The 261,662-nt window shown below is 42.9% G+C and overlaps 2 protein-coding genes, 1 long non-coding RNA gene and 1 pseudogene across 6 annotated transcripts; 2 read left to right on the plus strand and 2 right to left on the minus strand.

Annotated features, from left to right (window-relative positions):
- Window positions 1-31,404: 31,404 nt before the first annotated feature.
- On the plus strand, window positions 31,405-33,391 carry LOC110138866 (kinesin-like protein KIFC1 pseudogene; annotated as a pseudogene).
- Window positions 33,392-47,878: 14,487 nt separating this feature from the next.
- On the plus strand, window positions 47,879-169,746 carry MYH15 (myosin heavy chain 15). 2 transcript variants are annotated; one of them, XM_070454937.1, is made up of 34 exons: window positions 47,879-48,016; window positions 48,116-48,211; window positions 58,510-58,613; window positions 59,815-59,953; window positions 70,627-70,745; window positions 75,258-75,407; window positions 75,988-76,158; window positions 82,949-83,125; window positions 84,217-84,349; window positions 87,982-88,049; window positions 88,848-88,935; window positions 92,457-92,574; window positions 93,483-93,606; window positions 94,635-94,771; window positions 99,210-99,465; window positions 107,595-107,837; window positions 108,878-109,054; window positions 110,729-110,874; window positions 114,565-114,655; window positions 116,916-117,305; window positions 123,934-124,060; window positions 132,779-132,897; window positions 135,849-136,045; window positions 139,197-139,546; window positions 142,022-142,146; window positions 144,915-145,030; window positions 150,892-151,084; window positions 151,328-151,531; window positions 155,864-155,989; window positions 158,103-158,273; window positions 160,322-160,426; window positions 166,468-166,563; window positions 167,409-167,550; window positions 169,519-169,746. In XM_070454937.1, the coding sequence occupies exons 1-34, from the start codon at window positions 47,884-47,886 to the stop codon at window positions 169,524-169,526; spliced, it is 5,139 nt and encodes a 1,712-aa protein (XP_070311038.1). In that variant the 5' UTR covers window positions 47,879-47,883; the 3' UTR covers window positions 169,527-169,746. The 2 variants fall into 2 exon arrangements, with proteins under 2 accessions (XP_070311038.1, XP_070311039.1); XM_070454938.1 differs by having other exon boundaries at window positions 82,952-83,125.
- LOC139031037 (uncharacterized) lies at window positions 116,888-119,845 on the minus strand. Its single transcript, XR_011483450.1, has 4 exons — window positions 119,345-119,845; window positions 118,197-118,331; window positions 117,407-117,664; window positions 116,888-117,059 (listed from the first exon to the last, which is right to left on the minus strand). It is a non-coding gene; the product is annotated as an uncharacterized lncRNA (long non-coding RNA).
- Window positions 169,747-172,623: 2,877 nt separating the features above from the next.
- On the minus strand, window positions 172,624-218,165 carry HHLA2 (HHLA2 member of B7 family). Of its 3 annotated transcripts, none has more exons than XM_070454941.1 (8): window positions 218,088-218,165; window positions 184,710-184,799; window positions 182,597-182,932; window positions 181,353-181,625; window positions 177,780-178,094; window positions 175,888-176,010; window positions 173,641-173,699; window positions 172,624-172,892 (listed from the first exon to the last, which is right to left on the minus strand). In XM_070454941.1, exons 2-8 carry the CDS (start codon window positions 184,771-184,773, stop codon window positions 172,863-172,865), a joined length of 1,200 nt encoding a protein of 399 aa, XP_070311042.1. In that variant the 5' UTR covers window positions 184,774-184,799; window positions 218,088-218,165; the 3' UTR covers window positions 172,624-172,862. The 3 variants fall into 3 exon arrangements, with proteins under 3 accessions (XP_070311042.1, XP_070311041.1, XP_070311043.1); XM_070454940.1 differs by lacking the exon at window positions 218,088-218,165 and adding an exon at window positions 185,374-185,437; XM_070454942.1 differs by lacking the exons at window positions 172,624-172,892; window positions 173,641-173,699; window positions 218,088-218,165 and adding an exon at window positions 185,374-185,437 and having other exon boundaries at window positions 175,901-176,042.
- Between the last annotated feature and the right edge of the window lie 43,497 nt (window positions 218,166-261,662).

Genomic DNA, 261,662 nt, shown 5'->3' on the forward strand with positions numbered 1-261,662 from the left:
TGCATGCTATATATCTATCTGTAGTTTCAGCTCCACCCAACAATTTGAGGTCAGTCCTGGCTTTGATTGAGAACTGGTTTAAAAAAACATACAGGATGAGACAGGGCGGTGGAACTTACTAATGATCTAGCTCTGATCGGATGTCCAGATTCCACTACATAGGTTTTAGTCTTAATTAGATCCTACCTTAAAACCAAGTTTTAGTATATGGATTTCTGACCTGCCATGTGATTTCCAGTACAGAACCCTAACTCCTTCGCGACTGGGGCTTTACTCCTCGGGCATTCCAAGGAGCACAGCCTGACTCTCCCGCAGTCTGGCCCCCTGCCCTGTCTGCCACCTGGACCATCAGCCCGTCGTGACCTGCATAAGGCCTCAGCTTTGACAGACCGCTCTGATTCTTTATGCATTCTCCTCTTTGACCATCAGAAATGATGAGCGTGATGGGAGTTCTTCAATCTAATTTAATCACAGAGACTCCAAGGCTCAGAAGGAGTAAATAAACTGCCCAGAGTCCCTGAGCTAGTAAATAGTCAACAGTGATATGTGATCAGGTTCTCTGGACATGAACTCAGCACTGTTTGGAGACCAGCAGAATGCATCTTGGGACTTAGTACAGTGTAGGGTTTTCTGTCTGGGTGCAGAAAGAATTCAGCCAGAAGCTGATTGACACGTAAGAGTTTATTAGTAGAGGATGTTGTGAGACAAGTGGGCGGGCAAGAGAGTGCCCCCTGGCAACACAGTGGACTACGGTTTGTAATCAAAAGGAGAGTGGGGAGGAGAAGAAGACCACTTTCTGCCTCGTTCCTGAGCAAACATCAAGCGTCCATCATTAGCTGCTCCACCTCTATGTTGAGTTGGGGGAGTTTTCTTACTTCTACACGGTTAAATGAGGACTTTCATGGTGCAATGGAAATGGGAAAAAGAGTACTGTAAACTCAAATGTGGTGACTTATCTCAGGTGTCAGTACAATGTCACCTTTGCCTTAGATTTTTGTTTTTATTGTGCCCAGAGAAGCGTCATCCTAGAAATCAGCTTCCTGACCTCATGAAGCTGGATACGGGTCTCATTTCCCTATTGTGGTGTTGTTTGGGGGGGCACGTCTCCTGCTTCTGTTGCATGGTTTTGTTTCCAAGCAAGCATGCTGTCTTGACTGATCATTGAGTTACAGGGGTTCCCCAAGCTTTTTTATACTTAACAATCCCCTACTGGGATTAACTATTTAATCACTTACTTTGGCCCTTTATTCTATCCATACTAGTTTTTCTTAAACCTTCCCATATACCAGACTTCCTTGAAATTCTGTTCTTTACTTCTGTCTGAACTAACTTCTCCTGCCTGCTGTTGGGACCTTCTCTAGGTTATTCTGTTCTCCGGATCAAACTTAAGTCCTGCCTATTTTGCCTGTCCTGCTCAAAATTCATGAGAAGGGGGGATAAAAGCTCTTTAAAATGTTTTATTGTTTTGCTACATCTGAGTTAAAGTACAGTCACAAAAGATACATAATTTGAGACTAGAAAGAACATCACTCAAAACAAAAATTTATGTTGTAAATAAGTTTTCCTTCCTTTTGACTCCTCCCCTCAAATTGCTTATTCTAAGGTGAGGGAGAAGCTCCTCTATCAAATCTGAGTTATTTTTCATGTTTTCACCTCTATGGCATCTGTTATTCTTTCTCTGTGATACAGTCTTTTTTCTTTCTCTGACCACATCTCAAGTCACATCCTTTGGGAAGGAATATGGAGAAGAGTCCATCCTAACCAGTCCATCCTAAATTAAATCAGTCCTGAATATTCATTGGAAGGACTGATGCTGAAGCTGAAACTCCAGTACTTTAACCACCTGATGTAAATAACTGACTCATTTGAAAAAACCCTGATGCTGGGAAAAATTGAAGGCAGGAGGAGAAGGGGACGACAGAGGATGAGATGGTTGGATGGCATCACCGACTCAATGGACATGAGTTTGAGTAAACTCCAGGAGTTGGTGATGGGCAGGGAGGCCTGGCATGCAGCAGTCCATGGGGCCGCAGTCAGACACGACTGAGCGACTGAACTGCCTGAACTGAACTGATGGAGAAGAGTAGGGAAGTGGGATGAGGACTGGAAAGCAGGATATCTAAAGACAATTCCTGATGCCATCTTGATTTAGGTAAATTGCCAAACTTCTCTGGGCAGGGTTGGAAGGGCCAAGGATGCTAACATCTGGAGAGAGACATGATATCAGCCTGAGGCAGATCAGGCCCTGTGGAGTGTTCCACCACATGTTCTTCCCAGTAAATTGGGCATAATGTTTGTTTCCCTTAACATTCCTTCCAACTGAGACTCACTTAACTGTTTTTATAAGTAAAACGTCCTGTAATTGAGAATATTACTACTTTGTTTTTCTATCTTTTGATATTTTCCAAGTATTTTTGCATGTTTCTTTGCACTTAGATACTTAGAGACATTAAGTAATTATTTCAGGCAGGGGTACAAAATTAAAGTAGAAAGTGGAAGCAAATTGCATATATTCTCATCCTCACTTTCTTCCACACACACATTTATTATTACCTTGACCCTATTAAAATCATGAGCTTTACTGCTCTTATTCCATCCTTTACTTGTACAAGCAGTAACGAGAGACCACTTCCACACAAATACTTGTTATGGGTCTCTCTTCTCCTGTGCAGTGTATCTGACTGCATGCTGCGTTGAGATACCAAAAGCTACCTGGGTAAGGGGGGTCTTTTGCACTTAATAGATGCTTGAAAGGATTAGAGATGGGACAGCAGAATTGGGGAAGAGAGAAAGCCTGGCTGCCTGATGCTCGTGGGCTCCGCTGCTGAGCACAAGAGCTACTTGGCACGCGCAGCTGTGAGCACTCGAAATGTGATCGTCTGAATTGAGGTGTGTTACAAGGGTAAAATACAGACCAAAGTAGTGTGTGTGTCATCGTATTGAAACAATGTAAAATTTCTTCTTATTTTTAGATTGCTGACACATTTTGGATATTTGGATTTAAACAAAAATACCACCTGTTTAATTAGCAAAATTAATTTCACCTATTTTTCTTTACCTCTTCTAATGTGAACACTAGAAAATTTTATGTTATTCACGTGGCTTGAGTTCCATTGCCGTTAGACAGCACTCGTTGTAGGCATTAATTCTCCACCTTCCATTTCCTGAGTTGCTTCTTTCCTTCTCCATGTCTTTGCACATAACATTTCTCCTGCTTAAATCCATGTCTCCTCCTTCATAACTGTGCTTATCACAGAGTTTGGCCTCAATCTATTAACCAGCTTACACTTAAAACCAAGCACCACCACAATACTAACGTTCATACACCATATGAATTCTTCTGTTCCTTATATCTAAAAAGACCTGGTCTTCATGAGATAATGCCATTTATTTACCTTGTTCCAGGATACCTAGTATCGCTCTAAGAGTTTATACAATGGGCTTGAGTGCTGTCCTGTAGACTGACCCAGCCATCAGCCTAAGGGACAGCACCACTCATCCTTCCCTGCAAATAAAGGGCCGGGCACACTGGGCACCCTTAGTAACACAGCATAAGCCGAGCAAACGGAGCCACCCCCACCTCTGTTTCCACGGCTCTTCTTTTAGGCCGAAATCTCACTTCCCTGTCGCATTGCTACGGTTACCTCATGCCTAAAGTCTTTGCCCCTGGCCTCCCCATCAGTTCCATCCTGAATCTCTAGCCATTCAGTCTTCCCAAAAAACCACTACTCTCATGTCGAATTTTGTTGAGAGGTCTTCAACGGCTCTGACAGCCCAGAGCAGTAATTCTCAAACTGTGCCTCACTGAACTGTATGATTTTATTCATTAGCAGCAATATTTCTTACTGAGCAGCAATTTCTTCCTCTAAGTATCACATTCAATCTTTCTATGGGTTCCTTAAACATATGGAATACATGGCAACAGTTAAATGTTGTAATGTTCTTATCTACTCATTTCATCATCCATATCATGTCTAGGTCAGTTTTGATTGATTTTCCTTCTCATTTTAAGCTGTATTTTCCTGCTTCTTTGAATGCCTGGTAATTTTTAACTGGATGCCAGAAATTTTAGTTTATTGGTTGCTGGACATACTTATATTCCTGTAAATATTTTTGAACTTTGTTCTGGTATACAGTTATTTGGAAACAGATTTATTCAATTCTGAGTTGAAGCTTTGTAGGAAGAGCTAGGCCTAATTTTATCTACTATTGAGGCAAATTTTTTGAGTGCTCTTCCTTATCTTCCATGAAGTAAGGTTTTCCACTCTGACTTGGGAAACAGGAACTGTTTTCCTGTGGGCACTGAGGATTCTCCGCTAGGCCTTTTGGGCAGTTCTTTCTTCACAGACATGTGCTGATCACTGCTTGGCTGAGGCCTTGAGAAGGTTCCCTTTAGGTGCCCAGAACCCACTCTCTCTGAGCAGCTCTCTCCTTTCCAGTGCTTCGTTCTATGAACGCTAGCCACCTTGGTCGCCTCAGACTCCCAGACCCGTCTTCTGCACTCAGGGGTGTTGCTAGACTTAGTCTGAAAACTCCCCGTGTTCTGGCCTGGCAACACTCTAAGCAGTCGCCTGGGGCTGTCCAGAGGCTCACCTCTGTTTTGTGTTTCAAGGATCATTGCCCTTCCTTGCTTGTTGAATGATGACTAGAAAACCATTGAATCACATTTTCTGTGAATATTTTCAGTTGTTTTAGGTGAGAGGGCAGATCTACTCCATCTCTCCATGTTGCTGAAGTCATAAGTTTGAGTCAAGATGCTTACATTGTAGTTTGTTTGAAAACTGTATTTGTCCCTTAAAAGAATGTTTTTAAAATCTAGAATAAAATCTAAACTCCTTAGCCAGAGTGCCAAAACCTTCCGCAGTCTGCCCTCAGTCTGAATTTCAAGTGCATTGTCTTGTTGCAGGCAGAACGACTAAATACAGCTGTGTCTCCACCTCTTTGTTCACAGGGTCCCCATCCTGTCAACCCAGCTCTGTCTTCCTGGCTACCTTCCTCATGTCTGAGCCTCTATTTTGGTCTAATAATTTTAGTTGCATTTACCTCATCTTACCACTAAGATCATATGCTCTTTTAAGATGGGAACTATGTCTGATATTTTTAGATTTTTCCAAAAGCTTAGCACCAAGACTGGGCAGTGAGTGGGCATTCAGCATATGTTTGTAATTTGTCTAACTAAACGTTGAATAGCCTGACAGCAGGAACCTAGTTTTGTTCTTGCTAGTCTTAATTTGCAGCACACAAATTACTATATGACAGAATAAAAATAGACTATGATGCAATTTCTGAGTAATCACGAGATGACATTATAAATGTAATCAGCCTACTTTTTAAAAATCCAGACAGATGGTAAAACATTCCGTCTGATTTTATTCCGTGTGCTCTGTGTCCAATCTAGCAACAGACAACTTCTCACTTCCCTTTTCTTAGACACCAAGGGTCATGGTGCTGAAATTTTCCACTCTCCTAAGTCTGTTCTCTGTACCTGGTAGGACAGAGTATGTGATGTCACCTTCTCTATTTTCACTGGCCCCAAATCTGCATGAATCCTAATTATTTACTGAGAGTAGTTGTTGCTGGGACCAACGCAGAGACAAAGGACCAGAGGGTGGAGAGCATGGTGTCTGGTGTCATCCGGCCTGATGCTCGAGTCCTGGTTCTACTGGATGTTAGCACCATGACCCTATGCAGTCACGCCCTCCCCCAGGCTCAGTTCCGCCCCTATGTAAACAGGAGATCATACCCAGAGTAGACAGTCTTGTAGGAACATAGATCTTCCTACCACACTCAGTGGGAGTTTAGTGCTTTTGAAATGAATTGAGACATATGCTCAACATCCTAAACTGGGTCATTGCTCTTTAAGGACAAAATTCCTTACCATGTCCAAAACCCAGGGTACTGAGTGCAGAAAATCAGACATTATCCCCAATGTTAGTGTGTCTGTGAACTCAACCTCTTTCACCACAAGAACTATTGCAAGAAGCTGAAGATCCAAAGAAGCTCATTTTATGCCTGCCTTTAGTCTTGCCAGGACAGGGCCGTTCTTAATTAGGGAGAAACAATGAATTCTACTCCTATATGCCCCAATGCAGCTACAGCTCTTTTGTTAATATAATGATCATTGCCACTTATTGAATGCCTTCTCTTTTCCATGTACTCTTCTGAGGACTTTATGGATAAAATTTTATTTAAAATAGAAACCTTAAGACGTAAGCGTAATATGGGTGAGAATACGCAGGCGCAGGAGAATAAAAAGCCTGCTCAGTGTCCCTGGTGAGGTAGGGGTGGAGCTGGCATTCACACTCAGGCAGTCTGACCTCAGAGCCCCTCACTTAACCTATAGGCTCCTCTGATAAATCGAGACAAGGTTTCATGTAAGGTGATATATTTGTCAAGCCTCCAATTGGCCCGACTAGTGTAGATATTGAGGAGTTCTAAGACATGGTCAACAGAAATGGTGGAAAATACATTCCAAACGTTACTTGGAGATTGGATGGGTGATGGTTTAAAAAAGAAAATTAAAAACTACCTAGAATAGCATAAATTGTCTCGTAGAACATAACCTCTGCAGCTGAGAGGCCTTTGCAGTGGGAGGTCGAGAAGGATGCCTCCAGGTAGACCTGTGCGGGGGCAGGGCACCCTGGGAGGAAGACTTTCCTCTCTTGGAGTATGTGGAAGTACTAGTGTGTACCAGTGTCTTAAGTCACCACAGAGAGGTTAAGTGGGCCTGGTCTTTACAGCTGTTTGCGTAGGCCCTGGTGGGCTAGCAAAATCTCCCCACTTGCTTACTATTGCAGAAGTTCCTTTAGTCTAGCACCGTTCTCAGAGTGAGGTCCCCAGACCAGCAGCAGTATCAACTAGAAGCTTCTTATAAATGCAGACCCTCAAGCTCCGTCTCAGACCAACTGAAGGAGAAATGGGTGGTGGCACACAGCAGTCTGATTTCTAACAAACCCTCTAGGTCATTTTGATAGATACTTCTAGCAGGATTCCTTTTGAACTCCCCGATTAAAAATGAGTATTAAGGTGTAAAACCATAGTTGAGAGCTCTTCAGGATGAATTAGTTACAGATAATGTAAATGAAGTTTAACTTACTGCCCGTGATCTGTTTGACTGAGACAAATGCATCAGATAAGTCTAATCCTCACCTCTCTCCTCAAGTCACATACATGACTAATGTTCCTAACATCAAGGCTTAGGGTTTGTAGCATAGATCAGATAGGCTGGGATTTATGACCAGTGTCAACTAGATGCTTCTATTGGAGAAAACATATGTGAGTGATAGCAAGTAATATGTATTTTTGAACCTGTTCTAATTTATATATGTGTGTGTGTGTGTGTATAATATCAAACATTTATATATCACCGATTCTCTGCATATTCTAATTCTTATTTTTAAAATAAAAATCTCTGGAAAACATAAGCACTACAAGTACTAGTGTTCTGTTTAAGATGACTTGTCGCGAGCCTCACGGTGGGGCTGTGCAGTCCTGCCCAGGGGCCTGGGCTCCTGGAGGGCAGGGTCAGCCTATTTACCGGTGTTCACCTCATGCCTGGCACACAGCCCCATGCCCGGTAGCCCAATAATCAGAGCATGAGCTGGGTTGGCTGGAAATGAGTAAAAAGATCAGAAAACATTACCCTCACAAGTGAGAGGACCGAGATAGGAAGAGGAAGCAGAACAGGAAAGATTTCAGACTTGACAACTTTGCCATCTTTACTTTACTATGAGGACCAATGGAAGTATATGCCTCACAGCTGCAAAATCAGGTAGCTCTGATCTACATGATTTGTAACTTTAACATGTTTGTTGGTGGCATGAATTGATTAATAATAAAGTGCCACATGGAGAGTTTATCGAAGCATCAGTGTCTAAGAGTCTAATATTGGCCCATTTCATGCATTTGAGTTCAGTTTCAGTCACGGGGGAAAAAGTCATACTGTTGAATAACAGATCCAGGAGCTTTCAGAGACAGTGGAATTGTAAATGAGCAGCTCAGCACTGGATATTTATTTCTCCTTTTTTCTTTGATTGCTATTGGACAGGATCAAAGGATAAAATAGACATATGTCTGCCTGTCATGTGGCACTAATTCTAATTCCTGACCATATATTTAATAACAGATATCTTTTAAAATTAGGGACTTGGTTTGTTCAAACAGTCTGTGTTATTTTCAAAATGTAGCAAACAGTGGTTAGATATATTTTGAAATTTATCTCTTAGACTCAAAAGGCAGCCAGATAACAGACCCACATCATAAACCATGGCATCTGTATTGCCTCTATCTCTACTTCTTAAAGATAAAATTTATTACATTCTTTTGCAATGTGCAGTCTTATTAAAAAATAAACTAGACATGAAAGCATCTAAACAGAAGTTACTGTTTTGAATCTAGCCACTAGCCACTCATTTAAAAAAAAAACAGTAGCATTAACCCCCTCTAACTGGAAAATGTTTTTCCTCCCAGTGAATTCTTTCTTTAATCCTTTTTACCAGAGATCAAATTGCCAACATCTGTTGGACCATAGAAAAAGCAAGAGAATTCCAGCGAAACATCTGCTTCATTGACTACACTAAAGCCTTTGACTGCGTGGATCACAACAAACTGTGGAAAATTCTTAAAGAGATGGGAATATCAGACCACCTGACCTGCCTCCCGACAAACCTGTATATAAGTCAAGAAGCAATAGAACTGGACATTGAACAATGGACTGGTTCCAAATTGGGAAAAAGAGTACATCAAGGCTGTGTATTGTCATCCTGCTTATTTAGCTTACATGCAGAGTACATCATGCAAAATGCCAGGCTGGATGAAGCACAAGCTGGAATCAAGAATGCTGGGAGAAATATCAATAACCACCGATATGCAGATGACACAACCCTTATGGCAGACAGCGAAGAGAAACCAAAGAACCTCTTGATGAAAGTGAAAGAGGAGAGTGAAAAAGCTGGCTTAAAACTCAACATTCAAAAAATGAAGATCAGGGCATCTGATCCATCACTGGTCCCATCCTATCTGGTCCCATCACTTCATAGAAAATAGATGGGGAAACAATGGAAAGACTGACAGACTTTATTTTCTTGTGCTCCAAAATCACTGCAGGTGGTGACTGCAGCCATGAAATTGCTCCTTGGAAGAAAAGCTATGACCAACCTAGACAGCATATTAAAAAGCAGAGACATTACTTTGCCAACAAAGGTCTGTTTAGTCAAAGCTATAGTTTTTCCAGTAGTCATGTATGGATGGGAGAGTTGGACCATAGACAAGGCTGAGCACCAGAGAATTGACGTTTTGAACTGTGGTGTTGGAGAAGACTCTTGAGAATCCCTTGGACTGCAAAGAGATCAAACCAGTCCATCCTGAATATTCATTGGAAGGACTGATGCTGAAGCTGAATTTCTCATACTTTGGCCACTTGATGTGAAGAGCTGACATTAGAAAAGACCCAGATGCTGGGAAGGATTGAAGGCAGAGGAGAATGTGCCAACAAAGGATGAGATGGCTAGATGGCATCACTGACTCCATGGACGTGAGTTTGGGGAAGCTCCAAGAGATGGTGACGGACAGGGAGGCCTGGCATGCTGCGGTTCATGGGGTTGCAGAGTCGGACCTGACTGCATGACTGAACAGCAGCAACCAGACCCATGAAAGAAGTTTCCAGACTCTTGATAGCGTCCGGCAACCCATGGACCTGAGCAATGGGTGAGAAGAAGGTCTCTTTCATGTAGTGGTGCCTGCTCATTGGTTTGGTTGATAACAATTTTCCAAATAAGTAGGCATCATCTGCAATAAAATGTCTATTCCCACTTGTCTAGAGAAGAAGATTATTGGAGAGTGGCTGTGTTGGAAGAAAGAAGTTCTGGAAAGTAAACAAGCTCTGGCAAAATATTAGAAGTGAATTCACTAATGCATCTACTCATCATTTGTATATCTACCTAGAGTAGTATAAAGTCTTCATAAAAGATATATTTTCCCCAAAATCATTCGTCTCATTATCTCTTAACTAACTGTTTTGAAACTGTTGTGGTGAGCATTCCCCCATCTTCCAAAGTGCTGAAACACCTGCTTTTTGGCTGAGCAGGAGGCCACCTGAAGTAAAGACTGTTTCATTGTCTCTCTTCATTCTCCTCTCTCTTTTTTCTGAGAAAAATCTTTAAAGGGCCTGGCCCTTCTTTTTTCCTTCTTTCTCCTGAACTGGAAATGGACAAAATGACTGGCTCTCCAACAGAATCTTGAGTCATGAGCTGACGTGGGGAGTGGAAGCCATGCACAAAATATCATCAGGGAAAAGAAACTTGACCCCTTGCATTGGGATATCCATGCAAGCTCTGGATGAACTCCTTCTTAACTTCACTTTATGAAGAAGAAATGAACTTCTATTTTACTTGTCATTATTTTGGAGTTTTCTGTTCCCAACTTGTTCATTTGCAAAGGGCAATCTTGTTATTGTTGTCATTCCCCTTGGCAACTAATACTGGGACTACCAAGAAGTACTGGCTAAATATAACCATTTATAATCCCCCAAAGCTAGATAAAAATATTGTTAGTTATAAAAGAAAAGATAGGTATATCTAACTGTATCAAAATATAATACAACTGTTACCACAAACAAATTCAGGAGACAAATGATATGATAAACTGATAATACAGATGGCAGACAAAGGATTAGGATAAAAAATGTACAAAGAACAACTGCAAACTGACAAGAAAACCCAAATACCCCCATAGGAAAACAGGCAAAACAAACTGGCAGAATAAACAACTCAAACAGGGATCAATTCAAATGGCTAATAAGCTTTTGAAAACATGTTCAAGTTCTTTAACAGGCAGGGGAATGAAATTAAAGTTAAAAATGAGATATTACTTTATCCTTGTTGGATTATCAGAAATTGAAAAGAGTCTGAGTACTGTCAAGAGCACTTCCATGTATGGCTGGTGGACCTGTGCAGCATTACTGCCTTTTCAGAAAGCAATCTGGCAGTATCTGTTGCAACTTTAGGTGTATTTTCTCTGACTAGTCCCACACCTGAGACACTTTCCCATAGTAATAGAACTATGCATAAGGACACATGTACAAAGATTCCAATTACAGTATTTTTCACGGTTGCAAAAAAATCTAGAAACTTCAGTAGGCTAACTGCTGAATCTACACGCTGGTGGCTCAAATGGTAAAGAATCCACCAGCAGTGCATGAGACCTGGGTTTAATCCCTGGGTTGGGAAGATCCCCCAAAGAAAGAATGACTACCCACTCCAATATTCTTGCCTGGAGAATTCCCTGGACAGAGGAACCTGGCGGGCTACAGTCCATGGGGCCGCAAAGAGTTGGACACAACTGAGCAACTAACACGTTCACTACTTGCACACCATGGAATAACGTACAACCATTAAAACGAGGAACTAATGAGACAAGTGCTCGGGCCTGGTGCACTGGGAAGACCCAGAGGGATCGGGTGGAGAGGGAGGTGGGAGGGGGGACCGGGATGGGGAATACATGTAAATCCATGGCTAATTCATTTCAATGTATGACAAAAACTACTGTCATGATGTAAAGTAATTAGCCTCCAACTAATAAAAATAAATGGAAAAAAAAAAAAAAAAAAACGAGGAACTAGAGTTCCTTCAATTGGTTTGACAGGTTCGCAGTGACAATATTAGGTGAAGAAAGCGTGACCTAGATACCTATATATAAGTGATCCCATTTTGTTAAACAACCAGGAACAATGTGTGATATGTTTCCATAGCTACATGAGCATATCAGCATGGAGAAAACTCCAATTTTGAACCCTAAACTGTGACCCTGGGTCACTGTATGGGGCGATGGGGAAAAGCAAGAAAAAAGATGTGAGTGAAGTATAAGAAAATGCACGATACAGATTATGGCAGGAGGCCACAGGCAAGCCAGGAAAAAAAGGTGTATAGTGTGTTTGACTCATTTATATATTAATTATATGTGTACAGCACATAGTATATATTATAAGTGTGAATATAAAGACATAACCTAGTAATAACCCTAATGTATACCCGGAAATACTGACCAGCATCTTATTCTAATTTTTTATTATATGGAAGTTTTTGTTTATTATAGAAGATTAGAAAATATAGAGATGTAAAATACATTTTTTGAAGAATCCACTGTCTGACCACCCAGAGATAGCCAATGTCTTTTAGATGCATTGAGTAATTTTTTAATATACTATGAAACTTTTATAACTCATTCTCACCTAAATGCCACTTCTTTAATAACTATCCTTGTATACTGACAATCTTCTTTTCTAACAAACATGAACATATCATTCTGTGTCTACACATCAAGTCCTCTGATAAACGTGCTCATTGTCAAATCACATCGATAGAGTAGGGAAGGGAAGAGATGGGAGCCCTGAAAAGGGGAGGACTTGATAGTTCTGTTCTCTTCCTTCTTGTGAATTGCAGCAAACCCCTCTCCATCCTCTCTCCCTGACGTACTCTAACATCTTTTATGATATTGACCCTTCTGTCTAAGTAAAAACAGAGTAACTTGTTATAAATGGTGATCTCAAATGGTTTAGTAACATCTGCGTTGTCAGGGTTGCAAAACATTTTGTCTTCAGCAATTACTATAGTAAGATTTGATGTGTGACTTTGGGGTCTGTATATTAACATACTATGTTGTTTTTCAGTCACTAAGTCATGTCCAACACTTTGTGACCCCATGAAATGCTACACACCAGGCTTCCCTGTCCTTCACTATCTCCTGGAGTTTGCTTGATCAAGCTACATTTAGAGTATTTCATTAGCTGCATTTTAAATAGAATGACTTCTGATCGTCAATATACAACAAATCCTCAAAGAGGCTTCTCTGTTTGGAATACATGGTTGCTTTAATGTGATTGTCCAGTCAATTATGTGTGGAGTTTGACCATTTGAATATAGCAGCTGTTGACAGAATTTAACTCTCATCTGCTTTATTTTTTTAAGATACAAATTACTTTACAAGAAAGCTCTTGTTTTGATCCCCACTCTATTTGAGCCAGAGAATCAGCAACCCTGCCTCACTCTCTTGGAATTATCATAATGATATCATAACCACATTTGAACCTCCAGGGCTGGTCCGCCTATCTAACCCTGTAGATCAGTCAGTTAGCAAATGCCAGCTGAGCCACATCAGCAGCATCCTGATCTTGCCTTTCCTTGGGGTTTTTTCTCCAGTAGACTGGATGAGAATATCCCCTCCTCTCAGCACATCCACCTTTGCTCCCCACTACCTGCCCTCAGCGTCTAGAGGAACGTGCCTCTCCTCCTGACTATTCTGTTTATTACTTTTAACAGCTGTCTCTTATTTATTCCAAATTAGACCCTTCTGCAAATCCAATCTGGTTAGCTTCTTCTGCATGTGGACATTTTGAAACCTCAGAGCTCCTTAAAATGCACACTAAACTGTTTTGCCCATTTTATCTGGATTGATCCTTCGTTAAATTTCTAAACACAAGAACACACCCTTTTTCTCAAGGCCCAAACACACATGGAAAATGGCTCCCAGCCTGCCAAAGGCCAAGTAGATACCTTCAGTGTCCATGTACTACAGACTGAAAGCCAGCCAGGGTGATATTTCTCTTGCTCATCTCATATTGCCTGGGATTCTGCAAGTTTACTGCTATCCGTTTACCCATTCTAATTAAATTGCATTCCTGTAAGAAGCAACAAGGATCACCTCAATTAGGCTGGCACATTGCTCACTTTAGCATGCCTGACTAGCTATAATTATGTAGTACTTGCTCCAGCGTTTATTAGTAGCCCGTTTCTGCCTGCAGCACTGTGTAACAGGCCTCAGCAAAGGTGTCTCTCTACTCTCTTCTCATTTTTTCCCTCTGTGGGAAATGGTGAGTTAACTGGTTTGGGGTAAGTGTTATGCAGAACTGGCCATCAGTGCTGAGAACTGATTGCATGAGCTGTTTCCTATAACCTCAGAGAGTTCCACTTCTTTACATCACTTCCCAAATTATTTTAAACATAGTTCAGAAAGTCCTTTGCTCCAGGGAGACATTTTCAGGTTTTACAAACAGCTTTCAAGTCCTGGAAAAGTGATTCCAAGCAAAGAGTTTTGTCTAGCTGTTTCCCCCTTTATAGCAATCAGCTAGCTGTCTTCTTCACCTAAAGACTGAGAGAAAATGTCCCGGCAGTTGGAAGAAGATACCAATATATCTCCTTGGATAGAAAGGACACTCTGTAGAATTATACTTTGGGGGGAAGATATTAAAGGACATTATCAGAATTAAGAATGAATAATTGTATACCATAATGATTACGAGAATTGATTTTTGAAGCCGAACATTCTAGGTTTAAATCTTGTCTCCAAAAATTACTAGCTTATCGCCTCTGTGTCTGTTTTCTCATTTGTGACATGGGATAATGAAAGTCTTGCCTGTTAGTGTTGATCTGAGGCTTACATGAATTCATGTATGCAGAGTGCTTAGAACAGTGCTTAGAATATACAAACTCATTAATATGTGTTCTTAGTATTCTTAGAGTAGCCTAAATAAATAGTAGAAAACTATTGTTTTAACTGTTAACTTGGAAATGTGAAAAATGTTGAGACCCTTAGCTTGATTGTTCAAAGTCACTGGGAAAAATAGCACTAGACCCCAAGACTCCAAAATTGATGTCACAAGAGAAGAGTATTGCTGCTTCTCTTATTAATATTGTCTAATCCTATTATGCAGCAAGCATTTAAAGAATGAGTTAAATTAGCCTGCGGATTTTGGTTATAGAAATGGAATAGTTTTCTGACATCCTACACCCTCATCTCAGAGACATTTTGGGTGCCACATCCAGATCCATGGGTTCAACTTCTCAAAAACCAGCAGACAAATTTAGAAACAATGGCAAAATTGTCTGAGGTTGTCACTGTTGACCTTTACAAAAGTGTATAAAGTCTTGGTTCAGCACTGGTCTGCTCATTTCCTTTGCTCTTTTCAAGGTAGGTTTTTTCTTCTTCCTTTTCCACTGGTACGCTGAATGATGAGCATGAAAGACAATTTGCTATCTTTACTACTCTTTTTACCTTGGGGGGTGTTCATAATATGAAATGAAATATTTTAAGAAAAAAAAAACCCAATGTGTTTATTGAATAGAATCCTTCTGGGATTAGAATTTTAACAATTTTATTTTCATTATAATATCTTAGCAAATATATGTACTTTATTGCATTTATGCTGGAAACAATTTGTTGACAAGTCTTGTCTCCTAGTAGATTTAAATCTTGAGAACAAAAGCCATGTATTAATTGTTCAGGTATCCCAAGTATTTTGCCAATTTTTGTCATGTACTGTGTGTTCAAAAAGTATTTGTTGAATTTATTGAACTAGAATACATAATACTCCAGTTTTATTTTAGAGAAGTGTATCTTTGAATATCTGTCATGTGAAGATGTTGATTATAATTGGATTATAATTATACATAGTTGAAATTCATATAACTATCCTGGTTTAAGGTCATATCATTTAGAAAAATACAAAATCAATGAGAATAATACAAATAACACCCTTGATTTATATTATACATCAACTTTTAGAGTTACTAAAATATTCAATGCATATCATTTGGGTAATAATATCACTAGCAATTCTAAAGTAGGTGTTAAGCTATTATGCCAATTATTGGTCACTGACCCAAAGGAATATTTTACTAGACTATGACAATGTTCTATTCTATCTAATATTTTACTGAGTGTGGTTTTAACTAGTGTTTTATGGGAGAATATATTTGCCTTCAACTATGAAGCACAAAGATACAACCCCTAATCTTAGTTTTCTTCAGTTCCTCTTCATAGATCGATCGAGAGTATTTTTTCTAAACTCTGCTCAGAACTGCCCACGCTGTCAGCCCAGCCCGCTGTCACTGGCTGATGAGTTTGGGCCAGTTGTTTACTGGATGGGTCCCTTTCCTGCTCGCCTCTCAGTTGTGGAGCACTGAGAGGACGGATAATAACTTTTCGTTCTAAAATTCCATGGATTCAATTGTTAATATTTTTCTTTAAAAAATAAGCTATTTACTTACACGTCTGTGGGGTCGCACAGGGTCAGACATGACTGAAGCAACTTAGCAGCAGCAGCAGCAGCAAGTTCAGTTTTTTTTTTTAATACAAACCAGTTGCTTTTTATTCCAGTTATACTCCTTTTACACCATAGACCTAGATTTTCATTTCTCATCCAACGTAGAGAATGGAGTGGTGATACTATTCTAACCAAGGACACGATGCCTCCTAAGCTGAAGCTCAGCAAGAATGGTGTGTGGCATCATGCTTAGGAGCATGAGCTCAGGAGTCAGACAGATGGGTCTCATTTGCTTGCTGGTTCATTTCCTAAGCGTTTATCAAGGCCCTGCTCTGTGCAGATGTCTGGCATCCGCTCAGGATGGAGCAGACCTACTCCCTGCCCTTAGGTCACGTATGTTTGGTCAGGAAGCTAGAATTTCAACAGATAATACAGAAGGAAGATTACCATGATTCATGTAGTAAGGGGATTGAAGAACATATCTAAGAGACACAGCCTAGAGAACACTTCCCGGAGAAACGCTGCTTAGTGGAGACCCAAAGAGTAACGAGGAACTAGCCAGAGGCAGAGGGGAAGGACTGAGTGTTCCAGCCAGAGGCCACCTCCTGTGTGAATGCCCAGAGATCAGAGAGTACTCCTTGGGGCTTCCTAGGAATACACCAGCCAGGACTTGTCTGTCATGAGAGTATAGGAGACACAGTGGGGGCGTCAGGCAGGACAAATGCTGGAGAGCTCTGCAAGCCCTGTTAATATTTTGGACTTTATCTTAAAAAAAAAAAAAGTGGAAAGGATTTAAATAAGATAGTAGCATGATTGTGTCCCTGTACATGTGACCTCACTCTGGATTGGCTGCTGTCAAGAGACCAAACCAGAGACTAAAGCAAAAAGCCAAGAGAGAAATTATAATGACCTTGATCGGATGCTGGTGGAGAATGGGAAAATATAGATGGTTCTGATTGATATTTAGATAAAGAGTCAGCAGAGTTTGGCAAATGATTGGATTTCAAGGATGACTTTCATGTATCCAAGGATGACTTTCATGTATCCAGATTCCCAACAAGAGACATCACTAGCTACTTCTCCAAGTCTGTGTCTTTATAAAATGTGGGTTATTATAAATGTCTTCATAGAACTGCTGTGAGATTAAAAGAGTTAATATATGTAAAGCACATAAGCCAGTGCCTGGTATCCAATCAGTTCAGTTCAGTCGCTCAGTCGTGTCCAACTCCTTGCGACCCCATGAACCGCAGCACGCCAGGCCTCCCTGTCCATCACCAACTCCCGGAGTCCACCCAAACCCATGTCCATTGTGTCAGTGATGCCATGCAACCATCTCATCCTTTGTCATCCCCTTCTCCTCCTGGCCTCAATCTTTCCCAGCATCAGGGTCTTCTCAAATGAGTCAGCTCTTCACATCAGGTGGCCAAAGTATTGGAGTTTCAGCTTCAACATCAGGCCTCCAATGAACACCCAGGACTGATATTTAGGATGGACTGGTTGGATCTCCTTGCAGTCCAAGGGACTCTCAAGAGTCTTCTCCAACACCACAATTCAAAAGCATCAATTCTTTGGCACTCAGCTTTCTTTGTAGTCCAATTCTCACATCCATACATGACAGAATGTGGTCCACTGGAGAAGGGAATGGCAAACCACTTCAGTATTCTTGCCTTGAGAACCCCATGAACAGTATGAAAAAAAAAAATGGTGTCCAATAAATCCTTAGAAATGGTCTATTATTTGTTCTTATAAAATAGTGTTGCTACTGACTCCATGGGTACCATTTTAAGACCACTTGAGATTCTTTCCTTTGGAAACTTTTACTTTTAAAATACAATCAGAAGTGAGAGGGGCATGCTTCCGTGGTCTGCATCACCCTGCATACAGCTCTATCCTCGCATTTTTCATGGGCGATTGTAAGAACTGATTCGCAGCTCTGTAGCCCAGCCCTCAGTTGGATGGGCCCTTCTTGGGGTCTTATTGCTCTTTTAATGCATAATGCCTAAAAGGGCATACTTGACAATGAATGCATAACAGAATTTAATTAGAATTTTTTCCTTTGGGTAAATAGCAAATAGCTGAGTACCGAGAATCAGAATTTTGATCCAAGGTGGGGAGACAGGAAGAAATGAGACAAGGTGGTATTGGACAGGATAGAAGGGCCCCCAGAAGCTGGGAGGGGACACCAGTGGAAGGCAGGTGCTCCAGAGGAATGTCACTGATAAAGCACTGTGTTTGTTGGGGATGGGTCTTTGATTAGTTAATTAGCACAGGGGAATAGAACAGAAAGAGGAAGGTATCCCAGAACCAGGGAGTAGGATTAGAGACCAAAAAGTACCATTAGGATCTGTCTTTAGAAAGAAGATGGTTAGAAAGAACAGTTTCTGTGGCATGATGGGCGGTGGTAGGCTGGGGAGAGACCAGGAGGAGGAGCAGAATGGCAAGTGAGCTCTGGACCACCCGGAGATGCAGAGCTGGAATTGTTACCACTCCTTGGACTGCTCCAAGTAATAATTTGTGCAACACGCTTGATTTATAATTCAATTCACCTCGATACTTTAGCATTTCTCTCCTAAGACCCAGCTTTTTTAGAAAGCTAATCTGCATGTAAATAAATAAAATGTAGGAATTATAACTGGTTAAGGGGTGGCGGATTTATGCATAAAGACGAAGTGATGAGCAGTTTTCTACCGCGTAAACCTTGCTGAGTTGAGGCACGTAGCAGATTATCCCAGCAGCATGAACATTAGGAGATACAGGCATCTTTGTTTGTCTCTCCAGTCGTGCCCCTAATTAAGAGCATCTTGTAGCATTTCCCCAGATTTGTGGTGTTCAGTGGGCTTTGTAAGTAAATGCATTTCACTTGCTGCCTTGAGACACATGTTCCAGCTTGTTGGGAATCATTTAAGTGCTTGATAATTCTCCCCTTCCTCTGTTGACATCTAGATAAATCCATTCTCGTTTGCAGGCACTTTGTCTCCAATTTTAATAACGGAAGAGGCTTTGTTGAGAGATTCTTAGTGTTTGTTTACTCAGAGGAATATTAATATTTCTTCTTATTACTTGCATCACGGTTTCCCAGCAGTGGAAGCCTTTGAAAGTAAACAGGCATAATAACCTAACCAGATGAAGAATTCAAGTGAATTAATCAATTATGATGAAACCAACTTGAAAACTGTTGGGGTTGCTAATACTTTACCTCTTCTAACAAATTACTTAATAGATACTGAGTTTCTGCTTACAGTGAGGGCAATAAAATGCCAAGGTGGTGAGGATTTCAAAGGAGACAGTCTCTGTCCCCTCCCTCTAGAAATAACCCTCTAACCCTGACTGAAAGAGGAAAGACTGCTGGAAAGACCACCCACTGTGGTCATCAGTGAGAGGACTGGAGTCGGTGTGACCTCCCAGGACAGAGCACCGCCCAGGTAAACGATCCCCTGTCTCACCTGCATCCACCACATACAGCTGCCCCTTTGTGAAGTTCTGTCCCCCCTCTCTTCTTCCCAAAGGTATTGTCCTTCATCATGGTTTTACACACCTCAGATTCTCTAATCAACTTAGCATTGAAACCCAGAACAAATGCTTGTGAATAGTAATAAGAGTAGTTAACATACATTGAAGGTTTACAATGCACCAGACACTGTCCTGACTTTTATTTATATATAATCTTCACGTCGTCTTAGGAGATTAAATAAGAATCTGTATTAGGACAGAGACTGGAACATCACGTCTTCATTAAGGATTTTTGATGGCAAAGCCAGAAACACACAAGATAATTTGAGTTTAGAGGAATGAATTAGGGATTTTCTGGAAGGTTATTGAAAGATTTTTTGAAAACCAAAGGCAGGGACTGAATTGAGAAAGTTATTTGGCACATAAGCAAGCAAGCTCTCCTTCTCTTTCCTCAGTCCCTTATTGCCGCTTCTCCTCCTCTTGATGATTCCCTCTCTGTTGAAGCTTCTGCTGACTACCATGCATGTGGCACCACGTGACCACACCACAATGCCCACCTCAACCCCAGAGTCTGTACCACTCGGTTCAAGCAAGGACCCAGGACGAGAGTGGCATCTCAGTCCTGAACCTGTCTTCCAGGAACAGACACCCTGACGGGGTCGGGTGCTCAGACTTGGTGTGTCTGCTGGGCCAGGACGCCGGTGTCGCCTGCCAGACACGGCAGCTGCTGTTTCTTTGCCTGCAGGTGATGGCAGGAGCTCCTGGGAGGAGTGTGTGGGCTCAGCGGGCATGCAAACCATGTCTGCTAAAAGCAGCTAAGAACCGAATAATCATAGAATCAATAGGACTTGGTGATCAATTGAATGTGGGCCCGAGAGAGAAGGAGAAATTGTAAATGACTCCCAGGGTTCATTTCGAAAGACGGGAACCCTTCCATTGAAGCAGCAGGCAGGGGGTAACTGGGGAGGGATGGGACCTGTCCGAGAACTGTGTCAAGAACAGCATAACCCAGCTGAGGTTTTAGCTGAGTGGTAAGTGGGAGTCAGGGCCACACAAACACCCCTTCCCCTGGCTTCCACCACCTCCTGGGCTTCTGCTGCCTAACCAGCACTACTCCTGCCCAGGATGTGAAGATTTTTCTCAGCAAATTTGACTAAGTGTAGCCACAATTCAAGATGGAAGGAATACCCTCACCCAAACCTGCCTGACCAAGTTCCAATCTCTAACTCTAAGAGACCCAAGAGTGTGTTTATCCTGCTCAACCCTGCAGCCCCCAAACCTAGTATGGGCAGTTACTGATGGGCAATATGAATATATTGAGTGAGAGAATAAATGGATGTTTTCAAAAAGCTATTGACAAAATACCTAGAGAGAGACAGAACTGCAGAAAATACGACCAGCAAGCATAAAATAGCTGATTTCCAAACTAGAGGTTTTATTCTTAAAGTTACTGAATTACTCTAGACTTAAAAGGAGGGTAACCAACTTCTTCCAGCTTACATAGGACTTTCCTGGTTTGAGCATAAAAGTCCCAAGTCCTGGGAGATGCTTCAATCCCCAGCCACCCTGGAATGGCTGGTCACTCCAGCTGGTGTCACTTCTCACAAAGCTGTTAACTTATCATCTGCCCAGGGCAGCTAGGTTCTGACCAGCATGATCCTCTCCAGGCCAAGGTGAAAAGCTCACATGTCAACTCTCCCTTTCACATAAGGCCTTCCCACACCTTGTCTGCACTTGGTATCCAAGATGTTTAACTCAAGAAATTGTATCATGTGAATGTAAATGGGATCATGGTGGTTTGTATACTTATTTACTCAGTCCCTGAAAAAGTGAGAGCTAGAACAGAGCAGGAATAGCTATTTGGCTGTACAACAAACATGTGTGAGTATCTAAGGCCTCTCCCTGAGCCCAGCTTTCTGCGAGTAACATTGTCTCATGTTACTCTCTAAGTGGGCTTCCCTGGTAGTTCAAACTAAAGAATCTGCCTGCAATGCAGGAGACTTGGGTTCCATCCCCAGGTCAGGAAGATCCCCTGCAGAAGGGAAAGCCAACCCACTCCAGGATTCTTGCCTGAAGAATTCCATAGACAGAGGAGACTGGCAGGCTACAGTCCATGGGGTCACAAAGAGTTGGGTATGACTGAGTGACTAACACACCCTGTACATAATGGATGCATGTAATTAGGACTTTGTACTCACTTCAAAGGCACTCAGGTGGGTCATCCTCTTGGCCTTAGTTACTCACCTCCAAACAGTTACACTCCTGGCAATGCAGTTTCCTCCTGGATAGGACTCCTTTCTACATCTTTAATTATGCTACGTGGTCCAGACTAGGAAAACGATTTACACCGCTATGTGCTCTGTATCTTGATCTGAGCTCTTTATCCTTGGTGTTATAATAAGAACTACTTTAAAAAATCTGTTAAATACGAAAGCACTCGCACATGCCACAAATTGAAACAGACCAGAATGGTAGGAGGTGTGGAGTAACCATCTCCTCCTCCCACCCGTATCCTGTCCCCACTCCTCAGATACCCGTTTCTCAGGTATCTTTCCAGGAAATATGTACATGCACACACAAACACACACTCACACTCCAGGAAATTTATGGATTTCTTCCATTTCAAAATATACTTCCTGAGCTCTACTGTCTATTGCATGCAAGTCACCAGGAAGTCACACATAGAGGAGGATACGGTTCCGTTTTCTCACAAACACAGACTCAGCTCGTCTCCCTGTCTACAGCTTCTCTCTTTTTCAATCCACCCTGAATGTGCTGCCAGAACCGTTTTCCTAAAATACTGCTTCCCCTCACACCCTGCCCAGAGTTCATGATGTTTCCTAGAGTCTATTCTGAAACTTCTCTGCCTGACTTTCAGAGGTCTCCTTTATCTAGCTCCATTATATCTATTCAAGTGCTCAGTATGTACTATTGTTGCAAACCCTGAATCTGAACGCTTACCTGCAGAAAGGTCAATTTTGTCTTTTCCTCCTAGGAAATATCGCCCCTGGTCCTATCTCTGGGCTTTGGCTCATGGACTTCTGATGAGTACTTCTATCTTGGGAAATGTCCCTATAGATTATGATTAGCCCTTGCATTGTGTAGGGAAGGAAAGTGAACATAGAGAAATTGTGACTTTCTGTTAATATAAACTGTATGCTTATTTTCTAGCAGAAATAAAACTAACTCTTGGGCTGGACCAGTAGACTTTGCTCTAAGCCACACTCCAGAGATGCTGTCTTGGATGCACCCAGGCCACCACAAAGCAGAAAATAGATTAAGTGCCATAAGATACGTGATTAGGCTTGTTAGTTTTCATGCATGTGTGAAGTAGAAAGTGCTTGCAGTTCATTCACGAGGGAGTAGACCATGGAGCTCTTCAGTCATGAGGCAAATCGGAGCTAAGTCACCTTGGAAAGTCCCCCTCTACCTTCTCATCTATAAAATGGGGCTACTAAGACTCGCCCATGCAAACGAGTGGGGAGGAAAAGGCCTGAGAACTTTTTTGTCCAATTAGAATGACCTCTCATTTGGGATTGTGGCAGCCCAGAATTTTTTTTCTTCTCATTTTCAAACGTGAAGTGTGCAGATGAAAGATAAAATAAGTAAAGTGTTGGGTATAGCGTGAACATTCAATGAATTTAGTCCTGATGTCTTGCCCAGCAACCAGCCCATCCAAGACTGGAAACTGCCTTGCTCGAGCTGATGTACTCCTGTTCACTCCGCTCACCACAAAGCCTGCTTCCCGCCTCTGGCCTGTGCTGTCCTAGCCAAGCTCCCTAAACGTCTATCAGCAGCTTCATGCACTGCCTGCTCCCAGACACTCAGGTCTGCTGCAGCACTCTCCTTTTTATTCCTTCATTCACAAATGCTGAGCGTGTGTCTGAAAAACTTCCCTCTTTGCTGCCGTGATCTGGCTACAGTGCACCATCTTTCTGGGTGGACCTGGATGCCTGCCCGCCTTTCCCCCACTCCCACAAGGGCTGAGTGTCCATTACCCTGTGTTCCTCAGTCTGCTCCATCCCACCTCCCACCAGGGGCAGAGCTCTGGGCTCCAGGGCCGCATGATGACTTTTATAGGCTGTGGGCATTTTGTCTTTGTGGGCTCCTTCCTTTACAAAAAGTAGTAAAAATTGGATTTTATAACCGTGTTGGTTGACATAAAGACTGATTAATATAATCCAGGCTGGTTTCATCATTACATGTCATTAATATGATTTTCAGATATTTCTTCTGCTTTTTTTTTTTATGTGAACCATTTCTAAAGTCTTTAATTTGTTATAATGTTGTTTCCGTTTTATGTTTTGGTTTTTTGGCCACAAAGCATGTGGGATCTTAGCTCCCTGACCAGGGGTCAAACCCACACCCCCTGCATTAGGAGGCAAAGTCTTAGCCACCAGATCACCAGGGAAGTCCCTTTTTCTTCTGCCTTTAGAAGAAATTAAAATATTTTTGTGGCCCCCTAAAAGCATTGTGGACTCTAGGCATTGGACTTTCTGTGCCTCCTGCATAAAGGGATCCTGCTAGGGTAAGACTCCTTGTGTACAACTTCATCATATACTTGGGACATGGCAGAGAGGTAAAGAAGAAAACTCAAACCTTGATGATCTATCGATGGTGAATAATTTCTCCCTTCAGTTCCTGATGCCTCCTTTCCCCTGGTTCCTTCCTACACCCATCTTCTGCAGAGTGAATCTTTTTGGCTCACTTTAAGGTCTCGACCTGAGTGGGAGGATCGCTTTAAGGAGGATGGACCTGTCGGAGCTCGGTGAGGCTGCGGCCTTCCTCAGGATAAGCAAGGAGGAGCTGCTTCTGCTCCAGGCCTTGGCCTTCGACGGTAAGTCTTGTGACGGCTGCTAGCTTCACTTTCTTTTACTGCATCCCGGTGGCAACTGAGATATCAGAGTGGAGGAGCTGTCATTTTTGGAGCCTAACTTATTTGCTTGGAGTGCAGTCTGTCTCTGTGAGCCTCTGAGCAACTGAGGAGTTCAGGGTGTGGAGGGTAAAGACAGGAGTGTGTGAGGAAGAACAGGAGGCCTGGGAGGCAGCCCAGACCCTGATTCTGGTTGCAATGACAGGTTTTCTCTCTAAGGAAGCACTGTGACAACACAGTAGTAGATATAATGGTCATCTGAGTTAAATTCACCCATTCCAGTCCATTTTAGTTCACTGATTCCTAAGTGTCAATGTTCACTCTTGCCATCTGTTTGACCACTTCCAATTTTGCCTTGATTCATAGACCTGACATTCCAGGTTCCTGTGCAATATTGCTCTTTATAGCATCAGGCTTTACTTCCATCATCAGTCATATCCACAACAGGGTGATGTTTTTCCGTTGGCTCTGTCCCTTCATTCTTTCTGGAGTTAGTTCTCCAGTGATCTCCAGTAGCATATTGGGCACCTACTGGCCTGGGGAGTTCATCTTTCAGTGTCCTATCTTTTTGCCTTTTCATACTGTTCATGGGATGCTCAAGGCAAGAATACTGAAGTGGTTTGCCATTCCCTTCTCCAGGGGACCACGTTTTGTCCGAACTCTCCGCCATGACCCAACCATCTTGGGCAGCCCTTGGGCACGGCTCAAAGTTTCATTGAGTGAGACAAATCTGTGGTCCATGTGATCAGTTTGGTTAGTTTTCTGTGGTTTTCATCCTGCGTGCCCTCTGATGGCTAAGGATAAGAGGCTTTATGGAAGTTTCCTGATGGGAGAGACTGACTGTGGGGGAATCTGGGTCTTGTTCTGATGGGCGGGGTCATGCTCAGTAAATCTTTGGTCCAATTTTTTGTCGACGGGCAGCGCTGTGTTCCCTCATGTTGTTTGACCTAAGGCCAAACCATGGTGGAGGTAATGAAGAAAATGGAGACCTCCTTCAAAAGTTCCCACGCAGGCACTGCTGCATTCAGTGCCCCCAACCCTGCAGCCGGCCACCGACCCACACCTCCACTGGAGACTCCTGGACACTCACGGGCAAGTCTGGGTCAGTCTCTTGTGGGGTCACTGCTCCTTTCTCCTGGGTCCTGGTGCACACAAGGTTCTGTTTGTGTCCTCAAGAATCTGTTTCCCCAGGCCTGAGTAAGTCCTGGAGCTCTATGGAGGGATTAACAGCGACCTCCTGCAAGAGGGCTTATGCCATACCCAGGTCTGCTACATCCAGAGCCCCTGCCCCTGCGGCAGGCCACTGCTGACCCATACCTCTGCAGGAGACACTCAAAAACAGCCTGGTTCAGTCTCTGTGCGGTCTCTGGGTCCTGGTGCACACAAGGTCTGTTTGAGCCCCCTGAGCATCTCTGGCGGGTATGAGGTTTGGTTCTAAACGTGATTTCCCCCTCCCACCACCTTGCAGGGCCTTCTCCTTTGCCCTTGGATGTAGGGTATCTTTTTTTTGGCAGGAGCCAGCATTCTCCTGTCGATGGCTCTTCAGCAGTGAATTGTAATTTTGGAATTCTCTCAGGAGAAGATGAGCACACAGCCTTCTACTCCGCCATTGTGTAGATGGTATGACAGTTATATCTACTACTGTGGGCAAGAATCCCTTAGAAGAAGTGGAGTAGCCATCATACTCAACAAAAGAGTCCAAAATACAGTGCTTGGATGCAATCTCAAAAATGAAAGAATGATCTCTGTTCATTTCCAAGGCAAACCATTCAGTATCACAGTAATCCAAGCCTATGGCCCAATCAGTAATGCTGAAGAAACTGAAGTTGAATGGTTCTGTGAAGACCTACAAGACCTTCTAGAACTAACACCTGAAAAAGATGTCCTTTTCATTATAGGGGACTGGAATGCAAAAGTAGGAAGTCAAGAGATACCTGGAGTAACAGGCAAATTTGGCCTTGGAGTACAGAATGAAGCAGGGCAAAGGCTAATAGAGTTTTGCCAAGAGAACGCACTGGTCATAGCAAACACTGTCTTCCAACAACACAGGAGAAGACTCTACACATGAATATCACCAGATGGTCAATATCAAAATCAGATTGATTATATTCTTTGCAACCAAAGATGGAGAAGCTCTATAGAGTCAGCAAAAATGAGACTGGGAGCTGACTGTGGCTCAGATCATGAACTCCTTATTGCCAAATTCAGATTTAAATTGAAAAAAGTAGGGAAAAGCACTAGACCACTGAGGTATGACCTAAATCAAATACCTTATGATAATACAGTGGAAGTGAGAAATAGATTCAAGGTATTAGATCTGATAGACAGAGTGCCTGAAGAACTATGGACTGAGGTTCATGACATTGTATAGGAGGCAGGGATCAAGACCATCCTCAACAAAAAGAAATGCAAAAAGGCAAATGGTTGTCTGAAGAGGTCTTACAAATAGCTGAGAAAAGAAGAGAAGCTAAAGGTAAAGGAGAAAAGGAAAGATATACCTATGTGAATGCAGAGTTCCAGAGAACAGCAAGGAGAGATAAGAAAGCCTCCCTCAATGATCAGTGCAAAGAAACAGAGGAAAACAACAGAATGGGAAAGACTAGAGATCTCTTGAAGAAAATTAGAGATACCAAGGGAACAGTTCATGCAAAGATGGGCACAATAAAGGACAGAAATGGTATGGACCTAACAGAAACAGAAGATATTAAGAAGAGGTGGTAAGAATACACAGAAGAACTGTATAAAAAAGATCTTCATGACCCAGATAACCACAATGGTGTGATCACTCACCTAGAGCCAGAAATCCTGGAATGCAAAGTCAAGTGGGCTTTAGGAAGCATTACTAGGAACAAAGCTAGTGGAGGTGATGGAATTCGAGTCAAGCTATTTCAAATACTAAAAGATGATGCTATGAAAGTGCTGCACTCAATATGCCAGCAAATTTGGAAAACTCAGCAGTGGCCACAGGACTGGAAAAGGTCAGTTTTCATTCCAATCCCAAGGAAAGGCAATGCCAAAGAATGTTCAAACTACCACACAATTGCATTCATCTCACACGCTAGCAAAGTATTGCTCAAAATTCTCCAAGCCAGGCTTCAATAGTACATGAACCATGAACTTCCAGATAGTCAAGCTGGATTTAGAAAAGGTAGAGGAATCAGAGATCAAATTGCCAACATCTGCTGAATCATCGAAAAAGCAAGAGAGTTCCAGAAAAACATCTACTTCTGCTTTATTGACTACACCAAAGCCTTTGACTATATGGATGGATCACAACAAACTGTGGAAAATTCTGAAAGAGACAGGAATACCAGACCACTTGACCTGCCTCCTGAGAAACCTGTATGCAGGTCAGAAAGCAACAGTTAGAACTGGACATAGAACAACAGACTGGTTCCAAATAGCAAAAGGAGTATGTCAGGGCTGTACATTGTCACCCTGCTTGTTTAACTTATATGCAGAGTACATTCTGTGAAATGCTGGGCTGGATGAAGCACAAGCTGGAATCGAGATTGCCTGGAGAAATATCAATAACCTCAGATATGCAGATGACTCCACCCTTTTGGCAGAAAGTGAAGAACTAAAGAGCCTCTTGATGATGTGAAAGAGGAGAGTGAAAAAGTTGGCTTAAAACTCAACATTCAGAAAACTAAGATCATGGCATCTGGTCCCATCATTTCATGGCCGATAGATGGGGAAACAATGGAAACAGTGTCAGACTGTATTTTTTGGGGCTCCAAATTTACTGCAGGTGGTGACTACAGCCATGAAATTAAAAGACTCTTGCTTTTTGGAAGAAAAGCTATGACCAACCTAGGCAGCATATTAAAAAGCAGAGACATTACTTTACCAACAAAGTCTGTCTAGTCAAGGCTATGGTTTTTCCAGTAGTCATGTATAGATCTAAGTGTTGGACTATAAAGAAAGCTGAGCACTAAAGAATTGATGCTTTTGAGCTGTGGTGTTGGAAAAGACTCTTGAGAGTCCCTTGGACTGAATAGAGATCAAACCAGTCAATCCTAAAGGAAATCAGACCTGGTTATTCATTGGAAGGACTGATGCTGAAGCTGAAACTCCAATACTTTGGCCACCTGATGTGAAGGACTGACTCATTGGAGAAGACCCTGATGCTGGGAAAGATTGAAGGTGGGAGGAGAAGGGGATGACAGAGGATGAGATGGTTGGATGGCATTACCGACTCGATGGACATGAATTTGAGTAAGCTCCAGGAATTGGTGATGGACAGGGAGGCCTGGTGTGCTGCAGTCCATGGGGTCAAGAAGAGTCAGACACGACTGAGCTACTGAACTGAGCTGAGTACAATGCAGACATGCCCAGGTGGGCCCTAGATAAAGCCTTTCTCAGGAACCTCTTCATGTGGGTAAATAGCAGGGTAGAGAGAGGGGCTGAGGTTAGGCCCTAGGGGTTGGTGCACTGGGGAGAAGAAGAAAGGAAGAGGCTCCAGGAAGGTGGGCGAGACAGAAGCTGTTCAGGGCCCTGCTCAGGTTTTGCTGATGCTGGAGCTTTGCCCTCCGGCTGTCTTCTAGATCAGGAGGGTCACTCGGCTAACACTAAACAGAAGATAATTGGGAGACTTGCTCTCCCTGATGAATAATTTCTTGGTAGTTAGAGCAAGAACAAAGGTTAATGAGGATTTATCCATAAGATGAAGGCTGAGTACTACATGAAAATCTCTAAATGTTACATTGCCCACCCCACCCCACCCCCACCGCTTTTCTTTACATGTCTGGGTTACATGGTCATATTCTGAATTTTGGTTAATTGGAGATTTAGAGTCAGATTCACAGTGTGATCCAGCATCAAGACACTTATATATCTCAATTCCAAAAAAGTGTTCAAGAGTGCATGAACCCTGACTGAGAGTCATTCTAGTCTGAATTAGTCAACATTAGAGTTTAATATAGCCAATTATAATTCAAGCCAGTTAGGCAGGATATGCTATTTCCATCATAGACCAGTCCTGGATCAGTTCCCAGTTTCCAGTCATTGGGTTTCATTTCTGTGATTGGATTTACGGGAGCTAATTATAATCCATCAAATCATATACAATAACAGAACTACCCCTGAGGTCAGAAGTGGTCATGCAGAAGCTCATCACAGGTAGTTAGATAATGAGGGACAGGATCCTAGTAGTGCCAGAAGAAAATCAAAATGCCAAAGCATCTGAGATAATTAGATGATACAATTTAGAATCAGCACAGTAAAAATTACTTAAAATATCACAATCCACACAATTTCCAATTAATTTTTTTTTTTGGCCAAACAATCCTTCCTCATAGAAATGCAGTGGCAGCACAAAGAGTCAGCGGAAGTTCTCCATCCCTTGGGCGAGCAGACGATGGAGGGTGCTTGTTGAACCTAGGCCAAATGGAAGCAGTGTGATACGAGTGTCGCCAAGCAGGGCCTCCTGGTGGCTCAGACAGTACAGAGTCTGCCTGCGATGCAGGAGACCTGGTGCTCCATCCCTGGGTCAGGAAGATCCCTGGAGAAGGAAATGGCAACCCACTCCAACATTCCTGCCTGGAGAATTCTATGGACAGAGGAGCCTGGTGGGCTACAGTCCATGGGATCAGAAAGAGTCGGACACAGCGGAGCGACTAACACTTTCGCTTTGCTTTCAATTCCCTGTCCTTGATTCTTTCTGGCAGTCTAATTAGAAGAAATCACTTTACCTTACTGGGCCTCAGTTTCCTCGTCTTTAAAATGGGACCATCTGCTCTCTCTGCCTCCCTTCCTCCATGAGGATCAAAGAAGACATTATGTGAAAAACAAACACAACACATTATTATGATACCTGGGAAAGAAAGCTAGAATCACTGGCTGTCAGGGAGGAAGTGTTTCAGAAATAGAAACAAAACACCATTTCAAGGTAAATGCAATGATTTTTATAGAAAAATTAAACTATTTAAATAACTTCAAAACTAAATATAGTGCTGCTGCTCCTGCTAAGTCGCTTCAGTCGTGTCCGACTCTGTGTGACCCCATAGACGGCAGCCCACCAGGCTCCCCCATCCCTGGGATTCTCCAGGCAAGAACACTGGAGTGGGTTGCCATTTCCTTCTCCAATGCATGAAAGTGAAAAGGGAAAGTGAAGTCGCTTAGTCGTATCTGACTCTTCGCGACCACATGGACTGTAGCCTACCAGGCTCCTCCGTAACAGACTTGAAAAGAATGCTTCAGGTAAATGACAGTTGTTATCTCTGAGTTCCATTATGGATGATTGATTAATTTCTTTTTCTTGATACAGTTCTCTACTTTTAAAGCTTTTTTTGCAATAAACATATGTTCCCTTTATCTTGGAAAAGGTATTTAATCATCTAAAAATATGAAATCATAGAGATAAAACTCCTGAGTGTTCAGATGAGAAAACTAACACTCAGTGAGTTGAGACCATTGCCTTACATCTTCTTAAAATTCAGGCCTAAAATTCAGGCAGCCTGAATCAAAGCCATTGCCCTCTGTTTCCATCCTTGCAATTATTCATGACAATGCAAAGAAAAGTTGGCTGAGTTCATTTACTTCATCTTCAAAACCATCCCGCTCTGAGATAGGTAGTTAAGTGCTTCTGAAAATTCTTCTTTTCCACAGTTTCCAGGGCTGATAAAAGAAATAACTAATCATGAGGCAGGTGATGAACCTTATTCTTGAGGGAAAAAAGCTCAGCCTATAAGATAGAGGAAGAATGCTTTAGTGGAAAAGTTTTGACTTAGGAGGTAAATGATCTAATATCTACAGTCATTATTTTAATGACTACCACTAATTATCTATGTGGCTGTGGACAGCTCTCTTAGTCTCTTTTCCTAGGTTCTTTTTCTAATAAATAACAAAAGGAAAGTCTGTGCAGGTGATACCCATGTTTCTTTCAAGTAATAACACGTGGTTTATAAACACAGGCAGGGCAGGCAGCCCAGGAGCAGAGTGCGCGTACTCGTATGTCGTGAGCGCTCGGGAGAACGTGGTCCCGGGAACCCCGGCTCTGTCCTCTTCATCACCCTTGCCCGGTGTGAGTGGCAGCAAGCTGGACATGGGGCCTCAGCAGAGGTCCCCATTGGTGGAAGTGAAGGGGAACATAGAGCTGAAGGGACCCCTGGCCAAGGCCGCTTCCCGGCTGTCTCTCTTGGGACGCAGGCTGAAGAGGAGGCCTGACCAGATGGAGGAGGCATTGAAGCCCGAGAGGAAAATCACAGGAGGCCTGGGCACCAGGGTGGCCACGACCCCCCCCACCTCCCCAGAGCAGCAGCCCTCACCTCCGTGCTCAGACACAAGGCCAGACCGCAGTGCCCAAAGCTCCCTAGAAGCCAGGACCCTGATGTTCCACAGCTGTGGCCACAGTGCTGAAGACTCAGAAGCCAGGTCCTGTTGTTCCTGCCCGGAAGCCTGGAACAACAGCTGCCCCTCCCATGGTGGAAGGGAAGAAACCCAAATGTCCGGTCTGGGACTTAAAGGGGCAGTTATGTGACCTCAATGCAGAGCTGAAATGCTATGGTGAGAGGAAGCAGACATTGGACCAGGAGAACCAGCAGCGGTGGGACCCGCTCAGGGAGACCCAGCAACAGGCCTTGGCCCCAGGGGCAGAGTGCAGGCCACTGGGAGTTGACACTGGACTTGACCGGGTGCAGGCCCCGGCTGAGCAGGCCAGCGGGAGCTGGGGAACCTGAGTGCCTGGGTCCCGGAGCTGGAAAAGTGGCTGGGCGTGAAGGAGGGCTTAGTGCAAGGGCTCCAGAAAGAACAGCTGAGATCGCAGGAGGAGAAGAGGGGACTGGCATCCCGGCTGGAAGAGCAGGAGAGGGGCCTGCAGACCTCAGCAGCTTCTCTGTCGGACAGCCAAGCGGCGGTGGCATCTCTGTGCCAGAAGGCTGCAGTCTGGGAGGCCTTACTGGCTGAGTGGGAAGAATGTCTCCATGGGCTCGAGATGGAGCGCCGGCAGTTATGTAACCAACTGCAGGAACTCAAAGGCAACATCCGTGTGTTCTGCCGGGTCTGCCCCATCCTTCCAGGGGAGTCCACCCCATCCCCTGGCTTCTTCCAGTTTCCCTCTGGCCCCTGTGGGCCCTCTGACCCTCCAACCTGCCTCAGCAGTATGGGACCCTGAGTGGGGTGCCAGCTGTCCCTACCCGCCATGACTTCCCCTTTGACCGGGTGTTCTCACCAGCGAGCAGACAGGATGAAGTGTTTGAGGATGTTTCCACGCTTGTCCACTTAGCCCTGGATGACGATCCAGTGTGCATCTTTGCCTATGGCCAGACAGGCAGTGGCAAGACCTTCACCACGGAGGGTGGGCCTTGGGGAGATGCCCAGATGGAGGGGCTGATCTCTTGGGCCCCGTGGCACCTCTTTTCTCTGGCCCAGGAACTAAGTGGCCAGGGCTAGACCTACAGCTTTGTGGCAAGTTACGTAGAGATCTACAATGAGACTGCCTGAGGCCTGCTGGCCACTGGGACCCGTAAGGGCCAGAGAGGTGAATGTGTGATTCGCCAGGCAGGGCCAGGCAGCGAGCAGCTTAATGTCACCAATACGTGTGATGTTCCAGCCTCCTGTGAGAGAGAGACTAGCCCTCCAGAACCGGGCTGTCGCCCGTACAGCCCAGAATGAGCGCTCACTGCGTAGTCACGGAGTGTTCCAGTTGCAGATCTCTGGGGAGCACGCTGGCCGAGGCCTGCAGTGCCTGGCCCCCCTCAGCCTTGTGGACTTGGCTGGGAATGAGCAGCTAGACCCCGGCTTATCCCTCGGCCCTGGGGAGTGGAAACACCTTCGAGAAACGCTGGCCATTAACAGCAGCCTGTCCACACTGGGGCTGGTCATCATGGCCTTGAGCAACAAGGAGTCCCACGGGCCTTACCAAAACAGCAAGCTCACTTACCTGCTGCAGAACTCTCTGGGCGGCAGTGCTGAGATGCTCATGTTTGTGAACATTTCTCCCCTAGAAGACAACGTCTCCAAGTCCCTCAACTCCCTACGCTTTGCCTCCGAACCAGTGTGTTATTGGTACTGCCCAGGTCAACAAGAAATGAAGATGGATGTGGATTGTGTGTGTGTGTGTGTGAGACACGTTGGGGGTGGGTGGGGGTGCTTTATTGGGGGTAGCACTGATACCTGGGTCTATCAAATAAAGAAGAGAATTTTAAAAAATACAGTACCTTCCCCTTAAATGCACACAATGTATGCAAACAGTGCTTTTCAAAAACAAGCCTATTTTCATAAACACAGTTCAGTTCAGTTGCTCAGTTGTGTCCAACTCTTTGCAATCCCATGGACTGCAAGGGGCACGCCAGGCCCCCTTGTCCATCACCAACTCCCAGAGTTTACCCAAAATCATGTCCATTGAGTCGGTGATGCCATCCAACCATAAACACAACACAAAGCAAAGTAAGTTTTTGCAAGAAAATCAGAATGATAGATACAATTATAGCCGGTATTTAAAATGCAAACAAGTAGAAGCAAATGCAAAATCCACCAGATAGGAACACAAAAATTCTCTTGCCCAGCAGTTTGAGGGGTGAACTGGTTGTAATCAGGGAAATGGAAAGAGAGTACAGTGGAGGCTGTGACAGCAAGGAAGTAGCAAGCAGAGATTCTTTTCAGAGACAAACGTGATGGCAGAGGGGTGCGTGCTGCCCAGTTTCAACTCTTTCTCGCACACTGTGTCCTCAAGTCCCCCGTTCATCTCTGGGGGGCGCCTGGTGAAGCGGCCTGTCCTGCAGGAGCGAGGCTTCCCAGCTCTCCTGGTTCCTGAGTTGGGATGGAGTTGACGCCACCCTCCAATGCCCTGTCTGCAGTGGCGCCTTCTCTGTGCCTCCCACCGCCACGGACTTGGCTTTTCCTTCTTCCAGCCAATGCCCTCCTTCCCCGGTCCCCCCGTCCACCTGAGGAGATGGAGAGGGGACTTCTGTGAGCTTCTGGTGAGACGCACTGATAGACACGCGTGATCACGTGTAAGCTAGCGAGCGGGAAGGCGCAGTGCTGACCTAGAGGAGTGTGATGGAGGGAGGGGTACATGCGTACCTGTAACTGCTTCACGGTGTTGGATGGCAAAAACTGACGCAACCTTGTAAAGCCATTCTACTCCAGTTAAAAATGTAAAAATGGAAATCAATAAAAAGTAAAATCCATTAATTAAAAAAAGACTCACTTTCTTTTCAAAGTATGTTTCTTATTCACCTTCCCTGGCTATCTGCCTCAGGTGGAAGAGGCCCTGAGAAGCATCTCCGTGAGGCCGAGAGAAGCTGCCTCAGCTGCTCGTGAGGATCCGGCTTGTCTCACCCAGAGCCTCTTGTCGGTTAACCCCTTTGTAGACGGCTGCTTTGCCGACGCGTGAGACGTGGAGTGGAGGGGCCAGAGAGAGAGAAAAATAATAAATGGGGGAAATATGAATCCGTTAAGATGTATGACAGAAATAACTCATTCTCTCTCCTCAATCTTTTCCCCTCCAATTCTACCATATAATAGTCTTTATTATTAAGACGTTCATTCCAAAATAAGAAATAAGGTCTAAAGAAACCCTGACAGACAGACATGCACAGTAACCTAAATTTTCACTTAGTTGTAACCAGACTTTTCTTGAATGATGTTTTCTGGAGAGGAGCTAGAAAGGGTAAGAGCACCAGGCCAATCGCCCAGCAGCTGGAGCTGTTAGTGGGAGGTAAGTGCTGGGGATGGAGGGGTGGGCAATGGTTGGCACTTAACTGTCGTGTAGCAAAATGTTCCCAATCTCCATTGGCTAAAATGTTTCTTGTTCCTATACAGTGCTTAGGTGGGTTTATCTTCAGGATGGGCTTTCATGATTTTATCTAACTTTGCAATTTCCTACATTGGTGACTCCAAGTCAATAAGCAGACAGCAGAAATGAGACCATGTCTGTCAGTATGAAACTGTCCAATGTACATTTCCTATAAGGACTGTAGTTAGGAATCCTTTTTTTTTCCTCTGTAGGGAAGAAGAAGTGCTGGATTCATGATGCAAAGAATGCTTATGTTGAGGCTGAGATTAAAGGGAGTGGAGGTGATGGCAGATTACTTGTTGAGACAACAGATGAAAAGGTAAAGAAATCTTTATTTCATCCCTGGGGTGACTAAGTTAGCTGTTCAATAATTAAATTTTGTTAAAAACCTGGGATAGGAGACGCCACTGACCCACTTCAGGAAACTCATTCATCTTTAAGAAACTCCTCCACTTATTCTCAAAGATTTAATGATAAACATTGAAGAATCAGAGTAAATCAATTGCTAGTGGTAAATCTCACTGACGCTAGCTGGCATGCACAGCTCTTCCCACTTCTTTCATCATATTTCAAACTCTTTTTAAAGTGCCTCTTGGAATAAGTAATAACTTTAGGAAATATTTACTTGGAGTAAATACTGTCCTTCTTAGAAAATAAGAAGCAAGCTATGTTAGCAGGATCAGGAAAGAGTGGGATAATTTGAATAAGAATACAAGTGTCAGAGGAGCCAAGAAATGGGTGAATGGTCAGTAATGTTAAATGCTAGATAAAGATTTAGGGCTTGGAGAAAGCCTTGAACTTCAGAATCAGGAGGTCACCCATGACCTTTGAAAGAGAAACTTAGGTCAAATGTTGGGGCATAAGTTAGATGGTGAGGCAGCTTAGAGAGAATGTAGTGAGGCTATAACAGTTCCCAACCCCTTCTCCCCATCACTCAGAATCACGGGCAGGATTGAACAGACAGCCCATTCTCAGCAACTTTGTCAGTATCACTGACCTCAGGTTCCTGCCAGCTCCACGGTGGAGAATTGGGCCTATTTCTGCTCTGACTCAATAAACATATCCCTGTGGATTTTACAGGTGATTTCCTGCCCGTATGTAATTCTCCAGTCTCCTTCCAATTCTGCCCATTCCAACTCCATAAGAGGCCATGTCCTATAACAAACAGTTTCAATCGTTATCAAGAAAGTTTATCTTTTCATATCCTTGTCTTTGTATTTGGACAATTTATGATTCAAAGTATCATCATTTGAACTGTAAAATTCTGGAGGCCACTCAAAAACTACCACTTATGGTGTCTTAATATGCCTTCCTTACAGTGTCTGTACACTTAAAAAAATCACAAATGAGGTAAATTTTATATAACTAATTAATGGAATTAAGGGCAGAACTTGGTCCTTATCAATAGGAACATACATGTGTAGGCAAGGTTAAATTTAGAATGTCTTAAGTAAGGAAACAGAGGGATTCACTTATTTTCTCCCAACCTGTGTGTTGTCTTTGCACTTTCTTGGTTGTGTCCAGTTCAATTTTATTAGACCTCCAGATGAGAAGCTTGTTCTTCTGAGTACATTTTTTAAAGCTGCTGTTTTTTAAAAAACAGTAGTTAAGGTAATTTGTGAATATAATGTGGTTACAACTATGAAAGAAATCATGGGAAGATCAGCATGAAAGCAGTAAATTAATGATGTGGAAAGAGGAGTCTAAAGGCAGGTGGTTTGGTTCACCATATCATGGAGGTCTCATTCCCCCAGCCCCACTCTGCATCCTCCTGGCTCCAGGCTTCCTCCTCCTGGTATTAGAAGTAACGACACTTCCAGTCACCTTTGGTCTTTGAAACATTCAGTTCAGTTCAGTCGCTCAGTCATGTCCAACTCTTTGCGAGCCCATGGACTACAGCACACCAGGCCTCCCTGTCCATCACCAACTCCTGGGATCTGCTCAGACTCATGGCCATAGAGTTGGTGATGCCATCCAACCATCTCTTCTTTGAAACATTAACAAAGGCAATAAAGCCAGTGGGTGGGGAGTAATACTTAAAGTTGGTGTTGAAAGAAGAGAGAAAAACAGAATCAGAGCTAGGGGGAAGTTTTTTATGTAAGAGACCTGATTCTGTTCTACAGGAGAGAAGGAGGTCATGAAATATGGAAATCGAAAGGGACTCAAAAGAAAAGGGGTTATTGTTTGAACAGTGCCAAGAAAGACTTAGTACAAATGAGATGAAAATATGGAGAGTGTGGGAGCCTTAGAAGAAGTATTACCAGCTGGGATTAAATGGAGCAATCAGCTGATACCAATATGTATTAATCAAGGAAAAGGGCTACAGGAAGTAGGGTTAGGAAACTTATGAGAGTAACTCTAAGCAACAATTTAGTACTTGCAATGCATCCATGTTAATCAAGATATCAACACTTCTGAGTACCTTCTATGTCCTTAACATTGTGATAAGTAGAAGAAACCATCAAGATCCCTTCTTCAGATGCTTTCCAGCCAGATTATAAGCATCTGAAGAAGGGATCTTGATGGTTTCTTCTATAGTTATCAAAACCCTTATCACAATGCTAAGGACATAGAAGGTACTCAAGAAGTACCAATGGTATCGCTGGTGGTAAAGAATCTGTCTGCCAATGCAGGAGACATAAGAAACCTGGGTTTGATCCCTGGGTCAGGAAGATCCCCTGGAAAAGGGAATGGTAACCCACTCCATTATTCTTGCCTGGAGAATCCCATGGACAGAGGAGACTGGCAGGCTACAGTTCATTGGGTTGCAAAGAATCGGACATGACTGAAGCAACTTAGCATGCACACACAGCCAATTATTAAAACACAGACAAGAGTTAATAATATCAAGATAGTACAGGTTGTATATATGGTAAAAGACTTAAGGACAGAAAAATAACGAGCTGGGGAAGTTGGGGACGGCTTGAGGAAGAGAATAGGTCTAAAGTAAGTCTGAAAGGATGAGTCTGCCTGCTTGATCCATTACCCTAAATTCTTCCTTTTAAACATTCAGGATATGCTGAGACATCTCGGGAGGGGCTAGATCATGTGCAATATAATGCGTGTTATCTCAGGGGCAGTCAGTCAGTGGGGAGCCACAGGATTAGGGTGCTGCAATCTAGAATATTTTGATTCAACCAAAGCCCTTTTGAAGACTTTATCTTTGGGCAAGGAGAGAACATGAGTAGGAGGAACACCTGTTTCTTGGAAGAAACAGGTTGGCTTAACTTCCTCTGGCTCCATCCTCTAATGAGGCATCTTTTTCTTAACTCTTTGAATATTCCTCCCAATGCCTGGCAAAAATGAATGCACACAGAAGCGGTAGGGGAATTCATCTTATATTTTTGTCCTGTCTGCAGCATCTGAGTGTCAAGGAGGATGAAATTCAGCAGATGAATCCTCCAGAGTTTGAAATGATGGAAGACCTGGCAATGCTGACTCACCTCAATGAAGCGTCTGTGCTGCACACCCTGAGGAGGCGCTATGACCACTGGATGATCTACGTACGTGCATACGCCTCTCTGCTGCCAGCATGCTGGCATCAGACTGGCGATGTTCCAGCCCTCTCTTAGGTGAAAAAAGATGTCGAGTTTAAGCATACTCATGTGAGGGTAATCTTTGCAAAATGTCCACTGGGAAGGGACCTTACTTTTTTCCAGTTTTATTTTGTTAGTATATATATATCCCTTCCCACAGATATTCATCCTAAAGTAAAGGCCCAAGGCTTGGAGAGTGATAGACCAGTGCCTTTTAAACTCCAACTCGTTCTCTTATAGTTATTATTATTTTTAAAGTTTTTATTTATTTAGGTTGTGCTGGGTCTCAGTTGCAGCATGCAAACAATTTGTTGCGGCATGCAAACTTTTAGCTGCCACATGTGGGATCTCGATCCCTGACCAGGAGTCTAACCTGGGCCCCCAGCATTGGGAGTGCAGCGTCGTAGCCACTGGACCATCAGGAAAGTCCCTAGTTATTTCTTCTCGGAGTGACCTTATCAGTAGTGTGATATAATAAAGCCTGTCTCTTCATGGTAGCTTGAAGGATAAAACAAAGAATGTAGCTAAAGCATGTAGTTCAGTGCCTGTTATCTAGTTAGTGCTCAGTAAATGGAATGATTTTTTCCCCCATCATCATTGAATTGGGGATGATTGGTTGCTCAGCTCCTTTAATTCACTCAGGACACATCCAGCCGAAGCAGCATTGAGTGGATTCGGTAAAGATCAAGGCTTTTGGGACCCATTACTGTGGAAGCCTAGCTATGCTTCTGGCTTACTCCTGGGCACTCTGATTCGCTGCATGACTGTCTTCATTTCCCTGGGATGCTGCAACAAAATTACCACAAACAGAATGGCTTGAAACAAAGGAAATGTATTCTGTCCCAATGCTAGAGGCCAGAGTCCAAGATCAGATAAACAGACCTGAGGCTGTCGCACTCCCTCCAGAGCCTCAAGGGGAGAACCAGTCCTCACCTGCGCTGGTTTCTGGTAGCACATGGCCGCATCGCTCCAGTCTCTGCCCCCGTCTCCACATCGCCTGCTCCTCTGTGTCTCTTAGGAGGTCATCGGCTGTTGGATTTAAGGCCCAACCAGATACCATCTTGAGATCTTGCCTCAATTATACCTGCAAAGATCCTTTTTCCAAATAAGGTCAAATGTTCTGGTGATTAGGATGTGAACATACCCTTTGGGGAGCCACAATCCAACCACCACTGTGGGTGACCCACATGAGCTATTCCCCTCAGGGCCTAAAGCATCAGGTTCCTAACCCTGCTGAGACACAGATTCCCTTCCGGCCTCAATGCCTGAGAGTGGGTTCCTCAAATCGGCAGTCCTGCCGTCAGCAGGCCTCCTTGTCTTTGAAAGGCCTGTGTGCGTGTCAGACGACTTAGTGGTTGCCAGCTCTCCCAGGGAAGAGGCAATCCCAGGTCCCCTGTTACTCTAACCTGGCTGTCTCTTTCTGTTCGAAGTCCCTTCTCTGTAAGAATCCAAAGGCCCTTTGCCTCTTAGTGCCTTTCTAAGTAAATGTTCAAGCCAATGTCACCCGATAGCGAAAGAGCTGACAGGCCTGCAAGTGCTCCTAGCCTAGTTTCAGAAATCTTTTCTGATCTCCCGTCAGACATATTCAGGGCTCTCCTGTGTGAGCATCAACCCTCACAAGCAGCTTCCAGTGTACCACGAAGCGGTGGCGGCGGTGTATAAAGGCAGGAGGCGATCAGACGCTCCCCCTCACATCTTCGCCGTGGCCAGTAATGCCTTTCAGGATATGCTTCACAGTAAGTGTCTGCCCCACAAAATGAAGGGTAAAAATATCTGATCTAGTTTTTGTCCGTGTCGCTAAGAGGCTGGTAGGCATTGTGAACGGAGCATGGCCTTTACAGCTGCCTCATCACTTGAGGCCTTGTTTCCTTCCCGATGAAACACGGGGAAAATAGGGCCTACCTCCTAGGGTTATGGGGACGATTAGCTCACATGTCAAATTAAGGGAGATAACGCCTTGAAAGTGCTCAGCCCAGAGTGAGCCCCCTGTAGCTGTCAGCTTTTATTACAAAAAGCACCTGCTAGACTGTTGGACACAAAGAAGTTATTCTGTAGTTATTTTTACACCAGGTTCAATAAAAGCCTTAAAATAGTGATATGTCAACCATTTGTCATTTATCACTTATACTTGGAGCAAGGAAATGGTGATGGAATTTGTATGTTCTTATGACTAGCCTACATAGGGTCAAGAGAAAAATCTATTTGACTTTGTACCATTTAAATAGTATCTTTTTTCTAACTGTATACAGAGCAAATCCTTCTCCTGTGTCTGACTTCAAACTGTAACCCAGGAAATTTTGCATAAGTTCATACCATACACAGAAGTTCTAGCAGAAGCATGTTCTGACATTTCCTTTCTTTTGTAGGCCGAGAGAATCAGTCTATACTCTTCACGTAAGTGATTGCTTTTACTTTTTGGCCAGCAGCGAGAGTTTCCATCAAAACAGACACCTAGATTTCACTGGCTATGAAACATAAATTCACTGCCTTTGAATTGTTCTTCAGATACCAGACACATGCTAGGCAGCAGTAAGATACTCAGGAAATTGTCATAACACTAAGTCAGTGCTTACCCAGATCTGGTGCCCGCTAGGCCGCCTCCCACGTTAGAAGATCCCTTAGAACCCGCAGCGCACACGCTGGTCTTAACCATCCTCTGGAGGAAGGGCGCCCCCTGTCCAAAGGACCATTTCCAGAGTTCTCCGGTTGGCTCATTGGGTTGAAACACTGAAAGCCCAGTAGGTATGACCACTGAACGGAGAACACGCTATTGTGAGCAGCCGGACTGGGCGGCCAAGGTTCATGGGTTTCATGCCTGCTCGCTCAGCCTGTCAGCTGCGGCCTGCTGTGTGTGCCCCGTAGACTGGGGCCTTCCAGGTTCCTCTTTCCACGGAATTTCCCAGGCAAGAATACCGGAGCGTGTTGCCACTTCCCCCTCCAGATTTTCCGACCCCGGGATCGAACCCCGTCTCTCGTGTCTCCTGCATCGGCAGGTGGACAGTACCACTGCGCCACCTGGGAAGCCCAGTGCGTTAGGCAGTGGGAATTAAAGACGGTGCCCGGAGGGGCCAGAAAAGGGAGTGAAGAGGAAGGAAGGAAAGGACCTCACTGAGACCTCGCTGTGTGTTAATCCTGCTGGGAGGAGCACCGGCTGGCCAGGTGAACCGTCAGCCCAGGGACGGAGGCAGAGGCCAGGGCTCGAGAGGCAGGGAAATGCTCAAGGTCTTGCGCTTCCTAAGCAGTGATGATGCCGCCTCGTGTATTAGGCTATCCGCTGGCTTTAGTCATCCCCAGAAAAGTAACAGGGTCTCAGAATCTTAGAGCCAGAACAGTGGTTAGAGTGCAGTCCTTTGCAGAGAGGACAGACTTAGTTTTTAGAATTTCAGGCAGATAAAAGCAGGCCTTACACCTATGATGCTTTGGGCGATGAGGCTATAAATTCACCGCGGCGTTCTCCCCACCTCACAAAGCTAGCTGACTGTCAAAGGTAAAACGGGAGTGTAAAGCTCAACTTCCTGGTGGAGTGACTGGTCAGTTCTCTTCTGAGGGAGAGGGTTGGACCTGGCCATGTGGTCACAGCCTTCATATGTAACAATCTCTCGAACAGTTGGTAATGAGGACACCTATCTCTAATTAGCAAAGATACACTTAACCTTTTTGTTAACGGGACCAGGAGGGGCAGGCTTCTTATTTTCATAAAAGTCTTTGATCTTTCTCTACTCCAGATTTTTTGCTAAGGCTGCATTTCTAACCTAAGATATCCTCCCCCTCCCAACCAATTAAATGTCTGCTTCTCCTTCAAGTTCCCTCTGAAGTTCCACTTTTCCATAAAACTCTCCCTCTTAGTTCATGCGGTTAAAATTATTTATTTTTCATTGCATTTATAATCTGAACCACTTAACTGTCACTGAATTTCTGATCATAGAGGAGAATCTGGTTCTGGAAAGACAGTGAACACCAAACATGTTATCCAGTATTTTGCCACTGTAGCAACCACGGGTGGATCCAAGGAAAAGTTGGTAAGTGTTTTTATGGATACTGGCAGAAAAGGTGAGGTGGCCCTCTCCACTAATGATGGAGGCTCTGCCCTGACCACTTATGGGAAGAAAGGAGGGGACAATGCCATAGAACAATTAAAACATTACAAAAAGTCTTTTTCCCCCATTTTTTCCTCTCAGAAGATCATCAAGTGCTCTGAACCAATAATCCAAAACCATGAAATTACATAATCTGCTTCAGATCTGCTTCAAAGGGCCCTTATTGGCCTGATCTTTCTTGGTTGGACTCTTTGAGAATTAGGTACTTAAGATCCAAACCATCTTCTGCTCAAACTAAGGTCACCAATGCCCTGAATGGCCCCTTTGGGTATTACAAATTACTATTTCTTAATCCCTTTAGCTACTGTGAGATGTCAGACTTCCTCACATATGCAATGAGAGAACTCAGCTTCCTTTACCCCTAACTTCTGGTTCAAATTCCAAACGCTCAGTGGATATACCCTCAACTTTAACCATATTCTAAGTTCTGAAAAACTTTACCTTCTCTCTATTTAAATGTTTTTATACTTGGTAATGTTTGCTTTAGCTTACTGGGTTAACAGGTTGATGGTAATAATCTGAAGATACCTAGATATGAGAGTTGGTCTGTAAAATAAGATTAGATAATCCTGAGCAGAGCTCAAAATCAATGAGCTATTGAGTTATTGGAGCCTCTCATCTTTCTATGTCTGAATTTGCTAATTTGCTTTTCAATTTTATACTGGATGTTTCCTGCTGTTTTTCCAAAATAAAAATATGGCAAAATAGCAATCTAGTCCAATTTCCAAACCCTAGAAAGTTTCTTTTCCAGCTGTCACACTCCTGAATTTGATTAATTTCTTCAGTTATTACTGAATTCTATTATCCACTAGGTATTAATTTATTTTTGTGTACATTTTAGGTTATTTGGTGTGCATTTGTTTGTCTGGTCTAACCATTGAGCCCTGTGATAATACATAACACAGTACATAATACAAAAAATTTTATGAAAAATTTTGCTCATATAACCCAATTACTTAAAGTAAACCCATAATACATGGAATGAACATAGTATTTATAAGTCTATAGATTCTGAAATACTACATACTATGAAATTCTCCTCATAAAAAGAGTATTTGGTTGAATCAGTTCTAATGAGATGGATGAAACTGGAGCCCATTATACAGAGTGAAGTAAGCCAGAAAGATAAAGACCATTACAGTATACTAACACATATATATGGAATTTAGAAAGATGTTAACGATAACCCTATATGCAAAACAGAAAAAGAGACTCAGATGTATAGAACAGAATTGTGGACTCTGTGGGAGAAGGCGAGGGTGGGATGTTTCAAGAGAACAGCATCGAAACATGTATATTATCTAGGGTGAAACAGATCACCAGCCCAGGTTGGATGCATGAGACAAGTGCTCAGGCCTGGTGCACTGGGAAGACCCAGAGGGATCGGGTGGAGAGGGAGGTGGGAGGGGGGACCGGGATGGGGAATACATGTAAACCCATGGCTAATTCATGTCAATGTATGACAAAACCACTACAATACTGCAAACTAATTAGCCTCCAACTAATAAAAATAAATGGAAAAAAAAACAAAAAACAAAGAGTATTTGGGACTCAGTGGAAAGTTTAGGCAGTAGTAGTTTAGGTGCTAAGTGGTCATTAAGACTCACTCAATGAGGGAAAAAAAAGACTTGCCCAAAGTAGATGACCTACTTTGCCCCATCAGCCTGATCACATAGGATTTAAACTTAAGACTAATAAATACCATTTCAAGTCACTTCTTGGTATGAACCTCTAGATTACTTAGGAATAATAGCAAGCAAAAATATAACTGATAATGCCAAGAGTCTGCTGTATTATCTTAGGATAATAATTATCCTAGGATAATTATCTTAGGATAATTTCTAGGTGTAAGGATTGAATGGGAAGAGAGGAGATTAGCAATGAGGAGTATATGGAATGAAGTTTGGAAATAGGCTAAGGTATTTGTTATTATTTACTTTGGTAAAATATCAATTTTCTTTTCCTACTCATACCAATGCCAACCAACAAAGAAACGTTGCAAGTAAATGACCTCCAACCTATAATCTTAGGGGCATTTCCTCCATCTATTTTTCTATGGTTCCCATTCCAAAATAATATTTTATCACCAAATTCAGAAGTGGTTTTTGGCCACTTATTATCAAAACAAGAATGAGATGTGACCTTGGTATGGAGGGCTTGCCACATTACAGAATTCTGCTAAACACTTCATCAGTTGTATTTCTCTTACCTGTATCCAAGGAAACTCTACAAGATCAAATCAAACAAGTGAATCCTGTCTTGGAAGCATTTGGAAATGCCAAAACCCTGAGAAATGACAACTCTTCTCGTTTTGTAAGTAACCAAATTGAGCAGTATATTGGAGTCTTTAATTTTTAGCAAATGGTAAACTTCATGCCTGAGGACACAGATCTGAAAAAAAATTTTTTCCAGAACATCAAAGAAGGTTTTTGATGACTGTGCATAAAATTGTTAGAGTCCTCAAAAAATTTTGCTAGCTTCATCATTAATACAATTAAGATGAGTACCTGAGAAGCTTCTACTAGGTGGTCAATTTCAGGAAGAAAATATTTTAATACTTTAAAATTCCTTACCACTCACAGCAGGAAGGCTCACTCAGCAAATTCTACTGATGCTTTATATTTTACTACATTTTACAGATTTGAAAGTAATTTCTCCTTTGTAATTTCTTATACTCCTTATAAAAGTCATTTTGGTAAGCACTTCCAAATTCACTTACTACAATTATTGTTTCCACTTTTGCCTATAAGCCCCCTGCCCCTGGATATATTTCACTGGGGAATTTTTTGACAGGGGAAAAAATTACTTTCTAAAGTTATTTTTTGACAACTAACAGTCCCAAGATAAAACAATTTGGATTAAGGTCACTAATCCATTTTAAGCCAAGAACGAGTGTCAGGGAGTCATTATATAATTTACAAGGAAATTTGTAAAGGACTTCCTTTTGAGTCTCTAGGCATGATTAAATAATAGCCTCCTGCTTATTTGACTAATTTCCCTCCAAAAACCTTAGAGCTGCCCTGACCATACTTACATCTGCTTGTGGTATCTGGCTGTGTAGCAGGTGCTAATACTGGTCCAGAAAACAGTGGATAGATTTGGGATTTGTCAGAATGTGGTGAGAATTTCTGCTTAAATATGGAAGAATAAAACTGGGGGGGAAGAAAGGCCAAGAGAGGGAAAAGGGAAAGATGGAAAAGAGGGAGGAGAAAAAGAAGATAAAGAAAAGAGTAGAATAAAAGGAAGAAAGAAGAGAATATAAGTGGAAAGAAAAATAAATAAGGAAAGAAAGCAATTGAAAAAGACCAAGAACAAGAAAAACATTGGAAGGATGGAAGGAAAGAAAAAGTAATGAGGCAAATTAAACAAAGATGGATGAATGGAAAGAAGAAAGGAAAGACAGGAGAAAGAAAGAAAGGGGGGATAAAAAAAAATCAAGAAATCCAGGTTAAATTCTTCAGATTAATACTCCATACATGAAGTTGGAGACAAGCAGGATACTGGCCCTGGATAGTTAAGATGCATACCAAAGGAATAATTTCAATGAGCCAGACTCTTGCATCTTCCCATAAATAGAAAAGCACTAAACTCATTAACTTGAGGTGGTCTACTTCCGTTGATTGGCAGCATCTTTTGATGTTCTGATTACCTGGTTTTTGTTGCAAAGACTCCTGTATACCCTAACTTCCCTTACTTCTGTGGAGCGAGTCCCTCAGAGCTATCTGAGAGGCTGTCTTCTGGGCTTAAGTCCTTAGTACGTCCACTGAATAAACATAATTCTCAACTTCCAGGTTGTGAGTTTTTTCTGGTTGACAGGACATAAATGTATGCGTGTGTAAATGCACATACGCATGCAGGGACACCTGTGTACATGTTTGTGTGTGTCGATGTACAAATGAATGTCTGTGTGCATGGATCCTCTTAGACTGCATTTTTTAACTTGATGGCGTCCTCCCCCTGTGTGGCTGCTCTCCCCTTGCCAGCCTGCATCCTGCTGCGATTCTTTCCTGGCCTGGATTCGCCTCCTCCGGGCCGCCTTCCCTCCTGCGTTGACTTCCTCGTCCTGGGGGCCGTAGCCCACTGGACTGCCTCCTCGGCTGTGTCTTGTTGCCTCTGGGCTCTGTAAACTCTGGGCGGACTTTCTGTCCCATCAGATGCTGTCTTATGGCTTTTCATTGACAGGGAAGGAAGGGAGCCTCATCTATTATCATGCCAAGGTGATGTTTTGAAACTTCAGTCCCATCATGTCACTCTTCTGCTTGAAACCTCCCAATGTCTTCTGAGCAAAGTGAAACCCCACTCCTTCCTGTGGCCACGTGGCTGACCTCATATGGTGCCTGCTGCCTGCCTGCTCTCAGACTCTGCTTTCTCTTACTTGCTGCACGCCTGCACCTTGCCTGGCTTTTCTTCTGATTTCAAAACACACCAACTATTCCTCAGTCAGAGCTGCTGTGTTCGCTGCTCACACCTAGCATCTAGAAGATTTGGGGCACACCTACTTTTCCAATGTGGTATCTCCAGTGTCTAGCAAGTTTTCTGGATCATAGTAGATGCTCAACAAATGTTTGCTGAGTAAATGAAGGAATATACCAAAAAGCAGATATTATTTTTCTCATTTTTAGATAAGAACACAGATCTGGAGAGATTCTATAATGCACATAAGAATGCACAGCCAAGAGGAGAGGGGAGGGATAAAGTACAGGCTTGGGATTAACATATACACGCTATTATATATGAAATAGATAGCCAATAGGGACCTATTGTACAGTGCAGGGAATTATACTGAGTGTCTTGTAATGACCTGTAATGGAAAAGAATCTGAAAAAAGGTGTATCTGTATTATATGTAAATTATATATAAATAAATTGTATATATATGAAATTATATATATGTTATATATAAATTATACATTTATATATGTGGAAATTATACATTTATATATATAAAACTGAATCTGTTTGTACACCTGAAACTAGTACAACACTGTAAATAAAGAATACACAGCCAGTGATGAGCAGCAGGTCTGAGGCTAGACTCTGGGCCCGCTGCCAGTCCTGATGACACTCTGGCTGCCTCTTGACATTAACTGGTGCCATCACACCCCATGTGGAATGATTTTTTTAACTTTGGAGGAAGCGGTCGCTTTGGGAGTGATGTCTATAAGGAAACAATTGCAGCTGCGTGGCACGTTAAATAGGAGACTGTGTTCCATGTTCACTCAGGGCAAGTTCATCAGGATGCACTTTGGTGCCAGGGGCAAGCTGTCATCTGCAGACGTCGACATCTGTAAGTAGGCACTGCGCTGTCTGATCTCTTCTCTTTTAAGTTTTGCAAGAACACCTACATTTGAATCTTTACTCAAATCTTTACTGCCTTATTATGCAGTTTTGCTTGAAAAATCCCGGGTGATTTTCCAGCAGCCTGGAGAGAGGAACTACCACATATTCTATCAGATTCTGTCTGGGAAAAAAGAGCTTCGTGGTAAGTGTATGATTCTGGGGCTGAGTGTCCTTCTGAAACAAGAGACAGCTGTCAGATTATCAGACCTGGAAAAGTACTGTGTAGTGTGTGCTGGCCTGTTTAGTGGGACCACAGTTTATTTATCCTAAAATGTAAGAAATCGACCCAAATATAGACCCAACGTTCTATACTTTTATATGGGTAGAGAGCAAATGGTAACACTTTTCTTTTTTCAAACACTTTTGGAGGTGGGTAGGATGCCCAGCAGAGGTAAATGATTGTGTGTGTGTGTGCACACGTGTAAGTCTGTGTGTGTATAAAAAGCACTAGATAATTTAAGGCCTTAAATGATTAAAATCACTTATCACTTAAGTGGGTAGTAGAGATGAGGCCAGAGGTGGGAGACATTACTATAGTGTGTAGTGGTCAATGGGAGTTCTATATAGAAGGGAGGATTTGGATTGGGATATGAAGAGTGGGAACGGGTTTAACCAGAGTGGTGAGTGGAGGGCATTTCTGGTAGCAGGAATAGTGTACACAATGTCAGGAAAAGTCAAGGCAAAATCAGGGAACAGAGAGAGCAGGTGAACTATAGGAAAGTGTTTTCATAGAAGACTAGTAGAGATCTTATTTGGATGGTTTCTAAACTCAGGAAGTTGAGGGGGCATTGTGTGCATGTGTGTAAGTGTGTGGGTGCGGTGTTTTGTGGAGGGGGATGGGGTAATAGGAGGTCATGATCTGTTGGTGGCAGCGGCAGTTAAGCTGGTGTGATAGGCAGGATGCACTGGAGGCAGAAATACTGAGGGAAGTGATCGCAACAGTCCTAGGATAAGACAATGAGACAGAAGTCTAAGGTAGGGGTCCCCAAGCTCCAGGCCTCAGACTCATGTCTCCTGTCAGATCAGCAGCAGCATTACATTAAAAATAAAATGCACAATAAATGTAATGCACTTGAATCATACTGAAACCAACCCCCCAACCTAGTCTGTAGGAAAAGTGTCTTCCATGATGGTCACTGGTGCTGGAAAGGTTGGAGACGACTGATCTAAGGCACTGTCTATGGGAATAGAGGGGAAAGGGGGTGGGCTCATGAAAGAATAGAAAAGTTTTGGCAATGATTGGACACAGAAATGAGAATGATGAGTCAAAAATACTCCCAAATTCAGTAATTTGACTAGGATAAAAGAAGTGCCATGAATGGAAATAGAAAAGTAACTTATAGGGTAAGAGAATGAATTTCATGTATTCATTCAACAAATATTTATTGTGGGGTCACTATGTATACACTGCTTCTTAAAGGATAGGCAATAAGGAAGTAAAACAGGGCCCACAGGTCCTGGCCCTCAGGAGCTTACATTCTAGTGTGGAAGACAGTAACAAATAAGTAAACAAAAAACACATAATTTCAGACAATGGTAGGTCTATAGAGGAAAATAAAGTGGGTGAGGGGATGGAGTGAATTAGGAATTGGTAGGGCAATGAGAGGTTATATTTTATTTAATTTTTATTTTTTGGGGGGCACACCATGTGGCTTGCAGTTCTCTGACCAGGGACTGAAACTGGGCCACACAGCAGTGAAAGCCTGGAATCCCCACAGGCGGTTATGTTTTAGATGGAAGAGTCAGGTAAGGTCTCTGTAAGGAGGCAGTGTTCTGGGGACTCCCTGGCAGTCCGATGATCAGGACTTGACACTGTCACTGATGTGGCCTGGATTTGGCTCCTAGTCGGGGAACTGAGATCTGGCAAGCTGTGCAGCGAAGCCAGAGGGTGGGGGAGAAGGCTATGCTTTTCCAGACACTTGAATGGGGGAACAAGTAGGCGAAGACTTCCAGGAAGAAGCTTCCTGAGGGAAGAAACGCGAGTGCAAAGGCCCTGAGGCAGGAACGCATTGGGTTTATTCTTGGGCTAGCATAACGGCCATTGCTGGGGGCAGAGTGGTGGAGTGGGGTGGGTAACGTAGGGGCAGACAGGCGGGGCCAGGCCAGCAGCACCTCTCATGGCGCGGCAGAGTTTATGTCTCAAGGGCTGTGGGCAGTTATTGGAAGAGAAGGATGACAAGGTGATTGGGTTTCAAAGGTGTTGCATCTGCCATTGAGGACAACAGTGCCCCCACAGGAGTCACTGCGGGATGACTGGAGATCCAGGTGAACAGAGTGGTGGGGAGCAATCCCCCAGACCGTCCTGCTTAGAGCAAGTCTAGTGTGCATCCAGCGGGGTTTTACCTGGTCTCCAACTCCTAAGTGCCCTCAGCAAACAGAGAAAGCTCTGCAGACTGGACGGTTATATTTTGCCATGGGTGGAGTTGGTGGTGTGAAAGCAGCAGCTGTTCTCCTTACTATTTTCCCTCCACCTCAACCTGCAACAGACTTTTTTTTTTTAGTTTTCCTTTGAGTAGCCCTGCCAGATGACACTCATTTCTATGCAGTGCAGAGCAGCTAACATATAGGGTCCAGTGTGGGTCCAGCAGTGACTGCAAGATTTTGGGGGGCATCTCTGTTTACTAATAGAACTGTCTGAGGACCCTGGGCTGCTATGGGAAATTCCTATCATGAATTCATGAGCTCATGTACTTTGCTGAGTCTGTGGACCGCTGAGATTGATTAGTGTATAAAGGCTGACATCTGGTGGTTCAGGTTGAGTATTGTTGGTTCGCTTGTTGATGATGCCAATGATCATTCTTTGGAATATTTAAAAATGTTAAACTGCTTGTATTCATCGCTGCCAAAGAAGAGCTTCTGAGTGTCCTGAGGAGTGACACAAGACGGTTAGAGCTTAGCAATGTGAGGATTGTGTCCACATTTCCTAAAATATGAGCGTTTGCGCATGACAAGCAAGTCGGGTGTGGAAAACAGGCAGAGGGTGGAGGCTCTGTGGGCGCAATGGCCCCTCCCACAGGAGTGATGTGCCAGCCAAAGAGCCAGCCCCATTTTAGCCTCCACTCGGCCTGGAAGAGTCCTCCTCCTCTTTTTTTTTTTTCAGTTGGTGCTGATTCTTGTTCCAGGCACAGCTAAAACTCACTCCCCCAGTTCCCTTAGACACCGCTCCTTAAAATTCTTCCTTTTTTTTTTTTATGTGAACCATTTTCAAAGACTTTGTTGAGTCTGTTTTGTGTTTTGGTGCTTGGTCTCCAGGCATGTAGGTTTTTAGCTCCCGGATCAAGGGTCGAATCCACACCCCCCGCATTGGAAGGGGACGTCATAACCACTGGACCACTATAGAAGCCCCCAAATCCTTTGGTTCTTAATGACATCTACATAGCTTGGCCGGCCTTATCTTCCTTTTTGTCTCCTTTGATTTTTTCTTTATATATTATTTATTGTGTCCACCCTTGCTATTCAACTGGTGTGTAAACTCCAGAAGGAGAGGTCAGGAAAGAAATCTTTGCCTCTTGGACTCCTTGACACTTCGCCTAATGCCATGCGGACTCCACAAAGCGTGTGACGTACTACACAGAGGTGGCAGCCGGCAGCCGCCCTTGCTGTCTCCTGGGGCCCCAAGTGCCTTTGTGGAAGGGAATGGTCAGCTGCTGGGCCTGCTTTGGAGCTTATTCAGTTTACACTCTTTACCCATTAGGTCTCTCTTGAGCTAGCGTCATGTCTTCACTCCCTTTCCCCCCGCTGGTTATTGGGGGGTGCGAGACATCTGAATGTTTCCCATCTCCAGAGAATGCTATCCCAATCATAAGCTATGCGAACGGCTTTCTCTGAAGGTAGGCGGTGCACGGTCTCCTCAGCTGTGCATAGGCACTGAGGATCCGGTGAGGACGGGCGACGTCACCTCAGCTGGGCATAGGCGCTGAGGATCCGGTGAGGACGGGTGACGTCACCTCAGCTGTGCATAGGCGCTGAGGATCCGGTGAGGACGGGCGACGTCACCTCAGCTGTGCATAGGCGCTGAGGATCCGGTGAGGACGGGCGACGTCACCTCAGCTGTGCATAGGCGCTGAGGATCCGGTGAGGACGGGCGACGTCACCTCAGCTGTGCATAGGCGCTGAGGATCCGGTGAGGACGGGCGACGTCACCTCAGCTGTGCATAGGCGCTGAGGATCCGGTGAGGATGGGTGACGTCACCTCAGCTGGGCATAGGCGCTGAGGATCCGGTGAGGACGGGCGACGTCACCTCAGCTGTGCATAGTGGCACTGAGGATCCGGTGAGGACGGGCGACGTCACCTCAGCTGTGCATAGGCACTGAGGATCCGGTGAGGACGGGCGACGTCACCTCAGCTGTGCATAGGCGCTGAGGATCCGGTGAGGACGGGCGACGTCACCTCAGCTGTGCATAGGCGCTGAGGATCCGGTGAGGACGGGCGACGTCACCTCAGCTGTGCATAGGCGCTGAGGATCCGGTGAGGACGGGCGACGTCACCTCAGCTGTGCATAGGCGCTGAGGATCCGGTGAGGACGGGCGACGTCACCTCAGCTGTGCATAGGCGCTGAGGATCCGGTGAGGATGGGTGACGTCACCTCAGCTGGGCATAGGCGCTGAGGATCCGGTGAGGACGGGCGACGTCACCTCAGCTGTGCATAGTGGCACTGAGGATCCGGTGAGGACGGGCGACGTCACCTCAGCTGTGCATAGGCACTGAGGATCCGGTGAGGACGTGTGACGTCACCTCAGCTGTGCATAGTGGCACTGAGGATCCGGTGAGGACGGGCGACGTCACCTCAGCTGTGCATAGGCACTGAGGATCCGGTGAGGACGGGTGACGTCACCTCAGCTGTGCATAGGCGCTGAGGATCCGGTGAGGATGGGTGACGTCACCTCAGCTGTGCATAGGCACTGAGGATCCGGTGAGGGTGGGTGACGTCACCTCAGCTGTGCATAGGCGCTGAGGATCCGGTGAGGATGGGTGACGTCACCTCAGCTGTGCATAGGCGCTGAGGATCCGGTGAGGACGGGCGACGTCACCTCAGCTGTGCATAGGCGCTGAGGATCCGGTGAGGACGTGTGACGTCACCTCAGCTGTGCATAGTGGCACTGAGGATCCGGTGAGGGTGGGTGACGTCACCTCAGCTGTGCATAGGCGCTGAGGATCCGGTGAGGACGGGCGACGTCACCTCAGCTGGGCATAGGCGCTGAGGATCCGGTGAGGACGTGTGACGTCACCTCAGCTGGGCATAGGCGCTGAGGATCCGGTGAGGACGGGTGACGTCACCTCAGCTGTGCATAGGCACTGAGGATCCGGTGAGGGTGGGTGACGTCACCTCAGCTGTGCATAGGCGCTGAGGATCCGGTGAGGATGGGTGACGTCACCTCAGCTGTGCATAGGCGCTGAGGATCCGGTGAGGACGGGCGACGTCACCTCAGCTGTGCATAGGCGCTGAGGATCCGGTGAGGATGGGTGACGTCACCTCAGCTGTGCATAGGCACTGAGGATCCGGTGAGGACGGGCGACGTCACCTCAGCTGTGCATAGGCACTGAGGATCCGGTGAGGGTGGGTGACGTCACCTCAGCTGTGCATAGGCGCTGAGGATCCGGTGAGGACGGGTGACGTCACCTCAGCTGTGCATAGGCGCTGAGGATCCGGTGAGGACGGGTGACGTCACCTCAGCTGTGCATAGGCGCTGAGGATCCGGTGAGGACGGGCGACGTCACCTCAGCTGGGCATAGGCGCTGAGGATCCGGTGAGGACGGGCGACGTCACCTCAGCTGTGCATAGGCGCTGAGGATCCGGTGAGGGTGGGTGACGTCACCTCAGCTGGGCATAGGCGCTGAGGATCCGGTGAGGACGGGCGACGTCACCTCAGCTGGGCATAGGCGCTGAGGATCCGGTGAGGACGGGCGACGTCACCTCAGCTGTGCATAGGCGCTGAGGATCCGGTGAGGACGGGCGACGTCACCTCAGCTGTGCATAGTGGCACTGAGGATCCGGTGAGGACGGGCGACGTCACAGAGGCAGCAGCCATGGGACTCAGCTCCTAAGGTGATAAACTTCTTTTGTTCCGCTGTCAGTTTCACTGCTTGTCATAGTAAACACAACCTTGGAGAACATTCGGCCATTCTGAAAGTAAAGTGTAATGTTAGGACGACATGTGAAACAATGCTTGCATGATAAAACACTCACTCCGAATGGGTTCTAGGCATCTCCAACTGGCTAGTGGGCCCTAGAAATGAACTATTGACACCTATACTTTTTGAAATTGTAAAGTAATTAACGTTTACTTCAATGAGAGTTAGCATCCTCTCATCCATTCTCTCTCTGCTCCCCACCTCACCACCCTCCCATCTCTGTCCTCCACATGCCCACAGCCTGGTCAACAATCTTCTATATGGGCCCTTTCTGGCCTAGACAGTCTCTCTGACTCAATAGTGTCTCATGAAATGCATCTACTTTTTTCATTTTCTCAAGCCCATTTCTCGTGGTAGAAATGAAATTAATTAAATAAAGGAATCCCCATTTACATGATACTCTTCTGAGAAAACCTCAATCCTCCACCCAGTTAAAACTTATTGCTCCTTGAAAAGAAGTTTTGATAAGGCCCAGTGGGGAGGATGTTTGAGCTAAAGGCCTTTTAGGGTTCCTCAAACACTCTTGCTTCTCTAGAGCGGCCACCTCCTGCTGAGGGCAGCTGCCCCAGGGAATGGTTACGCCAGCGCGGCAGCCGTATTTCTGGTTGTTAAGGAGATAGAGGAAAAGCCCATTGGGTTTTTCTAGAAATGATGCTTCCGGAAGAGGGGAGGTTGAGGGAGAACTCACATAGAGCACTTGGGCCCCGCATTCTGGCTGACTAGCAGCGCCCTCCTGAACCTTGGCTCTTTCCTCCACCTCCTGCGGTCCTCCAGTCCTCAGGCACACAGCGCTCTTGCCCTCTGCTGCGTCTCCTTCTGTGCTTGTCCAGTGTTGAGCTTGCACAGAAGAAAAACCCTCCTTCTGTCCAGGACAAAGGAGGAAATGCAGTACCGTCATAGTCGCTCACACAGCTTGGAGCAGTGGGTGGCATAGTCCAGCAGAAGCGCTAGGGACTGTGTCCTAAATTCAATTTATCATTGATTTGACTCTGGGCAATTAGTATGCCTTTCTAGCCTTTTATTTTCCTTATATTTAACATGGAGAAAACAATGTCAGATATTTGATCATCATGACTAGGATGAAATGATAAAAAAATGATATAATAAACATGAGTAAAATAAAAATTCTGTAAAAGGTGAATCTAGAATGATCTGAAAGGTAATCTTGGCAAAGCAATTTTGGAAAATAGATTTTGTTTTTAATGTCCGCCAACTAAAATATGCCTCCACCCTAAAGTACAGCATTTTCTGTACGGTTTAGGTATATGATTCCTCTAGCCTCTTTGAGGGAAAGGGCTGTTTCAGTTTTGTATCCTTTCCTCCTCCCATAGCATATGCCTACAGTAGAGAAAATAGGTTAAATAAATGCTTTGATTTGAAAGACATGGACATGATGTCTGCATTTGAGCTGGGTGAAGGGACAAGGCATTGTGGCACCCACATGTCTGGCCTGGGTGTGTTGGCGACATTCACTTGCGCACAGAACCACAGAAGAATAGCTTCAGGGCAGACACAGTAAACATCATTGAGTCAGTTGTGGTAATGCTGGGTTTGAGCTACTTGTGGCCATTCACCTAGAAATGTCTAACAGGAAGTTGGAGACCTAGGTCTGGAGCTCAGAAAATATAGGTTTGAGGGTCATCAGTAAAGTCATGACGGAATCTTGCATAAAATACAGAGAGGGTCTTGATAGCATACAGTCAGGACAGTATTTGATGCCCGTGATGACTCCCTCCTCCTGAAAATCTTCCCCCTTGGCCTCCAGTGTACTGCCCTCTTCTATTTCTCTCCTAAACCTCTGGGCGTTGCTCAGCAGGTTTCTCTCTTTCATCCAGCACACGAGTTTAGAGGGCCCTGGGGCTGTCTTCGGCTCTGTCTTGTGGTGATAGATCATCTAGACCGACAGCTTTAAAGATCATTTCTATCTGATGGCTTGCAAAGTTTGATCCTAAGTCTAGACTTTTATTTAGTATTCCAGACTCACAGATAACAGACTTTTTTATGTCTCCACTTGGATGGTTGATAGGCGTCTCAAACTTCAATGCCTACAACCTAGTTCCTAAACTCTACCCCACCAGACCTGTTCCCACCAGAGTGTTTAGTAGCTCATCTGAAGGCATCTTCATCCTTCTCCTTGCCTGGGCACAAACCCTTTGAGTTATTCTTGATCAGAATTTTCTCCCACATGATTCTCATTTGTTTCGTCAGCAAATCCTGTTGACTCTACTCCATTCAAAATCCAATCTCTGGCTGCTTCTTATGACCTCTGCTCTTACCCCAAAGCCAAGTACCATTTTCTCCCTCCTGAATTAACTCTTTCTTGTTGCCCCTGATTCCACCCTTTCCCTCTGTCTTTAACCACAACCACAGTAAATTTAAAAAAAAAAAATCAGATGATGTCACTCTTCTGCTCGAAAACCTCTTGTGACTTTCTATCTCACATAGAGCAGAAATGCCCAAATCCTCACCGTGGCCTGTGAGGCACTATAATCTGGCCTCTGGATGCTTCTTGGACCTCATGGCCTACTCTTTCTTTTACCAACCTTAGTCACTCAAAATTTCAGGCAAGAACCCCATCTCAAGGCCTTTTCATTTGCTTTTTTTCTTTATAGAAATTTCTTCCCTTACTTACTTATGACTCTCTCCTGTAACTCTCTTTATGCAAATGTCACCTTAGGAGGCCTTCTCTGATCACTGGGTTAAAAATGGAAACTCTGCATATCCAAGATTTTTTATTCCCTTTCCCTTTTATTTTTCGTCCTTAGCACTTACTCCTGTTTTACATGTCATATTTTTACTCATTTATTTTTAATTCTGTCTTCTGTTGGAATATAAGCTTTATGAGGGCAGGAATGAGATTTTTTTTTCACTGATGTATCCATAAAACTTACAATAATTCCTGGCATATTATTGCATCTCTAATAAATATTGATATAAAGTGAGGCATGAGGAATAATATAAGGAGATTCCTGAGAAGTAGTAACATTTAAGGGACATTTAAATCTCCATTGAAATAAATATTTTTAAAAATTATTATGAATTATATTTCTATTTAAAATATGTATTATACTTGGATTCTGCCTGATTTCTTTTGGGTTGGCCCAGTTACTCTGATCAAGTAGCTTTATTGAAGTATTGACATAAGTATAAGCATTGACATGTGTGTCTATGAGGTGAAACCATCATCACAATTGAAATAGTGCATATATCCATTCAAAAGTTTTCCCATCTGTTGAAATCCTTCCCTCCTGCCCCTTCTCACTCCTTCAAGCTCTCCTCTCCCAACCCAGTCCCTAGGCAACCACTAATGTGCTTTGTCAGGGCAAATTAGTTACTGTTTCTAGAATTTTATAAGATGGAATCCTGCAGTGGATACTCTTTTGTCTGGCTTATTTCACTCAGCAAATTATTTTGAAATGCTTCCATGCTGTAGCACATGTTCATAGTGTATCCTTTTGTTTGCCGAAGAATAATTAATGATGGACATTTGGATTGTTTCCAAAGAGAGCATTTGGGACATTCACAGAGTCCAATTTCTTTGTTTCTGAGTTCAGGATAATAGAACTTCACTTCACCGAGTGCTAAACAGAAAACTCAGATGGGCTGTATAAAACTTCCCTGGGAGCGAGGGTCAGGCTTGAAGAGGTTAATGTGATTTGGCCAAGTTGACTGCAGACACGCTGCTGATGGCCTGCCTTGGCTTCAGCCGGCATTATGTTTCCTGACTAGGTGAATCATGTCAGGAGTCTTAGACATATCAGAGGTGCAGCAGTGAACACACTAGCTGATTTATGGATCCCTTGAAAGACAGACTTAGCCTCCTAGTAGGGAGGACATGATGTGACAGGGTCATACTGCTAATGTTCCCTGGGTTTTGACCCCAGTTTCTGCCTGCTGCCTAGCTTTTGAAGCTCAGGCCTGTTATAATTTTACAAACCATTTTTTTGTTGTTGTTCTCTGGCCCTCAACCACATATCTAGGCCAAATTCCTGTTTTCAAAGTTTTGCCAACATGCATTATCTGGTTTTTTTTTTTTTTTTCTTCACACCAATTCAAGTGGCTGCAATTGAATCTGCTTTCCGATTTGGCCTGTCTGGTCTTCTCTTGGGAGGCATTAGCACATGACTGACAAGTTAATAGAGGGCAGAAATTGATTGCAGAGGTTTGGGTGTAGAATATGGATTTTATTTTGGCTTGTTTACAAGTATGCTGTAAGCCGTAAGAGTAAACTGTGAATATTTGTCAATTATTTTCTGAAGCCTTGTGGATTTCTGTAAGCTGTTTAACTGATGGTTTTCCCACTGCAGATGTGTGCCTGGTGTCTGAAAATCCCTCTGACTTTCACTTTTGCTCTCATGGAACAGTTGCTGTGGAGAGCTCAGATGATGCTGAAGAACTGCTGGCCACGGATGTAAGGCTTGTTATTTATCAGAGCAAAGTCTGGTAATGACAGTGAGACATGGAAGAAAGCATCTTAGATCTCCTCTCTTCTGAAGGGTCCTGGAGAAGTGACCTTCCTTCCCCTTGGGGTGGGGAGTGGAAGGGGCCCCTACAGGACTGCTTCTGTCCAGAGTTTTATACTTATTTATTTTGTCAGTATAGTAACTTTGATACATATAGAAAAGTAGGAAGATGCTTCAATGCAATAATAACCACTGTTTTCAGTCTTTTATTTTTTTTTCTCTTTGGGATTGCTGCTATGTAGTTGTTTGGGTGTTTTTTTAAGTCAAGGATCATAATCATTCTACATATGCTATTTTTGCTTTTTGATTAATGTTTAGCATTTTCAGTGTCATTACAAACTCTTCATAAACATTTAATGGATACTTAATATTTTATCAGACATTTGTTCTATAGTTTATTTAACCATTCTCCTATTGTTAGACTCAAGGTTGAGGGTGTTTTTCTTCTACTATGGTGAATATCTTTATAGGTGAGTACATTCCTGTATATCAGATTCATCTTATGCTAGATTTCTAAGAGGTAGGATTATGAAATTTTTATAGTCTCCCGATACATATTCTAATTAACTACTAGAAAGATTACCAATTTCCACCCTCCTGGAGTGTGTGAGAACACACTTCTTACCATGTGCAGTGGCTTCTTAGGATGCTGTTCTTTGGTGACATAGCTCTTCTTTTCTTAAATACTTCCTTTTGCCAGTCTTTAAAATGAATCTGGAATAAACCTAGGAGAACATATGGGATCCCAGAAATAAGCAACCCATCAGATATGGTGCTACTTTATCCCATAACCATGAAAGGCAAAATAATTGAGCTCATATAGCCAGTTAATGATAGATTATTGAAGGGAGAAGAGAGGAGCAGGAGAGGAGAAGGCATCTGAGGAGAGTTCTAAAACTACTGAGTTAAACAAGTCAAGTCATATGGCTTCCTAGTTCTCTTTTAAAGGGATGAGCAAGCTGCAGGTGACCAAGCGCCAACAGTGCGCTTTGAAACCAGTTTGCGTCGGCGTGAGCAGAACTGTCCCACTCAGGGCTGGGTGGTCCGTCTCCTTCCCTCCGGCAGGCAGCCCGTGGCCCACAGGTGGAGGGAGGTGTGACACAGCGGAGGTGAGGTGCTTCCTGCAGCCATCTGCTTCTCTTTTTACAGCAAGCCATGGACATCTTGGGCTTTCTTCCTGATGAAAAGTATGGATCTTATAAACTCACTGGAGCCATCCTGCACTTTGGAAACATGAAATTTAAGCAGAAACCCAGAGAAGAGCAAGTGGAAGCTGATGGCACAGAAAGTAAGGATTACTTTTGAAAACAGGGCATATAGGCTTTTCAAATCCTGGACCCTAGGCCTACTCCCTTTTCTTGCAGTTAACTCACCTCTTGGTTTTTAGGAAATGTTGAAATTAATCAGTGATTTCCCTCAACTGATGCCCCCCAAATATTTTATCTTTTAATCACCATTTTTTTGTAGAATCCTTGTATCTCAGAATAAGACACATTCCTTAATTAATTATTGATGATGCCAGTCAACTTGCTAAACTTGGGTGATAATAGGATTGACTAAGATACAGCGTGCCTTCAGCATAGACTCTAGAGAAAAACAGAAAAAGGAGCAAATCACTATGAGACGTATGAAGCGACATAATGAAGGTACGAAGAAAGATTTTTAGGATTCCAAAGCTGGAATGTTCACTGAGTTGAAAACAAAACTCTGCTTTTTATTCACATCATAAAAATTTATAGTCACGCCTGCTTACCAAAAAGATCTATAATGAGTGATCTGTCTATAATGATCATTAAAATAGAAAATCACAATTATGAAAAGAAGGAATCATAGTCATAATGACTTCATTTAATAAAATTCCTGGCATCTGAAACAAAAAGAGAACAGAACATTCACTCAAATCTTTCAATATTATCTAGGGTGAAACAGACCATCAACAAATATTTTTTAAAATTTTGTATTTTCAATAGTGGTAAAATATACACAACATAAAGTCTTACCCATTTTTAAGTGTTCATATCAGTGGCATTAAGTCCTTTCACACTGTTGTGCAACCACCATTGCTATTAATCTCCAGAACTCTTTTGTCATCCCAAACTGAAACTTGGTATAAAGCAATAACTCCCCATTTCTCCCTTCCCCTAGCCCCTAGGAAACATTATTTTGCTATCTGCCTCTATGAATTTGACTATTATGCATACATAATATTATGTATACGTAAATATTATGCATAATATTTAATATTAAATATTAACATATTTAATTAACATAACATAAATGGAATTATGTTATTATCCATAAATTAACATAAATGGAATCATACAATGTTTGTTCTTTTGTGTCTGGTCTATTTCACTTAGCATAATGTCTTCAGGACATGTTGCAGTGTCAGAATTTCATCCCTTTTTAAAGGCCAAATAATATTCCATCACATGTATATGCTACTTTTTGTTTACTTGTTCATTTGCAGACACGTGAGTTGCTTCTACTTTTTACTACAGAGCAATGCTGCTGTTAACATTAGTGTTCGCATATCTGTTTGAGCCTGTGTATTCTATTCTTTTTTGTCTATACCCAGAAGTAGAATTGCTGGATTAAATGATGATTCTATGTTTAATCTTTTGAGGAACCACCGTACTGTTTTTCTATGGCAGCAGCACCGTTTCACATTCCCAACAGCGAAGCACAAGGCTTCCAGTTTTTCCACATCCTCAACAACACTTGTTTGTTTTCTGTTTTTTTATAAGAGCCGTCTGTATGGGTACACAGTGCTGTCTCAGTTATGCTTTTATTTTCATTTCCCTAATGATTAATGATGTTGAGTACCTTTCAGGGACTTACTAGACATTTGTATATCTTCTTTGGAGAAATACCTATTCAATTCCTTTGCCTATTTTTGGATTGGGTTATTTGTTTTTCTGTTGTTTCACAGATAGTTGTTGAGGCCAGTCTATGCAGGGACTATTCCTGGTGCTAGAGATATACCTGTGAACAAGATATCATCTCTGTCCTGACTGTTTAGTGTGGGAGATAGAAAATATATATATAAATGGACAAATGCACGCATGAAATCAGAATGAAAAAGCAGAATAAGAGAATAAAGAGCAATAGGAATTGAAGGTTTCTGTTGCTAAGGTGGCCAAAAAGCCCGCTTAGAGATGAGGATGCGGGAGCTCGGACGAGGATGTGGTGAGAGATGTATATTCTGTCGCTGCTCTTCAGTTATTTCGTTGTGCTGATTGTTAGCACAATATATGCATCGTTCCAACATATTAATATATACTTTCCCGGTCTCTTGTTGGCTTTTTTGTTATTTTTGTCATCGTCGTTTTTTTTTGCTTTTTCCATGCTTTCAAACAGAGTTTTAAAAATTGTCTTTATTACAAAAGCAGGACACAGGTATCAAGCGTAAGACACAGGTAAGCAGATGAAGCAAGTCGCCTCATCCAGTCTCATGGTGGTTCCTTCCCAGCCTCCTTGCTGGTGTTTCCTCATCTGCCTTCCTCCCAACTGCTCCAGAGTCACTGGTCTCGACCCTTTTCTCTGCTCATTTTTTAGCTGATTATCTCAAACTCGACTTGGATAGAAATGAGTTCTCCACCTCTTCCTGCCCCTGCTACCAACTCTTCATTTCTCAGTCTTCTTACTAAACGTCAGCCGGACTCCCCCAGTTGCCCTGACTCAAGTCATGGGTAGCTTAGAGTCCTCCTGAACTCCTTTCTTCTTGATCGTCTCTACCTTTAAACATACGTAAAACCTTCCACAACTATCATGGTCACTGCACCCCCTAGCCTAAGCCTCCATTTCTCACCAGAAAACCCAGATAGCCTCCTCCTTGACCTCCCTGCCTCCACCCTCATCCCATCACTGTGCACGGAGCAGCCAGCAATGGTCCTTCCATGGTACAAGCCATCCCATATCCCCTCCTCTCACAAGTGGCTCCCAATCTTCAGTATAGCTCCTTGTCTTTTCTGATATCTCTCCAAATCTCTCTCTAATCCCATCTCCCTATTGTGACTGATACTATGAAATTTTTCTTTGATCTTTTTCCTAGTTTATGGCACAGAGCTCTTACTTTGGAATTTTCTGAGTTATGAGACCAATAAGGATGCATTTTATGTTAACAAGGTAACTTTTGGACTGTGCCTGTAGATGGGGTCTGGTGACCACAAGAACTAACCATGTGATTAGAGAATTGGAACTTTCAGTCCCATCTCTGTCAGGACAAAGGAGAGGGACTAGAGATGAAGTTCAATCACCAGTGGTCAATGCCTATGTAATGAAGCCTCCATGAAATCTTAAAAGGACAGCGTTCAGAGAGCTTTTGGGTTGCTGAGCTTGTGGAAATTTGGGGAGATCAGCATGCTTGGAGAGAGTGTGGAGGCACTGCACCCTTTCCCCATAACTTTCTCTAGGCATCTCTCCTATTTGGCTATTCTTGGATTATATTCTTTTATACTAAATCATTGATTTAGTGCATAAAGTGTTTTTCTGAGTTCTGTGAGCCTTTGAAAATTCAATTCAGTTCAGTCATGTCCGACTCTTTGCGACCCCATGGACTGCAGCATGCCAGCCTCCCTGTCCATCACCAACTTCCAGAGTTTACTCAAACTCATGTTCATTGAAGTGGTGATGCCATCCAACCATCTCATGTCCCCTTCTTTTCCTGCCTTCCGTCTTTCCCAGCATCAGGAAATGAGTCGGTTCTCTTTTCAAATGAGTCAGTTCTTCACATCAGGTGGACAAAGTATTGGAATTTCAGCTTCAGCACCAGTCCTTCCAATGAATATTCAGGACTGATTTCCTTTTGAATTGACTGGTTGGATCTCCTTGCTGTCCAAGGAACTCTGAAGAGTCTTTTCCAACACCACAGTTCAAAAGCATCAATTCTTTGGCACTCAGCTTTCTTTATACTTCAACTCTCACATTCATACATGACGACTGGAAAAACCATAGCCTTGACTAGATCGACCTTTGTTGGCAAAGTAATATCTCTGCTTTTTAAAATGCTGTCTAGGTTGGTCATAACTTTTCTTCCAAGGAGCAAGCATCTTTTAATTTCATGGCTGCAGTCACCATCTGCAGTGATTTTGGAACCCCCCCAAAATAAAGTCTGTCACTGTTTCCACTGTTTCCCCATCTATTTGCCATGAAGTATTGGGACTGGATGCCATGATCTTAGTTTTCTGAATATTGAGCTTTAAGTCAACTTTTTCACTTTCCTCTTTCACTTTCATCAAGAGGCTCTTTAGTTCTGCTTTCTGCCATAAGGGTTGATATTTCTCCTGGCAATCTTGATTCCAGCTTGTGCTTCATCCAGCCCAGTGTTTCTCATGATGTATTCTGCATATAAGTTAAATAAGCAGGGTGACAATATACAGCCCTGATGTACTCCTTTCCCAATTGGAACCAGTATTTTGTTCCACGTCCAGTTCTAACTGTTGCTTCTTGACCTGCATACAGGTTTCTCAAGAGGCAGGTCAAGTGGTCTAGTATTTCCATCTCTTTCAGAATTTTCCACAGTTTATTGTGATCCACATAGTCAACGGCTTTGTCATAGTCAATAAAGAAGAAATAGGTGTTTCTCTGGAACTCTCTTGCTTTTTTGATGATCCAGCGGATGTTGGCAATTTGATCTCTGGCTCCTCTGCCTTTTCTAAATCCAGCTTGAACATCTGGAGGTTCACAGTTCATGTACTATTGAAGCCTGGCTTGGAGAATTTTGAGCATTACTCTACTAGTGTGTGAGATGAGTGCAATTGTGTGGTAGTTTGAGCATTCTTTGGCATTGCCTTTTTTGGCGATTGGAATGAAAACTGACCTTTTCCAGTCCTGTGGCCACTTCTGAGTTTTCCAAATTTGCTGGTATATTGAGTGCAGCACTTTCACAGCATCATCTTTTAGAATTTGAAATAGTTCAACTGGAATTCCATCATCTCCACTAGCTTTGTTTGTAGTTATGTTTCCTAAGGCCCACTTGACTTCACATTCCAGGATGTCTGGCTCTAGGTGAGTGATCACACCATCATGATTATCTGGGTCGTGAAGATCTTTTTTGTGTAGTTCTGTGTATTCTTGCCACCTCTTCTTAATATCTTCTGCTTCTGTTAGGTCCATACTATTTCTGTCCCTTATTGTGCCTATCTTTGCATGAAATGTTCCCTCGGTATCTGTAATTTTCTTGAAGAGATCTCTAGCCTTTTCCATTCTATTGTTTTCCTCTATTTCCTTGCACTGAGGAAGGCTTTCTTGTCTCTCCTTGCTATTCTTTGGAACTCTGCATTCAGATGGGAATATCTTTCCTTTTCTGCTTTGCTTTTCGCTTCTCTTCTTTTCACAGCCATTTGTAAGGCCTCCTCACACAATCATTTTGCCTTTTTCATTTCTTTTTCTTGGGGATGGTCTTGATCCCTGTCTCCTGTATAGTGTCACGAACCTCTGTCCATAGTTCTTCAGGTACTGTGTCTATCAGATCTAATCCCTTGAAAATTAAATCTAGCAAATTAACCGAACCCAAGTAGGGTGTCGTTGGGACCTCCCAACTGTAGCTGGTTGGTCAGTAGCCTAAGCAACAACCTGGAGCTTCATCTGGCATTAGAAGGGGAGGAAGCAGTCTTGTGTCAACAGGACTGAACTCAGCCTGTGGAATCTGACGCGGTTGCCGGCGGCTGGTGTCAGAATTGTGCTGAGCGGTCAGCGGTCAGACATCCGTCTGGTGTCAGAGGACTGCTTGGCGTGGACCCACCTCAGCGGGATCAGGGGCAGCTCCCTCGCCTGCCCTTCCCCCAGTCTCTCACTCCTCTGGCTCACTCCACGGATCTCTCGGCTCCTCTGGGAGTGTTCGAGCAATCCTACTGCAGGACTTTTTCACCAACTCCTCCTTCCCTCTGGGCCTCTCCCTAGGTATCCTCACGGCCCACTCCCTCACTCTGCCAAGGTGACATCTTGGCGGTCACCTCATCAGAAAACTCTTCCGTGACGGCCCCCACCTCTCTTATCACTCTCTACCTCCTTACTCTGGATATCTTTGTCTGTGTCATTCATAATAGCTGCCTTTTACTGGCTATCTCACTGCCCAGTCTCCATCAGATGGGAGCTCCATGAGAGCAGGGGTCTGATCTGGCGTGCACTGCTGTATTTCCAGGCATTAATACCGTGTCTGGCCCTGTATTATAGTAGCACTTACCACAATAGTAATTAAGTCTTTGTTAAATGAATCCTACCTACTCAGGGACAGTTAATGTCGTAGGACATACCCTTGCATTTTTTTTTCTAGTTGAGTGACTTTCTCACTATACTCATCAATATTAGCAGCTGTTTTCCTCTTGTCAATTAGCCAGGTTTTATTTTATTTTTATGTGTTAATAAAGCTAACACTTGTGTAGGCTATCACCTATTTATATTGTTTCTTTTTTAAATTTTTGTTTCCATCATTAGCCCATTTTTAAAATTGAGGCACAGATTTTTTTTTGTTATTGGTTTCTAAGGGCTCTTAATATATTAAGCCTTGGTAGTTTTCTTCCAGTTAATCATCTAGGAAGTAGTTGAAGGAGCTGGACAGATGGAGAAGAGAGTGAAAAGAGGAAGGGCCCCAAACCAAAGGGGACAGTCTTAGCTTTACCTCTTTCTGAGTTCAGGTCCCACATTTCTAACTTTCTACTGCACGTTCTCCTGCTACCCTAAACTCTGCCTGCAAAAAAAAAACAGTGATGTCTCACTGTTGGCTCTTCTCGTCACATTCACAGTACTGTCCTTCTCTCTGCTTCTCAGGCTAGAAACGTCTTCATCATGTTTCTCAGCCTTTCGCTCTTTCTTGTTACTAGCTTAGACTTTTCAGCACCTTGCACTCCACCGTCCCACAGTAGGTTCTCTTTCTGTAATTGTCTCCCTCTGGTCTGCTTTGCACACTTCCACAAAGTTAATCTTTCTGATTAATTTGTTATGCTGATTAACTTGCTATTCTAATTTTCCATTTCTCTGCTAAAAGCCCCTTTAATATAGCCCCATTATTTAAATAATACCTTCCAGAGGTATCAGATGTCTCCTGTGGCCACAGGTCACCTGCTCGTCTGTTTATCTCACTTTCAAACTTCTCAGTCCAATCTGCCATCTTTGAGCATCACTGCCCTGCCCGCCTCTGGGCCTTGAAGTCATGTTCTCTGTTTCAGAAATGCTTGTTCTCCCATATTTGCCCATCGAAACCCTCCTCATCCTTCAGGGATCTGACCAAATGTTGCTTCTTTCTTGAAGTCTTCCCCGTTCATGCAGTCCAAAAGAGATCTTTCTCTCTCTTTCAAACTTTGATGACACTCATAATTTGTCTCTTATAGACAGTTGTTTTACTGACTTGCTATTTTTGCCTGTTTTATTTACTGTCATGGATTATAAACTCCTTGATGTCAAGGATTTTTGTCTTGTTTATCTATCCTCTTACCATAGCATCTGGTACCAGGCCTTGCACATAGCAAGTGCTCAAAAATTGTTCAATAAATTTAAAAAGTGTGAACAGCTCAAAAACCTTATATATAAGATGAATTGAAGGTCATTTTCAAAACCTTTTTTTCACATTAGCCAGATTGTGATTTGACAAAACTGGGTTTCGCGTCTGTTTTTATCTTGTTGTTTACACATCAGACTGCGCTGGGGTAGAACTGTCCCTCTGTTTTTCTCTGCTTCCTCATCTGTTTTCAGGTGCCATTAGAATTGTTCTCTCCAGCTTCTAATTATACTTCCCAGGTCTGGACACCGTTCTCTAGAGAGTAGTTCTCAGACTTGGCCGCACATTAGAATCACTGGGGGAGCTTTTCTATTCCTGAAGCTCAGGCCTTACCCAGACCAAAGGAAATCAGCCTCTGAGGGTGGATGCAGGCATCAGGGCTTGTGGTTACAACTTGCCAGGTGACCCCAGTGTGCAGCCAGGGTTAAGGACTGTTCTCCACCCCTCATACCCTCATGTGTATCAGAATCACCTGGTGAAACGCCAAAACTAAACCCTAACCTCCTCCAGTGAGCAAGTGCTCTGTTCTTTTATGAACTCTCCAGGCCATCCTGACCCACACCAGTGTGTGAGAACCCCTGCTAGCTAAACCTCTCCCAGGTAAGATGGTACAACCCGGTTAAAATTCATGGTTTGATTCACCAGGTCCTAGAAAATGATGTTTGTTTTGGGGGGATTTTTATAAAGCTTTTTCTGGGAGCACATCAGGTCACACAATGAAAGTCCGTTTACAGGTGGTGCTGTCTCATGACAGCATCAGCATCTCCTACAGCATCAGCATCTCCTAATGTTAGGAAAACTGTTTTTCACCAGTTTAAACTATTTTCATCTAGGTTGTGACACTATAAACTTTTAATGCAAAGGAAGTAATTTTGAGGAGGGGAACATGACAACTGTTATTTCTGTTTAAAAAAAGAAGATGAATAACATGTGATGTTTAATGTACGCCTTTGGGATAAATCCAAGGCACACTACCCCTCTGTCTGCAGATCCTTGAATGTCTCTGGAGTGGGAGAGAAATAATTCTGTAACATTGAAGGCTATTTCTGTTCGAGCTTAAGGTGGGATACAACAGAGAATTTGGGTTTCCTTTGTTCATGGATGAACATAGACTCAAAGAACTGTCATTAACAGTGGGAAAAGGTTGTGTGAAATTGAGACTATTATTACCTGCATTGTCCATCTGAATGCCTCCAAAGCATAGAAAACTGAAGTCCTGTCTATTTTTCCTGGATGGATATTGTGGAATTGTTCATTTTTCACATCGCTGGTTACTATTCAGCTCCACTCAGATTCATCAGGCACATTACATTTCTCCCTTCCTTTGAAATATTTTCATTTTGGGTTAGATGCTCTTTAAATTCTCCTTTGGCTCAAAAAGTCTATGATTCTGACCCCTTGGCTTTTCAACTTGAAATAATCAGACTTTTGTCTCCTAACATGGTGCTGTTAACAAGAACAACTCAGTATAGAACTGGCATGTCTGCTTTACTTTTGGTTTTTCCACTTATTTTCCCAAAACAGTCTTTGCATTTTGAAAAATTTCATAGCAATGGAGTTCCTAGGCCATTATCACTGATAAGAAGTAGATATAACTTGTAGATACATTTCTACAATGTGTAGTATAAACTGACTTTGCATGCTAAGTTGCTTCAGTTGTGTCTGACTCTGTGACCCTATGGACGGTAGCCGACCAGGCTCCTCTGTCCATGGGATTCTCTAGGCAAGAATACTGGAGTGGGTTGCTATTTCCTTTAGTTAACAAGTAAATCAAACATTTCAAGCTTTTCTAGTCTTTGCAAAAACTTTAAAGACCCCACAAAAAGGATGGATATTGTTAATACAGATGACATATAGCTATTTAATTGCGTTTTGTTTTTTATTTATTCTCTATTTATGGTCATTGCTCAGGAAATTTTGTACTTAATGAAGTAAGAAAGGACTGCATTTCCTTCTACTTAAGACATTAACTTTGTGGAGTGGCTGCGTCAGATATATATCTCAGGATTCATATAACATGGGAGACGGCAGAGAGGTTTCAACTGAGCAACATATTCCTTTTGTTTGATAACTGAAAAAATATGCAGCTTAAACTGCGTTTATAGCTTTTCGCCTGTGGCATTCTTTCGTGTTATTGTCATTTTTTAACACCTGATGTGATACGTGCTTATTTACTTTTCCTTCTGATAACACTCATTCTTCATTTTTTCCTTAGAAAATGAAAGCACCATTCTATGCAACAATGGTGTGGGTTGTAAGTCTTCCTGTTGGGCAGCAGAGGGCGCTGTGGGCAGAGACGCGCTGGAAGAGGCGCGGTGTGTGAGCGATGCTGCGCGAGTGTCCTGGCTTCTGCTGATAGGTCTTGAATCACCCAGTTATCTGGTCCAAGTTCTGGTTCCATTGAAAGGAGCTACAAATATATATGGAGAAGGGGGAAGTAGGCAAATAATGAAAATGTCATTTTCATCCTTTTCAGATGAACAATTCTTTTCAGAAGAGGACAAATATCAAGAAATAGATTTTTTTTAATTGGGCTATAATTCTCATATTATAAAGTTATTCTTTAAAAATACACAGTTCAGTGAGTTTGAGCATATTCAGAAGGTTGTTTGACTAACATGGCTTTAATCCCGAAAAGAGATCTTGTTTACAAAAGTAGTTACTCCCCATTCCTTTTTCCCCTAGCCCCTGGCAACTACAAATCTACTTTCTGTCTCTCTAGATTTACCTATTCTGGACAGTTCATATAAATAAAGCCATATAATATATGGCCTTTGTGTCAGGCTTCTTCACTTACTATGATGTTTTCAACCTTCAATCATGTTGTAGCATGCATCAATACTTCATTCCTTTTTGTAGTTAAAAAAATATTCTGTGGAATTAATATCCTGCATTTTGTTTATCCATTTATCAGTTTATGAACATTTGTGTTTTTTGTTTTCTTGACCATTGTGAGTAATGTTGCTAGGAACATTTGTGTACAACTATTTTGTGTGAACATATGTTTTTATTTCTCTTGGATGCATACCTCGGGGTGGAATTGTTGGATCCTGCAGTAACTATGTTTAACTTCTGGCTGCCAAACAGTTTCCTGCAGTAGCTGTACCATTTTACATTCTAGCAGTGTATGAAGTTTTCAACTTCTCCACTTCTTCACCAACACTCACTGTCTTTTTGATTCTAGCCATTCTAATGAGTGTGTAGTGGCATTTCACTGTGATTTTGATTTGCATTTACAAAAAACTAGAGTCTCTTAGGATCACTTAGGGTCCATGAATTTGTTTCAGAACTACAGTTTACCTTGCTACATCATTCTAACCACACCATCTTTCTGGGTTGTCTATTGGGCTCTAGCGGAGATTGAACTTTAACAATGTTTTCCTTCTTCTCTCCCCTCTCTTTCCTCTTTCTACTTTCTCTCTCCCTCCCTCCTTCTCTTCTTTTCCTTCCTTTCTTCTGACCAGATGCTCACAAAGCTGCTTTCCTCATGGGCATTAACTCCTCTGAGCTGGTGAAGGGCTTGATCCATCCTAGAATCAAAGTTGGTAATGAATATGTTACTAGAAGTCAAAATGTAGAACAGGTAAGTTACTTCCAGAGTATTATGGTTCTATCCTCTTGTACTAATTGTACACAGGTTTTATTTGTGTATTTTTCAACTTCTGATGTCTGTAACAAAGGCTTCTATAAAAAAGTGAAAAAGAATTACTATGATGAGTATTCTAACTGTTTTCATCTGTGATGCACACCATAGTAAATGCTCTTGTGTTAAGAGTCTTTCTAGTCTGAAAGATACCATTTTGACAGTTTCCCCTTAAGCAACAAGTCTCTTCAGATTCAGGGAAGTCCTTTACTTTTTATAATAAATATCTTTGTGGTATAGCTAAGAGGCTCTTAAAGGTACAGTTTCTGACATGAGTAAAATTGGTAAATTGAAATCTATCACCTATTTGGAATATTGACTTTTTAGGCTATCAGATGCATTCATTAAGAAAGGATTTGAGCACATATGCTGAAGTTAGCATTCAAAGAGGGGGAAAAATGAGAACCAAAGTGAGAGATGGAAGGTCGTATAGGTTTTGTTCAGTATCCAGGAGAATATCTTAATGATAGAATATGAGTGCTCTGAGAAGTATTGATCCTGAGGCTATGCAGTAAAGAGTCACAGGACAGCCAACTAGTGAGACCATCTAAAGACGATAGTGTGTTTCAAAATAATGATTGACATCTGGAACATGCCGGTATGAGACAAGCCCTGCTACAGTAACATACACAGTAAAATCCTAGTGAGGATAAAACAGGCACTTATTTCTTACTCATACCAAGCCCAGTACAGATTAGACCGCCTTCTTCAACTTTGCCCTAAGGCCTCCAGCGTTGCTGCACGGGGCAACAGTGATTTGTGAAGAAAGTACACACACTTTAACTGCCTGGGGCCAGAAGTGGTATCACTTTTAGTAAGATCTGAGTGGTGAGAACTAGTCAAACTCTCTCCTTAGCTGCTGTGGGGCTGGGAAGTGTAGTCTTTCTGGAAAGAGAAAGTGGTTTGATCACATACGACGTGTAAAACGCATTCATATTATCTCCTTCCATTCCTACAACAAAGCTCAGAGGTAGGTAAGGCAAGGATACTTATGTTTTTTCCAGTTGAGGAAACTGAGGGTTAGGGAACATAAGTAACATTCCAAAGGACACCCAGCTAGTATTCAGGTGATATTTAGACTGTCTTACTCTGTATACATCCTAAATCTGAAAATCTGATAGAAAATCTGTGCCACTTTGTGACAGAAGACAGTTGTTTTGACAACAATAAACTCTCTTTCTTTTATATGTTGATAGAAAGGCATTTGGTGGGACTGTCATTAAAATATTTCAACAACTAATCAAAATCAGTCTCCTAGTTCAGCTTACTCTGTAACTAAATAAGCTTATCTCTCCCATAATATCAACGCTACAGGAATAATTTGCCGGCATTTCTGTCCTTCCTGGTGACCTGAGCTCTTGGGGCCATGGACTGTGTCTAATTCCTCTTAGTACCCCAGCATCGAGCACAGTGCCTGCAAGCAGTAGGTGCTCCGTAAATGTTAAAATAAATGAAATCCTGGCTGATGTTAAGCCATGCTCCGTGGGACAAGTAGTTGAGCTATTTCTTCGTAGTGAGGCTGGAGATGTCTGGCAGCTTCTTGCCTTTTAAGACATTCACCACCACATGCATGCATGACATGCTATGATTATAGAACAAGGACTCGCTCAGTGTAAAACTAATGAGCCCATAGGAGGACTGAAATCAAACCTTCGTCTCTTTAATATTGTGTTCTCGGGGACTGAGTTACCACACCAGCCTCTACTATAATGGAATCAGTGAAGCAAGCTAATATATTATTATTCAGCATTAAAAGAAAGAAAGCCCTCACCCCCGTGCCCCCTCCCCTCCCCACCTTCTTGCCGGAGCACTCTCTTTTCCTCCGTCTCCTGAAGACAGAGTAAGAAGGAACACTAAGGGTTTTCTTTTCTTAGGAATTTTACTGACTTTATAGAGACAATTGTCACTGCTAAGAATAGAGATGTATATGCTCTGTTGATGACAATTGCAAAAGATGGCGAAAATTCTTGCAGTGTTAACACTTTATGCAAAACTTAGTTCTAGCTCTTATGCTATCTAACTCTGGGACTTTGGTCGAATACTCCATCTCCCTGAGCACCCCATGAAGAGGTTAAATTTTTCTGTGGGTCTTAGTGGAGCAATGATTGGCATCTAAAGGAGATAATTCTTCATGCATGAGCGTGTCCCACACATAAGGAAATTTTGCATTCGTGCTCCCAGGTGCTAAATGCCAGCAACACTCCCAGTCACTGATGATGGGAAAATGCCCATCCTGTTCCAAAATGCCCCCTTCCCTTGGGTGGGGGATGTACCATCTTGAATTGGGAGCCACTATACATGATTATCAGGAAGCAAGGCTCTTCAGGTCTAGTATTTTAAGATTCTAAGAGAGTTCTAACTATGCTTATTAGAAATAAGTTATTTTACTTTAGAAAGATTAATGATGACCAAACAATAATAGTAATCAGCAGCTACTGAATGCCCGCTGCGGGTGCTGGGCCATGTGCTTTGTATGCATAGTTCATTCAATCAAACAGCCAGTCTGCAAAGTTGATCTTATTTATGCTTCCATTTTATTAAAGCCAGTGAACTTAGAAAGATTAACTGCTGAAAGCAACATGGACAGTAAATACTGGATCAAGGATGAGGAAGTGATAAAAGTGGAGAAAGGATAGGAAAGGGGGAAACCAGCATTTACTGGATGGACTCTAAGTGCCAAGTACTGTGCTATGTATATTTATATCTTCTGTCTCATGAAATCTCTTCCAACAACCATGAGACAAGCATATTTTAACATTGTTATTTCACAGATGAGGAAGGCAGGGATCAAGGTGGTTAAACATATGGCTATTTGACTGCACTTCTTTTCAGTTTTGTTTTTCTGTCCTATAATGTTGACCCCCAAGTAATCAAAGTCTTTGAGGTTATTTTAAAGAGAGCTCAGTCATGAGTCTGTTTAACCTCTGAAAAGTGGAAGTGTAGATTTGCCTGCCTCGTTCTGTCTTCATTGGACAGAAAGTGATTGAAAATGATGATATGCTGGTGAGCAGCATATTGGATTACCAGGTTTATTAATTCATTCATCAGACATCATCCCATCCATTTCTTCTTCTGCTACAATTTCAGGCTATCCTCCCATTTTTCACTACTCCCCACCTGTGGCCAGTTTCTCTCTCACTCCCACTTCTCAAGTATTTAGGGAATTAAAAGCGGGTGAGCAAATTAGTCATGTTCTTTTTAAACTTTCCAAGTGACTGCGGTAGACAGAGAGCGATTTCCTCGATGCTCTGGAGGATAAGAATCATTCTCGGTGCTTTATTTGTGCGTGTGTGCTCTTGACGCCAATAATAAAAAACTGTGATGCCATCCGGCTCATGGATTGCTGTGGAAATGACTCAAGATAACTGATCAGGGAGTGGGTGACTCATAACTAAATCACCGCCAGACACCAACTGGCTCCTGCTATGCGCAGCGTCCTGGGCAGCCGAAGGATGGATGTGATAGGCCTATTTTAAATGTTAAGTCGTTGGAGCGCATTCCCCTGCCAGGCTTGGAGACTGTCCAGCTGAAATTCACTCCTCCTTGGAGTCTGTCAGAAAGCTGCTGCGACAGCGGCGCCTGCGCATCACGGCAGCAGGCGCTACATCCGCAAAGCCTCCGCATCGCACCCAGAGGTTGGAGCTGTCCCCAGTAGGTTAGGAGAGCGCCTTTGCCCCACACCTCCAGGGAGGGGAAATGTAGCCTGAGTTTTATAGTAGGAGAATCTGAGTCAGAATGATGCACTAAATTGCCATTTTCCCTATGCAGAGTTGAGGGCAGCCCTGGGAACTAAAAATAGGTGGAAGCTGAGGCTGGAAAGAATCTTCAAGAGCAATAACTCAGGGGAAGACCCTGCAGCCTAGAGACATTGGGTCACTTGCCAAAGGTTGTGCAATTTATTAGCAGCAGCAGGAAAGGGCTAGAGATTCCATATTCCTAACCTACTCTACCAGCATTTTTGAAGCTTTATGATGCGTGGGAGTCAGAGGGGATTGTGCCAGAGTGCAAATTCTGATTCAGAGGTCTGGGATGAGATGCCGGGCGTTGGCATCTTTAACAAGCTCTCAGGTGATGCCGAAGCTGCAGGTCTTAGGACCACACTCTGAACAGCAAGGTTTTAGAACATGTTGCTCCCCCTACCCCAGGAGGTTTGGTCCTTTAGCGGTAGGAACATGAAGCTCTAGCGGGAGCGTTGGGTGGGGAGGCACCGGACGGCTCACCTCCTTTCTCGTAACTCTCCTCCCCTCTCCTCCGCTCTCCCTTGCTTCTCGCTTTATTCCTGCCCTTGCGTCTTTCTTCCTTCCCCCTTATCTTCAGCATAAAATTATAACCATAGAAAGAGGATAAATATATGCTGCTGGCTTTCCTAGAAGGTGGTTGCTGATAGAGAATGCCCAGGGTCAAAACGAACACTGTTGTCAGGCGAAGGAATCCTTCCGATGTGATTTGCAGGTGACCTATGCCGTTGGCGCCTTGTCTAAGTCAATCTATGAGCGAATGTTTAAGTGGCTGGTGGCACGCGTGAACAGGGTCCTGGATGCCAAGCTGTCAAGACAGTTCTTCATTGGCATTCTTGACATCACTGGTTTTGAGATGCTTGATGTAAGTATATCTGGTAAGAGTGGAGTTGATGTATATTTACAAGAGGATTAGACTATGTGAATTGAATGTCAGAAGATGTAGTAAGCGCATGGTGAGAATCATTCTGGGCAAACTTAAACACCTACTGTGGTTGGAAAAAGCTATTATTAATATTAACCAATAATAAAAACCATAATTAGCAGTGCTAAGAAATTAATTCAGCTTTAAATAAAGGTAAATTAAGACATCTTTTATGATTTTGAATTGTAATATCATTAAATATTAATTTCCTATCATAATCTTAATTTGCAGATATATATGAAGGAGGTTAAGAATATAATTGAGCAATTTTTACTTATTGGGTTTATTTGCCAACATACAATAGTGGTTATGGTTTTTACATTTTCCAAGTGAAGCTCTATTTTATTTTATTTTTTTATTGAAGTATATTTGACAATTAAAAATACATATTGAAGTAGAACAACTTGTTGAGTGCACATATACATTGTGAAATAATCACTACAATTGAGTTAATTAACATATCCATCACATCCAATAATTACTAATTTTCTCAATTTTATTTCTAATCACAACCTTGAAGTATAACAGTCTTGAACAACTTTGCATTAATTTTACCAATGAAAAGCTACAACAGTTCTTCAATCAGCATACGTTGGTTTTGGAGCAAGAGGAGTATAGGAGAGAAGGCATTGACTGGGTGCCCATCGACTGTGGCCTGGATTTGCAAGCCTGCGTGGATCTTGTTGAGAAGGTGAGGCGTGTTTCTCCCTCGTCCATTTTGTTTAAGGAGAATTGGCCCTGCTTGCTGTGTTGACCCATGTCAGGACCCTGGCTCTGTCAAGGCGATGGGAAAGGGGGCAGGAGAGCTCTGCACATATTCTTTTAAGGGATTTTCTGTGCAGCGCTGTGGCGTCCTAACTAAATGCCCACATCAGTTACCTACTCCATCATCTCCAACTCACACTGTCGCTACACATTTACTGCTCAGGCATGGCCTCCACCGCTAATGCGCGAGGAAGCTTGTTGAGATTAAAAATGGTCACGCTCTTGACTGGAAAAACACAGAGCTGGAAATATGAACACTGTAGGGCCTGGCTGATTAACATAAGGTGAATGAGTAGACCCAGAGCAGCTTAACGAAATTTGGCAAATTAGCATGCAAACAAACAACCGCCATAAATCCTCAAGGCCACTACCTTGCAGGATGTAGTTTGTTCATTTAATTGGACAAGTACCAGTTAGTTTAAGTAATTTATGACAATACTTCATGGCTTATTAGTAAATTAGCTGCAGTGTATGGTTTCCACATTCAGTGATGTTACCATACTCTGAAATCTTTCCATGTGCTCTAGAAAAGATTAACTAGATTTTCCGGGCGAATTCAGCATGGTTTTTCTGTGGCTTTGTCTGAGGGAGCAAGCGTGTTGGGGGTGTGAGCAGCTATGTGGCCTTGTGTTTTGCAGTAGTTGTGGATTACAGTGAATTCTGCACACTGGTCTGGACAACTATGCTTTGGTCTCATGTTTGATTCTCAACAACCCTGTTCGGAAAGGAGTGAGGATGACGAACCTCTCACTGTCTTTTGGGGGGCCCAGATTTTATCAATCACCATCCCATCCATTTTACATGTTAGATCTTTAGATGAAACTAAATCTTTGAAAATAGCCATTATTCTTAACAGGTATGGACATCACATTGATTTTAATTCGTTTTATAACCAGTGAACTTCCTGGGGAGGGGATGGGCTGATTCAAAAACTGATGATAATGAATCAACTCGTGAGTTGATTAAAAATGATGATAATAATGACCCGCCCATGGTCTGGGAAACGTTTGATGGCATCATTAGAGTTACTGTTTTCTAATTGGAAATGAAACAGAACTGGAGCTTCTTCAAGGAACAGCTTTAACTTTGGACAGTTGTCACCTGTAAAATCTACTTACTCTAAATATGACAAAACATTGTATTCAGGCAGAAAGGTGGGATGCAGACATTATTCAACTCCTGATACGTCTGTAAGTGTAGTTGATCTGAAGCCTATTATCTTATTTATGACAATCAAACTTATTCTAAGTAAGACACCAGCAACACTGATATAATTTCTTGTACTTTCTACTGATATGATAGAACAAGGGGAAAAAATAAGTAAATGATAAAAGGAAAAGATAAGTGTTTGGTTTCCTGTGATTTATTTCAAAGGTTCGGGTCAGGCAAATGTGGAATACTAAAACCTTTCTTGAAATGATTCTATATTTTGAAAAGATCATTGTGTTTGTTCAGTCTACATGAAGGAAATTTTTAGTAAATATTAATGATCAAACTCCCTCCTTGAAACAGACTGCATCATGGGAACTTTTCAAAGTTCAAAGGAACTAAAATACATCACTACATATAAAATATAGAATGCATCTGTGTGTTTATAAGGAAAAAGTTTTTATACATATAAGTTTTGAGTTTTTATATTTATAAAAAAGTTTATATCAAGCTAAAAAACACATTTTCATGCCAACTTTGTTAATTTGGTCTTCAAGCATACAGTAACCTCCTTTTATAAATATGCAGTGAACAGATCTATTATAGGATTAACTTACACTTACCTCATTACTTGAATTATTCTAGCTTGTTTAGAACTTGAACATCAGTAATCTACATATTAAATATTAACATATGATTACATATTTATGATTTTACATAGGTATTGGTAAAGAGATTATTTTTATTTTTTTAAACAAATACATCCAAAATTATACATTGAAAAAACTGTTGCTCCTGTAGTGGAGTCACCTTGAGAAGCTACATCCTTCTTTCAGTAATTCAGCCATTTTGGAAGAAGTCCCTCACAAGATGGGGATTAGGATAAATTGTTAGATTTTTACTGTCTTCAGGAGAAAATTGACTTCAATACCAATCATCTTAACTGTTTTTGAATCCTAACAGTATTACCTATTTTTCACATAATTTGCCTGACTTAGCTAAATAACTCATGATTGTTTCTATGCAATGATCTACAGTCAGACTACAGGTCATTTCCATGTGCCAGTAGTCAAAGGTATCAGATATCCCATAGAAGGTTCTAAAACAATTTTAAATTCTGGTAGCATCTTGGCAATTAATGTTGCCACTTCCCCATTAGGGTTCTGTAGATATGCTAATTCTAGTATTTTTGTTATAAAATCTATCACATTAATATCTAGTTAGTTATCCCTTGAATGCATATGACTGTTAAATTCTGGTAGCATCTTGGCAATGAATGTTGCCACTTCCCCAGTAGGGTTCTGTAGATATGCTAATTCTGGTATTTTTGTTATAAACTTTATCACATTAATATCTAGCTAGTTATCCCTTGAATGCATGTGACTGTTTTCTTTAAACATGTTCTGTTGTGTCTTTTTGCTCACAACATTTACTTTCTGCCTAACCATTGCCCACAGTAAAGCACCCCATCCCAAAGCCCAAAGCTGTACGTCTTAGTGTTCACCTATCAATTAATTCCTTTGCTGAGGACCTAGATTTTAGTCACCTCAGGACCCACTCTACTAAGTGTTGGGAGAAATACAAACCAGAGGCATCATCCTGGAACTGAGGATATAATTAGCAAGATGTCTGAAGACCAAAACTTTTACTAGTTTTCAACTTTTAAGAAGTAAGTGTATTTAGCAGCTACTTGTTTGGATCACGTCCTTGCCACTCCAGTGGTGAGGGCGGGATTCCTCTCCTAGGGTTATGGGAATGGCTGACCACAAGACACCTGGCGGTGGGCAGATGAGATGGGCAGCGGCTTACTAGTCACACATCCTCAGAGACTGGGGAGGAGGATGCTGCATGCCGTGAGGGGCTGCACGGCACTTGCTCTTAGGAGCAGAATGAATAATTGAGAGCCCTGGAAGGCAGGCTTTGTGGTAATAATAGGGTGAGGTGACCAGTGATTCCCACTGGAGGATGTGCTGGGCTTGTTTAAATAATTCCATGGGGTGGTAGGGAGCTGAAGTCCCTCACTCAAGAATCAGCGGGCTCTGTGCCTGTCCCCATGAGAAAGTGTGTTGCAAGCCTGGAGGACGTAAGCCACAGGAGCACGTGGGGAGGGGAACCTGTGATTCCGTTCTCCTGCTGTTCCCCAGATGTCAAAGCCCACACGCAAAATGTTGGACCTTAAGTTTAGGCCTAATGCTTCATTACTGTGTATAAAACTTTGAATTAAATGCTGTGTAAAACTTAAGCATTTGTTATAAACAGCACTTGCCCTTAGGACGTATGCAGCCAAACAGGAGATTTGAAAGTCTAATAAATGTAAAAATATGTCAGGATGAATGTGGCAAAGCCACAGGGCTCACAGAACTCAGAAGAGCAGAGATCACCTCTGCCTGCAGGAATGTAGGAGGGCCTGGTGGAAAAGGGGTGAAATTTCAGCTGGGTCTGAAGAAATGGACATGATTTCAACAGGTGAAAAGAGGAAGACAGTGAGCATGTGGAGGGATGGGCAAGAGCAAAGGCTTAGGAACAGGAAAGTAATGGATGAATTTAAAAATCTGATGAGAGTTTAAAATATTCAGAGGGAAGGATTTACAAAAAGGGTGAAGGGATTTTAATGAATTTATAACTTATTTTTGGGTGATGGTGAGCCAGAGAGGATTCCACGCTGGGTAATGGGGTAGTCAGAGATGCTTGGGTTTACTCTGGTGGGTTTGTGTATGGGGTCAGGAATGGGAGGAAAGACTAGAGTTAGGGTGATTAAAAAGCTGTTACAGCAAGTGAGGAATAGAGGCCTTGAGTCAGGATAGCGGAAATGGAAATAGTAAGAAAGTGACAGATGTAAAAGAGAGGAGGGTTACATTGATAATATTTGCAGAGGGAGAGGTTACAACATTAATGTTCAGAGTCAGGGCAACTGACTCAGACCATTTACTGTGCAATGGAGGACAATTGATGCTATGAGGCAGAACATAATTACTTCTTTCCCTGACCTATTTGGAGATTGATTTGCTAGAGGGCCTCATATTTATTAGAAGTTTTATACTTCCTAAGCATTGGAGAAATGGAGAAGACCCTGAAGAAATAGAACTTTTCCCTCCTCAGTGGTTTAATTGTTACATTTTGAGCTGTGATATCTGCTTGCTTTGCATAAAGCATCCCTTCATCCCCAAACAGAAGATGGCTTCATTGGAATCCCAGGGACATGGCAGTCCTCATATATGGGAGGTGGCTCTCCTGGAGATGGGCTGCTGCTTGCTGTGGGGCTTTGGCCTGTTCTTCTTATTAACATGGACCATCCCAGGAGATGCTTACATTTTTTACATGATTCATTCTAGTGTTTATGAAAGGTTGACTATTTCTGTGGCAGGAAAATATGTGATACGAAATGGAGTCCACACCTCCAAGACTTGGTGACTCAACTATTCAGTGTTATCAGATTTTCCTTCCTCCTTGTTCCCCTCCACATTTATCACTTTGTCAAGAACCCACCAGGTCAATGCTGCCAGCAGCAAGACTTGGCATGTTTGCTCACTGCATCATTCCCCACTTGGATACTTGGGAGGGAAGACGATGTGCTGGAGTACAAGAGTTGTACAATATGGGCCAGATGTCCAAGAGTTGTTGGTGGAATGTCATTGAATGCATTTGCTGTAAAATGCAGGTTCTGAGTCTGTGAGATTAGACAAAAGAGGTAGAAGACCATAGTCTGTACATTAGAACGATAGACTCAGGTGGATCAAAAACATGTTCTTCAAGTATCTAATCATCCAAATTAGACCCATTCATATGACTCCAGTGGCATAATTTAAAACAAAGGATTTTAAACTACAAGCAAATTTTCTTCTTGTGTATCACCCAGCCAGAGCCTTAACTCGATGTTGGTATGTTCTCTTTCCATGAAAATATTCAAGCCTAAGCTAGCCTACTTTTTAGAGGGAAACTGTAAAAGGAATTCAATGAGCTTTTAGGTGGGTTGGGCCAGAACTGTAAGGTCTCTCCCAAATCTGAGAGTCTGTGGTTCTTGGGTAGAATGGGTTGGTAGAGAATCGTGAAATGTATGTTGCTGGGCCAAGGGCTCTTGGTTTTATCTTTGAACTCTCATGACATTTTCTGTTACTTTACAGTCTGCTTATTATGTGCATGTCTTGTCTGCCCAGTTAGATGCTGTATAGCCAGAGCCCGTGTCTGACTTTCCTGTTATAACTGGAAGTGTTTGGTACAGTGATTTGCTCATAGAAGGCATTTCAAAAATATCTGTGGAGATAAATGACCATATAAACACACAAGTAGATTTGCAAATATAGGAATCCTTGATCTTTCCCTCACCAAACATGGCAACGTCCACCACCCATTTGCTCAAACCAAAACCGGCAGTCATCCCTCCTCTTTCTACTACACCCCGCATTCTATCCATCAGCAAGTTGTGGCCCAGCTCTACTAACACCCACATCACGTTTCAGTGACCGTCCACCGTCTCTAACACTATCACTTGTTTAGATCAGGGGTCAGCAAATTATGGCCCTGCAGGCCAAATCCAGCCTTGAAGCCTGTTTTTGGAAGTAAAGTTTGAATGCAACATCATCACAATCATCTTATGTACATATTGTCAGTTGCTGCTTTCGGGATTGAAATGGCTGAGTTGATGGCAGGGAGCAACAGAGACTCTATGGCCCACAAATCTAAGAGCTTTACTGTAAGGCCCTTAAGAGACAAAGGTTGCTGACTGGGCCCTCAATTTCCTATCACCTATCCTTTCTTGTTTGCTTTTTTAAATAACCCTTTATAAATGTAAATACCATTTTTAGTTCACTGGCTTTCCAATAGAGACAACAGTCAGAATTGGCCGATAGGCTTTTCTTTGCCAACCAAAACAAATAATCCTTTTTAGGTGTTAATTAAATCATAATCACTTTATTGTAAAAAATCTCCAAAGGCCTCTCATTTTAAAATTAAATCCAAATGTCTTACCATGGCCTGGAAAGCCTCTAGGTTCCAGCACCACGTGCCTCTCCTTCCACGTGCTATCTCCGACCAGTCCTGCGCAGTCCACCCTTGTCTTTGGCAGGACCTCAAACCTGCTAAGAGTGCCCCTGCCTCAGCGCCTCTGCACTCTTCATTCTTCTGCCCAGAGTACTTGTATACATGTCTTCTCAGATCACAAGGTTTTACTGAACTCTCCTACTAAAAGAGTTCTCACATAGCCTCTGTCGTTCTCTCTCTCTTTACTTTGCATGATTTCTTCAGGGTGCTTATAGGAAACTAAATTATTTATTTAGTGTTTATCTGTCCATTGTCGGTCAGCTCCACTGAAAGGTAAACACCCCGAGGACAGATGCTTTGTGTATGTGGCTCACGACCGCATTGACAGTTCCTGCTGATGCCTAGCGCTTAGTAGATATTTAATAAATATTTGTTGAGTGAATTATGGTCTAGTTATGTGTAGTGAAGATCCCTTGTCAACCAATTAGGTTTGTGGGAAAGAATTTATACTCATCCCCTAGTGAAAATACTGTTTATTAGTATCTTTTTTTGGTTTGTTTTTTCATCTACTGTTCATCTGTATCTCCAAGCAGCCAATGGGCATCTTTTCCATCCTCGAAGAAGAATGTATGTTTCATCAGGCTACAGATGTGACTTTCAAGACCAAACTTTTTGACAACCATTTTGGAAAGTCTGTTCATTTCCAGAAGCCCAAGCCTGACAAGAAATATGAAGCTCACTTTGAACTTGTCCATTATGCAGGAGTGGTAAGTTACTTCTAGACCCTCAGTCCTGAATTATCTTGCCTCTATTTCAAATGTACTCAGCCCAAATCTTCAGATAAAATATAAGTAAATATATCAGTAAAGTTTAGATTAAATGAAGAGATGAACAAAATAAATCTCAGTTCCCCCAAAAAGTTGGTGTAGACTCTTAGTACTTAGATGAAACACCATACTATAATAACAGAGGTCAAAAATTTCAAAAATATACTCTCTCACCCAATTCAAAGTAAGACCATTTCAGAAAGTCTCGGAGACCATCAAAGGCATGGGCTTTTCCTTATTCATCCTTTCTTTCAACTGCACATTGTGTGAATGAGTGATTTCAACTGATCTTTTTACTGAAGTTTTTTTTTTTTCATTCTCTCACAAAGAGTGACTATGAGGTAATGGTCTCTAAACTCTGACCAACAAAGATTCCTAATGCCCCTCACTCCCTCACCCCATTTCCCCCCGGGGGTGTGTGTGTGTGTGTGTGTGTTCACATACGTGTGTGTGCTCATGCCTTTTCATTCTGCTTTTATGATTCTGGGCAGTGATTCTGGGTGGAACAAAGAGAACTGATAAAGGATAAAATAATGCTCGACCTAAAAATGACCTGCCAATTTTATGTAGATATGTTTGTAACTCTCTTCTTTGATATCCTTGAATATTAAGTATAATAATACGTACAGTGAAATGCTGTAACGTTTGTGGAGGGCTCACCTTGTGTCAGAGGCAGTTGTTTCATTCCATCCGTTTTCTCCTGTGTCAAGGAGGGCTGATGTGAATTGTCCTGGAAACGCCGTCGGTTCCTTCCACCTGCTCTGGCCTCGTGTTCCTCTCTCTCCCTGCTTCTTCTTCCCACCCCTCCCTCCCTTTCGCTTCCTTTCCTTCCACAGTGTAAATGGTAAAGCCTGAGAAGCTCTTTTGGTTGCACATGGGTTTCTGGAGTATTTATTCTGTACTGTTACATTAAACTGATTTAAATTCAAATGACATACACAATGTATGATTTTTTTAAAAGAATTACATAATTTGCTAAGGAACTTACACATTCTCCTTTTTTGTTACCTGAACTGCATGCCTTTCCAAAGGTGCCTTATAACATCAGTGGCTGGCTTGAAAAGAACAAAGACTTTCTTAATGAAACAGTGGTGGCTATATTTCAGAAGTCATCCAACAGACTCCTGGCAAACCTTTTTGAAAATTACATCAGTACCAACACTGGTGAGTCAAACAATCTTCCTCAATTTTTCAGCCTTAGAATGGAACCCACGTCTGCCTCAGAGCTTATAAAAATCCTGGCTTCTTTCCTGAGAGATGTGTGTCTGCTCCCCGTGGCCTGAGTCATCCCCTCTTATTAGCCTTTCTGTCCTCTGGCTGGTGGTTCTTCGGGGAAACGGTGCTCTAAGGTAGACAGATTTCAAGGAGACTGCTCCAGCCTGTTTTTATCTTCTACTCAACCAAGTTGCAAAGAGAGCAGCAAACCATGTTTTGATGAATGGTTTTGGGGAAATAACAAGCTCCTTTAATACATATGCCCCAAATATCTTGGAATTCTCCTTCATAGTGCCTTTATATTGCAGTAATAGGATTTTTATGGGCTTCATGAGGGCAGAGATTATGTCTCACTTGTTCAAGTATGGCCTCAAGCATGTAACAGATGCCTGTTTAGCAGGCACTCCATAAATACTTGCTGACCAACTAATAACTAATCTTATTTAGTAGTTTGTAATTTACAAACTAAGGCTTCCCAAGTAGCTTAGTGGTAAAGAATGTGCGTGCCAACGCAGGACATGTGGGTTCAATCCCTGGATTGGGACGATCCCTTGGAGAAGGAAATGGCAACCCACTCTAGTATTCTTGCCTGGAAAATCCTATGCATGGAGGAGCCTGACAGATTGCCGCTCATGGGGTTGCAAAAGAATTTGACAGGACTTAGTGATTAAACAACAAACAACAACAGTAGTTTCCAAACACTTCTAGATACGTTATCTTACTCAATCCTGGTCATGATTCTTTCCAGGAAATCTCTCCCTATCTTACAGGAGCAAATACAGAAGAATTAAATAACACCCCCAGATTTCACAAATCTACGTTTGAAAGACAAACCCAGGCATATTAAAAATTTTTAAGAGTTTATTTGAGCAAAAAACAATTTGAATTGGGCAGCACCAAACCAGAATGGGTTAAGGGCATTCCACCCACAGGAGCTCAAGGAGAGACTTTTATAGAGAAAAGGTGGAGTGATTTGAGGATACTAGTGATTAGCTGTATCTAAAGCCCACGTGGCTGTTTGTGATTGGCTGTCCTTAGTTTCAATTTTGTAACCTTGAGACTCTCACAGGCATAGAGTTTGGTTTGCTTACACAGGCTGCCACAGCATTGGAGCACCTTAGTCTGACGGCCTGCTTGCTTCATTGATTTAACACTACCAAATGGCAAAGCTGAGGTCAGAAACAGAACTTGTGCCTACTAGCCTCATGCCTATTTCACTCTCACTATCTTCTGGAAACAAAGCAGAGAGATGGACAGACTCTCTGGATTCAGGATCTGATTCAGACTTCTGCAGCGTGAGACAAAGCCTTTGAGGACACAAAGGCCAGGTTGCTGCCATCAGCCTCACAGCTGGGCTACTGCCTGCGGCAGGGGGAAGCGCACCATGGTTCGTAGCAAAAGTCCAAACTGGCAGCCCCTGAGCAGAACCTAGAATTCAAACATGGTTGGTCTACACTGGTTTAAAAAATCAGATGTACACACTTGTATTTCCTTTTTCTTTTGAAAAATGGAAATTATGGGGAAAAAAAACATCTGGCCAACCTTGTTTTAGATGCCCTTTTGAAAAAAGAATTGATGCTTTTGAGCTGTGATATTGAAGATTCTTGAGAGTCGCTTGGGCTGTAAGGAGATCAAACCAGTCAATCCTAAAGGAAATCAATCCTGAATATTCATTAGAAGGACTGATGCTGAAGCTGAAGCTCCAATACTTTGGCCACCTGATGCGAAGAGTCGGCCAATTATAAAAGACCCTGATGCTGGGAAAGATTGAGGGCAGAAGGAGAAGGGGACAACAGATGACAAGATGGTTGGATGGTATCACCTACTCGATGGACATGAGTTTGTGCAAGCTCCGGGAGATGGTGAAGGACAGGGAAGCCTGGTGTGGTGCAGTCCATGGGGTTGCAGAGACTCAGACACAACTGCACAACTGAATAGCAGCAACAATAAAATCTGGCCAACCATGTTTCAAATGCCCTTGCGGCAACGTGGCCACGTGTTCTTTAAGTGTGGTGTGTCCTCTCATTTTCTGATGTCCTCACCCTTTCTGATGTCCTCACCCTCCTCTTGTCTTACTTCCAGCTTCAGTAGGTGTGCCCTGTCACCTGTGTGGGACTCCTGATCAACTTGGTCAGGGAATGGAGAAATTTAGCACTTCCCGGCTCTGAAAGCACATGATGACGTAATTTAGGAGCATGTCTGAAATCCCGTGGGCCCACCTCAAGAGGAGATTGAGAAATGGCAGCTATTGTATTTGGACCCTGAAAATCTGCAGGCAGTGCATTTGCCTGATTCTAATAGCTTCTAAAATACCTCTGAGAAGTTTGGTAAATAGTGACCATGTAAATATATGGCTCGCAGATGAGTAATTCTCTGATCATAAGAAATCAGAGAGTGGTTTGAGAGAGGAAATTATCTTCTGACTCTTCAGGGTGTGCTGTGTTCTTTGAACTAGAAGACAAGAGTTGTCCAGAATATCCTTTTTCATAATTCTTTTAAGACCCCTGGAAAACACTTGCCTCCAAGTTTCTGACTCATCCAAACACTGAATTACTCATAATAACCATACTTTCTTCTGGAGAATCCAAGTACTGTAAATCAGCTACAATTCTTTAAAACAATAAATGGGAGGCAGCAGCGTTCCCTTTCCCTGGGTAAAAAGTGAAAGTATGAAGAAGTCAAGTGATTCCCTTAGAGGGCGTGGAACATGTCAAGAGGACATCAGTGATTAAACTATGATCCTTGCCTCAGCTGCTGCTCCAGCTAGAGAGTATTTTTTCAGTTTTTTATGTTGTTAGCTGGCCCATTTTTTCCAAATTGCCTATGGGTTTTGTACATCTTAATGAATTAGCACTACACAAATGTTTGTAAAACAGTTTGGCTTAGCATAGATTTGTTTGCTTCAAGAAAATGGGAATGGATTGTTTTTTACAAATTACAAAAATAATGCATGAGTGTTGCCCCAAAGACAATATGGAGAAACTAAAAAGAGGAAAATAAAGGTTACCTATAATGTCACAGAGATAACAATGGCTAACATTTTAGTATACACTGTACCCAGCGTTTATTATGTATGTAGTCAGCCATAATACAACTACACACACACACACACACACACACACACACACACACACACACACATATACACACACACACTTAAGATCATAATATACAGATATTTTGTAACCTAATTTTTCCCTCTCAAAATAAATCCTAGAAATCTTTCCAGGTCAGTAATATGTATCTGCATCATCATTTTAAAAGATCACAGTGTTTCATCATATGCATGCTCTTTTTTTATACTTTAACTAACCAATCTCCTATTGTTGACATTTAAATTTTTGCTTAATTTTTTTATAATGACTAAATAATGCTTCAGTGAGTATCTTTGCACAGTTGCCTGATATTTCTTTGAGAAAAAGCACCAGAAATAGACTTTGTGTTAAGACATAAATATTTTTAAAGCTTTTGTAGACATTGCCTTATTGCTTCTGGAACTTTGACACATTTATGCTTTTATCACCAGGGTTTGATATGTGACGAAAAGGAGCCTTTTTGTACTTTTTTTCTTCTTTTTTTAGCTCTACAGTTTGGGGAGAAGAAACGCAAGAAAGGAGCTTCATTCCAAATGGTTGCATCTCTGCATAAAGTAATTTTTAATTGTATCTGTTCATATTTTAGCTACTTCACAATCTGCATATGTTATTACTTATTTGTAATTTTACATCTTCATATAAGGATAAAGTATCTGAAGTTAAGCAAGTTGGAAAAGTAGAATATTATCTTGGTATTTATGGATTTTAGTGGACAATGTTTTTCTCCTACTTAGATCTCATTTATCAGCCTGGCACTCGTCTTACCACTGATGAAAGTATAGGCTCATAACAACTCACAGTTGCTGGGAAGCTATCTCCTTCCCTGCCCCTGCAGACTTCGGTCCCTCCCTTGCCTCAGGGAGATACCAACTGTAGTATAATTGGTGCATTTGTGCGCGGAACTTCTGCAGGACTCAGACTAAGCTGCGTCCAGGCCATTGGTTTTTTCTGCCCCTGCCCTGCTTGGCGTCCCTCCTTCTCCAGATAAATCTCTTGAACCAGAAGCTCCATCTCAGATTCTGCTTTCAGATGAAGATAAAATGTTTCCAGACAGAATACTTGAGAAACAATTTCTTTCTTCAAGTTATTTTATTGCACTTCCATAAATTATTGCTATCAAATTTAAAACAGGTAGATATGATTCACAACAGAACAGTTAGATAAATATTGACTTGTCATAGGAAGAAAATAATGTATTTTGATAAGCAGGGAAAAATGTTGAATTCATTATTTCATTGTTGGTTTGTATCTGGCTTTAAGATTAAGTTGATCATCATGGAGACTCTGTGAGGTGGATTGGTCTTTTTAGTGATTTCTAAGTGATTTTGTGTTGGCTATGTTCTCCATTTTAGGAAAACCTGAATAAATTAATGACTAACCTGAAATCAACTGCACTTCATTTTGTGAGATGCATAAATCCCAATGTGAACAAAACACCAGGTAAGTAGATTTCTTTGTAATCCACACTAGGAAATTATTTTGATTTAAGCTATGTTGAATGTCTTTTAAAGAAGCATTCACCAGTCTCTTTTATATAAGGGTAGATTTTCATAAAGAAAAACTAAAATACATTAAAAGTGAGTTTTTCAAAACTTCCTCAAGATTGCCTTTGAATTAAGATTCAGGTGGACATGCAGAAGGATTTCACAAAGCAGACTCAATTGGGTAACATTAGAATACTTGATATTATCATTTAAATTCCTCCTCGAATTTCATGCTAAAATGTGAATGAGCTTCTATGCCATTGTCTACAGGGCAAAGTATGAAAAAAAAAAAAGAATTGAATAATCAATTGGGGGATTAAGGTGGATATTTCAGCAAAAAGAAAATCATTTGGTCTAAATTATCTAAATTGACCATAAAGAGAGATTCTAAATCCATTTCTAATTGTTAAGAACTCCCTCTAGTCTTACTTCATCATACTAATATCTTCCCTCTCCTTAATAGTACCCATGTCTTTAGTTATGTACTTCTGGGCAGTAGATACTTTTTTTTAAATGTTTTATTTTTTTCTTCTCTTTTATTGAGATATAATTAACACACAGCACTTATAAATTTAAAGTATACAGCATAATGGTTTGCCTTGTATACCTTATGAAATGATTATAGGTTTAACATCCATCATCTCTTATAGATTCAAAACAAAGAGAAAAACACTTCCTTGTGATGAGAACTCTTAGGATTTACTCTCTGAATAATTTTCAGTATACCATACTGCAGTGTTAACTATAGTGATCATGGTGCACATTACACCCATAAGACTTATTTATCTTAAAAATGGAAGCTCACACCTTTTGATGACCTTTCATCCAGTTTCCCCTCCCCTACCCCACTTCTGGTAACCCCAAAATTGAATCTATTTTTTTATGCATTTGTTTGTTTGTTTTTTAAAGATTCCATGTATAAGCGAGTGACATTTTCACCATAAGCATCTTTGTTACTAACATCTTTGCCCAGGCATTTTTGCAGCAAACTCTCACCCACAGAACTAATTAGCCGCAAGGAATTTTGTCATAAAAGATAAAACAACAAAAAAAAATAAAAAAGGGACGTTAAAAGAATATAATTAAACATGAAAAATAAATAACAAAATTAAAAACATTTTATTGTGAAATATGGAATATTTGAATGTACCTAAAATGTGTATAGATTCAAGGCAATACTGCATACACAACTGATATTACTTTGTGGGTTGAACCTAACCATTTATCTTCCACGTCTTTGTTCATAGTTCATTAAACATTGTTTTTTGGCTTTTGATCCATCTTTTTGTTCTGCACTACACTTTTTCTTTTTTACAAAGTTTCTTCCCTCAGTGAGAGAGGTGTGACTAAATACAAGTACTAAAATAGATATTTGTAACTCAGCTTTGTGTCATGTTGTGAAAGCTTTCCACACTACTATTTGTTCTTGGCATATTGTCACATGTCTGTTGGTAGATGTTCCAAGTTCTATGGAAAATGTGGGTTCAACTCTGCGCTGTGGAGGCCCTCGGCCTCTTTCAGATTCATGTAATGTGAGAATGAGAATACTGTGTCAATGAGAAATGAAGCCAAACTGTCAGCCATTTGAAGCCAGTTACTTTATCTTTTATGGCAAAATTGCTTGCATGACCAATTAGCTATGCAATGAAAATACTAGTGGCAAGAATGTTTTCAGTGAAGACATTTTAGGATGAAAATATCTAGAATCCTAAATGAGATCCTATGGTATTTGTCTTTCTCTGTCTGGCTTATTTTGTTTAGCATAATGACCTCAAGGTCCTTTTATGTTTTCATACATGGCAGGATATCTTCCTTTTATATGACTGAATAATATTCCATTATACACATATCACATCTTTTTTAGCTGTTCATCCATCAGTGGACACTTTCTGGGCTTTTGTAGTGGATACCTTTTAATGAATGGATAGTGCTGAGGTGGGGTGATGAGATACGTAGGTGGTGGTGAATTATTTATGTTTTAATTAACAAAGCAAAGTTTTTTCAGATATTAATTATAGGGATTGCTTTCCTTACTTCTTGGATTTGAAGATCCCCAGCCTTCTCTTTTGAATTACTGGCTTTTATAGAGCTTGGTCGGAGGCTGTCAGCCTCGGAGTTGTGCATGTGACAAGCACGTACTGTCTTCAGTTAGAGCGCTGATCAGCCTCGGATTAGGTAGCCAGATGTTGCTGATCCTGATTTCTGAGGTTCTGTAAAACCTTGCATTGTTAACGTCCTGTAAGTTAAGACCCCAATCTTGACAGTCTGTGACCTCTTTGGGGAAAGTGTGATGCTAAACAGTGACGCTGTAGTTTGAGTTTTTGCAATGCAAACACTTCATGTTCATGCACGCTGTATGTTTTTTGCCTTGTCATTTCTCATCAGCTAGGTTTCTGAATGCATCTAGGGACACTGCTTCCATCTAGCAAGGAATCTAATTAGCTGCCTCTATTTTGAAGCAATTCTGTTACCTATTAGAGTTGCCTCCCATCGAGCCAACTCTGATTTCAGCAGGTTTTTTTTTTTTTTAATTCTTAAGACAAAGTCGTAAGAAAAGCTTCATGATCTATTCTGAACAGTTCTTCATATGTCCTCAAAGGGAATAAGCATGCCTGATGCTATTGTGTCACAGAACTCAGCTTCCACTCCTCACAGATGATCTGTTTCTGTCTGTGACAGGGATGGGAATACAGGACTATGGATGTATGGCTTACTGTTTATTTCTGTGACCCTGGGCAGAAGCAGAAAATCATCTCATTCCCATTTTCCTTGGAACACTCTAGCAGGTCTTTGTTAGGAGAGTGCCATTTGGCTTCTTCCAGATGCCTTACTGAGAGCCGGGTACAGCGGCTTATTGGTTGGCGTTTCAAAGGCTTCTATCAGAGACTGCAGCTGCGGCTCTTGTGGGCTTCATCTCAGGAACGAAGGGGCACTAGGAGAAGGCTTATAGTTTAGAACACAACCTGGGTTTTCTCAGGATCAGCAGAAGAGAATGTAGGCTGGGTGTGGCCAGGTCTTCCCAAATGCAAAGTGGTAAACAGAATTTTGTGGCTGTGCTTACCTTCCCCTTTGTGTGTATTCTCCCTTCTTGTAACCCCTTCCCCTTCCTACTTGGAGGTGCCAGTTCTCTTTTGTGTTTTATCCCCATTCTAGTTGGTTTTTGACTGGCAAATGGATATCATACCAGCCATTTACATTAGGAGAAAATTGTATCTTTTCACCTTCTAGGAGTATTTGCTTATACAATCTTGACTAACTATGAACTAAAGGATTCATCCCAGGTAAATCCTATTCGGAGACTCCTACATTATAGGTGGGGACTTTGAGAGCCATCAGGCTGAGACTGAATGAAGCCTTTTAACTATCATGTAGAGAACACCAGATTCAGACTCTCTTAACCGAAGATGCAGCAGCTAGAACAAAATGTCGGGTAATCATCATTTTAGACACGGACTCATGGTGAACCTCTTTCCTCAGGTGTAATGGACCCTTATTTGGTTCTACAGCAGCTGCGCTGTAATGGTGTCTTAGAAGGGATCACGATATGCCGTGAAGGTTTTCCACACCGCCTGCTGTATGCTGATTTTAAGCAAAGGTAAACATACATCCTGGGATTCAAGAAGCCTGGAGCATTTTTCCCCCCTTTTCTTTCTGAGTGCTTAGACATGCATTGTTTGTTTGGCGGATATCCTCCAGACTACAGATCGATGTGTTTTGGTGGTGGCGAGATATATGATGACAGAGTTCCATTATTATTTCCCCTTAAATCCAACATCCATGTAGCTGTAATATCCTTAAATCTCTATTACTGGATAATAGACCCACATATAGAAGAAATATATAGAGAAGAATGATACGGAGGCCGAATTGAATCTCTGAAATGTTGTAGGTACTTAATCGTAGCTGCCATCCAAGCGGGCTGTTTCTTTCCTAGCAGAGCCTGTGAGAGGCAGAAAGCCAGCAGGGTGTGCGGCAGGAGGCAAGAGAGGCATTTTTGCTTTCTATTTCCTGAATTCTAAAAGTGCCAATTATAAGTCATCAAGCAAATCTGAGCAAAGTATAGTGAAGTAGAAAGAGTACCTGTGTCAGTGTTAAGAAGCATATTTCTAGCTTTCCACCAACTCACCATTAGGACGCGGGAATCCTGGAAAAGTTCCTCAATGTGTCTGCTTCTTAGTGTCCTTATCTGTACAGTAGAGACTTAAGCCTGTCTCTTCCTCTTTCCCCTGACCCCTACTCCGCTCTCTCCCTCCTTCCTCTGAGCATAAAACCAAGTGAGGTGGTCTCGACAGCACTGTGAGAAGTCTAAACTATTATACCAAAGGAAGGAATTATTGCTTGTATCCTCATTATTATTGCCAAGAGTTTTGTGGAAATTGAACATATTGATAGGAGAAGTGGAAGTTTATATATATATATATACACACTTCCCTTTGCCTTACTTGTCCAAATTATTCTTTATTTGCACCCCTGACCTCAGGATTTATTCTTCACTTAAATTAGGTACTACATTCTGAACCCAAGGGCCTTTCCAAAGAGCAAGTTTGCAAGCATCAGAGAAGGAGCCAAAGAATTACTTGGCTCCTTAGAGGCAGGCCGCACCCAGTACCGCTTTGGAATCACCAAGGTAACCAGAGAGCCACAAAGAATGCATTTGGAAAAGAGTGGGAGGAAGGTCTGTATATCTTAAAATACCCATGAAAATGCAATTACAAGGCTTTTACAGCTCTTGTGACCACAAATAATACAAATAGAACTCTGGTGAGAGTGAAAACTTTGGCTATGTTGAGAGAGAAAATTCGAAAGTCAATGTTTTTTGAAACGTAGCCTTGATTACAGTTTTTTGCTCTATCAGTTTTATATGTTTATTTTTAATTGGAGGATAATTGCTTTACAACATTGTGTTGGTTTCTGCCGTATATCAATGTGAATTGGCCACAGGCATATGCAGGTAGATCGTATCACTCAATGGACACGGATTTGAGTAAACTCAGGAAGCCTGGTGTGCTGCAAGTCCATGGGGTGGCAAAGTGTCAGACACGACCCAGTGACTGAACACGCACATGTATGTGTCGCCTCCTTGAAGCTCTCTCCCGCCTCCTACCCCGTCCCGCGCCTCTAGACTGTCACAGGGCACAGGGTTTGAACTTCCTGCAGCACACAGCAAGCTTCCCTTGGCTGTCTAATTTTATGTGTGGTCATGTATGTGTTTCAGTCGACTCTCTCAATTCAGCCCACCCTCTCCTTGCCCCCACTGTGTCCACAAGTCTATTCTCTGTCTGCATCTCCATTGCTGCCTACAGATGGGTTCATCAGTTCCATCTTTCTAGATTCCACATATATGCATTAAAATACGATATTTGTCTTTCTCTTTCTGACTTAACTTCACTCTGTATAATAGGCTCTAAGTTCATACCCCTCATTAGAACTGAGTCAAATACATTCCTTTTTATGTCTGAGTAATATTCCCTTGTGTACAACTTCTTTATTCATCTCTCTGTCGGCAGACATCTAGGCTGCTTCCATGTTCTACCTATTATAAATAGTGCTGTGATGAACACTGGGATCCATGTGTCTTTTTCAATTATGGTTTTCTCAGAGAATATGCCCAGCAGTGGGATTGCTGGGCTATATGACATCTGACATTTCTTTTAGGTGCTTTTAAAAACTGGCCTTCTGGACAAACTGGAAGCCATGAGAGATGAGAGATTATCTAAAGTCTTCACATCGCTCCAAGCCAGAGTGCGGGGAAGACTGATGCAAACCAAATTCCAAAGGACCCTGGAAGAGAGGTATGATGTCTGGCCCTGCACGCCCCTGCTAGAGCAGCAGTGTGCCTAGTCGAGGCACCTTCTCACTGCCTTACAGTGAGGAGTCAGGGTGCAGAGCTCTGCCACCTTTGCTTAGCCTGGGCCTAATGTGAAAATTTTTGAATGATGGAACACCAAACAGAGCACAAATGGCTTTTCTTACCCTCACAAGAATAAGCATCATTCAGATACTTCTTGCATTGCTTCCAGTCTTCCCTTCGGAGGCATTCTTTGTAGTTGGCAGAGTCTGGCTCTCTGAGAGTGGTGTGACTCGTAACTCAAACCAGAAGCAGGCCCAGACGGGCTGGCGGGCGTCTCCCAGCCACTCTGTGGGGAGGTTTGCCATGAGGCAGGCAGGCTTTCTGACCTGGGTCAGGGAGTGTAGGTTTTCTTAATCCTTTAATAGAATGATGGAAAAGCAAGCTCCGAACAAAGGGGTCCTGGGGTTGTCATATTCACTTTTTACTGTAGGTATGTCCACAGGTCTTGGTGTGAGTTGCTTACTTGACAGTTGTTAATTCTTTCTGTTTCCCCCAAAGAAGAAAGATACCATTACATTATCAGAGATTTCAGAGAGACATCTCCTAGGAGTTTTCCATGACTCTCATATAGTATCCAGTATGGTATGGGAGTTTATGACAGTTCAGGGATCAGGATATATGACTTCTGTGACATGTTTTGTAAACTTGTATGAGAATCTTAATTCTCTCAGTTTACCTCTTTTGTCTCTAAAATGAGGTATTTATTATCCATCCTGTCTAAATCACAGAATGACTTTAAAAGAATTATTATGAAATATTTCAAACACAAAAAAATAGAGAAAATACTATAATGTGTACTCATGGAGCTGTCATCAAAGTATATCAATTCTTAATATTTTCTCTGTGATTCCGCACAACTTAAAAATAAATAATTAAATTAGTAGACAAAGTAGAAGCCTTTCATGTATTTCTTCCTTGATCCAGGTCCTATTCCTAGCTCCCCAGATCCTGAATTTGTGTTTGTCACTCTGTTTCATTCATGTTTCACATATAAAGCATAAAAAGATGTAACATTTTTCTGTAGTTACTCACAATATATTTTGAAAAATAAATTAACAGACACAGTTGAAGTCCCTTGTGTATTTCTCCCTTGATCCAAGTTCTACAGAGATATGCAGATATCCTTAAAAGGTTACATGATTCTGCAAGTTCTTAGTCTCCATGGAAATATTGTGTGTGTATTATCTTAAAATTTGTTCTTTACACTCAGTACTAGTTTTGAAATTAGTTGATATTGATAAATCTATGGCTAGATCATTGATCTTAACTGTTGGACATTATTCTGTTGCATGAATATACTACAATTTATTTATCCACTTGGCAGCTCAAGTAACCTTATTTATAATTTTTTATATTACAAACAGTTCTGCAGTGATATTTTTGTAAATGTCTCCTCTTGCATGTATGCAAGAGTCTCTTGAGGGGGGTGGTGGTGGTGGTGGTTTAGTTGCTAAGTTGTGTCCAACTCTTGCGACCCATGGACGGTAGCCCACCAGGCTCCTCCGTCCATGAAATTCTCCAGGCAAGAATACTGGAGTGGGTTGCCATTTCCTTCTACAGGGGATCTTCCAAACCCAGGGATTGAACCCGGATCTCCTGCATTGCAGGCAGATTCTTTTCCAACTGAGCTATAAGGGAAGCCCTTCTTGAGGGTAGTGTTACTCAAAATGCTGGTGCAATGGCTGATAGTATGTAGGTAGCAGTTGGCTAGGGCTCACACTTTGAGTGGCGTTTCTCTAGGTTGAATTATAGTATTAGGCTTTAGGCTATACACAGCTCCAGCTTTATGAGATGTTGCCAAAATGCTTCTCATTTTACTCCTTACCAGAAGTTTATGAAAGTCCCATGACTAGATCCTCACCAACTTACGGTACTCCAATTTCAAAAACTTTTGCCAAACTGAGTCATATTTCTGACTTTGGGGGAAGATATAATTTTCCTCTTAATATCATGTTTTCCATAGTTTTTTTTCCTTTGTAGATATGAAATGTGGTATAGAGGACATTTGTGCCATCTTGTTTTGTTAATCATGCTTACCAAGAAATGATTAAATTCTTTTTTTGCATCCATGAAATAATTACATGGTTGGGCTTTCCAGAAGGCGCTAGTGGTAAAGAACCTGCTTGCCAGTACAGGAGACACCAGAGACATGGGTTTGATCCCTGAGTCAGGAAGATTCCCTGGAGGATGGAATGGCAGTCCACTCCAGTATTCATGCCTGGAGAATCCCAAGGACGGAGGAGCCTGGTGGGCTGCAGTCCATGGGGTTGCAAAGAGTCAGACAGGTCTGAGCAGCTAACGCTTTCACTCTTTCTCCATTAACTCATAAATGTCTTAAATTAGTAGATTAAAAAGTGTTAAATCCACTTTGTCTATGAAATATCTTTTTCATACATTGTGGGATTGGTTATAATATTATAGTATTTCTGCATCAATGTTCATGAATAAGTTTGGCCTATAATTGTTTCCCCTGCTTTTATCTGACTTTTAATCAAAGTTACTTTAATCTCACAAAAGGCTTAGTCAGTGTTTCCTCTTTTCAAAACATGACATGATTTATTTTTATTATTTATTTTTGAGTTTTTGGTAAAATTTGCCTATAAAACTATCTAGATCTGGTATTTCTTTCATTATAGATTTTACAGACTTGATTTAATTTATTTAATAGTTATAGGTCTATTGGGATTTTGTTCTTAGATCAGTTTAGATCAATTTCTTTAAAAAAAGAGATTTTACATTTAAAAAAAAATCTTCCAATTTGCTAGATTATAACTTTTAATCTCTGTCATAACTACAATTATGTTTCTAGAACATAATCATAGATTATTATATTCTTAGGATTCTTAGGTATTACCATTCCTAATACTATTTATGCTCTTTCTTGATTATTCTTGTCTGATGTTTATTTAATTAGATTACTTAAATTTAAGTGAAAGTCTCTCAGTCGTGTCTGACTCTTTGCGACCCCATGGACTATACAGTTCATGGGATTCTCCAGGCCAGAATACTGGAGTGGGTAGCCTTTCCCTTCTCCAGCGGATCTTCCCAACCCAGGGATTGAACCGAGGTGTCCCAGATTGCAGGCAGATTTTTTACCAGCTAAGCCACAAGGGAAGAAAATTAAAATTTTTCTTTAGTTAAAAATTTAAATACTTTAAAGCATTTAAATTGTTTATGAAAAGACTTAAAATTTTTTGTTTGTTTGTTTTCTAGTTCATTAGTTTCTGATCTCAGCTTTAGTCTATCCTTCCTTCTACTTGCTTGGGTTTATTTTTCAATTTTTTTCCAGTGTGTTTAATCAACTGCTTAATTCTTCCATTGAGTATTTTATTTCAATGACTATACTTTTCAGTGCCAGACGTTTTATGTGGTCCTCTTTCAAATCTGTCTGCCTTTTTTTCATAGTGGCTCATTCCTTTCTTCTTTTGTTGTTGTTTTTCAATTCTTTCTATTATGTCTTTAAGAACTTTTAGGAATTACTCTATGGTCTCCATTAGATGGTTCCATTATGTGAAATTCTTGGGGATTTAATTAAATTTTTTATTCTGGTGCCCACCCTCACCTATGGTTGAATTTTTTTCTCTATGTGTTTTGTAATTTTGAATTGTAAGCTAATCTTCAAGGGGACTTTAAGAAAATCTCTAGTGCTTGATTTTAGGATATTTTCTTCCGTTCACTTTTGCATTTTTCCCCCAAGGACCCAAAGGGTATTTATTACCAGTTTAAAAAATGATTATGCTAATTTCTTGTGTATTTCTGCACTAATCAGATAGTATAATTTAAACTTCAAACACTCGAGTGGTGCTGGCTCATAATTTTCAAAAAAAATTCCTAGTATAAAAAAATTTTTTTTCACCCTGAGCCCAGACCAAATCAGATGTACTTCTCTTCGACTTCTCTCTGTGCCAGTGGGTGAATTTTTAAATCCTCCCTTTCATTAAGAGTGAAGTTCTTTGAAAATCTCAGCCTGCCTCTTTATCCATAAGGGTATAAAAATAAAAACTCTACAATACCAAGCCTGGCTTCCCCTTTCCATGAGGACGGTCAGACTGCACAAGCATTCACTTTTTGCTCCTATTTTTTTAAAGCTCCCTTTATACTTCTTACCCTCTTTAAGGGTCACCTCTCATTATAGAATGTTTGTAGTGGAAGCATTTTTCAGGACACCTAGTCTACAATATTGTTAGCCCCAAAAGTCCCTCGAAGAGTTTTTGCTAGAATCGAATGAGAGCTTGGATGTAGAAGTGCTTTGAAGACTAATGAGAGTTTATAATGACTCCTTAAAAGATGTGCTTATTAAGGATCTTAATTTGAAAAATAACTCTTTTATAGTCTAGGTTAACTTGCTTTTCTTTTTTTTTCCCAAACCCTCGATTTAGGGATGCACTTCTTTTGATCCAGTGGAACATAAGAGCTTTCATGGCTGTGAAGAGCTGGCCTTGGATGAGGCTCTTCTTTGAGATCAAGCCTCTTGTTAGATCTGCTGGAATGGGAAAGGAGGGAGCTGGACTGAAGGAAGAGTGTGTGCAGCTGCAAAAAGCCTTGGAGAAGTCAGAATCTCAGAGGGAGGAGCTGAAATCAAAGCAAGTCTCCCTCCTCCAGGAAAAGAATGACCTGCTTCTTCAGCTGCAGGCTGTGAGTGGCCCACCATTTCTTCTTCAAATCAAGTTTCTAATTAGATTCCCTTGTTTGGCAGGCAGTGTTGGCTTGAAAAAAAAGAGACACATGGTTTTCTAGTACTATAGGATTTCATCCAACACAGACAATGGAAACACTTAACGAGACACCCTGTTTTATAGTGAAGTGATTTCATTGGCAAGATGCCTTTGAAAAGGGGATGGATTTTATTAGATAGATTTTAATTGTGTAAACATATAAATCTATCTTGGGAGCCAGAAAGCTCTTGATCTTAATTTAAATTCTGTAGGTAGTAGGAAACCCATTAGCAAATCAAAAGGAAAGATTTTAGTAGGTCTTGAGGAAAGCTTTACTGAGATCTTCAGGATTATTGCAGTATGCCCCAACTGGTTTTCCTGATTTTGATCTCCCTATTTGCCCTTCCCCAGTCCAAATCAACATTACAATGACTTGAGTTCTTAAAACAGCAGTATTCAACCTCGACTTTGCCTCAAACTCATTTGTGAAACGTTAGCAATTAAAAGAAAGATGCCTAGACTTGAATGTCAGGTATTTGGGTTAAACAGACCCTGTGTGGGTCCAAATCATCAGTATGGTGGATTCTGATATCATCAGGATTAAGAACCTCTGTCTTGAACAAATATCGTGTTGCTTCCTTGATGAACAAACTTCAGATCAAAGATTATCTGAACTCGGCCTTGGCATCTGAGCCTCTTTCTCCAATATGATGCTGAAGTGCCATTCAGTTCAGTTCAGTTTAGTCGCTCAGTCATGTCCTACTCTTTGCGACCCCATGGACTGCAGCACACTGGGCTTCCCTGTCCATCACCAACTCCTAGAGTCCACTCAAACTCATGTCCATTGAGTCCATGATGCCATCCAACCATCTCATCCTCTGTCGTCCCCTTCTCCTCCTGCCCTCGCTCTTTTCCAGCATCAGGGTTTTTTCAAATGAGTCAGTTCTTCACATCAGGTGGAGAAAGTATTGGAGTTTCAGCTTCAGCATCAGTCCCTCCAATGAACACCCAGGACTGATCTCCTTTAGGATGGACTGGTTGGATCTCCTTGCAGTCCAAGGGACTCTCAAGAGTCTTTTCCAACACCACAGTTCAAAAGAATCAATTCTTCAGCACTCAGCTTTCTTTATAGTCCAACTCTTAACTTTCATACAAGACTACTGGAAAAACCGTAGCTTTGACTAGATGTACCTTTGTTGGTAAAGTGATGTCTCTGCTTTTTAATATGCTGTCTAGGTTTGTCATAGCTTTTCTTCCAAGGAGAAGCATCTTTTAATTTCATGGCTGTAGTCACCATCTGCAGTGATTTTGGAGCCCAAAAAATAAAGTCAGCCACTGTTTCCACTGTTTCCCCATCTATTTGCCATGAAGTGATAGGACTGGATGCCGTGATCTTGGTTTTCTGAATGTTGAGTTTTAAGCCAACTTTTTCGCTTTCCTCTTTCACTTTCATCAAGAGTCTCTTTAGTTCTTCTCACTTTCTGCCATAAGGGTGCTCTCATATCTGTATCTGAGGTTACTGATATTTCTCCTGGCAGTCTTGATTCCAGCTTGTGCTTCATCCAGCTGGGCATTTCACATGATATACCCTGCATATAAGTTAAATAAGCAGGGTGACGATATACAGCCTTGACATACTCCTTTCCTGATTTGAAACAAATCTGTTGTTCCATGTCTAGTTTTAACTGTTGCTTCTTGACCTACCTACGGATTTCTCAGGAGGCAGGTCAGGTGGTCTGGTATTCCTGTCTCTTTCAGAATTTTCCACAGTTTGTTGTGATCCATACAGTCAAATGCTTTTGTGTAGTCAATAATGCAAAATTAGATGTTTTTTCTGGAACTCTCTTGCTTTTTCAATGATTTAGCAAATGTTGGCAAAAATCTCTGGTTCCTCTACCTTTTCTAAATGCAGCTTGAACATCTGGAAGTTCATGGTGCACATACTATTGAAGCCTGGCTTGGAGAATTTTGAGCAATACTTTGCTAGCCTGAGAGATGAGTGCAATTGTGTGGTAGTTTGAACATCCTTTGGCATTGCCTTTCTTTGGGATTGGAATGAAAACTGACCTTTTCGAATCCTGTGGTCACTGCTGAGTTTTCCAAATTTGCTGGCATATTGAGTGTAGCACATTCACAGCATTATCTTTTAGGATTTGAAATAGCTCAACTGGAATTCCATCACCTCCACTAGCTTTGTTTGTAGTGATGCTTCCTAAGGCCCACTTGACTTCACATTCCAGGATGTCTGGCTCTAGGTAAGTGATCACACCACTGTGATTATCTGGGTCGTGAAGATATTTTTTGTACAGTTCTTCTTTGTATTCTTACCACCTCTTCTTAGTATCTTCTGCTTCTGTTAGGTCCATACTATTTCTGTCCTTTATTGAGCCCATCTGTGCATGAAATGTTCCCTTGGTATCTCTAATTTTCTCTAGTCTTTCCCAGTCTATTGGTTTCCTCTATTTCTTTGCATTGATCCCTGAGGAAGGCTTTCTTATCTCTCCTTGCTATTCTCTGGAACTCTGTATTCAAATGGGTGTATCTTTCCTTTTCTCCTTTGCCTTTCCCTTCTCTTATTTTCTCAGCTATTTGTAAGGCCTACCCTGACAACCATTTTGCCTTTTTGCATTTCTTTTTCTTGGGGATGGTCTTGATCACTGCCTCCTGTACAGTGTCACAAAGCTCTCTCCATAGATCTTTAGGCACTCTGTCTATCAGATATAATCCTTTGAATCTGTTTGTCACTTCCACTGTATCCTCATAAGGGATTTGATTTAGGTCATACTCGAATGGTCTAATGGTTTTCCCTACTGTCTTCAACTTAAGTCTGAATTTAAGTCTGAGGCAGAACTGTGTCTGAGCGTCTCCTGTGGGGTCCGGGTCTGCAGTGCACAGCTGCAGGGGCAGGGGCTCTGGGTGCAGTAGACCTGGGTCTGGCATAAGCACTCTTGGAGGAGGTCGCCATTAACCCACCACAGAGCCACCAGACCCTACACAGGCCTGGGGAAACAGACTCTTGGAGGAGGTCGCCATTAACCCACCACAGAGCCGCCAGACCCTACACAGGCCTGGGAAACAGACTCTTGGAGGAGGTCGCCGTTAACCCACCACAGAGCCGCCAGACCATACACAGGCCTGGGAAACAGACTCTTGGAGGAGGTCACCATTAACCCACCACAGAGCCACCAGACCCTACACAGGCCTGGGGAAACAGACTCTTGGAGGAGGTCGCCATTAACCCGCCACAGAGCCGCCAGACCCTACACAGGCCTGGGGAAACAGACTCTTGGAGGAGGTCACCATTAACCCACCACAGAGCCGCCAGACCGTACACAGGCCTGGGGAAACAGACTCTTGGAGGAGGTCGCTGTTAACCCACCACAGAGCCGCCAGACCCTACACAGGCCTGGGGAAACAGACTCTTGGAGGAGGTCGCCATTAACCCACCACAGAGCCGCCAGACCCTACACAGGCCTGGGGAAACAGACTCTTGGAGGAGGTCGCCATTAACCTGCCATAGAGCCGCCAGACCGTACACAGGGCCTGGCACAGAGCCGCCAGACCCTACACAGGCCTGGGGAAACAGACTCTTGGAGGAGGTCGCCATTAACCCGCCATAGAGCCGCCAGACCGTACACAGGCCTGGGAAACAGACTCTTGGAGGAGGTCGCCGTTAACCCGCCACAGAGCCGCCAGACCCTACACAGGCCTGGGAAACAGACTCGGAGGCACAAGCAGAGCCTTGTGCCCCAGGACCCAGGAGAAAGGAGCAGAGACCCCACAGGAGACTGACCCAGACAGGCCCGTGAGTGTCCAGGAGTCTCTGGCAGACGTGTGGGCCAGTGGTAGCCGGCTGCAGGGTTGGGGGCACTGAGTGCAGCAGTGCATGCTGGGACCTTTCAAAGGAGGTGACATTATCTTCATCACCTCCACCATAGTTTGGCCTCAAGTCAAATAGCAGGGAGGGAACACAGCCCTGCCCTTCAACAGAAAATTGGATTAAAGATTTACTGAGTGTGGCCCGGCGCATCAGAACAAGACCCAGTTTTCCCCTCAGTCAACCGCTCCCATCAGGAAGCTTTCATAAGTTTCTTATCCTTCTCCATCAGAGGGCAGACAGACTGAAAGCCACAATCACAGAAGACTAACCAATCTGATCACATGGACTAGCTTTGTCTAACTCAGTGGAACTATGAGCCATGCTGTGTAGGGCCACCCGAGAGGGGTGGGTCATGGTGGAGAGTTCTGACAAAATGTGGCCTGCTGGAGAAGGGAATGGCAAACCACTTCAGTATCCCTGCCTTAAGAACCCCATGAACATTATGAAAAGGCAAAAAGAGGACACTGAAAGATGAGCTCCCCAGGTTGGTAGGTGCCCAATATGCTCCTGGAGATCAGTGGAGAAACAACTCCAGAAGGAAAGAGGAGATGGAGCCAAAGCAGAAACACCACCCAGCTGTGGATGTGCTGGTGATGGAAGTGAAGTCTGATGGTGTGAAGAGCAATGTTGCATAGTGAACCGGAATGTTAGGTCCGTGAATCAGGGCAAATTGCAAGTGGTCAAATAGGATATGGCAAGAGTGAACATCAACATTTTAGGAATCAGCAAACTAAAATGGACTGGAATGGGTGAATTTAACTTGATGACCATTATATCTACTACTGTGGGCAAGAATCCCTTAGAAGAAATGGAGTAGTCACCATATTCAACAGAAAAGTCTGAAATGCAATGCTGCTGCTGCTAAGTCACTTCAGTCGTGTCTGACTCTGTGAAACCCCGTAGACAGCAGCCCACCAGGCTTCCCGTCCCTGGGATTCTCCAGGCAAGAACACTGGAGTGGGTTGCCATTTCCTTCTCCAATGCATGAAAATGAAAAGTGAAAGTGAAGTTGCTCAGTCATGTCCGGCTCTTAGTGACCCCATGGACTGCAGCCACCAGGCCCCTCCGTCCATGGGATTTTCCAGGCAAGAGCACTGAAGTGGGGTGCCATTGCCTTCTCCGTGAAATGCAATACTTGGATGCAATCTCATAAGTGACAGAATGATCTCTGTTCATTTCCAAGGCAAACCATTCAATATCACAGTAATCTAAGTTTATGCTTCAACCAGTAATGCTGAAGAAGCCGAAGTTGAATGTGAAGACCTACAAAACCTTTTAGAACTAACACCCAAAAAAATGTCCTCTTCACTATAGGGGACCGGAATGTAAAAGGAGGAAGTCAAGAAATACCTAGAGTAACAGGCAAATTTGGCCTTGGAGCACAGAATGAGGCAGGGCAAAGGCTAACAGAGTTTTGCCAAGAGAACACACTGGTCATAGTAACACCCTCTTCCAACAACACAAGAGAAGACTCTACACATGGACATCACCAGATGGCCAATACTGAAGTCAGATTGATTATATTCTTTTCAGCCAAAGATGGAGAAGCTCTATACAATCAGCAAAAACGAGACCAGGAGCTGACTGTGGCTCAGATCATGAACTCCTCCTTGCCAAATTCAGACTCAAATTGAAGTGCCATTATTCATTCCCTTTTATTAATATTCCCTTTCTCTAGCTACCCAGACCACTGTTATCCCTGACATTCCAAAGGCAGGTATGAAATTATCCATCTTTATTGTATTCTCCACCCCACTTAGAACAGTACTAAGTTAAAAAAAATACTGGGTTCAAGTACATCTATATAAATAGAAGTTTTTCTTGCTGTTTGCACTTTTCTCTGAAAACAGAGAAAATTTAGTAATTTTTGACTAACCCAGGCTATTCTTTTTTTTTTCCATTTATTTTTATTAGTTGGAGGCTAATTACTTTACAATATTGTAGTGGTTTTTGCCATACACTGACATGAATCAGCCATGGATTTACATGTATTCCCCATCCTGATCCCCCCTCCCAGCTCCCTCTCCGCCCGATCCCTCTGGGTCTTCCCAGTGCACCAGGCCCGAGCACTTGTCTCATGTACCCAACCTGGGCTGGTGATCTGTTTCACCCTTGATAATGTACATGTTTCGATGCTGTTCTCTCGAAACATCCCACCCTCCAGGCTATTCTTTTCTTTTGGGGCCATGCTACCCATTGATGTTTCACTAGGCCATATTTTATATGAGAATTTACACTCAGACTCACACTTCTGATACATATTTATCATAACAGTGGTTCTAGAACTTTATTGTTTATCAGCCTCACCTGGGATTCTTGTTAGAACTACAAATTCCTGGGCCCCACTCAAACCTACATTAAGATCCATACTGTGAAAATCACAGCTTATAATGTCATATTTTGTCTGGCTTAGGAGAAAGGCAGGTTTGAATAAGAGAAAGACAGGTTTGAGTAAGACCCGGCCTCCTAGTTTTCATCATTCTTCCTCTCAACAAAGAGAGTGGCCAGTGCTGCTTAGGCTGATGTAGGGATAGAAAAAGATCCGACTTTTGAAGGGAGCAGAGGGTAAAAGTCTGGGATATATGATCAAAGAGCACAGGAAATACATGAAGCCAATTCCAGGGCAAATCCAGGAAGGTTGAGATGGGTTCAAATTATAATTAATTGAAAAAGCTGAATTGGCTATGAAATGTTTTATCATTGTTGATTTTTAAGAAACACAGCTCAATACAGTACAAACCAAGGAAACAAAGATTCTTTTAAAATCACTCACTAACTCAAAACTGAGTGAACCCATTTCAATTAGCACTGCAAGTATGTGAGAAAATAACTACTGCAGGGGCAAGGATGTCCCTGCTGTTAAACCGTCACACCACTGCTCGGCTGGCTGCAGACTCGCTGTCATGTTTAATGAAGGGATCGATGATGGGCGATTGGAATGTCCTCTTCATTTGGTGATGGTGACAGGTCCTATACACATGCTGAATGGAAGAGAACAAACAGCTGTTCTGCTTGTCGACTGGGGTGAACTGAGATCAGATGTCCCCTTTGCTGCTCAAGCACTGGAGCTTCTCTGATTTGCATGAATCCTTTTGCTTCCATATTTTTGTTTTTAGCTCACCCCTTCTCTCAGACTTCAGTGATGTTGGAGATTCACTGTGCTATACGTCTCCCATCTGTGCCTCCTTGAGCCCCACGTGTTGGACAGATAGGATGAGAGTTAGCCAGAAAACAGTAGCCTGGAGTTTTGTTTTTTTTCTGCTCTTGGTCTAAGTAGATGCAACAATTTATGCCAAGTAACTAGTTAGGTAATAAGTTACCGAAATTGCAGAGAATGGATGAGGTCTAGAGATGGAAGATAGAGATATGAGTGAAGTTATGTCTCAGCGAGACCTACAGTAATTAAGAACTTGCTCAGAGAAGAGGTTTCATTTAGCCTCTAAATGGAGACAAATGAGAGGAGTTCAAAGTGACAAAAGGTGTTTTTGTAGCAAAAGGACTCAGCCCCTTCATGACGTAGTCCATCCGAAACTGTGGACCACTCAGCAAGGATTGGAGGCAGTACATTTGAAAAGATAAAAGGAAGGAGGATTTTTCACTCTCTGTGTATAACTTGTGGAATTTACTGCTGGCAGAACCATCGAGAAAAAGATTTTAGTTGGAAATAATAGTGAAATCTAGTTAGTGACATGCAAGTAACCTCATGAATTCTAAATTCAACCTATGAATAATATACAGCCCAGCTCTGTTTATTAGAAGATGTTTATATACTAAAGTGCATCGGGACCCTTATAATAATATGATAAATATTCTATTGTCTGAGGGGACAGAGCTTTCCTCAAAGACTGTATTCTGAGCAGGTACCACCCTCAAACTATATGCCCACAGGGATGCTTCCAGTAGCTGTGATTTAATCAGCACACTGCTGATTTTTGGAGGCATGTTAGCTCCTTTAGGCCACTAGGATTCTATTAAGTGCTTTAGAAGAGGTAATCTAATCTACTGAATGGCCTGAAAGATTGAAAGCACCTCCAAACACAAGCAACTCCACCACTTCTCAACAATAGGATTGGGGAACTGGGAATATTATTTCAACTGCTTAGGAAAGGTAGGTGAAAGTGCTGGACAGAGGGCAGGCAATTATCTCTTTGCTATGTGTTAAGCAGCATTTCTCCTGGCTGATAAATTACTTCCAGCTGTTGGCAACAATTTTCTCCTCATCATGGCAGGAGCGAGAGACTCTGGCAAATGTTGAAGAGCAGTGCGAGTCGCTGATTAAATCCAAGATCCAGCTGGAGGCCAGTGTCAAGGCGCTGTCTGCGCGGGTGGAGGAAGAAGAGGAGATAAATTCCAAGCTGACTGCCAGGGGGCAGAAACTTGAAGATGAATGTTCTGAGTTGAAGAAAGAAATCGATGACCTGGAAACACTATTGGCGAAGTCACAGAAGGAGAAGCGTGCTACAGAGCTCAAGGTACTTTTTCTATGATGTCAGGAAGGTCTAGAGGCCTGAATTCCACGTCCCAATCAGGCTGTGAAACCAGGCTTGCTTTGTTTAAATTAATGAACATAGTGGTCTGCAATTTTATAGCCCTGGAAGTCAGAACTGGCATCGAATGAGGACCTAATTCAAATTTCCAGCTTGAATTTATGGGACCCCACTTAATCTCCCAAGTGAAATATTTTCATTCGTTCTGATCTTATTGCATCTGAAATCTGATAGAAAGAATAAAATGGTTTCACTGGGCCTCTAAGAATTCTTTTTCGAAAGGAGAGGGAGCAGGATGCAGCTTACTGAAAGGTGGTTTGGTATGCATCTTGGTACCCACCTTGGTTGTTGATTTGGAGTTTGACCTTGAGATGTCATTTTAATTCCAGCTAAAACTTTTTTTCATTTTCTTTGAGGTTTTCAACTTGTGTATCTGTATATAGACTGAAGTTAGCTAAGGAATCTGTATCAAACGTTTGATTGAAAAAAGCTTCCAGAATAATACTGTAATTTTGGCAGATGATTAAGTAGCAACTCTTGTACATCAGTCCCTTTCATAAAAAGCACATGGGCCTGATATAAATGGCTTCCATTTTTGCCTATTTTATCAGCTGGACCTCTTCTCTAACTGCCACTTTCTTAGGATCTTGAGGCACAACAAGATTAATGTGTGCCCTGAATACTCAAAAGAAAGCTAAGTTACCTTTAGGGGTGTTCTTGTTATGCAATAGCATGACACTGAAGACTGGCCGTCTGTGGACCCATGCTGATAGTATTTGATTAACCGGAACACCCCATTCCCTGACTCCGAGAGATAACAGATCATTCGTGTCTGTGTGTAAAAGAAAATGTGACTTTAGAGTTTTAAAACATCCAACAGAAATTTGGCTCCATGTGACTCCTTACGACAGTGGATATGTCATGAGATTTTTGGTCCTAGAAAGGAGAGGAGGTGGCCCTTCAGGTTTATGCCCCTGCTTCCAGGAGCGGTCGGTTCTCATGGCGCCGTTGTCTTCTCCCGGCAGGTCAAGAGCCTGACTGAGGAGGTGGAGTCTCTCAACGAGGATGTGAGCAAACTGCATCGGGCAGCCAGGGCCGCACAGGAGACCCACCAGCAGACCCTGGAGGACCTGCACAGTGAGGAGGAGAAACTCCACGCCCTGAGCAAGGCCACGCTGACTCTGGAGCAGCGGGTGAACGAGGTCAGTAGTGATACGGCTGCCTAGTTAGCTGCCTGTCTACACCTATGGAAACCCTCACTTTCTGCTTAGCTAATTTATCTTGACATCTTCACGAAAACTTAGTAGCATGGTTCATTTCCCTCATTATTTAGAAATAGAGGGGAACTGCTACAGTGGAAGAGAGGCCCAGTATGTGTTCTGTCTGTTGTTAAGTGAAACTTTCATAAGAACCCTGGGCAGTGGGAGAATCCTGAGATGAATTGTGAGGCGGGAGCACTCTCCAGGACTGACTCCCCCACAGAAGCTGGTGTTTTGCCCCGCAAATGCGCCGGTTCTCTGTCTGACGCTGGCACTGAAGGATAGCTCAAAGGCCCCCTGTCTCCAGCAGCGCGCTGAGGTTTGTTATAGAAGAAAGATATGTAAGCCGCAAGCTGTGTTCTACCAACACTATCGGGATATACTTGTAAGATTCTGGAGACGGTGCTTCTGTTCTGCTTCCAAAACTCTGTGAAATAAAGATGTTTCAGACCAGTCTCAGTGGGTAGGTTCATCACTCTTCCTGTGCCCTCCCCAGCAGACAAGAGTGTATGCATTCACTATTTTATTAGTCCCCAAAGCTTAACCTTTATAAAATTGCTGACAAGTGTGGTTAGGTTTTTTTTTTGATTATCTGCTTCTTTTTCCTCATGCCTCTCTATCAATTCTCCTCTGTGACCCATTAGCTGTCTCACTTCTCTTCCTACTTCCATGGATATATATCTTACAAAGCCTTAATATGGGAATTTGTTGGTTGTGTGCACACAACACACACACTCTCACACATGTATTTTCACACACTTGTTCTCTCCTAGAGTTCGTTTATTTTTGGGTTTTGCACACACCTTCAGAAATTCTCCCTTCTCCCTACTTGACTTTTATATCTTTCTCTGCTTACAGGAAAGAGCTTCTATTGAGCTTCTATTGTGGCAAAGTTAATATAAAAATAGCCATATTGTAACTATTATTTTGCCTCCTGCTAAACTGACCTCAGTATCATTGTCAGCAGCACTAATGTGGACAGAACTGTAGTATTCTGGTCACCTTGCTGGAGGTACCAGAAGATGACATAAGGCTGTGGACCAGAGAGGGTACCAGGGTGGTGAAGGAAAGTATGGAAATTATGTTGTGTGAGATGCGTTTGAAATGGTCAGTGATGCTGAGTTGAGAGACTCAGGACAGCTGCCTAATATTCATGAATGGTCACGTGGAGACAGATTTGCTTGGTGTTGCTCCAGGGAGCAGAGCCTAGATTTGTGGGATGAATTTACATAGACTATTTGGGCTTCTTAGGAAGAAGTACTCCTGAGAAAATGGACTTATCCACCCATGAAATGAGCTGCCATGTGAAGAAGTGAGCTTCCCATAACTGGAAAGCTGTCAAACAGGGTCTCACTAGGCATTTATTATTTGTTTTTTTCTGTATTCTAGAGCACGTATTCCTTAATCTCTAAAGATTTCCTTTGTCCCTGACTTCCAGATTCTTTTGTAATCCCACTGATGTGTGCGACATTTATTTTAAAATAGCTACATAACTGGGCATCGTTTATAGACTCTGCTTATATTTTTCTCTTTCCAGAAGGTGAGTGGTTAATGGACACATCTGTAAAGTATAAACTTAAGCTATATGTTGGGCTCAATAACGTCTCCTTTTGTCAGCTGGAAGGTGCCCTTGAGCAGGAGAGCAAAGCGAGAATGACCTGTGAGAAGGAAAAGTGCAGAGTGGAGGGCGAGTTAAAGCTGACCCAGGAGCGCGTGGAGGACCTGGAGAGCGGGCAGCTGCAGCTGGCGGAGAAGCTGAGGAGGTGAGCCACCGTTCCGCCGGCTGAGATGCTGGGAGGCTTTACACTGAAGGAGACAGTTCTCTCACCGTACCCATCCCAGTGACCCTGGGGCCAGATACCTCAAGACCTGCAAGGGAGGATAAAAAGCATAGCAAGCCTAGGAAGTTGAGGGTTTGTTTTTTTTTTTTTTTGCTAGACTTTATGAGATTACTCTTCTTTTTATAATGATATAATAACCTACAAGAAAGTAATTGAAAAGTCTTGACTAGCAGATGTGAATGAAAGGTGTAAGACATAGCAGATGCAAATTAGAATTTGAAGTTACAAGTCAAAAAATAAAAGTGGCTCACTTCTTTTACTCATGAGATCAACGGCCTAAAGTTAAAAAATAAATAAAAAATAAAGTCTAATGTGAAGTCCCATATACCCTCTGATCATTTTTAAAAACAAAACAAAACTTATATGCCAGATGTAACTTCATTAGACATTTGTACAACATTTTCGGTCTAGTAATTTACTTTTTAAGCATTAAACTTTAAAATTAAAAGCATGATCAAAATGGCTAGACCTTCAGTTCACGCAGATTCCCAAGGAGCTCAGGGCAGGATGGCCCTCTCCGTTGAATTTCATTATTCAGTGAAACAGATTTTCTTACCTTGTCCCTTTTGTCTCCCTCTGTTTAGCTAGACTTTCTTCTAACCACTAGGGATTTTCAAGTTATTTGAAATAGATCAAATAAGAAATGGAAGCAGTGAAATCTAAGAGTAAGATAAGGCCTGTCTGAAGTGCAGCACACACTGGCTGTTGGCACCCAGAGTGAAGAATGGAATCAGAGAGCAGCTATGAGCTTCTGGTTTTCCCATCTATATACACGAGTTTCCATGATGCACGCTTGTGGTCAGACTGGATTAATAGTCTTATCAATAAGTTACCGAACTTGATAGGTGTTTGGAAAAGATGAAATAAGTAACCCTATGAATGTAGTGGAACAGTGAAAGGCAAAATGATGATCGAGTTCCTTCAGCATTTAATTTTGAAGATTGTGTTTCAGTTTGGCAAAGTGAAATGACACTCCATGTCCTTGTAGGCCACAGGTCAAAGAGCTCTGGCATTTTAGAAACCTGTGTTTTGAAGAAATTATGAATTTATTATACAACCTTTTCTTTAAATGGACCTGTGTATATATGAAAACTTAATATATGAAAATGTGGCATTTTAAAATGGTGATGAGAGGATAGAATACTAAGTAAATAGTGCCAAGATTATTAGCTATTCATCTTAGGAGATAAAAGTTAAATTTCTTCCTCATGCTATTCACACACACAAAATCCAGTTGCATTAAAGAGTTAGATGCAAAAATTAAGCTATAAAATCATTAGAAGATGCAGCATTATTCACAATAGCCAAGATGTAGAAACAGCCTAAATGCCCATTGAATGAATGAATGAATAAAGAAAATGTGATGTATACATTTAATGGATTATTATTCAGCCACTTTTTAAAGGAATTCCTGCCCTATGTGACAACAGGGATAAACCTGAAGGACTTTATGCTAAATTAAATGTCAGCCACAGAAGGACAAATGCTGCATGATTCCATTTATCAGGTCAGTTCAGTTCAGTCGCTCAGTCGTGTCCGACTCTTTGCGACCCCATGGACCGCAGCACGTCAGGCCCCCCTGTCCATCACCAACTCCCAGAGTTTACTCAAACTCATGTCCATCGAGTCGGTGATGCCATCCAACCATCTCATCCTCTGTCGTCCCCTTCTCCTCCTGCCCTCAATCTTTCCCAGCATCAGGGTCTTTTCCAATGAGTCAGTTTTTCCCATCAGGTGGCCAAAGTATTGGAGTTTCAGCTTCAGCATCAGTCCTTCCAATGAACACCCAGGACTGATGTCCTTTAGGATGGACTGGTTGGATCTCCTTGCAGTCCAAGGGACATAGGAGTCATCTAAAAACAGTCAGACTGCTAGAAACAGAGAGGAGAATGGTGGCTGCCAGGGCCTGGGAGGCAGGGGAAATGCAGAGTTGCTGTCCAGTGGTTCTAAAGCTTCCATTAGGCAAAGTGACTGGGTCCTAGAGTTCTGTGTGATGTTCTGCCTATAGTTCATATTGTATTGCACACTTGAATATTTGTTGAGAGGGTAGATCTCATGTCAAATGTTCTTCAGTTAAAAAAAACAACACACAATTAAAAGACAATATGGGTGGTAAAGCTTAGGATATTGGCAGGCCAGAGTTCCTGAGTCTGGACAAATCCCATCCAAAGGCATAAAAGGGCTATGTTGATAAACTTGACGTTAATACATCAACATTTTAAACATTTAGTGGCAAAAGTCAACATAAGTGAAATTGGAACAAATCTGAAGCAGATATAAAAAAATAAATATCAAGAATATTAAAGGAGAACCTGTAATTCACTAATTAGATGAACAACCTAACAGAAAAATGGACAAAGGACACAAGTGAGCAGGTCATTTGTTCTATTGCCCATTTTAAAATCCTCATAGTTGATAACATGCTGTCGTCACTTGTAAACAAGGACATTCATAATAAAACAAGGACACGTGGGAAGTGTGCTAATATTAAATCTGAGTGTAGAGGAATAACCTCCCACTGCTATTGGAGGCCAAAGTTATAAGTTTTTAGATACAGACCTATAACTGACGCAGAAGTTCCCTGCTCAGTATCCACTCTAGAAGCACTTGCGTGTACACAAGGGCGCACACATATGAATAGCATTATTTCTAAAAGTAAAATTTAGGGGGAAAACTCAGTGCTTATTAGTAGGGAAATGGATAAGAGAACCACATAATATCTACGTCATAGACTAGCATTTTGCAGTTTATTTCTAAGTGAAGTAATCTACGTGTGGGCTTCCCTGGCGCCTCAGTGGTAAAGAATCTAACTGCCAAGCAGGAGACATGGGCTTGATCCCTGAGTCAGGAAGACCCCCTGGAGAGGGAAATGGCAACCTACCCCAGTTTGCTTGCCTGGGAAAGCCCACGTGGAGAAATAACCTCGGGAGGAGGAGCCTGGCCAGCTGTAGTCTTCGGGGTTGCGAGAGAGTCAGACACGACTTAGCGAGGAAACAACAAATCTATGTGCAGGCAGGCCAAAGCGGAAAAATCTCTGTGTGTTATTGGGTAAAAAACGTGGTACACGGACTTCCCAGGTGGTTCAGTGGCTGCGAATCTGCCTTGCAACCCAAGCGATGTGGACTCAGTCCCTCGTTGGGGAATGAGACCCAAATGCCACAGAGCACCAAGCCTGGAATACAGCTGCCGATCCTGTGAGCTCTGGGGCCTGTGGCCCACAGCTGGGGAGTTGTCCTGCAACAAAGATTCCTAGTGCCACAACGAAGATTCAGCACCGTCAAACAGACAAAATAAATATTAAAGCGTGCAGTTATAAATATGAATGTATATAATGTTATCCCACTCACAGTAAGGAAAATGAAACCATTTCTACTGATACATAAGCACAAACATATGTCAGTACTTAGAAAAATGTCCAGAAGGAGCCACATCAAATTGATTATGGTGGTTACCTCTAGGGAAGGAACGGAGGCTGGGTATAATCGCCAAGAGGACGTAATAGTTGAATTTTTACAATGAATGGCTTCATATATTATTACAATAATTCGAAGACTATTTAAACAAAATGTTATTACCCTGAGCAATTTCATTTGACAACTGTTTCCCTAACAGGAAAGAATTAGAAATGAATCAGATGAGTTCAAAGGTGGAGAATGAGAAAAACCTGGTGGCTCAGCTTCAGAAGACGGTTAAAGAGTTCCAGGTGATCACTTATCAAATACCTGTGTGCATCTGTAGTTCAGTCCCCGGTTGATGACTGGTGCTTCAGTGACAAATGTGCTGCCAAGGTAGCCACAACCCTAGCCAGCTATCGATAGAGGCAGAAAAGGACGGTGGTTGAGAAGGTAACCTGGCATTCTACAGGCTGGTGACTCTGGGGAGTATTACTGTGTAAGCTTAGATTTCCTTATCATGAAGATAATAAAAATAAATAGCTAATATGTTGAATGTTTGACATAAACTAGGCATTGTACTAAAACCCAGGACATCTATAGTTTTACTCCTTAATCCTCCTGACAACCTTTGAACTAAAATGTAACTACATTTAAGTGATAAGCTCAGTGCCTGACCCATGGTAAGCATTCAGTATTAACAACTTAATTTTTTATGATGATTAGTCTTTGTGATTATAAGGCAGAGATGTTGAAAACTTTTGTAGCTACTTGTAGCCTCAAAATGTTATTTGATAATGGGTAGCTATTAGACTATGTGACTGTTTTATACTATATTACCACATTTTGTTGTTCAGTTGCTGAGTCCTGTCCAACTCTTTGTGACCCCATGGACTACAGCACCCCAGGCCTCCCTGTCCTTCACTGTCTTCTGGAGTTTGCTCAAACTCAAAGGAAGTTGATGCCGCTATCCAACCATCTCATCTTCTGTTGCCCCCTTCTCTTCCTGCTGTCAATTGAATCAGCTCTTTGCTTCAGTCCTTTGGCCGAAGTATTTGAGCTTTGGCTTCAGCATCAGTCCTTCTGATGAATATTCAGGGTTGATTTCCTTTAGGATTGACTGGTTTGATCTCTTGAGGGATTTTCAAGAGACTTCTCCACATTATAAAGTAATTTGAAACATATAACTCCTCACATATACATGGAGATGGGTTCTTTTCCTTTGGAGCTAAATAGTTATTAATGTAACTATTACTCAAAATAATTTTGGAATTTTTTCCTGATTATTACTTTCTGAGACATTTGAGTTAAATACGGCCAGTCTCCCTGCTTTATGGATGTACTTTCAGACAATATTAATCTTCAAGCAATTGTCTATCATATTTACCAGACTTCTCTTCAAATGATAGCTGATCAAAAAAAATGTTCAATTTATCCAAAATATAAACTTTCTTACCCTGATGATTTAAAATAATGCCCCAAAGATTGTTTCTGAGGAAATGTTTCAGAAATGTTTGATCCGGTTAGAGTATTGTTTGGAATGAAGGTATTGTATCTCAAGATAACTAATTGTAAGGGGATCACGTTTACTTGGGTGTGGAAATCATAAATTTTTTAGCACCTTCTCTGTCACAACTCATCTACAGATTAGATAGCCTTACTTATTTGGTTTGGTCTAGAAATTAGCTTCCTTAGGGCAATCATACTCTTACTTAATGGAAAGAAAAGTATATTCTAAAATAGAAGTCATTCCTTTTTTCTTCTGCCCTAACCTATGCCTAATTATTTAAGGTGATATTAATGACCATCATCAGTTTCACTGTCCTGTCCCACAATGATGCTTTCAAGATTGGTAGAGCTATTTGCCTTATACCAAAAGACTTTTGGGCTCTGAGAATTCTTATCACTGCTATTCTTTGTCTTGTAATTCTGCTTCTAATAATATCAGGTTACTATCCCAATTAATAGTCCCATTCCTCCACCAATTTTAATTTGTTACCTCAACTTTCCTGCTACTTGAAATCACCTTCAGACTAAAAAACCAAGTAACGAAGTTTGTCAGAGTTTGTATAAAATTAAATTGATGCTGCTTCTTATGAGTTAGCTGCTTGAACTCAGGGATATTTAGTTCATTGATGAGATTTTTGCCCAGGTTGGCAATAGTTAAGGTTTTCAGGTAAATAAATTTAAGATAAATGAGGTATTGTATATAAAATTCATCATGTTATTTTTTTATAAGCTCTCCTTAAAGTGTTTCCTTGTTATATGAAAGATTTTCTAGTTCTTTGCAAAGTGCTCTTTATTAAAATGTCCTCTTCATGTATATAATCTAATGAGGTTGCTCATCACCATGGTCTGGGAAATTGGGAGGAATTACAAATTTTAATTCTGGTCTCGGTACTGCTTTGGAGCAAATTACTTAATTTCTCTGTATTCTGTCTTCTTTAGCTATAAATGAGGACCAGAAGTATTTTGTTTTGCTTAGTAGTGAGAAAAAAAATACAGTAGAGCTCTTGAATATAAAATATGCTACAAGTGCTTAGTGAAAGTTAAAGTTATTTATTGCTGCAGACTCAGATACAACTTTTGAAAGAAGCACTGGAAACCGAAACGACCACTCGAGCCAGGGTGGAGAGGGAGAGAGCTGACCTCGTCCGGGAGCTGGAAGACGCGAACGAGAGGCTGGAGGAGGCGGGAGGCGTCAGCTCGGCGCAGCTGGAGATAACAAAGAAACAAGAGACAAAATTCCAGAAGCTCCGCCGAGACCTGGAAGAGGCCACCCTGCACTTTGAGGCAACCTCCGCCTCTCTGAAGAAGAGACACGCGGATAGCCTGGCTGAGCTGGAGAGCCAGGTAGACAGTTTACAGCAGGTCAAGCAGACGCTGGAAAAAGACAAGAGTGACCTGCAGCTCGAGGTGAACGATCTCCTGACCCACGTTGAACAGATGACCAGAGCTAAGGTAAAGAACATTTCCAAGCCCTCCTTGAGGATTTAGGACATGGAAGTAGGCAGAGGAGAGGGAGGGAGAGAAAGTTAAAGGACACTGGTGACTCAAAGTACCTGCTGAGGGAAGCTGGAGATCTTCAGTTGGCTAGATCAGGTCTAATCTCAGGCATTGCTGAAGCCCCATGACCATCCCTTGAAGGTAGCCCGACAGTGGCTTCTGACCTTGTTGGAATTCTGGTCTGTGCTGCTTGTGGGTCCTTCTGGCGATGACACAGTGAGTAGGCTGCACCAGGGATGCCGCTAACTTGTGCGTGGTCTGTCTGTCTCTCTTTTCAGTTGGAGGATAAGTGCTTTACAAACTTGTGCTGGCCTCTGCCGTGCAAGAACCAGAATCGGCTCTAAGTACACGTGTCGCCTCCCCCTCCCACCCCATCTCAGTCCGCCGGGTCCTCAGAGGGCGCTGGGCTAAAGCCCCCGTCCGTACAGCCGCCTGCCCCAGCTGTCGCTCTCACACACCGCCGCGCATATATGCCACTGCTGCTCTCGCAGCCCATCCCGCCCTCTCCTCCCTGCCTGTGACTGCGGTCTGCCCTCTGTCTCCTTGTCCGCTCCTGCCCTGCAAGCAGATTCATCAGTGGTGCGTCCCTCCTGAAGGGTGGCTTTGCGTTGGGAGCACTCCAAGGGGGGCGCTCTGGAACTTTAAGTCCATCCGAACAAACAGTGGAACCAACAGCTTTGGGGGAAGCCAAGAACTTTTTCTCCTCTGCGTCCTCTGGCATCTCTTTAATAAGCCAACACTAGGAGAGTTTTCACATGTTCTTTCTTCACCGAGCCCATTAATCTCGGCTCTGCCAGCTCTCATCTCGAATGACTGGTATCAGATCACAGGTAAGAGCCTCCTTACCTTCTGGCAGTTGAGAGGAGCCTTGATTGAGGCCGCGCAGGGAAAATAACTGGTGCCAGGTTCCTCCTGTGAGCAGTCTGTAGCCGTCTGGGAGGACGCACCAGCAATGTAGCTTGATCTTTAAGGGTGGCAATCCTAAAAATGTAGAATCTCTTCAGAGACACTGACTGACTCCTGACATGTTTAGCGTTAATTTCCTTTAAATGCCACATTGAATAGAAAGAAACACACTACCCTGCCTTTCCTGCTGTTTCTTTCTCGCCACTGTCCCTGCCATCCCACCTTCAATTATCAGAAAATATAAATCCAGTGAGGACTTCGGACCTCGCTTCCTCTGTCTCTTCTGTATGCTGCATTTTGTTTGGATTCTGTCTTCAACTCAGCAATGAAAACATCCTCACTCCTTGCCGTTGTAGGCTTTACCTTCCTTTATCCGTCCAAGTGAGCACTAGAAGACCTTACTCTTTGCCTCTCATTCATCCTCAGGAAAGAGATCCTGTTGCTATACATTTTAGTAGCAAGTCGTAAAATCATAAGACCATTGATGGATTCACCATAAATCCATACTAATTATGTATGAATTTTATACTTACAACTTCCTCTGGAATTTCACTGCTGCTTAGAAGTTTTTTATTCTTCTAACTTGTTTTATTTTTAAAGAGAAACAAAAAAATTTCCTCAGACTCCAACTCTGCCTTCCTGAATCCATCCTTTTACTAAATGGTAACACTTAACTGATAAGATTAAGACCATTCATTATAACTTCTCTCTTTACCTGACAAGATATTTACTCAGCCATTTCTTTTATTCTTGCTCCAAAGAATAAAATATTCTTCCACATAACCATTATTCACATTATTAAAAAACAAACAGACTTTTCCATACTAGGGGTAGTATTTTGAGAGAAAAGCAAAGCCTGTCCATGTCTGTCTTCATCTGACTCCTTGACCAGAGAGTAATGCTCTATTTATCTATTGATATGTAACAAATCACCCCCAAAAACTTGAAGTTAAAACAATAATTGATTATTTTCTCTCCTGGTTCTAGGGCTTGACAGGCTTAGCGCAGATGGTGGTTGAGACTCCAATCATCTGAAGGCTATCACTCACCTGTCTGGCTCTCGGGCTGGGGTAGCTATCATCACTCACCTGTCTGGCTCTCCGGCTGGGGTAGCAGACAGCTGAGCGCTGTTTGGAAATGTCCCTTTCCTTGTGACCTCTCCATGTAGCTAGCTTGGCTTTCCTCAAAGCGTGGTAGTCACAGAGGAGTTGGACTTCTTACATGGCGATTCAGGGCACGAAAAGCAAGTATTCCAAGAGACCGGAAGCCGCAGAGACTCTTGTGAGGTTGGCTTGCAAGACGGTGGAGTGATTCTGTGAGACTCCCAACAGTGATAAGTCACGGGAGAGGGTCTGCACGTGGGTGCGGATACTGGAGAGTGTGGCTCGTTGCGTGCCTTCTTTGGAAACTAGCTCCCAGAAGCCAGTGTATACCCCACTACCTCCTCACTCCTGTAACCCCTGCAGTGTCTTTTTTCCCCGATTGGGCTTCCCTGGTAGCTCAGACAATAAGAACTGCCTGCAGTGCAGGAGACCTGGATTCCACCCCTGCAGGAAGATCCCCTGGAGGAGGGCAAGGCAACCCACTCCAGTATCTTGCCTTGGAGAATTCCCTGGATAGAGGAGCCTGGTGGGCTACAGTCCATGAGGCTGACTGAGTAACTAAGCGTACATCTTAAAAGTAGTTTCTTAATTGGTTCTTGCAAAGATCAGTAATGTCTCTCTTTCCTCAAATTAGCATGTCTAAAATCAGACTTATGATTCCGATGGATATTTTTGCCACCAGACCCTGTTCCTTCCATCACCCGGACTCTCAGCCTAGAACTGTTTGTTTCCTCTCTGTTCTTAGCTTTTCAATCAGTTCTTACAGAAGGTCAATTTTGTACTGTCTTCTAATTTTTCATTCCATTCCCACTCATATGTAAGAATTTCATTATCTGTTAACTGGATTATTGCAGTGTTTTCTAAATGATCTTTTTTTCCAGTCTGTTTTAAATAGTACCCATATGAATATTTTGAGAGATGCATGGCTCTGTGGGATCATGTCCCTGCTTCAGAGTGAACTCCACACTTCGGCCCTTTAAAATACCCGATAGCCCATGATCTGACTCTACTCCTCCTGCCGTTTTTAGATTCTAGAACTTTGTTTCCTGGACCCTCTACTTCAACCATGCTAGAATGCCTGCCTTCCATCAAATATCCATTTTCCCACCAATGTGCCTTTTCCAAACTAAACTGTCTCTCTGGAGTGCTCAAGTTCAACTTCCCGTATTAAAATTTCACCTGAATTCTTTTCTGAATTCTTGTAGCACTTTTGGCATCCCCTTTGTATTGCTGCATTGTAATCTTTTCAGTTGGCTTCAGTAGAAGACATCTCTAAGGTAGAAACTAGGTCTTTTTTACTCATGTTTACTAAGTGCTTTCCATAATCTGTACACTCAGTTACTAGCATCAGTTTTCTTTACTTATGCCTCTTGGGATTTCTGTGGCTCATAGATTTAATCATTTGTCCAGGGTCACAAAAATTATATGGCGGAGATGGGCCTCAACCCCAATCCTGTGTATGTCTGTGGGTGCTGGCATTCTGTTGCTGCCTTACGTATTTCTTGGTGGGATAAATTGATTCTGTTCACTCGCATAGGCATACACATTATGCTGAACTTTATCTTGAATTGTTTACTTCATCTTTTCCTGAATTATAATGCCAGAAATGCCAATACTCAGTGGTACAGTGGAAACCGAAGCATTTTTGAAAGCATATTAGGCTGACAGAGAGGCCCAGGGCAATTTAGAAGTTATAGGCAGTCTCACAGTTATCTTGATTATTTTGAATTCCCATTGGTTCCTGAATTTGTAGGAGGCAGCATTTTTATGCGTCATTTTAAGAACCAGCTTCAGAATAAATGTGCATTATTCCATTAACCTCTTCCTTCTTGGTATCAAAATTCAGTGTCTATCTTTAGGCTGAAACGTGAAGTACTTTTGAGGGTACCACCCTTTGAATGGCATGCCGCTGTCCAGGCCACCTTTAGATAAACAATCACATTGCCTTTGCAGATCCTGCTTGTGAAAACGCTTTTTCAATTGAAAACACAATACCAATGTTAACAGTGCCCATGGATATCTACCGTTTCAGGCTGTGCCCGAGGGCGAATGTCTTATGCCTGCCCAGTGGCTGCCTACTCTGCGGGTGTGCCCAGCCATGCAGGGCTTAACCATACAGGCTTCTCTTGAAACCAGGGGATTCTCTGGCTCCTTTGCTTGCCATTCCCACAACGATGACTAAGCTCTCTTATGGAGATCTGTGTTCTTTCACCCTCACTCAGCAAATGGTGTGCATTAGCACACTCCTGGTCATAAGCAGAAGTGGCATTTCTCATGTCTGGCTGTCTTCCTCCTGACCCAACTCATGGGTCATTTGTTGTTGGAGAGAACATAAAACAAAAATGGCTCACATAGTCATATTTTTATTCAGTTTCTCCCAGGATCCATCAATTGGATCTGGAATCCAATTTCACACAGGATTCATGACAATTTCAATCAACTAGAATGTTAGGTCAATTAATCCTTAATATTTCCTTTGTTATTACTTTACATAACAGATGCTTAGGAATCTAGTGTCTGACTTTTTCTTTTCTTGTACCAGTTCAAATCCTATACCCAACACATACTAGCCGTGTGAATTTGGGCAAGGTATCTAGCCTCCCTGACCATTTCCTTGTTTATAAAACAGAGGCAATCTGAGTTCTGGAGGAATACTGTGAGGAAAATGAGTGTGCCAACTTTGACTGTCGAATTACTTTCAGAAGTAGTAAAGAAAACATATTCAACAATCAAAATATTTGAAATTACAGACTGTTTAAAAATTGTTGCCTGTGTTTTTGCTATAGCTTCTAGTGATGAGTGGAGATTGTGGGTGATTGAGTGTGCCTGGCATTTAGCATCATTGTTCTAACCTTCGTGATGTACAGAAAGCTGATCATTGACTCTCTGCCAGGTCTGCTTTCATATCCACCACCTGGCGTGGGTGTGCTATGGAATATCTGTGAGTAGAGTTACTGATATTTCTTGTCAGTCTCCAAATGGCCTCTCCCCTTGTTTGCTAATCAGTGGGTAATATACCAACCCAGTTAAAAAAACCAATTTGGGGGTTGAGGTTTATAGGGAAAGCTTGAATGTGACCTCTAAGTAAACTTTAGTGGGTCTGTTGGCCAACCTCTCACTAAGGTTTATAGTAATTTGTGTTTCCTATTTTGTGTCAAGCACTGTATTTGGCCTTGGGGATATAAGATGTAATTTAGGAGTCTTCCATAAAAAAGTTAGAATAGTCATTTCTAACTGTAAAATAGAGTAAGTTTACAGAGAACTATCTTTATCACAGCGAAAGCTCCAACTGGAGAGCTCCAAAGTCTTTGCTGACTCAGAACTTTCCCAAAGGACCAAACCTGGCATCATCCTGGAGATGTTTCTCCTCCTTGGCCATTGCTATACCATCAAAATTAGTTTAACATTGAAAACTATTAGACTTACCACCAGATTTCACAGTTTTCACCATTTTCTTGAAATGCCACTGATGTGATCCTTTCTTTGTCAAAGTTATCTCATCTCTCCTTCTCTCTTGCTATCCCTTCCCCTACATCTCTCCTCCTTTTTCCATAGCACTGTTTCTTGATAGAGACAAAAATCTCACATGGACTGAGATTTAATACACATAAAGAACAAAACACAAGAACAGAAATGTAAAATCCACAGAACTGTGAAGTACCCCCAGTGCCATGTTATGATTTCTGACCATATTAATAATAAGAATGAAAATTACAGCTAAGTATAGAGGCCAGCATCATCTTACATTTGGAAGTTCTTGGTCCTAAAAATATTGTATTTCAAAGACATTGGCATTAGATTTCAGAGTGTGGCAAAAATTTGATGGTTAGATTGGTTACTTAAACCAGGTAAAAGTGCATAGGTCACTTAGCATATCATTTTCTTTAAACATGAACTACCAATTCTGAGAAGGTGGCATTTGGGATTGAAATAATAACCCAACAGGGTCATCATGAGCCTGCAACCTTAGTGACTGGGAGGGTCCAGTTGTTTTTGCAGTTCAAACGTCTGTTATCACATGACTGTATCTCAGATTCATCTGCTTTCTCCTATCCTTCTTGGTCAACCCTCTGGACTTCCTTCCTTTCTCCTCCATTCTCCAATCCTTCATTTCTCATCCCTCTAAACTACCCCCTTGTTTGTTGAGCTCCTAATATGTGTCAGATACTATTCTAGACACAGGGGGTATAATCTGTGATCAGATGGAGCTTATATTCTAGAAGAAAAGAAAGATGGCTAAATATATAATGTCAGGAAGTAATTATGTACTTCATCAGTGTTTGACACATTTCCTTCTTCTGAAAAGAAAAGAATTCTAGAGACATTCCACAATATCAGAGACTTGTTTCTCCATTAATACCTATAATTTGAAAAGTTTGGGCCCCTTGGGGGCCCAGATGCTGAGTGTATTGTGCTGTTTAAAATTAGAAGGCATGGTTTTCCAACGCTAGCTGTGGCTTTCGGGGCAGAGGAGAGCACAAGGGTCCTAGGAACCCCCCTCCCCTCCTTCCTTATGCAGCTAATTCAGCACGTTCTCTATAAAGCACGTCCAACCTTTCCTTCTCAACTTGCAGGCTAACGCTGAGAAGCTCTGTAGTCTGTACGAGGAGCGCTTGAAAGAAGCAAATGCAAGACTGGACGAAGTGACTCAATTAGCAAATGACGTGACTGCGCAGAAAACAAAGCTACGAAGTGAGAATGGTGAGTAAACGTTCAGTGTTGATCACTGCAAGTCTCAAGCCCAGAAGAATGGAGAAACCACTGAAATGATGAACCAATCACTGAGTCTGGGTGGGAATTTAAAAATTCTAGGGGGGTGGTGAGGTCCTTGATGCTATCTTTTCCAAGACATACTCTTGTCTGGGAAGGATCACCTCTTTGCCACCTTGAAAGGCCTTGCCCAACTCGCTTCCTTGAAGGGGAAAACCAATCTGTGGTTGACTGGAGTAGCTTTCACGATCCAAGGGTGGTAGAGACTATGCACACAGTCTATAAGACATGCCACTTTATCATATCTACCTCCCTGAAATAGGCATTTCCCCTAATTTTCAATGATGAGCCCACACCTATTTTTTATATTTATATTTTTTAAAAAATTGAAGTATAGTTAATTTACAATGTTGTATTGATTTCAAGGGTGCAGCAAAGTGATTCAGTTACACATATATATGTATGTATGTATTCCTTTTTCAGATTCTTTTGCATGAAAGGTTATTACAAGATGTTGAGTATAGTTCCCTTTGCTATATAGCAGGTCTTTGAGTACCTATTTTGTATGTAGTAGTGTATACATGTTAACCCCAAACTCTGAATTTATGTCCTTCCTTGATCCCTGCTCTCCCCATTGGTGACCCCAAGTTTGTTTTCTGTCTGTGAGTCTATTTCTGGTTTGTAAATAAGTTCATCTGCATCATTCTTTTTTAGATTCCACATATCAGTGGTATCATCTGATACTTGTCTTGTTCTGTCTGACTCACCTCACTTAATGTGATAATCTCTATGTCCATCCTTGCCGCTTTAGTTGTTGCTGTGCAGTCGCTCAGCCGTGTCTGACTCTGTGACCCCGTGGACCGCACACGCCAGGCCTCCCTATCCTTCACCACCTCCTGGAGCTTGCCCAAACTCATGTCCATTGAGTCAGTGATGCCATCCAACCCTCTCGTCCTCTGTCGTCCCCTTCTCTTCCTGCCCTCATCTTTCCCAGTATCAGGGTCTTTTCTAATCAGTCACCTCTTCACATCAGGTGGCCAAAGTATTGGAGATTCAGCTTCAGCATCAATCCTTCCAGTGAATATTCAGGACTGATCTCCTTTAGGATGGACTGGTTGGATCTCCTTGCAGTCCAAGGGACTCTCAAGAGTCTTCTCCAACACCACAGTTCAAAAGCATCAATTCTTCAGTGCTCAGCTTTCTTTATGGTTCAGCTCTCACATCCATACATGATTATCTCTATATCCATCCACGTTGCTTCAAGTGGCATTATTTCATTCTTTTTTATGGCCAAGGAATATATGTATGGGGCTTCCCTGGTGGCTAGACAATAAAGAATCTCCATACAGCGTAGGAGATCTGGGTTTGATGCCTGGGTTGGGAAGATTCCCTGGAGGAGGAAATGGCAATCACTCTAGTATTCTTGCCTGGAGAATTCCATGGGCAGAGGAGCCTGGCAGGCTATCGTCCATGGGGTCACAAAGAGTCAGACAGAACTTATATAGTATAGCCTTAAGTCAAGGAGCATGATTCCTCCAGCCCTGTTCTTCTTTCTCAAGATTCTTTTGGCTACTCATAGTCTTTTGTGTTTCCATACAAATCTTAAACTTTTTTGTTCTGGTTCTAAGGAAAACGCTGTTCGTAATTTGATGGGATTGCACTGCATCTGTAGACGCCTTGGGTAGTATGAGTCTACACCTCTGTTTTGACCTCTTTGCTATGTTTTGAAATACCAGGCATACTCCCAGTCTAGAGTCTTGCCCTGACTATTTCTTCTGCCTAGAGTACCCTACTTATCAACAAAAAAACTTAAAGATGAGAGTTGATCAAACAGATCTCAGGGAAGTCAGGATAGGCCTTGTTGGGAAGGTGACATTTCAGTAAACCAGTTTTCTCCATGTGCTTCTGTTTTCATAGAGTTTAATACCTTCAAAGAAACTGCATGCTTGACATAATAAAAAGTTTGTCTTGTCTCCATCTGCCACAGTGTAAGCTACATGAGGGCAGGGGCCTTTATTATGTTCACTGATACGTCAGTCATCTAGAGTCATGCCTGCCATTTATTGGGGATCCACAAACATTTGACCAGTTAAAATTAGAACAATGTTCTGTGGCTTATTCTTAACCATCAACCACTATTAATGAGGTTTTCCCCTCTATCTTTTACATGGTGGCAATCTATTTGAGGTTTTTCTTTTTCAATTCATCATGAGCTTTTTTGTATCTTGCATAGCCATTTATGAGTGTTTCTCATCCATCAATTAGATGGCCAGTGGTTACTTCATCTTGCCCTGTAACTTGATTGTCTGCTATAACAGCATGTGGCTAGCTGTTTGTCTGTAATTAGAATTATTTTTAGTAATATATTCCCAGAGATAGACTTCCTAAGCCAATGAAAATAAACACTGTGTTCTTGATACCCAGAGGCATTCACTTTAAAAAGAGAGTGAAGACCGTTTGTCCTTCCAAATGAAGACCATTTATCATTCTGCCTGTGGACACCTCTGTTTCTAGATGCTAAGTCTGGTTGTTGTTCAGTTGCTCAATCAAGTCTGGCTCTCTGCGACCCCATGGACTGCAGCACGCCAGGCTTCCCTGCCCTTCACTATCTTCTGGAGTTTGCTCAGACTCATGCCCACTGAGTTGATGATGCCATCCAAACTACAGATTGGGAACTCTAAAAGAGGAAAGTGTTTTAGATTCTAGCAGGGACACTAAGTAGGAGTCTTCTCATGCTTATGACAGGGTGTGTGACACTTGGCCTCAAGGCAAAACCCCCAGTTTGATCTTTGCTGCCATTTAGGAAATAGTCTGTGTGGGGACCGTGCAGTCCAGAGGCTAGGCTGGAGAATGACTGTGTGTCTGCTCTGGAGGAAGTGCTGTATACCATTTGTTTGATAGGCATTGCCTACCTCCCTCTACTTATTGGCATTCATTTTCTATTCACTGTTTTGATGAGGAAATTGGCGGGTGAGTGAAATGAAACTGGATCTGAGATGATAATGCTGCTGCTCCGGATGCAGGGCATTTTATGTCCTCCTTTACTCGGCTTTACCTTTCGGCTCTTGTATGAATTAAATTTTAAGTATATACCTATCCAAACCTCCCCTTCTCTCACTAGGACTATGATCCCGATTTTTGCTGCTTTTTTTCTTTTTTTGCTACTGTTACAAAAGTTTCTTTCTCATGCCCTGTCCTGTCCACTGATTATAGCCTGCTTTCAAAGGAGACCAATAGTAAATGTGATCAGTTAAGCCATGTTAAGTGGATCCTATTTCTGTAAAATGCGTGTTATGTTAGTCTCAACCCCTTAATGGATTGGCATTTCCTCAGAATACTTTTAAATATGATGTGTGGCCTAGAGCTTCTCAAAGTTTGGTCCATGGAACCCCAGCAATCATCAAGGCTCTTTTAGGGGAACTGAGTAAGAGGTTAGAGCTGTTTCATTCGATACTAAGATGCTGTCTGCTCGCTGTTATAGATGGTGCAAAAGCAATGATGATTAGAACTGCTGGAGCCTCATCACAAACCAAGGCAGTAGCACCATGCGGTAGTGTTAATCATTGTATTTGCTGGTATATACTCAAAAGTTTAAAAGAAGAGTCTGTTTTTCTTAAGAATGTCTTTAATGAAACAGTAAAAATTAATTATATCTCAACCCCAAGTTTATATCTTTTTAATATTCTTTGCAACAAAACAGAAAGTGTGCATAAAGCACTTCTGTTTCATGCTAAAGTAGGATGTGTGAGTGTTCAAATTCTGAGCTGAACTAGCAATTTTTCAGGAAGAATAGCATTTACTTGAAAGAACACTTGACAAACTATGCTTATTCAGACTTAGATATTTGGCAGATATTTTCGCAAAAATGAACAAAGTGAGCCTGTCACTCCAAGGAAAACAATTGACAATATTTGTTGCCAATAATAAAAGTGGAGCTTTTAGGTAAAAATTAGATTTTGGAAAACATGTATATGCCATCATGAGCTTGATGGGCCTCAATTCTTGAAGACCCCCCCTTTTTTTTTAATTGTGTATAGTGTTAGTTTCAGGTACATAATATAGTGATTCAGCATTTCTCTGTATTACAAATTGATCAACACAACAAACCTAATAACCATCTATTTCCATACAAATTATTTCAATACCATTGACTATAACCCTTATGCTGTACATTGTAGCCCCATATTTTATACCTAAAATAAGAAGTTCATACGTCTTAATCCCCTTAACTTATTTCACTTAACTCCTCCATCCCCTTCCCCTCTGGCAGCCACCTGTTTGTTCTCTGTGTCTATGAGTCTGTTTCTGTATTGTTTTTTTTGTTCTTTTTTTTTTTTAGATTCCATGTATAAGTGAAATAATATGTTATTTGTCTTTGAGTTTCCATGTCTGATTTATTTTATTTAACATTGTACCCTCTAGGTCCATCCATGTTAATGCTAATGACATAATTTCATTTTTCATGACTGAGTAGTATTCTGTTTCATTCCATTGATCTGTGTGTCTATTTTTATGCCAGCATCATAGTTTTCATCGCTACAGCTTTGTAGTACAGTTTGAAATCGGGTTGTGTGATACCTCCAGCTCCATTCTTTCTCGTGATTGCTTTGGCTTTTCTGGGACTTCTGTGGTTCTATACAAATTTTAGGGTTATCTGTTCTAGTTTTGAGAAAAATTTTGGTAAGGGTTACATTGAATCTGTAGATTGCTTTCAGTAGTAATATTTTTTAATGATATAAATTCTTCCAATCTATGAACAGAGAGTATGTTTCCATTTACTTGTATCTTTGATTTCTTTCCTCAATTTCTTATAGTTTTCCAAGAACAGGTCTTTTAACCTCTTGGTTACATTTAACCCTAGGTATTTTATACTTTTTGATGTAATTGTAAATGAAATTGTTGTCTTCATTTCTCTTCCTGATAGTTTGTTATTTGTGTACAGAAATGTATCTGATTCTGTATATTAATTTTGCATCTTGCAACTTTATTGAATTCATTTATTAGTTCTGATAGTTTTTTGATGGAGGCTTTAGGGTTCTCTATGTATAGTATCATATCATCTATGATGAGTTTTTTTCTCCCTTTCCTATTTAAATGTCTTTACACCCTTTTTCTTTGTAACTGCTGTGGCTAGGACTTCTAGCACCATGTTGAAACAGACCTCCTTGTCTCGATGCTGATCTTTGAGCGGTCTCACCGTTGAGTGTCAGGTTAGCTGTAGTTCTGTCATAGATGCTATTTATGATGTTGAGATGTTTTACCTCTGTATGTTCTCTGTCTTTTCTCCTGGGACCTCTCTAATGCGAATGGTAGCATGCCTGATGTCCCAGAGGTCCCTGAAACTAATCTGTTAAAAATTCTTATTTCTTTGTTCCTGTTCTCGTTGGATGATTTCCAATTCCTCATCTTCCAGACTGCTGATCTGTTCTGCATCTTTTAATCTGTTGTTGATTCTCCTAGCGTGTATTCTCATATCAGTTGTTGTAATCTTTCATTCGGATTGGTTCTTTTTTATATTTTTGTTGAAGTTCTCACGCTGAGATCATCCAGTCTTCTCCTGAGTTTAATAAGCATCTTTATGAGTATTACTTTGAATTGTTTTCTTCTATATTGCTTAGCTCCATTTTACTTAGTTATTTTTCTGGAGTTTTGACTTGTTGTTTCATTTAGAAAGTGTCCCTTTTTCTCCTCACTTTGCCTAACTCTGTGTGTTTGCTTCTGTGTAGTAGATCAGCCCCGTACCCCAGCCTTTAAAGAGTGACCTTATGTGGCAGGTCTCTGTGCGGCTCGGTGGCACAGTCCCCAGCAGAGCCACTTGTTACTGAGGTTTTCTCTGTTTGGGCTGTGTTCATTCTCCTCCTGTGGGTGGGCCACAGTTGCCGTGGGCACACGGGCTGGGGGAGCTGGCACCAGGCCTGGCTTGGTTGTGACTGCTGCAGACGTGCTGTGGATGGGGCTCACCCCAAAGGGGGAGCTCCTCTGAAAGCAGTGCTGATGCTGGCCCAGATGTCCCACCAGGTCATTTGGTTAAGAGCCACTTTGGAAGGGCATTGGTGCAGCTCATGCCACCTGTTTGGTGGGGCAGTCGTGGAGTGGCTTTTGAGGGGTCTGCTGATCCTCAGGGGAATGTTGGGGTGGAAGTATGCCCTGTCAGCCAGGTTGATTGAAAGTAACAGAAATGGTGTCCACCAGCTGTGGGCCAGCTAGGCGGCAGAAGAGTTAAAGATAAATAAATAAAAATGTGACCACAAGTGCTTCCGCCACTGGAGAAAGTTCTGCCAGACCCCTGCCCTCCAGCGTACATCCTACTAGTCAGTATTGGTCATCTCCTTCTTTATGACTCAGGTGTTTTTCAAGCTATCGCCTCTGCGTTGAGACCTGGAGCGAATTTGTACATGAGCAGTATTTCAGTTTCCCACTGCCTTTTGGCTTTCCCCGCCCTAAGCCCTGCTGATTTTCAAAGCCAGGAATTATGGAAGTTTGTCTTCCCCACGCAAGCACATTAGGCTGGGGAGCCTGATGGGGCTTGGACCCCCCACTCCCTGGTGGGGACCTCAACAGTTGTGATGTCCCTCCCACTTATTGGTGGCCTCGGTGGGGGTGCATGTTCTGACCAGACCGTGTCTCTGCCCTCTTCCCCACTCCCTAGTGGGGACCTCAACAGTTGTGATGTCCCTCCCATTTATTGGTGGCCTCGGTGGGGGTGCATGTTATGACCAGACCGTGTCTCTGCCCTCTTCCCCACTCCCTAGTGGGGACCTCAACAGTTGTGACGTCCCTCCCACTTATTGGTGGCCTTGGTGGGGGTGCATGTTCTGACCAGACCGTGTCTCTGCCCTCTTCCCCTTCCCCACATGGCCTTTTCTTTATATCCTTAGTTGTAGAAAAGCTGTTCTGCTAGTCCTTAGGTCATTCTCAGAGTTAGTTGTTCTATATTTAGTTGTAGTTTGGTGTGTCTGTGGGAGGAGGTGAGCTCAGGATTTTCCTTCTCCTCCATCTTGATCTGAACCTTAAAGGCTTTTTTATGAGATAAGTGGTGATGTTAACAAGTATGATTTTTTTTTATATTGTGTGATGAAATGTGTTAACATTTGAAAAATATGCATAATTGAGTAAACATATATTTTTTCAAATCACCACTACTTGCTGCTGCAAAATGATATATGGGTAAAAGATCCATTCAAAGTTTAAGACCAACGAATGAATTTTAATGGAGCAGAATAAAAAATTTCATTTGTTTGGTTTATACCATTAACCCTTAGGAAATTTCTATTTGTTGAGTTCTGGCATAGCATCAAACAATCATCACAATTATCTGAAAAAACTATGAAAATACATCTCCCTTTTCTAGCTACTTACATGTGAGAGGCCGGATTTCTTCATATACTTCAACCAGAACAGTTGGATTCCTCAACCAGCTGACTTTTATTAAGCCAGCGAGTTTTTCAAAATGTAAAATAAACTGATTCTTCTAATTTTTGGTTTGTTTCGGAACATATAGCTTTCTCTCTAAAAACTGTTACTTCTGTTAACATGTCTTTAAGATTTTTATTATTTAAAATGAGTAAATACATATCTTATAAATTTCTCTTTTAATTTCAAATACACTGTTAATATAAAACCCATATACACAATACCTCTGTGGGGTCCTCAGGGAGTTTTAAGTGTATAAAGTGTTCCTAAGACTAAAAAGTTCGGTAATTGCAGTTTTAACCCAAACAGATGCTTTCTTATAATGTTGAGAGTTTTAGAACTTCTTTGTATGTATCAAGGGGAGTGGGAGTCATAAATATTTGGAGCTTTTATTGTTGGACTAATTATGTAATAGAATTAATGGGTTTTGTTGAGGATTGGCTCTGCTTTAATGCCATTTCTAATAACCAAGTCATTTCTCACCTATTATGAATGAAATAAGCTAAGCTGGGAAGGTAGACTAGAGTGAAATAAAACTTACCCATCTCTTGATCACATTCTTGACTGTTTAATGAAAATTTCTAGTCTTTATTTAGCAATTCAGTCTACAAAGTACATTCACACTCAATTAATTTTCACTAGCAATCTTTTATTGTTATCCTCAATTTACAAATGAGGCGAAGAAGTTGTAATTATCTAAAAATTATATGGCCAGAAATTTGTAGAATCACACATAATAAACAAGAGAGCATGCCACAGAAAGAAGAATGTGTTCTTCAGGATTAGAAGCTTAATTTGAATCTACGTCCATTGGTTACGAGCTGCAGCTTTGTGTCTCAGTAACATTTAAGTGAGCAGCTGTGTTTTCCCTTCTGAAAAATGGGCAATATAATACCTACATCATCAAATAGTTATGAGAATTAAACTGGATAATATACATAAAATACTCTGTGGAAGATTCTCAAGAAATGATAGCTAATATTGAGTTGGTCAAAAAGTTCATTTGAGTTTTTCTATAACATCTTACAGAAAAACCCGCACAAGCTTTTTGGCCAACTGAATATTATGTTATCTAGTCATGCTTACTACCAAAAATTAGTTCTTTTTTAGGGCTCTCTTGTGAGTGCTGGAAAGGATCATTGTCATGATTTGCTGGTAACTGGACTCTTGTACTCTTTATAAATATAAAAAATATGTGGATCATATTGGTTGCTTTTAAACTCAGCAAGTTAAGTGAGAAAGGCAATAGGCGAGAAAGAAGACCATGATTAACTTATTTTGTGAAACCTTTTTTAGGTGAGTTCCGAAAAAGGCTGGAAGAAAAGGAAGCTCTGGTAAACCAACTTTCCAGGGAAAAGAGTATCTTCACTCTGCAGATTCAAGACCTGAAAGGCCAACTGGAGGAAGAAACCAAAGTAATGCATCTATTATTTCCCACCAGGCATTTCACTGTATGTTAAAAAAAAAAAATAGTGCTTGCTAGGTTGGCTTAAATATCTTCTTATGTAAAAGAAAAGGGGAAAGTGCTCTAGAAGTTAAGGGGGAAAAGACCTGTTGGATCTTGGATATGCTGAGAAGGACTCTGATCACTGAAGGATCATCCTCAGTGATTCAAATTGCTTTTCTAGTTTGTCAGATTTAGAGCAAGGAAAGTATGTGTTTCCATTTTGCATTATTACTTGAACAGAACGCCAGCAAAGTTCTTTATGGATTTCTGATTCTGAATTGCACAAAGAAGCGGAATTAATTAAAAGACCAGGGTGAAATGAATGGGACTGGATTCATTCAATATTACTTTAAAATTGTCAAACGAATTATAGATATTAGTTATTTCTTCCCAAGAGAATATATAATGTTGCTAGTAGGTGACCTCGGTGAATGTGATTCTTTAATGTTAAAGCATAGTGACTAAAATGAGGGGTGGATTCTTTGAGCCCTGGTATTCAAGTCTATTCTCATTTCATATTTGAGGCATCTGCTAAGACCCTGAAGGTCTTTACTTGTGTATAATCTTGCTGCAAAGGCCTCTGCTCCAAGGGTAAAAGGCATCGACTCTGCAGACTTCTCTTTCTAAGTGCTTTCTTTTATCCCCCACGTTCTCCTCATTTTCTATATTAGACGTACATTTAAAGATTGCTACCATGATTCATGCTTCAGACATCATGCTGGATGTTTCTTTCATGCCATCGAAACCTTCATATGTTAATTCATATGAAACTGGTAGAATTACTGTTTCTTTACATGAAGTAACCAAGGCTCTGAGAAGACAAATAACTCATCCAAGGCCATGTAGCTAGTGGTAGACAGTGTAGGAAGTTTAGCAGGTTCTGAAATGTCTAGATTTATAGTTGAGAAGATCTCTCTGGCTGACTTCTCTGGTATGCCAGGCCCCCTTTCTCAGTCCGCGCCTCCTTCTGTGACCCTACCTCCTATAGCTGCATCTCGCAGTTACTCACCTCTAATCACCCTGACTGGCTCACTGCCTCCTAAATAAGCCGCCACCATTAGGACTGTCCCCACTGTTTGAAAGCCCTTCTTGGAGGCCTTTGGGGGATGATGAGAAAAAGCCAAACGTGTGTCGTCATGTCAGTCTGTTTTATGATCTCAGTGCTGTCAGCAATTTATTCATTTTTGCACATACTCGTTTTCATATATCCTCTTCCATTTAGGTTCTTTGGACAAAGACTTTGTCTCCATGTTACTTACTTTGGTTAACACTATTGCTTAGAACAGGTGTTCACTGACTATACATTAAATGAGAGGAAGGATCACAATTTGAAGCCAGGTTTCCCAGATTCCAGTCCCTGTGTCATCCTCGGTGTTAGTTGCTGAGTCATGTCTGACTCTCTGTGACCCCAAGGACTATAGCCTGCCAGGCTCCTCTGTCCGTGGGGCTTCTCAGGCAAAAACGCTACAGTGGGTTGCCATTCCCTTCTCCATGGAATCTTCCTGACCCAGGGATTGAACCCGGCTCTCCTACATTGCAGGCAGGTTCTTTACTGTCTGAGCCACCAAGGAACTATATATTAATATTATTGCTCCTCATTCAAAGCCCCTCGGTGTCTGCTTGAGGCTGCCATTAACCAAGCCTTGTGCTTTTGGAGCTCCATCTATCTGAGAAGAGGTTTTTTCCTAATTTGTATTAAGGACCCATGAGGTCTGGCAGAGACCCTGCTTCTTCCCACTAGACTAGGTTATCTCTTTGGAATGATGTTGCTAGGTTAATCAAACCATGCTTTAAGTGACAAATAATTATTAGCTATGTATGGATGTGAGAGTTGGACTATAAAGAAAGCTGAGCGCCAAAGAATTGATGCTTTTGAATCGTGGCGCTGGAGAAGACTCTTGAGAGTCCCTTGGACTGCAAGGAGATCCAACCAGTGCATCCTAACAGGCATCAGTCCTGGGTGTTCATTGGAAGGACTGATGTTGAAGCTGAAACTCCAATACTTTGGCCACCTGATGTGAAGAGCTGACTCATTTGAAAAGACCCTGATACTGGGAAAGATTGAGGGCAGGAGGAGAAGGGGATGACAGAGGATGAGATGGTTGGATGGCATCACCGACTGCATGCATATGGGATTGGATGGATTCAGGGAGTTGGTGATGGACAGGGAGGCCTGGCATGTCGCCGTTCACGGGGTCACAAAGAGTTGGACACAACTGAGTGACTGAACTGAACTGACAGTCCAATAAATACAGAAGCCACTACTATACTACAGGTGGCTACCTGAATTTAAATTGACATTAATTAGAATTAAATAAAATTGAAATTCAGTTGGGCACACTTTGAGTGTTTAACAGCCATGTGACTAGTGGGTTACCATATTGGACAATATATATATAGAATATTTTCATCACTACGGAAACTTCTATTGGATAGTACTGTTTTAAAGTAATACAGATTTTAGAGATTTGCATGTGAAATAAAAGGCTTTGTTTTCTTTATCTATGGAATGAAAAGGCTAGACTAAACTCAGTGGTCCTTTCTAGTCCAACCAAGACCAGTGTCTTGTATGTTGCTAAATATAAATCTTACTACCTAAGTGACAGTGAGTGTTCTTGCTACCTTTGCAGGCTGCACTCTTTCTAGAACTCCAGGCCTGTCTATTATTGAAGCCCACACTGTCAGGCTGGCATTTCCCTAAATAGAACTCTCTCCTTGTTTTAATGGCAGCAATTAGATACTCTCTCCTTTCTCTCCTTGTCCCAAATTCTCTCCCTAGTATTAACTAACTAGGTTCAGGTTCAGCTTGCGTTTGTGGCAGGTGGTTATTAACCTTGTCTCAGAAAGATGATGTCACCTCTGAAGCTTTCCTCACTAATGGTGGCGGTGCCTTTTTACACCTGCGTGTGTCCCCTGCAGTCGCAGAGCGCCCTGGCCCAGGCCGTGAAGTCGGCCAAGCGTGACTGTGACCTTCTGCGCGAGCAGTGCCAGGAAGAGCAGGCGGCCAAGGCCCAGCTGCTGGAGGCCCTGCTCAGAGGCGACGCCGAGACGGTGAAGTGGCGGGCCCAGTGGGAGGACGCCGCCAGCCGGCAGGCCGAGGACCTGGAGGATGCCAAGTGAGTGGGGCGGGCGCCCTGGCCCTGGAGCCAGTCGCGCAGAGGACTGAGAGTGGTGGTCTGTCTTCAAGGCTTCACACGTGCCCTCAGCAAGTCCTCACCCACCGCGTGAATAAGCCCAAGACCAAAGCTGAAACAGCCACCGCTGGCCAGAAGCACATACTCTAGAGAGGTTCAAAAATTAACATTATAATACAGAGTGACAAACATCAGAGAGAGATCCTGGGGGAGAGGAGGTTCTTTCCAGAGATACGAGAGACGTCTTCACAGATGCGACTGAGCTGTGGCCTGAAAACAGGCTAACATGTAAAATCCTGGGTTTCATTTGGAACACCAGAATAATGGAGTCCATGTCTGTATATATCTCCATACACTAAAGTTATCAAAAAATGTCTCTGATCTACAACTTGTAGACTACAAAGTCATCTGTGAAGGTGGACAGGTGTAGCTGGAAATGTGTTAGGATCCGTCATCCTGTCTATGGGACAAAGGCTCCTTTGAAAAGAAATCGCCTTTGGGCCACCTCTAAGGTTAGGGCATGGGTTTTATAGCCAACACTACACAGAGGCTTTAGAAGTTCTTCCGGGAACTACAGAAGTTTGGGGCCTACATGAATTAAGACTCAGTCCCAGGATGTAGTTCTAAAGTTTTTTGCTCAGAGGTCAAAGAACTGTGTGTCTTTGAGAGACAGTGTCAAACCAGCATTAAAGGTTGACTCAAAACAGTAGGTTCCTGGCTTGGTAGCTTGGCAAAAGTCCAGGGCAGATCAATACGTTTCTCTTTAGTGTCAACCAAATACATTATTTTTCAGTTCTTCACCTAAATCTTTGCAAGACATTGCTGTCCATGTGCTGAAAAACAGCTGTTCTGGTACTAAAGGGGGGATACCAAGAGATCTGTCTCTGTAGCCACAATAACTTAAAAAGGGCTTTGTGATGACAGATACTAAAAATACCCATGTCAATGTGTTAAAAACTTGGGGCCACATAAAAGTGGGGCCTTGAACTGAAACGGCTCCTCATCTCCAAAATACGGCATTTGCTTCTGAAGTTAAGACTTCTTTTTTCGTAATTGAAGAATTCCAGTGAAAGTGTCTACCAGTCATTCTGTTTGAAGGTTTCTAAGAGAGAGTCAGAAAAGAGAGAAAGTATGTGGGTTACTTATGACCACATGGATTTGTTTGAACTAACAAATCATGGTCTTATAGTCCATGACAACTAGAGAGAAATGGCAAATGTGATTATATCTGAAGACTTTTTTTTGCTTTAAACTTAAACATCAAATAAATAAAGCACTGTCTCTATTATGCTTTGCCTCTAAATCCCCTCAGGGAGGTGGAATTACAAAAAAAAAAAATCTAGGATTGTATTTTTTTGTCTTAAATTGGAAAGTTGAAGATCTGTCTGCTTAGATTTCTAGGCTTGCGTTCACAGGATGAGTTCGTTTAGTGGAATCAAGCTCCCCCGTGAGCCTGTTTAGTGCCTCGGAGCTCTGAGTTTCCCCGAGAAGGATTTGAGTTCTTCTTCTCCCACACCTTTTTGCATTTTCTAGGCAACCATGTAGGTGCTTGTGGTTGGCAAGTTAAAGAGCAAAATGGCAGCTGGCAGTACATGTAGAAAAACATTATCAGTCAGATGAAGGTGATCAGTTGTCCAGTTCGCCCTGGATTTGCGTCAGTTGAGCCCTGATAGCCCTGTGTCCTGGTATAACCCCAGTTCTTCAGCAGTTGGTCGCCCAAAGTAAAAGTCCTCTTTTCTGGCTCCAGTTAAGCATTTCTAAAGTAGTTAACATATATGTAATTATTTTACAAGGTTCTTGTTGTAGGCGGGATAGAACATCAGAATCTCCTACTTTTTATCCAGCTTTATAGAAATGCGATTGACATATGCCATTGTGTAGGGGGTACAGTTAAGGTGTACAATATAATAATTTGAAACATGCATATATGGTGAAGTCTTTACCACATTGTGGTTGGCTAAGAACTCCTTTACCCCAGAGAATTATCATTTTGTTGCTGTTGTTTCAGTGAGAAAATTAAAGCTCTAGTCTCATAGCAGCTCTCACATGTATGATACAGTATTATCAGCAACAGTCACCATGCAGTACATCAGAGTCTTTTCTTAACAGGTAAGAGGAATGAAGCAAAGACATGAAGGGACTATGGCTAGAAAGCCAGTGAGCAAGGAGTAGATGTTGGAGCCCAGGTCCTTCCTGGACGCCGAGCACAGACTGGTTTTCACAGGATTCCACCCAAAGGGGGCTTTCCGACCACATCGCTCTGTTGGGTTAGCTATGTGGCACATATTGATTCCTAAGGGCCACTTTCTGTCTACTAACAGTAGATTGGAAAAAGCTTTGGTACATACAGTACCTTTCATCTGGGAGGTGTGATGAATGCCAGTGCCCCTGCAGGAGACGTGAACAAGAGAACACACTGCATCCGTTAGGGAGCAGAAGGGCCCTGCACTGTAAGCGTGGTGGGAGGAAGCATTTTAGTAAGATGCTCCACCTCAGAGTATGCTGAAGGGAGGACAGAGGCTCAGGTACTCCCAGCAGCAGCGCAACCTGGTAAGTGAGCACGCCACTGGGATGGAGCGGGTGTACGCAGCGGGGAAGAGGAGCCCGGCTGGAGAAGAAATTCAGAGGAGAGAGAATGTGGCCATGTTTAAAAGTCACATGGTGAGAGGGGCGACAGTGAGCAGGAGAGAGCTGAAGAAGGCTCCTTGCAAGCGAGGTAGCCAAGGAACTCTAGAAACTAGACGTGCCCGAAACTTTTAAGAGTTGCTTCCTGCTGGGCGTCCAGTACCATCTTCCTCTTATTCCCATTTCTTGTTCTGGATAATGTCTGTATTGCTTATTTAAGGTTCAGGGGAAGCAGATACTTACAGGGATTCTGGGCCTCAAGTCCAGGTTGCCAACGGGCGGGGGAACGTAAAGGACCTGTGGCCACAGGAGCCAGAGGGTGCCCGAACGTCAGCAGACCTCCGGGTTCTACAGCGCAAGGAGGTCTTTTTCAGACACAAGTTACTTCCCTTGGTGCTGTGAAGCCACCCTTGGGGGCTCCCCGGTTTGTGCCGCAGCGCTGGGCTTAACAGGGACACAGAGGATGAGAGCTGTGGCTTCACTCGCCCTTGGGGCCTCCTCTTCGCAGGAAGAAGCTGGCCCTCCGGCTGCAGGAGGCTGCGGAAGCCATGGGGGCAGCCAATGCCAGAAACGCCTCCCTGGAGAGGGCCAGGCTCCGCCTGCAGCTTGAGCTCGGGGACACCCTGTCTGAGCTCGGGCAGGCGCGGTCCGCGGCGGCCGCGCTCGGCCAGAAGCAGCAGCATTTTGACCAGCGCCTGGACGACTGGAGGCGGAAGCACGAGGAGGCCCAGGCGCTGCTGGAGGCCTCGAGGAAGGAGGCCCGCGCCCTCGGCGCCCAGCTCCTGGAGCTCAGGCGCAGCTGCGAGGAGGGCGCCGCGAGCCAGGAGGCCCTGCGGCGGGAGAACCAGCAGCTGAGAGGTGCACAGTGCGGGGACGCACGGGCTCGGGGTGCACAGTGCGGGGACGCGCGGGGCTCAGGGTGCACAGTGCGGAGACGCGCGGGGCTCGGGGTGCACAGTGCGGGGACGCACGGGCTCGGGGTGACAGTGCGGGGACGCGCGGGGCTCGGGGTGCACAGTGCGGGGACGCGCGGGGCTCGGGGTGCACAGTGCGGAGACGCGCGGGGCTCGGGGTGCACAGTGCGGGGACGCGCGGGGCTCGGGGTGCACAGTGCGGGGACGCGCGGGGCTCGGGGTGCACAGTGCGGGGACGCGCGGGGCTCGGGGTGACAGTGCGGGGACGCGCGGGGCTCGGGGTGCACAGTGCGGGGACGCGCGGGGCTCGGGGTGACAGTGCGGGGATGCGCGGGGCTCGGGGTGCACAGTGCGGGGACGCGCGGGGCTCGGGGTGCACTCGGCGGCCGCCTCCGGCACAGACGGCTGGCGTCCTCACAGCCCTGCTCGGTCTTAACTTGGCCGGTTTTAGTACTTCCTTTGGATTTTTTTTTTTTTAAACGACAGATACTATTTTCATTAAATGAGTTCTAAAAATAAGACTACATTCCTACCTTCAGCCCCAGTTCCCTGCAGTAAAGTAAGCGTATTAAGAATTTCTTTGTATCTCTAGCCTTACCAAGATTTTCCATGCATATATGCAGGCAAGTTTTTTTTTTTTTTTACTTAAATTGCAGATTATTCTGTACCTTTTAAAAATTTATTAATATATTTTCTCGTTTAACAAATACTTCAAAGCCCACCCTGTCTTCCAGGCACTGTTCTTTATACAAGTATTCATTACTTAAGTCTCAGAACAATGAGTTAGTTTCTCTGTCTGTAAAACGGTGCTTAGATTGAGTCATTTAAGGTTAAGAACTTGGCCAAATTCACATTTGCTAAGTAGCTGATGAGAGATTTGAGCCCAGCCAGCTTGACACTGGCACACACAGACCTAACCATGGGCTTTGCCACCTCACCTGCACCTGGAAGCCTACCACGTGACTGTTATTAGCAACAGCGTGTTTATGATAATTAACACATTTCAGTAGACCGTATTCATTTTAGATGCAGTTTTCCACAATTATGAATAATTCTATATTGTACATCCCTGTACATATATTTGTGGACATGTACACGTATTTCAGTAGGGTAAAGTCCTAGAAATGAAATTGCTCGGTTAAAGGAATGAATTTTTAAATTTTAAAATACTGCCCAGCAGCCCTGCAAAGAGGGCTGCCAATTTATAGCAGCACCAACAGTGACATGTGTTATAATCCTGAGGTGCCCTGGGAATAAGTTCATTTCTTTTGGAGACATAAATAAAACCTGCTTTCTCTGTTGATCTCTACAGTCCATGATCAGTTCACTGGCTGGGCCTGTGAGGGGTGCTGGAATAGTTAGAGAAAACTTTGATGGTGTCAGAAGCACCCAGAGGGCTTGTTAAAACCCAGTTGGCTAGGCCCCTCCCTCAGAGTTTCTGATCCAGTAAGTCTAGGAGGGGGGTCTAAGAATTTGTATTTCCAGTAAGTTCCCAGAAATACAAATGGAGACCTCACTTGGTCTGGGGTGGAGCTTGGGCAGAATTGTTTTTCAGAAGCTTTCCAAGTAATTCTAAGATGTGATCAAGAGTAGAGAATCACTGCCTTGAGTTTTCTCTTGGGAGCCCGTCTTCTGGACAGGCTATATCAGACCAGAATCTGTTATTCATATGAGAATTATCGTCTAATGGTTTTATAACTTAAAAATTCTTGTCCCATCCTGTCATAAGCTAGGTATCCTCAGAGCCAGAGAAGGAGTCAGGCTCTTGAACGCCTTCCACTGCCTCTGGACTGTGGGTAATTCCCAGAGCACTTGGCCCTGGTCTGCTCCTGTTAGGTTCCAGAGGCTTCCTCACTGAACAGGCAGAACCGACAGTGTGCGGTGGTGGAGGTTTTTTCGCTTCTGGATGCCTCGCTCTGTCAAAGGCTCGTGTGCATGAGGGGTTAATGCGCTGGCTGCCGAGAGACAGTGATGCGCTGTAGGCTCCCATCCTGGGGTTGCCTGCGCTGTCACAACAGCCACCGTTGCCGGTGCTGATAGCCAAGCTCCTCCACTGAAGCCGAGATTCCAGGTCTGTGTCCTAGAGCCCCACCAGGCAATAAATAGCTGGTGTGACTCTGACAGGTGGGTTGGCATGTGCGGTTGCACAGATTGCTTGATGCAAATACTCTAAGAAGCACCGTTCTCACCACTGGTTGTAGACGACTTTCTGGCAGGTTCTAAATGAGTATATTGAAAAGGTATCATTTTTTCCAATTCAAACAAAGATCCCCCAGGGCCTGCAGTGGCCTTGTCATCAAGTTACCAAGGATGGCATGAACCAGGGTCCCAGCTGGCCTTCCAGAACAGTCTGTTGGACCTGATAGCGTGGGTCTGAGACTGGTTCCTTTCACTCACTCTGTCTTTCTTTCCCCTCCAGAGGAGATTTCTAATCTGACAAATCAGGTGAGAGAAGGAAAGAAGAACTTGAGTAAAATGGAAAAGGTCAAGAAACAGATTGAGCAAGAAAAGACTGAAGTTCAGATGGCGCTGGAAGAGGCTGAGGTATTGCCTCTGGGGAGCAAAGCAGGCTTTTATCCTGTGGCAGTGCAGAAGATCTGCGTTCTAATACCACCCCGCCACAATGGCACTTAAGGCGCCACTGCATGCTTGGAACCATGCCAAGTGCTTTGAATGCACTATCTTATGTAATCACCCTAGCAGACTGTTGTTCTCGTGTAAATGAGGAAATTGAGGCTCAGAGAAGAGGATAAACAATGTGATGAAGACTCTTGACTGTAAGGAAAACAGGAATCATGTGTATCTTGTTCCCTGACTTTTCCCCAGTACCTAGGCCCTCGCTGCTCTAAATGTGGCCTAGGTACCAGCTGCATGGGCATCACTGGGGAGCTTGTTAGAAATTCAGACTCTCAGCCCTCTCTCCAGCTCTGTTGAATCAGAATCTGCATTTAAACAAGATTCCTGGGTGGTTCATATTTACCCTAACATTTGAAAGGCACTGGACTAGAACATTTCCTGGTGTATAGGAGAAGTTCAATAAATATTTGTTGGATGTTTCATAACTAAATATCCTCATACCTGACCCTCTCTTTAAATGAAATCAGTCAAAACCTCTTTTTTTTTTTCCCCAAAAAACTTTTGAGTAGTTTTAAAAATGAACTCAAAGCAGTGCTCTCATTTGCTTTGTTCTCATTTGTTGCTGAAAGCTCATCTTTGTGCAGATTGTGTGATAGCAGTGTTTTCAGTGTTATGGATTAAAAGTTCAGGAAGAATATCTGGTATCCCTAGGCACGTGCTAGCTAGTGATTGAAAGGACCCCCAAGAAAACCTTTTTGCCAAGAGGCTGAACTCAGAAGGAAGTTATCCTGTCATGGCCATTAAGTAGTTAACAAGGCCTGCAGAGCTTCTGTTCTAACAGCTGAATTGCGTTTTCTTGACCCACCCTTTGACCAAGCGCCAGGTAGCATTCAAAATGCAGGCCTCATCCACTTACCTTCCAACAGAGACCATCAGCTTTAAAAAAGGCATAGCAGCCAGTTTCAGGCGCAGGCCTTTCGAAAGGTGCTGTAATGAAAAAATGAGACCCCAAAGGAATGCTCTGTGTCAAGCAATGTCAGTTTATCTCACCATCACATTTCTGTAAGAACTCTGCCAGGCAGAGATGTCAGCTGGATGGCTCTTGACAGAGCACTTGCCTCTTTACGCAAATTGTTTTCTGAGATCTACATTTTGTGTAGAATCCTTCCAGCTGGCAGGGTGGTGTCCCCTGATAAAGCAGTTGAAATTTGATTCTTTACTTGTTTGCTTTGGTTCTCCAGCCACCTTGGCTAGGAACTTTCTAAAGCCACTACCTCAACCCCCAAAAGTAACTTTCACAGTAGAAATTTCAAGCAACATGAGAAGCCAATGAGAGCTATGAGGGCAGGGTTAATTTTAGTCCTATATGACATGTAGAAGTCTTTTTCATTAGATTGACTGGCGCAGTGAAGGGAGGTCGTTCAGGCCGCAGCGTTCATACCGTTTAGTGGCACTAGATGGCGTTATATTCTATTCACATTTTCTCAGGTTTTGTCTTCGCCTGCATCCATGAATACTTCATCACCTTGGTCATGTATTTGTAAAACTGGGTTATTTATTTTTCTGGGTGAGCCTTAATGAAAAACATTATCAGATTTATTTTTGAAGTCACAAAGCTCAAACTATCACAGGTCACCTTCAAAGATTCACTTTCTCAGTGCATTCAAAAGGGTTAGAGGTGACAGTTTCCCCTGGAAGGAAGGGCACCATTCCCTCAGAGGAAATTGCTATCCAAGCGTTTTTAAAATTTTCTTTTATATTGAAGTTAGTACTGAGAGAACAGCAGCAACGCTGTAAGCCATATTAAATTCCCAACATCTTTCTTATTTTTATTTTGAAACTGCTCCTTGGTTTTATCCTCCACTTTCGATATTATGTGCTGAGCACTCCTCAGAAGAGGCTATAAAAGTGACTTCTCCCCTCAGGACTGTCTGCCAGTGGTTAACTGACCAACAGATTTTTGTCACCTCTTGTCGCCTTTATAAGCATCCCCCTCTGTCACCTCCAAGTGTTCTGTTTATTTCTTCTATATGAAATTTTATCTATGGAACAGACTTTCAAATTTAATCAGACCTACCCTCTTCAACTTGAAACACCGCTATAACATTCCTGGAAGTAATTGCCTTGCCTATATTTAACATTCAAAGGAGCAGGAGACCTCCCTGCCTGTCAGAGCAATCCATTTGGAGTCTTGGTAATAGTTATGATAATAATGGCTCACACCATGCATTATATGTCAGGTATACCCCAGTTCCCTTTATTTGAGCACTTTCCTGTTTCTTGCTCCCCGAATGCTTTCAACTTTTTCTCTATCCCTCTGTGATGTTCACAATCGAAGTTTCCAGGTAGGAGTTATCACCTTCCTTGTTTTAGCTTTCATACTTTTATTGATTCATCCTAAAGATGGAACCACTAAAAAAAGGTCTAGAGTAATACATTTAAAAATTGAAAGGTAGTCACAGACAAGATTGAAAATTTCTATTTTAAAAAAATGTTTGAGATTCTAGTTCTTGAATTACAGCTGGAAGTCCTCCGAATGTCAGAGCTATAAGTAACATGACAGAGAAAGGTAATCACTTGTCTCTCTTCCTGTTCCAGTCTTCAGGGACCTGATTTGAACTTTGATTATCCTAGCAATTCTAAAGGGAGCTCCATTAGTGACATATATTTAGAGGAAAAAATACTTTTGTCCAAAAGTGGGCTTGATTTAATGCTTTTTGTTTGTGTTATTTCAGGGAGCTCAGGAGCGTCATGAAAGCAAGCTTCTTCGTTTGCAGCTTGAACTCTCGGAAACTAAAGCGGAACTTGAAAGGAAGCTTTCAGAGAAAGATGAAGAAATGGAAACTTTTAGGTATGTACAGTTATTTTGATGAGCAACAATTACATATTTCAGCATCCTTAGCTGAACAAGGATTCATTGTGTGTGGCTACTTTTACACCCTTTGTTGGAATATTAGCGGGGAGACAGCTGGTCTGACCCAACCCTAGACTGTTGCTAGTCAGCACAGCACTGTTAGGAGAAAGGAATACCTCTAACATGATTACTATTCATGTTTGTCATTTTCTTATTCAAGCAGCTCCTGCTTGCGTACAAAACTCAAGATAATACACTAAAAAAAAAAAAAAAGCCAAAGTATGTGGACAAGGACTGTGTATACTGCCTGGGTCTCCCAACAACACACTTCTTTCTTGAGTATTCAAGATACTGACTGATAATGCCGAACAGTGAAGGAAAAGAACCGAAAACAAAAGTGATGCTGGACACCAAAATTAATGTCAGATCAGAGTGAAGTTTCCACCTCCCGCACCTGTCCCGTAGCCATTCGTTTGGAGAGGGCTGAAGCCAAGAGCCAAGCTGCTATTGCATCCCTGTTGAAGCAGCTGAGTCTTAATAGTCAGGAAACTGAATTAAATAGGAATCCTGGGTTGCAGGATCTTTTCTTAGCTTCCTCATAACAAGCTGATGATTTTAGACATCTCACTTCTTAGCTTCTCAGTGAAGTGAGGGGATGAAAGCAGCCCCATCCATGTCACAGAAGGTGGTGAGCAAGATCAGTAAGCCAATGTTGGCAAAGCACTTCACACTCTATGGATCAAAGGCACCATTATAAACACATGGAATTAGCTATGATTGTATTATCCATCTGATCTGTTCCCTTAAGTCAGTGCCATATGTCAGCAAGGAAGAGCGTTTTTGAGTCTGAGGTTCAACTGGCAATTTGCTTTCAACATGTTTGTTAAATCATTAAGAGAAAGGTTACCATGTTCAGTTAAACTGGCCTCTTCCCCATAGCCCATCTTCAGACAAAACTCCTGTGGGGGTCATCTTTTTAATGAGGGTGTCAAGCCCAATTTGGCGCTCTGCGCTTTGAGTTATCTTTGCTCTCACTCACCGGCACTTTGATAGGACGAACAGCGGGGATGAGATCTGGTACACTTAAGAGGCTGTGCCTAAAAGACTTTTTTTTTGATAAAGGGCAAAAACATTGGACCTTGATATTTGCCCTACTTCCTTCCACGAGGAACAAAAACGAATGTCTCCTTGTACCATTTAAAAAAAAAAAAAAAACTCGTTCCAGGTAACATCAAACCTGTGCCTATTAATAAACCCAGCTAAGAAAAAATGAATCCTCCGAGAGTCTGCGTCTTGTCAGGTACATCTGAATGTCATAGAGAGAGCGGTTCACCAATTATAATAATTTTAGTGCAAAGGAAGCAGGAGATCCGAACAGGGCTGGGAGAAGAGAGAACTGGAGATGAGGCAGGAGCTGTCAAGCGGCTGAAAAAAGAGGGGCGGGCTGGGGGGAGGAGAGAGCGCTTCCTGGGTTTTAGTCAATGATTCATAATAACTGTGACAGGTACATCCGGAAAGGAAAGACAAGTACATCTTCACAAAATATCACAAGTACCTTGTAGACCGTTTCTGTCTGAGTGCCCCATGCCAGTGGAGATTGGATCAGAAACCCTTGGTTTCATCAGAGGGTCTAATCTGACCTCAGGGCTAGGAGAGAAAGGGATCTTAAGGAAACGGAAGAGAACACCAGGGGGAAATACTAGCAAAACATCGGATTTTGAGCAATCAAGGATGAGCCAGGTAAAATCTAGAACTCAGGGGAAATACTGCCCGAGGAAGAGATGAGGCTCAAGGTTCTGTTTCGCATAATCCTTGGATAACTCCATGGAGGCTGAAGGAGGCCTAGGACACAGGACTCAGGATGCTGACGGGACCACGAGCACAGCAGAGAGGCTCAGAGGCGAAGATAGAACCTGGTAGAGCTGCACACTCTGGTAACTCATGCTCTGCCTCCCGGCCCACGCCTCTTCCATTAGGTGAGGGCTGATCCTGCGTCGGCCCGGCTGGAAGCCTGTTGGGGTGGAAGAAGGAGTGGCCCATATGTGGGTTGTATGTTTCACTTGTTCCATAGTTACTGAGCACTTCATGCTGACATGCTGTGCCTGCTTTTCTAGATAGGGCTTCCCAAACTTTTATGAATCGATAGGGCTTTTTTGTTTCCTTACAAATGTCGTAAGTGGCAGAGCTAGAGTTGGAGAGGTGATCATGCAGTCACTGATGGAAGCAGGGGCTTTGATCCTCACCCTCCTCTACCAGGAAAGCAAGAGTGATGTCCACGGCCAGCCTGAAGACCAGCTGGCGGCTGTGACTGCCGTCTAAGTCAGGCCCTGCTGCAAGGCCCCAGCCGGGGCTGAGAGTAACTTAGATGTGTGTCCTGAATCTTGCAGGGCCACTGGCTGTGTGCATCCCCTTCCCGACTCAGGGTATTCATGAAAATGCTGAAATGTGTGGGATCTTCTCAGTGGACCAAAACTGGTGCTCGTGCATTCTGCTCTCCCCAGACACACCCAGAGAGGTGCTGGGGAAGGGGTTTTGGGGAGTGAGACACCAAAATTCCCTACGCTATCAAAATGCATTTGTTTGCTTTGCTTTGATCATCTAGGGAAGGGTTGGGCAAGCTTTTTCTTTATGGCATCAGATGGTAAGTATTTTTGGCTGTGTGGACCATACAGTCTCAGTTGCAGCTACTTAAGTCTGCAACTGTGGCTTGAAAGCAGCCACAGATGATAAGAGATCAAGTGACATGGCCAAATTTGGCCCAGAGCCCATAGTTAGCTCACCCCTGGCCTGTGGCCTCAGGTTCCTAGTAATGATCCATCATCTTTTCCTTCCATATGGTTCACTCCTCTGAACTCAGTAATACCGAACTTCGCCACATGGTCTTCATTTACATGCACTATCCAACTTAATTTCTTTTATTGTCTGAGTCTCTTCCAGAAGAATATGCTTAAATTTCTTCTCATGTCTAAGTAAAATATTTTAGCACAACTTCAAGATGTAGGATCTCAAACTCAGGCATGGCATTTAGTTAGCAAAATATCTTGTTAATCATTTTAAGACTGAATTATATGTATTAGAATTAAGGAAAATCTTTCATTTCTGTGATACAGATAAGAAATGTTGCAAGAGAAAAATATTACTGATTGAATTGACAGTTTAAAATCCTTAGCTTTTTCAAAATTTTTTATTCTGATTTTGTTTGCATTTGTTTTCTTTCCTCAAATTATATTTCACATTTTGGGGGGGGGGAAGGAACTTTTACCATATTGCCTTGGTCCTGACTGTTTCATTTTTCTTTAAAAATAAATGTATTTGAGGAGTTTTCATTTGAAAGATTTCTTGACTCTGCGTGGAATGTGCTGGTTGTTTAGTGGCAATTCTCCAGGCCTGTATTATATAGAAGCCTCTTAAACCGTAGCACTTTCTACTTGTCTGTAGGTACTCATGAAGGTACATAAACAACTGTGGAAAAAGTACAGTTGAAACATCCATTTTGTCTGCTTAAGTAGATTATATCTCTGTACAGAGGATTTTGACACCAGCCTAGTGATGCTTTAGTGTTCCTGCATAAGTAGAGTCAGTTCAGCAAAAAAGAGTTTCCTTATGTAAGACAGAGCAGCGTCTCCAAGCTTTCCGTGGCGTTGAGTGTGTGTCCCTGTAGTACTAGTGGGCTAGGGCTGCCGTAACAAAATAGAGTGGGTGGCTTAAATAGCAGACATTTATTTTCTCGAATTTCTGGAGGTTGGAGGTTCAAGATCAAGATGTTCCCCCTGAGACCGCTCTCCTTGGTTTGCTGGATCCTCACATTTTCTTTTCTCTGTGCACACCCATCCCTAAAGTTTTTGTCTGTGTCTATGTTTCCTGTTCTTCTAAGGACATCAGGCAGATTGGATTAGGATCACCCCAAGGGCCTCATTTGACTTAATCACCTCTTTAAAGGCCCTGTCCCCAAATACACTCACATTCTGAGGTGCTGGCGTTTAGGGCTTCAACATGTGAGTTTGGTTGGGGTGGGGAGAGAGATCCAGTTCAGTCATAATAGTCTCCAGTGACTTTATGTGCGGGCACCCCTGTGGGATCCTCATCTGGCAGCCAAACAGGAGCCCAGGACCTCAGGGCAGGCAGGAGAGGCCGACCACAGCGTGTGGAGGCAGAGATGTGCTCATTCTGGGCTCTGGGGCTGGGAAGCCTTTTCTCATACGTTTGCATAGTTACTTCCGGACGCCCCCTCCGTCAGTGGGGTGCAGAGCGGCACCTCCATCTGTCGCCTGGTTGGAAACTGAGCACACTCAGTCCTCTGCAGGCTGTGTCTTCCTGACTGGCCTCGGAGCTTAGCACACAGGCTCAGCGATAACTCAGTGCGGAACCTAATTCTGACTCAGAATCAGTATGTGTCTGCTATTTGGGCTGATAGACTCTGTGAGTATGTCTTGTCTCATCTGTCCAGTATTAGGCCCTGCTTCATAGGGTGAGCTTAACAGGGTCTGTGTTAGTTATGACAGTTATGTTGTCCTAACTCACAACCACCCAATCTCAATGACTTAAAAGTGTATTTTACCCCAATGTGGGGTAGGATGGAGAGTGGGCCACTATTCTTCCAAGTCATTCAAGAACTCAGGTTCCTTCCATCTTTTGATGCCAGATGGTTCATGTGTGGCCGTCAAGTTTGCCATTGGCGGGAAAGAGAGAGCACAGGATGATGAGTAAAAAGTTGTATGTGTGAGCCTTGGAAACACTTTTGCCCATACCCACTGGTCAGAATTCAGTCACACGGTCCCAGACTTTCTGCAAGAGGGTGGGGAAATTATTTCTCTGGGTTCCCCGTATTTTTTCTTTGTCTTCCTGAACACACATCTATCGTGTAAGCTTCTGGTGCTTTGTAAAAATGGTTTCAGCATGGATGTTATAAAGGCATGTTGAAGTAATTCAATATCACACAGCGGTTGGTTTTCTCAGCCTGTCCTTGGTTGTACTCCCAAACTCCTGGAGAAAGATAACCACGCTATTCTAGGAGAATTAGGTGTCACAGGCCACTAGAGCAGGATTGCTGGTGCAGGACTTGTTTCAACCTGGATGACTGTTTCTTGCTGTCTTCAAACATGTTTCACCATTGCAAGTGTTGAATATTATGCCCATCTGAAAGAGCATCCTTCCTTCAATATTAGCCACTATAGGGAATCCAGATATTTGCCTTAGACTGTCCTTGAGGAGGTCTTAGACAAGGCAAAGTCTGTCCCACCGGAATCTCAGAAAGATTCTAGTGCTTTTCTCCTTTAAATCTTATTTATTTTTATTATTGGCTATGCTGGGTCTGCCCTGCTGTGCAGGCTTTTGTCTAGTTGCGGCGAGTGGGGACGGCTCTCTGGGCGTGGGGTGCAGGCTTCACACTGTGGTGGTTCTCTTGTGGAGCGTGGGCCCCGGGACACGTGGGTGTCGGCAGAGGCGGCCCGTGGGCTGCGGGGCCCAGGCTCGACTGTCGTGGTGCACAGGCCTGGTGCCTCTGCGGCGTGCGGGATCCCACCAGCCCAGGGATCGAACCCATGTCTCCTGCATTGGCAGGCAGACTCTCGACCGCTGAGCCGCCAGCAAAGCCCACTAGTGATTTTCTTGATTTTGGGGGGGGGGGGGAGTTGACGTGGGAAACAGTTGTTCTGATATAATGCACAAACGCTCACTGACCAAAGCCGCCAACCTCCCTGGTTTCCAAATGAAGGCCCTTTAGACTCATTCTGTTAATTACATAGAATCCGCCTTGAATTTTAAGTTTTTCTCTGATGCCTGAACTATTGTGTGTACACAGCAGGCTCCCTTTCTCAACCTGGGTCATGATTTTCCCCTGAATGTTATTCTGAAATTAGGAGGAAACAGCAGAGTGCTATTGACTCCCTGCAGTCAAGTCTGGATTCCGAAGCCCGTTGCAGGATGGAGGCCGCCCGGCTGAAGCGGAGCGTGGAAGGGGACCTCACTGAGATGGAGCTGCAGCTTAGCTGTGCCAGCCGGCAGGCGTCAGAGGCCACCAAGTCCCTGGGCCAGCTCCAGACCCAGATCAAGGTATTTTCAGTTGTCACATGGGGATGAGGCAGGGACGCCTCTGCTTGTGGGAGCAAGCCAGGTCACAGGTTGTGTTCAACAATAAAAGTGAGGACAGCAAATCTAGTCCTCCAGGAGACCAATTGAATAATTGGCTGGCATTGCTGTGTGCTTCTGTTTAACTGGTTTGTGTTACGTTTAACTTCGTGGAGCATGCACACCGAACTCGCAGGGAACCATGCCCAGCCCGAGTTTTCTCTCCAGGACCTGAAGTTGCAGGTGGATGACGGCACACGCCTGAACAGCGAGCTGAAGGAGCAGGTGGCGGTGGCTGAGCGGCGCAATGCTCTTCTCCAGGCTGAAGTCGAGGAGCTAAGGTCCTTGCAGGAGCAGACAGAGCGCAGTCGCAGGCTGGCAGAGGAGGAGCTCCTGGAAGCCACGGAAAAAATCAACCTTTTCCATGTCCAGGTGGGACCCATAAACTCCCCACTAGCCGCCTCAGCTGGCTGGAGGCAGCAGTTTCCGCACAGTCAGCCTTGGTCTTGAACCATACGCACTTGCCACATGGAGCCGTGGGGGTGTCCGGTGAGACAGGCAGAGCCTTTGGCAGAGTGGTGGCCGCACCCTTCATTCATCCCCAAATGCAGGGCTCCCGAGGGCTGCAGCAACACCGTCCACAAACGGAGGGGCTTAAAACAACAGAAATGTAACCTCTCACAGTTCTCAAGGCTAGACGTCTGAAATCAAGGTGTTGGCAGGGTAGCACTCCCTCTGAATCTTGTAGGGGAATCCTTCCTTGCCTTTTCCCAGCTTCTGGTGGTTTACTGGCAATCTTTGGCACTCCTTAGCTTGCAGATGCATCACTCCAGTTCTCTGCCTTCACATGGCATTTTCTGTTTCAACATCATTTTCCCTCTGTATCTGTCATTGTCCAAATTTCCAAATTTTTATGAGGACACCAATCAGATTAGGACCCACCCTGGGTCGGGAGGCTCTCCTGAGGGTATGGCAACCCACTCCAGTATTCCTGCCTGGCAAGTCCCATGAGGAGGAGCCTAGTAGGCTGCGGTCCGTGGGGTCACACAGGGCTGGACATGACTGACCTCGTTTTAACTTGATTGCCTCCATAAGGACCCTGTTTCCAAGTAAGGTCATATTCTAAGAACTAGTGGTTAGGACTTCAACTTATGTTTCTTGTGGGGAGGGACACAGTTGGACCCGTAACATTAAGCCCTGTCAGAAGAATGAACTGTCAGGACACTCACAGCTGGGGAGACAGAGAGGGGGGAACATTCACTAGTGTTCCAGAGTCATTTACCTGTTTATCCTGTTCCCTCTATGCTATGTGTTCCCTGAGAATCGCAGGATTCAAAAAAAAAAAAAAAAAAAAAAGCTGCCTAAGAGCCACGAGATTCAGACAATTCTGAGTGGCTCCTGACAGTTATAATGAGTCGTCAGGACTCTGGCTTCTCGGGGAAGGTTATGTAAGTGACACAAAACAAGAGTTCTTCAAATTTTTACTCTTCTTGTGGAATCAGGAGAAACTGTAGTGGTTAGACAAGTGCATACAGTAAAGGACCATTCAGTAAACATTTTTAGTGCATCCACCGTAACCTAGACAGGCGCACATGGTATTGTTAGTCCCTCAGTCACGTCCGACTCTTTTGCGACCCCATGGACTGTAGCCCACCAGGCTCCTCTCTGTCCATGGGATTTTCCCAGTAAGAACACTGGAGTGGGTAGCCATTCTCTTCTCCAGGGGAGTTTCCTGACCCAGGGATCACATCCGGGTCTCCTGCATTGGTGGATTCTTAACCACTGAGCCACCGGGGAAGCCCAGTGGAACATAGTAAGGATAGATGCAGAATATCTCCATCTTCCTAAAAGCATGAAGCTCTAAGTAAACAAGCTGAAGTGCACTGCCAGGAGAGCCCTGTAGAAAGCCTTCCCTGACGACCCTGCACGTCAGGGAGATGCAGTCTGCTCGATCTGAGCTGCGAAGGACACGTAAGCAGTCAGCCATGTAGAGAGAAGAGTCAAGGGCAGAGGCATGAGGAGAGGAAGGGATTTAGGATGTTAAGAAAAGTTGATGTATGTACTACAGCTTACGGTGGGGGTCAGGTGGGAGAATCAGCGGAATTGATGCTAAGGGAGAGGCAGACAGACCCAGGTCACCAGGGACTTGATTTTGAAACTGATGGAGGTTGAAGTCTGCTGAAGAATTGTGAGTAACTGGGAGCAAAGTTACTAGATTTGCATCTTCAGAAGATTACTCTGATGAGTGTTGGGAAGGATGGATTCATGCAGCCAGGGGCAGATGTGCCATGCTCAGGGCTATTTAGAAACATCTGTGGGATCACTGTGGTTGCCATAGTGACTGGGAAGCACCACTGACCTTTGGTAGGGAAGTTCCAAAGATACTAATGCTCCTGCAAAATACAGGTAATCCGCTATCACAAAGAATTACCCTTCCCGGAATGCCCACTGTAACTGAGAAACACTGGATAAGAGGAAGTATAAGCCAAAGATGCACCCGCTGGAAGGCATCGCATTGAGTTTGTGCCGACAGTCTGACTTTGTGTCCATGTGCATGACACGATCCTATTAGGATACCACGTGTATAAAACAGGCCATAGGCTATGCATGGTTCCCAACAGGCTAACTCACTTCAGTATTTTCTTTCTCAGGAAAGCGTAAATAAATAAAATGAGTAGAAGTGTTATAAAGTAGAATATTGAATTTTTTAAAAAGTCATTCAGTATCTGTAGTACTTAATAGCTATTGGTAACAAATCATTTGCCATGCATGGTTATAACTGATGATGCACCAGTGGATCTCCATATGATGAAAAAGCTCTAGCCTGGAGAGAGATGAGGACATCAACCAGAGCAAAAGCAGACATAGAGAGGAGGAGCTAGATCTGGGGGAAAAAAAAAAGGAAAATCAGGCCACAGAGACTTGATCTCCAGAGCAGGGCTTCTGAAACTTTATGTGTATAAGAGCAAATAACACAAAAATGTGCATTCTCAGGCCTCACCCCAGACCCACTGCAGAATCTCTGCTATAGGAGGAATCAAGCGAGTTTTCAGGTGATGCTGCCAGTCCAGAAACTACCCTTGGTGCAGCTCTGACCTAGGTGATCTGTGGCTCACAAGGACCCCTCTCCCTTGTGAGGTCCTACCTTGGCCAAGCAGGACCCCTTGCAATTCCGGGAACACCAGCTATCTTCTGATTGATGTATAGTGAGCATTTTAGAGACCTCTAACCTAGACCAGACATATGAGGCCAAAGTTATCCCTGTCTGATTACATGTGTCCTTTCTCAAACCTGAGCTGTGACCGTCTAGCTTGCCCTCTGCACAGCCCTCCCTCACCCTGCTTCCCAAACAGAACCAATCATTTAGCTTGAAAATACTTTAACCATCAACTCCCTGGTGGATTTTAAGTGATTCTGTGTATAAATGAATCAAGATTTACACTTGTTCCTTTTTTTTTTTTTTTTCCATTTATTTTTATTAGTTGGAGGCTAATTACTTTACAACATTGCAGTGGTTTTTGTCATACATTGAAATGAATTAGCCATGGATTTACATGTATTCCCCATCCCGGTCCCCCCTCCCACCTCCCTCTCCACCCCATCCCTCTGGGTCTTCCCAGTGCACCAAGCCTGAGCACTTGTCTCATGCATCCAACCTGAGCTGGTGATCTGTTTCACCCTAGATAATATACATGTTTCAATGCTGTTCTCTTGAAACATCCCACCCTCGCCTTCTCCCACAGAGTTGACAAGTCTGTTCCTTTCTTTACAAAGAGTTTCTCTGGAGTTTTGTGCAGTGAGCATCCTGACAAACTCCAGGAAATGCCCTCACCTCCATCCCCCGGGCCACAGCCCAGGCAGTAGGAGTCTCTGGGCACCTAGAGCCTGGCTCTCGATGAGGACCGAGGATAGCAACCTTGACAGAGATGCTGGCCGCCATTGAAGAAGCAGGACAGAACCCGTGAGGCTGGAATGTCTCTCTTCCTGTTTCCAAGGTTTAATCTTGCCACTGAGAGAGGCACTAGCCAGAGGAAAAGTGAACAAACAAGAGAAATTAAAAATAGGACAGCTATGCCTTTTAAATACATTCTCTCGGCTAAGCTTTCACACCCTCAGAAAGGCTGTGCTCCAAACACAGACCAAAAAGGAGGTTCAGTTTCTAGTGTCACATCCAGGAAGGAAATTAGGGCAGCGCCAGCCAAGGACACAAGTAACCCTTCCGTGTGATGGAGCTCTCTAAGGGCCGTGCGTGAGGCCCATCAGATTGCTTTTCCCACCCCCTCTATTAGCGCAGAATTGATAGAGATGGAGGTCGATGATGAGGAAGATTTTCCCCCCTGGAGCAGCATGCAGGAAGCTCATTTTTATTTCCCAGACCGCTGCTTTCCAGATGTCTGCTTTTGACCCTGACTTCTACTCTGGGACACTTGCTTCCTCCCACATCAAAGAGCAAAAGATAGAAAAACATACTCCTCCACAAGGGGAAAACCAAACACGTGTTTGGGACTCGTAGGTTGTCTGGATTCACCGCTTCTTTTGGATTCGGGCTGCCATCTCTCCAGTAGTGGACCACGCACAGATGAAAGCCCGTGCATCCAGTCTAATGTGGTCTCCCGGCCCTGGAAGCGCTGCTTTACTGAGTGTGGCGGACTAGAGGAAAACGCCCTCCTGGCCAGAGCCCCTCACATTGCTTGTCCAGAACAGACCAGCTTGCGTTTCACCACTGATCGCAACTTGCCTAATGAGGATGCTGCTTTTCCTTAGAACACGAGTCTCCTCAGCCAGAAGAAGAAACTGGAGGTGGATGTGGCCAGGATGCAGAAGGACGCTGAGCAGGCGATGCAGGGGTGTCAGAAGGCAGAAGAGAAGGCCAAGAAGGCAGCCACTGAGGTGGGTCCCTGACTGCCTGCTCGCTCCTGTCTTCCGGAGCTGACAGGAGCAGTAGCCAAGGGCAGGGGCCGAGCTGCAGCCAGAAAGGATTCCGTCGATTCTCCATATAGCCAGGGGGGGACGTTAACAGACCCCTCTGCCTCTCTGCCCCCATTTTGGAAATCAGGCCAATCGACTCCTCCCTTCCACCCAGACCACACAATGAAAAGAAGCAGCTGAATTGCCATAAGCAAAATCTTATGAAAGCAAGAGACTTTTTAAAAGAGTTAAACCACTTTCCACTTGTGAATCAATGTATCTGGTGTCTAGAAACAATTCTTCTTATGTTTCCTTACCCATAGCTGTTTTTCCTGGGGCCTGTAATGGCTTCATGAAGATGATCTGGCAAGAATGCTTATTTCACTTATTTTTTTTTTACAGCCCACACTGCTGCTTCAGTAACAGAATCGGGTGAGGAAGGCCTTCAGGATTGGTGTCCCTTCCTTATCTGCAAGTTTAAAGTTGTTGATAGGTGTACTTTTCCTGAATGAGACCAAGATCAGGGTTGACTGCCAGCCTTGATGGTACCTTTGTGGGCACTGCAAGGGATGTCCTCTGGACACCCACTCAGATAGATGCAGATTTCCCCCAGGAGGCATGATGAACAGATGACAGTACTCATTTAAAAAAAAAAAAAAAAAAAGGCCATGGAAGGAGGGAGGTGGGAGAAAAGTCTGTGTGTCAAGGTCCCAGCCTTGCAGGTCCCAGCGCCTGCTGAGCAGAGCCTGGACTTGGTTTCACCCTCCGCTCACTGCTTCCCCATCAGGTGCGTCTGTATAGCACATCGGATGCAGAAACATGCAGCAGCCCAGAGCTTGCCCTGAGAACGAAAGCTGATCCTCTTGCTAAATAGTATATGGGGACCAAAGAGACAAGATATTCAGTTAGGTTTAACATTAGTCACTTTAAAATTCAGAAGAAGGGGGAAACTTATGTCTGTATCTGTCTGAATCATCAAGCACTTTGGTAGTTAAAACTCTTGCACCAAATCCTAGCTCTCGGTCACTGTAGAATCCAGAAGAATGGGGAAAGCATGCCTAGCACTCAGCCATTTTGTATCAACTCAGACACTGCTTTCTGATGGAAAAGAGGTGTGAGAAAGCTTGAAAGTGTTTGGCCAAGGAAAAAATAATATGCTCATTTCAAACATTTATGAAAATCTACATAGAAGGGGGAGAAAAAGAGCTTTTTGCTCCTGCTTGGTAAATTTATGCAGTCACACGTTAGGAAGACTCTATCTGCATAACTTCACCTTTAAAAGATCTTCTTGACAATGTTGAAAAATGAACTCACTACCTCTTCCCCTGCCTTAATTCTCCAGTAGTTCAGCTCTGAGCTCCAGCCCCACATAGCAAAACCCAGAGTTACCGCCATTATTCATTCTTTGCCCTCACCATCTGCACAGACGTCTCACACTTAAATTATGCAGATGGTTGGTAACCTGATAGAGAAACTTTGGCTGAGAGGGCAGTGTCCTTACATCAAAGGCACTGAGAGATTCATGAAACAGTTCTTAATAATGGCAGCAGACACCAAGCCCTGTATACACAGTCAAAGCCGAGAGCAGGCTTTGCAGGAATTAACCATCCTTGTGCCAGATTATTGGCACCGAGAGCATCAGTTGCTGCCAAATTCCTAGAGCCTAAACTTGTTTGCAGTTGCAAGTCACAGAATTACAGAAGTGAGGCGTGGAAAAGGCTCTCCCAGGCACTCCACACGTTTCCTGGTGCGTGCTGCTGTAGGACACGTCCTGGTGCTTCACTCCGTTAAAAACTCTCCCCTCAGTTGGTCCTCTCTCTTTGAATACAGATGTTGTGTAATAATGTTCACGTGGTGTTTCATCTCTGGTGTGTTTCCACCACCCGTCACCCTGACCTCCAGTGGCCGCTGCTATCCTGATTGCCTTATGGTTACCAAACTCGAGGACCACGGAGGTTAGGGAGAGCATGGTGGGAAGAGATGAGGTACAGAGGTGAGGCCTGGCCTGCAGTCACATCAGGAACTGAAGACAGGGACAGAAGCGTTCAGCTCTGTTGGCCGCCAGGTTATCTCAGTCCCTTGCCTTCCTTTCTAGGTGGCAAACATGTCAGAAGCACTGAAGAAGGAGCAGGATACCAATGCCCACTTGGAGAGGATGAGGAAGAACATGGAGCAGACAATTAAAGACTTACAAGAGAGGCTGGATGATGCTGAGCAGACGGCCATAATGGGGAACAGAAAGCAAATCCAGAAACTAGAATCCAGGGTAGGGGTTTGCCTGTGTAATCGTGGGGTCTTGACAACTCCCAGTTCAAGGCCTTACCGTCCTGGGATATCATATGAGGTAGTTCTACCTCCCTCTTCACTTTGGCTTGCAGCACTTTCAGCCAACTGAGAGTGTCAGATCTCAGTAAATCCATTCATTCTTCCCGACTGTGGGCCACTAAACAGGACTCTTCCTGGAATGGGTGAAACCTGCCTTCCTGCTTAGTAGAATGTGTCTCCCCCAGCTTCACCCGCCCCAGCACTAGGCTCCCAACAGCCAGGGGACCCACTGTTTCCAAACATTCTCTCACAGTCTTGCTTCCCTGCCTTTGCTCCCATTATCTGCTCTGTGGAGAATGCCCATATCCTAACAGCCAGAGAAAGCAGAGAGAAACAAGTAAATCGAGGACCAGAAAGACATTAGTGCAGATGTAGTGAGGACTGATGTAGTACCTGCCTTCAGGGAGCTTCAAGATAGGAAGACTAGAAAGAACTATCTTGAAAATAGGATTTTTAAAATAACTGAATCAATTTCAGTGACAATTTACAGGTCATACAACAGATGCTATAAGGATGGAAAGAATATTTGACTGCGATTTCCATGCCTCAGAAGGGCCTCTGAGAAAGCACTGCCATTGCACATTTATGGTATATCTATATAATGGAATACCAGTACACATTTACGGTGTAATCATACTGATTAAAAAGGACTGAGGAAGAGCTTTGTAATGTCCTGGAGATCATGCCTAGTAGTACAGTGATGATAAAGGCACAGGGAATGTGGAGAGTATATAACCTTCTGCGCAAGAAACAGGGAAAATATGAAGATGTGTACACATCTGCCTATATTTTCAAAAAGAATTGGAGGCGGGATAAAATGAAGACTAATAAAAGCCACTAGTCCCTTGGACTGCAAGGAGATCCAGCCAGTCCACCCTAAAGGAAATCAGTCTTGAATATTCATTGGAAGGACTGATGCTGAAGCTGAAACTCCAGTGCTTTGGCCACCTGATGTGAATAACTGACTCACCTGAAAAGACCCTGATGCTGGGAAAGATTGAAGGCGGGAGGAGAAGGGCATGACAGAGAATGTGATAGTTAGATAGTATCACCAACTCTATGTACATGACTTTGAGTAAACTCCAGGAGCTGGTGATGGACAGGGAGGCCTGGCATGCTGCAGTCCATTGGGTCACAAAGAGTCGGAGACGACTGAGTGACTGAACTGAACTGAATAAAAGACACTACGCATAGGAGGAAAATAGAGAGATGAAAGTTAGGCCTTCTGATGGACCTTGTTGAGTTGGTCTCATTGCAAAATCGGATAAAAGACACCCTTTCCTGTCAACCCCCTGCCCCGCGTCCTGCTTTGCACCGTCTAACGTAATCTGTATTTTACTTTGCTTGGTGTGTTTCATTCATTAGAATGGATGCTTATAGAGGGGAAGAGACTTTTGTGTTTTGTTCCCTGCTGTATCCCTGGTGCATAGGAGGCATCATGTTCATTGAATGAATGTTATGTTAACCTTGATCCTACGATTCTATAAGGCTGCAGGCCGGCGGCTCATCTGTGCTACAGCTCTCCCACCTAGGAGGGCTGTGGGTTACATGTGTGACGGAGACTCAGGGTCTGGTTTCTTTAGAGTCAGAGCTGAACATGGAGAAAGATGAGGCAGTCTATTGGCTGAATCCTTAAAGAGAGCTACATATAGCTTATTCTCTGCATACACTTACGTACCTTCTAACACGCACATGTGGATGTACTTTTGTAATCCAAGAGGGGGTACTTACCATCTCCGCAGGCATTAGCCTTTCACATCCTTCAGAGTCTAAGCAGCCCCTTTATGAGCTCACCTAGTTCGACCAGCTCACTTGGCGAGGCAGTTTTCCCAGAGAGCTTGCTCTTTTCCACCACTCCGGGAACCAGAGTAAGCACATCTTCCCTGATGGTGTCACTCTGTTCCAAATGATGGTGTCAATTGGCCACTGCAATGCCCTCCTGGCTTGCTGGCCGTCCACCTGTCGTCTGAGACCATGGTTTGCTTGCAGGTTCGTGAACTGGAGGCTGAACTAGAGAGTGAAGTCCGACGTAACTCGGAGGCCCAGAGGGGAGCCCACAGGCTTGAGCGGTGCGTCAAGGAGCTGACCCATCAGGTACTCCGGGAAGCTGCTCCCTGCTTGCCTGGCTGCATCCTGCCTCAGGCGGATGTGCTCCTTCAAGCCTGAAACCGCCCCCCAGGTCTCCGCTAGTTCTCCTCGCGTCTTCCTCTCCCTCAGCGGGAGACACCATGCCTTCCAGAGCTCCTCTGCTATTGCTGGTTTGGGCTGGCCCCTCTTTAGAGCTCTTGGGAAGCACAATGTGAGCGACAAGTTGCAATTAGGAGCGAAGAGCTATTTACACTATCGTTTTTTCTCTTGTTTTTTCTCACGTAATGTCTGCAGCACTTTGGGAAAGATGCCTTCCTGTGAGAGGCTGAGTGAGAACAATGTGTAAATGAAGTGACTGGCGGAGCCTGGGGTGGCGATTCAGCCAGCAGGTTGCATGGGACGCTAGTTAAATTGGAGCAGGGGACATTTTCACCCTCATTTTCTGGTCTCACAAACACTCCAGGCCACCGAGGACTCTATCTGGTGTTGGTGCTGGGTGGAAACACAGCAAATGCTGAGAGGGCGCCTGCAGCTTTCTGACTGTTTTCATGTCTAAACAAATAAATGAAAAGAAGTGGGCAAACTTGTTACCAATAACTAATGCATTGCCAGAGTAGCAATCTACTCCTTCACTTGTGTTTTCAATTTCCTTCTTGTCTTACCTTTTCTTCAAACAGAGAAAACCACACATCCCATGATAGCATGTCTTGCTCACTCCTCTGGGCCCAGCACCTTCCTGGCACAGAGCAGATGCATGTGTTTCAGTTAAACACGGATGCCAGTGGTTACTCTCTAGCCCTCTCTGCCACACAAGATAGCTTGTTCCAGTGAAGAGGCAAACTCACCCTAGGTGCCCACTTTACCGCAACTTAGCACTCAATGCGAGATCTGCCAGTCCTGATGGTGGCCCCCGAGGCTGGGTTGGTGTCAGAGATATCAGTGTTCCTGCGTTGCAGTAGGAAGGATAGTATTGCTAAGACAGCAGAGTGCTTCAGAAGCACCATCTCAGGCTAATTAAGATGAAATGAGCTATTTGTACACTTCTTCTTTGCTGAGTAAGTGGTTCTTTCCTAAGGCGAATTAGTCTGACACTTCTTTAGACCATGCTAGGTATTATAATGGAAACCCCTGGGGCCTGCGCCCATGGTATGTGTGGTGGAGGAAGTAAACGCCTGGGAAATGTGAAAGATGTGCTATTTTACGCTTCTTTTGAGCAAGGATAAGAAAACATGAGGAAGCAAAACGCTGCTTGTTAATTATGTCTGCTTTTTTCTTTTTATTTTCCTATGGATTATTCTTACAGTTCTCTTCTGTAAACAGGTTCATTATACAACAATGCACTAAAGCTATACTTTCTTTAGTTTTCATTGTCCCAAGGAATACAATCTCATTCTATTGTGTTTTTATCTTTGTTTCTTTATAGCAATAATGTGCATCTTCCCCTTGCACTAGCATGGAAGTGTATTTCTTAATTTCTTCCAAGTGTCTGCACAATGCTTAGAGTAGATCTATTCAATTATGCAATGATTTTCTGCCATCAACTCAGGTAACACCTATTGAGTACCTTTTATTACAGGATAACAGGCTAGACCCTGTCACTTTAAAGCGACATTACAGAGCCCTCCATATTCCTTGATATCAGTACCTGGTTTTGAAATATTCAAGGTAGATGTTGAATCAATTCAATCTGTCCTCCTTTAACATCAAACTAGCCATCAGGAACTGTGGGGCAGGGTGTTTTGTGATAGGACATCATAGGTGCCATTATAAAATGCCATTTTGAAAGGGATATAAATAGGGTTTTTCTTTCCTAGGAAAAAACCCTCTTGGAAAATCATATTGCATTGGAAAAGAGAGCCAAGTGTCATTCTATCCACAGGAGTTTTATGGCCAGTCCCCCACTGAGAATTTATCGCCCCTCATGTGTCCTCTAGCATTTGGAAATTCATCCTGTTTTCCTGTCTCCAGTGTCTAGAAATGTGTGCTCTAAAGCAGGACATAGGATTAGGAGCCTGTATCACTTACAGGCGGTAAAGACGGCTTCCTCCCCCCCCACCCCCAGCTGCCTGCCCTGCAAGCTGTCTGCCTCCTACATTCAGGGACCTGTGTGTAGGCGTTACTGAGCCCTTAGTGATCTAAATATGGGCCAAGTATCTCCATTTCCAGGGATAAGAAAAAACAATATGGTCTCAGGTGGGCTCTCCGGGAACCAGATGACAGGGTGGAGTCAGAAGTATGAGAGATTGATGGGCGGTAACACCTGGGAAAGATCAAGGGGCGAGCAAGCGGCCTGAGGCAGAGAAAGCCTCACTCATTTACTTACGCTTCTATTGCCTTTGCTTTTGGTGTCACAAAAATTCATCCAGACCAAACAATGTTACAGAACTTACCTGCTGTGCTGTCTTCCAGGAGTCTTACCATTGCAGGTCTTAGATTCAAGTTTTTACCCCCATTGTGAGTTCACTTTTATGGATGGTATACGATGGTCAAATTTCCTTTTTTGCATGCGGTTGTCCAGTTTTCCCAACACCCCTCATTGAAGAACTAGCTGTCTTTCCCCCATTATATATTCTGGCTCCTTTGCATTAATTTGCCATGTATATATGAGTACATCTGGGCTTTTTATTCTGTCCAGTTGATCTACATGTCTGTTTTTATTCCAATACATACTGTTTCAGTGACTATACTTTGTAATATGTTTGACATCAGAAAGCAAGATGCCTTCCGCTTTGTTCTTCTTCCCCAAGATTACTTTGACTCTCCAGGGCCTTTTGTGGTTCCATTCTATTTGATTGCATTGACTTTGTAGATTTAAGGTAGTATGGATATTTCAACACTAATTCTTCCAAACCACAAGCACAAAATAGCTTTCCACTGATTTCTCTCTTCTTCAGTTTCTTTCATCAGTGCTGTATTGTTGTGTTCAGGGCTCAGGTTAGAAAAGGATTTCCAGACATGAGACAGAATGAGAGGGAAATAAAGTTTATTAGAGTGGGAGATGCTGTTGGAGCAATGGGCCAGCTCGCGGAAACGTGATGTGAACTGGGTCCTTGGTCCACTTTTATACCCAGGGTGCAAGGAGTGGGGTGGGGCCTGTGGCTCATTTGCTGCTGGGATGAGGCATGTCCATTGGCAGGGGGTCAGAGTAAGGCAAACACCTCCTCCCTGGGGGGTAGGAGGGGAGACAAGTTTCCTGCTTCCATTAATAGTTACAGCGTGGGGGTGGGCAGGACCATAAAGGTCTGGTTTTTCCATTCCCACGTTCCAAGCCCCTCCCTGGTTACCTGCTCTTTCGTCCCTGGGTCACCACACATACAGCTTTCAGCGTGCAAGTTTTTCACCTCCCCTCCTTGGTTAAATTTATTCCTATGTATTTTATTCTTTTTGATGCAATTATCAATGGGGTTGTTGTCTTAATTTCTGACAGTCTGTGTTAGTGAACAGAGACACAAGTTATTTTTGTATGATTTTGTATCCTAAAAATTTACTTCTCTGCCTCTTTCTCTCTTCTCCTTCTGAGACCCTTGAAATGTAAATGCTGGTCCACTTGATGTTATTCTGTAAGTCCTGTAAGCTGTCTTTACTCATTTTTCTTCCCCCTACTTTTATGGGATGAATTCCACTGCCTTGTCTTGAAGTTCACTGAGCCTTTCTTCTGCTTCATCTAGTCTACTGTTGAATTTTTGTTCAGATATTTATCTCTGTGATTTCTGCTTGGTACTTTTTTATATTAATATTTTCTTTTTGTTGAAATTTTCACTTTGTTCATGCATCATTCTCCTGAGCTTGGTGAGTGAGCAGATTCATGACCATTATTTTGAACCTTTTATCAGGTAAATCATCTATCCTTATCCTTTTCTGGGGTTTTATCTTATTCCTTCATTTGGAGCATATTACTTTGTTTCTTCAACTTTTGATCTGTGTTGTTTTTTATGCATTAGATGAAACAGCTCTCTCAATCTTAAATGAATAGTCTCATGTAAGAGAAGATCTTTATTGTTCTATCCACCCTAGCTGTTAGTTGTTTCTGAAATCTTTGTGACTGTCCAAGCAGCCTTCTTTGTTCTTAGGGCTCTTAGTTGAGTGTTCAAAAACTGTCTATAATATTGCAAAGGGGAGAATCCCAGTCAGTACGTAGATGCAGGGCTGACTGGAGGCCAGACCCTCAGGCAGGAGCTTTTAAAGTATGCCGGTACACCTCTTTCGGGGAATGACTGGGAGATGTATTTCTGTCTGTCTGTCCCGATCCTTGTGGTGCTATCCAGTTAAGAATTCTTTGTTTGCTATCATCTCATCGAACCTGTGAACACAAGCCCAGAGACAGAGTATGAAGACGTTTATCCTCTGGGCATCAGCACAAAAGTCAGTGCACCAGGCCTGTGCAGAAGTTTCTTTCTCAGAGATCCTGGTAGCTTAGGTGGGGCCTGTGAGGATGGCAGCCACTGGCTTTCCCAGGCACTTCAGTCGGCTGCCGCTGCCGAGGGGAGGAGGTGGTTGCCGTCCTGTAGGACCCAGGAATGTAAGTCCTGCTGGCCACCAGAGCCAAGCTTTCAAGGGATGGACCCTGGGTGGCAGCCATGAAAACTGGGCCACCAAACATGTGCTCCTTTCCAGGAGACACCAGAAACCTAGAGTGAGGAGGACAGAGTGTGAAGACAGTGCCACCGGCCTCCCTGGTCTCTGGATATGTGTATTAGATTAGAAGACTGCCCCCTCAGGCCGCAGCTACGAAGATAAGCAAATAGGTCTCTTTCAAGGAAACTGAGCATTTCTGTCTGCTGCCTCTGTGCTGTCCCGGGGGATAAACATTAAACCTAGCAAGGAGGGAACAGGCAGGATACCTATGGGGGCATAGGAGATGAGCCTGGTTGGCATGAAGGATGTTTGTGGAGGGCTGAGGGAGATAAGTGGGGAAACCATGAAAGGCACCAGAAAAGTTGATACTTGATGGAATAAGTGAGAGGGAGCTAGGAAAGATGTTTGAGCAGCAGGGCTTTGTCTTCGTTAAATCATTCATCTCAGCCATCAGTCCGTTTAAATACTCTCTTCAGGGCAGTTCAACAGCTCCAAAGTGGAAGTACTCTAGTTAAAACGGGGTTGTAAAAGCCTTCCTGCAAGTCTGTCTCTTCCCTCCTTCCTCCGCAGAATGCCCAGAACATCACAGGGGATGGTTGAAAAACACTATCTCACTGGGTTTCCTTTTTCCAGCCCAAGCCTGGATTTCTATGGAAGCAGTAAGAACACACAAAACAGGGCCCCTTGGACTGCTAGGAGATCCAACCTGTCCATCCTAAAGGAAATCAGTCCTGGGTGTTCATGGGAAGGACTGATGTTGAAGCTGAAACTCCAGTACTTTGGCCACCTCATGCGAAGAGCTGACTCATTGGAAAAGACCCTGATGCTGGGAGGGACTGGGGGCAGGAGGAGAAGGGGACGACAGAGGATGAGATGGCTGGATGGCATCACCGACTCGATGGACACAAGTCTGACTAAACTCCAGGAATTGGTGATGGACAGGGAGGCCTGGCGTGCTGCGATTCGTGGGGTCGCAAAGAGTCGGACACGACTGAGCGACTGAACTGATAGCTTATGGAGTTTTCCTATCTCTGCTAATGCCCACACCACAATTCCAGTAAACTTAGCCTTTCTTATAGTTCCATTACCTAAAGCCAAGGGTCAGTTAGAAAGTTCAAGGAAAAGAATTGGTTGGATGGTGGGGGGGCTACAGGTGGGCCCTGAGAAACTACAGGCAGGTGTGGTTTGGCTGGGCTGGGAAGGCTGAAGACCAAATTGAAACTAGTGGCTTTAACTTCCATTTTAACAAAGGCTGGGGTTCTGTGGTGGATCAGGAGAAATGACTGTCCTTGCTCTGAGCTGTGTTTATTTATTTCTTGGAACTTGGGATGAGTAGAGTTAAACTCATTTTTCAAATCATGGCTCTACATATGGTCTTTCATAAATTTTCCTTACTCTCATTTCCTCATGTGAGGCTACACAAACTGCTGGATCCTTCAAATCACCTTCACATACAATCCTGTACTTTGCAGGTAGAGGAAGATAAGAAAAATATGAGCAGGATGCAGACTCTGATGGATAATCTTCAGCTAAAAGTACAAACTTACAAGCAGCAAATCGAGGCAGTGGTAAGTACCTGAGGCGGCTGCAGCCTCGTGGATTCACTAGCCATTTACATTTGATTAATGGAGATATGTGGCCCTGAGCTAAACAAGCAGCTTGTCAGGCAGGACCAGCTCAGCTTAAAGTTTGCTCATTCTCTTTTTTTTTTTTAAAGTGTGTATGCTAGAATTATCACCTGTAGGTAAAATTTGTGCAGCTTTTCCCTTCAGGGAGCCAAAGCTCTCTCCCTTGACCTTTGCTTACACCCAAGCATATGCACTGCACGATACGAGGCAAGTAGGAGCATGGTGGCATGTAGAGATAGAAAATTTTGGTTGGGTAATCATCCTGTGGGGCTTCTCATGTGGCTCAGTGGGAAAGAATCCAGGAGACGTCAGTGCAGGAGACGTGGGTTCTAACTCTGAGTGGGGAAGATCCCCTGGAGCAGGAAATGGCAATCCATTCCAGTGTTCTTGCCTGAGAAATCCCATGGACAGAGGAGCCTGTTATGACAGAAGCCTTATAACAGTAAAGACAAACCCCTTCTACCCTGAATAGGATGTTAAATTGATTACAAAACAAATTATGGTTAATCTGTCACATACCAAATCTGTGAAAGCTGGACTACATCCAGTTGGTGGAAAGTGCCGACTATGTTCTCAATTTCCGGGGGAAAAAAATGTTATAAAAAATGGATCTGGTGCCTGCTAGGAAGTCTGAATCCATATACATCATACAAAAATATGATATTTCATTCAATACTCAGAAGTTTAGATTCCTTTCTCACACTTTTCAACTTTCTCACATCAGGGCGGAAAAATATGACTCTATAGGCTCAGGGGTTTCTTTGTTTCATTTCTTATTTTTACAGGAAGCAGAAGCTAGTCAATACCTTTCCAAGTATAAGAAGCAGCAACACGAGTTGAATGAAGCCAAGGAAAGAGCAGAGGCAGCCGAGTGTCAAGTCAACAGACTCAAGATGAAGGCGCGAGTTTGGGGAAAAGGCGCGGCAGGTACTCTGTTCCGCTGTGACCTTAAAGCACTGGTGTGTCAGGCTCATGTCATCACATGGAACTTTGTTTCTTCAGAGGCTTTTAAAAACAACATTGAAAAAGAGTTTCTGATAAAACCTCCCCATGTTTATTAACTCTGCTTGTCTGGGTAGGAAGAGACAGTCACATTTGAGGGGGCTGCTGTATTACACTGTATTACACTTCTCCATTGCTTAATTCTAGGTTGATGTGCAGGCTCTGAGCTCCCAGGCCTACATTCATGTGGGTAGGACAGTCAGGTGTCCAAGGAGAAAAGGTGATTAAAGCAGCACAGATGGATCTGCTTGAAATTCTAAGCAAACTCTTCTATCTATGGTGGGCAAGCATCACATCGATATGGAGATCCCAGGGGGACAGGTTTAAAGTGGAGGCCATGAAGAACCAATGCAAGAGTCTTGCTTTCTGGTTTTCTTCCCTGAAACAGAGAAAGGAACTGTCTACATCTGTGTCCATGAAAGTTCTGTTCCAGTAGTAGGGGCCACTGCTCTCATTTTCCTGGGAAAGTGACAGAGAACATTGGAGCTCTAGGCTTGGCAGGGCCAGTACCTTAGTCTGTTCAGAGATGTTACACCAGAGATGGAGTGGCTTAAAAACTGCAGACACTTCTCACAGGTCTGAAGGCCATGAAGTCCAGGGTCATGGCGCTGGCAGATTTGGAATCGGGTGACAGCTACTTCGTTGTAGACAACCCTCTCCCCGTTGTAACCTCACGTGGTAGAAAGAAGGGAAGACGCACTCTGGGGTCTTTTTTTCATAAGGATGTTACTCCCGGGCATGCAGACACAACCTCATGACCTAATTCCTTCACAAAGGCCCTGGCTCCTAAAACCATCACTGTTCGGGTTAGGAATTCAACATGTGAATTTTGCAGGGGGACAAAAACAGTCATACTACGGCAGCGAGCTCAGCTTCCTCACTGTTAGCAGAAATGGTTGTTCAATGAGATCTGGCTTTAGGAGAATCAAATTCAAGGAGGTTGTATACACTCTATAGAATGCCTACAGAGCCCTTAGCACAGGCACCACCATTTCAGTTTTTAAAACGAATTACTAGTAAACTTCCAAAAAAAGAGGAGAGAGGGTAACAAATAGTAAACACTACCTTACGGGAGGTCAAAGGATCTCTTTTGAAGAAGGGACTAAAAGTTGGTCGTTTTGAATATATTTGGATTCAAATATGAAAAATTTGAGACTTTGACAGGCTCTAGAAATTTCTTATTGATGAGCAGATAGTCTCGGGGAGAAGGCCGAGTGGTCTGAACTCTGGCCTCAGTCTGCAGTGCTCCGGCCTGGGATCGGGGTCTCCTGTGCAGAAGCGGCCCAGCAGCCCCTGTGATGGTTTGTTTAGGGAAATGCCCTGCACCTGCTGCAATCGCACGCAGCTGCACGAGGTCGGAGGGCCTCGGAAACAGATGTAATGCTTTCGACTTTGTCACAGTTATTTCCAACAAAGAATAAAATGAGTGAAGCAGAAATTGCTTCTGAGAGGCCAGAGATGAATAGGAAAATCGTCCTTGGCAATGCAATGACTAATTGTTTTCCATTCACAGGAGGAGAGCCTGAACATCTCTCTCCTGTCATAAACCAAAGGAAAAGGTTTTCTGATAGAATCGTGTGTCAGGTCTGGGGAGTGGATTGGTGATGCATGTCATCTTGCTGTTCTGGGGTCGTCTCCAGAGGGTGCTGCCTTTACTGGCAGTGCAAGGCGGGCAGAAAATTGAGTGACCAAGCATGCCCTTGCGGTGAATTACTGGGGTCTGCTTTCTCTCATGCAGATAATTGCCTCAATTCCCTTCCTCCCTTTGAAGCTAATGAAGAGTTGGCTAAGGCCTGCTTATGACAGGAGAGCACTGGGCTTCGTTCGGCGTGGATGTCCCGCTGATGAAAGTCACAGGAATCTCACAGAACATGCTGATCTTCTATTTTTCAGGTCCATGAAGAATGATCAGTCCTCGTTTATAAAGGACAGAGGCTGGAGAAGTACAAGGAGGTACTATTTTCTGACCAGAAACTGAAGCCACATTTGAAATATACACCTTTAGATTGATGTATAGTTGCTTTACAATGGTATATTAGCTTCAAGTGTGATAACATAGTGCTTCCATATTTGTAGATTATACTCCAGTTAAAATGACCATAAAATACTGGTTATATTCTCTGTGGTGCACATTGCATTCTTGTGTCTTATTTATTTGTACCTGGTGGTTTGCACCTTCTAATCCTCTTTCCCTCCCCGGTACCCCTTCTCCCTACTGGTAACCACTAGTTTGTTCTTGTATTTAAAAGTCTCTGTTTTGATATATCCACTCATTTGGGAAACACTTTTAAAAATATGCTGCATCAAAAGTAGTTTAAAAAAGGTGATCAGGAAAGATGATAATAAAAGAGAACAGCATCGAAACATGTATATCTAGGGTGAAACAGATCACCAGCCCAGGTTGGATGCATGAGACAAGTGCTCGGGCCTGGTGCACTGGGAAGACCCAGAGGGATGGGGTGGACAGGGAGGTGGGAGGGGGGACTGGGATGGGGAATACATGTAAATCCATGGCTGATTCATGTCAATGTATGACAAAAACCACTGCAATGTTGTAAAGTAATTAGCCTCCAACTAATAAAAATAAGTGGAAAAATAAATAATTAATTAAAAAATAAATAAATAAAATAAAATTTTTTAAAAAAGGTGATCAGGAAAGATGATAATAAAAAGGGAATATTGTTGCTTTCAAGTGTAGTGGGGAATTTTTTGATCCTCAGATGCAAGTAAACATTTCCCATGAAAGATCAGATTACAAGAATCTTTTAAATTTTGATGTTAAAAAATACTTTGTCCATATTGCATCTTAATGAGTAATACTCCTAGAAGACATGAGCTATGTTTTGGTCCCTGGGAGTTACATCCATGGGTCTGTTTTTAGCCACTGATGGTGGGGGACAGCAGGCTCGTCTCCGTGTTCTACAGCCATTTACCTGTAGTCATGGCTCGGCACTTTCTGTCGGGAAAACCCTGCTGACACCCGTGTGGGCCCCACGCTGGCGCGGCAGTGAAGCACCGTCCCGCATGAGATGCTCAGGTCAGTGATAACTGGTACGCTGTCTGTGTCGTACCAACGTGGCTGAGCTGGGGGTACGCTTCCTAGGATTCCCTTCTCTGTGTGGTTCTGGATTACAGTTGGTCACAAAAGAAAAATGCACCCGATTCGAGAGGCAGAAGTGAGGGAGCAGCGGCTTTGTTTTTATGCTCATAAACTCAGGGTATGGTCCCAGGCACAGCGATAGCTGGCAGATACTTCTCAAGGCTGAAAGGGTGAGCTCGCTGGGACGGGCCCCAGCTCCTGCCAGAGCCCTCACCAGGCAGGCCTGTGGCTCCACGGCAGCAGGCGCTGGCCTGTCTTACAGGTCACTCCCAGCATAGAGTCTAGAGGCCCCAAGAGACAGAGTGGGATCCAGTTTGTTCTTATACATTCCAGTTCATCCTCACTCCGTGTCCAGCTCTCCTTCCTGATGCTGGCACATCTGACCAACAGCGACCTCAGGGACAGCACTGGATGTGGAGGGGCCACCTGGCGCAGACGTCTTCACCACTGCCCGTGGTTGGACAATGCTGAATGTCTCTCACAAATCCTTGTTCTCTCCTTCTCAGCAGTCTGCCTCTGCAATCCAACCTGACTCTAAGATTAAGCTCAGCAGTGTTGAAAGACCTAGGGTCCTTCTTATCTGCCATCCTCCATGTGTTGGCTTTGGTCTTTAAATTGGTCACCCTCATCACGGTAAGATTAGAACTGTGCTGAGCATGTTCTCCTCACTGAGTGCCCTAAGTCCTTTTCTAAGGATTTTCTTTATATCCTTAGTACTCTACAGTTTGTGATGAACACTGGTCACGACAGTGTAGCAAATATGTGAGGTCAACAAAACTCTGCAAAATAGGAGACTGTGAAATAAGTCCAGCTGATAAAGAACACTGGACCAGGCGGCATTAATACACAATCGGGGTTGGTTTTCTCCCATAAAGTGAAAGTGAAGTCGCTCAGTCATGTCCGACTCTTTGGGACCCCATGGACTGTAGCCCGCCAGGCTCCTCCGTCCATGGGGATTCTCCAGGCAGGAGCACTGGAGTGGGTTGCCATTTCTTTCTCCAGGGGATCTTCCTGACCCAGGGATTGAACCCAGGTCTCCTGCATTGCAGACAGACGCTTAAACCTCTGAGCCTCCAGGAAGCCCAAAGTGAAAGTAGCTCAGTCCTGTCTGACTGTTTGTGACCCCGCGGACTATACAGTCCATGGAATTCTCCAGGCCAGAACACTGGAGTGGGTAGCCTTTCCCTTCTCCAGGGGATCTTCCCAACCCAGGGATCAAACCCAGGTCTCCCGCATTGCAGGCAGATTCTTTACCAGCTGAGCCAGCAGGGAAGAAAATTTGATTGTCATAAAAGTCCTAGTTAGGCTTCCTTTTTTACACATTGATAATAAAATTAAGGAGAACAGATCATCCAATCAACTGAGGTATTCATTCTGTCCTTGCATAAATATGTATATGAAAATTTAAGTTTATTAGAAATCTGATTAATAATATGACAACTGAGCCAAAGATTAAATTAAATTATCTTAATAACCGGGGTCACTCAGCTATGAAACCCTGGTGTTGGATAGTACAACCCAACCCCAGGGTTGTCAATTCTTGCGTTGATAGGGCCTTTTGCACCTTGGATTGTCTTAGAGACACTGACATTCTTACTCTTTGGGGTCCCTAAGATTCACCATACTAAATCTAGTAGATTAGGCTGATATTAACTGTTCATATAAAACTAGAGTACAATGCTTTAGCATATCAATTGCTTTGTTTTCTTTGCCCTGGTTTTTTACCTTTTCACTAAGATGATTTTTGCTTCTACCACTCACCCATCATTAGTTGATCAGATTTTGAATCATCTCTTGGTGATTTGTTTCTTCTGAGTTCTTGGCGGAAACTTCACTGTGACCTCCTGGGCTGGTTGCAGCAGGAATGTAAATAAATGAGAGAGTTCTTTAACCCAAGCTGAATTGGAATCCCTGGTATCCAGGCATTTATAATCTTGATGCAGGTGGGGGCCCCAAGAACGACTCTTAGTCTCTGAAGCGAGAATGTGACTCTTCTCTCTCCAGTGTCACCGGTTTTTGCAATGGTAGAATTGTCAGGTCGCGACAAGCCACTGCTGGAATCACAGTGAAGAAAGGGGAGGTGGGCTCATAGGACATCACGGAGGGCTGTGTTGTGTTGTGAACTTCTGTCTTCACTTCATGTATTGGGTGGATGTTCTGAAAGAGGCTAGAACCAAGAAACATGGACTCAAAATAGTTGTTGTTTATGTCAGAATAACCATTTTAATATTAATGGTGGTGGTGTTTTGGTTTTTTGGAGGGGGGGAACTTTAAGCTACTGTTTGCATCTGTAATCAGAGATCCATGAGACAGTTATAGGTAGTTATGAAGCTGGATCTTATCAATTTTAATTTCCCTGTTAGATGTTCCTGAGATTTTAACAAGTAGAAAAACAAGTTTATCCCACTCTTTGCTGTTATGTATCATGATGAATGGAAGTCATAAATAATAAAAGGTGTGCAGCAAAAAAGTATACAAGCAAGCTATAATTTATAAGTGAATTATCAGTTCTGAAGGAACCTAGAAGTGTCTGGAAAAGTGTAGAAGGTCAGTAGTCTGAGTCTGGGCAGAAACTGTAGTCTGCTTTTCTCTACTTTATCTGTATTTCCTTCCACTTCTGTGCAAGGCCCTGTTTCATCAGAAGAGTAGGTACGTTGGTGCACGGTGCCATTTGAGATCTTTGCAAGTAACAGTTGGAAATGAGAAGAGCAAGCACTTATTTACACCACTAGAGCCTGTTTAATCATAGACAGTGGAAGCTTAAGTGTATTTTTTTCCTGTTCTATTATCCTGCAATCCCTCCTATCTTTTTTCTCTGTAAAAGTCCTACAAGATAATGTGTGAATCAGTCAAAAGTTCAGCTAGCTTTTTACCATAGCATTCTTATAAATAGTTTGATAAAGGAAATGCCTTACCACGTTTTCTTCTGAAGTACCGGCACTGCTAGAGTTCGGATTAGCAGGTGGATGCCTTTCTACAGGAAAAAAACCAGAACTTAAAAAGACATCTCTTTGCCAACACCCCAATTCTCCCTTATTCCCACCTCAGTAACAACAAATAGTGGCTCAGTCGTGTCCACCTCTTTGTGACCCCATGGGCTGTAGCCCGCCAGGCTCCTCTGTCCATGGAATTCCTCAGGCAAGAACACTGGAGTGGGTTGCCATTCCCTTCTCCAGGGGATCTTCCCGACCCAGGGATCGAACCCAGGTCTCCTCGATTGCAGGCAGATTCTTTACCATCTGAGTCCCCAGGGATGCCCCGCCTCAGTGTGATTATGTTATTAGCATCACACTAGTTACTCCCCTCTTGGTATCTTTTTCCAACAAACAGCATCAAAAATGTCCTTAATGTAGAAATACTTCATCAGAAACACACAGCAGTAAATTCAGGTGCTCCAACGCAGGGAGAAAGGCAGTTAAGCAAGCCAGCAGCTCCTGGCTCTCTAAGATGGTTGGCCTGATGCCCACTGACTATAAACCATGGGGAAGAGCCACGGTGGTGATGGACAGGAAAGGGGCCATAACGTCACTTCCCACGGAAGGCTTCAGACCACAAGCTACAGAACACTCTGCTTATTTTTCTAAGTGGCCAACACCCTAATGTGGTTTTTGCTGACATCTGACTGCTCCTCCAGAACTGGAATCCGTCCTGCGCTCTGCCATGGGATGCTGACCCGGATGGGTTCTACCTGCACGGCTTCTCTTCCCTCCGCTTTCATCTGGTGTGGAGATCAGAGGGCAGGAGGGGCAAAATCAGGTGTTCCTTCTCCCAGCTCCTTCTGCGTCTGGCTGTGTGCTCTGTGTGAAGGCCGCCTTCCTCGCCACACAGCTGGCCCCTGACTCTCTCCTTCCAGTTCTCCCAGCTCCTTCTGCGTCTGGCCGTGTGCTCTGTGTGAAGGCCGCCTTCCTCACCACACAGCTGGCCCCTGACTCTCTCCTTCCAGTTCTCCCAGCTCCTCCTGCGTCTGGCCGTGTGCTCTGTGTGAAGGCCGCCTTCCTCGCCACACAGCTGGCCCCTGACTCTCTCCTTCCAGGTTCTGGGCACTGCTCCTCCTCGCCCCTTTAGATTGCGGGCTTCCGGCCAAGCTCCGAGGGGCGCAGTCTCCTCTCTGCTCCCCTTCTCCAGTGTTGAGTCTGCCGGGTGCTCTGTGTTGGAAGTGCACTGGTGCACCCTTCCCCTACAGAGACTAAAGCATCATTCCTACGCGTTCTCTGCTAGAACGTGAACCTAACCTCAAGTACCGTGATATCAGGGTTTGCACGCGGAAGACAAACTAGACTACCTGAAACCTCCCACTTCTCCCTGCCTCTGGCAGCTGCAGGACGGAAGTATCACGGGCACCGGCCTGCTTGTTCATACGGACAGTCACAGGCCTGCAACCGCTGAGACCCCACTCACTGCCCCCCTGAGAGTAACCTTCTATAATGGCGTCCACAGTGACCAAACGACCCTGACTTCAGCAGGCGCAATAGGCTAATATCAATCAGAAGAAGTGACGCTCAATCTGTCTCAGCCTCCCAGGACACTCAGAGCTTTCTTAGAGAGATGATGAAATCAGCAGAGCTTCATGGGGCCGAGATCTACCTCTGCCACTAGTTAGCTGGGTCATCTAAGGTGGTGCCTGTAAGTCTGTTTCAGATGCCTATTTAGCATTTGCGTTAACTTTTTTGATTCTAATTTCCTGACCTGTAAAATGTGGAAATAAGTAAATCTAAGTTTTTCACAGATCTAAATTTGTTGATAAAAGCAAAGTCTTTTAAGAAGTCCTGTGATTGACTGTGGAATCTTAGTATCATGTTGAATTACTATAAGTAATTAAATTACTCTAAGTAACACTTTTCTAGCAGAAAATTTAGAAAAAGTTTTTTTTTTTTTTTTAAAACTTCGCACGGATTAAAATAAAATGGCCCATCAAGGACAATGCTGTTTTGAGCAGTAGCAACTATTAATAAGGGCTTCTCTGATGGCTCAGCTGGTAAAGAATCTGCCTGCAGTGTGGGAGATCTGGGTTCAGTCTCTGGGTTGGGAAGACCTCCTGGAGACAGGAGCGGCTGCCCACTGCAGTATTCTGGCCTGGAGAGTTCCATGGACTTGCTAGTCATCTTGGATACACTGCCACCTGACCCCCCAAGCATGGGACCAAAGCCTCCATGAGATGGTACCTCTGTGGGAACCGATGCATCTTCTTGATCTAACAGCTTGAGTGCCCACTGACAGTAACAAAACTGCCAATACCACGGCCACCAAAACTGGGACAATCATCCCAGCAGTTCCTCTTTGGCTTGCTTTGAAATAAGACAAACAGAACGTCTATGAGCTGGAAGAAAAGTTACCAGACAACAAAAGAAAATGCATAGCTGGGTGAGTATGTTTATTCAAAGTAGCTATTTCTGCATTTTGCATGGGAAGCAGATATCATATTAGTGAATAGACTTTTCCTAATGAAAAGACCCATTAAAGATACAAACAACAGCCCTGTCTGGATCAGTGTTTTTCATGAGCATAAATAATACTTCCCAGTTCCCAGGTGGTGCAAGTAGTAAAGAATTCTTCTGCCAAGGCAGGAGACATAAAAGATGCATGTTCAATCCTTGGGTCAAGAAGATCCCTTGGAGGAGGGCATGGCAACCCACTCCAGTATTCTTGCCTGGAGAATCCCACGGACAGAGGAGCCTGGCGGGCTACAGTCCATGGGGTCGCAAAGAGCTGGACATGACTGAATAACTCAGCACATCACCACATCTAATATATCTGTTGGGGGAACCTGTCAAAGCTGATATTAAACAATATGGGGCATAGTGGGGATGGGAGTCAAGAGAGGAAAAAGTCTGGAAACTTGAGTGGCAATGAGTTTTTTATGCACTTTAAGCCTTTGTTTTATATTGTAATAAGAGAATTAACATACTTTTGTGTGTGTGCGCTCAATCGTCAGATCAGTTAGTGTCTGACTCTTTTGTGAGCCCATGGACTATAGCCTGCTAGGCTCCTCTGTCCAAGGGGTTCTCCAAGCGAGAATACTAGAAGGGCTGCCATGCCCTTTCACAAAGGAATAATTATGACTACAAACTAACCGCAGCCCAGGGTCTTCCTTGGGGGATGAAGGTAGGGCACAGTATACCCTTGGCTTGGAAAAGGCAGGAGCCTAGAGGAAGAGATAAGAGGTGCAGAGATGAAGAGAGGAGCTGAGTAGGAGCCGTGATCTTGAGTAAAAAGCGACAGACAGCCAAGATCACGAATGGTGCTTGGCGTTCCTCAGAAATTACTGGAGGAGCCTGAACTCTTTTCAGCCTCTTGACTGGAACTAGAATTGTTATAATTTGCATTAAAGGGCGTAACATTCAAAACTAGAGCGCCAAGAACATTTATAAAACGCATGTTCCACTGGCTCATTTTGATAAATAGAGAGGTGCCATGGCCTCCCATGATGTCCGCTGCTGAAGCACAGGGTGATCAGCCCCCCAGACAGTCAGCTTCTGAGTACGCGTTCCTTGACTCTACGGATACTGAACTAGAAATAGTTTAAACAATGGGTTGTGGCAATTAGCTACCACTGGAGGTAAGAAAGGAGCCCAATCAGGCACAATCTTGATGTTGCAAATGTCCTCTGATGACTGTTTCCACCAGGATTACAGACCATGCTTCAATAGCCTGCAGCAAAAGCTTCAGTTCTAACCTCTCACCACGCCTGCACAGCCTTCTCTCCCCAAACCCAGACCCTAAGGCACATATCAGCACAATGGGAAGCAGGAATTGAAGATGCTCAGCCCACAGAGTAACAAAACATAGAGGTTCCACCTTCATTTCTGAAGCTCTGAAACCGTAAAAGGGAAATCTTCTGGGAGTACTTTCCTTTTATTTCTCAGTGCAAGGCTTTCGTGTGGTTGAAGGAAGGAAATTGTCTACCATTTTAACTGGAAGTATCCCTGTAAACAGTATTTTCAGAAATTTTTTTATTCAAAGGTATTCTTGAAATGCCAACCTAATTTCCTATTTGATGTTCACAATGTCTGCTGCTGTACCTGAAACCCATTGTCCAACCCTACTTGTAACTTACCTACATGCAGTGTTTGCATGGTGAGTAAGGTACTTTCGTTTGATGTAATATTGCACAAATACTCCCCACTGTCTGAAAGACGAAGATCCTTCAGAGTTAAAGAGAAGTCACGTGAGTTTATCAGCTCTTTCCATGAAATCTGAGGTTGACTGATAAGTGTTCCTTGTGAGGAGTTCTTAAAGCAAGCCAGGAGCAAGGAACTCCGATTTTCCACTCTGGACCAAGTGACTGTGAAGTCTTGATTTGGTGGGGAAAAATTGTTTTCAGGTTTACATGAGAGTAAAACGTTTTCACTTTCCATTTCATGAAGAACATCTAACAACAGGATAGAAAAGTAAAGATAAATGAAAAATTTTTCAAATGAATTTTCTAAGTTATACTTAGAAATATCTTTGAAAACACTTTTGGGAAAGCAGTGAGATATCTGTGCTGTGGAGTTTCTTAAAAGCTTTACACCACTATTTTAAAGTCACCCACCAAGGTTACGTTTAGGCTTCAAGGAGGCCCAAGCATGGGCCAGCCAGGGAGATGACACACCTGGTCTTCAACTCCTACAGCCTGAGCGTGATCACTCGAGGGCCGCTACCAGTCACGGGCACGTTTAACTCCGCAATCTTCTGCTGAGCTCTCGAATGCTGGCGTTACCCAGGCTGCCTCCTCGTCACCAAGTACTACCGGTAGTCTCTGCTGCTTCCACGGTCTCAACCACGTCGTCATCTCTCTTTCTGGACAAAGTCTTTTTTCTAGCACATGAGTGTATTTCTAACCCTGTGCAGGAATTCCCCACTGGACTGATCTTTTAGAGCAGGGAGTCTGAAGGGTATTCCCGGCTTCCCCTCCAGAGTTCGCACCACGTTGTCCTTCCTGTCCTGCCAGCTGACTGCTATGGACCGCCGTGAATTATCCTGCCTGGTTTTCGACTCACCTACTCTGCATTCCACCTGCGAGAGTGGTGCCAAAGCAAGCGATCTAAAACACAACAATCCACCTGTGAATGAGGGATACCAGAGAAGCCATCAAAAATAGAACTTCCAGTCTCTCCGATGCTTCATAGCCTTCTTTGGCTCTGTACTACCTCCAGGCCAGCCCAAGCTCCTTAGCAAGATGAAGGCATTTGATCTTGGTTTTTGCCTTCCTCTCTAGGCTTAAAGCTTCATACTTCAGTTTCACTCCCAACCACTTATACTTCCACAAATTCAGGCAATACTTACCCCTGTCTCTGCTTTTGCATATAGTATGTTTTTTACCTGGAATGCCTATGTTCTCCTGAAATTTCCTACTACTCCTTTAAAATTCGGTCTGTATGCAACTCCTTAAGCATATATTCTGAAACAACCTGATCCATACCCAACTGTCACAAACAGATTTAATCACTCTCTTTGTATGCTACTTTCCTGGTTTAGTTTTAATTTTACACGTTTGTACTAGATGCTGTGGATCCATAAGTGAGTAAGAGTCCACAGCATCTAGTATACATCTAGTTCTGAGGTTCACAGGTTGAGTGACAAACTTTGGCACATAACAGATCCTCAACAAGACAAAATAGCACTAAGCCTAAGGAACCATTGGAACTTCAGGATACTCAATTCTGAATAAACAAGAGGAATTATGATTCTCCATATAAAATAGTTGCAATTTAATATTTTCAACCCTTTCCCACGTTTCCATTGCTACTTGGCTGATGAACAGTGAACATTAGATGCCCATACTATTGACATCATATAAGGATAATGAATAATTTTCCCAAATAAGATATACATATGACCAGTAGGCACATGAAAAGTTCAACATCACTAATCATCAGGGAAATGAAAATCAATGCAACTACAACGAGCTATCACCCCACACCTGTCAGAATCACTATTATCAAAAAACAAACAAACAACAAGTTTGGGTTAGATGTGGAGAAAAGGGAACCCTTGTGCATCTTTTGGCCCCAGGTAAATAGCAGGGAGGGAACACAGCTCCATCCATGAACAAAAAATTGAATTAAAGATTTACTGAGCATGGCCCCACCCATCAGAACAAAACCCAGTTTCCCCCTCAGTCAGTCTCTCCCATCAGGAAGCTTCCATAAGCCTCTTATCCTTCTCCATCAGAAGCAGAGAGACTGAAAAACGCAAGCACAGAAAACTAACCAATCTAATTACATGGACCACAGCCTTGTCTAACTCAGTGGAATATGAGCCATGTCATGTAGGGCCACCCAAGATGGACGGGTCATGGTGGAGAGTTCGGACAGAATGTGGCCCACTGGAGAAGGGAATGGCAAATCACTTCAGTATTCTCGCCTTGAGAACCCCATTAACAGTATGAAAAGGCAAAAAGATTAGACACTGAAAGAGGAACTCCCCAGGTCGCTAGGTGCCCAATATGCTACTGATCAGTGGAGAAATAACTCCACAAAGAATGAAGGGATGAAGCCAAAGCAAAACCACCACCACTGGTGATGGAAGCAAGGTCCGATGCTGTAAAGAGCAACATTGCATAGGAACCTGGAGTGTTAGGTCCGTGAATCAAGGCAAATTGGAAGTGGTCAAACAGGAGATGGCAAGAGTGAACGTCGACATTTTAGGAATCAGCAAACTAAGATGGACTGGAATGGGTGATTTTAACTCAGATGGCCATTATATCTACTACTGTGGGCAGGAATCCCTTAGAAGAAATGGAGTAGCCATCATGGTCAACAAGAGTCCGAAATGCAGTACTTGGATGCAATCTCAAAAATGACAGAATGATCTCTGTTGGTTTCCAAGGCAAACCATTTAATATCACGGTAATCCAAGTCTATGTCTCGAACAGTAATCCTGAAGAAGTTGAAGTTGAATGGTTTTATGAAGACCTACAAGACCTTTTAGAACTAACACCCAAAAAAGATGTCCTTTTCATTATAGGGGACTGGAATGCAAAGAGATTTATAGAAAAATTTTGCTTTGCTTCTAGTGAACTATAAAATAATTTTCCTCAGTAATAGATAAATGATGTCAAATTAATTTTTCTTCTCTTTAAACTCTTCTTAAACAGTATGCTATAGATAGATTGGTCAGAGTTTGGGTTTGTTCAAATAAATGAGAGGAAGGAGTAGAAGTGTTGATAAAGATTAATGGGCTAATGCTACTTAAGGAGACTAAACAGAAGCAATACTAATTTTTGTTGGTTGAAAAACTGGCAAGAATCAGAGGTTGTGACCTGCTAGGAGACAAGCATCCTTTCCTTCTCCTCTGATCTTTTAAAGGGCAATGCAGGTAGAAAATTCTGTGTAGAAGAACCATAGAGAAATACAGTAATACACACAAATTATTTGCTACTTTCCATTTCACAAATGTTTTCCTTTAACTCGGAAACACCTTGCAAGGTAAGGATTACTTCCATTTTTGCCAACAAGGAACCAACACTCACAAGTGAAAAATGATTGCTTGAGGTAACAGAGCCATTAATATTAGACCTGGGGCTCCAGACTGGTCTTCTGACTGCTGCAAATGCATTTCCTTCTCTTTTGTATTCCTTTCTTTATTTGTAAATCAATCCCCATTCCCGCCCCACCTCCAAAGCACGTTCACACAGAAAGCCTACCTCTCACTGTCCATCTCCCTGTCCATGTTTGCTTCAGCAGTGGATTTTCAATTGCACACTGATAAGATGAATTTGATCCTGTAATATTTACTCTGCTGTTTACATGAAAAGGACCGGAAGGATCATCTTCTTTCCTTTCTCTTTTGTCAGAGACAGTTGTATTATTATCTACTTTCCATTCGATATTTGGATAAGGAAAAACACTGAACACAGTGCATATTAAGAAGCTGTTGGTGGTTTTCTTTTCATACTCCATCACAGGAGTGACAAAATCTATGAGGGAGAAAGAAGGGCATGTGAGGACCTCTCATTAGCTTCTTTTTAGGCCACCTGTGCAGGACACTTATTATTTTAATACCTATGAACTGAAAAGCCAAGCTTTGGGAGTAAAACTTGGCAGTTTCTGAAAGGGAAAACAACAAAAACTGTGTAGGATCTTAGGATACAGTCTGGTGACTGACAAGAAAAAAAAAAGAGTATGAGTGGATACACAGCAACTAGCAAGCTCAACTCTCTAGAAAGAATTCTAGGAGAAAAAGGCCTCAGTGAGCATCCAAATGTGAGTCAGAGGTTGGTAAAGTGGAGCTCATGCAGCAGTCTGTACTCCTCGGGTACTGACTCTGAGGCTTTCTGGTTCTTCATTTGCCTGTAATTCTGAGATTTCTGGGTCCAGGTTTGCAGCAGCTCATAGAACGGAGAGAGAGAAGAAAGCCGATTAGAAAGCACCCCTCCCCCCAGCAAAGGAACGATTAGATAAGCAAAGCAAAGCAAGATAGGGGGAGGCAGAGAATATCAAAGTTAATTTAGAAAATAGGAAATGTAATTGAAATCAATAACTCAATATTTTTAAGCTGTCATTGGCAGAATTTCTTAAAACTGGTAATATTAGGTGCTGATATAAGACTTAAGGGGAAATGGATACTCTTATGCTCCTGCTATACGTGACATTAAAATTTTACTTCTGACCCTTTTGTTTCAGACCATTTCCTGGTATTAAATATAAGGATGTTCATCACAACATTTTTTTGTAATGTAAAACACTATGAATACCTGAATGCCTATTAATGGAATAATGGGTGTATCAATTCTATACTCTAAAATACTATGCATTAAAAATAATGAGGTAGTTTGTATACATTGTCTTAGAAGGAAGTCCACAGCTTATTAAATTAACAAGAAGGCATTCCAGGCAACATGTAATGATACCATTGTCATGTTTTGTTAAAGCTTACCTGTACACTTACCTACCACTTGTAGTACTACTTTCTTTGTGATTGTTCCAAGGGATGTTCCCACATGGCATATGTAAATTCCTTCATCATAAATGGTTAATCTTCTGAAACACAGGGAGGCATTCCCATTGTAAATCTCACCAGGGAAGAGGGATAGCCTGTTTACATATCTGGGATCTTGCATTTCCAACTGGTCGCAGTCTTTGCAGTATGAGTAAATGTTGGTATCTTGATTCTTCCAGTGAATTACAACATCAGGCCCACTCTCAAATGAGCAAGGGAGAATTACGTCTTCACGTAGTCTTCCAGTGACGATTTGCTCATTCATACTAACACGGCTGAAGGAAGCTAAAAAGGATGCATATAAAAACAAGAGCAGTTATGAAGTGAATTAGTGATGGGTGCTTATCAAGGGTTATGTCAGGGCTACCTAGAACTCTCCTAGGTCAGCAGCCTGATCATTAACAACTATCATCTATCTATCTATCAAGAACCTTTGCTAGTCCTAAGTATCAGAAACAAGCCAGGAAGCTCTGTATTTGGGTGTCTGCAATTTTAATCCAGTATCTGTTGGATTCAGTGTAACTATTAGAATTGACAACAGCGTAAAGCATAGAAACCTTGCTTGATGCTTGATCAATAGTCTCATTTCTCCTCTGGTCTTGGCCTACACAGTTACTGGAAATTATATTATATAAATTAAAGATTCCTGTTGATTTTTATCCCTAAACATATACCCTTAATACTTACTATACAATAACAGATTATTAAATAGTTTATTAAGCTTCTAGAGCCAGCAGACTCTTACAGAATAGAAAACCCTTAACTTGGCTGGGTCAAGAAATGTCTGGAACATGTAGAAGACAGAGCTGCATTCCGGGGTCTGTTGGGAACACGCAGACATGAGTTTCAGGAAACGGCGCACATGGGACTCTAAAAGGGGACAGGAACTGACTCGCTTATTTTGGCTTTAGGACAACTCACAGGGTGTCCTATGAGTCGGTTCAAATATAGTTAAGAAATATTATTCTAGATATAAATGTAGAAGACCAACCCTCCCAATACATATAAGTTTACATATGTGTTTGAAGTAAAGTGAAAGTGTTAAGTCACTCAGTCATGTCTGACTCTGCAACCCCATGGACTGTGTAGCCTGCCAGGATCCTCTGTCCATGGATTTCTCCAGGCAAGAATACTGGATGGGTAACCATTCCCTTCTCCAGGGGATCTTCCCAACCCAGGGATCGAACCTGGGTCTCCTGCACTGCAGGCAGATTCTTTACCAGGGAAGCCCATATGTAGTCAACCTCAGAAGGTGATCTTTAAAAAGGAAATGGACTCATCACAATCAGATTTTTGCAAAGAAAATATACTTATTATCTCATAATCACTGCAGCTAGTATCCAGTTTTTCTGAACAAAAAGAAAAGTAGATCAGGTGCCCTATCTATGAATTTTGTGATATTTGCACTGGAAAGGACATTGTTTTACTTATAATGAAGTAAACTCCACTGAACTTGGCCAAAGCTGCCTGAGATGGGAGAACTGGGTGTTTATGTGGCCAGGCCACAAAGTCTTTTTCCTTGGCCGCCTCCTCTGAGGCTCTTTCCATTCTGCCATGTCCCACTTGGCCTCAGAGAAACAGTCTATCCAAAGGCTAGAGGAATGTGGCATTAAGCTGAGAGATGTGGAAAGGTGGGAAAGAAAAGGAGTCGTTTTGTTGACTTCCCTAATTGTTCTACTGAACATCTCTAATATTTTATTGGGTAATTAAAAATGCCTGTCACAGGACCTAGCAAAGCTGATAGCACCTTTTGTCGCATCAAGTACCAAGCTAACACTTGAAAAAAAAAAATCAACCAACCAATCAAATTTTCCTTTATAGTGATTTTATATCTGGTAGCAGATAACAGATTAGAAAGAGCCTTAATCAGAGTAGACAGAAGAAAACACGATTTTTAGCCTTCATGCAGACTTCCGTCTGCCTCCTATTTATTATTAACTGATCTTTTAGAAAAGCTGACAATGTCATGGCTACAGAAGAGACAGCCCCCTTGAACTGTGGCTCAGGTTCCTGTCTAATGATACAAATAACGGACGCCTGGGTACAGTGTGAAGGCACTTACCTTGAGACCCACACAGAGCTGGTACAAGAGTGAGGAAGGAACACAGCACTGCCTCTGCCTTCATCTCTTCTGGAGATCATATCACTGACGCTATCAAAGAGAAGCAAAACATGCAAGTTACAGACTTTAAGTGCAGACAGGAATGGGAAAAGAAAGAATTAATGTCTCTGCCTATAGGAGAATCATTAAATTAACTCTGGTGCATTCACACAAATAATTCTCCTACAACCATTAAACCTTTAAAATTAAATACTGTAAAAGACAGTTCAGTGGTATGGAAAGAAGCTCTTAATGTTTTAGGAGGAAAATCAGATTACAAGGCAACTTTTAAGTAGCATCAGTTCAGTTCAGTCGCTCAGTCGTGTCTGACTCTTTGCGACCCCATGAATCGCAGCACGCCAGGCCTCCCTGTCCATCACAAACTCCAGGAATTTGCTCAAACTCATGCCCATCAAGTCAGTGATGCCATCCAGCCATCTCATCCTCTGTCGTCCCCTTCTCCTCCTGCCCCCAATCCCTCCCAGCATCAGAGCCTTTTCCTAAGTAGCATAGACCCCTTTTAAAAGCACACACATTTCTGCATGTAGAAGGTCAACAGGACATATCACTGAATGTATAGCAGGATGTTAACTCTGAAGAAGAGGTTTCACATCTAAGGCAGTACCTGCTATATAACAGATTCTGAAAAATGGCTGTTGAATGAATAAAGATTTAGTATACATTAAATGGTGGTTCTCTGGATATTTGAAGAATAAAAACTGTATGATCATCTCAATAAATGCAGAAACAGCTTTTGACAAAATTCAGAATCCATTTATGATAAAAACTCTCCAGAAAGTGGGCATAAAGGGAATAACCACAACATAATAAAGTACATAGATGGCAAACTCACAGTTAAAATCATACTCAGTGGTGAAAAGCTGGAAGCCTTTCCTTTAAGATCATGATGCCCACTCTGGCCACTTTTATTCAAGATACTATTGGAAATTCTAGCCACATCAATCAGACAAGACAAAGAAATAGAGTTGACATCAGAAAGGAAGAAGTAAAACTGTCACTATTTGCTGATTACCTGATATATACATAGAAATCATAAAGAGGCAACCAGAAAACTACTAGAGGTTGATATAAAATTAATATTCAGAAGTCTGTTGCATTTCTATACAAAAATAGTGAGCTATCAGAAAGAAATTAAGGGAGGGAACTAAGACGGCGGAGGAATAGGACGGGGAGACCACTTTCTCCCCCACAAATTCATGGAAAGAACAACTGAACGCTGAGCAAACTGCACAAAACAACTTCTGATCGCTAGCAGAGGACACCAGGTGCCCAAAAAGCAGCCCATCGTCTTTGAAAAGGGGGTAGGACGAAATATAAAAGATAAAAAGAGAGACAAAGGAGCTAGGGACGGAGTCCCGTCCCGGGAAGGGAGTGGTGATAAAGGAAGTTTCCAAACACCAGGAAACCCTGTCACTGGCGGGCCTGGGGGAAGTTTTCAAATCTCAGAGGGCAATGTAACTGGGAGGAAAAATAAATAAAACCCGCAGATTACATGCCTAAAAGCAACTCCCAGCAGAAAAGTACCCCAGACGCCAGCATCCGCCACCAGCAAGTGAGGGCGGAACGGAGTGGAGCGGGCGGCATTGCTCAGGGCAAGGACCGGGCCTGAGTGCCCTGAGGGCAATCGGAGGGAGCTTTAGTGAGACAGCAACTTAAACTGTAGGATAGCAAGATAAAGGGAGAAAATTAACTGGCCCAAACACACTGCCGGCCAGTTTTCATAACAAAGGGTCTGAGCGATCCCAGAGAAGAGCTAGCCGGCGGCGGACCAGCCCATCCCCGCCGGAGGCAGGAGGCAGGGAGGAGGGGAAAGGGGCAAACTCGGCCTCAGAGACGGCACCCCTACCAAACGGCAAACAGGCCTCCAGTTTCTAACCAAAGACCTCCTGAGATTCTGGATGGTCGACCTCCGCCGGGAGGGTCGCAGCTAGAGGGCAGCTTCCAAGAACAGACACAGGGCGCACCGGCCTGGTGCACAGAAACCAAGGCTGGGACCGCGGAGGGGAGAAGGCGCACTGCACCCGGGGAGAGTGCGCGCGTCAAGCTCCTGGCAGCCTGAGCTGCTCAGGCAGGGACGGCACAAAACGCAGGCCCAATCGAGTCTGTGCTTTTGTGGAGGACCCAAAAACCTGAATCTGAGCAGCTTAGGCCTGGGAAGTCCATGCAACGCAGGGCCCGCTCCCTGTAGAGCAGCCTGGAGCCTGAGCACTGTGGATGGGGAAAGCACACGCCGCGAGTGTGGGCAAACCCAGTGTGGCCGGAACACTGCGGGTCCTCCCCACACAGGCCAGTGGTATTTGTCTGCAGCGCCCCCCTCCCCACAGCACGACTGAACAAGCGAACCTAAACAAGAGACCACCTCCGCCGCCTGTGTCAGGGTGGAAATGAGACACTGAAGAGACCTGCAAACAGAAGCCAAATAAACAAAGGGAATCTCTTCAGAAGGGACCGGTGCAACAGATTAAAATCCCTGTAGGTAACACCGACTACACCAGAAGGGGCCTGCAGATATCGACAAGTGTAAGCTGGAACTAGGAGCTATCTGAAACTGAACCAAACCCACACTGCCCGCAACAGCGCCAGAGAAATTCCTAGATATAATTTTACTACTCTTATTTTTTTTTAATTAAAAAAATTTTTTTTCTCTTTTTTTACTTTTTCTTTTTTAAGTCCTCTATTACACCTCTATTACTCCTTAATTTTCATTTTTATAACCCACTATAACCTGGCAAAAAAAAAGACCCTATTTTTAAAGCAAACTCCATATATATTTCTTAAATATTTTTGTGTTTTTGTTTTATTTAATATTGTATTTTTAAGAATCTAACTACTCTAGATTTTTAATCTTTGTTTTTCAGTATTTGATATCAATTTCAGACATTTAAGAATCCAACCTTCAGTACCCATTTTTACTCAGGAGTGTGATTACTGGTTTGATCACTCTCTCCCCCTTTTGCCTCTCCTTTTTCTCCCTCAGATCACCTCTATTTCCTCCCTCCCCCTTCTCTTCTCAACCCAATTCTGTGAATCTGTGGGTGTCTGGGCTGCAGAGAACACTTAGGGAACAGAGTACGGCATAGATCTGTGTCTCTCCTCTTGAATCCCCCTTCTTCTCCTCCTGCTCATCTCTATCTCCCTCCTCCCTCTCCTCTTCATGTAACTCTGTGACCCTCTCTGGGTGTCCCTCACTGTGGAGAATCTTTTCACCATTAACCTAGAGGTTTTATTATCAGTGCTGTATGGATGGAGAAGTCTTGAGGCTACTGAAAGAATAAGACTGAAATCCAGAGGCAGGAGGCTTAAGCCCAAAACCTGAGAACACCAGAAAACTCCTGACTACACGGAACATTAATTAATGAGATCACCCAAAAGCCTCCATACCTACACTGAAACCAACCCCCACCCAAGAGCCAATAAGTTCCAGAGCAAGACATACCATGCAAATTCTCCAGCAACGCAGGAACATAGCCCTGAGCGTCAATATACAGGCTTCCCAAATTCACACCAAACCCACAGACCCATCTCAAACCTCACTACTGGACACTCCATTGCACTCCAGAGAGAAGAAATCCAGTTCCACTCACCAGAACACCAATACAAGCTTCTCTAACCAGCAAGCTTCAACAAGCCAAACACCCAGCCCCACCCACTGGGAGAAACCTCCGCAATAAAAAGGAACCACAGACCACCAGAATACAAAAAGGCCACCCCAAACCCAGCAATCTAAATAAGATGAAAAGGCAGAGAAATACCCAGCAGGTAAAGGAACATGAAAAATGCCCACCAAGCCAAACAAAAGAGGAGGAGATAGGGAATCTACCTGAAAAAGAATTTAGAATAATGATAATAAAAATGAGCCAAAATCTTGAAAACAAAATGGAGTTACATATAAATAGCCTGGAAACAAGGATTGACAAGATGCAAGAAAAGTTTAACAAGGACCTAGAAGAAATAAAGGAGTCAATTAAAAATGAATAATGCAATAAATGAGATCAAAAACACTCTGGAGGGAACCATGAGTAGAATAACAGAGACAGAAGATAGGATAAGTGAGTTAGAAGATAAAATGGTGGAAATAAATGAAGCAGAGAGGAACAAAGAAAAAAGAATCAAAAGAAATGAGGACAACCTCAGGGACCTCTGGGACAATGTGAAATGCCCCAACATTCAAATCATAGGAGTCCCAGAAGAAGAAGACAAAAAGAAAGGCCATGAGAAGATACTTGAGGAAATAATAGCTGAAAACTTCCCCCAAATGGGGAAGGAAATAGCCACCCAAGTCCAAGAAACCCAGAGAGTCCCAAACAGGATAAACACAAGGCAAAACACCCCAAGACACATATTAGTCAAATTAACAAAGATCAAACACAAAGAACAAATATTAAAAGCAGCAAGGGAGAAACAACAAATAACACACAAGGGGATTCCCATAAGGATAACAGCTGATCTTTCAAAAGAAACTCTTCAGGCCAGAAGGGAATGGCAGGACATACTTAAAGTAATGAAAGAGAATAACCTACAACCTAGATTACTCTACCCAGCAAGGATCTCATTCAGATATGAAGGAGAACTCAAAAGCTTTACAGACAAGCAAAAGCTGAGAGAATTCAGCACCACCAAACCAGCTCTTCAACAAATGCTAAAGGATCTTCTCTAGACAGGAAACACAAAAAGGTTGTATAAACGTGAACCCAAAACAACAAAGCAAATGGCAATGGGACCATACCTATCAATAATTACCTTAAATGTAAATGGGTTGATGCCCCAGCCAAAAGATAGAGACTGGCTGAATGGATGCAAAAGCAAGACCCCTATATATGCTGTCTACAAGAGACCCGCCTCAAAGCAAGGGACACATACAGACTAAAAGTGAAGGGCTGGAATAAAATATTCCACGCAAACGGAGACCAAAAGAAAGCAGGAGTCGCAATACTCATATCAGATAAAATAGACTTTGAAATAAAGGCTGTGAAATGAGAAAATGAAGGCCACTACATAATGATCAAAGGATAAATCCAAGAAGAAGATATAACAATTATAAATATATATGCACCCAACATAGGAGCACCGCAATATGTAAGGCAAATGCTAACAAGAATGAAGGGGGAAATTAACAATAACACAATAATAGTGGGAGACTTTAATACCCCACTCACAACTATGGATAGATCAACTAAACAGAAAATTAACAAGGAAACACAAACTTTAAATGACACAATGGACCAGCTAGACCTAATTGATATCTATAGGACATTTCACCCCAAAACAATCAACTTCACCTTTTCTGAAGTGCACACAGAACCTTCTCCAGAATAGATCACATCCTGGGCCATAAATCTAGTCTTGGTAAATTCAAAAAAATTGAAATCATTCCAGTCATCTTTTCTGACCACAATGCAGTAAGATTAGATCTCAATTACAGGAAAAAAAAAACTATTAAAAATTCAAACATATTGAGGCTAAATAACACACTTCTGAATAACCAACAAATCATAGAAGAAATCAAAAAAGAAATAAAAATATGCATAGAAACGAATGAAAATGAAAACACAACAACTCAAAACCTATGGGACACTGTAAAAGCAGTGCTAAGGGGGAGGTTCATAGCAATACAGGCCTACCTCAAGAAAGAAGAAAAAAGTCAAATAAATAACCTAACTCTATACCTAAAGCAACTAGAGAAGGAAGAAATGGAGAACCCCAGGGTGAGTAGAAGGAAAGAAATCTTAAAAATTAGGGCAGAAATAAATGCAAAAGAAACTAAAGAGACCATAGAAAAAATCAACAAAGCTAAAAGTTGTTTTTTTGAAAAGGGAAATAAAATTGACAAGCCGTTAGCCAGACTCATCAAGAAACAAAGAGAGAAGAACCAAATCAACAAAATTAGAAATGAAAATGGAGAGATCACAACAGACAACACTGAAATACAAAGGATCATAAGAGACTACTACCAGCAGCTCTATGCCAATAAAATGGACAACTTGGAAGAAATGGACAAATTCTTAGAAAAGTATAACTTTCCAAAACCAAACCAGAAAGAAATAGAAGATCTTAACAGACCCATCACAAGCAAGGAAATCGAAACTGTAATCAGAAATCTTCCAGCAAACAAAAGCCCTGGACCAGATGGCTTCACAGCTGAATTCTACCAAAAATTCAGAGAAGAGCTAACACCTATCTTACTCAAACTCTTCCAGAAAAGTGCAGAAGAAGGTAAACTTCCAAACTCATTCTATGAGGCCGCCATCACCCTAATCCCAAAACCAGACAAAGATGCCACAAAAAAAGAAAACTACAGGCCAATATCACTGATGAATATAGATGCAAAAATCCTTAACAAAATTCTAGCAAACAGAATCCAACAACATATTAAAAAGATCATACACTATGGCCAAGTGGACTTTATCCCAGGAATGCAAGGATTCTTTAATATCCACAAATCAATCAATATAATACACCACATTAACAAATTGAAAGATAAAAACCATGTGATTATCTCAATAGATGCAGAAAAAGCCTTGACAAAATTCAAAATCCATTTATGATAAAAACTCTCCAGAAAGCAGGCATAGAAGGAACATACCTCAACATAATAAAAGCTATATATGACAAACCCACAGCAAACATTATCCTCAATGGTGAAAAATTGAAAGCATTTCCCTTAAAGTCAGGAACAAGACAAGGGTGTCCACCCTCACCACTACTATTCAACATAGTTTTGGAAGTGTTGGCCACATCAATCAGAGCAGAAAAAGAAATAAAAGGAATCCAGATAGGAAAAGAAGAAGTAAAACTCTCACTGTTTGCAGACGACATGATCCTCTACATAGAAAAAATCCTAAACACTCTACGGGAAAATTACTACAGCTAATCAATGAATACAGTAATGTTGCAGGATATAAAATTAACACACAGAAATCCCTTGCATTCCTACATGCTAACAATGAGAAAACAGAGAAATTAAGGAAACAATACCATTCACCATTGCAACAAAAAGAATAAAATACTTAGGAGTATATTTACCTAAAGAAATGAAAGACCTGTATATAGAAAACTATAAAACACTGATAAAAGAAATCAAAGAGGACACAAACAGATGGAGAAATATACCGTGTTCATGGATTGGAAGAATCAATATTGTCAAAATGGCTATACTACCCAAAGCAATCTATAGATTCAATGCAATCCCTATTAAGCTACCAATGGTATTTTTCACAGAACTAGAACAAATAATTTCACAATTTGTATGGAAATACAAAAAAACCTTGAATAGCCAAAGCAATCTTGAGAAAGAAGAATGGAACTGGAGGAATCAACCTGCCTGACTTCAGACTCTACTACAAAGCCACAGTCATCGAGACAGTATGGTACTGGCACAAAGACAGGAATATAGATCAGTGGAACAGAATTGAAAGCCCAGAGATAAATCCATGTACCTATGGACACCTTATCTTCAACAAAGGAGGCAAGGATATACAATGGAAAAAAGACAACCTCTTTAACAAGTGGTGCTGGGAAAACTGGTCAACCACTTGTAAAAGAATGAAACTACAACACCTTCTAACACCATACACAAAAATAAACTCAAAATGGATTAAAGATCTAAATGTAAGACCAGAAACTACAAAACTCCTAGAGGAGAACATAGGCAAAACACTCTCTGACATAAATCACAGCAGGATCCTCTATGACCCACCTCCCAGAATATTGGAAATAAAAGCAAAAATAAACAAATGGGACCTCATGAAACTTAAAAGCTTTTGCACAACAAAGGAAACTATAAGCAAGGTGAAAAGACAGACCTCAGATTGGGAGAAAATAATAGCAAACAAAGCAACAGACAAAGGATTAATCTCAAAAATATACAAGCAACTCCTGAAGCTCAATTCCAGAAAAATAAATGACCCAATCAAAAAATGGGCCAAAGAACTAAACAGACATTTCTCCAAAGCAGACATACAGATGGCTAACGAACACATGAAAAGATGCTCAACATCACTCATTATCAGAGAAATGCAAATCAAAACCACAATGAGGTACCATTACATGCCAGTCAGGATGGCTGCTATCCAAAAGTCTACAAGCAATAAATGCTGGAGAGGGTGTGGAGAAAAGGGAACCTCTTACACTGTTGGTGGGAATGCAAACTAGTACAGCCGCTACGGAGAACAGTGTGGAGATTCCTTCAAAAACTGGAAATAGAACTGCCATATGACCCAGCAATCCCACTGCTGGGCACACACACCGAGGAAACCAGATCTGAAAGAGACACATGTACCCCACTGTTTATAAAGCACTGTTTATAATAGCCAGGACATGGAAGCAACCTAGATGCCCATCAGCAGACAAATAGATAAGGAAGCTGTGGTACATATACATAATGGAATATTACTCAGCCATTAAAAAGAATTCATTTGAATCAGTTCTAATGAGATGGATGAAACTGGAGTCCATTATACAGAGTGAAGTAAGCCGGAAACATAAAGACCAATACAGTATACTAACGCATATATATGGAATTTAAAAAGATGGTAATGATAACCCAATATGCAAAACAGAAAAAGAGACACAGACGTACAGAACAGACTTTTTACTCTGTGGGAGAAGGCGAGGGTGGGATGTTCTGAGAGAATAGCAGTGAAACAAGCATACTATCAAGGGTGAAACAGATCACCAGCCCAGGTTGGATACATGAGACAAGTTCTCGGGGCTGGTACACTGGGAAGACCCAGAGGGATGGGATGGGGAGGGAGGTGGGAGGGGGGATCGGGATGGGGAACACATGTAAGTCCATGGCTGATTCATGTCAATGTATGGCAAAAACCACTACAATATTGTAAAGTAATTAGCCTCCAACTAATAAAAATAAATGAACAAAAAAAAAGAAAGAAATTTAGGAAGCATTCCAATTTACCATTGCATCTAAAAGAATAAAATACTTAGGAACAAACCTACCCTAGGAGGTAAAATACCTGTACATGGCAAACTATAAGACACTAATGAAAGAAACTGAAGCTGACACAAACAGATGGAAAGATATACAATGTTCATGGGTGGGAAGAATACCGTTAAAATGACCAAATGACTAAACGCAATCCAGAGTCATTGCAATCCCTGTCAAAATGCTGAGGGCATTTTCACAGAACTAGAACACCTAATTTTAAAATGTGTATGGAAATGCACAAGACCCTGAATAGCCAAAATAATCTTGAGAGACATCATGCTCTGACTTCAGACCATACAGCCATCAAAATAGTATGATACTGGCAGAAAATCAGACACACAGGTCAATGGGACAGATAGAGATCAGAAATAAACCTACACACATATGGTCAATTAAACTATGACAAAGAAGGAAGAATATACAATGGAGAAAAGACAGACTCTTTAATAAGCGGTGTTGAGAAAACTAGACAGCCACTTGTGAAAAAATGAAATTAGAACATTCTCTAAAGTCATACATAAAAATAAACTCAAAATGGATTAAAGATTTAAATATAAGACCAGAAATCATAAGACTGACACAAGAAAACATAGGTAGAACACTCTGACATAAATCATAGCAATATTTTTTAGATATGTCTCCTAAAGCAAAGGAAATAAATGCAAAAATGAACATATGGGACCTAATTAAACTTAAAAACTTTTGCACAGCAAAGGAAACTATTGACAAAATGAAAACACTTATCAAATAGGAGAAAACATTTGCAAGTGATATGACTGATAAGTGATTAATATACAAAATATATTACAACTCATACAACTCAACATCAAAAAACAAAACTCAATTAAAAAATGGGCAGAACTGAATAGACATTTTTCCAAAGAGGAAATGTAGATGGCAAAAAGGCACATGAAAAGATGCTCATCATTGCTAATCATCAGGGACATGCAAATCAAAGCCACAATGAGCTAGCACCTCACACCTGTCAGAATTGCTATCATCAAAAAGAACACAAATAACAAATGTAGATGAGAATGTGGCAAAAAGGGAACCTTCCTACATTGTTGGGAATGTAGATTGGTGCAGCCACTGTGAAAACTGTATGGAGATTTCTCAAAAATCTAAAAATAAAACTACCATGAAAAGTGAAAGTGAAAGTCATTCAGTTGTGTCCAACTCTTTGCAACCCCATGGGCTGTACAGTCCATGGAATTCTCTAGGCTAGAATACTGGAATGGGTAGCCTTCCCCTTCTCCAGGGGATCTCCCCAACCCAGGGATCGAACCCAGGTCTCCCACATTGCAGATGGGTGCTTTGCCAGCTGAGCCACCAGGGGAGCCAAAACTACCATGTGACCCATTAATTCACACCTGGGTATATATTTGAAAAAAGCAAAAACACTAATTTGAAAAGATGCATGTAGCCCAATGTTCATTCAGGCGCTATTTATAATTAGCAAGCTATGGGAGCAACCTGTGTGGCTGTCAACAGATGAATGGATAAAAAAAGATGGGGTTTGTGTGTGTATTTCATCGTACACAATGAAAACTACTCAGCCATAAAAAAAGGATGAATCGGCATATGGTTAGACTTGGACGGTATTATGCTAAGTGGAATAAATCATATGAAGACAGATAAATACCATATGATATAACTTACATGTGGAATCTTAAACTACTGAGTATAATAAAAAAAGAAACAGACTCACAGAAATAGAGAACAAATTAGTGGTTACCACTAGAGAGATGGAAGGGGAGAAGAAAAAGATGGGGATAGGGGATTAAGAGGTAAAAACTAGTATGAATAAAATAAATAAGCTTCAGGAATATATTTTACAACACAGGGAAATGAGCCAATATTTCATAACAACTATAAATGGAACATAACCTTTAAAAATTGTTAATCACTGAGTTGTACACCTGAAACTTATGTACCATTGTACCTAAACTGTAACTCAATTTAAAATAAACAAATAATAAGTGTTGGCAAAGATGTAAAAAAACAGTGAACCCTCATACACTGTTGGTGGGAATGGAAACTGGTGTAGCCACTATGAGAATCAGTGTGAAGACTCTTTGAAAAATTAAGGATACTACCACATGATCCAGCAATTCCACTGCTGGGTATTTACTGAAAAAAAATGAAAACACCAATTAGAAAAGATACATGGACCCATATGTTGATTGCAACATTATTTACAATAGCCAATATACAAGAACCTAAGTGCCCCTCAATAGATAAATGGATAAAGAAGCTATGATATACATATATAATGGAATATTATTTAGTCATAAAAAGGATGAAACCTTGCCATTTGCGGCAATATGGATGTAACCAGAGGGTATTAAAGTAATAGAAATAAATCTGACAGATATTAAAATATTGTATAATTTCTCACATATGTGGAATCACACCAAAAAAAAAAAGGTGAACCAAATGAACAAGGTATAGACACAGGGAACAAACAGGCTGTTGCCACAGGGGAAGGGGGTAGGGGGAAGGAAAGATGAACATGAGGGATTTTAAAAGGCGCAGAATTCCTGAGACCTCTCTGGTGGCCCAGTGGCTAAGACTCTATGCTCTCAACATAGGGGGCCTGGGTTCGGTCCCTGATCAGGGAACTAAATCCCACATGTCACAACTAAAAGTTTGCATGCCATAACTAGATTCCTTATGCCACAACTATGACATGGAACAGCTAAACAATACTATTTTTTAAAAAAGAAATGCTTTTTTTAAAAAATAAAAGGTACAAAGTTCCTGCTGCAAAATAATTGAGTCAGGGTATGAAATGTACGTGCGTGCATGCTAAGTCACTTCAGTCATGTCCGACCCTGTGAGACTCTATGGACTGCAGCCCCCCCCCAGGCTCCACTGTCCATGGGGATTCTCCACGCAAGAATACTGGAGTGGGTTGCCATGCCCTCCTCCAGGGGATCTTCCCAACTCAGGGATCAAACCCACATCTCTTATGTCTCTTGCATTGACGGGTGGGTTCTTTACCACTAGCGCCACCTGGGAAGCCTCATGAAATGTACAGTGTGGGGGAAATAGAGTACATAATTATATAATATCTTTGTAATACGACAGATCATAACTAGACTTCTCATGGTGATTATTTTGAAATATATGGAAATATTAAATCACTGTTGTATAACAGGAACCAACACAGTATTAAACTAACACACCATAAAGTAAAGTGTTTGGCAAAGTAAACATGTAAAACAGGAGTAGTTATAAAAATAAGAACTTCATGTTTCTTCTTATAGATGTCTTTGATTGTATAATGTATGAAGAGATATATATCACAAGGCTTATCTCTTTAATAGTAAGATTAAAAAGAAAGTGAAGTGAAGTTGCTCAGTTGTGTCCGACTCTTTGCGACCCCATGGACTTCCCCACCAGACTCTTCCATCCATGGAATTTTCCAGGCAAGAGTACTGAAGTGGGTTGCCATTTCCTTCTCCAGGGGATCTCCCTGACCCAGGGATTGAACCCTGATCTCCCACATTGCAGGCAGACACTTTACCATTTGAGCCACCAGGGAAGCCCAGTAAGATTAAAAGTAATCATTGAATTCATTTTCTACCATGAATAATGTAAATATGTAATGATGCATTTCACCTTTATAGGCTATCGAAAAACAATTCAAGATTTAATCAATCTCTTTCAAGCAAGAATTAACTCCACCTTGTTTAATGTAACTTCAGAACATTCCATTTCCATTATTGTACGAAAGGTTCAATTTCCCGTTTTCCATGATGACTGCAATATTTTTTACCTTTTCTTGAAACTTCCAGCACCCCCACTTCCCAACCTCCTTTCAGCTGATGTTCTTGATTCATTAATTGAAAGTTGAAGTATTAAGTCACTCAGTTGTGTCCAGCTGTTTGCGACCCCACGGACTATAACCAGTCAGGTTCCTCTGCCCACGGAATTCTCCAGGCAAGAGTAACACTGGGATGGGTCACCATTCACTTCTCCAGGGGAATCTTCCCAACCCAAGGACTGAACCTGGGTCTCCTGCACTGCAGGCAGATTCTTTACCAGCTGAGCCACCGGGGAAGCCCTGATTTATTCATTAGTTAAAATTAACTATGGATGCTCCCTCATCCCCCTAGCATCAATTTAACCAACCCATTAACAGCCATACACTCTTCTGACTCCCGTCCTCCTCTTATCCAAGTCCAAACCCTTCCCTTTTGCTCTGCATCTCACATCACTTTTTATTTTCAAGACATCTGTCCCTGCAATTACATCACTTTTCTACTCTGTGATCCAATTCTTTTTCTCTACTAGATTGATCCTATGCGCCAATTTATCCCATCTTAAGAACATGAGAAAAAACAATACTCTCCACTGACTCTTGGTTAACTATATACCTACTTCTCAACTCTGTTACCTTCTTAAAATAATTGTCTACATCAGTTCAGTTCAGGTCAGTCGCTCAGTCATGTCTGAATCTTTGCGACCCCATGAATCGCAGCACACCAGGCCTCCCTGTCCATCACAAGTTCCCGGAGTTTACTCAGACTCATGCCCATCGAGTCGGTGATGCCATCCAGACATCTCATCCTCTGTCGTCCCCTTCTCCTCCTGCCCCCAATCCCTCCCAGCATCAGGGTCTTTTCCAATGAGTCAACTCTTCGCATGAGGTGGCCAAAGTATTGGAGTTTCAGCTTCAGCATCAGTCCTTCCAATGAACAACCCCACTTCCCTTAGCATTTCCCCCCAGTCCACTCCAGGCTCCTGTTTCCAGGAAGAGTCATGAACGGCCCTGTGTCAGCGTCACCGGGCGGGTCTGTGCTGCCCCGCCAGTAGACGCGGTTGGCCCTCATCCTGTTCCGTCTCACGGGAGCGCTCAGCATGGCTGTTACCCTCTTTTTATGACGGAGTCTTCTCTTTGTTTCCAGGCCACCGCAGTCTCCTAGTTTGTCCTTCCTCATGGTCGCTCCTCCTTAGTCCTTTACTAGACCTCCTCCTTTGCTTGCCCTGCTTCTGTGAAAGTGCAGGACAGCCTCGGGACTTACGCTTTCTCCATACTCACTCCCTGGGTAAGCCTGTCACCCAACAGACCCAGATGCTCGCTGTTTCTAAATCAGTACCTGAGAGAGAGAGACAAGTGCTGGTAGCAAAAAAACCCTGCGTTTAGTTAGAAAGCCATTAATTTGGGAAAAAGGCAGACGCGTATCCCCCCTAAAACCAACTCCAAAGATTCTGCTTGGCCCTGAAAATTTATAAAGGGAAAACAGGAAGTAACAATCTCAGTTAATTGTTGAGATGGGGTCAGAGGCATCACCATCCCCCACTGCGTGCACTGTGACCCTTACTTAGATGCTATCTTCTTCATACATTTTGTTCACAGATCACTGAAGGGGAAGCTAGAGAAGAGATCTGGTCATCTGTTACTTATTCTTCATTTCTACTCCTTTGATCTACGAAGGAACCACCAGGTTAGGCAAAAGGTGACAGGACCAAGGGGCTTCCTGCTGGTGTGGTTTCCTACAAAGAGCTGCTTACAAGTCCTTCTGTTTCATGGCTCTGAATGACATTTGTACACCAAGGATTCTTAGATTTATCTACTGAGTCAAGGTCATACATTCAATTGCCCATTTGACCTGTTCACTTAGATGCTTTATAGGCATCACAGAACAAACATGAGCCTTTGGTTTATGCCTCATTCCCTTTGACAGCTGTTGTCTGGTCCACCCTGAACAAAACAACAAAAATTACCCCGTTTCTCCTTAAGTCTTTATCTCAATATCCTCCATGCTGTTTAGTCTAGAAACTGAGAAATCAACTTTGATCCTTCCCTTCCCTCATGTCCCAAATCTAATCTATTAATCGGTCTTTTGTTAATGAAATAAACAAAACTCCATTATTTGTGCACTTCCCTTCAACGCTACCATCACCTTCTACCCCAAGGCCACTATCATCTCTTACCTGGATATCACAAATAGTTATCTGGATGGTTACCACTCTTCCACTCCTGCCTTTTTATAATCTACTGTCAACACAGTCTTCAAGGTCATATCTTATAAATAAGTCTACAACAGCCTTCTAATTAAATCACTTCAGTGACTTCCCACCACACTTAGATCAAATTCTTAACCCTAGCCTACCAAGCCTTGGATGGATTCTCTGGCTCCTGGTCCTGCCTGCCTCTCCAGCCTCTCACATAACAGCCCACAAAATCCATTCCAAAAGACTTGTGAGCACAAACGCTCCAATTCAAGGGTCAGCATGAGCTGAAAATTAGGCCCTTGAAAACTGGTTAATTCATGTCTTTTGGATAAAATGACAAATTGCCATAACCCATTTATCATCTAAGATGAAGTACTATGAATAAAAAAACATACTCAACCTCTTCTACCCAAACGCTTGATTTAGCGCTTTTGAAATAATTTCAGCATTCAGCTAAGTGAGGCAGTTAATGAGTATTTGGCCCTATTTTTATGCCTAAGTTTTATTTTTAGACATTTATTTTCTTCCCCCAAAGCAGCCGAAATCTTCCACCTTGGATTAAACTGAAGCTCCCCAAGTTGCAATCAGCACCCTTACAAAAGGGCTCAAATGTTAGAGGCGCCTTGTTCTGGTACATTGTGGCTGATTTCCAGATGTGGGGGAAGAAGGCAGAGAAGCAGCCTCCGTAATGAAACATGGCAAAAAGAAATCCAGATGCTGAGACTAATCAAGACAGAAGAAAAAGCTGAAGCCATTCTACAAGCATAAAATAGAGAGAACAGAATGGCCACCCCTGTGCTCATCTTAATGGCCACAGACCACATTGACGGAGGGTTTTCCTGGTGGCTCAGATGGAAGAGAATCTGCCTGCAATGTGGGAGACCTGGGTGCGATCCCTGGGTTGGGAAGCTCCCCTGGAAAAGGGCATGGCAACCCACTCCAGTATTCTTGCCTGGAGAATCCCATGGACATAGGAGCCTGGCAGGGTACAGTCCATGGGGTTGCCAAGAGTCAGACACGGCTGAAAACTGTACTTGTGCTCAGGTCCGGTTCTCAGCCCGCACATCAGGAACATTCAAGACTGGTCTTGGCTCGTAACTGCTGGCCTCGATGTGACCAGACAGAAGGCCAGTTGTCTTGTGCAGTAAACAAGAATGTGTCACATGATTTGCATCATGCTAGTTAGCATCATGGATTCCCCCAGGAAAAACGGACTCCAGGGAGCTGCACTCTCTTCTGCATTGTTTTAAATTCAGTGCCTCTCACAATGCTCAGGGCACTGTGCCAATTTGGGAAAGAAGTCATAATAAAGGAAAACTCTCTGTAGCATCCTAGGGATTTCTCCTTAGCATCCACTTAGATTTTAAAAGGATTGACTTTGTTTAGATAGAAAAAAGAACAGAAGAACAATTTAGGATTATCCACTCTTTACTCAAAAGAAATCTCCCTTGATGTTTTATAGTGAAAATGCTCCACTTGAGGATTTACATATCGGGTTGAAATTTTGGATCTCTACATGTACTGTCTTTGCTTCAAGCTCATCTTGTGAGTACGGGGTGCAGGTAGGTGTAGGGAGTAGCTCTTGGCTCGTTTGGAAACCAGGTTCAAAGCGTGTTCAGCACATCTGGGAGGGAGGTGAAGCGGGGCCGCTGCAGAGCAGCGAGAGTGAAGGAAAAGCGAAAGGAAGGAAGGAAGGAGAGCAGGCATCAGGCGGGGAGGCCCTACTGGCCTCAGCTTAAACCAGGACACAGGGCCACTCGCTCACGCATGAGGGACACTCTCCAGGCCTCCTCTGCAGAACCACAGCACCTCGGAACAATCCACCAGAGGAAGGGAGCAAAAAGATTCATCGGTAGCTTTTCTCCGCAGGCAAATTCTCCCCATGGGGCTCTAACCCCCACGCCCTTCCTGCTCCCCTCGGGGCACGGCTCAGGAAGCCAGACCTCACGCCTGCCAGTCTCATACGTTGACCACGGAAATACGGGGCGAAGGGAACCGCCATCCCTGGGAGTCTCCCTCGGTCATGTCTGGACCCTGTACCAGGGCAGCTCTCACTGTGGAGGCATCAACGGGGCACGTGCTGCGGCTGGCCTCCCCAGGGGGGGCTGCTGCTGTTTCGGAGGCAGTGGCATTGGGGATGGGCTCTTTGTCCAACCGGTTGAAGGCTCAGGAAACAGGCGAGGCCAAGAAAATCTAGGGAGGCTCATAAATCAGGCCCAATAAAAGTAGCTATTTCAAAAATGCCACATATTTAGTATCTGATATTTTATATGTTAGCACAGCTTCCCTGATGGCTTCATGGTAAAGAACCTGTCTGCTAATGCAGGAGACACGAGTTCAGTGGGTCAGGAAGGTTCCCCGGAGAAGGAAGTAACCATCCGCTCTGGAATTCTCGCCTGGGAACTCCCATGGACAGAGCAGCAGGGCGGCCTGCAGTCCAGGAGGTCACACAGAATCAGACGCAACTCAGCAACAAACAACAAAAGACCACTTGGCCTTTACTCAGGTCCCCTGGGATCGCGTCCGACCATTCAGTTTTCACGCACACGTTGCTCAGTTGCACCACCTGCTCACATCACTGCAGCCTTTCCAGAGGCCGCCCGTGGATGACGGAGGCTGTGATCTGGGACTCACACCCCTTCCCTACCCGGTACCCTAGTGGTGGCTTCAAGGCAAGAGCCACGCTGTGGCCCAGAGCCCCACTGCGGGAACAAGGCTGAGACGCCACCATCCTTGCTCAGCCTCTTCTGTCCCGTCCTGCCTCCCACACTTCCTCACGGGTTTCTTTTGAAAACACCCCCTCAATACTTGTCCACAAACCCCCATCTCCAAAGGGTTTTCTCCCCCAGAAGTGGAGCTCTAGACAAAGCACGTGTTAGGGAAACCGCACTACGCCGAAGGGGCCAGGGCACTTAATAACCTTCAGGGACTGTTTTCCAGGTCAGAATTCTATCATGGGATGGTTCTTCTTGCCAAAAGTGTAGATTATAAATCCTCCTCGATTGTGCTCTATACAAGAGAGAATATAGCTGGATAGAGTGGAGTCTTTTGTTTTTAGCAAGAAGGCTGCAAACCCAGGACAACAGGTGAAACAAAATGCAGGGTTAACAAGGCAGACAGCAGCTGTTTCATCTGTCACATAAAGATCGTAAGCAATGGAACAGGGCTCCATTAAGTGAGTTTTGAACATGCGCAGATGTAAGTTCACGGACTTCTTGGAAATAGTCACCTCTTCCTCTTCAACAGACCCTGAATAGATGTCCATGACACATCTAGTCGGGGAGCCAACTGGCTGGGCCAGCGCACTTCTACTCCCTCCAGTTCAGAATGTATGTTGCCATTGCTAAATAATCTAACTATTATTAACTATTTAACTATTATTAACTATTTAACTAATTAACTATTATGTTAATTGATTACATGGGAGGACAAGACATACTTGGTGTTTCTCCAACAACTAAGTTAAATAAGATGAATGCTTCAGAGAGGCTAAATAAAGCACAAAAAAGGAGGCAAGAAAATTCAGCCGTTTGGATTAGGTGTGGGAAAGTCAACAGAGAAAGACTGAAAACAAACTGTAAAGGTCTAGAAGGAGTTGGATTCTTTTTAACAATCTGAATACAAAGTTCTCCAGCTGCTTTCAAGAAACAAAAACTGGAAATATCAGATAGTGAATTATTGACTAGTTTGTGTAAAAAAAGTTAATATAGAAGATCAAACAGTGGCCCCATAATCAGAGCAAGGCCTGGGTGCCCTCCACTGAAAAAATCTAGAAAATGAATGGACAGCAGTGTATTTTAACTTTAAGAAATTTTTTTTAAATATGCAATTTGGGTATTTCACTTCTTTTTAACCATACTAACTGCTGGGTTGATGATGTCAAATGTAAGGAATTCAACTAAATAATGAAAGCTCTAAAATGATACTGTGGCTTCTCACCTCAGACAGTGTGAGATGATGTTTTTATATCAGAGGGGCGGCGACAGCACCCAGAAGTCAGAGAGTCTGGGCAAATCAGTAGAAGGCTTCCTTCCTAACGTTGGTTTAGGTTGATCACCGAAGCCTGCTATCAGAAGCCCACTCCAGGATGGTCATGGTTGTCATATTTAAATATCCTACTGTGTAGTCAGTGACATATTCAGTATTCCTGAGGATGAAATGAAGTATTCTAACTCAGGCCCTGTGTCACTCTTTCAAATACAGAAGTAAAGAACTCCTCTTCATATCCACCTGTCGGTGTCAGGGTTGAGTGACCTGTAATGAATACCAGCATCCAGGATTTGGTGTGAAGAGGAGGCAAAGCCCAATCCTGACCAGACTCTTAGCTGCCCGTGTTACTAACACCGTTGCCCCAGAACCACACCCCGCTCCCCCTTCCCATAAACCCACAGAAACCCACACCTCACCGCACGCGCTGGCTGTGTTCACAGCGCAGGAATAAGGGTGTCACTTGCGTCGGCTGATTCAGCTTTGGAAGTGGGATGAAGGGGCCCCTGTATCTTGTTACCATCTCACTGTGACAGTAAGAGTGTGTGTGCACTGAGATGGCTTCACCTGCGTCCCAACTAGAAGCCAGAGGACCGTACTAGGGCTGAAGAGAGGCGGCACCCAGTTCTAGGAAGAAGCCCGCGCGTCCCCAGAGAACCAATGCACCTGCCACCCTCTCATTAATCCTGCCCTTAAAATCTCGCCTTAATTGTCCCCCAGGCCAGAAGTTATTTGTGAACAAAGTTTCTGCTTCTGCGTTCTCTGGCCACTGAATAGAGCTTGTGCTGCTTGAACCTCAGAATTGATTTTGTTTTTTGACTATGTGATGCTAAATGGAAAAAGAACGCTTCTGAGTGAGGGAGGGACCCCTGGCTGGGCTCGGGTCCAAGCAGGAGTCCATGTGACCTAACTGGGCAGGACTGACTTTCTGGTAAGGGGTGATTTACAATGTGCTGCCCCTGGCAGGGACCTGTGGCCGGGTATACCTGAATGGGCGGCTTTCAGTCCTTAGAATGTAAAGCTGTAGCTCACCCGACTAGCTGGTGCAGAAGGAAAGAAGACTGCTGGCCTAGTCCTGTGTGCATGGCTCCGTGGGCCATTTCCAAAGTATGGTGGTCATCAGGCCGGCTTTGTACCCGTAGGCTCTCTGTGCAGCTCAGTCAATCCTGCCGAACAGCTTTTGTTTGTAAAGCTCTATTGCTTCAGCCCTATCTTTTCCTCACAAACCATTTCTAAATTAAAGTCAGAAATGTTAAAATTCCGAGGAACAAGAGAAAGTGAGATGCCTCAAATTTATCCTCACCTTCTAGGTAACAGGACTAGACCTTTCTTTGTAAGGAAACCCAGTGATCCAGCAAGCCTATCATCTTTTTTTGCCATTAAAACACACAATTTTAACATCTCTCCTACATATCACAGGACCTTAAGTCAGACAGTCCCTAATCTCAAAAACTTAAATCTGGTACCAAAAAATAGATGGACTATATAAATAAATAAATCCAAATACACAGATGCAGGCAGCATTAAGGAATCCCCCGCCCAGGTGCTATGGAAGGACAGAGGGGAAATACTGGCGCTTAAGAGGGAGCATGTTTTCAGAAAAGCTTCTTGAAGCATCAGTTTTGAAAGACAAGCAGAAACCAGCCTGTAAGGAGGAGGATAGGGAAGTGGAAGAGGGAAGACATTCTCGGCAGACAACAGAAGAAAGATGCGATTGCAAGCGGACACAGCAACCAAACAGGCCAGGCAGAAGATGAGATGCTGGAAAGGCCCGCAAGGGCCCAGTCGTGACCACTGCAATCCATCCTGAGGGAACGGAGAGGCGATGATGACGTGAGATTTGTGTTTTAGAAGATGAATAAAAGAAGCCAGCTTGTAAGCATCAAACAAGTAGATGTGACAGAAGACAATTTAAAAGCAAGCAGTGTGAAATGGATAAAGTGGACGGGACACTGGGCCAGCCACGAGTCCCATTTCTCTTTCTTGCCGACTGAACCCCTTCTCTGCCCAGCCCTGCGCAGGATGCGGCCACTTCCAGGTAAAAGGAGAGCTGAGAAAGGGCTCAGAAAAGACAAATGAGGTGACCACCACAACTCAGCCTGGGTTAGGAGTCCTCTGTATTTGGAAAAGGAGAAACAAGGGGTGACCACTGTGAAGAGCAGGCCTATGTCAGCCAGTCAGAACTTCCCAACTTCCTTGCAAACTGCAAGTCCGACAGCTAACCATGTTTACCTCACTCTTGAGTACTGCACTCCAATTATATGTTTGTATGTCCACCTTTTCCTCCTCTTCGCTCTGAGACTAAAAGAAGACGACTAAAGGGTGGCCAGCCCTCTGAACTTCTTCATATCCAAAATTAACTACTAAAATCAAGCTGAAAGAAACAAATATTGATACATTTTTGGACAATGGAACATAAACAAGAGCCTGTTGGGAGAATTTCTATGGAATCCTTGTAACAGGGATAGATGCAACAGCAGAACTTCATAGAAAACCCCTCCTTTTTATTTTCTGAGCATTGATGTGATGCCTGGAGCTTCAGCAGCCACCCTGCAAATGTGAGGAAACACAGAGGAGGACTAAAAAGTCAACAAAATAAGAATAACAGAGCAGGAGGACAGAAAGAATCTGGGTTTGAAACAGTATTTTTAAGTCCCTATACTTGCCTGTTATGGATTTTATATCTTTAGATTTCCTATTAAGTTTAAGTTGCTGTTAGTTAGGTCTTCATATGTCTCTGAACATTCCAAAGTGACACAAAATAAAAACAGCTTTTTTTAACCTGATGAAGAGCTGCTGACACAGGAAGCAGGCTCCATTTTTGTCTAGAGAAAGAAGTCTATTCTCCCACCACAACAAAATACTCAAAGAATCTGTGTTATGTCTTACTTAACAGAGTAAAGTTAGACATACGCATTTTCTTGCAAATGGTAACAAAACCACTTTTAACCTTGAAGTTAAAACAAACATTAGTTATGAGCCATTGGAACTTTGTAGTAAGTTTAATGTGCCTTTTTTTTTTTAATAGGAATAGATTTCTAGTAGTAGAACCACATTAACCTTAAAATTCCTGTTTCTTTTTGGTGTCAACATTAAAAGGAAAATACTGATTTTCAACTGAAGCTTTATCTTGCAAATAATGGAAGTTTTCTGTTATACAACTAGGAAGAGTTTGCCTGGCTATTTTACTCTCTAGGGTTCCTGTTTCTCCTTATTTCTTTCAAATGAAAGGAGTAGATACTTGTTTTCAAGAAACCTTTAAAAATAAGATTATAAAACAGTAAAGTAACTTCACAGTGTATGATACAACAGGGACATGAATATTTATAGAAAGAATACATTGGACACATGACATAATTATATGTACTTCCATGTCATAAGTTTATTGTTAAATTTGTAGAGTTAAGAGTAAAGAGGGGACAATATAGAAGCTGTAAGTTGGTCTTTCGACTTTTCAAATGCAGAGTACATGCATCTGACTCATCTGGGCACATGAGTATATTGGTCCCTCACGGACCAAGCTGACCAGGTAATGTGATGACTGAGACAGATCTGGATATTAAATGATGCCTGTGGCAATTCCTAGTAAGCGAATTGCAATAAAAGCTCCTAGGTTTTGAAGAAAGACTTTGCTTCCTTTAGCAAGAGATGTTTCTTTCAGCAATTGTGTCTAGGAGGATCAGATAACACAGAGTTTCTGAAGAAGATACTTGAGTTTTAGACTCTACAGATCAGAGATCCAGTATCTACCACAATGTAAAACGAGGCTGAGTGCACCTCCCAGCATCCCATCAAGCTCTGAAAGAACAGATAATTGCACGTGCAGCTTGTTTACCTGCCCACACAGCCTACCACACTGCTGTTTCATCCTCAGCCGGAGCTCTAGGCCTCAAAGGGGCTTCCCTTAACAAGCTGCTGAGTACCAAGGATGGATGGCTTCCCAGGTGGCACTAGCAATAAAGAGCCCGCCTGCCAACGCAGGAGACATAAGAGACGTGGGTTCGCTTGATCCCTGAGTTGGGAAGATCCCCTGGAGCAGAGCAGGGCAACCCACTCCAGTATTCTTGCCTAGAGAATCCCATGGACAGAGGAGCCTGGTGGGCTACCGTCCAGAGGGTCGCAAAGAATCAATTACCACTGAAGTGACCAAGGATGCACACACACACCAAGGCTGGTTTTGCAGGAGAGCTGCTGTCCCCTGTGAGCGGGCTCTGTAGGTTTAGAGCATCTGACAGGTAAGCCTGGAGGACGAGGGAGTCGGGGAAATCTCCAGTTCAGTGGACACTGAGTAGTGCCTGACGTAGCTGTGGCTGAACGAAGATGAGGCTCTAAGCCAGGCTCTGTACCACTTTTCGGACTTGTTGGTCAAGGCGATGGAAGAAGGCTGATCGGAAGACTGAGGAAAGGATGAGAATACAGAACATTAGGAATGGATCCAGAGCGTGAGACTGATCAGAAGTCTACTGAGCAAGCGTGAAAAAAGAGGCCGAGCTAACCTGATTCCATCGTTACTTATCCATGTAACCGAGAGCCTCTTCTGTGGTGAACACTTTCTGGTGAGCACTCCCCTGGAACCCGAATCAGGCAGCCGTGACTTCAGGGAGAGAGGTTCTTTCTCTCTGTTCCCTTCCTGCATCAAAGCGAACCAGGCTATGCGACAGCTGACTGCCGCTGCTGATTGCCACTGAGGACTTAGGGAATGCTCCATGTGCCATTTTCTCATTCCACCTAAATTGGCTGTGAAGGGAGTCCCTCGATCAGAAACCAAGGCCAGGGACTAATTCAAATGTAGCTCCCCATTTTTATGTTCCCTATCACTGAAGTCGTTAACCCTTTAACACAGTGGAGTGGTCTCTAAACCTAGCTCAGCAATCTCACAGGGCGTCTTCTTCCACCTCGGAAGTTACTCGACATAGCTGCTTGGCAGAGTACTGGTTAGGCTCCGAACCGCGTGCTAAATAAGGCACTGTCTCCTCATAGTTACAAGATGTGGCTCTAAGAACCAGAGTGAGGGGGACTGATGTGTCTAAAAATGACCGCTGATTATCCCACTCTCACATTTTAAACTCACTGTCCCTTTAATGTCCATTCATCCTTTCTTTTAATACTTAAGGGAAGAATTTTTTTTTTTTTTTTTTTTACCATGGGAGACAGTTTGGTTCTCCTGAATTGGAAGCTAAAACTGGTCATTTGAGCTCTTCACACCAAGGAAAAAATGGCAGAAAAGTGGGATACTGTCTTGGCTGGGCCGATCAACCATGACTAATAAGACGATTTGCAATTCCTTCTGTAAAACTAGGAGGACTATCTGAGGAACTTAGTGGATCCCTTCCTTTTTTTGATAGGCTGTGGGTGAGGGTAATGGGGGACTATCTATAGGGAAGAGCACCAAGAACTGAAACAGCTCAAGAATCGAGGTTCGGGCTACCCTGCTGGGGAAACAGCAGAGGGATGGGCCCAAGGGAAGATCACAGAATGAGTAACAGCAAAAAAGGCAGGCATGAGTGTCAGCTCTGGCTTAGGGATGAGCGGCAGAAAGTGACCACAGCCTGTGCTGTGACCTAGACTAAAACGTCTTCTCTTCTATCCATGCTTTATGCAGTGTGTGCTGCTGGTAGTAAAGCATTTCTTTTGCACCATAAACTGAAACAGAATGTGAAGGGGAATATCATCTAAAGCAGAGCTACTCAAAGAAGGGGGGTCTGCAGGCTGGTGCCAGTCAGCGAGCTGTTTATTACTGGTTCGTAACACCAGAGTATAGGAATACAGAATAAGCATTTAAAATTACTCTGTCAAATTGGTATCAGAATCTTTATGCCTATTGTATGTAATAATAAAAAATCGAGACTTGCATTTTATGTTCTTTCGAATTTCATTTTTCTAGAAATTCATTTTTATTACATCTTCCCAATGAATTTGTCCATGACAGAGTAGAAACAAAACTTTACTGTTCTTGTAACTACAGAGAGCTGAGAAGCACTGACTTTAATGAGCATTGGCTTTGTCAAATCTATCACTACTCCTGGATGCAGAACCTGTTTAGGGGGAGAAGTCTAGTTCACAGAACTGTAGTCAGCATGCAGAGAGAAGGGCAGCAAATAGATACAGTTCCAGAAACAACTTGGAAGGTAACAATAACTGGGAACTAGGATCATAAGTGAAGAGAACAATGGGGTCAAGGAATGTTGTTCGGTGTGTTTGTAGGCCTGGGAAAAGAGGGAAGGCAGGGGTGGCGGTGCATCCATGGAGGGCTAGGGTCTAGAGAAAGATTAGAGGGGGCAGGGGTGAGACAAGGAGGAATTACCAGAAGACAGGTGTGCTCAAGATGCAGATAGATGAGAGAACATATATTTCTCAAAGAGAGTGGTAGCTAATCTTTGAAGAGTAGGAACTGAGGAGAAGCAGAACCATCCTTCCACAGTGAATCATGCTGGGCCTGGAACTCACCACCTGCATAGATGAGAACCTGGGCAAGGACGCCTCGCTTTGAAAAATCCTCTTAGGAGTACTGGTTGGTATCTCCCTCTAGCTCTCTGCCTGAATTTGCCAGTGTCTATTGAACCCAGAAGCCTCCACAGAAGAATTCCTAGCTACAGAAACACAGGAATGAGTAGAGGCTGGCTTGCCAGTAAACATGTGAACAGCAAATGAGAATCACCACCTGAGCAAAGAATGATGTGCTGGGCAGCTTTTCTGGCACCAGCTCCACCCTTTGCATAGGTCATGCTCCCATCAGGCAGACCTGCCAAGGTTCCAGCTTCCACAAGGTGACCTCATTCTTGGGATCCCATAGCATCAATTCCTTTAATCATAGAGGCAGCGTCCTCCTGTTTCCTAAGTTCCTCACTCTCTTCTATTTGATTTCCCTACTTTTCCATCACCTGGTTTCTGGGATTAAATACTCTCTGTTGTAACTACTTGAAATGGATGCTATTTTCCCAGAAAGACTGTCTGTGGATCAGATCCATTCACTCACACTAGTCCCTGGGGTGTCTATAATTATCACATTTTCCTCTGAGTATATACCAGAAATGTCTGTCCTTGACAACTTTTGGACTCCAAACATCCGCTCTTTGACCTCTTACTTGTAAAGGCCACCTAGAGTAGGAAAGCCAAATGGTAACCATCTGCATACCCTGTACCTTCAAAACAGCTGATCAACAGCAGTATCACATCCTGAGATAGTTTCAAAGGCCTGAAAGATGTGCACGTGGATTGTCATTGTTTAGCCGCTAAGTTGTATCCAACTCTGTGACCCCGTGGACTTCATTGTAGCCCTGTAGCCCGCCAGGCTCCTCTGTCCATGGGGTTTCCCAGGCAAGACTACTGGAGTGGGTTGCCATTTCCTTCTCCAGGGAATCTTCCCGACCAAGGAATTGACACTGTGTCTCCTGCATTGACAGGCAGATTATTTACCGCTGAGCCCCCAGGGAAGCCCATACGTGTAGGCAGTCACTTTATTGTCATCTAGCTCCCTAGTTTAGTCATTGCCAACATTGATAACAATTGAATAAAAAAAAAATAACCAAAAAAAGTAAAAAACAAACAAAAAACTCCAAAAAACAAAAACTAGACTATAAGGGCTGGATCATCAATTTAATTCCTAAAAATTCCATGTGTGATTTGAGCCCAAGATTTCTGCTTGTCTGGTATTTCCTGAGCCCTGATTACTGCACTGCCTTTGGATCTCTGACCACACCCACCTGGGCCGCAAACACTTGCCTTCAGCGTGATTCTTAAGTCTGCTGAGTTTAGGGATCTCACTTTCATTGCATCTTCTCCGCAGTCTGGGCCTACAAAACCAGTTGCCAATGCGCATTTTTTAAGGACTCTGCAGCCTGGCTCAGCAATCTGTTTCTTAGGAAAGAAGATTTTTCTGAGCTCCAACCGCAGAACAAAATGAGAGGTAGCTAGGCCAGACACATACATATTCAAACTGATTTTTTTTCTTTTTAGTTTTTGTAGACTTTGACAGCAAAGAAAACCCGAGAATGATAAAGAGGAAGGCATTCAATGTTACCTAGTGTAGGACAGTACTCAGCAATGGTTTGCATTCACCAGGCCATCAAACTTGAAATTAAAGCTGGCTACGTAGGCTAGCTCATTGAATACAGACTACCTGGTGAGGACTGCTGCAATGATTTCAGCAGATCTGAATTTCTTAAATTTCCTCTGAAAATGTTTTCTTCACTGTATTCTCTAAGGCATGTATGTGCTGAATTTAAATTACTTTGTGTTACTCAGAGAACAATGGTGAAAAGAGAGATAAGGTGTTGGACCATGTAGGGTTGCCAGATAAAATACAGGACACCCAGTGAAACTCGAGTTCACGGAAACAGCTAAGAACATTTCAGTACAAGCATGTCTGAGGCAGTATTTGGGGCGCACTCGCACTCAGGCTTAGCCGCCCAGTCGCGTCCGACTCTTTGTGACCCCACGGGCTGCAGCCCACCAGGATCTGCTGCCACAGGACTGTCTAGGCAAGACAGCTGCAGGGGGTTGCCCTTTTTCCCCCAGGGGAGCTCACTAACCCCGGGATCAGACTTGTGTCTCCAGCCTCTCCTACACTGGCAGGCGGATTCTTTACCACCAGCGCCACCTGGGAAGCCTCACTCATATTAAAACGAGTCATTTATTGATCATCCGGAATTTAGATGGAACTGGGAGTCTTGTGTTTCTGTTTGTCGATTCTGGCACCTGTACCGTGGGGGCAGCTGGCATTGGCTTCTTCTCACATGGAGACGACTTGGCTGCCTTGGCAGGGGCGCACACACACGTACAGAAGTGGTTAAGAGCTAAGGCCAGCGGGTGAGACTGCCTGCACTGGAATCGCATCACCTCCACCTAATGACTCTGGTCTTGGACCAGAGCCAGCAACATAATCTGAGCAGTCAGCGTGCCTCATCAGCCTCCACTATCTTAATTTTGGCAACAGCTACCCAGACACTCAGCAGTGCCCCCAAGGAGATGCCCAGTTGCCTGAGGGGGAGAGGTTAGTGAGACATTTGGCAGCCTCTTATCGTGAGGTTTCACACTTCTGTCCCAGATCATAGAAAGGAGCTTCCCTACCTTTCATCCCAGTAAAGGCCCATGGCTAATTCCAAATACTACCTTTCTCTAGGTATCTGTTGTATGCAACCCACCATCAGGATCAGTCGGGGGTTTGCTTTTGGCAGCAACAGAAAGGAACCCAGGAAAACAAGCAAAACATGGTTTTGAAGGGAAGGAGTTAAAGTTGCTCACATGATTCAAGCAAGGGCTGCACAAACCAGCTTCAGAAAGACAGGAGTAGGAGCAGTGAGATGTCAAAACCCAGCTGCAGAAGCCTGAGGTCACTGCACCAGGTCCCTACTTGAGATGACCCCCACTTTTCCACCTGTCAGGCTTCCAAATCATTTGGGTGCTCTGCTGAATCCAGGTGTTCTACTCCTGGGTCAGAAGGATAAGGCACAAGGACAGAGAATGATGACACAGCCAGAGCCCCCGAGGGGGTGGATGTGAGCTGAGCGCACATCCTAGTGGGCACCCACTGTAAGCCCTGCCCCAGAGCCCCATCAGGATTGCATTACAATAGTCAGTGATGCTCAAAATCCTCCAGACAGGCTTCAACAGTACATGAACCGAAAACTTCCAGATGTTCAAGCTGCATTTAGAAAAGGCAGAGGAACCACAGATCAAACTGCCAACAACCACTGTATCACAGAAAAAGCAAGAGAGTTCCAGAAAAACATCTACTTCTGCTTCATTGACTACACTAAAGCCTTTGACTGTGTGGATCACAAAAAACTGTGGAAAATTCTGGAGGAGATGGGAATACCAGACCACCTGACCTGCCTCCTGAGAAACCTGTATGCAGGTCAAGAAGCAACAGTTAGAACCAGACATGGAACAACCGACTGGTTCCAAATTGGGAAAGGAGTACCTCAAGGCTGTATACTATCATACTGCTTATTTAAGTTATATGCAGAGTACCTCATGTAAAATGCTGGACTGGATGAAGCATAAGCTGGAATCAAGATTGCTGGAAGAAATATCAATAACTTCAGATACGCAAATGACACCACACTTATGGCAGAAAGCAAAGAGGAACTAAATAGCCTCTTGATGAAACTGAAAGAGGAGAGTGAAAAAGATGGCTTAAAAACTCAACATTCAAAAAACTAAGACCATGCATGACATCTGGCCCCATCACTTCATGGCAAATAGATGGGGAAACAATGGAAACAGTGACAGACTTTATTTTGGGGGGCTCCAAAATCACTGCAGATGGTAACTGCAGCCATGAAATTACAAGATGCTTACTCCTTGGAAGAAAAGCTCTGACAAACCTAGACAGCATATCAAAAAGTAGAGACATTACTGACAAAGGTCTGTCTCGTCAAAGCTATAGTTTTTCCAGTAGTCATGTATGGGTGTGAGGGTTGGACTATAAAGAAAGCTGAGCGCCAAAGAACTGATGCTTTTGAACTGTGGTGCTGGAGAAGACTCTTGAGAGTCCCTTGGACTGCAAGGAGATCAAACCAGTCAATCCTAAGGGAAATCAGTCCTGAATATTCATTGGAAGGACTGATGCTGAAGCTGAAACTCCAATCTTTGACCACTGATGCCAAGAACTGCCTCACTGGAAAAGACACTGATGCTCTTTTCCACTGAAGATTGAAGATTGGGAAAGATTGAAGGCAGGAAAAGGGGACGACAGAGGATGAGATTGTTGGATGGCATCATGGACTCAATGGACATGAGTTTGAGCAAGCTCTGGGAGTTGATGTTGGATAGGGAAGTCTGGCATACTGCAGTCCATGGGGTTGCAAAGAGTCAGACATGACTGAGTGACTGAACTGACAATAATCATAGATATAACAGACGTATGGACAGAACTTTCTGTTACAGTGAAGAAATGGAAACAATTTAAATGTCCAATCAAGGGAAGATTAGAATAATAATGTGGAGAAATAAAATACAGTATATAAAGGTACTTTATTTTCAGATGATTTTTAAATGCTGGATTGATATTCATGTTATAGGAAGCTCTCCTATGAAATTTATAATGCAAGTCAGGATTTTACCATGATTCATTTCTGTTTTCTGATTTCAAAAATCTTCCCAATAAAAAAAAACTGAAATGATAAGTAAAAATAATGCATAACCCGACGCTAGACGCCTCCCCCCACCCATTCCAGAGATTGACTCACTATATCTGGAGTGAAGGCAAACATTTTCACAAACACTCCACAGAGTTCCACCTCAGGCTGCACAGAAACCACATTTGAGAACAATGTTTTCGATGTTAGTGGAGGATACTGTTTGAAGGATATCCTTCCAATGACGAGGGTCTCCAGGCTTGAAACATTCTGATAAACTCTGAGAGCTCGTTTCCGCTGCTAGCAGCCCTTGCCACTGTGTCATTTCACTGACAGCATCTTCCCCTCCTTGGGGATCTTCTTCCCAAATCACAGGGAGGTGCCACCCATCTGGCCCTTGCCTTTCACAGAGGGGCGCCTGTATTAGCTCCTAGACTGCATAACGAACGCCGCACATCTAGTAGCTTAGAACAACACGCTGGTATTAACCACAATCACAATAGCTTAAGGGAATTTTGTGCTCAGAGTGTCACCCGGCTGCGATCAAGGTTGTCAGCCGGGGCTGCTATCTCATCTGAGGCCTGTGGTCACTTTCCAAGATCACTGATTGTCCGTGGAATCTGGTTCCTCGCAGCTGCAGTGCTGAGGACCCCCCACCACCCCTTGGCACCCGCTCCTCTCCACCACAGATCTGCGGCTTCAGGGCCAGCAGGATGCTATGTTCCTGAGCCTCTGCTAAAGGACTCACTGCTTAGGGTCAGGCCCACTCAGAATTCTGTCTCTTGGTTACCGCAAAATCAACTGCAAATCAAGAAAAATCAGCTTTGTCAGGGAGTGTATTCTCATCAAGGCTGTGACTACAAAATCATGTTCACAGACGCAGTCCACATTCACAGGGACTCCTACAGAGTGTGTGTACCAGCAAGCAAAAATCCTGGGGCCATCGGAGAGTCTGACCCCTGTGAGAGCTGGCCTTTGAATGGCCCTCAGTGATCAGACTCTCATATCCCACACTGGACTGGCACAGGTCTGTCTAACCAATAGAATACTGCAGAAATGATACGTTCCTACCCGGGTTATAGAAGAGCTGTGTCCTCCAGTTTGGTTTCTCCTGCTCCTTGGTTGCTCATCCTAGGGGAAGCCAGCTGTCACTATGTATGAGAAACCTCTGTGGAGACAAGTCAGTCATTTCACGTGACAAGTAAATGACTCTCCCAACCAGCAACCACAGGAATGAGCCTGGAAGCAGTTTCTCCAGCTTCTTCAGACGACTGCAGCCCTGGCCAACATTTTACATCTTAACTGCAATCCAATGGGAGATCTGGAGCCAGAAACATCCAGCTAAGCCGCTTGTGGGCTCCCCTTGTGGCTCAGCTGGTAAAGAATCTGCCTGCAATGTGGGAGACCTGGGTTCGATCCCTGGGTTGGGAAGATCCTCTGGAGAATGGAAGGGCTACCCACTCCAGTATTCTGGCCTGGAGAATTCCATGGACTATTGTCCATGGGGTCACAAAGAGTTGGACACGACTAAGTGATTTTCACTTTCAAGCTGCTTCCAGATTTTTCACTCTCAGAAACTGTGCAAGATGATAAATGTTTGTTGTTTTAAGCTGCTGAGTTGGGGGATTATTTGTTATGCATCAGTAGGTAACCGATGCAACACTTGCCCCAGGCCTGACTAATCTAGAGGGAGAAACACACCTGTGTTCCTCTTCTCGACTAATACAGGAAAAGCACATATGCAGCAGGAGTTAATAAGCCCAAGGAGAGAGGAGCAGAGCGCGAAGGTAGGGTGGATGGCGCAAGGGCAGCAGTGGTACCTTTTCAGCCTCTGGATCCAGTCCGCTCTAATTTAGTCCCATGCCTATTAGTCTCAGTATTACGAGCCAGTGAATTCTTTCTCCCAGCTTTAAGTTCAGAGCCTTCCAAAGTACACTTAGTCCTACTGAAAATATTTTGGTCCTCTGTCCATCAAATAAATAAGCAAAAATTTATACTGATATGCAATGCAGTCAGCCCAAAGACCATAATTTGTTCCTCTTCCCCATCTCTTGATGGCTGTAATAAGGCTGAAATCTGGTTTCTGTCACTTGCAACTAGGAGTTCTGATTCCAAAGCCCTCTGTAGGGTTAGCTTCATGTGTCGCTGTGGTTATTTTCTTATTGCATCTTTCCCTCGAAGGTCATATTGGCTGGCTCTGGATGTTAGGTCAGGCTCTTCAGGTTCCTTGAACATAAGTTCTGTTTTCTTGTGTTTCTAAGAAAGTTCCTATGGCATTTTCTCCCAGGGAAGCCAGAGCATGCTGAGAGTCTAGCAATCTGACTAAATGATCTACATTTATCCAGGATAAATTTCCTCTATAGTGTATGGCATCTTGCTTCCTAACTTAGCTAATCAAACACTCTCTGGGTACCAAGCCAACTGTTCATGCTGAAGCAGGCTGAGCAGTCATTGTGAAAAGAAACACAATAAACAAATCCCACGCATGAATCGAGCAGATTCTGAGTTCTGAGCGGCAGTTTCTCCGTCTAGTCTCACTGCAAAGGGGTCTACAGAGGCCACACAGTTAACCCACCATTCATTCCGCTTCCTCCCAGCTCTGAACCGCAGCAGTGAGCTCACATGGAATGAGACCTCCTTAGTGAGCCCCCTCACCCACATAACACGCCTATTGTGATTTTCTTCTAGACACCAGCACTGCTGTCAAAATAACAGATAATGCATTTTAAATTGAAATTTATAATCATTAAACAAAGTCGAGAGGCCCAGTCCTAACTGCCCTTCCCCACATAATTCCTAATTTTGTCATCTCCTAGAATAATAGAGTAGTATCGGCTCTACATTCACCTCAACAGCGTTATTTCATACCCAATCAATTTCTTCAACTTAGCCTAGTGACCATTCATAAAACCTGCCCTTAGAAAAACTTAAGTAATTCTGTTAACAGTGTTTGCCATCTGGGTCAAAAATTTCAGCATCCAGGAACTGAGTCAAAGGAGCTCAGAGAAATTGGTATTAACAATACCCAGCAGTTTTTTCCCCTAAAGAAAGTTTTCTATCACATTGGTTAGGATCAGGGACTCTAGAATTAGATTACTTGGATTCAGAGCTCAGGTTTTCCATTTAAAGCCATGTATCATTGGCCAAATTACCCAATTCCTCTTTGTCCAATTTTATATCTATAGCATAGGGATAATGGTAATATCCATCTTGGAATCATTTTTATAAGAACTATTTAATGCTATTCAAAAACATTTATAATACTACCTGATACACAGCTAAGTATTATTAAACAAACAGTCAGCAGAGATAATACTAAAATCTGATTATCTCCCAACTTACCACAGAACATACTTCAGCATCATTCAAAAGAAGTGTCACCATTGCATCTTGTGTAGCATTTGTACTCTTCTACATGCTGTGTATGAAATCAGATTAAGGTTTTTTCAGAGTACTGGTATCCCCATATGACTAGAAAAAACACACACACAGACACAAACCTTCTTTTCCGGAAGATATTATCCCAAGCTGAAAATCATTTCTACAACATTTTTGCAAATACAGTTTCTGGCACACAATAAAAAACAACTAGGCACTCAGAGACAAGATAATAAACAGCAAACAGAACTCACAAGTACCTTAAAGATTGGAATTTTTAGAGCTGTTAAAATAACCATACTTACTTAGATTAAGGAGATAGGACAAGATAGAGAATATTGGTAGAGGGTTGAAAACCACAAACAGAAATTACAAGAACTGGAAAATAATAATCAAAATTAGAGACAATTTAATAAATTGATTTAACACCCGTTTAGACAGCCAAAAGGAATTAGTAGCCTGGATACTGATTAGCTTGAAAGAACTATCCCAAATGAAGCAAAGAGAAACTAAAGAGTGAGATTAGAAAGGAAGAAACTGAAGATACAGTGAGAAGGTACCATATAAGTTGAATTCTAGGGAGGAAAAAAGAATGGGCAAGAAGAATTATTTGAAGAGATAATGGATAAAAATTTTCCAAAAAATGAAAGACATTAATATACAGGCTTAGAAGCCTAAACAATTCTAAACAGAATAAAGAGAAAAACACCAGGGACCCAGCTGTGAAATGTTAAAAACAAAAGAAAAAGTTTTAAAGCAGCTGGACATAAACAAAAGCAGACTGCCTTCAAAGGAACAACAATTAGGCAGATAGCTAACTTTTAATAGAGTTAATAGAAACAAGAAAACACAAAATAATGTGTTCAAAATATTAAAAGAAAAAACTCCCAACCTAGAATTAGAAGTTCAGCAAGATAATATTTCAATAAGAGTGAAATAAATAATTTTAAGACACACAAATCAGAATTTATAGCCAGTAGATCTGTACTAAGAGATACTAAAGACATGCTTTGCAGCAGAAGGGAAATAGTACCAGGAGACCCAGATTTAGAATGGAATGAAGAGCAATGAAAACATGAATTTAAACAATTAAACTGATAATGATGATAAAGACAATGATGATAGTGTTCAAAATATAAGCAGAACTAAAAGACATAACAATAATGGCTTAAAAGTTTAGGTTGGTGGTGGTTTAATCACTAAGTCATGTCTGACTCTTGCAATCCCTGTCAGGCTCCTCTGTCCATGGGATTCTCCAGGCAAGAATACTGGAATGGGTTGCCATTTCCTTCTCCAGGGGATCTCCCTGACCCAGGAATCCAAGCCAGGTCAACTGCATTGCAGGCGATAATTTACCAACTGAGCTATGAGGGAAGCCCCAAGAGGGAGGGGCTAATCAGAGGGGATTAAAAAGTTGATATATCTAAAAGGAGCCTCAGGTTCTTGCATTTCCCATGAAGAAGGTAAATACCAATGAATCTAAGGATTTGAAAAACAAAAATGTGGGGGAGGAGCCAAGACGGCGGAGGAATGGGGCGGGGAGACCACTTTCTCTCCTACAAATTCATCGAAAGAACAACTGAACGCTGAGCAAACTTCACAAAACAACTTCTGATCGCTAGCAGAGGACATCAGCGCCGAGAAAAGCAACCCATTGTCTTCGAAAGGAGGTAGGACAAAAGATAAAAGATAAAAAGAGAGACAAAAGAGCTAAGGATGGAGACCCATCCCGGGAAGGGGGTCGTAATAGAGGAAGTTTCCAAACACCAGGAAACCCTCTCACTGGCGGGTCTGGAGGAAGTTTTCGAATCTCGGAGGGCAACCTACCTGGGAGGAAAAATAAATAAAACCCGCAGATCGCATGCCTAAAAGCAGCTCCCAGCAGAAAAGTACCCCAGATGCCTGCATCTGCCACCAGCAAGTGGGGGTATAACGGAGAGGAGAGGGCGGCATTGCTTAGGGTAAGGGCCCAAATGCCCTGAGGGCAATCGGAGGGAGCTTTTGTAAGATAGCAACTTAAACTGTGGGATAGCAAAAGAGAGAGAGAAAATTAACTGCCTGAACACACTGCCGGCCGTTCACAAAACTAAGGGTCTGAGCAACTCCAGAGAAGAGCTAGCCAGCTGAGGACTGCCCCAACCCCGCTGGAGGCAGGGGGGAGGGGAAAGGGGCAAACGTGGCCCCAAAGACGGCCTCCCTACCACACTGCAGACAAGCCTCCAGTTTCTAACCAAAGACTTCCTGAGATTCTGGATGGTCGACATCCGCCAGGAGGGTCACGGCTAAACACACGGCGCATGCACCCGACCAGCGCGGGCAGAAACCGGCTGGGGCTGCGGAGGGGAGAAGGCGCGCCGCACCCTTGGAGAGCACGTCCATCAAGCTCCTGGCGGCCTGAGCCGCTCGGGCGGGGAAGGCACAAAACGCAGGCGCAACCGAGTCCGCGCTTTTGTGGAACGCCGAGGGCTGGAACCGCGCGCAGCGCAGGGCCCGCTCCACATAGAGCAGCCGGGAGCCCGAGCAGCGTGGACGGGGAAAGCAGCGCCCCTCCCTCCCTGCAGCACGACGGAACCAGCGAACCTGAACAAGAGACCACCTCCGCCCGCCTGTGTCAGGGCGGAAATTAGGCACTGAAGAGACCGGCAAACAGAAGCCAAACAAAGGGAACCACTTCAGAAGGGACCGGTGCAACAGATTAAAATCCCTGTAGATAACATCGACTACACCGGAAGGAGCCTATAGATATCGAGAAGTGTAAGCTGGAACGAGGAGCTATCTGAAACTGAACTGAACCCACACTGACCGCAACAGCTCCAGAGAAATTCCTAGATATATTTTTACCTTTTTTTTTTAATAAAAAAAATTTTTTTCTTTTTTATTTTCTTTTAAAATTCCCTATTACTATCCCATTACTCCTTAACTTTCATTTTCATATATTTTTATAATTTTTTTAATTAGGAAAAAAATTTTTTTTTCTTTTTTTCCTCTTATTTTCTTTTAAAGTCCTCTATTACTCCTCTACTACTCCTTAATTTTCATTTTCATTTCACTATAACCTTGCAAAAAAAAAAAAGAGAAGCCCTATTTTTAAACCAAACTTCATATATATTTCTAAAATTTTTTGTTTTTGTTTTTAATATTGTATTTTTAAGAGTCTAACCTCTACTTTAGATTTTTAATCTTTGTTTTTCAGTATGTGATATAAATTTTGGACATTTAAGAATCCAATATTCAGTTCCCATTTTTATTCAGGAGTGTGTTGATTACTCTCTCCCACTTTTGACTCTCTGTTTTCTCCCCCAGATCACCACTATTTCCTCCTTTCCCCTTCTCTTCCCAATCCAATTCTGTGAATCTCTGTGGGTGTCTGGGCTACGGAGAACAATCTGGGAAGAGACAACTACGTAGATCTCTTTCTCTCCTCTCGAGTCCCCCTTTTTCTCCTCCTGCTCATCTCTATCTCCCTCCTCCCTCTCCTCTTTTTCATGTAACTCTGTGAACCTCTCTGGGTGTCCCTCACGGGGGAGAATCTTTTCAACATTAACCTAGAAGTTTTATTATCAGTGCTGTATAGTTGGAGAAGTCTTGAGACTACTGGAAGAATAAAACTGAAATCCAGAAGCAGGAGACTTAAGCCCAAAACCTGAGAACACCAGAAAACTCCTGACTACATGGAACATTAAGAAATAAGAGACCATCCAAAAGCCTCCATACCTACACTGAAACCAACCACCACCCAAGAGCCAGTAAGTGTCAGAGCAAGACATACCACACAAATTCTCCAGCAACGTAGAACATAGCCCTGAGCATCAACATACAGGCTGCCCAAAGTCACACCTAACACATAGACCCATCTCAAAACTCACTACTGGACACTCCATTGCACTCCAGAGAGAAGAAATCCAGTTCCACACACCAGAACACCGACGCAAGCTTCCCTAACCAGAAAAGCTTGACAAGCCAATCGTCCAACCCCACCTACTGGGTGAAACCTCCACAATAAAAAGGAACCACAGACCACAAGAATACAGAAAGCCCACTCCAGACACAGCAATCTAAACAAGATGAAAAGGCAGAGAAATACCCAACAGGTAAAGGAACATGAAAAATGCCCACCAAGCCAAACAAAAGAGGAGATAGGGAATCTACCTGAAAAAGAATTTAGAATAATGATAATAAAAATGAGCCAAAATCTTGAAAACAAAATGGAGTTACAGATAAATAGCCTGGAGACAAAGATTGAAAAGATACAAGAAATGTTTAATAAAGAACTAGAAGAAATTTTAAAAAAAGTCAATTAAAAATGAATAATGCAATAAATGAGATCAAAAACACTCTGGAGGGAACCAAGAGTAGAATAATGGAGACAGAAGATAAGATAAGTGAGGTAGAAGATAAAATGGTGGAAATAAATGAAGCAGAGAGGAACAAAGAAAAAAGAATCAAAAGAAATGAAGACAACCTCAGGGACCTCTGGGACAATGTGAAACGCCCCAACATTCGAATCATAGGAGTCCCAGAAGAAGAAGACAAAAAGAAAGGCCACGAGAAGATACTTGAGGAGATAATAGCTGAAAACTTCCCCCAAATGGGGAAGGAAATAGCCACCCAAGTCCAAGAAACCGAGAGAGTCCCAAACAGGATAAACACAAGGCGAAACACCCCAAGACACATATTAGTCAAATTAACAAAGATCAAACACAAAGAACAAATATTAAAAGCAGCAAGGGAGAAACAACAAATAACACACAAAGGGATTCCCATAAGGAAAACAGCTGATCTATCAATAGAAACCCTCCAGGCCAGAAGGGAATGGCAGGACATACTTAAAGTAATGAAAGAGAATAACCTACAACCTAGATTACTGTACCCAGCAAGGATCTCATTCAGATATGAAGGAGGACTCAAAAGCTTTACAGACAAGCAAAAGCTGAGAGAATTCAGCACCACCAAACCAGCTCTTCAACAAATGCTAAAGGATCTTCTCTAGACAGGAAACACAGAAAGGCTGTATAAACGTGAACCCAAAACAACAAAGTAAATGGCAACGGGACCATACCTATCAATAATTACCTTAAATGTAAATGGGTTGATGCCCCAACCAAAAGACAGAGACTGGCTGAATGGATACAAAAACAAGACCCTTATATATGCTGTCTACAAGAGACCCACCTCAAAGCAAGGGACACATACAGACTGAAAGTGAAGGGCTGGAATAAAATATTTCATGCAAATGGAGACCAAAAGAAAGCAGGAGTCGTAATACTCATATCAGATAAAATAGACTTTAAAATAAAGGCTGTGAAAAGAGACAAAGATGGACACCACATAATGATCAAAGGATCAATCCAAGAAGAAGATACAACAATTATAAATATATATGCACCCAACATAGGAGCACCGCAATATGTAAGGCAAACACTAACGAGTATGAAAGAGGAAATTAACAGTAACACAATAATAGTGGGATACTTTAATACACCACTCACAACTATGGATAGATCAAATAAACAGAAAATTAACAAGGAAACACAAACCTTAAATGACACAATGGACCACTAGACCTAATTGATATCTATAGGACATTTCACCCCAAAACAATCAACTTCACCTTTTTCTCAAGTGCACATGGAACCTTCTCCAGAATAGATCACATCCTGGGCCATAAATCTAGTCTTGGTAAATTCAAATAAATTGAAATCATTCCAGTCATCTTTTCTGACCACAATGCAGTAAGATTAGATCTCAATTACAGAAGAAAATTAGTAAAAATTCAAACATATGGAGGCTAAATAACATGCTTCTAAATAACCAACAAATCATAGAAGAAATCAAAAAAGAAATCAAAATGTGCATAGAAATGAATGAAAATGAAAACACAACAACCCAAAACCTATGGGACACTGTAAAAGCAGTGCTAAGGGGAAGGTTCATAGCATTACAGGCTTACCTCAAGGAACAAGAAAAAAGTCAAATAAATAACCTAACTCTATACCTAAAGCAACTAGAGAAGGAAGAAATGGAGAACCCCGGGGTGAGTAGAAGGAAAGAAATCTTAAAAATTAGGGCAGAAATAAATGCAAAAGAAACTAAAGAGACCATAGAAAAAAAATCAACAAAGCTAAAAGTTGTTTTTTTGAAAAGGGAAATAAAATTGACAAGCTGTTAGCCAGACTCATCAAGAAACAGAGAGAAGAACCAAATCAACAAAATTAGAAATGAAAATGGAGAGATCACAACAGACAACACTGAAATACAAAGGATCATAAGAGACTACTACCAGCAGCTCTATGCCAATAAAATGGACAACTTGGAAGAAATGGACAAATTCTTAGGAAAGTATAACTTTCCAAAACTGAACCAGAAAGAAATAGAAGATCTTAACAGACCCATCACAAGCAAGGAAATTGAAACTGTAATCAGAAATCTTCCAGCAAACAAAAGCCCTGGACCAGATGGCTTCACAGCTGAATTCTACCAAAAATTTAGAGAAGAGCTAACACCTATCTTACTCAAACTCTTCCAGAAAATTGCAGAAGGTAAACTTCCAAACTCATTCTATGAGGCCGCCATCACCCTAATTCCAAAACCAGACAAAGATGCCACAAAAAAAGAACAGGCCAATATCACTGATGAACATAGATGCAAAAATCCTTAACAAAATTCTAGCAAACAGAATCCAACAACATATTAAAAAAATCATACACCATGACCAAGTGGGCTTTATCCCAGGAATGCAAGGATTCTTTAATATCTGCAAATCAATCAATGTATTACACCACATTAACAAATTGAAAGATAAAAACCATGTGATTATCTCAATAGATGCAGAGAAAGCCTTTGACAAAATTCAACACCCATTTATGATTAAAACTCTCCAGAAAGCAGGAATAGAAGGAACATACCTCAACATAATAAAAGCTATATATGACAAACCCACAGCAAGCATTACCCTCAATGGTGAAAAATTGAAAGCATTTCCCCTAAAATCAGGAACAAGACAAGGGTGCCCACTCTCACCACTACTATTCAACATAGTTTTGGAAGTTTTGGCCACAGCAATCAGAGCAGAAAAAGAAGTAAAAGGAATCCAGATAGGAAAAGAAGAAGTGAAACTCGCTGTTTGCAGATGACATGATCCTCTACATAGAAAACCCTAAAGACTCTACCAGAAAATTACTAGAACTAATAAATGAATATAATAAAGTTGCAGGATATAAAATTAACACACAGAGATCCCTTGCATTCCTATACACTAACAATGAGAAAACAGAAAGAGAAATTAAGGAAACAATACCATCCACCATTGCAACAAAAAGAATAAAATACTTAGAGTATATCTACCTAAAGAAACAAAAGACCTATACATAGAAAACTATAAAACACTGATGAAAGAAATCAAAGAGGACACAAACAGATGGAGAAACATACCTGTGTTCATGGATTGGAAGAATCAATATTTTCAAAATGGCTATACTACCCAAAGCAATCTATAGATTCAATGAAATCCCTATTAAGCTACCAACGGTATTTTTCACAGAACTGGAGCAAATAATTTCACAATTTGTATGGAAATACAAAAAACCTTGAATAGCCAAAGTAATCTTGAGAAAGAAGAATGGAACTGGAGGAATCAACCTGCCTGACTTCAGGCTCGACTACAAAGCCACAGTCATCAAGACAGTATGGTACTGGCGCAAAGACAGAAATATGGATCAATGGAACAGAATAGAAAGCCCAGAGATAAATCCACACACCTATGGACACCTTATCTTCAACAAAGGAGGCAAAGATATACAATGGAAAAAAAGACAACCTCTTTAACAAGTGGTGCTGGGAAAACTGGTCAACCACTTGTAAAAGAATGAAACTAGAACACTTTCTAACACCATACACAAAAATAAACTCAAAATGGATTAAAGATCTAAATGTAAGACCAGAAACTACAAAACTCCTAGAGGAGAACATAGGCAAACCACTCTCCGACATAAATCACAGCAGGATCCTCTATGACCCACCTCCCAGAATATTGGAAATAAAAGCAAAAATAAACAAATGGGACCTCATGAAACTTAAAAGCTTTTACACAACAAAGGAAACTATAAGCAAGGTGAAAAGACAGCCCTCAGACTGGGAGAAAATAATAGCAAATGAAGCAACAGACAAAGGATTAATCTCAAAAATATACAAGCAACTCCTGCAGCTCAACTCCAGAAAAATAAATGACCCAATCAAAAAATGGGCCAAAGAACTAAACAGACAATTCTCCAAAGAAGACATACAGATGGCTAACAAACACATGAAAAGATGCTCAACATCACTCATTATCAGAGAAATGCAAATCAAAAGCACAAAGTGGTACCATTACATGCCAGTCAGGATGGTTGCTATCCAAAAGTCTACAAGCAATAAATGCTGGAGAGGGTGTGGAGAAAAGGGAACCCTCTTACACTGTTGGTGGGAATGCAAACTAGTACAGCCACTATGGAGAACAGTGTGGAGATTTCTTAAAAAACTGGAAATAGAACTGCCATATGACCCAGCAATCCCACTTCTGGGCATACACACTGAGGAAACCAGATCTGAAAGAGACACGTGCACCCCAATGTTCATCACAGCACTGTTTATAATAGCCAGGACATGGAAGCAACCTAGATGCCCATCAGCAGACGAATGGATAAGGAAGCTGTGGTACATATACACCATGGAATATTACTCAGCCATTAAAAAGAATTTATTTGAATCAGTTCTAATGAGATGGATGAAAACTGGAGCCCATTATACAGAGTGAAGTAAGCCAGAAAGATAAAGACCATTACAGTATACTAACACATATATATGGAATTTAGAAAGATGGTAACGATAACCCTACATGCAAAACAGAAAAAGAGACACAGATGTACAGAACAGACTTGTGGACTCTGTGGGAGAAGGCGAGGGTGGGATGTTTCGAGAGAACAGCATCGAAACATGTATATTATCTATGGTGAAACAGATCATCAGCCCAGGTTGGATGCATGAGACAAGTGCTCGGGCCTGGTGCACTGGGAAGACCCGGAGAGATCGGGTAGAGAGGGAGGTGGGAGGGGGGATCGGGACGGGGAACACATGTAAATCCATGGCTGATTCATTTCAATGTATGACAAAACCCACTACAATATTGTAAAGTAATTAGCCTCCAACTAATAAAAATAAATGAAAAAGAAATAAAATTTAAGAACCAAAAAAAAAAAGAAAAACAAAAATGTATGTCATAATTTTATGGTTAACCAGTTTACTGGTTACCAGACCGTGTAACTTTCAAGGTAGTAAAGAAAAAAAGGAGGAATAAATTTTTGAGAAAGCCAGAAAGAAGAAGCTCTTAGAAGGGAAAAAATAAAAAATAAAATAAATGGGACAAACAGAAAGCACTAAATATGCCAGACACAAAACAATTCCTGTAGAATCAAGAATTTTAAATCATTTCTAAATTTGCATGATTTAAATTGCCAGATATTCTAACCCAGGCAAAAAATTCTAAACACGTAAAACTAAACTATAAGGTTTAAGGCTTTATACTTAGGTACTAAAACTAAAGGAAAGAGAAGGATATCATAAACGTTTGGAAGAGGCTTCCTTTGAGGGAGAGAGATGGTAGTGACTTGGAGGGAACATGAAGGGTTAGGAATGTCTGACTGCTTGGCTAGAAAGGGGGTGGTTCCCTGATGGGTGTGTGTTCTCTGCTGATTCATGTAACTATATGTGTGTTTGTGTACTTCTCTGTATTTATTCTATTTCTACAAAAAATTATAAAAGTATAAGGGAGATCTAAATGTGCTGATATGGTATAATCTTCAGAAATACACAGTTAAAATAAGGCATAGACCAGCATACACATTATGATCTTGTTAGCATAAAAAAGCTCACATACTATATACATGATTATATTCACAGTATATACTTGATTATATTCACACTGATCAGTTTTCAAGACATAAATAGTAAATTTAATATGGCCTATTGCCTCTAAGAGGGGAAAATAGACTCTGGGGAAGTTTATGGAAGAAAGAGGCTAATTTTCATCTATATGCTTTTATTGTGAATATAACTTCCTAAGTTTTTTTAATAAAGTTCTTTTACCAACCTATAAATCAAATGTGAAGCCAAAACAAGCTTACCATTTGATGAAGTCATTATTTTCAAATTAACAACTGCATTTTGAAATCTTAATTTAAGTCTGCAACGTATAACTAAGAATTTTAAATTGCTGCTCAATTTGTTCAAAAGATGGGTCAAATTTTCATAACCACGAAGGGAAGAAATGTGGCTTTCATTTTAAAAAGACATCCATGAATTGATTATCTTTCCACTTCTCCCATGCAAATAGAGTAGAGATAGGTATAGATAATTCATTTTCATTTCAACTTGTTTCTAGACTGTTGATAGAAGCCTTCTATCCGTATTACAATGGAGTACTACTACTAAGAACAAAAAGCAAACTTAGGGTAAACTGAATTGCTGAATTTAAGAATCTGCCATAAATCATGACACTCTAGGTTTTTAGTCATATGAACACAGGACCTGATCAGAATCCAATAATATGAATAATCTGAGTTATCAGAGCAACTAGAGCTAAATGCAGAATACATTTCAGGAATTCAGCAACAAATGAAAATGCCTCCTGTCTACAAGTCTGAAGAAGTGAGCTCCCCGGGATTTCTGGGTTAAAAAAGCGGTTGAACACATGTTTCTAATTTTATTTTTTACCTCCTTAGGTCAATAAAAATTTAGGGAAGGAATTTTTTTTTAAAGAGAAAGATATAAATCAGAAAAACAGAAGAGAGAAAAATGTCACCAATTTTGGAAGCGAGAGAAAGTTGGACAAGTATCAACTTAACACACCCAATAAATCTAATCTCTAGCTAGTACTGGAAATGTGTGAAGGCCAGACAACTTACACCACAATGTGCCTAATGGCATGTTGTTGTTTAGTCCTGTGACCCTGTGGATTGCAGCATGCCAGGCTTCCCTGTCCTCCACTATTTGCAAGAGTTTGCTCAAACTCATGTCCACTGAGCTGATGATGCCATCCAATCACCCCGTCCTGTCATCCTCTTCTCTTTTTGCCTTCAGTCTTTCCCAGCATCAGGTCTTTTCTAATGAGTTGGCTCTCTGCATCAGGTGGCCAAAATATTGGAACTTCAGCTTCAGTATAAGTCCTTTCAATGAATACTCAGGGTTGACTTCCTTTAGGATTGACTCGTTTGATGTGCTTGCTGTCCAAGGGACTCTCAAGAGCCTTCTCCAGCACCACAACCCACACCACAACCCAAAGGCATAGGCACTATCTTTGAGACTGATGGGAAAAGAAAGACTAGTTTCTGTGAACGCTATTTCCTGTAGTCATCCAATGCAGTTTGACCGTATCCTCTGTGTTATGGACTGCATGTTTGCATCCCCTCAAAACTCATATGCTGAAACCCACCCAATGAAATGATATTGGGAGAGAGGGCCCTCCAGTTGGGATTAGCAACCTTATGAGAAGATAGTTTGTTTCTCTCTCTGCTCTCCACCATACGAGGACATAGTGAGAAGACAGCCAGCTACAAACCAGGAAATGCGCCCTCACCAGACGCTGGATCCGCAAGCACCTTGATCTTGGACTTTCTAGCCTCCAGAACCATAAGAAATAAATGTTCACTATTTAAACCACCTTCTGGTTTTCAGTCACTCAGTTGTGTCCAACTCTTTGCAACGCCATGGAATGCAGCACACCAGGCTTCTCTGGCCATCACCATCTCCTGGAGCTTGCTCAAACTCATGTCCATTGAGTCGGTGATGCCATCCAACCATCTCATCCTCTATCATCCCCTTCTCCTCCTGCCCTCAATCTTTCTCAGCATCAGGGTCTTTCCAATGAGTCAGCTCTTTGTATCAGCTGGCTAAAGTATTGGTGTTTCAGCTTCAGCATCAGTCCTTCCAATGAACACCCAGGACTGATCTCCTTTAGGATGGACTAGTTGGATCTCCTTTCAGTCCAAGGGACTCTTAAGAGTCTTCTCCAACACCATAGTTCAAAAATATCAATTCTTTGGCACTCGGCTTTCTTTATAGTCCAACCCTCACTTCCATACAGGACCACTGGAAAAACCATAGCCTTGACTATACGGACCTTTATTGGTAAAGTAATGTCTGTGCCTTTTAATATGCTGTCTAGGTTGGTCATAGCTTTTCTTCCAAGAAGCAAGCGTCTTTTATTTTCATGTCTGCAGTCACCATCTGCAGTGATTTTGGAGCCCAGAAAACAAAGCCGGTCACTCTTTCCACTGTTTCCTCATCTACTTGCCATGAAGCACTGGGACTGGAGCCGTGATTTTGGTTTTTTGAATGTTGAGTTTTAAACAACCTTTTTCACTCTCCTCTTTCATTTTCATCAAGAGGCTCTTTAGTTCCTCTTTGTTGTCTGCCATAAGGGTGGTGTCATCTGAATATCTGAGGTTATTGATATTTTTCCAGGCAATCGATTCCAGCTTGTGCTTCATTCAGCCGAACACTTCTCATGATGTACTCTGCACATATGTTAAATAGGCAAGGGTGAGAGTATACACCCTTAATGTACTCCTTTCCCAATTTGGAACCAGTCGATTGTTCCATGTCCAGTTCTAACTGTTGCTTCTTGACCTGCATACAGTTTCTCAGGAGGCAGGTCAGGTGGTCTGGTATTCCCATCTCCTCCAGAATTTTCCACAGTTTATTGTGATCCACACAGTCAAAGGCTTTAGCATAGTCAATGAAGCAGAAATAGACGTTTTTCTGAAATTTTCTTGCTTTTTCTATGAAATAATTCATAAGAAATAAATGTTCACTATTTAAGCCACCTAGTCCATGATAATTTATCATAGCAACCCAAGTACACTAAGACAGCCTCCCAGTTAACAGGTGGGATGTTTAAATTGATACCATGCGTATATTTCTCACTCATGAAACTTTCTGGGCAGAGCAGGACAGCACCCAAGCTGGTCTGGAATTAGCTTGAGTGTCTTGAGAGTGAGGGTGAGTGGCCTTGGTGTTTATGAAAGAATTCATTCTTGGAGTGGTCTGAACTTCCCTCTAGTGGCAAAGGAAGGAGTACCTAGGCTTTTTTTTTTATCAGCCTGCCCAAATAGGGGGCAGAAGAGGAAGAAATGAACTAGAGCCTGAAACCTCTCAGCAATCAGAAATTTAAAAATATATGGAGTCAGACCCTATTACTCTATTTGAGAAGTTAAACCTGCCAGATTCTCTCCTCTACTCCACTTTGCTAAGCAACAGCCCCTCCCAAGAGCAATCTGGAAGCTCGTTCTCTGGGAAAACAAAAGCAAGATGTCTGGAGTGATGATCTTGGCACCGACTATGTTGGGGCTGCTGGGAGGAAGGCAAGAGGGAGTCCATCTGGAAGACTGTCAGCCTTCTTACGGCAGGATGTGAACTGGGCCTGAACCCTGCTAACCATCCTTAAAGAAAAACCAGGAACCCCGCTCCTCACAGATGGCAAACAGAGACTGGGAGTAGAGGTCAGGTTGTTTCAGATTAATACTAGTGCCTGCACCTGCATGTTGTAACCGTCCATTCTTCCACATTTGCATGTTGTAACACTAATGGATGTGAGAGTTGGACTGTAAAGAAAGCTGAGCGCCGAAGAACTGATGCTTTTGAACTGTGGTGTTGGAGAAGGCTCTTGAGAGTCCCTAGGACTGCAAGGAGATCCAACCAGTCCATCCTAAAGGAGATCAGTCCTGGGTGTTCATTGGAAGGACTGATGCTTAAGCTGAAACGCCAATACTTTGGCCACCTGATGTGAAGAGCTGACTCATTTGAAAAGTCCTTGATGCTGGGAAAGATTGAGGGCAGGAGGAGAAGAGGATGACAGAGGATGAAATGGCTGGATGGCATCATCGACTCGATGGACATGGATTTGAGTAAGCTCCGGGAGTTGGTGATGGACAGGGAGGCCTGGCATGATGCTATTCATGGGGTTGCAAAGAGTTGGACACAACTGAGCAACTGAACTGAACTGAACCAGTCCTGTAGCAGAGGTGTGGGGGTATGTAAAACCAAGTCCTCCGAACCCATCAGGGCCCTTGTTGGGAACCGATTCCCCTTGAGCCTGCTGGCCTAACGGACTGTACTGCATGGTCTGGAGTGTCCTCTGAGCTGTGTTTTGTGACCCTGGATTCTACAACAACTAGAGCTGCATAATGGTTAGAATCAAGTGTCCAATGTATGCCTAATGCTGACTACAGAGATCCTTCCCCACCCCCAATCTATATCATTCTATAGTGAACTCAGTCAATAAGCTTGGCCCATAATTCAAGCGCTCAGAGACTCATATGAGCTTTTTAGATCCCTCCATTCTTAACATTAAGCAGAAATTTAGGTATCACCTGATATCTGAGGAAAGCTTCCATCATGAAAGACAGAAATAAAAAACAAAAACTGATCTCCATCATAAAAAGGCATCTTGAAATAAATAAGTAATGCAGGATGGGGAGGAATCTACAAACCAAATGAAATAAAATTATCATCATCCTCAGGAAAATAAGAAAATGCCATAAAAAAGGAACAGGGTGCCATAAATATTTAGGAGAACAGACAAGAGCTTAGGACCAAAAACAGAAATGAAGTCATTAGGTTAGAAGAATAAGTAGGGGAAATCTAGAAAATAGAGCAAAAAGACAGAAAGAGGCAGAAAAGGAAAAAGAAAAACTAGATGACAACCCCAGAAAATTGATGGGGGAAGAAAAAGAGGGAACAGAAAACAAACCAAAATTATTCATGAAAATTTCCCAGTAAATCCCTCTTCCTCCCCTACCCCTTATCTTGCCTGTTTCCCTTCTCTCTCCTCACTGGTAACCCCTAGTTTGTTCTATCTGTGAGTCTCTCTGTTTTGTTATATGCATTTGTTTTATTTTTTAGATCCCATATATAAGTGATGGGTGCATGCTCAGTCATGTCTAACTCTTTGCAATCCCGTAGACTGTAGCCCACCAGGCTCCTCTGTCCATGAAACTTTCCAAGCAAGAATGCTGGAGTAGCTCGCCATTTCCTACTCCAGACATTGTAAATCAACAACAACAACAAAAAAAACTTTCTTAAAACAATAGAAAGTAAACTGCTCTTACTGAAAAAAATCTTACTGAATACAAGTAGTAGATGAAAATTGGAAAAGGAAATGGGAACCCAGTCCAGTATTCAACACCTACACAAAGATATCTCAAATTTCAAAACACTAGAGGAAAAGAAGATTCTATCAACTTCTAGGGAGAAAAAGCTGATCAGAGGGATAAGGAATTATAATGACTTTGGACTTCACAACAGCATCACTGCAAGCAAAAAGAAAACGGAGTTATGTCCAGAATCCCAAAGGAAAATAACTTGTAACCTGTAATTACAAACTCTCAAACTTTCTGAGGGTAGAACAGTGGTCTCAAAAAATACATTTACTACCCACTCTGTTTCTCAAGAAGCTACCGGAAGTGTGTTCCATCAGAATGAAAGTATAAACCAAGAAAAAACAAGACACAATACAGAACAAATGAGAGTTCCAAATAGAAGAGGGATGAAGGAATTCCTTGGAGGACAGTGAACAGACATCCCAAAATGCTAGCTGGAAACTAGATCTGACTGGGGCGCAATCAGGCAGACAAGAGTCCACACAGACATGCTGCAGGATGTATGACCATGATCCCTACTGCTTTGGTGTAGTCTTTTTAAAAATTAACTCCTGGATAGATGCCCTGGAGAACCTGAGCAAGGTAAGAATTCAGTGATCTTGACAATTTGCTGATAAGTCTGCTCTTTGCTTCAGGCCGTGCTGCCTATATTGACTGTGGACATGTATTTCATCCCACTGAAGCTTCCTGCTTCTACTTAGGTCTGAGAGCTGAAAGAAGGCCACGGTGAGCCGAGAAGCAAGAAACCCAGGGCAATCCACCTCACTCCCACAGGTCAGAGGTTTAGCACCTGTTTTATACTACAGCCCTTCCAAATTCACAGACTGTGGTGAGCCTCAGATTTCCCAGAACTCATGCATGGCCTTCTCCCACTGCCTAACCCAGAAGGTGCCCTTGTAAACTCCCGGGAAGCTGAAGTCTAAGAGCGAGAGACTACTGGGTTTATCTTGCCCTGGATTCTCTCACACAACTAGCTTTGTATTTACCCCATGTGGGAAGGGGAGGCATGGTGAGGAAGGTTTCAGACGGTTTCAACGTGACAAACACGGGAGCATTTTAAATTCTAATGTGTAACCCGGGTGGAGGATTCAGAGGTTATCTTGTTGTTGCTGTTTTCCAGATTACACACTTACTTCATACGTGCAGAGAAGAGAGGATAAAGAAATAAGTCCACTCACACAGCAATGGTGGGACTATAAATCAGAACTTACTTCCTGGATGACTGTTTGGCAATGAATATCAAAAATCTGAAAGCTGTATGTGTTTTTTGACCCAATAATTCTACTTCCAAAAATATTCTATGAAAAGATGGACTATGTTCCAAGGTATACACAAAGGCTTTGCTAAATGAGAAATTAACAGTTGAAAATGAGGAATCCAAAACACCAACTCTTGTAGAACTGATTAAAATAAGTGGGATATTTGTGCAACTCACCACTATGCAATCATTAACTATGACACATTTGCTGACTCACTGACATGGGTAGAGTTTACATTAAACTGTGATCAGTTTAAAATAATTAAGCATGTGGGCTTCCCAAGTGGTGCTAGTGGTAAAGAACGCGCCTGCCAATGCAGGAGAGAAGAGAGACGCGGTTCGATCCCTGGGCTGGAAAGGTGCCTTGGAGGAGGAAATGGCAGCCTACTCCAGTATTCTTGCCTGAAGAGTCCAATGTACAGAGGAACCTGGCAGGCGATAGTTTATGGGGCTGCAAAGAATTGGACACGACTGAGTACACTGTTTAAAATAATTAAGCATAGACCATATACTATGTGCATGCATTGGTTTTAATCTACTCCCCAGGGATGGTTCGTCAATAATGTGAGGATGCAGGCACTCCGGGTGCCTGTGCATCAGAAGCAGGTACAGGCAGTGCCTCATCGATAACTAGCTCCATCCGCACTGCAGGACATGCCAACTAACATGAGAGATGCTAAAGATATTTATTCATTGGTGAAAGGTACAAGAATATATAAACAGGAGGGTAACAGAAGCCTATGCCTACAAGAGCAGTTAGCACTAGAATTTTTCAGTGTCTGCCTCCGATAAACATGTCAGGCAAGAGACTTTGAGTACCTACAGGACCAGAGCTCCAGTACTTCACCAGACTTGCAGGAACAGGTTTTGTGACACTTTATGGTCATTTGCTAAATGTCTGTATGAGTTTGAGGACTTCTAAGAAGCAGATGCCAAAAGAGGATTATCACAGATGTACTCGGGGGGCCCACCCGCGAAGGCAAAGCGAGGAGAGCCGGAGAAGGAAGAGGAGATGAGACGATGATGACGCTCTGACACTCGCGCAGAAGAGAGGGAAGGCGGGCCGGGTGGGAAAAGTTTCCCATCACAGTGCAGTTCCAAGAAAGCCTCAACCAGTCTGATGTGAAGTTCTTATGCTAGCCCTCCATCTGGGAAGTCACCCAAGTCTGTGTTAATAACCCCAGCTGTGCTCCGTGACTGGGAGCAGCCAGGGGAAGCATGACGTCAGTCCAAATGAGGTGGCAGATCCAGAGGGGCAGCAGCCGGCACCGCCGGGCAATCATGACCCCCCCCCACCAGGAGGAGACCTGAGTGTTCTCGTGGCTGCCACAGTACCGTGCACCAGAATTCAGACAGAGACAGACCATCTAACAGACAGACTGTGAGTGCCACAATGGACAACTAGAAAAAAGAATCTGATGGTTATAAAAAGGCCAAATGTGCTGAAATCTGTGAACGTAGTTAGATGCATGTATGTGTGGTTTCAAGGTAAACATAGCATTGTCCCACTCTTTATTTTAAAGTCAATTACTGATACATCATATGAGGGGGTTTTCTAAAGTATTTTATTAACTATCACTAGAATTCCTTTAGGGACTTTGCTATCTTCCCATCCAGGTCCTCGGCTCTTAAATCCCACGTGTAACCATCTTATCAAGGCCTTTTCCTATGGCACGGTGAGTAAGAAACAGGAGTTTTTGGTGTGGGAGGTGTGCAGAAGAAAAATGCTAGGAAACAGAGAAAGCAAAATATTAATGAGGAGGTCAGAGGTGAGAGGACTTGGGGCTGCCTGGTGAGTGACCCTGTGTGTCTTCTGGAGAAAGAGGAAAAGAGGCTATATGCCCAGTGAAGATGGGGAAAATCTACAAGATGGAGAAAGTATAACCAAGGCTGACCAAGTCCCCGAGCAATCCCAGAGATCTCAGGACACGCCCTGAACTTCCTCCAAGACCTAGGGGTGCAGTAGCAGTAGAAGCTAATCTGATGTAGATCATAAGAGGCAGGGTCAGCACAGCTGACATCTTAGTTAAACATATGCACAGACACAGAATATACGTGAGTAGAAAACATTATAGACAACCTGAATAAAATGCTAGCATTGTTGCTTTACAGGACAGGGTTATGAATGACTTTTTTTTCTCATGTCTATTTTCTAACTGTTTACAATGAACATGAGTTGGTATAATACAAAGAAAAACATTCTGGGAAAAAATAATTAGAGTAATTATTTATTTCCAGCAATTAGACTGAATACTAGAAAAGTCAAGTCATTGTTTTCTGCACAGTGGCCAACATAATTGGTCAATTATAAAGGAACTCCACAGAACAGGTTTATTTACCCTGTAATCTATGGATGAATTTTATAGTAAAGTCATCCTGTGAGGCATATTTAGGAGACCATATGAATGAAAGTAGACCTTTTAGTTAAGATTTATCTTCCCGTGGCTATTGATGACACATAGCTATACCCTCTCCAAAAAGCTTTGAACAGAACCATCTCTACTCTACTTCATAATGAGGACTTAAGAAAAATCCTGCTCCAATAAGGACTAAATTCCAAGCTGACTACAGTTAAAGCTAACACTTTTTGCAAGAAGCAACCTCCTTGCGTTACAGGCCACCCTACCCTCTCAAGGACATGACTCATCAGGATTCTTTTGATAAACTGACATACTATTTATGTAAAATGATAATGTGCCTTTATGTATATATGTAAATATACATGAAAGTATATTTATGCAAAATATATTTATGTAATTTCAATGTAATTTTATACGTATGTAATTTTTTAAAAGTATATTTACATAAAAAAGTACCTATCTCAATGGCTGGGACAGGAAGATAGCCCCTTGTTTCCTTACTGCTACTTATATATCCACTTGTTGGCATAATTTCTAAAATCTCTAACCCCATCATTAATTATCATCAACTAGTACTTTCAGTTCAGTCCCTCAGTCAATGCCCAACTCTTTGCGACCCCATGGACTGCAGCAAGCCAGGTTTCCCTGTCCATCACCAACTCCTGGATTTTAGACCTATATAGACATGAACTTCTTATTGCAAAATTCAGACTTAAGTTGAAGAAAGTAGGGAAAACCACTAAGAATACTGGAGTCAGTTGCCATGCACTCCTCCAGGGGATCTTCCCAAACCAGGGATCGCACCCAGGTCTCCTGGATTGCAGGCAGATTCTCTACTGTCTGAGCTATCAGGGAAGCCCAAGAATACTGGAGTGGGTGGCCAGTCTCTTCTCCAGCAGGTCTTCCCAACCCAGTAATCAAACTAGGGTCTCCTGCATTACAGGTGGATTCCTTACCAGCTGAGCCACCAGGGAAGCCCAGGCCACTCAGATATAACTTAAATTAAATCTCTTATGAGTATAGAGTGGAAGTGACAAATAGATTCAAGGGAAGATCTGTAAGTTCTTCAGGCACTCTGTCTACGGACAGAAGTTCATAACACTGTACAGGAGGCAATGATCAAAACCATCCCCAAGAAAAAGAAACACAAAAAGGCAAAATGGTTGTTGGAGGAGGGCTTACAAACAGCTGAGAAAAGAAAAGAAGTGAAAGGCAAAGGAGAAAAGGAAAGATATACTCATCTGAATACAGAGTTTGAAAGAATAGCAAGGAGAGATGAGAAAGCCTTCCTCAGTGATCAATGCAAAGAAATAGAGGAAAACAATAAAATGGGAAAGACTAGCGATCTCTTCAAAAAAATTAGAGATGCCAAAGGAACATTTCATGCAAAGATGGGCACAATAAAGGACAGAAATGGCATGAACCTAATAGAAGCAGAAGATATTAAGAAGAGGTGGCAAGAATACACAGAATTATACAAAGAAGATCTTAATGACCTGGATAATCATGATGACGTGATCACTCACCTAGAGCCAGACATCCTGGAGTGCAAAGTCAAGTGGGCCTTAGGAAGCATTACTACAAACAAAGCTAGTGGAGGTGATGGAATTCTAGGCGAGCTATTTCAAAATCCTAAAAGATGATGTTGTTAAAGTGCTGCACTCAGTTCAGTTCAGTCACTCACGAGTGCCCGATTCTTTGCAATCCCATGCAATCCCATGACTGCAGCATGCCAGGCTTCCCTGTCCATCACCAACTCCCAGAGCTTGCTCAAACTCATGTTCACTGAATGGGTGATGCCATCCAACCATCTCATCCTCTGTCATCCCCTTCTCCTCCTGCCTTTGATCTTTCCCAGCATCAGGGCCTTTTCCAATGATTTCTCAATATCTCAGCAAATTTGGAAAACTCATCAGTGACCACAGGGCTGGAAAAGGTCAGTTTTCATTGCAATCCCGAAGAAGGGCAATGCCACAGAATGTTCAAACTACTGTACAGTTGCACTCATTTCACGTGCTAGCAAGGTAATGCTCAAAAATCCTCCAAGCTAGGCTTCAACCAAAAAATTCCAGATGTACAAGATGGATTTAGAAAAGGCAGAGGAATCACAGATCCAATTGCCAACATCGCTGGATCACAGAAAAAGCAAAAGAATTCTAGAAAAACATCTACTTCTGCTTCATTGACTACAATAAAGCCTTTGGCTGTGTGGGTATAACAAACTATGGAAAATTCTTCAAGAGATGGGAATATCAGACCACCTTACTTGCCTTCTGAGAAATCTGTATGCAGGTCAAGAAGCAACAGTTAGAACCAGACAAGGAACAACTGACTGGTTCCAAATTGGGAAAGGAGTATGTCAAGGTTGTATACTGTCACCCTGCTTATTTAACATATACACAGAGTACATCATGCAAAATACTGGACTGGATGAAGCACAAGCTGGAATCAAGATTGCCAGGAGAAATATCAATAACCTTAGATATGCAGATGATATCATCCTTATGGCAGGAAGCAAAGAGGAACTAAAAAGCCTCTTGAAAGTGAAAGAGGAAAGTGAAAAAGCTGACTTAAAACTCAACATTTAAACAACTAAGATCATGACATCTGGTCTCATCACTTCATGGCAAATAGATGGGAAAACTATGGATAGTGAGAGACTTTATTTTTGGGGACTCCAAAATCACTGCAGATGGTGACTGTAGCCATGAAATTAAAAGACTTGCTTCTTGGAAGAAAAGCTATGGCCAACCTAGACAGCTATTAAAAAGCAGAGACATTACTTTGCCAACAAAGGTCCATCTAGTCAAAGCTATGATTTTTCCAGTAGTCATGTATGGATGTGAGAGTTGGACCTTAAAGAAGGCTGAGCACCAAAGAACTGATGCTTTCAAACTGTGATGTTGGAGAAGACTCTTGAGAGTCCCTTGGTCAGCAAGGAGATCAAACCAGTTAACCCTAAAGGAAATCAATTCTGAATATTCACTGGAAGAGCTGATCCTGAAGCTGAAGTTCCAATACTTTGGCCACCTGATGCAAAGAGCTGAGTCTTTGGAAAACACCCTGATGCTGGGAAAGATTGAAGGCAGGAGGAGAAGGGGATGACAGAGGATGAGACAGTTGGATAGCATCACCAACTCAATAGACAAGAGTTTGAGCAAGCTCCAGGAGATGGTGAAGAACAGGGAAGCCTGGCATGCTGCAGTCCACGGGGTTACAAAGAGTTGGACACCACTGAACGAATTAACTGAACTGAACTGAGAGGGTGTTGAAGAAGAGTTGTACACATTAAAAATAAACATGGCTGAAAGAACATCACAGAGCTAAACTGGACTCTATTTACAAGCTTGTTAAGTTCTATCCTCAAATCAAACTAGATCACTGGAAGACAATGTGTATTGCCATTGTCCACAGTGTCTTTCTATTTAAAAAAAAAAGGGGGGGGGGACTCCCTTTCTTTCAGGAAGACCCTACACTAAACAAGGGTATATGATTTGGGGAGAGGAATGAGGATTAGATTTCAATCTCCACTCATCCCATGAGCGGGATGCCCCAGTACATTGTATTCAAACAACTGTCGAGGTCAGCCATGGCTTATGTGTTTAGAAGACATTACCTTGGTTCTCTGAGAAAATCCTGTCACTGAATCAGGCTTCAACTCTAAACCTTTATTATCCTTATGGACAACTCACCAGTCGTATTTGTTAAGGGTCCTATCCAGACCAATGTTTCCCAGCTTTTTGGATTTCAGGGACCAATTTTCTTTAAAGTTATTTTGGGAACTGATGTAGGGTTGCCAAGTTTTATCTGAAAGAAATAAGACTCAAAGTATGTAATTTACTGAGCACAGTAATTTTAAAATAAAAGCCCAATATTTCTCAAGAAATAAAAGCTATCTACTTGGACCCACATTTTCTCTTTGATAAAATAAAGCTGAATCAGTGCACTGGGGAGCTGCTGACGTGCTTGCCACCACCTGCGCTTGAAGCCGCCTCTGCCCCGCTTCAGCTTCCCCCACCCATCCAGCCTTCTCCTCTGTTCTCTTAACCTGGTTGATGCCTACTCATCTTTCAGCTCCTAGACTGGAAAATCAGGGAAGGATTCTAAGCAAGAGAAATTCAAGTGAATTTAAGAATTAGTACTATTTCCCTAACTGGGACAAAAGCATGCGTGCATTCGTGCTCAGTTGTGTCCAGCTCTTTGCAACCCCATGGACTGCACCCTGCCAGGCTCCCCTGTCCATGGGATTTCCCCCCAAGAATACTGGAGTACACTACCATTGAATACCAGAGATTGAATCCACATTTCTTGTATCTCCTGCTTTGGCAGGTGGATTCTTTACCACTGAGCCACCTGGGAATCCTAACTGATACAAAAGAAAAGTATAATTGGTTATAGATCAATAGGTTTAACATTTATTGACACCCACAGACTGTGAACTTCATGAAAAGAGCACTCAAAATCTATCTAGCTTTGCCCCCAGCTATGTAGACACAGATCCGGCTACATAATAGGTGCTTGAGTATTTATTGAATGCATTAAACCAACATCTCTTATATAATGTGCTCTCGTAGTGATCTGAATTTTGAACCAGAAGAACTTGTTCTCTTTTTCTGAATATTAAAGATGATATAATTTGCTTCTCACCTTACCCAGTTTCTAAGAATCTTAGAGGTTTATATTTCATCATGGCAACTATGTTGACTTTTGTTGTTGGAATATTTACTCTGTTTCCTCTTTCCTATTTTTCATATTATTTTACCCTTTATTATAAGCTGCTCTAAGCTGCTTCAAGTTCCTTTTCAGAAAGATGTGGGGTGTAAATAAATAAATAAAGCTTTACAGTGCAATAGCTCACCTGTTCCTGAAATAAAATGCTGACATTTTAAATGTTCCTTATTGTAAAGGTTAGATGATTAAATATATTCCTCTTCTGCTACATCAGATTACCCAAATAAACATCAGCCACAAAGAAACCACACAAATAGATCAAGTTTTTGAATGGAGGTAGTTTTCAGGGACAGATACGTACTTGAAAATCAAGAGAAAAGAAAATGCAAGGTATGGCATTCTAGTTTAAAGACAACCAAGCTTAAGAAAACCACCACATATTTATATTTATGCTTATTATGTGCCCTTTTAAAACATCAAGAAAAGCCAGCTGCCAGCTGAAACACTTTCCAAAGAACTTGAAGAAGCATCAAGACTCTTTCTCCCACAGGAAAAAAAAAAAAAAAAAGCTTCTGTAGGTCTGCTTTTAACATTCAAAATGATCAGGCTAGCCATCTCGAGTTTGGTAAACAGTATTTAAAACTGGTCCAAATATCAATTAATCTTCCAATTCTGCCTCACTTTCTAACAAAAAGCATTTAACCCCAACTATCCATAGGCTAACAACCCTGGTTGGCTTCATTACTCAGCTAAGGCATCCATCACCTGTTGTGTCCGGCAGAGCTTTTATTATCTCAGAGCACAACCCCCTGAGTTTCCAGAAGAGAAAGTTCCCGCCTTCAGATAAATCATCTCAGTTTATCTAATAACTTGCCAACCCAAACAGATTAGAAACCTCAACAGCGAAAGCTTCTTGGAATGCTAGCCAGTCTTGCTCTCTGGCGTGACACATGAACTGTAGCAGGAGTTAACGGACTCGCCCAAGACCACTCAGAGGGTGAGCACACAGCGGGGAAGCGGGGCTTGTTCCGCACCCGCAGCCTCTGCGAGGGACACTGGCTCGCCAGGAGGATGAACTAGAGCTAGGTGGCGAAGGGGAGGCCCACAGCTCTGAGGCAGCATACTGACATGTGCCCCGGGCACACGTTTCGGCCCCAGGAGAATGGTGCCCCCATTCTACGTAGGAGGAGGAGGCCATGTGCTCCTGCTCACATCTGAGGATTCTCCAACTGCCCACGTCCTTGTCTCCAAAGCCACAGCATACGCTCAGTATGCAAGGCGCTTGTAGGAAATACCTAGGGCTCAGCTCTGAGCTCAGACTCTCCCGAGGGTGGAGAGGCAGCAGAATGCACTCCTGGCACACATTTGCTGAGCCACCTTCAATTTAATTCCATAGCGTGAGAGGTTCTGAAGGATGAATTAACGTGAGTGGAAAAGCACCAGTTACAACCCGTCTAGGAAAACAAAGGCTGCTTGTGCTGAAGAGCTAGAAAGGAGTCTGGGCACAGAGTCTAGCACGCTTCTTGCGTAGGCAAGAAATCTTTGTATTCAGATCAGCAAGGGGGACAAGATTCAATTCGGAATGGTGGGTTCCTTCCATGGCAGGGGCCACCTGAGTCTTGTTGTCAATACCAGTAGCTGCTTTGGCGGGAGGCAGGTGAGAGCATGGGTTCTGGAGTTAGTTAGGCTTGGTTTTTACTTACAGCTTCAAATCTTACTAATTATAGGACTTTGATAGTACAACAGTCTTTAAACTCTCCCCTCACCTGTAAAGTGGAGGTTGGGTGTAGCAGTGGATAGAAACCCCCACAACATGACGACGTAACATGCCTAGCTCTCCAGCAGGTACACAGATGCTGTTTCACCTTCTGCCACCCTCTCCTTGCCTCTTATCGCCCTACCAGCTTGTCTGATGACGGGAGGAAGCTGCAGAAGCCACCGAGCAAAGAGCTGTGGGCACAGCCGCGCCGAAATCTGGGGCCAAGGCAGGCCCCTCCTCCCCTCCTGCCAGCCTTGCCGACCCCCAGCGGCGTTCTTGTCATTCTGAGAAGCAGTGAGTTTCAAGAACAGGATCAACAGAAGAAGGAATTCACTAAGCAGCAAGAGGCAAGGGCAGGGACGTGGGAATGGAGAAAACCGTTCTTCAGAGAGACAGTGGAGGACCACAGCTTCGCTTTGCTCACGGTCGCGAGAGAGTCACGGCTCACAAGAATGAGGAGCACGGTTCACTGGCCGCCCCAGACCTCCTGTGCTTCCCCTTCTAGGCTCCCTCTGTACTAGCAGTATTTGTTAGTGTGACAGTTTGACTGTCAATTTACCAGCTTCGTGGGCACAGAGACAAAAATCAACCTGTGCTCCACACTGTCCAGTCCAGCAGAAAGGGACACACAGCTACACCAGACACGGGAACTGCTAGCCTTCTGCTAGGATCAGCGTACGCTCACAGGAGAAAATGACACCACTTCTGTGAAGCCATCCATAGCCTCTCAAACATACTATGGGAATCGTGCCTTGTAACTTAGGGAGAAGTTTGCTGGGGGCTTGGGAGAAAGCCCTGGTGGCTCAGTGGTGAAGGATGTGCCGCCAGTGCAGGAGATGTGGGTTCGAGCCCTGGGTTGGGAAGATCCCCTGGAGAAGGAAATGGCAACCCACCCAGGATTCTCGTCTGGACAACTCTATGGACAGAAGAGCCTGGTGGGCTACAGTTCACAGAGTCGAAAAGAGTTGGACAAAACTTAGCAACTAAAAAACAACAAAATTAGGGAGAATTCAGCTAGGGGCTGGGAAGAAAGGTGAGGGCTAAAACTTTTTAATTCTGTAACGCATTCTTTTTCTATATATTTAAACTCTGAATTCTCCAACAGCTGCAGATTCTTCCAAGACTCCTCCACTTTTTTTTTTTTTTTCATTCTCACCAATCTTTACCCTGTTAGGAACTGTAGTGGAAGCTCTGTTCATAATGTCCATTTAACCATCTCAGAAGATTGACTTATTTTGTCCATTTCTTCTATGAAATACACTTTCTCAGGTCAGGTTCCCTAGAAGCACTGCCAGAGATGGAGATTCTTGTGCAATCAATCTGCTAAGAGTAATGCTTGCAGGAAACAGTTGTAAGGAAATGAGGGAAGGAGGACAGAGACAGGAAAGGAGCCAAGCCAAGATGGGCACGGCTAAGTCTGACCTCTGGCAAGAAACATCAGGAGCACTGGAACATGAATGGCACCACAGTTTTGCTCATTCTTGAGGCAAGGGATCAACATTTGTATCCTCGAATCAGTCAGTCGTTGGCCATGGGCCACCCTAGGGAACTATGCATGCGTGCTAAGTCGCTTCAGTCCTGTCCGATTTTTTGTCACTCTACTGACAAGGCTCCTCTGTCCATGAGATTCTCCAGGCAAGGATACTGGAGTGGGTTGCTATGCCCTCCTCTAGAGGATCTTCCCAACCCAGGGATCAAAGCCGAGTCTCTTACATCTCCTGCATTGGCAGACAGGCTCTTTACCGCTGAACCACCTGAGAAGCCACAGGCATCCGTGGGCAAGGATACCTGGAGAAGAGTGCATCCATGAGTCAACAGTAGCCAACACTCGTAACAGTCAGAAGTGGGGCTCGCCTGCCTGGCAAACAGGTTCTGGGCAGGACATTAACAGGGGAGACTGCTCATACTGACACCTGTCCACTGACACAGATGGCAATCTACAAGGTCCAGCCAGGAAACAGCAAGCCCTGTAGGTATTTCACAAAGAAGAAATCAGTTTTAGGGAACTGGCCACATGGGTGATGGGAGAGGTGGGAAACAACTGGAATGAGAAGAAGTCCAGAGATGAGCAGGAACAGAAAGTCACTCTACCCTCCAGGGCTGGAGGACCAAAGGCAGGTGGTGTTAGCAGTCAGGGGCGCAGGGGACTAGAGTCCCGCAGCGAGCAGAGGAGACGCTCCAGGAGGTGAGGATGGGCCAAACAGTCCGGCTTCCCCCCTTTAGGGCTTCAGTTTCCTGCCTGTACTTCCTTGTAGTCAAACCTACCAAAAGCCAGAGGGAAAGAGAGCCAGGGAAACGTCGCTCCTGTGACGCGGAGCAGGGGAGGGCAGAAAGTGAACAGGGGCCCACAGGCAGGTGACCGATAAGCCGGGAGAGCACACACCGCACTTCTGTTCATACCAAGTGAGCTACAAGCACCAAAACAACTGTATGTCATCCATTTTCTCTGCTATTACATAGAATAAACCAGTTTTGGGCATAGACATCTCTTTAGATTTTAGATTAACCTCAAAGTCATAAAATTCATGCCAGGTATTTAGTTGATGAAATGGAATGTACAGTAAGTGTCGTGTGTTCCAGCTCAGTCTCTAGTTGGAAGAGACCAAATCTGATGGCCTCCCAAAGTCCATTCCCAGTCCAAAATTAAATCTAGGCAAAGGGGTAGGGACTCATTGGAGCCAACTCATTGGAAAAGACTCTGAGGGCTGAGAAAGACTGAGGGCAGGAGGAGAAGAGGGCAACAGAAGATGAGCTGGTTGGATGGCATCACTGATTCAATGGACATGGGTTTGAGTAAATTCTGGGAGACAGTGAAGGACAGGGAGACCTGGCCTGCTGCAGCCCATGGGGTCGAAAGAGTTGCACACAGCTGAGTGACTGAACAAGAAAAGATAGGGAATTCGGATGATTTTGAAGGCAACATTAAGAATTGAGTTCTATTTTATTATTAATTTTGGCACAGGTTAACTTGGCAGGACCTTCCCTCTGCTAGTATTTCCATTTTCCCCTTTATCCATTCAGTTTGGTTCAGTAAATTATACTTAATAGTTGATATTATTTGGTATTTTCAAAATGTTAGTCATCATCTGAAGTGTTTTACCATGCAGTAAATAACATAATTAAGCATTAACCCAAGGCCCAAATTTAGTGGGGATATTTACATGTGTCTAATTATTTGTCAATTTGTGTCAGTACTTGGGACCACTCAAGAGACAGTTGAGGCAAAGGCTTCCCCTAGGGGCTTAACAAAGTGATTATAGGCTTATTAGAAAACACAGAAAGACAAGCCTCCCAGGTGTTGTTCTCAACCACTTGCAAATCAAATAACTGGAAAAAAAGAGAGGTTTGCTAGGAGAGGAACAATTTTCCAAGTATATATACTGTATGCAGATACCTGTTTCCAAGTAGTAAACTGAGGAAAATAAATGACAGGATATTCTAAGTGTTCTCAACTCTATTTCTTTAAAATAACCTAGAAGATCTATAAGCTCTAGCCCTCTACTAAATCCATAGTGCATTTTGATGAATGGTAAAATCTCACACAAGACATACTATTTGTAAGTGAGCATATTAGCATACAGTTGCCAAAACTCCATTTGTTAAAATAAAAATGACTAAATATGCCTGTTAAATGTTGCAATTAAAATAGTGTATAATACTTGTATACTGGGGTAAATGACATAGAGACAAATATTTATAATATAATAACACGCCAAGTACTCTTATCCTCCTCAAATCCAAATCTTAAATGGTCTCTTAAACTTTCAAATCAATCTTGAGATGCACCAGTTCTGTATCTGCTGAGATGAGAAATCAAATCTATAATCATAACACACAAGCAAATTCATTCTCATTGCCAATATGGATGTTGGATGTAGTTAATTTCCAGTGATTAACAACTTTTGAGAATCAGAATTCAGACCATTATACTATAAAATGTCTCTTGATAAACCAAATGAATTACTTAGACTTACCAAGAAATTTCAAAACAATTAAGTGAGCTGATTTTTTCCAACACGTAAGAGGGGAACACTATGCTATTAACTACAACACAATTATGATTGATGAAAATATCACAAGTATATTAACTGACACTTTTGACAAATTTTGCATTTTTCAAATTTTTTTTTTGTCTAAAAGCAATTTCGAAGATATACAACTACTTTTTATCCATAAGACTTGCTTTTTCTTATAAACACATATCTAAACTTATGATAAAATAATATATTTTATTTAGTCTAGAATTTTTCTCTGGAGACATATATTTGCTCTATTCTAGGTAAGTATGAGTAGTCTAGGGATACAGATTTGGGGGTTGATGGAGAGGAAAATACGGTACTAGGTTTACAAGTGGGAGCATATCAAAGGACCTCAGAGTCCCTAATGGACAAAGCTAGAAAATTTAGGCAGCAAAATAAATATTGGATTGATTGTAACCTAAAATTAAAAAAAAAAAATTTGTGTGTCCATACTGATCTAAATGGTTGAATAGATAACACTTTTCCTTATCAAAGAATTCTGAAGACTATATAGTACACACTATCCCCACTCCAGGAGGTGAAGCTCAATTCATCTCCCTCTGAGTGTCAGCTGCTGCTGCGGCTAAGTGGCTCAGTCGTGTCCGCCTCTTCGCGACCCCAGGGACTGCAGCCCACCGGGCTCCTCCATCCCTGGGATTCTCCAGGCGAGAGCACTGGAGTGGTGGCCAGCGCCTTCTCCGTAAGTGTCAGCTGGATTTAGTCAATTACTTGTAACAGAGTATGAAAGGGGGAAAACAGGAACTTCACCGTGGAAAATGAGGCAGACGTCATCTTAGCCTGGTGAGCAGGTGCCAGAATGCCATGTACCACTCACATGATAAGAAAGCACTGCATTGGTGTAATATTCTGCACAAAATTCACAATCCCCGATCAGGAGAGAGACACCAGACAAAGCCAAATTGAGAGAAAGTCAACAAAATATCTGATCATTACACCTCAAAACCCTCAAGGTCACAAAAAGTAAGGAAAGAGGGAGAAACTGCCACATTACAGAACACTATAGAAGGCATAACTACTGAATGTAAAGTGATATTCTGGGCTGGATGAAACAGAATTAATAATAATGGGAAAACTAGGGAAATTCAAATAAAAGTTGTAGTTTAGTTAGCAGTATTTTGCCACGGCTAATTTCTTAGTTTTGACAACTGAACCACAACTACGTAAGATGTTAATATAGGGAAAGCTGGGTGAAAGTAAATAAGAAAACTAATATTCTTGTAACTTTCCTGTAACTCTAGAATTACTCCAAACTAAAATTTTCATTATGACCAAACAAAAAAAATACAACATGTATAACATGTGAAAGGCAGTTAAAGCAATCCTTTAAGGGAAATTTATAGTCATAGGCACATTAAAAATGAATATGTTAAACATAAATCCAAGAAATTGGAAAAATACCCAAAGAACAAAGAAAATAACAGGAAAACAGTGGAAATAAATGAAATGGAATACATAAAACTGAAAAGTAAAAAAACTGATGGATAGATAAGTCTAAAAATGAACAACAGACAGACTTCTGGCAAAGTTAAATGAGAAAAAGTATTATTATGGAAAAGGTGACCTAACTACAAATAAAGCTGAGATTTGAAAAGATAGTATCAGCAACCTTCTGCAAATCAATTTGAAAAGTTTTCTAGGAATTTCTCCTTTAAACAACTGCTACACACACATACACAGATAGAAAGCTTAAAGAATCCTATAATTAGTAAAAAAAAAAAAAAAAAAAAAAATCATGATACTACTTTAAATCCTTCCTATACTCTCTCTCTCTCTCTCACTTACTCAGCAGGCCCAGATGGTTTTCCAGATGAATTCTACCAAACGTCAAGGACAGTATCACCTTGGTATTAAAACCAAGCAAAGACAGCATGTGGAGAAAAATATAATCAACTGAGCTCCTGTATGAAAATAGACAGGGAAATCTAGATAACCTGTTAGTACATCAAGTCTAACAATGTTTAAACAGGTAACAGAGCATGACTGTGCTAATCACATAACCACCAAGCAGCAGACATCACGGTGGGATAATGTGAACATGAGGTTTATTGAGGGAAATTCCTGTGGAGGGTTGAGGTGAGCAAACAGCAGGCACCAGAGCTTTCAGACTCGTGTGAAAGGAGGGGAGAAAAGAGGAGATGGAGCAAAAAGAAAGTCAGACGGCAGTGCTACGCTCAGAAAGTTCTGATAAGGCCACTGAGCAGTCCACTGCATGTCAACCATCACTCCAGCTAGTCGCCCATCAGAGGACCCTCATGTCCCTCAGGAATGAGCCTGTATCAGTCACCGGCTGAGCCAATAATGCCAGAGCATCTGAAGAGATGAACCGCGCCCGTGGTTAGCATGGCCACAGCTCAAAGGGTAGCGACTGCGGCTGTCACTCAATTATACTCTGCAAAGCAGGAGATCTGAGCCCTGCATTTTCATGGCTGCCGCGGTGACCAAGCTGAGTTTTCTCCAGGAAAACTCCAAAGGTATAATAGAAGGATCTAAAAGTGAAACTCACCACATGCGCTGGACCCAAATCGTGTGTGCCTCTTCCGGTCCCCTCAGCTCTAACGCTGCACAGACATCACCATCACCATTAGGACCTCAAGAGTCATTTCCCTAATGAGTACCAGGCCCTCCCTTTGGACTGTCATGCAGAACCGAGCCAACCAGACACTTGCCAGGATTCTTGACGTGTGGTTCTAGGTATGAATGAAATGCCATACTGCAGAGCATGGAACCTGGGGTCCTGCGCTGCCGTCAAAGGAACCAGATGATGGAATGCAGATACACGTGTCATCCTCCTGCGTACTGCGTAGGGACACAGTACTGCTGAATGAATGCAGTTACCTAGAGAACTCCCCGGTCTCCTTCCTGGCTGCTCGTGAAAGGATCAACATGGTAATCCAGTCCTTCACAGAGCTCCCCATCTTCCCCTGCCTCCAGCTTCCTGCTCTCTCACTACCCTGGGTTTGCATGTCCCAAATAAAGTATCAACATTTTAATACTTGCTTCAGGTTCTGTTTCCTAGAGAACCCAGGTCAGTACAGCACATTAAAAGATTGAAGTTGAAAATTCCATCTGAATACATAAAGAAAAACTTGATAGCATACAAAATCATCTAAAAATCTCATTAAATGAGTAAAACTTTTTTTAATGTGACAAAGCATGTATCTGAAAAAGCCATTCTAGTTCTTAGAAATTAAGAATTAGAAACACTACCTTTAAAATCCATCCTGAGAATCACCCAAATGTGACAATACATTGTAGCAGTCAGTAAGAATTTACTAATGAGGCTATTTACAAAGCTACGGGCAGGGTTAAGGGGAACTACCAAGGATGCTGCTGCACCCGCATAGCTAGCGACAGAGAAGAAAATACTCACTGCCTTAGGCTGAAGGAGCGATTTACCAGCTCTAGAGAGACTGGGGTCTGCTGGACGTGTGTGCGTGCGTGCGTGCGTGCTTGCTAGCTTAGTCGCTCGGTTGTGCCCGACTCTTTGCGACCCTTTGGACTGTAGCCCACCAGGCTCCTCTGTTCATGGGATTATCCAGGCAGAATGCTGGAGTGGGTTGCCATTTTCTCCTCCAGGGGATCTTCCTGACCCAGGGGTTAAACCAGCATCCCCTGTGTCTCCTGCATTGCAGGCAGATTCTTCACCTGCTGACCCACTGGGGAAGCCCCTGCAGGACATGAGCTGTGGCCTTTAATAGAGGGGATACAGCCCACCCTCCACAACCTGGTAGATTTGTGGGTGTGTGTTAACAAAAGCTTCAAAGTTCTCTCTAGCATACCTATCGTGGGCTGACCAATGTCCCCACAAAGTTCACGTCTACCATGAGTCTTTATTTGGAAATAGAGTCTCTGCAGATGTAATTAAAGTAAGGATTACAACAAGATCATGTAGGATTAGGTTATGTCCTAAACGCAGATACAGGAAAGGACACAGGGAAGAAGTCTATGAGAAGATAGAGGCAGAGACTGGAGTTTTACTCACAAGCCAAGGAACACGAGCAGTCACCAGAAGCTGGAAGAGGCAGGACAGGATTCTTCCCTAGAGGTTCTGAAGGAGTGTGGTCTTGTAGAAACCTTCATTTCAGACTTCTACCCGATTGTGAGAGAATGTTTGTTATTATAAGCCACCATGTGGTAATTTGTTATAGGAGCCCTAGGAAACAAACCCAAATTTAGAGAGAAACCACTTATCTCCTTTTTTTCTTGACTAAGGAGTAGTAGAAAAGAAATGCAAACATAAAGAATGGAACTGACTCTACAATAAAAATGGAGCTTACACAACTATATCCTTAATGGAAAGAAACCACCCAAGCTCTCTGACACATTCTCTCTTAGGAAACTATACACACACGTACACACACTCATTTTAATTAACAGATGTAGACACTGGAATGGGACGTTTAGGAGGTTAAAAGACTTCAGCCCAGGTACCTAAAAAGAACTGCACAAAGCTTAAAGTCTACCCTTGGCTAATAACTCAGACTAAGAAAATAAGGATAGAGTAAAAAATAGCCGGCCTTCAAAGAGTTCCCTGATGCAAGGTGGTATCCTGTGACTGTGATAGTATCACAGGTCTTAGATTCAAAAAAAAAATATTGAGACTGCATCACACACATACCAGTTAGAGCACTCTGATTAATCACTGAGCAAAATAAAGAACTGTTACAGTAAATATGTAATATATATCACAGTCTAAGAAGGAGTGGGGGTTCAAAAATAGCACACAAATGACTAAAATGTAAAGTCCAATCTAAAATAAAACAGTTCAAAGAAAAGAAAGCCTTCACTTATTGGGCTGGCCAAAATGTTCGTTTGGGTTTTTCACCCAAATGAACGTTTTGACCAAACCAACACATTCAATCCATACCCTCTTGAAAGTAATACCCAGAACATGTATACAATAAAATAAATACACACAAAAAATAATATAAATGAAATAATAAGGTAAAATGGGATTACAGTTCTAAGGAAACAAAGTAAGCATGAAAATTCTGAGAGAGAATAAGAATATAGAACCAACTAAACACAAAAGGTAGAGAAGGAAATGGCAAACCACTCCAGCATTGTTGCCTGGAAAATCCCATGGACAGAGGAACATGGTGGGCTGCAGTCCATGGGGTTGCAAAGAATTGGGCATCACTAAGCAACTCTCACACACACACACACACACACACACACTAATACAAAAGGGGCTTCCCCGGTGGCTCAGGGGTAAAGAATTTGCCTGCGATTTAATGGTCACAGGAGATGCGAGTTCAATCCCTGGGTCGGGGAGATCTGTTGGAGAAGAGCATGGCAGGCCACTCCAGTGGATTCTGTCCTGGAGAATCCCATGGACAGAGGGGCCTGGCAGGCTAAGAGTCAGGCATGAATGAAGTGACTTCACACGCACACACACAAATACAAAAGAGATGCCACTGAAAGTCAATTATTATTATTATTTTTTTTTTAAACCCACCACCCTCACGCCTTGTGTCAGGATGGAAATTAGACACTGAAGAGACTGGCAAACAGAGGAAGCCAAAATAAACAAAGCAGCAGGAACCGCTCTGGAAGTGACAGGGGCAACAGATGAAAACCCTGTAGTTAGCATTGACTAAGCATTGGAAGGGCCTATAGACCTTGAGAAGAAGGATAAGCTGGAACAAGGAACTATCTGAAACTGAACTGGCCCCACACTGCCCTCAACTACTCCAGAGAAATTCCTAGATGTACATTTACTGTTATCATTTTTAAAATTTTTTATTTTGAAGTTCTTTATTACTCCTTGAATTTTCATTTTTATAACCTGTTATTACCTTGCCAAAAAAAGAGACCCTATTTTAAAGCAAATTTCACATATATATTTTTTATAATTTTTGTGATTGATTTTGTTTTGGATTTTTAATATTGTATTTTTCAGAATCTAACCTCGACTCTAGATTTTTAACCTTTGCTTTTTGGTATTTGTTACCAATTCTGTACCTTTAATAATCGAATCCTCAGTAACCGTTTTTATGTAGGGGTGTGCGTACAGACTTGACTGCTCTCTCCCCTTTCCACTCTCCCTTTTCTCCCACAGGTCACCTCTATCTCCTCCCTCCCCCTTCTCCACTCTACCTAACTCTGTGAACCTCTCTGGGTGTTCCAGTCTGTGGAGAGCACATAGGGAATTGATCACTGGCTAGACTGTGCTCTCCCCTTTTGATTCCCCCTCTTCTCCTCCTGGTCGCCTCTGTCTCCCTCCTCCCTCTTCTCTTCTCCATGTAGCTCTGTGAACTCTGGGTGTCCCTGACTGTGGAGAATATTTTCACCATTAACCTAGATGTTTTATTATCTGTGCTGTATGGATGGAGAAGTCTTGAGGCTACTGTAAGAATAAGATGGAAAGCCAAGAGCGGGAGACTTAAATCCAAAACTTGAGAACACTAGAAAATTCCTGACTCCAGGAAACATTAATCAACAAGAACTCATCCAAAAGCCTCCATACCTACACTGACACCAAGCTCCACCCAAGAGCCAAGAAGTTCCAGAGCAAGAAATACCATGCTAATTCTCCAGAAACGTAGGAACATAGCCTTGAGCATTAATATACAGGCTGCCCAAAGTCACATCAAACCCATAGACTCCTCAAAACTCAGCACTGGACACTTCATTGCACTCCATAGAGAAGAGATCCAGCTCCACCCACAAGAACACAGATGCAAGTTTCCCTAATCAGGAAACCTTGACAAGTCACTAGTCCAACCCCACCCACAGGAAGCAACCTCCACAATAAAGAGGAATCACAAACTTCCAGCCTACAGAAAGGCCACCCCAAACACAGCAATCTAAACAAATGAAAAGGCAGAGAAATATTCAGCAGGTAAAGGAACATGATAAATGCCCACCAAACCAAACAAAAGAGGAGGAGATAGGGAGTCTACCTGAAAAAGAATTCAGAATAATGATAGTAAAGATGATCCAAAATCTTGAAAACAAAATGGAGTTACAGATAAATAGACTAGAGACAAGGATTGACAAGAGGCAAGAAATGTTTAACAAGGACCTAGAAGAAATTAAAAAGTGTCAGTCAATAATGAATAATGCAATAACTGAGATCAAAAGCACTCTGGAAGGAACCAACAGTAGAATAACTGAGGCAGAAGATAGGATAAGTGAGGTGGAAGAATAGAATGGTGGAAATAAATGAAGCAGAGAGGAAAAAAGAAAAAAAGAATTAAAAGAAATGAGGACAACCTCAGAGACCTCTGGGACAATGTTAAACACCCCAACATTTTTTTTTCCATTTATTTTTATTAGTTGGAGGCTAATTACTTTACAACATTGCAGTGGTTTTTGTCATACATTGAAATGAATTAGCCATGGATTTACATGTATTCCCCATCCCGGTCCCCCCTCCCACCTCCCTCTCCACCCCAGCCCTCTGGGTCTTCCCAGTGCACCAGGCCTGAGCACTTGTCTCATGCATCCAACCTGGGCTGGTGATCTGTTTCACCCTAGATATACATGTTTCGATGCTGTTCTCTTGAAACATCCCACCCTCGCCTTCTCCCAGAGTCCACAAGTCTGTTCTATACATCTGAGTCTCTTTTTCTTTTTTTGCATATAGGGTTATCGTTACCATCTTTCTAAATTCCATATATATGTGTTAGTATACTGTAATGGTCTTTATCTTTCTGGCTTACTTCGCTCTGTATAATGGGCTCCAGTTTCACCCATCTCATTAGAACTCATTCAAATGAATTCTTTTTAATGGCTGAGTAATATTCCATGGTGTATATGTACCACAGCTTCCTCATCCATTCGTCTGCTGATGGGCATCTAGGTTGCTTCCATGTCCTGGCTATTATAAACAGTGCTGCGATGAACATTGGGGTGCACGTGTCTCTTTCAGATCTGGTTTCCTCAGTGTGTATGCCTAGAAGTGGTATTGCTGGGTCATATGGCAGATCTATTTCCAGCTTTTTAAGGAATCTCCACACTGTTTTCCATAGTGGCTGTACTAGTTTGCATTCCCACCAACAGTGTAAGAGGGTTCCCTTTTCTCCACACCCTCTCCAGCATTTATTGCTTGTAGACTTTTGGATAGCAGCCATCCTGACTGGCATGTAATGGTACCTCATTGTGGTTTTGATTTGCATTTCTCTGATAATGAGTGATGTTGAGCATCTTTTCATGTGTTTTTTTGCCATCCGTATGTCTTCCTTGGAGAAATGTCTGTTTAGTTCCTTGGCTCATTTTCTGATTGGGTCATTTATTTTTCTGGAATTGAGCTTCAGGAGTTGCTTGTATATTTTTGAGATTAATCCTTTGTCTGTTGCTTCATTTGCTATTATTTTCTCCCAATCTGAGGGCTGTCTTTTCACCTTGCTTATAGTTTCCTTTGTTGTGCAAAAGCTTTTAAGTTTCATTAGGTCCCATTTGTTTATTTTTGCTTTTGTTTCTAAAATTCTGGGATGTGGGTCATAGAGGATCCTGCTGTGATTTATGTCGGAGAGTGTCTTGCCTATGTTCTCCTCTAGGAGTTTTATAGTTTCTGGTCTTACATTTAGATCTTTAATCAATTTTGAGTTTATTTTTGTGTATGGTGTTAGAAAGGGTTCTAGTTTCATTCTTTTACAGGTGGTTGACCAGTTTTCCCAGCACCACTTGTTAAAGAGGTTGTCTTTTTTCCATTGTATATCCTTGCCTCCTTTGTTGAAGATAAGGTGACCATAGGTTCGTGGATTTATCTCTGGGCTTTCTATTCTGTTCCATTGATCTATATTTCTGTCTTTGTGCCAGTACCATGAAGCTCTATACTGTCAGCAAAAACAAGAGTAGGAGCTGTCTGTGGCTCAGATCATGAACTCCTTCTTGCCAAATTCAGACTTAAACTGAAGAAAGCAGGGAAAACCACTAGACCACTCAGGTATGACCTAAATCAAATCCCTAACAATTATACTGTAGCAGTGACAAATAGATTCAAGGGATTAGATCTGACAGAATGAGTGCCTGAAGAACTATGGGCGGAGGTTGATGACATTGTACAGGAGGCAGGGAGCAAGACCATCCCCAAGAAAAAGAAATGCAAAAAGGCAAAATGGCTGTCTGAGGAGGCCTTACAAACAGATATGAAAAGAAGAGAAGCGAAAAGCAAAGGAGGAAAGGAAAGATATACCCATTTGAATGCAGAGTTCCAAAGAATAGCAAGGAGACATAAGAAAGCCTTCCTCAGTGCCAACATCCAATGGATCATCAGAAAAGCAAGAGTTCCAGAAAAACATCTACTTCTGCTTTATCAACTTCTCTATCAAGGTAATGGAGTATAAACCAAAGAAAAGAAGACATTTCAATAAGAACATCTACATAGAACCTTAAAAAGATGAGGAGTTAAAGAGATCTTTTTGATGGAAATAAATCTTTGAAAAAATGCTAAAAGGCTGGATAATTAGTCGTGAACTGTAACAGTGCCATTTAAGTCCCTATTTGCTATCCATTTAAAGTGAGAATGTGGAAGTTGAGAGTAAGCAAACTGCTCAAAGTCACAAAGATGTTCAAGCAGTGGATCTGAGTCCCATTCCAAGGCCTGCTCTCCTTCCATGCTATGCTGTGTGCATCGTCAAGAGGCTAAGAAGCCAATCAGCTTTTGGGCATGTCCAGGGGTGACCATTACAGCTACACTCCTTTGGAGAGATATGGTTTCTGGATGTTCTTGCCTTCCAGGTGAACACTCAAACTCAGATGTATAAAGTAAATAAAGTCAACTACAAAAAGTTGATCTTACAAAGCTCGCAGTGGTTTGTTGTTGTTGTTTTGCTGCCCACAAAGACAGTTTAAGCAAAAGAAAGGCCTCCTTCACCCGCTCACATGAGAAGCTCAGCTGCGGCCCACTCTGTATTTACCGGAAGTCACTCAGTGACTCCCGGGCTTCCCTGTAGCTCAGCTGGTAACGAATCCGCCTGCAATGCAGGAGACCCCGGTTCAATTCCCGAATCGGGAAGGTCCCCTGGAGAAGGGACAGGGTACCCACTCCAGTACTCCTGGGCTTCCCTGTAGCTCAGCTGGCAACGAATCCGCCTGCAATGCAGGAGACCCCGGTTCAATTCCCGAATCGGGAAGGTCCCCTGGAGAAGGGACAGGGTACCCACTCCAGTACTCCTGGGCTTCCCTTGTGGCTCAGCTGGTAAAGAATCCACCTGCAATGCAGGAGACCCCGGTTCAATTCCTGAGTCGGGAAGGTCCCCTGGAGAAGGGACAGGCTACCCACTCCAGTATTCCTGGGCTTCCCTTGTGGCTCAGCTGGTCAAGAATCCACCTGCTATGCGGGAGACCTGGGTTTGGTCCCTGGGTTGGGAAGATCCCCTGGAGAAGAGAAGGCTACCCACTCCAGTATTCCACCCTGGAGAGTTCCATGGACTGTATAGTCCATGGGGTCGCAGTCAGACGGGACTGAGCAACTTTCACTTTCACTTCACTTTCAGTAACTCTTGGTGATGTGACAGGAAATTTGCTACACATGTTATAAACATTCCTTTACTTGATCCTAGCAACAATTCTTGGAGAAGGCAATGACACCCCACTCCAGTACTCTTGCCTGGAAAATCCCATGAGTGGAGGAGCCTGGTAGGCTGCAGTCCATGGGGTCGCTAAGAGTCAGACACGACTGAGCAACTTCACATTCACTTTTCACTTTCATGCACTGGAGATGGAAATGGCAACCCACTCCAGTGTTCTTGCCTGGAGAATCCCAGGGACGGGGGAGCCTGGTGGGCTGCCGTCTATGGGTCACACAGAGTCGAACACGACTGAAGCGATGCAGCAGCAGCAGCAACAACTCTATAAAGTACATACTAATGTGACCATTTTATAGATGAGTACACTTTGGGGCAAGGAATTAACTAATTTATTACAAATTCATGACCAATGGCAAGGCCTAAGTATAAAACACCTGCTACTGACCTCAAATCAGGAAGGTGGAGTAAAAGGGCTTGCGCTCATCTTCTGTGAGAACACCAAAATTTCAACTAGCTGCTGAACAGCCATCGACAGGAAGACAGTGGAACCTACCAAAAAAGGGATAGCCCATGTCCAAGCACAAAGCAGAAGCCACAAAGAGATGGCAGGAGGGGAACAACTGCATTAAATCAAATCTCACACCCGTCGGGTGGGCGACCCACAACTGGAAAACAATAATACTAAAGAGGTTCTAACGCTGTTACAGAGGCTCCAGGCCCCACATCAGACTTCCTGACCTGGGGATCCAGCTAAGGGCCTGGGAATCCCCAGGGAAGCTAACTTTGAAGGACAGCGGGATTTGATTACAGAACTTTCATAGGAGTTGGGGAAGCAGCGACCCTTGGAGGGCACAAACAAACTGTGTGTGCACCAGGACCCAGGGGGAAGGAGCGGTGACCCCACAAGAGACGGAGCCAGGCCTGCCGTAAGTGTGGGGGGATCCCTGCAGAGGCAAGGGTCAGCAGAGGCCAGCCAGAGGGTCAGGGGAAGGGCGGCAGCAGGCCTGGGAGGTGCACGGCGGCCTAAGTCCTTCTGAGGCCGGCCAGAGAGGAGAAACTGATTTTTGTCCTCCGGCCATTAGGGCCAATCCTTCCAGTTCATTTCCACAGATTCCACAAAAGAACGCCTAAGGGGTTGAGACAAACGCCACCAGAAAGCCTCCTCCGGCCACTAAGAGCTGGCATTGCCAGAGGAAGCCACCCACTGCACTTCCAACCCGACCAGATCCTGGAGCTCCCGATCTGTGTCCTCAAAGACCTCACAGTCACCAGCAATGCCTCTGTCTACATAGATCAGAGGCACAGCCACGACAAAGACTTCCTTTCAGGTCGCTGGCCCCTGAGGCAGGCAGCCAAGAGAGTGACCTCTAGCCTGAGAGACGCTCCTGGAACTAGAGCTGCGCCTCACTCCCGAACTTTCCGCTCCTAGCAAGGCCAGGCACTTCCACGCCTGGGGTCTACGTAACAGCACTCAGTAGCAGCATGGATCACACGTCCCTTGAAAGTCCATGACCTGACAGGTTAGGTCAGGAGTTTCAATTCCCAGGCAGTTACGAAACGGTCACAGAGACCGGAAAGTTTCCGTGAGAAAGGAGAGTTCAGTCCGCAGGCTTCATCCATCTCTGGCCGCTCCCCTGGAGGAGACATACGGCGCCTCTTGACATTAGCAGGTCGGTATCATCCCTGACAGGGTTTCTGCCATGAGCCATATGAGGGCACCGTGGAACTGCAGATCAGGACACAGCTCTTGCTTTGCACTTGCTTGGGCATCTCTCAATCAATCACACACACAGGCACACTGCAGGTTGAGTAAAGTAAAGCAGAAAATGTGTTTACTAGGAGAACAAAGAACTAAAGCTCTGAGCGTGTTTACCTTATCCTGAAGAATCCTGGATGAGCCACCAAGATGAAAGGTTGCTGCTACGAGCCATAAATGACCCTGGGATTCTTCGCTTTTGGAGAAGAATTCAGTCCTGGGCCAGGGACGAGGCGTGATTGCTCAGAGCTTTCTGTGTAATAAAGTTTTATTAAAGTATAAAAGAGACAGAGAAAGCTTCTGACACAGACATCAGAAGGGGGCAGAAACGCCCCCTTGCTAGTTTTTAATACACCTTTTAGAAGCTGCCAGTTAGAGAAAGGAAACAAGACTGAGAGAGTTGCACCAGGCCCCTCGCCCACAGCATGCATTCTGAGATAACATTGGCACAAGGGGAGTCATCCAAGGCCATGAAACAATTGACGAGAATCTTGAAGAAAGGCAAATTTCCAAGCAAATACACAGTTCACTCACATAGCTTAAGAAAGATGTTTCCATGAGAAAAATGCAATGGTTAGCTCAAGGTCTGAGATAAAGCTAAGCTCAGGTGGAGCCAGGTGTCTCCATAACAACACAGGCTTAGAAGAGAAGAAAAAAAAAAGTTCGCCATTTGCAGTTTTATTTCCTGGGGACCTCAGGCTGTTAACATTCTCACTGCCAAACAGTCTATTGACTCCTGGCCTGAGTCGCCTCAGGCCAAACAACTAACAGGGAGGGAGCACAGCCCCACTCATCAGCAGAATTTGAATTAAAAGTGTACTGAGCCTGGCGCTGCCCACCAGAGCAAGACCTACTTCCCCACTGTCAGTCCCTCCCATTGGGAACCTTGCACAAGCCTCTCAGCCTCATCTACCAGAGGGCAGATAGAAAAAGCAAGAAATATAATCCTACAGCCTCTAGGACAGAAACCACAGTCACAGAAAGTGAACCAAAATGATCACATGGATCACAGCCTTGTGCAACTCAACGAAACTATGAGCCACTGAAGACGGACAGGTCATGGTGGGGAGTTCTGACCAAACGTGGTCCACTGGAGAAGGGAATGGCAGACCACTTCAGCATTCTTGCCTCCAGAACCCCATGAACAGTATGAAGAGGCAAAAAAAGATACGACACCGGAAGATGAGTGCCCCAGGTTGGCAGGTGTCCAATATGCATATGCTACTGGGGGAGAGCAGACAAATAGCTCCAGAAAGAATGAAGGGGCCAGGCCAACATGGAAACAACACTCAGTTGTAAAGAAAGTACAGTCCACTATGGTAAAGAACAATATTGCATAGGAACCTGGAATGTTAGGTCCATGAATCAAGGTAAATTGAACATGGTCAAGCAGGAGATGGCAAGAGTGAACATTGATTATCTTAGGAATCAGTGAAATTAAAATGGACGAGAATGGGCAAATTTAATTCAGAAGATCGTTGTATCTACTACTGTGGGCAAGAATCCCTTAGAAGAAATTGAGTAGCCCTCACAGTCAATAAAAGAGTCCGAAATGCAGTACTTGGGTGCTCTTTCAAAAATGACAGAATGATCTCAGTCTGTTTCCAAGTCTATGTTCCAATCACTAACGCTAAAGAAGCCATGGTTCTGTGAAGACCTACAAGACCTTCCAGAACTAACACTAAAAAAGAATGCCCTTTTCAACACACGAGATTGAAATGCAAAACTAGGAAATCAAGAGATACCTGGAGTAACAGGCAAGTTTGGCCTTGAAGCACAAAAGGAAGCAGGGCAAAGACTAACAGAGTTTTGACAAGCGAACACACTTGTCACAGCCAACACCCTTTTCCAGCAACACAAGAGAGGTCTTTACACATGAGCATCATCAGATGGTCAATACTGAAATCAGGCTCATTATATTCTTTGCAACTTAAAATGGAAAGGCTTTTGATACAGTCAGAATAAACAAGACTGGGAGCTGACTGTGGCTCATATCATGAGCTCCGTATTGCATAATTAAGGAAGA

The sequence above is a fragment of the Odocoileus virginianus genome, chromosome 25 (assembly GCF_023699985.2).
Source record: "Odocoileus virginianus isolate 20LAN1187 ecotype Illinois chromosome 25, Ovbor_1.2, whole genome shotgun sequence".
NCBI classification, from domain to species: Eukaryota; Metazoa; Chordata; class Mammalia; order Artiodactyla; family Cervidae; genus Odocoileus; species Odocoileus virginianus.

Excerpts from the sequence above, each read along its gene's own strand:
- HHLA2 (XM_070454941.1), bottom strand. The coding sequence starts at position 184,773 with ATGAAGGCAGAGGCAGTGCTGTGTTCCTTCCTCACTCTTGTACCAGCT. Across the intron at positions 181,626-182,596 it reads AGTAGTACTACAAGTGGTAG|ATTTTGTCACTCCTGTGATG; the intron begins GTAAGTGTACAG and ends TCTCCCTCATAG. Across the intron at positions 176,011-177,779 it reads CATGCAAACACTGCATGTAG|CAAGCCAAAGAGGAACTGCT; the intron begins GTAAGTTACAAG and ends CTTATTTCAAAG.
- MYH15 (XM_070454937.1), top strand. The coding sequence starts at position 47,884 with ATGTCTATAAGGAAACAATTGCAGCTGCGTGGCACGTTAAATAGGAGA. Across the intron at positions 109,055-110,728 it reads TGGAGCAGCGGGTGAACGAG|CTGGAAGGTGCCCTTGAGCA; the intron begins GTCAGTAGTGAT and ends TCCTTTTGTCAG. Across the intron at positions 151,085-151,327 it reads AGCTCCAGACCCAGATCAAG|GACCTGAAGTTGCAGGTGGA; the intron begins GTATTTTCAGTT and ends TTTTCTCTCCAG.